At 31.3% G+C, this 243,793-nt stretch overlaps 20 protein-coding genes, 1 long non-coding RNA gene and 2 pseudogenes across 39 annotated transcripts; 12 read left to right on the top strand and 11 right to left on the bottom strand.

Annotated features, from left to right (window-relative positions):
• Window positions 1-421: 421 nt before the first annotated feature.
• On the bottom strand, window positions 422-9,341 carry LOC128197759 (uncharacterized). 2 transcript variants are annotated; one of them, XM_052880445.1, is made up of 3 exons: window positions 8,940-9,341; window positions 5,990-7,167; window positions 422-657 (listed from the first exon to the last, which is right to left on the bottom strand). In XM_052880445.1, the coding sequence occupies exons 2-3, from the start codon at window positions 7,161-7,163 to the stop codon at window positions 602-604; spliced, it is 1,230 nt and encodes a 409-aa protein (XP_052736405.1). In that variant the 5' UTR covers window positions 7,164-7,167; window positions 8,940-9,341; the 3' UTR covers window positions 422-601. The 2 variants fall into 2 exon arrangements, 1 of the variants encoding a protein (XP_052736405.1); XR_008250549.1 differs by lacking the exons at window positions 422-657; window positions 5,990-7,167 and adding an exon at window positions 7,311-7,546.
• Window positions 9,342-12,060: 2,719 nt separating this feature from the next.
• LOC108337423 (blue copper protein 1b) lies at window positions 12,061-13,825 on the top strand. Its single transcript, XM_017573946.2, has 2 exons — window positions 12,061-12,410; window positions 13,248-13,825. The coding sequence occupies exons 1-2, from the start codon at window positions 12,200-12,202 to the stop codon at window positions 13,736-13,738; spliced, it is 702 nt and encodes a 233-aa protein (XP_017429435.1). The 5' UTR covers window positions 12,061-12,199; the 3' UTR covers window positions 13,739-13,825.
• A 2,261-nt stretch (window positions 13,826-16,086) lies between these two features.
• Window positions 16,087-49,030, top strand: LOC108337958 (uncharacterized). The gene is made up of 35 exons (XM_017574546.2): window positions 16,087-16,403; window positions 17,143-17,310; window positions 17,544-17,633; window positions 18,133-18,269; window positions 18,668-18,758; window positions 19,369-19,451; window positions 19,581-19,687; window positions 20,847-20,999; window positions 21,851-21,915; window positions 22,615-22,702; window positions 22,788-22,866; window positions 26,102-26,210; window positions 31,496-31,555; window positions 32,712-32,830; window positions 33,581-33,947; window positions 34,103-34,278; window positions 34,382-34,451; window positions 35,698-35,842; window positions 35,942-36,111; window positions 36,409-36,756; window positions 38,336-38,503; window positions 38,630-38,923; window positions 39,295-39,471; window positions 40,735-40,998; window positions 41,712-41,810; window positions 41,902-42,086; window positions 43,314-43,649; window positions 44,537-44,690; window positions 44,805-44,915; window positions 45,039-45,206; window positions 46,800-46,923; window positions 47,391-47,549; window positions 47,634-47,746; window positions 47,823-47,882; window positions 48,649-49,030. The coding sequence occupies exons 1-35, from the start codon at window positions 16,218-16,220 to the stop codon at window positions 48,832-48,834; spliced, it is 5,409 nt and encodes a 1,802-aa protein (XP_017430035.1). The 5' UTR covers window positions 16,087-16,217; the 3' UTR covers window positions 48,835-49,030.
• Window positions 49,031-50,540: 1,510 nt separating this feature from the next.
• Window positions 50,541-54,083, top strand: LOC108337301 (uncharacterized). Of its 3 annotated transcripts, none has more exons than XR_001832899.2 (7): window positions 50,541-50,724; window positions 52,161-52,211; window positions 52,293-52,365; window positions 52,540-52,580; window positions 53,377-53,436; window positions 53,654-53,761; window positions 53,921-54,083. XR_001832899.2 is itself a non-coding variant. In XM_017573795.1 (6 exons), the coding sequence occupies exons 1-6, from the start codon at window positions 50,659-50,661 to the stop codon at window positions 53,705-53,707; spliced, it is 345 nt and encodes a 114-aa protein (XP_017429284.1). In that variant the 5' UTR covers window positions 50,542-50,658; the 3' UTR covers window positions 53,708-53,887. The 3 variants fall into 3 exon arrangements, 1 of the variants encoding a protein (XP_017429284.1); XR_001832898.2 differs by having other exon boundaries at window positions 53,918-54,083; XM_017573795.1 differs by lacking the exon at window positions 53,921-54,083 and having other exon boundaries at window positions 50,542-50,724; window positions 53,654-53,887.
• Window positions 54,084-59,670: 5,587 nt separating this feature from the next.
• Window positions 59,671-63,913, top strand: LOC108337445 (hydroxymethylglutaryl-CoA lyase, mitochondrial). 2 transcript variants are annotated; one of them, XM_017573975.2, is made up of 9 exons: window positions 59,671-59,816; window positions 60,986-61,176; window positions 61,312-61,513; window positions 61,704-61,883; window positions 62,160-62,240; window positions 62,311-62,474; window positions 62,719-62,855; window positions 63,053-63,168; window positions 63,468-63,913. In XM_017573975.2, the coding sequence occupies exons 2-9, from the start codon at window positions 61,010-61,012 to the stop codon at window positions 63,720-63,722; spliced, it is 1,302 nt and encodes a 433-aa protein (XP_017429464.1). In that variant the 5' UTR covers window positions 59,671-59,816; window positions 60,986-61,009; the 3' UTR covers window positions 63,723-63,913. The 2 variants fall into 2 exon arrangements, with proteins under 2 accessions (XP_017429464.1, XP_017429465.1); XM_017573976.2 differs by lacking the exon at window positions 59,671-59,816 and adding an exon at window positions 59,867-60,553.
• A 14,167-nt stretch (window positions 63,914-78,080) lies between these two features.
• On the top strand, window positions 78,081-79,538 carry LOC108338614 (uncharacterized). Its single transcript, XM_017575604.2, has one exon. It carries the CDS (start codon window positions 78,081-78,083, stop codon window positions 79,179-79,181), a length of 1,101 nt encoding a protein of 366 aa, XP_017431093.1. The 3' UTR covers window positions 79,182-79,538.
• Window positions 79,533-84,037, bottom strand: LOC108338613 (F-box protein At2g26850). The gene is made up of 5 exons (XM_017575603.2): window positions 82,169-84,037; window positions 81,923-82,002; window positions 81,569-81,747; window positions 81,242-81,316; window positions 79,533-80,013 (listed from the first exon to the last, which is right to left on the bottom strand). Exons 1-5 carry the CDS (start codon window positions 82,844-82,846, stop codon window positions 79,826-79,828), a joined length of 1,200 nt encoding a protein of 399 aa, XP_017431092.1. The 5' UTR covers window positions 82,847-84,037; the 3' UTR covers window positions 79,533-79,825.
• Window positions 84,038-92,633: 8,596 nt separating this feature from the next.
• Window positions 92,634-94,457, bottom strand: LOC108337481 (heat stress transcription factor B-4b). Its single transcript, XM_017574014.2, has 2 exons — window positions 93,703-94,457; window positions 92,634-93,341 (listed from the first exon to the last, which is right to left on the bottom strand). The coding sequence occupies exons 1-2, from the start codon at window positions 93,952-93,954 to the stop codon at window positions 92,775-92,777; spliced, it is 819 nt and encodes a 272-aa protein (XP_017429503.1). The 5' UTR covers window positions 93,955-94,457; the 3' UTR covers window positions 92,634-92,774.
• A 1,521-nt stretch (window positions 94,458-95,978) lies between these two features.
• LOC128197924 (uncharacterized) lies at window positions 95,979-98,119 on the top strand. Its single transcript, XR_008250647.1, has 3 exons — window positions 95,979-96,041; window positions 97,301-97,531; window positions 97,706-98,119. It is a non-coding gene; the product is annotated as an uncharacterized LOC128197924 (long non-coding RNA).
• A 1,795-nt stretch (window positions 98,120-99,914) lies between these two features.
• On the bottom strand, window positions 99,915-106,601 carry LOC108338019 (uncharacterized). Of its 6 annotated transcripts, none has more exons than XM_017574651.2 (10): window positions 106,478-106,601; window positions 105,338-105,594; window positions 105,172-105,263; window positions 104,971-105,042; window positions 104,762-104,868; window positions 104,541-104,596; window positions 103,581-103,755; window positions 102,199-102,282; window positions 101,339-101,626; window positions 99,915-100,958 (listed from the first exon to the last, which is right to left on the bottom strand). In XM_017574651.2, exons 2-10 carry the CDS (start codon window positions 105,512-105,514, stop codon window positions 100,111-100,113), a joined length of 1,899 nt encoding a protein of 632 aa, XP_017430140.1. In that variant the 5' UTR covers window positions 105,515-105,594; window positions 106,478-106,601; the 3' UTR covers window positions 99,915-100,110. The 6 variants fall into 6 exon arrangements, with proteins under 6 accessions (XP_017430140.1, XP_052736003.1, XP_052736005.1 ...); XM_052880043.1 differs by having other exon boundaries at window positions 105,338-105,664; window positions 106,478-106,582; XM_052880045.1 differs by having other exon boundaries at window positions 101,354-101,626; window positions 105,338-105,664; window positions 106,478-106,582.
• On the bottom strand, window positions 106,583-110,869 carry LOC108338021 (dihydropyrimidinase). Its single transcript, XM_017574654.2, has 13 exons — window positions 110,673-110,869; window positions 110,351-110,482; window positions 110,223-110,274; window positions 109,412-109,681; window positions 109,074-109,285; window positions 108,653-108,773; window positions 108,081-108,168; window positions 107,908-107,986; window positions 107,633-107,720; window positions 107,495-107,535; window positions 107,335-107,387; window positions 107,070-107,226; window positions 106,583-106,992 (listed from the first exon to the last, which is right to left on the bottom strand). Exons 1-13 carry the CDS (start codon window positions 110,757-110,759, stop codon window positions 106,801-106,803), a joined length of 1,572 nt encoding a protein of 523 aa, XP_017430143.1. The 5' UTR covers window positions 110,760-110,869; the 3' UTR covers window positions 106,583-106,800.
• A 6,072-nt stretch (window positions 110,870-116,941) lies between these two features.
• LOC108338326 (splicing factor 3B subunit 6-like protein) lies at window positions 116,942-117,570 on the top strand. The gene has a single exon (XM_017575128.2). The coding sequence runs from the start codon at window positions 117,031-117,033 to the stop codon at window positions 117,403-117,405; it is 375 nt and encodes a 124-aa protein (XP_017430617.1). The 5' UTR covers window positions 116,942-117,030; the 3' UTR covers window positions 117,406-117,570.
• Window positions 117,571-119,001: 1,431 nt separating this feature from the next.
• On the bottom strand, window positions 119,002-121,726 carry LOC108338325 (calcium-dependent protein kinase 2). 2 transcript variants are annotated; one of them, XM_052880853.1, is made up of 8 exons: window positions 121,069-121,726; window positions 120,618-120,761; window positions 120,366-120,518; window positions 120,135-120,250; window positions 119,804-120,001; window positions 119,611-119,765; window positions 119,409-119,508; window positions 119,002-119,157 (listed from the first exon to the last, which is right to left on the bottom strand). In XM_052880853.1, the coding sequence occupies exons 1-8, from the start codon at window positions 121,724-121,726 to the stop codon at window positions 119,062-119,064; spliced, it is 1,620 nt and encodes a 539-aa protein (XP_052736813.1). In that variant the 3' UTR covers window positions 119,002-119,061. The 2 variants fall into 2 exon arrangements, with proteins under 2 accessions (XP_052736813.1, XP_017430616.1); XM_017575127.2 differs by having other exon boundaries at window positions 119,611-119,738; window positions 119,834-120,001.
• Window positions 121,727-124,440: 2,714 nt separating this feature from the next.
• LOC108337364 (rhodanese-like/PpiC domain-containing protein 12, chloroplastic) lies at window positions 124,441-128,085 on the bottom strand. Its single transcript, XM_017573881.2, has 8 exons — window positions 127,805-128,085; window positions 127,490-127,615; window positions 127,282-127,373; window positions 126,867-126,967; window positions 126,552-126,662; window positions 126,096-126,204; window positions 125,581-125,631; window positions 124,441-124,795 (listed from the first exon to the last, which is right to left on the bottom strand). The coding sequence occupies exons 1-8, from the start codon at window positions 127,998-128,000 to the stop codon at window positions 124,715-124,717; spliced, it is 867 nt and encodes a 288-aa protein (XP_017429370.1). The 5' UTR covers window positions 128,001-128,085; the 3' UTR covers window positions 124,441-124,714.
• A 1,545-nt stretch (window positions 128,086-129,630) lies between these two features.
• On the bottom strand, window positions 129,631-134,341 carry LOC108337471 (protein CLT3, chloroplastic). Of its 2 annotated transcripts, none has more exons than XM_017574004.2 (10): window positions 133,577-134,341; window positions 132,522-132,667; window positions 132,338-132,375; window positions 131,840-131,955; window positions 131,483-131,582; window positions 131,362-131,397; window positions 130,879-130,929; window positions 130,658-130,781; window positions 130,289-130,414; window positions 129,631-130,032 (listed from the first exon to the last, which is right to left on the bottom strand). In XM_017574004.2, the coding sequence occupies exons 1-10, from the start codon at window positions 133,984-133,986 to the stop codon at window positions 129,875-129,877; spliced, it is 1,305 nt and encodes a 434-aa protein (XP_017429493.1). In that variant the 5' UTR covers window positions 133,987-134,341; the 3' UTR covers window positions 129,631-129,874. The 2 variants fall into 2 exon arrangements, with proteins under 2 accessions (XP_017429493.1, XP_052736812.1); XM_052880852.1 differs by having other exon boundaries at window positions 129,890-130,182.
• Window positions 134,342-148,270: 13,929 nt separating this feature from the next.
• Window positions 148,271-151,555, top strand: LOC108338726 (vesicle-associated membrane protein 711). Its single transcript, XM_017575782.2, has 4 exons — window positions 148,271-148,630; window positions 148,720-148,910; window positions 149,578-149,741; window positions 151,055-151,555. Exons 1-4 carry the CDS (start codon window positions 148,414-148,416, stop codon window positions 151,140-151,142), a joined length of 660 nt encoding a protein of 219 aa, XP_017431271.1. The 5' UTR covers window positions 148,271-148,413; the 3' UTR covers window positions 151,143-151,555.
• An 8,113-nt stretch (window positions 151,556-159,668) lies between these two features.
• LOC108338155 (rho GTPase-activating protein 7) lies at window positions 159,669-175,157 on the top strand. 3 transcript variants are annotated; one of them, XM_052880338.1, is made up of 22 exons: window positions 159,669-160,255; window positions 161,338-161,374; window positions 161,803-161,879; window positions 162,277-162,347; window positions 162,428-162,506; window positions 162,621-162,765; window positions 162,997-163,116; window positions 163,272-163,349; window positions 163,802-163,857; window positions 165,084-165,153; window positions 166,773-166,860; window positions 167,821-168,064; window positions 168,466-168,687; window positions 170,733-171,065; window positions 171,372-171,424; window positions 171,664-171,724; window positions 171,807-171,890; window positions 172,678-172,791; window positions 172,879-173,045; window positions 173,502-173,571; window positions 174,036-174,239; window positions 174,480-174,657. In XM_052880338.1, exons 1-22 carry the CDS (start codon window positions 160,202-160,204, stop codon window positions 174,495-174,497), a joined length of 2,445 nt encoding a protein of 814 aa, XP_052736298.1. In that variant the 5' UTR covers window positions 159,669-160,201; the 3' UTR covers window positions 174,498-174,657. The 3 variants fall into 3 exon arrangements, with proteins under 3 accessions (XP_052736298.1, XP_017430377.1, XP_052736297.1); XM_017574888.2 differs by having other exon boundaries at window positions 159,671-160,255; window positions 171,375-171,424; window positions 174,539-175,157; XM_052880337.1 differs by having other exon boundaries at window positions 159,671-160,255; window positions 174,539-175,157.
• Window positions 175,158-176,707: 1,550 nt separating this feature from the next.
• LOC108336377 (vesicle transport protein GOT1) lies at window positions 176,708-181,095 on the bottom strand. 6 transcript variants are annotated; one of them, XM_052880335.1, is made up of 8 exons: window positions 180,947-181,095; window positions 179,403-179,468; window positions 178,400-178,491; window positions 178,229-178,309; window positions 178,038-178,135; window positions 177,874-177,955; window positions 177,218-177,301; window positions 176,708-177,148 (listed from the first exon to the last, which is right to left on the bottom strand). In XM_052880335.1, exons 2-7 carry the CDS (start codon window positions 179,431-179,433, stop codon window positions 177,263-177,265), a joined length of 423 nt encoding a protein of 140 aa, XP_052736295.1. In that variant the 5' UTR covers window positions 179,434-179,468; window positions 180,947-181,095; the 3' UTR covers window positions 176,708-177,148; window positions 177,218-177,262. The 6 variants fall into 6 exon arrangements, with proteins under 6 accessions (XP_052736295.1, XP_017428298.1, XP_017428299.1 ...); XM_017572809.2 differs by having other exon boundaries at window positions 177,225-177,301; XM_017572810.2 differs by having other exon boundaries at window positions 177,239-177,301.
• Window positions 181,096-195,512: 14,417 nt separating this feature from the next.
• On the top strand, window positions 195,513-202,179 carry LOC108338180 (nonsense-mediated mRNA decay factor SMG7). The gene is made up of 8 exons (XM_017574926.2): window positions 195,513-195,669; window positions 196,301-196,393; window positions 197,060-197,662; window positions 197,781-197,903; window positions 198,679-198,884; window positions 198,987-200,861; window positions 201,247-201,375; window positions 201,657-202,179. The coding sequence occupies exons 2-6, from the start codon at window positions 196,337-196,339 to the stop codon at window positions 200,830-200,832; spliced, it is 2,835 nt and encodes a 944-aa protein (XP_017430415.2). The 5' UTR covers window positions 195,513-195,669; window positions 196,301-196,336; the 3' UTR covers window positions 200,833-200,861; window positions 201,247-201,375; window positions 201,657-202,179.
• Window positions 202,180-203,222: 1,043 nt separating this feature from the next.
• On the bottom strand, window positions 203,223-207,609 carry LOC108336300 (hydroxyproline O-arabinosyltransferase PLENTY). The gene is made up of 9 exons (XM_017572706.2): window positions 207,181-207,609; window positions 206,484-207,020; window positions 205,153-205,220; window positions 204,865-205,066; window positions 204,592-204,689; window positions 204,385-204,454; window positions 204,229-204,300; window positions 203,949-204,062; window positions 203,223-203,531 (listed from the first exon to the last, which is right to left on the bottom strand). Exons 2-9 carry the CDS (start codon window positions 206,847-206,849, stop codon window positions 203,460-203,462), a joined length of 1,062 nt encoding a protein of 353 aa, XP_017428195.1. The 5' UTR covers window positions 206,850-207,020; window positions 207,181-207,609; the 3' UTR covers window positions 203,223-203,459.
• Window positions 207,610-219,408: 11,799 nt separating this feature from the next.
• Window positions 219,409-222,331, top strand: LOC128197858 (ATP synthase subunit alpha, chloroplastic-like; annotated as a pseudogene).
• Window positions 222,332-231,970: 9,639 nt separating this feature from the next.
• LOC108336527 (uncharacterized) lies at window positions 231,971-232,504 on the top strand (annotated as a pseudogene).
• A 5,095-nt stretch (window positions 232,505-237,599) lies between these two features.
• LOC108336526 (uncharacterized) lies at window positions 237,600-238,406 on the bottom strand. Its single transcript, XM_017573006.1, has one exon. It carries the CDS (start codon window positions 238,404-238,406, stop codon window positions 237,600-237,602), a length of 807 nt encoding a protein of 268 aa, XP_017428495.1.
• Window positions 238,407-243,793: the final 5,387 nt, after the last annotated feature.

Raw genomic sequence — 243,793 nt, 5'->3', positions numbered from 1 at the left:
TTCAACTACACATAAGTTTTTAGAATGTTGTCATATTATACTTAAATCCTTGATACAAAAAACTTGCGGACAAAAAAAAAGAACTTTTATTATAAGAAATGATAAAATGACATGTTTTAACATATATTATAAAAATAAAATAATTATAAAAAATGCACTTTTATATTTTTAAAAGAAAAAGAAAAAATAAAGAAAGATGATATAAATTAATGTAAAAAGTTTATGTATATTAAAGTATTTGCTACTATAATATGTATTATGAGAATATAAATGTGGATATGGAGATTCGGTAGACATTATTATATAGAAGGAAACTAACACCTATGACAAAACAAGAGGAATGATCAGATTAAACTTTTGTAACATTAGTCGTCCATTGAACCTTAATTTAATTATGTAATTGTTATTGGATCGTGTAACATCCCCATAATTATAGCATCAAACTATAATAGAGTTCTTACATCATTGATACAATAGAACAGTTGATAGAAGGAGGAATAAGAGTTTTTCCTCATTATTATACAAACCCTCACTGTTAATTCAAACTAATTACACTCCACACCTTAAAACAGAAATAAAAACATAGGTTTCATTATTAAAACTATTCTTCAGTCGATCCTCCATCTAAGGCTTGCTCCACCGGCATATCACCGACTTCTGCTCCCATCCACCGGATGATCATCGCCAATCAAATACATAACACCAAATAACAACCAAACAACAGACAAAGCAAGGGTGAGCTAATGCAATACAAAACATCATGGTAAATTAAATTAATAACCAAACTTCCATCTTATAAGTTAAATTACTCAATAATATAATAAACATACCATTATCATTCGTAAACTCCATTCATTCGGACAATCGTATGAATATTGAACTCTTAGCTAGTTCTACACTTGCAGTGGTACTTTTACTCAACTACATCCTATCCTACTCTGTCCCCAAACTGGATCTTCGGACATGGATGTACTTATTCACTAGCTCAATTATTCTATCCTACTCTGTCCTCCAAACTGGATCTTCGGATATGAATATCACCACTGAAGCTACATCCTTCCTACTCTGTCCACTCACACTGTGGATCTTCGGTAAGGATTTTCCACTCTCCACCACATAGCTTTCTCTCTAAGTGAGATCGAGACTATTGAGAGCATAAGAATGAACCCCTAAGTCGGAGTTCCTATATTCATACGTACAGTACTTGACACAAAATCAATAAGGAGTTCCTCCTTGGAACTCTATTATACAATTTCCATTCATAAATACACATGTCAACATATTATCATCTTTAGTCATATCTCAAGAAAATAATTCTCACATACTCAGACATTTCACAACCTCACAGAAACATCACTTATTAACACATAACTCTTTATGGTCAATTAATTTGAACCATTAAGTAGTTCAAACAGCTTGGATACCCTCACCAATGGCTCTGGAAGGGTCAAAAACCCCCCATATCGACCTAAAGAACGTCTAAAACGGACATCCAAAACTCCCAAAACGTCAAAAATATCAAAACACTAAATTTGTTACGCATAACTCGCTTCAGCGAGTTAACTCATTCACTCAAGCGAATTTACTATTCCAAAATTACGAAAATTCACTTCCCGGACTATAACGACTATTCCTTCCATCATACAGATTTTCTAGACATCCAAAAACTTATCTCCCATCAACAACCCATATTCATCCAAATCTTATAAACATCTAAACTAAACATATAATTAAAAAGGCAGCGGATAATTAGTACAATCCAAAATTTCCGATCAAGACCTAGTCTCCTTTTAAATCCATAAACAGATTCAAAATCTCCGATCTATACGTATACCTAAAAACTTCCACCGATTCAAAATGCTTAATATGAACAAGATCTCTTCAAAACCATCAAAACAGAAACATATCCCAATTCCAAACCGTACATCAATTCAAAAGATACAACAGAAGCAGAATTTCATTCTAAAATCATAAAGGGAATCAAAATCCTAAACATATACCAAATTTAGATCATACAGAAACAAAAAGACTCAAGGTTAGCTCCCCTTACGGTTTTCTCCTAAGCTTGCTTTCAAACGGTTCCCCGACGTTCCTCTGCCTTAGAATTCCTTCTCGTGGCTCCAAACTTAGCTCTAAAACTTCTCTGGTCCAACGCTTTTAGGTAACAGTTCTCAGATTCAACTTAGGAATTCTCTCAGCCCCAAAACCCTCTTAAATAACCAGAAAAACGTGTTTAAATAGTAAAACGCGTTTACTGAGTCAAAACGCGTTCAAAACGCGTCCAAAACGCGTACAGCGAGTGAGTCTGATTTTGACAACTTTGTCAGTCCGGTTGAACCCCTTCCCGATGTCGGAATTACGCGTATAAGTACTCGAATCGAAGCTATTCGAGTCTACTTTCTAATGGAAAAAGAATCAACTTAATATCTAATTTGTACAATTAATTATAATTAAAATACCAAACCATGTCAAAGTTGACAGCATTGCATTTTGCATATAACTTTAACTTTTGTTACAACTTGATACATTTTTTGGTTTCTTACTCTACTAATGACCCGAGATTCACATTTTCCTTTAATTTTTCAGGGTCTTACATTCTCCCCACCTTTAAAATTTTTCGTCCTCGAAAAATACACTCTTTAATCAAATAAATGAGGATAGAAGTTCTTCATTTCTTCTTCCAATTCCCAAGTCATTTCTTGGGTCTTCTCATTCCACAATACTTTGACTGTACGAATATCCTTTCCTCTTAGTTGCTTCGCCTGAACATCAAGAATCCGTACTGGTTTTGCGTCTAATGACAAATCTTCTCTGACTTGAACGTCATCCACTTCGAGTACATGATCAGGACTTGACACATATTTCCTCAATTGAGATACGTGAAATACATTGTGCAAGTTTGCCAGTTGAGGAGGTAGTGCAATCTCATATGCTACTGGTCCAATTCTCTTGATAACTTGGAATGGACCAAGAAACTTCGGAGATAACTTCTTGGATCTGATAGCTCTCCCTACTCCAGTCATCTGAGAAACTCGTAGAAACACGTGACTTCCCACTTCAAACTCAAGAGGCCTTCGCCTATGGTCTGCATAAGACTTCTGTCTGCTCTGTGATGCCTTCATCCTTTCCTGTATCAGTTTCACCTTTTCTGTTGTTTGCTGAATCAATTCTGGTCCTAACATCACTGTTTCTCCTTCTTGGTACCAACATAGGGGTGTCTTACATCTCCTACCATACAGTGCTTCATATGGTGCCATGCCAATGCTTGCATGATAGCTGTTGTTGTAAGTGAATTCAATCAATGGTAAGACCTCATCCCAAATACCCAAGTGATCTAAAACACAAGTCCTCAACAGGTCTTCTAAGGATTGAATCGTCCTCTCAGACTGTCCATCAGTTTGTGGATGATACGCAGAGCTCATGTGTAATTTGCTACCCAACTCACGTTGTAAAGACTACCAGAATTTCGATGTAAATCGCGGATCCCTGTCTGACACTATGCTCGATGGTATTCCATGTAGTCTCACCACTTCTTTTATATACAGTTGGGCAAGCTTCACCATAGACATCCTCAGATTCATCGCCAAGAAGTGAGCGCTCTTTGTCAACCTATCTATCACAACCCAGATAGCATCATGCCCCTTTCCTGTCCGTGGTAAATGTGTTACAAAATCCATGGCAATACTATCCCATTTCCACTCAGGTACCTCAAGCGGTTGCAACATACCCCCAGGTCGTTGATGTTCCACTTTAGCCTTTTGACATGTCAAACATGTTGATACAAATTGTGCCACATCTCTTTTCATTCCAGACCACCAGAAAGACTCCTTGAGATCTTGATACATCTTGGTCATACCAGGATGCATGCTAAGACGACTTTTATGTCCTTCTTCGAGAATCAACTTTTTCAGCTCAATATCATCTGGAATACAGACTCTGCCTCTAAATCTCAAAATACCATCAGCTCCTAACATAAATTCTCTGGCTTGATCTGTACCCAATAAACCCACCGTCTTTTGTAGCTCGGCATCTAATAATTGTTTATCTCTGACCAAACTCAACAAATCACTTGATATCACTAAGTTATTACAACTGATGAAATCGGACTTCAACTCAACATACAACTTCATATCCCTGAATTTCTCGATCAATTCTAACTCCTTTACCATCATAGTAGATACATGCACCGTCTTTCTGCTCAGAGCATCTGCTACAACATTAGCCTTACCGGGATGATATAGAAGTTCAAACTCATAATCCTTCAAAAACTCCATCCATCTTCTCTGTCTCATGTTCAATTCCTTTTGATCAAAAAGATATTTCAAACTTTTATGATCGCTGAACACTTGGAACTGTGCGCCATAAAGGTAATGCCTCCAAATCTTCAAAGCAAAAACGACGGCTGCCAACTCTAAATCATGAGTGGGGTAATTCTTCTCATGATTCTTAAGTTGTCTCGAAGCATAAGCTACCGCTTTCTTTTCCTGCATAAGTACACATCCCAGTCCTTGATATGAAGCATCACAATATACTTCGAAAGGTCTTCTTGGGTCAGGGATCACTAATACAGGAGCACTTGTCAACCTCTGCTTTAGTTCTTGAAAACTAGCTTCACATCGGTCTGTCCAAGCAAAGGGACGATCTTTACGAGTTAATTGCGTCAATGGTGACACAATCTTGGAGAATCCTTCTATGAATCTACGGTAGTACCCTGCTAATCCTACGAAGCTCCTGATCTCCGTTACGGACTTGGGTCTCTCCCATTGAAGCACAGCTTCGACCTTAGACGGATCCATAGATATTCCACCAGCCGATATGACATGTCCCAAAAATTGCACCTCTTTCATCCAAAACTCACATTTGGACAACTTGGCGTATAACTTCTTATTTCTTAACACCTCAAGAACTGATCGAAGATGATCCACGTGTTCTTCCCGAGTCTTGGAGTATATAAGAATGTCGTCTATGAAGACCACGACAAACTTATCTAAGAAAGGTCTGAATATCCTATTCATGTAGTCCATGAATACAGCGGGAGCGTTGGTTACACCAAAAGGCATAACCACGTATTCATAATGTCCATATCTGGACCTGAAAGCAGTCTTTTGTACATCCTCTGCCTTTACTAAAATCTGATGATAACCTGATCGTAGATCAATTTTCGAAAACACTTTTGCTCCATATAACTGATCCATCAAGTCGTCGATTCTTGGCAACGGATATTTGTTCTTGATAGTCAACTTATTCAGCTGCCTGTAATCCACACACAATCTGGAACTCCCATCCTTCTTCTTGACCAACAACACTGGCGCACCCCAAGGCGAAACACTTGGTCTGATAAATTGTTTTTCAAGCAAGTCTTCTATCTGCTTTTTCAATTCTACTAATTCAGCTGGAGCCATCCGATACGGAGCAATTGATACTGGTCCTGTGCCTGGTACGAGATCAATTGAGAACTCGATCTCTCTTTGAGGAGGCAGTCCCAGTACTTCTTCAGGAAACACATCCATGAAATCACTTACCACTGAGTGATCTATGCTCCTTCCACTCTGGTTAATCTCCATGTGTGTCAACACAATGAAGCAACACGACCCTTCCTGTACTTCGCGCAACAGATTCCTCGAAGATAATATCTTCGATTCTTCCTCTTGAGGAAATAACAATTTCTTTGCACCACAGTCTAAGAGAATGTGATTGGAAGTTAGCCAATCCATTCCTAAAATTACCTCTAAACCTTGTAGAGGTAAGCAGATGAGATTAACTTTAAACTGACGTCCTTCTACTACTACAGGACATCTAGTACATGCTAGAGATGTCTTAACTAAACCCGAAGCCGGAGTAGACACTATTAGGTCATACTGTAGCTCACTCACAGGCAATCCCAACTCTCGCACACAAACATCAGACACAAAGGAGTGTGTAGCTCCAGAATCAAACAAAACACAACAAGCTTTCCCAAACAATAAACAATTGCCGATGATAAGATTACCTGGCCCAGTTGCCTCTGCTCCGGTCATTGCATATACTCTGCCCACAGCCTGCGGTTTGACATCTGCCGTCTGTTGAGACTGACTAGTCGGTTGCTGAACCCTTGGTCTTCCAGATGTGGGACAATTCCTAGCAAAGTGTCCCTCCTTCCCGCAGGCATTACACTTCATATGACCAACTAACTGAGGGCAAACGGACCTATAATGTGGTCCTCCACAATTAAAGCACTTCACCACTCCAGGTTGTCCTGCTTGGCCAGATTGATGAAATGAAGGTCCTTTAAGCCCCTGGAAAGGAGGTTTAGAATAGGGCTTTCTCCTGTCTCCATGCCGGAATTTGGACCCAGATGGTCCACCAATCCTCTGGGGTGGTCTCTGCTGAAATTGCATTTCATTCTTTGTCTTTTCTAACACTTTAGCTCTCTCCACCAATGTAGGAAACTCCTTGATACATAAACCTTTGACCAGCAATTTGATATCTCCTCTCAGTCCATTTTCAAACTTCCTACACTGCCATTCTTCATCCATATCCAGAGTATGGAAGCGACTAAGATGCTTAAATTTATCGGCATATTCTGTCACAGTCATTCCCCTTTGCACTAACTGGAGAAATTCTACTTCCTTGGTATACCTTACACTGTCCGGAAAGTACTCAGCATAGAACTTATTCTGGAATAAGTTCCAAGTGATCGGTTTACCACTCATTTCCAACAGTGTTCTCGTACTGGTCCACCAATGATTGGCTTCTCCTGACAACAAATATTCAGTATAAGCCAATCTATTATCGTCTGGGCAGTTTTTGGCATTGAAAATTCTCTCCATATCTCTAAACCATTGGTCTGCTTCGTCGGCACTGGTATTGCCACAAAATTTAGCTGGATGATGTTGAAGAAAATTCTCTAGACTCCACTCTTGAATAGGAGTGGGCGGAATATAGAATGGGTCAGCGGGAGCTCTTGCACCACCGTTTATTAGTTCCACAAATTGCCTCTGGTGTGCCTCAGCTGACACCCTAGCAGCCTCCAATTGTTGTAATGCAATTGTGTTTTGTTGTATCAATGATGCATTCTGCTGTTGCATCGCCACCACAAAAGATTCCATTACTCTCACCAAATTAGAAACATCAGACTGTGCAGGTGAAGGAGAAGGAGGAGGAGGAGGTGATCTGCGTGCCATGGTTCTGTCCAAAGAGAAGAACCATTAGTCTAAAATTCAATTCCTATAATAGGAATACGCAACTAAGATCACACAACTAAGACATGGTATTTTCATCACCTACAAAATTCCTAGTGAAAGAACTGCTCTGATACCATTAATGTAACATCCCCATAATTATAGCATCAAACTATAATAGAGTTCTTACATCATTGATACAATAGAACAGTTGATAGAAGGAGGAATAAGAGTTTTTCCTCATTATTATACAAACCCTCACTGTTAATTCAAACTAATTACACTCCACACCTTAAAACAGAAATAAAAACATAGGTTTCATTATTAAAACTATTCTTCAGTCGATCCTCCATCTAAGGCTTGCTCCACCGGCATATCACCGACTTCTGCTCTCATCCACCGGATGATCATCGCCAATCAAATACATAACACCAAATAACAACCAAACAACAGACAAAGCAAGGGTGAGCTAATGCAATACAAAACATCATGGTAAATTAAATTAATAACCAAACTTCCATCTTATAAGTTAAATTACTCAATAATATAATAAACATACCATTATCATTCGTAAACTCCATTCATTCGGACAATCGTATGAATATTGAACTCTTAGCTAGTTCTACACTTGCAGTGGTACTTTTACTCAACTACATCCTATCCTACTCTGTCCCCAAACTGGATCTTCGGACATGGATGTACTTATTCGCTAGCTCAATTATTCTATCCTACTCTGTCCTCCAAACTGGATCTTCGGATATGAATATCACCACTGAAGCTACATCCTTCCTACTCTGTCCACTCACACTGTGGATCTTCGGTAAGGATTTTCCACTCTCCACCACATAGCTTTCTCTCTAAGTGAGATCGAGACTATTGAGAGCATAAGAATGAACCCCTAAGTCGGAGTTCCTATATTCATACGTACAGTACTTGACACAAAATCAATAAGGAGTTCCTCCTTGGAACTCTATTATACAATTTCCATTCATAAATACACATGTCAACATATTATCATCTTTAGTCATATCTCAAGAAAATAATTCTCACATACTCAGACATTTCACAACCTCACAGAAACATCACTTATTAACACATAACTCTTTATGGTCAATTAATTTGAACCATTAAGTAGTTCAAACAGCTTGGATACCCTCACCAATGGCTCTGGAAGGGTCAAAAACCCCCCATATCGACCTAAAGAACGTCTAAAACGGACATCCAAAACTCCCAAAACGTCAAAAATATCAAAACACTAAATTTGTTACGCATAACTCGCTTCAGCGAGTTAACTCATTCACTCAAGCGAATTTACTATTCCAAAATTACGAAAATTCACTTCCCGGACTATAACGACTATTCCTTCCATCATACAGATTTTCTAGACATCCAAAAACTTATCTCCCATCAACAACCCATATTCATCCAAATCTTATAAACATCTAAACTAAACATATAATTAAAAAGGCAGCGGATAATTAGTACAATCCAAAATTTCCGATCAAGACCTAGTCTCCTTTTAAATCCATAAACAGATTCAAAATCTCCGATCTATACGTATACCTAAAAACTTCCACCGATTCAAAATGCTTAATATGAACAAGATCTCTTCAAAACCATCAAAACAGAAACATATCCCAATTCCAAACCGTACATCAATTCAAAAGATACAACAGAAGCAGAATTTCATTCTAAAATCATAAAGGGAATCAAAATCCTAAACATATACCAAATTTAGATCATACAGAAACAAAAAGACTCAAGGTTAGCTCCCCTTACGGTTTTCTCCTAAGCTTGCTTTCAAACGGTTCCCCGACGTTCCTCTGCCTTAGAATTCCTTCTCGTGGCTCCAAACTTAGCTCTAAAACTTCTCTGGTCCAACGCTTTTAGGTAACAGTTCTCAGATTCAACTTAGGAATTCTCTCAGCCCCAAAACCCTCTTAAATAACCAGAAAAACGTGTTTAAATAGTAAAACGCGTTTACTGAGTCAAAACGCGTTCAAAACGCGTCCAAAACGCGTACAGCGAGTGAGTCTGATTTTGACAACTTTGTCAGTCCGGTTGAACCCCTTCCCGATGTCGGAATTACGCGTATAAGTACTCGAATCGAAGCTATTCGAGTCTACTTTCTAATGGAAAAAGAATCAACTTAATATCTAATTTGTACAATTAATTATAATTAAAATACCAAACCATGTCAAAGTTGACAGCATTGCATTTTGCATATAACTTTAACTTTTGTTACAACTTGATACATTTTTTGGTTTCTTACTCTACTAATGACCCGAGATTCACATTTTCCTTTAATTTTTCAGGGTCTTACAGATCGTATTTTTTTTGAATAATTTTGATGATTTGAAATTTTATTTGCATGTATAATTTAATAGTCGAAATTTATTTACATTTTAAGTTACGTTACAATAAAACATTAAGATATGAAATGTTAATTAACTTTAAATTGCATATTGTAAACTTAATATATTTTTAATAATATTCAACAATATCCAGTTTAACTTCCATAAAAAAAAGGATTATTAGAGTTGCAATATTGATATTTACGGTCAGTGCATCTAGTCTCTTTTAATGTGATAATATAAGTTTTTCAGTGAGTAAAAAATAGAAATGGGAAAGATATAAGTGATTAGGAATAACTAAGGAATATATGTTAGTATTATTCAAATCTCTTAACTAAGGAATAACTAAGGAATATATTGATAGCTTATTAACATGAATGAATATGTAATATCTAATTTTTTAAATTAAGTATGATATATATGTATTTTTAAAATTTATCAGTTTTTCCTATTTCTACACTTAGTTTTAAGAAAAAAAAAACCCTATTTCAAAACATATACATATGTACAGGTTTAACTATACATAAACAACATTTATTAGGATAGGTATACCGTGTCGTTTGCTCTTAGATCTTTTAAAATCAATGTCCTGTCGCATTTTAATATGCCCTATATTAAATTTAAACGATTTTAACTATTATTAGTACTTTGATTTTAACTATACTTAAATTGGTCGGTCGTGAACTTTCGTTTTGTATTAGCTTCAACATTAATTATACACGTGATACAGTTTTTATACATTTAATTACGCACTTAAGAAATAAATTTATTTTTATACACCAAATATATATAATTATTTTTTCGTAAAAAACAATCTAACTTTTTTAGTTAAATAATAATCCTTAAAAAATTACATATGGTTTGAACATTATCACTTTCAAAATTGTTTCGGTCATGGAGGTCAATGTGTCAAGATACTGTGAATGTTTTGAACGTCCAAATGTTTATTTTCATTTTGCCGTTTGTTCTAATTATCTGTTTAATTAAAATTGAAAATCACTTGGAGAAGACATCTCAATATCAAAATCAATAAAAGTTCACAATTTTAATAATTAATGTGTATTAAATATTATCGTCTATCTCTTTATCTTAATATTTATAAATTTTAAAATAAATTTGCAATTAGTGATAATTTGATTATGATTTAATTAATAATAATCATATTTTGTTATAAATTAGTAAATATTAAATGTAATTGTTATGTAGTTACAATCATTTAATAGAATGTTCTTATAAAACCGTTTGGATTATGCAATCTAATATTAATTGGATAATTATACGATTAAATGAAGTATATGTATTAGCTAAACGCAAAGTCAAACTCAAGTACTTGTACCTTTTATTGCTCTATTGAAAAAATAATCATGTACACTGCAAAAGTATATTTCACTAGAGATTTGTTATAATATTCATAACTTTTAAAATTTTATCTATCACTATCTATGTACCTGAAATGTCTTAACTAATATAGCAAGTGGTCATGAAGAAAATGAAAAGGTGAATGCAATAATGAAGTGATTCAGAAAATAATCGAGTATTAATTTAGTTTGTTTTGAATGTTTTTATATTCAAAGATTATTGGTTTCTCTCACTCTTAAAAATAAAATTAATTGGAAAATTAATATAGAATTGTGTCAGGAAGAAAGAAGATAAGATATGAACGATTATGAATAGCAGTAGGTTTCCCTTTATTCCTTGGTATTCTAAAACATAATAAAATCCATGTTCAAAACGAAGCAGACACGTAACGAAGATGTTTCACCCACCCACCGTCTTGCCTCCTTCCACGTGTCACCTATCACATGGCTATGTTTGTTAGGAATCTATGCAACTCAGTGACGATGAAACTCAAACTACCGTCACATTTTATTTTCCCCTTTCCATGGGAACTTCTTAGGCTTTGGAATTCGAATCAAAATAGGTTTAACTATAATATGTAGAATTATTCTTAAAATAATTATTACAAATTGCAATAAGATATATTTTTGTTAATTATTTTAATTTTATGATTATTCACAGTGGAAAAAATTACAGTGATTCATATATTTAATAAAATCTTAAATAAATATATTTTAAAATTTTATACTTTGATCCAAAACTAAAATTTATTTACTTTTTTATGTAATTTGATCGTAAAAATTTGAAAAGGTTTTGATACTATATTAAAAAAGAAATTTAAGTCTAATTTAATCTACAAAATTAATTTTTAAGATAAAATTTATACTCATTTATATATTATAAATTAATCTTATAAATACTTTTAACATCTTTTAATTAAAATGTCTGTTTGAAAAGGATAAAAGTTAATCAAAATATAATTTTAAAGATAAAAATATATTAAATATTTTAATTTTGTATTGGAATTTAAAAAATAAAATTATATTTAACTATTTTAAAAAAATAGTTTATGATGCAAATATGATGATATCCTGTTAAAAAGAAATATAAATGAAGTGTAACCGAAAAAGAAAGTGTAAAGAAAAGAACTAAACTTGTCTGACACAAATAATTGGAGCAACATGGAGCAGTTAGTATTTTAGTAATTAAGCAGAAAAGGAGAGAAGTTCATAATCTGTACATAGCTGGCAGCACAAGAATCCCACATTCCCTTTCTCTGAAGCCACCACCCACTCATAAAAGGCCAGTTTTTCTGTGCTTCCTGCACCTTCACAAACCCCAAGAACAATGAAACAGGGAAGAGGAAGAACCTCTTTTCATCTTATGTCATCAATTCTCTCTTCTCTTCTCCTTTTCCTCTCTCTCTTAGGATCTGCTCATGCTTACAAGAATTACACAGTCGGAGACTCCTTAGGCTGGTTTGACAACACTGAAAACTCCAATGTCAATTATCAGAAGTGGGCTGACACTAAAAAATTCACCTTAGGAGATTTCCTCAGTATGTTTCTCACATCTTCTTTTTCTCCTTACTTCAATTCTTTCACTTCATCTCTAATTTTTATTTCACAACTATGATATCTAATCAGATTTAAATCAGAACATGCTGTATATATACTTGTCATGTATATCTACTGACACAGAAATTAGATTGGCTTCAATTATTGTATGTTTCGTCTGCAGCACATACTAATATATTAGTGTCGGTAGATTTAGAAAAGTTAGGCTTAAATTGGAAGCACTCTTAGTGGTATTTTCATGGAGTCTGTCGCGATCCACAACCTTTAGTCACAAATCAAGTATTCATTCACTCTTAATTTGCCAAAAGAGCTAACAACGAAATATTACTGTTAGTTACCATTTGTCTCGTTTGGGGTAAATGGGGAAAGAGGAAAATCCGATACCCAAAATGACTACTTGACAATTACTTTTTCTTATTCCTTTCTTTTGGTACGAACATTCTCTTTTTATACTCTTATTGAGTTCGGCCACTAGTTTTTCTTTAATGTAAACATTTAACGATGATATTATGAGTGGAAAGAGACTTGCTTTAAAGCTAACCACTACACTGGCTATGATTAAGCTATCATTTGAAAGAAACATAGAATTGTGGCAAACAAACATACAATAAGCCATTTCCACATCAGTAACTTGGGCTGAAAAGTAGGTCCTTTTTTTGAATAACAGATCATGCCAATTTTTTACAGTTGCCGACAATTCATAGCCTATTGAATTCTTTGAACATGTAGGTGTTGGCAGTTTGGTATGAATATTTATGATATTATAGTCTCACCTAATAGTGCTAAACACTTTTGACTTGTGGGTGTTGTTCTTGTAGTTTTCAACACAGACACTAACCACTCTGTGGTTCAGACATACAACTTTACAACATACAAGGAATGTGATTACGATGATGCTCAAGACAAAGACACAACCCAGTGGTCAGCATCTGATCCATCCAACACCCAAACACATCCTGTGACGGTGGCGATTCCTCTGATGAAGGAGGGCAAAACGTACTTTTTTTCTGGTGATTATGACGGTGATCAGTGCAGGAGTGGACAACATTTCCAAATAAATGTGACCTATGGAGAAGGGCTGCCCAAAAGTCTGAAAGCCCCAGAAGATGCCCCATCTCCTGCTAATGCTGTTGCTGGAGATGATGATTCAGCACCAGACACCATTGTCCCTTCCAACTTCAACCATCCCAAAACAGAAGAAAGTGATGACGACAAAGCTAGTGACAAACAAAACTCTACTTCTTTCTCAGTTTCACTGTCTGCACAACTTCAGCTTGTCCTTTTAGGAATGCTACTTTTTTTCCTTTGATGAGTCGATATTTATTTTATAGTTATTTTTTTAATTATAGGTATATGTCGTTATTATTTTTTATCTATTTTTTTCTTTCATGAGTGACATAGTGGGATTGTGAGAGATTGAATTGCTAGGTAGGATATACCATATATTATTTGTAAACTAAAATAATGATATAATTATATCCTTTATTATGTTTGGTTTCTGAGTGCTGCTAAAAAATATGTTCTGAGTAAATATTTATATCTGTTTATTAAAAATATGGAGTTTTCTTATACAATTTGATGATAGATGTGTACACTTTTTAAATCATATTTGATAAATAAATATTTGTTATGTTCCACTCTCAAAGAGACTTGTTTTAAGGTATGATGATACTATATTTTCCGTAATATATTATTTGTGTTTAGTTGAATTTTAACATTTATGTAAATATTTTAAATAATTAAAATAAAATGTATGAATTAATATAAAACTATGTACAAAATTTTAAAATTACTTTCCACGTTTTTTTCACGGATTACAATGTTCTCTTAAGAATAAAAATGAATTGAATAATATTTCTGGTTATTTTACTAAAAATAAATTCCCAGTAAACATGAAATTGCTAATCTCTGATAATATTTCTAGATTAAAATTTCAAGGGTTAAATTCATACAGAATGTTTGATTATGTTTTTTATAAAAGAAGATAATGATATGTTAGTACAAATATTTTCACATTTTGACATATTATATCTGTTATGTCAAAATGTTATAAAAGAAATATATGTTAAAATATCTTTTTCGTAATAAAAAATTACAATAAAAATGTTATTAGGTTTTTCTTCTTCATATTTGTTGAAGAATTTTAATTCGATCTTTAAAATGATTTCAATTGGATTATAAATTTTGTAAATTAGTAACAATTAATTAATTTCTATTAAATGGTAAGAAACCATCCATTTATGTTAAATGGTAAGAAACCACGTCAAAACATGTTGATGTGATCACTAGGTGAGCACCATCTCTCATAAAAAATCCCAAATTGAAACCAAGACGTGAACTAGAGAAGTGTCACCATGGTCTTGTGTCTTCGTTCCTCTTTCACCTTGAATCATCTTCTTCGCAAACTTGCAAAAACCAAATCGTGGGAATTGCGTCACCCAAATCGCGCAACAGCAGTGGCCACAGAGCAAATTGAAACCTTGCGAGTTTGCAAGCTCCTCACCGCAAAACCATCAACATTGTTGTTAATCACCAATAAAACCTAAATCACGCTCCAACCAGTAGAGAAAACGAAACCCTAGTATGAAATCCTTGCACAATCCTCCTTCATAGCGAGTTTAATCGCGTCACCATGACCTTTCCATCACGCTGCAACAACGAATCACCTGTAAATCGAAACTAATAAGAAATCGCGTTCTCTATTAACTTCTTCAACCTACAAAAAGGAAAAGACTATAAAACCCAACTATGTAATGCGCCATCAAGATAAAACTAGTCGTCACCAGAAAACCTTCTCCATGTCCTCGCGGCGCAAGAATCCCTTCTACATTAAAACCCTAATTTGGATGGAGAATTGCACATCATAATTTATCATTATAACACTTCAATCAGTAAAATTAATAAAAAATGACACGTTAGGGTTTAAACCAATGTTATTATTTTTTTTTGGTTGTGTTAAATAATAATATTAATAAGCATACAAATTTTATCCTACAATATATATATATATATATATATATATATATATATATATATAACATTTTTAATGTATGACAATAATTATAAAAATATATAATTTACGTCATTTATTGTGAAAGGTATCAATACAATTTCTTTCTATTATTTCATCCATTGTTAATTATCACAATAATGAACTCCATCCACAACATTTTTATAGAAAATGTGTCCTTTTCATTTCATAACTTGTTATAATAGTCGTGGTCCCAGACCAGCGTATGATTTTTTGTTAACTTATCACGGGGAAAACAAGTTTTGTGCCTTATCAAACTAACACTCACGAATTCCAGAATAATTCTTTTGTAAGAACGTTTCCAAACTTTCAGAACGATTATTGATGAACTTCTGAATTTGAAGTTCCGAAATTCATGATCCAAAGAATTTTTGAACAGAGTTTCTACCATTTTCAACAAGAATTTTTCTAGACATTAAAAAAAAAGATAAATGTAACATAATCAATCAGCATTGCACCTGTGCTCCAGCACCACCATCTCACCAAAAAGTTCAACCATAGAAAGACAGGTGCAACCCCAAAATCAGATAAACTCGGAAGGACAATGTTGTCATTTCAAAATATTTGGCGGTGCATGTAGAGAAAATTTGGGTGCAGGAAGCAATTGGTTAAGGAGAGACCAGCTCGAACAAAGAGTCAAAGCAGTCGTGGAGCGCAAGCAGCGTCATTTCCTAATTCATATTTATTAACTTGCGCTGGGCACAAAGAAGAGTTTGAGTTTGTTTGTGAAGAAACGAATCGAAGAAAGAGGGAAAAAATGGCGCAACCATCATCATCGTCTTCGTTGCCGGCGAAGTCCGACGCGGAGGTAGAGGAAATTCTGGATCGGATGCTGACTCGTTTGGCTCTGTGCGACGATTCCAAGCTTGAACCGTTGCTCGCGAAGCTTCTCCCTCTCTGCATCTCCTCCCTCTCTTCGCAATCCCCCGCTGTTCGCAAAAAGGTTCTCCACCGCCAAATTTCAATTACGCTATTTCTAAATCAAACTATGAATGCGTAAATTGAAAATCGAAACATCTATCTGTTGTCGAAATTGCTGAGTGTACGGATAGGAGCTTATTGCTGTTCAGTGAAAGTAGTTTTCCTTTAGGGTGGTGAGATTGTATTGCACTTTTAAGAATAAGGAACATTTTGCGTACATGTACACCACCGTTTGTAGCTTACCTTCCGTTTCCAAATAAAACCGCGAACGCGGAAATTGATTGTATTTTTACTCTGCAAACGTTATCGTCTACAGGAATATTGAAATGTTTCTTCTTAGTTGTTGCTAGTGTTGAGTTAACTGACATAAACCACTGCTGTTTTTTAAGAGTGATTTTGCTTTGGCATAGTACGAGTGAATCGCACTTGTAAGGACAGCGTGGAGTTTGCCTACATGAACATCAGTTTTGTACGGTCTATTTTGATCTCTTTGATGTAAATTTATGAAGTATAGTATGTTTTTTCTGTGCGAACTTTATCGGCTAGATGAAATATCTCTTCTCTGCTGTACGAATCAGCAGAAGAAGCTGTTGGTGTTTACTAAGAGTACTTTTTGCTTTGGCACAGTGAGATCACATTTAGCACTTTAGTTCGTGTACATGTATACCGGTTTTGGACGGTATATTTTGTCCTATTTTTGATATAAGTTTGTGAAGCGATTTGGCAAATGTTTCACAATTGTTGACTTGTTTTTCTGACAGGTGCTTGAGATTTTGAGTCACGTGAACAAGAGAGTTAAGCTACAGCCTCAAATTGGGTTACCTTTGTCTGACCTGTGGAAGTTGTATTCGGGTTCTAGTGCTGTCCCTATCATAAGGAATTTTTGCATTGTGTACATAGAGATGGCATTTCAGCGTGTTAATGCAAAGGTCTCTTATTTTTTATATCGGAAGTACCTGTTTGTTGATATTATTTTTCTGGCTTTAATGTGAATTTTGATGCTGATGATTCCTTTTTTGAACCTGGTTGAATTTTCAGAAGTAAATAATGTTTCATTACTGGATAAATAGTCAAATTGATTGGTTTGGGATTCTTAAATATTGTTTTCTGCTGTTGAATGCTTATTGTGGAGACTATCTGATGCCCCCTGCTTTTCAAATAGGAAAAGGAAGATCTGGCTCCTGATCTCTTGATGAACATCTCAAAACTTCCACTTCAACATCAGGAAATTATTCTTAGAATCATTGTTAAGGTATCAACACGCACTATTGGACTTTTCCCAAATCTTAACGGTGATGGTTATAATTTTTCATTGCAGTTGGGGAAGAGTTTTTCATCGATATTTTTCAGTATCGGTACACATTATTTGAGTTGGTGTCATTATATCAGTGCATTGGGACACTTTTCTCCTTATTCTATCTATGAAAGGCTTCAGTTTTGCGGATATTTCTTTCTAGGGAATTGGAAAGGATATATAAGGAAAATTAGATGTAAATTCTAAACTTGGGAATTCAAATAAAGGGATCTTTTAGTGGGAAGAAGGGGTCCATTACTACCATTAAGAGCACTTGAATTTCTTGGATCCATGGGCTTCTTTCCAGCATTATTTTTTTAAATGAAACTTTCTTGCTCTATTTTCATTATTTATATATCTTAGTTGCTTTTTATTTTTCTTTTTACTATGTTATAGAATAGCAAGGGTCATCCTCTGTTATTTCTTGGACTACCAATGGATTTCTGCTTCTTTCTAGGTAATTGGAGAATGCCACTCTGGTAAAATTTGTGAGGAAGTTGCAGCAAAGTATAAAAAAGTGAAAAACCCTCAAGATAGGGAGCTGTTTATTGAGTTTTGTCTTCATACAATATTGTACCAGCGGGTCTCTCAAAGGTATGTAACTAACTTTCTGCTAAAAGGAGCTTATGGTATTTGAATTTGTTCTGACATGAATTAATTTGTTTCATTCTTATCTCAATTGAATGACATTTTGGTAGAGTATATAATGTGTACCTCTTTTTATGTGCATTTGCCTTTACTAGTTTCTGTTCATTGTAAATTGTAATCTAAAATGTCCTAAGTCAGGTCTTCTGTCAGAATGTTAGTTGGTAATTGCTGTTACTGTCAGTAAGTTGTGAGTTAGTTGAACAAATTAAAATAATGTATGCATAAGAATCAGAATGCTCAGAATCTGAATCTATGAATAGAAAAGTGAAAACTCAGTTTGATTTGCATAAAGATTGGCAGACTTTCTCTCTCTAGAACTCTTTTTAGATTTTATTTTGTTGCAGTGGTGGATTCCCTCCTGGGCTTTCGATAGCGCAAGTTAATCGTGTTACAGGGAAACAACAGTTGCAAAGTCATGAAATTTTACAAAGAAAGGTAAGATAATCATGTAATGGTTTTAATATTGTCTTGGCATGTGAAGGTCAAATATCACATGTTGATTGTGTTGTTTTACTACTAAAAACTGATAACTCAACTTCTATCTATTATTATCGTTCACGTTTATTCTCCTGTCAGAAGAAACATAATTGAAGAATCAATCACTCAATATAATATGATGATTTTTTAACCTTATAATATGAAGATTGGGAGGAAATAGAGGAAGAGAAACAAAATATTCATAGCAAATTAGAGAATCAGAACTTATATTATTGTGTGGTTCTGGCTGTACTAATTATATGATATTTATATATCAGTCATATTGGATGGTTGTAATACTAACAAGTTACAGCTGGAGCTAACTTTCATAATTGACATTCTGGGCTAGTGTAGTTGTCTTGATAAACAGCCATTAACTACTGCAAACGATAGCATAGCAACTACATATTAACTATATTATTCTGACATATATTACCTCTTCAAATTTTCATTTAAAGAGTGGTTAACATGTCAGTATGTTTGAAAGCATACAAGCATGTCATGTCCAATCTTGCATTTACTCAGAAAGCTACTGCAATCTGTCTTATCTTGGTCTTTGTTGCTGCAGTTGGGTATTTTGAATGTCATTCAAGCTATGGAGCTTGCTCCTGAGCTTGTTTATCCTTTGTATATTGCTGCCTCTGTAGATTGGTACGTTGTAGTTCCCATATTACCGAATTTATTTATAACAATTTCTTGTAACTTACTGACTTTATAGCTTTTGGTGTTTCATTTGTGGATGATCACAATCACATCTGTTTCTTGATCAATTAACTCAAGTGAAGAGCCTGTTATTAAGAGAGGCGAGGAGCTTCTAAAGAAGAAGGCCAGTGGTGCTAATTTAGATGATTTAAATCTGATAAACAGATTATTTTTGCTATTCAATGGTATGCTATTAAAGATTTTGTTAACATGTTCTGAAATATGTTTTTGTCAATTATTTTTTCTTCAATTTGTTTATGATAATATGCAAATATTTTTTTGTTTCCTCTGAATTTAAAATATGATCCTGCTTGATTCTTACATAAATTAAATGTGTATGCGTGAGAGTATAATTGATTTTAAAGAGGTTCTGCCTAATTTCCTCTTATTTTTTCACATTTCATTTAATTAAGGTCATGTGTTTACTTGTAAATGTTTTGTGCGCATCCTTCATGTTTGAACCGTATGCCATCTTGGTTATCTTCAATGCTTTATTACTTGCTGATCCCATTTTTCATAATTAAATGCAATTTAAACAGGCTAAATGGCCTATGTATATGGTCTAGCTTGAAGCTGTAATAAATATAAGACCATTCTTAGTCGTCAGCCTAACAGCTTCTTCAATAAGTAGAGTTGGTCTTTAACATATACTCAGTGTTATTAGACCCAGACCAGCCTGATTGGATATCCTGGGAACTAACCTTTAACTGGTTTGATTTTCTGTTTAGATTAGACAGGTATTTAACCTGGGGTTGTGTCATCAACTCGGGCTGTAAACTGTGTGAACGGAAGTCCTTTGGGTTTGTTAGAACAACATCACTGCTATGCTGAGGCAATTTTTTATTAAAATAAATAAGAAAAAAGAATTTTGTAGTCAAAATAAAATTTTCAATTAAATATACCAGTTTTTTATATACTAACAAGTCTATTTGAAAATGCATAGAGAAAAAAAATGAACAAGAAACTGCTTTTGTTCTCTGTTATGATTTTTTTAAATCATTAAAAGACTTGAGGTTGTTCTACTACTCTTGTTTCCTAGTTTTTTTTAATTTACTCCAAAAATAGAAAACTTATATGATATAAGTATTGTGATTTTTGATCATATTAGTGGTTTTCTTCTTCCACGTCTTAGCCTATTGTGGCGTTTGTATGATTTTGGTAGTAATACTAGACATTTATTGTTTGCCATTTGCTTTACTTTCATTTTCAATTTTCAGAGAGAACTCTTGTATCTTGAAAGCGAATTCAGTTTTCTGCCCTATTTTATCCAAAACCAAATTTAAGTCTTATGTATTTCTTTTTGTTTGCTCTTCAATGTTTATACATTATTGATGTTGAATGTAGGTACCGTTGGAGTTGAAAATGCTGATTCAGAATCAAGAGTTAGTCCTGGAAATTATGCTTTAAAGGCAAAATTGATGTCTATATTCTGCAGGTCAATTGCAGCAGCAAACAATTTCCCGTCCACCTTGCAGTGCATTTTTGGTTGCATTTATGGTACTAGAATATCCTTTTATTTAATGATTGAGCTTATATTTGCTAATTAATGTTTTTTTGTTGTTCTGAAAACTTGTAATTCCTTTGTTTCAAAGTTGATTGCTTAAGAATTGGCCAGTGTAATTAAGATTTTGCACATGCACTATAGTAATGATACTTGTGCACTTGAATTTGCAGCTTCATCGTATATAGTTTGTATGATTATTGTACATATGAATATATTTTCTTAGAATTTGTCTCACTTTTCTTTGAGGTTGCTTGGTTTTTTTCTTCTTCTATTCTTTAAGTTGCTGAAATAGATTCTGTTACAAAGAAGGAAAGCTTATAGAAAATGCAAATGGGCAAATTCTTAAGGACGAAAATAAAAAAAAAAAGTGTTGAAATAACATTTGTTTTTGTTATAATATTTTTCTTTGATCAAACAATGTATTCAATGATACCGTGTAAACATGGACCATGCCAACAAAAGCCCCAATTTCTCTTATCTTCAACAATGTTGTATGCTTAACTAAATCATGGAATGAATGCTGGAGGGGGAGAATGGATTATAACTTTGTACTGATTGTAGGCACTGTAATCTTCATTGGTAAATTTTAATAACAAGTGGACATCTTTTTCATTACAAATAATGCTTCTTTCATATTAACGAAGTTTTCCTCTTGTATATCGTTTAAAATTTCCAACTTTCCTTAGTTTAAAACAGAGTTCTTCTTTTGTCAAAATGAGACAGACACACAAGCATGTGTGGATGAATAATTAGGTTTTCTGAGCTGATTTTCGTTTGCTCTATCTTTTTCCTTGTTTTGTTTTTATTCTTTATCTTTAGTGTTTCATATTCTTGAATTTAATAGGGAATGGTACGACATCAAGGTTGAAGCAATTGGGGATGGAATTCACTGTGTGGGTATTTAAGCATGTGAGTGCAATGTTACTTGGCTTTTGTTTTTCGTCATAAATTTTACCCATTGAATAAAAATCTCTTTTCCTAGTAAATGTTTAGAATCAAAAGTATGGATGCAACATGGGGCATGGATATTATGACATTAGCACAGTGATCTGACAAATTTTAAAGCTAAAGGTTATGCTATGATTATAATATTGCAGAATATAAATTTAATGCAAAATTAGCATTAACAACAGAAGATTTTTTTTATCAAGAAAGAGAATTGATGTTTTAAAAAGAGCATGGATAACTGCAAAAGTCATCGTAGATATAATAAAATGCTACATTTATCTAGTTACCATGATGTTTTCATCTTTATTGGTATGAAAGTTCAAAAATAAAAGTTAAAAAGTTATAAAAATATTTTCTGACACAACACATGGACATTAATACCATTTTGAAGCGTTTGTGTTTTTTTTTTTAAATGATTCAGTTCAAATAATTTTAAATGCCTACTGAGACATTTTTTTGCAAATGGTTAAGTTGAAGATACTGCTCAAAATTTGCGGTGAATCTGCAGTTTGAAATGAATTTTACTGTGTGGGTTGTATTTCTATATTTTGATTAGCTTTTTGGAAAGTGGTTGTACTTCACTATGAATTTATTGTTCTTTACTGATGCAGTATAACTTTTTGTTTCCTCAACCTCTAATATCTGTAACTGGAAGTGCAGGCAAAAATCGAACAGCTTAAGTTAATGGGTCCTGTTATTTTGAGTGGAATTATGAAGTCCCTTGACAATTATCCAAGTTCTGAAGCAGGTTTGCTGGAGACTTGAAAGTTCTTTTTAATGTTATTTGAATAACATTTCTTTTGTTTTGAATTCAATTCCGATTATTGACTCAGATGCCACTGCACGAGAGGTCAAAACTTATGCTTTTCAATCAATTGGATTGCTTGCACAGCGCATGCCTCACCTCTTCAGGTTCAAACTTCTTCCTTGTGGTCATAATTTTTACCATTTTTTCATATTTATCTTTCCCTTTTCATTGGTAGGGTAGAATGGTGAAGGACACTTGAAATAAAGTAATGGACAATATACAATATATTTTTAGGAAGGCTAATCATGTAGGCTGTAGCTCTCATGCCCTCTAGAGGAGAGTGACAGTTGTGCCACTTAATTGTTTCCATGTAGCATACTAAAATAAGTCCAAAATAAGTTCTTCTCTTTGCCTGAACCTCTTCCTTCAAATAGTTTACTTTGATCTCTTGGTATGAAGGTTGCTTAAATCCTGGGCCGTGTTTTAAAGCTGAACCGAACATTCTCCTAAATGCTTTGCTGCTTAACACATTAAAAGGTATTGGATTTTCATAAAAATCCTTTCAACGTCTTTACAAGCAGTTTCTCTATGATACTTCTTAAATAATTGATTAATTGTGGCATATGAGCTAATTACCATCTTGAAAATATTTCTATTGCTGCCCATTCCTTCAAGTCCTTTTTCTTTTTCAGTTTGTGCATCATCATCCTCAACATCTAAATCTTGTTTTCATCAGTCTCTGTGGAAGACCCACAACAATTCCGAACATCTCTTTTTTTCCCTTCTCCATACATCCTTTTGATTTCTCAGCCATGTGGTGCTTCAAGTGATAAACCCCTCCAGTTAAGACATTTTCACAGTATTTGCTTTGAAATTTCATAGTATCACCATGAGAACACTGTCATTGACAGCTGTACAATGAATTTGGCAGAAGATGCATTAGAAGTTGTGTTGATGATGTAACAAAGTATACATTATGAGAGGGCAGAAACGAAAATGGAGACCTAAAAACACAGAAAACAGAGGAAAAAGTGATGAGTGAAAACGGAGTGTGAGTCAGAAGAGATGAGTGAAACAGAGTGGTGTTGTGAGAGCAGAGAAGACTGATAAGTACATACCCATGGCTGAGGGAGGATCAAAATGTTTGAGTAGCAGAAAAATGCGTGTTGTGTGTGTGCTGTTTTCTTAGCAGAGAAGAGAAGCCAGTGCCCTTTAGTAGATGAAGTGTTGAGGAGTCTAGGGAGAAGACCTTTTTGTGCAAAATTGGCAACATGCATGGGTCATTTAAGAAGCTGTAAAACAAACGTGACTTTTATTTTTTTTTTAGGTTTTCTATAGGTTTTGCCCAAAAGCCATTTTTTATAGATAAAGCCTTGACAGTTTCCATGCTGACAATTCTCGCATCATTCCTTCCACCCTTTTATGATCTATCTGCTGGTTCCATTGATTCTAATGTTTCATGATTTCACATCACATGATTGTGGGTTGCTAAAATGTGGAATCATGGGCAACTTTTCCTTTGTTGGTTCTATGGATCAATGCTGTTATGAAGGACTGAAGAAAATATCAATATTATTTGACAAGAGATGAGAAATGCATCTAAATTTGAGAAAAAAAAATCAATTTAAAGTGAAAGTGAAGAGTTTTGGTACTGTGGGGAAAGTTTTTCAGATGGAAAGAAAAGGAAGAAGCAGCTTTGTAGAGAAAGCGAGTTGGCATTTGAATAAGAGTAAAAATGTGTGGGATTTGAAAACGACTTCTCACTGTTAGCTCATTGGATTTTTTTTATCAAAAAAGCATTGATTAAATGCTTAAAGTTATTCATAATAGCAAGATAATAATGGCTTTGGGGTGCAGTTATAGCTTATTATTTCATTCTTTTAATATGTTTCAAAATCTAGCTCATCAGATTTTTTTTCCATAATGTATGTGATTCTTGTCTACCTGGCACCAATGTTGTCAAAGTTGAGGTTCTTTGGAGGATTGAAAGGGAGATGAAAGATTCTAACTTGACTCATAAGAGTAATGAGTATATGAAAGACTATATTTATAGGACATATGCATGCATTAAAATAATATGACAAGAAAATATCTCAAAGTAAATCATTAAATATTACAATCCAATTCATAAAACAAGTAAAAATAGGTTCACATATGATAATACTTTCTCCTAGTATTTACACTTCGCATTTCTTGCTTTCCCATCAATTGAAACACAATGACTCCATGCAATCGGTCCTTGTTCCAATACCATTTAACTTGAACCACCTTTAGTTGATGCCATTATTTTTCTTCAAATTCTAAGCAGAAGAAAACACTTTCAAGGTCTAAATGATAGCAAGAATAAAACAAAATTTGAAGAAAATTTACAGAACAGAACAGAGTTGTAGAAGAGGGGAATGATTGACAACTATGATGTCATCACTGATGATGTTGACACAATAGTCAAAGGTGGTGAAGTGAACCTTGTTGATAATGAAGCAAGTGTTGGAAACCACAATGTGAGTGCTGTGATGGCTGCCGATGGTAATGGGAGTGTTGTCAATGATGAGGGCAGTCTAGTTTGGTTCTTATTTGTGTTTGGAAACCCTTGGGGAAAAGACCAATTTTTAAAAGAAAATTTAAATTAGATAATCATAAACCTGACTTAAAAAAGCCCAACTGCATGAGTTGGGTAACTTGAAGTCTAGGCTGCACAAATGATTAGACGTGGTACACAATCTGCCGATTTCATTTCGATCCACCATGTGTCTCCCTTTCTTGCTGGATTGTATACGTTTGTGAGGATACTCATGATTTTTGCAACATTGCTTTGGCTCCAACTTAATAAAAGACTGAAGTACCAAATGCTTAGGTCATCTGAGAGGCCTACAAGGTGTTACAAGGGAAAAAGCTCTATGGCCATTGGTCAAGACCATATAATTATAGGTGCACTTGAGGCAATAGAACCCAGGCAGGGTCAAGGAAAGGCCAGCACGTCAAGGGAGTTCTCAGCCTAATCTTACCCGTGCTATATCTTGGAAGTGTGATATGTGGTGGGACTGTCTTTTGTTTGGATTGTGAGACACAATAGAATTACTAATTCTCATTGTTATAGAGTTGTAGGCATAAAAAAGCTTTCTTCTTATGTGTGTATTACATTATGGGATAGAGTTTTCTTCTTTCTATCCTTGGGGAGTGGGATTTGATAACTTGTAGTTAATTATTTCTTTATTAACCCTTTTAAATTTGCATGGTTTTAGGATGGTTTGCTATTGCTTTTTTTTTTTTTTTTTTTTTTTATGTATTTCTCTATGTTAAGGTAACAAATAATTTTTTTTCTGAAAAGAGAATTGCCTTGAGCTAGGTCATTTGTGCGGTCTACTTAGTTACTAACTATGCTGCTTCCTGTTCTGCCAGGGAAAAGATTGACATGGCTGCTCGTCTTTTTCATGCTTTGAAACATGAATCCCAGTCTCTTCGATTTGTTGTTCAAGAGGCAACTATATCTCTTGCTTCAGCATACAAAGTATGTATCTTTCTACTATTTGGATGAATCTATTTTTCATTAATGTTCTCCGGTCATGTAAATTGTATTATGGTTGATGTGAAAGTGAAACTCGTTTGTCAAATATAGTTACACAGTTAAGGCTTACCTCACTTGTATATGATACAGGATGCATCATATAGTGGCATGTCTCTTTAGATATTTTGACAAGTAAAAAATATACAATTGAACGAATTAATTGCTTATTATACAGTTGTTATTCGTAAGTCTATGCTATAAGAAAATTATTATAAGCCATTGGACACCCAAAGTTGAGCCAAAGCTTATCTGCCTTTATATTCAACATAATCCATCTATTTTAGAGGAAAATATTCCATGATTCCCTCTTGATCATTACGTGATAATTTAGATTAATACAAGAGATTGGAGAGTTATGATGAACCAATGACCTTTTGTTTTAGGTAGAGGTGACCACGGATTAAACTAACCTGAATGGATCTGAATCCAAATAAGTTGGTTGGACCGAAATTGTTTGAATTTCAAACGAAGAAAATGAACAAATCAAGTCTGGTAATAAGTTTATTTTTGGTTTGCAAACCAGAGACATGACCCCCAATTTATTCAAGTACATGTTTTATTTAATATGAAACAGTGATGAATGAGTACTTCCGGTTTTTTGTTTCACTTCTTTGCATGCGTAACGCTGGAAGCAATTGACAATGACCAAACCACACTTCAATTTCCAAGCCACTGACAATGTCATCAGACTTAAACTTGTTTGATTCTGCACAATGTCCCCCTTACTCCCCAACAAATCCACAACCACTACCACCATTAATGTTGAGAATTAGAACAAGTTGGAAGGCAACATAGTTCAAAGACTAGCTGGAGATTCCATTTCCAGATCCTTCAATGTGCCATAGTTAATTTGTTTTTTCATAGTTTCTTTCATTACCCGTTGTCAATTGACTCCATTCATGGAAATTCCTTGATGCTGTTTGTTAGAATACGACGGTTGATGGAATATGATGCAGATGCTACTAAATTTTTTGTCAATTTCCATTTCGTCTGTTATGTGAATCTGTTTGACCATCTCTCATTTCCTCATTTTTCTCTTGATAGATAACCAAATACCTAATTTGGATTGACCCAATATAACCAAATTGAGTCAATTTGGGTTGTGACTGCAAAAGGCAACTACCTGAACTGACTTGACTAAATCTTTGTAACAATTTTTGTTTAGTTTGAGGTCTGACCCATGTTCACCCTTATTTTTAGGTATTGTTTGCTTTTAGTTTTCATTTGAATAGTTTCATTGTCCTTTATAATATTTTCTTTCCTTCTAAAAAAGTGTTTTTTACCCAATTATAAGTGTAATTAATTTCTTAATACTTGTTTTATGTTCGAACTACCATTTGTACAAATAAGCTGTGTAGTTGGAATTGTATTATCTGAATCGTGATTCGTTACAAAATTCTCCCCCAACGATACATATCGTTTGATGAATCGTTTTGTAACTTAAATAGTAACATGAAACGGATGTGAATTGTGTGATTCATGATTTGATTTTCATTACATACAATTCGTGATAAAGGAACAAAAACTGAACAAATCAGAAAGAAACACATAAGGAAAAGAAACTCAACAAAGATGAAAGTTCAAACAAACAGAAAAATGAACAGTGGAGAAGATGAACATCAGATGAATAGAAAATCAGGAGGTGAACAAAAATGGAAGAGAAAATGATAGGTTCTTGAATTCAAGAACTATCGCTTCACACGTTACCCACTCACACAACACACAAAAAACACAGAAAAGAAGAAAGAATGATGTATATTCTTCTATATGAATCAGCGTATCAACTTCCAAGGGATAACTCTCTCCTCCACAGGATATAAAATGTCCTGCCTATTCAAAGAATGCTCAAAAACTAAAAAACTGTACAATATTCCCAAAGCCTTATATATAGGCTCCCTTTCCCTTTCAACTAACAAAACTGACTGACTAACTAATTCTTCTTTCTCCTTTTCATACACCAGCAATATCCTACCAGAAAATCAACCTAGGACAAGATTAACCCATAAACAGTGAGAAGATGACTATGTGAGGGTGGGTTCTGAGTAGGCTTTCCAGAGTAATATTTTAAAATATAAAATGTTTTTTCATAGTTTTTTATCTGAATTTTAATCATACTAACATACTTTTATATTTTACGGTTACAGTAATAATTTATATATTATTTTTTAATTTTTTTATTCTGGTTTTCATAAAAAATTAATATTATCTCTTTGGAAAACTCAGTTATTGTTTAAATTAATATATAAGTGTTCTTATATCTTTCAATTATTGTTTAATATTTTCTTTTTAATTTTTTTAATATTTTTTATTATATTTTTATTTACATTAGTCTTTATTTATGGATTTTTTTCATATAATATTTTTGAAAAGAAAATAAATTTGAATTAATATACAGTTTTTGTCTTTATTTATTTTTATAAAAAATAGTGTTTGTTTAAGGGTTTTATTTATTTTATCTTTTAAGTTATACAAGTTATGTAGCCTACGATTCAAAGGTCATGAAAAATGATTCACGATTCGAATCTCAATTAATAACCATACAAATAAGAATCTCCCACATCACATGATTTCTTCTTCTTACATATAGACATAGGATCTATGGAGCAATTACTTAGAAGTACATTTTGTGAAAAAATCCTTCCTATCTGATAGGAAAGGATCCCATGATCCTGAACTGATCTCTCCTGAGATTAGAAATTCCAAGTTTGTCAATAATGCTAATAATAATCATCTCGATTGATATTTTCCTATTATTTCTTGTATTGGTTCTTCAATGATGTATGAAGCATATTATTTTGGAAAATTGTCACTTATTAGACTAGTAAAGCTATAGAGTTAATTAATGGTTGCGAACGTGTGATTTGTTGTGTTGAATTCTTTTATTTCATAAAATTAGAGTAGAAGTTCAATTTTCCTGAGACTGTTTTATGGGCTATATTGTTGAACTCTTTTACCAGCAAGACTTTAGGTTTTGGTATAAAAATATTGTGAAAATGGTATTGTATTGAATGAAATGGTTCTCTTACTTGTTACATCCCTTCTCCTTAATCCTATACTTATAGGATTAAGGGAGTGGTACACACCTCACAGACACTCACATACAGCACACTCACAACTCACATCTAAATACAAATACAATAATTCTAACACTCCCCCTCAAGCTAGAGCATACATATTGTATGTACTAAGCTTGGAATAGATGAACTCGGTGTTGAACTAGATGATTTGTCTTCAAGAGTGTGAGGCAAACATAGATGGACAATAGCAGCTTGTGAAACTTCAACTTCAAAAGTGGATGAAGGAAAGCATTGGTGGCCAATGACAAACTGCAAGGACTGATTCTCCAATCAATGATGGATGAGTGACGGGATCAACAGTGGTAGCTGAAAGCTAAGAGCTACAAAACTGCAGGGACTACACTAAATCCTCATGAATGATGGCTGGGTGACGGGATCAACAGTAGTAGCTGAAATCTACAAAACTGCAGGGACTACACCCATATACATGTGACTTGCAGTGTCTTGGAAACGTACTCCCCCTTAGTGTGAACGGCGGAAATGTGGAATATCACAGTTGCTGGACCACTAAAACAAAACACAAGATTAAGCTACAATGCTGAAACAGAGGCATCAAAGATCCAAATTGAAGGTCCAAAATTCTTTGCTGGACAATTCCCAAGTGATGATACGTAGCAGTGCATCACAAGAAGATCGGGCTAACTCTAGCACCGAACAACGGCTGTGCCGAACAGCAGCAAATAGTGCAAGAAGATCGGGCTAACTCTAGCACCGAACAGCGGCAAACTGTGCTAACTCTAGCACCAAACAGCAGCAAACAGTGCTAACTCTAGCACCAAAAAGTGGCAAACAGTGCTAACTCTAGCACCGAAAAGTGGCAAACAGTGCCGAACAGCGGCAAACTTCGCTTGGACAACGGCAAAACGGTGCCGGACAGCGGAGACGGCGCCGGACAGTGGAAACGGCACCTGGACAGCGGCAAACGGCGCGGACAGAGGCAAACAGTGGCTGGACAGCGGAAAACGGTGCCCGGACAGCAGCAACCGGCGCGTGGACAACGGAGAAACGGCGCCAGACAGCAGAAATGGCGCGGGACAGCAGAAATGGCGCGGGACAGCAGAAACGGCGCGGGACAGTGGCAAATGGCGCCTAGACAGTGGCAAACGGCGCGGGGCAGTGGCAAATGGCGCCTAGACAGTGGCAAACGGCGCGGGACAGCAGCAAATGGCGCCTGGACATCAACGGTGGAGACGAAGATGGCAGCAATGGCTGCTCTGATGGTCGAAACAGAGAGAGGGAGCTCCGACGACGGCTATGGAGGTGTCGCGGTGAAACTCCGGCACCGGAAAGGCGGCGCGTGCAGAACACGCGGCCGAGACTGGCCGAGAAGAAGCGGCGCGTGACAGCTGGTGCGGAGGTTTCGGACGCCGGCACCGGTGGGGTTGGTCGTCGCGCGAGGAGACGCTCCAGATCTGCTGGTCACCGGTCGAAACGGTGACGGCGGCCGGCGGCCGACAGCGGACTGGCCGGAAAGAAGCGCTGCGTGGAGGCGCGTTCGGAGGATTCTGGTCCTGTCTCCGGCAGGGTTGGCCGTCGCTCAAGGAGACGGTCCAGATTCGCTGGTCACCCGTCGAAACTGGGACGGTGACCGGCGGCGGCGGCGGCAGAGACGGCGGCGGAAGCGGCGGCGGCGGCGGAAAGTGGCGGCGACAGCGATAGCAGCGGAAAGCGACGGCGACAGTAGTGGTTGGCTGGGTCTAGACTGGTGCTCACTGTGGCACAGATTTAAGAAGAGAAATGCCCACTGAAATATGAGGGGCTGAAACTGTAGAGGCTGTCACCGGAAACTGTAGGGGCTGCCGGCGGCCATGGCTGCCGGCCGCCGGCAGACAGCAGAGACCCCAGAGGTAGATCAGAGAACCTGCTCTGATACCATGTGAAAATGGTATTGTATTGAATGAAATGGTTCTCTTACTTGTTACATCCCTTCTCCTTAATCCTATAAGGGAGTGGTACACACCTCACAGACACTCACATACAGCACACTCACAACTCACATCTAAATACAAATACAATAATTCTAACAAATATAATTATGGACTCTTTTTTCAAACCTCTTATCATGCTCTTTTGATTTTATGGTTGGTTTAGGATTTTACCTTCCTCTTTTTTCCTCATTTTTTTTATTCACTGTACTGTCTTGTGTATCAGGGAGCCCCATTAGCTGTGTTACAAGATTTGGAGACACTTCTGCTAAAAAATTCTCAAGTGGTAAGACAAAACATACCAACTTTTCCCCTTGTCTTCGATCCTGGATAGATATATTATTTGTTTCTGTTATGTTGGAAATTACATGATAAAGATACTCCTCTTTCCTAGCTGCCTAGGTTATTGTAAATGGTTTTCCTTGGATCAGTTCTCAAAATAATGAAACATGATTTTTTGGATGTTAAAGATCTTATGGCCTTTATTTGGAGTGTTCAGTATGGTCCCCCTTACACATTATTCAATTTATAAGTTTAATGGTTTTCTTTTATTGTTCTATTTTTTCTCCAAAATATATTACCTTAGTAAAAGCTTTATAGCCTTCCTTGCTTTTGTGTTTTCTCATTTATCGTCCCATATAAAATTCTTTTAAGGTGACAATATTTGGGAAGAGGTTTGAATGTGGCACTGACCCATTCTTTGCTACCATTTGGACTTATGTTACATTTTAAAAAGACCTACATGTAAAATTTGGTACTTGATACTTTTTTTGTTGTTAGGAGACAACTACACAGTGTTTTTGTTTTACATTGGTCAACATTAGTGATGATTGGATAGGCCTTTTGATACTTTGTATAACATTCTATCCTATGCTATGCTGTCTTTGGTTGGAGTGAGAGTACACATTTTTGAATGAGGTTGTTTCAATTGCTTCTCTTTGGTGCACTTTGTACAGCTTCTTATGGGACTCATTTCATGAGGCAATCAGAAGAACATAGAATTTCTACTTTTATTATTATAAATTTTTTTATAAGAAAAGATTTTATTGAGATAGAGAAGATACAAAAGGAGGATAAGAAATTGTCAAGGTCTAAAGGTGATACAACAAAAAATAAATGGAAAAGAAAACAGAAATTAAGTAACAAGCAACAAAAATACCAATCTCTAACAAAGGGCACACCCCTCAGACCATGAGCAGAACGTCTTAATGGAGCTAGAAAAAATACTAGATGCAAAATGAACCAAATACAAGACTTTAGTACCGAGAGGATTCCTTTGTCCTTTCCAATCAAATACACTGCAGCCTGAGAACACCATATAGCTTTTTGGTGTCTTTACTTTAATCAAATCCTCTGAAATTAGTGCTGTCATAATGCCTTATCTAATTAAAAATTTGATGGACACATGGTTTGAACTATAACATGCTGCATGGTGATGGCAGGAGGAAAGTGAAGTACGTTTTTGTGCCATAAGATGGGCAACATCTTTGTTTGATCTGCAACATTGTCCAAGTCGCTTTATTTGTATGCTTGGAGCAGCAGATGCTAAATTAGATATCAGGTATTACAAATTCCTCTAGTGATGATCTGACATGCTATGATGCTATAAAGTATGTATTCTACTTAAAAGAGGGTTTCTGGTACAAATATTTTGAGGGAATGTTTAGCTTTGCTTTTTTCTTGTTTTCCTTTTACATTGGAGAGATTTCCTTATCCTCCAGCTGATTTTCTTCTTTCATCAATAAAATAGGAAAAAACCCTCCAAGCCTATTATTGTGCATATTTATTTTTTTCCAAAGGAGGTGCAATTTCATAACTGAACACTTTATTACATATTTATTTTGGTATTGCATCAAGTGATTTTTTGAGCCTCTTCTCAAATGTCATGATTTTATAAAGTATGTACAGAACATCATAATATGTGCATGAAAATGAATGTGCCATGCATGGCTTTTATATTCTAGGTTTAAAAGATTGTTTTGTCTGGTTGTATTTTTTTTACCATAACTCTGTAAAGAGAAAAGGACAAATGCATGTGTTCGATTTTAATAACCATCTATCTTGAACATGTTATCTCCTTAGATTGAACTGCTTCTTTTAAAAATCAGAGACTATGATTCTCGTAATGCATTTCTTGTTGCTGTAAACAGTTACTTTTATTCTAAACTGATGTTTTTGGAACTTTATTTTGTGCATAATATGAAAATTTTGAGTTGTAATTATAGATAATTAAGTTTTGATGTTATTTATAATTTGAAGTCTTATATCTTCATCGACTTCAGATTAAGTTTTGTTTTCTGGTTTGAAACAGAGAAATGGCACACGAAGGTCTTTGTCTTCAAAGTGAAAGTCAAATTTCTGGTCTTATTTATCCTAAATTGGGCATGATGCTTGATTACATTCTTCGACAACAGCCAAAGTTGTTGGAGTCCAGTGAAACTAGAGAACAAAACCTTGTTTTTCCTTCAAATACATATGTGGCCATGATTAAATTTTTATTGAAGTGCTTTGAGTCAGAGTTGGAGCAGAACAAATCATTAGAAGGGTCATCTGAAATTGTGTCATCAGTGAAGACATTCTGTTTAGTCCTGGAGCATTCTATGTCATTTGAAGGCTCTGTTGAGTTGCATGTCAATGCTTCCAAGGCATTGCTTATAGTTGGATCACATATGCCAGAGGTCAGTTATTATTAAAGTTCTTCGATTGCTTTCTTTGTTGTGTTCCATCTGACAGATCTATTGTTATAGATAGGTGATATCATCACATTTTTCCCTAAAGGTTTCAAAGCTTAAGCAACTTCATTGTGTTCCATCTGACAAATTTATTGTTCTAGGTGATAGCATCACATTTTTCCCTAAAGGTTTCGTGGCTTAAGCAACTGCTAAGTCATGTGGATTGGGAGACTCGTGAATCCATTGCACGTATATTTGGAATAGTATCTTCTTCTCTTTCCATCCCTGATGTTGTTTCTGAATTGACTTCCTTATTCAGCCCAACACTCAAGTCAAGGTTTGTGTACTGGTGGAAATAAAATCTTTTAGCTCATTTTTTCTGATAAGTGCTGCTTTTTCCCTGTTTGATATATGCTCATGCTGAATTAATTTATTGATAGGTTTGAAACTCAGCACGGTGCTCTTTGTGCAGTAGGATATGTAGCTGCAAATTATTTATCAAGAACACCTGTAAGTACCATTTACTGCACATTTTAATTACTAACTGTTTGGTTGGAGGGGAGGCTTTTTAAAAATCTTGTTTGGTCTATTTTTAGGTGGGAACAATATTTGCTTTCATCCAATATTGGGGGAATTTGGAGGGAAGGAGATATGATTTAAAACATTTCAAGCATATTAACTAAAATAATCTTTCTTTTAATTTTGAAATCCAAGGTCTGGATGTGAATTAATTTTTAAAAAATCCCTCACCACCCCTTGTGAACCAAACAAGAAAAGGATCCCTCCCCTTCCTCTGTTGAAATTCTTAGTCTCCCCTTCTTTCAACCAAATGTAATGTCTAATTAAAATCCCTCCCCTTCCCGTCTCTCCATTATAATCTGCCTAACCCCTCCCTCCATTGGACCAAACAGCCTCTAAATGGGTCAGAACGAGTTTTGGCTGGGCAATAGACTTTAAGGGTGGATGTATTCAATTGAGATTTACAAGACTAAAAAAAGAATGATCTTGTAATCAAAATTATACAAGTTCAATGGATTATTTTGTTGATGGACTTCTATGGATTTTCTGTGATTTTTTAATTGTATGTATAAATATCGTTTACATGAAACAATCTCATCTAAATATGTAAAACTTTTCTACTTCATTTCAAACTTCTCTGGATCTCAATAGTGATGGTAGTAGAGTAATCTCTTCTAATTTTAAATGTTTTTTTTCCCTTCAAGTAGTTATTATGGGTTATTTTTATTATTACTATTATTATTAATTATTAATATATGATTGTTCAATCCATTTCCTACTTGTTTGTGGTCAACGAGTTAAAAATGTAGCTATTAAGATTTCTATGGAAAGCAACAAACAAGGAGGAAATGGTGACATGCTAGTGTTATTTTTTTCATAAATAATTGATATAGTATTCATTTTTCCATAAAAATATCATTACATTCTTACCAAATGTTTTAATTCTACCGGACTTTTTTATGTAAAAACGTCTTTTGAAATCCCAATTGAATATGTCTCTCTCTAAGATTTTATACTTTTTATGATTTAGCATAGTTGCTTAGAATGCTAGTTTTATGAGTATGACAGTAATGTGCAATTGTGATTTTGATCTTGGTCAATATGCTGCCCTTTTAGGTGTTATCTGTTCTAAAATTTACTTTTATCCACTGAAACTGAAGTCATAATTGTTGCATATAACATCATTCCTTTGGTCATAAATATGTTTACACTTTGTGTATATACATATTCTTGGCAGATGCCAGAAATACTTCTCCAGGATACACTTAGATGCCTGGTTGATGTGGTTAATTCAGAAACTTCTGCACTAGCTGCTACTGCAATGGAAGCACTGGGTCATATTGGACTACGTATTTCATTACCCCCACTTGATTCTAATTCAGGTAAATTCAAGTGTAAAAGACTAATGAACATGTTTTGATTTGGACTTAGAACCGAGCTACTTGTTGAGTTATCATAATGGCGTCTGATTAACTCTGCAGATGGAATTTTGATTATGTTATCTGATAAATTGAACAAGCTTCTCTTGGGTCATGATATTAAAGCAATACAGAAGATTGTTATATCTATTGGACATATGTGTGTAAAAGAAACATCATCTACTCAGCTCGATATGGCCCTAAATTTGATTTTCAGTCTCTGTCGATCCAAGGTAATACACTTTCTTCCCTTATTTTTTTGTATGATGAGCTTATTTTCAGTGACTTGTGTTGGATTGATGTTTACTTTGATGTTTCTTCTTTTGTTTCCTTTCTCAAATTTTTGCTACAATATTTTTTTCCTTTTATGTTGTGGAAAAGTTAGTTTTGGTTTCTAGGATTCCTTAATCTTGATTGGGAACAGTTTTGATGTTATTTTCTTCTTTTTGTTTTCTTTATGAGCTAAAATAAACACTAATTATAAGTTGCAGCCACTAACAAATATCACATTTGTTTAACTAAATTTTCAGGTTGAGGATATTCTCTTTGCTGCAGGGGAGGCCCTGTCTTTTATGTGGGGTGGTGTTCCTTTCAATGCTGATATTATTCTTCAAACTAACTATACTTCGTTGTCGATGGCTTCAAATTTTTTGATGGGAGATTTAACTTCGGTGTCTAAGAAGAGTTATAACGAACAAAGTGAATATAGTGGAGATTATCATGCTTCTGTGAGAGATGCAATTACCAAAAAACTCTTTGATGTTCTTTTATATAGTACCAGGAAAGAAGAGAGATGTGCTGGAACTGTTTGGCTTGTTTCACTTATAAAGTACTGCAGCCATCATCCTGCTATTCAGCAAATGCTTCCAGAAATTCAGGTTTTTCATTAACAAAACAAATTTTCTATTTTATGTTTTCTTCACATCTCTATAGTAACATGTGAAACTTCACTTATGGTATTGTATTGTTTTCCATGGTTATATGGGGAGAGATATAAATAAAGATTTGATTTTCTTCAATTTATATTTGGGTTTCCTATGTATATTTGAAAAGGAAAATGGAAATTCAGAAAGAAGTTAGTGTGATATTGATATATGGACTGGAAGATGGCCCTTCATTGTTGTAATTTTATTTTTTGTTTTGTTCAAACTTGTTGAATATTGTTAAAGATGTCCTGAGTTCTTATAGAAATTTATCTGGATTCTGGTTTATAACCTTTCATACCCAGGCAGGAGTCATGGTCTAGGAATAGAACATAATCATATCTGAAATTCCCTCACTTGTCTGATCCCTTGGGTTCTAATAGTTTTTAATTTGAAAGTGCTTCCCTGTATCAGATATTAAATGCATCCCATTTATTGCCACTGTAGTAGTGTGATAGTTGATATTGGGTATTTTTAATTTCAATTGGAAGAGGTTTCTGATTAGGCCAGATGTTCTTAAGATAAAATTTGGTACCTGAAGTGGATCTGTGGCTCTTTGTCTGTTTTCAGTCATTGTGAAGGAAAAGTCTAACTCTAATATTGAGATCATAGGGGGTAAGGAAATGAGTTACCATGGTTGTTGATATATGTTGTCATGACTCATGAGATCAGGACCTCCTATGATACAAATGAAGGTTTGCATGTTAATACTGCAGATTAAACTGCTATTCCTCTGAAGTTTTCATTGTTAGTGTGGTGGTTTGAACATGGAAAGGTTTGTTATACAGCTTATAATTTTGATCCTCACATGCTTGTTTTGGTCAATGTTATCTGACCTAACTGTATTTTTTGATTGGGTTTAGGAACAATTAACCGTCCTCTATCCTGTGGACCTAATAACAGTGTTAGAACTGGTCAAACTTTATGTTTGTCCAGCCAGACAACTGACAAAACTTTGTGCAGTTGCAAAAGGACTTGAACTACTCGGTCTTACCTAGGTTTATGCTTCAACTAGAAGCTTTGCAATAATAAGGTTCTAACCTAGGTTTCCAAAAGTGAAATGCAGGGCATCATACCATAGGACATGATATCTGTTATAATGAAACTAACCGAGAATATGCTTAATAAGTTGTATGCTAGGCTGAGGTTCTTCCTCATTAACACTCTAAACTGTTGTAATTGTTATGATGGAGCTTTTCTCGCTGTGAAACCACCACTTATATTGTAACATGGTATTCCTATAATTTGTTTTTGGTTTATGGTTTTTGTAGTCTGGGAAAAATGGGTTACCTTTGGTTTTAATTCCCAACTTTTAAATTTACGAGTTTTCATCTTTGTATTTATTAAAAGCTAACTCTTTACACAATAAAAGTCTTAAAAGTCAGGCACTAAAACTAAAGATGGTTCATTTTTGAAGGACTGGAAACACCATTAACCCATTTATTTTATACAATGTTCTTGGCTGTGTGTCTATAATTTTGCAGAATCCTGCAACTTGTGTTGTTGGATTTACGATTATAATGTAAATATGCAGGAGGCTTTTTCTCACCTTCTTGGTGAACAAAATGAACTCACACAAGAGTTGGCTTCTCAAGGCATGAGTATTGTGTATGACATTGGTGATGAATCAATGAAAAAGAATTTGGTGAATGCACTTGTGAGTACATTGACTGGGTCAGGGAAACGGAAAAGAGCTGTCAAAGTAAGTTGTTAGTAATCTAGTATATTTTTTAAATTGTTTTACGTGGAATAAGGCTTGGTGATTTACTGTTTTTTGCTCCCTTTAATTTTTTGTTTGAATTACATTTCTGAAGTTATTTTTGTGCAGCTTGTTGAAGATACTGAAGTATTTATGGATGGAACTCTTGGTGGAAGTGCTAGTGGAGGAAAATTGAACACTTATAAGGAGTTGTGTAACTTAGCTAATGAGATGGGGCAACCGGACTTGATATATAAGTTCATGGATTTAGCAAATTATCAAGCTTCTCTGAATTCAAAGAGGGGTGCTGCTTTTGGCTTTTCTAAAATAGCAAAACAAGCAGGGGATGTTCTTCAGCCATATTTACGTTCTTTAATTCCAAGGCTTGTACGCTACCAATATGATCCAGACAAAAATGTGCAGGTAAGTTCCATTTATGTAATCTGGTAAGCCCGGTATTGAATCTAATCCTTACCAAGGGCATTTACAGGTGAATCCAGAAAATTTCTTTACCTAGTTTTAATCTATGATAGAAGATTTTAGTGCTATATAATTATTGTCTTTGTCAAACCTCAAACAAAAAATAAAATGTTGTTTTACCCCGTAAAAGTTTTGGTTTGGTTCTCTATTTCCATGTAAGATTTTTTCTTTTTCATGTAGCTTTTCCTTGCCTTTTTCAGTGAAAAACTCATGTTTCCTTAGAATGCAATGTTATGCATGATATCCAATGAGTATATGTATTCTTATTTTCAGGCACTTAACTTGATTTGGCTGTTGCATTTTTTTCTGTCTAGGATGCAATGGTACATATATGGAAGTCACTAGTGGATGATTCAAAAAAAACCATTGATGACAATTTAGATATCATAATTGAAGATTTATTAGAACAATGTGGATCCAGGCTTTGGCGGTCGCGTGAGGCATCGTGTCTTGCCCTTACAGACATTATTCAAGGACGGAAATTTAATGAGGTCATTGAGATTACTTACATAGTTTGTATTTAGTCTGAAATAGTTTCTTTTCATTCTCTATATAAAGAGAACCCTTGTTTTCTTTGTACATTTTATCAATACCAAAGTTACTTTTTCAGTTTCTCTATTCTCTCTCTTGACTCTAATAGTAGGAAACAAAAACCTAAGTAACTACTGTTATGGTGAGTCACTATCTGTAAAAAACAGGGCAAGTTTTTCCGGTTGTGGGATTTGTGATGTTTGTCAATGGAGAATAGTACTAGTTATTCTGGTCTTCTGTTTCTTCCTTCCTACTTTTTTTTTATTGTGTTATTTACTTGGCTTTATTCTTGTGTTAAAATATGGTTTATATGTTTATATAAGTATTTTTTTTATTTGAAGAGAGATTACAGAGGTTTTTATATTTGATGTGTTATTCCCTTATATGAAAATTAATGGTTGATTTTCCCTTTCATTAAAACTAGTGGGTGATTTGTAGTATATTGTGCTGTTGAAAGATGTGAGTGATTTATGATGTGTTGTGCTGAAGTGTGTGTGGGTGGTTACTTTTAACATTTGGGTAGTTTATTTCAATTTTTTAATTTTAAAATATAATTAAAGGTAAATAGAAATATGAAATGTGTACATCAAAGAGGAGAATCCCCTTCTTATGTTGTATAGATTTAAAAAATAAAATTAATAATGGTAATCAGATAAAAAATAGTGGGTTATCTGTATTATGTTGTGTTGTGCTGTTGAAGTGTGCGTGGGTAGTTTATTTCCATATTTCTAATTTTAAAACATAATTAAGGATAAAATAGGAATATGAAATGTGTGCATCAAATGAGAGAATCCTGTTTATATATTGTTATAGATGAATGCCTTTATTGGGTCATTACAAATATAAGTATTTTTTTATTAGTTGATAATTGATTCATTGAATTATGAGTAGCCTCATTAAATATAACTTTCACTTAAATAAAATTTGAATTTACAACATTATTAATTAAAAATAACTAATTTAACTTCTTTTATTAGTCTCTGCGAATTATATATTTGTCTTATATATAGAACCTGAGGTAATATTTTTTTTTTTTATGAATTCCATCCATTTTGATCCGTTATAATTCATCCATGTTTCATTTGATAAATATATCTAATCCATTCATTTTGCCATCCCTATCTACAATTTGAGCACTGGTTGATTTTGATATATCTAAAGCATATCAACATGTCTTTATTCTTTTTTTTTTGTGCTTTTCTTTCATCATGCACCACCCATAGGTTGGGAAGCATTTAAAGAGATTGTGGTCTGGAGCATTTCGTGCAATGGATGACATAAAGGAAACTGTCAGAATTTCAGGTGAAAAGCTATGCCGTGGTGTAGCTTCCTTGACAACAAGGCTCTGTGATGTTTCTCTAACTGAAATGTCAGATGCACACAAAGCAATGGATATTGTTTTACCCTTTTTGCTCACAGAAGGTATCCTAAGTAAAGTTGACAGTGTGCGCAAGGCATCAATTGGAGTTGTTATGAAGCTTACGAAGGTTAGGAATGGCTTGCTATCCCTTTGCTTTTCAACTTACTTCATACACCCACTTTGCTTTCGTTTTCTTAACTTTCTTCCACCCGATTGTAAATTAAATATATGTAAATTTTGTATATTTAAGTCTCAGTTTTTTGATCAAATCTTGTCAAACTTAGTTGGAATGTATATGTTTACTTGGCTCTAGTGTATATAGATGGAATATAACAAAAGACTATTTAAATATTCTTTTATTCATCAAATCTGATGTTGGTTGTTCCTTTTTTCTGCTTTGTTCTTAACCAAATGATTTTTCAGGTGCGGTATTTTAAATAATCTTACTGATGTTTTGGTTTTTGGTACTACTTTCTGGGTTTATTTGTTTCAGAAGTATAACTTATCCTATTTTCTTGTACTTAAATTTTCAAACTTCTTTTCCAAAACTAAGTAATTAGAATACCAACTGTTGTAGAATTCATTTCCCAGTAAGCATGATTGGTGCTAACCTGCACATATTGGATTCACAATTTTGGATATTTTTATTGTCTGTTTTGGTGTTAGTTTTTAGTTTATACATTGTGAAGTTTCTGGTTTTCCTTTGACAGTGTTTATCCGATTGTGATTGTGTAAGAAGAATAATGATTGGTTGTTACGGAAGGATAACATGGTGCTATTATTCCATTAAGTTACGCTGCTGTTAAATCTGAGTGTCTTATTATTATTGTCTTGTTTTAGCATGCTGGAACTGCAATTCGTCCACATATGTCTGATTTAGTGTGCTGCATGCTTGAAAGTTTATCAAGCCTAGAAGATCAATCGCTCAATTATGTCGAGGTTAGATTGAATGATATGTTCTGTTCCTGCATAAGTACATTTTTTTCTCGTTTATTTATATGTTAACTTTTTATGTTTTTCGTTTTATTAGCTTCATGCAGCAAATGTAGGAATACAGTCAGACAAGCTTGAAAGTTTGAGAATTTCCATAGCCAAAGGCTCTCCTATGTGGGAGACTTTAGATTCATGCATAAAAGTTGTTGATGCAGAATCATTGAACACATTGATCCCACGGCTTGCTCATTTAGTGCGATCTGGTGTGGGCCTCAATACAAGGTCTGTTCTTAACTTTTTATCACATCTAATGTATTTTCTTTTGCATTGTTTGCCTGCTTGAACTGTCTTGAGTCATTTTGATATTACATTTTCCCTTGAAAATTTATGGAGCTTATGTTGATTTAAGGAGGGTGGGTTCGTAGAAAAGGCATGTAGGATTAGTGACAATCAGTAGTTGGCTGATGTTCTCTGTTTTACAAATTAATATATTGTCACCCTTATGATGCTGATGCTCTAGCTTTCTTATTTTAGTGATTTTTTTATATTCCTTTGCTTTTCCTCTTCCTTCTTGTTGGGAATATTCTGTCCTTCAATGAAACACATTTGTGTTTCTTTACTATTGAAATTCTGTTTCATTATGAACAAGGAAAAACCAGAACAAATGGATTCAAACTTTTATTTTTTTCCTTAATTAAGTTTTAAGCCCCTCAAATTTTTGTATATTTAATTGAGTCCCTATTAAATTATTTTGGTCTATTGAGTGTCCTAAACTTTTATATTTTTTAATTGAGTTCTTGCCATTTAATTCTCCATTCTGTTTCATTATGAACAAGGAAAAAACAGAACAAATGAATTCAACTTGTTATTTTTTGCCTTAATTAAGTTTTAAGCCCCTAAAATTTTGGTAGTTTTAATTGAGTCCCTATTAAATTATTTTGGTCTATTGAGTATTCTAAACTTTTATATTTTTTAATTGAGTTCTTACTGTTTAATTCTCCGTTAAGTGGATGACGTGATTGTTATCTTGTTCAGTCATTTTTCTTATTTATTTACATGTATTAAGAAATGTGAGATTTTGGAATTAATATAAAATAATCTTGTGAAACGACAAGTAACTTTTGTTGTTTTCCTTGAAAACATGTAGGATAACAAGGGATCATCAGTGTCAACTACATGAGTAGTAGTGACAGAGATAGTCTCTTGTCGTTTTAAGTGATGACATGGAAGCTATCGAGGAGCATGATGATCTCGTTATCTAACTAATTTTCAATTAAAGCAACAAAAGTCATATATCATTTTACATTAACCATAATACCATTTTATCATTCAAATGCCTATGAGTAAATTTCACTTCTCTTCTTGCAACCACATAATGTTTAGCAGAACTGTACCAGTGCTGATAATTATATGATTCTTATAAATGCAATGAATCTATATTTAAGCTTTGTCTCTGATAGATCACTTTTGTAATATTCACAATTAATTATGCTTTCTGTGCTTGTGCAGGGTTGGTGTTGCCAATTTCATTACGCTGTTGCTTGAAAGTGTTGGTGTTGACATCAAGCCATATGCAAATATGTTGGTGAGATTGTTGTTTCCAGTTGTTAAGGAGGAAAAAAGTACTGCTGCAAAACGTGCGTTTGCAAGCGCTTGTGCAAAAATCTTAAAGTATACACCGGCCTCACAAGCACAAAAGCTTATCGAAGATACTGCGGCTCTGCACGCTGGTGACAAGAATTCTCAAATTGCATGTGCATTTCTCTTAAAGAGCTATTCATCCATGGCAGCTGATGTTGTTGGTGGATATTATGCAGTTATCATTCCGGTTGTTTTTTTTTCAAGGTTATGAACATTCTCTTTTTTTCTGTTATGGTTTTTTATTTTAATATTTTATGAAAATCCAACATTATATCAAATCCAGAATCATAAATTTAAGCAGAAGCTTGTCATTCATTGGCTGCCAGCCACTGTCCTTTAGAATATTAGTTTGTTGTTCTTTGTGAACACTGGGTGATTCCAGGTAAGTAGATTTGGAGTCTTTTGGAGTCATTATGATGAGTTTGTAGGATTTGTCTTGTTCTTTTGTTTTTCCTATAATTTCTGTTGTACCAGTTTCAAAGGGTGCAGTATGTTCTATGCTGTTGCATTCTCATCAATTTCAGAAATTATTTCATGTTATGTTGGAAAAAAAGAATTCTGAAAATGTATTTGGAAAATAGCAAAGTGTAGGTCAATAGAGAAGTTGTGAATACCATGTTGAGGTCCCATTAATTATTGTTGTAGTGTCTTTGTTTTAGTAAATTATTATTATGGAGAACACCAAGCCAAGTTCTCAGTTATTGTGAATGGCCAACTCTCCTAAAGTTTAAATAGGCCGGCTGGGAATAATTTTATATATCTGACTTAGCTGAAATCATGGTTTATAATCATGGAAAAAGCACTGGCCAAGCATATCTTGTCTCAAATTGTAATTTAACTGGAAGAATGTTCCCATCACCCTTGTAAGGATCCGTATTTGGTAAAAACTTAAGCTCTCACATTGTGGCCAATTATGGATTTTATATTTAACTCTTGAAAATCATGTATGTCGTTGTAGGCATTTGATTCTGAATTTTAAGGGTAGATGAGCAAACTGTGTTTGTTGAATAAAGCTCATATAGCAAACTAAGATCTTCACATTGAAAAATTTAAGTATTCTTATTTCACATAGACTAAAAATTGTCATGCAGATTTGAAGATGATAAAAATGTCTCTGGACTATTTGAGGAACTATGGGAAGAATATACAAGTGGGGAACGAATCACTCTCCACTTATATTTACAAGAAATTGTTTCACTTATTTGTGAGGGCATGTCATCATCATCATGGGCAAGTAAAAGAAAAGTTAGTCTTGCTCTGTTTTCTTCCTTTTCTATTATTTTCATATAACCTCATTCAACTTGGTGATTTCATGGTTTGTGTATAGATGTTTACTTATTTATCTTCTGTTGCCTGCAGTCTGCACAGGCTATATGTAGGCTTAGTGAAGTTTTGGATGAATCTCTTTCTTCTCACCATAAGGTTTTTCTTCAGTCTCTCATGAAGGAAATTCCTGGTCGCCTATGGGAGGTAAAATAATGAAGACTTCCACTTTTAAGTTTATATATTTGGCAGAGAAACTTGTTATCAAATATCAATCTTGGACGATTGCGTCAAGTTTCATGTGCTTGTATTTCTTACTACATATGGCAGGGTAAAGAGGTGCTATTGCTAGCAGTAGGTGCTCTATGCACATCCTGCCATAAAGCAATTTTAGCTGAAGGTTCCTCCTCTTCCATTGCCATTCTGAATTTGGTATCATCTGCATGCACCAGAAAGGGGAAAAAGTATCGTGAAGCTGCACTTTCCTCTCTTGAACAGGTTAGTAATTTATTTATAATGTGTGCTGGTTAGTAATTTTGGGAAAGTTTTCTCCTTTGGGGTAAACATTCAATTGAAACCAACAAAGCAATATAATCAATATCAAATGTTCAAGAAAAAAATAAATTATAACAAAAAGTGGATAAAAGTTACAAATCAAATGTGTTAGAAACTGTTGGAAGTCTCGTATCGACTAAAGATAAGATTAATTTATAGTATATAAGTGAGTATAAACCTCATCCTAAAAGCCGGTTTCGGTTTTGTGGGGTTGAGTTTAGCTTAAAATTTACCTCTTAACAGAAACTACTAAATTCTAAAAGAATGCAAAATGGTGACACTCCAAATTGTAGTGATGAGTTTGATGGCAGAAATTAGGAAGTCAAGCTTTAGGAAAAATCTACAGAATCTGAAATAGTCTTGTTATGCTACCATGCTTGTGTATTCCACATTTAAATTCTTGAAATTAAACTGCACCCATGGAAGCTTCAAAGCACAGCCATCTGCTCTCAACAACTTCGTTTTTCTGTACCCTTATTTAGAATTAATTACAAAGATAATAAAAAAATAGAAACTGAGAGCATCATAAAACTACAAAGATAACTTGAGAGTAAAACATATTTGGCTGTGTTTTATTTTAATTTGTAGTCATCGGAAGAGAAAATTAGAGTCGTAGCCTGATTCTCATGGGCTCATTGGCCTTCCTTAGACTGACCTATCATAAAAATCCCAAGGTAATTAGAAAAATAGCAAAATTTCATGAAAAACACTACGGATTGAGTGAAGCACCATGTTTCATATAATAACAATACACCATATAACATTATAAAGTGCATACTAAAATGTTGATTAATCACCAAAATATGCTCTAGAATTTTATTCTTTTATCATTCATTTTAATTTTTTGAAAAGTCTATAGACGAGATGTAGCAGAACTGGGATTTCAATGGTACTAGCCCATTTATTTTGTCAAGTCAAATGGAGTGAGTGATCTGTTGGCCTGGCCTCTTTTTACACTGCTTCTATCTATACAAGTTGTAATGGAACATATGAGACATAACATAAACACCCAAGCACTTGGGGAACCCATCCCATTAAAAGCTAGCTGTTAAAAGTTAGATATTCCATCAAGTATCCCATACTAAATTTGAGATTTAGCCTCCCATAATTCCGAAGTCCCATCATAACATTGCTTAGCCAACGTCTCGACAACTTTCACTCTATGATAATTTACTTAGTGACACTTGAATATAATTTCTTATTGGCTAAAACCTTTCACCAGTCATGACCCTTTATAGGTAGTTCTTTTTGAGGTGCTGATAATCAGTAATGAGGCCAACAGTAAGCACCCAAGTACTTCTTGAACTCACCCCTTAAAAACTAGATGTTAAGGGGGGGAAACCAAACACTTGAATACTTCATCAAGCCTCTTATACTACTTGATGTGAGGCTTAGACTCCCACAATACCCATGTTCCTATAAATATGAAATCATATATGAACCTCTTACTCAACAGTTTAAGCATAACATACTAAATTCAGCAATATTTCATATATTCTTTCATATTAAGTTGCATTATTTTTTGTATGTTTCCAGGTTATAAAATCCTTGGCCAATCCAGAGTTCTTTAATATGGTTTTTCCCTTGTTGTTTGATCTATGCAATTCAGAGCCCCTAAAGTCTGGGCAAGCACCTTTGGTCAGTGATCCCGCTGAAACAGGTTATGACAAATTCTGGATCTTCATTTATATCTTGAACAGGTTTTGTTCCTTATAGGAGACTGTGTATGACCATCAATGAATCATTTAATGCAGTTCTTGACGTTAAGTTCCTCATGCCAAGTTGGTTTAGTTTGTTGTTTCTTAACGAGGTTTTCATTTTGGGACCATTTGGTTTCATTGGTTTTTACTCTCAAAGGTTTGTTAGGAAACGTGAAAATATTTTTATTTTCATTTTTGCTTTCACTTTATTCAATACAAACTTCTGAAAATAGGAAACAAACTGAAAATAGAAAACGTTTTATAACATCACCCTATTTAGAAACTTGATGAAATGGACGATTCTCCTTGTTACTGTTACTGTTCAATGGCTATTCAAATGGCCAGCCACTTAAATCATTTGATTTTTCCTTGTTACAAGCTGCTTAGTGCTACTGACGACAACCCTTTTTGTTTTCTTTTTTTGCAGAGTTGGACAGTTTTGAAGAGATTTCTGTTCCACATAACAAAATTGTTGACTGTTTAACCTCTTGTATCCATGTGGCACATATAAATGATATTCTTGAGAAACAAAAGAGCTTAATGCACATGTATACCGCATTCCTGTTGCCTGAACATAAATGGACTGGTATTCTTTATACTTCATTCATCATTTTTCAAAGTCCCTTCCAATTTTCTAATAGTCTTAATTAAGAAAGCCATCGTTGTGCAGTTAAAACTGCAGCCTTTTTATCTATCAAAGAACTTTGCTCAAGGCTCCACAGTGTTGTGAAAGACTCCCAGGGAAATCACGAACTTGCTGGCGCAACTTCTTTTGTTCAGGAGGTAATGGAGGCTTACTCTCAGTGGGACTAGTAACTTCAATTCTTGAATGATCTAAATAAACTTTATTCTTTTACAGATATTTCACTCTCTGTCACCAAAAATACTGCATTGCATAAGCACAATAAAAATTGCACAGGTACGTCACTGTCTTGTTTGGTTGAACATTATTCATGAGTTAGATTTCCCAATCCTATAGAACTAGAAACCCCTGGGGTAATCAGCACTTTTGGAAGTAAATTTCAATAGACAGCACTATTAATTTATAATGACATGAGCTACAAGTGCAATTTCAATTGGGAATCATGAATATTTTCATTGCATTCATTTAAATATTTTATGAACGTAATTTATGAAATGTTTACTGAAATTTTTTCCAAATTTTTTTTCTACTTGTATGCATCATTTGTATTCAAAACATATTTTGGAGAGGTGAGGGGTATAATTATGGAAAGCACTAAATAATGTTTGTTATAGTGAATGAAATTGCTCTGCTTTCACATTTATTGGGTTTGCTCATGACTTCGTACCATGTAATTCAAAAAATAGTTAAAACATGCGCGTCAGTTCTCGTGTACAACTTAAAAGGTTGTTGTGCTCCAGTGAATAAAGCCCAGTGGTCTGTTTTATTTTCACCCAATCTACAATACTAACGAAACGAAACAGATACGATGCGTTAAAAAATTTACTGCTGCATGCATTACATCTGATTGCCTTGATTATTTGGCAAAAGTGGACTCGGAAGTAAAACTGAAGCAAAATTATTTTCTTTAGGAAATATTATCAATTAAAAATCTAACGAACAAAACTGTCAGGATAGTCGAAATTTAGGGACTAGATTTGTAACTTTTTGTGTGTTTGCGTGATCGTCGTTACTAAGTGGTGATTGTTGTGCCGAAAATCAGGTTCATATTTCAGCTTCAGAATGTCTTCTGGAAGTCATGAAACTTTCGATGGACGTGCCGTTGGTTGGCGACGTCAATGAAGGTTTCAAGGACGAGCTGATTCATCAGTGCGAGATAGAGAAGAACGAAGGCGCAAAGTCAATATTAAGAAAATGTGTCAACATTCTTCAAGACTGGAAACACTAAATTGTACGAGCTATGGTCTTAATCCTTATTTACTAAGTTTTCAGATGATAAATCACTACAGCTCCTGCTTCTTGCTCATTATTTGCTGTTGTCGGTTAGTTCTTTCTTTTATATTGTCTTAATGATTTACAATTTTTGTAAGAAAATTGTGTATACGAATTATTATGATAATACTATGGTTATAATTTCTGTTAAAGCAACAGATGTTTCTAGATAAATTAAAACTTTTAAATCAACGTATAAGATTGAGGAGAAAAGAATATCGTATTCTTGAAACAAATTGAATTTGATCTGGTAACTCGTGTCAACCTCTAATATTAATCTTATGCAAGTTATTAAAATGAATTTATAATTTCAACTAAAAATAAAATTGTATGCATAGTTGTCTGATAATTAATGGTAATTTTGTTCTTTTGACATTTAAAAGAACTTTACGATGATAAAAAAATATATTTAAAATGGTAAGAAAATGTTAACGCGGACGTAGAACATTCTGAATTATCATTATAATATCGTATTTTAAGTAACATTGTTTATTTAAACAATTATTATAAACAACACGGTTGAAGATAATCTTAGTCTGTCAAATGAAAGCTCATTTAAATGTAATTTTTCATGTTGCTATTTTTGCATTGAGATTATTTTATGACTCGGATTTAACTAAATATTAACATTTCACCAAATAATTTTATATTTTAGTTTTTTATTTTTAGATACGATTTTTCTTCTTGAACTTTTAGTAGTTTATTATGTGAGGGACCATTTTAACATTTGGTTCAGATAAGAAACGGAGCTGAGAGGAAAATGACGGGGAAAAAACTAAGGAAAAACTTTTGGTTTGGATAAGAAATCAATCTGAGAGGAAAAAAAAGGAAAAATTAAGGAATTTTTAATATAATTTTACGTTGTTTAGATTGATAGAATAAAGAAAAATGATAAAATAAATACTTTTATTTCCTTATTATTAGTTTTTATCTGTTTGATTTTGTGGATAAGTGAGAAGGGAAGACAATGAAATTGAGAGGAATAATATATGGGAAAAAATTTAGTAATTTTTACTATAGTTTTATGTATCTTTTATTTGTATCTTTTATCATTAGTATTTTTACGTGAAAGTGAAGGAAAAGAAATGCTAATCGTAAAGAGTATAATTTTATGTTAGAAAGTAGAGAAAAATATATTAAATTTATCAATAATAAATTTAAGAAATATTTTAAATATTAAAATAAATAAATATACATTTTGTTATGAAATTCATTCATAGCTAAAATAAGTAAAATTAGATTAAGCAATTTTTTATTGAATTTAAGATTAAGTAATTTACTAAAATTTAATTAATTTTTAATTTTTTATAAATTTAAGTATTTTTAATTTATTTTTTATTTAAAACATTCAATAATTTATTTTTTAATTTAGTTTTTATTGTATAATTTTTTTTGTTAAATAGATGAAGTGATTCTTATTTTATTCTATATTTTTAACTTACTACAAATTATGAGATTTTGTAATTCACCACAACCTGTTTTGATGATAATAATGATGATATAAAAGTTTAAATTAAAATAATAAATTTATCATTGATTTTATAATTTACATTATTGAATTAAACAAATTTAATAAGGAATTAATTAAAAATTAAATGAATTGTTTAAAATGTAATTATCCTTCATTAAAACCATTAATACACCTTTCAAAACAATTGAAATGATCACAGAATAAAAAGCAATTATCATAGTGACTGAGGTTGCGTTTCTCCGTTCTCAGTGAAGTCTTCTCCTTCAAGAAGACGAAGAATTAGAAGAAAGAAGGGTTTGCAGTGCAAGCATGGATGAAGCTGAATTTCAACGCCTTCTCCAACTCTTCCCCGTTGTTCGTTGTCGCGATTACTCTGTACCTCTCTCTCTCTCTCTCTCTCTCTCTCTCTCTCTCTGTTTAGGGTTTACAATTGTATGCCTTCTCCTTAATTTTTTTATCTCCATAACTCTGCATTAGTAATCTGGCTTCTCTGCTGGTTAAAGTTTCGATCTTTCAGAGACCCATGTTGTGATTTTTGCATTTCACGTAATGCTTCTCTCTAATGCAATTAAATCCTTTTTGGTTTTGATGTTAGTTTAAGGTGGTAGTGCAGTTTGATGTATATTAGTGTCTCAATTCTTGAGGAAATTTTAGGGGAAAGTTTTAGGTTACGAATACCATAAAACATGAGAAGGATTTGGTATGAGATCTTTGACAAGGTCCAGGAATGAATTGGGAGGACTTTATCGGTAAGAAATATATGGTTTCAGTTTTGGTGGTTAAATTGGGTATTTTAATTATATACTTATCGAGTTGAAAGAAAATTTTAGAAAAGATGTACTCAGTTTTACCTTGGGATTGAAGCCAGAGGCTTTGGTAGGAGGTGGGAGCAGTGAGCTACTATCGAATTTTGCAAACCAATGGTGTATTTCGTTGAAATGGATTGATTTTATGTTTAAGGATATTCATCTCTGTGGAGTTTTCGTGGGAAAAGGCTGTATTCAATTCATGGATATTACCTGGGTCCCTTCTCATGCCTTTTTGAGGAAACATCTGTTCTAAATACTTTCAAGTTTCCTTGTTGTGTTGTACTCTTTTTTTCTATTGTTATTATTTAGTCTTTTTGGAAGATAGCTCATCTCCTTCCTTTGTGTTCTTTCTCTTTTTCATATTATGATACTTGTTTTATAGAAAATTACCAATGTCATAGTATTCTGCGCCAACTTTTGAACTTCATTGAAACAATTTGAACATACTGAAATCCAAAAGTCTTCTCTTGCTTGTTACGGTTTGAAGGATCATTTAATTTAACTATTTTGTTCTTTGTTGGTTGATGAATGAGAAATACTTGGATGATGTTAGCGCACATGCTACTGGACCTATTTTAGAGACAAAACCTTGACCTTTCTCCTTCTATATCTTTACATCCTTTGTGCGAAGTTTGGATTATGAAGATTGCCTTACGGTTGGTAGGAGTTGCCCCGGAATTTGTCAATACTAGTTAATGTTATCTCATCTTATTCTTATTTTTTATTAAATACAAAGATTGGAATAATTTCCCATTTCTGTTCCACTTACATATGTAGTGTCCACAATGCTGACGTTTTATTTTATACGAATCAATTGGTTTTCTCTACCTTAAATTCCTTTACTCCTTTGAGTGGCATTTTCTGAAATTGTGATTCAGATGGAGCGTACTCTCAAACTATATATGATCCAAATTTCAAAATTTGTGTTTCTTTGCTTAAATAATTTACGAATTATATCTGAACATGCATTCAAGTACCAAATTGATAACAGTTAAATTTCAGGCAGAAGCAGCGTCATCCAGACAAATTCCATCTGGGGTAGCACAGAATGAGGTGGTAATGCTGAACCTGCATCTGTTATAGGCACGGATGTTTGCATATATATCATGCCAACTAACGAATTTGTATCTTCAGGTAAAGCAATGGCAAGATGCATGGGATGAAAAGGAAATTAACGATTCTGAGCAGCAAGGACTTGATCAACATGGTACAACTATCTTTGGGACATTTTTTTCAACTTCAATTTCCTAGAAAGCGCATCAACATCCATGAGTTGCATGGAAATATATTTATTTATTTTGGTTATAACTAGTAGGAAACAGAATAATGATTTTGAAAAATTAATGCATGCTATTCTTGTGTGAATTCTTCAAATGTACAGATTCATTTTGGAGCAAGCTAAAGACGGAGGCTGCTAGGAAGGTATTCTAAAATTTACCTGTTATTATATGCATATAAATTTGTTTCAGAATTAGCATCATAGCACATTATCAGAAATTTGTTTGCACCCTTAACAACTTTGAAGCTGATTATGTGAATATTGAAGTTTTAATTGGAAGTAATGGCATGTCTTAGATGCATCCATGGTTTAGCCTACCCGTCCATAAGAGGAATTTGACATATGAAGGGATGCATTGGTTTTTATTTGTGTCGTCAATTCCTTACTATTTTCTTGATTAAACCCAAAATTTCTATTTTCTATATTATTATTATAATTATTTGGAGTCCCATATGGTATGTCAATATATCAACTGTTTTGCATCATTGCCTCCTCCCTTGGGAAAACAGTAACCTGGTTTACTTGATTTGCCCAGTTGAAATTTCCACTTAATGATGGACCTTTATTTTGTCAAGAATTTTTTGGGTACTTTATTTTGTAAAGATAAGGATAAAAGCATTCCAATGTAATTTGATTTTGTCTTTTTGGTTATAGGAGAGAAACATTCGTATTATTGTTTTTGTCCATGAATGAATGTTACTCTCTGGCAACTTCCCTTTTTTGTAAACCTGTTTTTGAGAAAGTATAATTTACTCTTAAACCCATGCAAGCACAGTGGTGACAAATGAGAGAAGGGAGTTATGTCATAGTATTTATGCTTTAAGCCTATAAATTTGGTGATGTTATTGAGAATCCATGATATTTACCTGTCATTATTAAATAAAGCTGTCAATTATGCTTTGAGTGAAACTCAGCTCATTGATTGTAATGTTCCAACAGATGGATGCAGAAGAAGCAGAGAGATTTTGCAAGGCATTCCGACAAATCCATAAGAAACTAGTATGTGCCTTTTAAATTTCATTTATCTCATTGTTCATAATAAATACTACGAAAGATATATTTTCTCCCTGAAATTACAGAAAATGAAAAAAGGGGAAAAGAAACTAAAATTGTTGCTTCTAATGCAATAAATAGGAACTGTTTCCTTAATAGTATTGCATTTAACGAAATTTTTTGTTGTTTGATTTTATGTTTTCCATTATATTTTATTTTTTAGGTGAATGAAGAGTTGAGTTTAGATGCAGCTCGAAGCTTCTTAAAATCATCCTAGAGTTCCAAAGAATATGCTTTCAACATTTTCCTTGTGATTCAACAATCGGCCATTGTAATTCTTTTGTACTGTATCAAAGTGTTTTATAATACCTGTGACATGGCATTTTAATTTTTATCTGTAGTTATTTATTACTTTTGTAATATTAAGAACTAATATATCTTCTTTTTTTCATTTCAATTGTTTGAATTTCGATTTTTATGTGCATAGAAGGTGGAGTTTCAATCATTCCGTGTGGTTCTGATCGTGTCAGCATCATCGATAAAGTCTGTTTGTTAGCATTGATACTGAAATTAATTTGTACATTCTCAACTTACAAACCTATATATTGTAACTGCAAAAACACAAAACAGAAAAGAGTTTTTCTCTTTTTATCCTTTTAGAGGGAATTATGTACTTTTTAAAGTTATGTTTAATTTATTAAAAATAAAAACTATTTTGAAATAATTATTATGTCATGTCCATTTGTATCTTACTTGTCTTTAGGGCTTACGGCAAGTCATTAATGATGGTAACAGTTAATGGGTACCTGTGACCGACAAACACAAATCCCACATTTCCTCTAAAACATTTTTTTTCTTTAAATAGCAATATTTTTATATAAATTTAAATTAGGTTAAAAATATCGATTTTGAAAATTATATAAAAAAATTATACATTAACTAGATTTTTTTTTCTTTAATATTTCTGGAGTAACTTAGTCTAAAAATATTTGATCCACAAATTCCATAGGTACCATTACTTAAAAAATCATCACCATACTGCAAAAGTGGACAAGCCAACAACTTCTTTAATGTTCAAACATGGATCACCATTACTACTTATAATATGAATTGAATGAGATGTACCTAAAAACAATATTGCACAAACATGCTTAGAAATTATTACCATCTATCTATTTTTTGTTCCATCAAAAATCTGATTCATTTTACCATCTTAATTTTTACTCTTACTCAATTTTATTTTTATACATAAATAATTAAGTTTATGTCTTCTTATTTCTTTTAGTATACATAAAAAACAAAAACTTCAAAAATCCACCACTTTTTTACCTCTCTCGCTTTGCCAAAAATATTTAACAACTTGGGAAATAGGCATGCCAAAATATGTTTCACATGAGTGAAATGTTCTTAATATATATTAGGCTAAATATTCATTTATCTTTATTTCATTTTTTTTATAATATAATTTCATACTTTTAAAGCCTTCCAATTTTTTTTTTAATTTTATTTCAACAAATTAATTTAGTCCTTTATATTGAAATTTTATTGTGATATCTTGCATTAAATCTATATTACTATTCTTTATAGATAATATAATGTGATTAAGAATGATAATCTATTTTGTAGTATTGTGTGAACTTTTCACGATTTCAACAATAATTATCTGTGAATATGAAATTAAATTTAAATAACATTTAACTTTTAAATTGAAATATATATATATATATATGTGTGTATATGTATATATATATATATTCCCTATTTTCATATATATTTTTTCTTTTAAATTATCAAAAATATCTTATAATTAAAAAAACTTATATTAATTTTTCTTTAATCTTTACTTCTGTAACTTTTAGTTACACATTTTATCATTTTTATTTAACATCTATTCAATTGTTATTTAATACTTATATACTTATTTTTTTCTTAATATTTAACATTATATATAAAAATTTATATTAAATACTTGATAATATTATAATATAATTTTTTATACAAAATATTTAATTAAAGATAAAAATTGTATATCTATTTTAAAAAATATTTAAAATAACATAATCAAACCTATACCCATTCCACCTCCATAACGTATAACTATGTGGACCTCCATTGTTATGGGAAAACCACGATTTCATAAAGTTGTTCACATAATGTTTATCTAAATTATCCTTTTTCACTCTAAATTCAGTTTTTTTATTACTTCTGTTAAAAAAATGTCTAAAAACTATATACAAATATATATTAGATGAGGTTAAAAAATTGTATTCATTATTCTTTTACTTAAATCTATTTTGTAAAATAATTATTATATTTTAAAAATTCAAAAAACAATATTATTTTTTAAAAATATCATGACATTTAAAATTAGAATGAATTTTATTAGTAAGAACTAAATTTAGAAAACATATATTCGATTTTTTATTTAAATTACCTTGATTTTATTGTTTACTTTTAAAAAAAAATAGCTTAAAATAGTTTGTTGACCTAAGATAAAGTTAAATGGAGTTGAAAAATATAAAGAGACTCTTAAATGATTTGTTAGGTCACAGAACGAATCGTGTAACACACTGTCTCTTTTGTAATTATTAGAACCCAATAATGGCTTTGTTTTTTTGTATTTTCTGGCGTTAAGAATTTAGCTGCAACGGAGTTTTTGAGGAACTGAATTCTGATTATTTTTTTAATACAACAAAAATTTAAGTGTTTCAATTTTAGTGAATTATATATATATATATATGATAAAAATTTAAAATATATTTTTATATTTTTAATTTTTTTGTAATGCAATCTGTAAAACTTAAATTAAATATGATTTGAGAACATGTTGTTTTTAGTAATATTTATGCATGAAAACTAAATTATAATTTAGTTAATATAAGAAATATGTGTTGAATATATTAGTAATTTTATTGTCCATTTTTGAAATGAATGCAAACATAGAATGAAAAATTGAAATTAATATTATAAATGCGGATAACATAAATATTATTAATTAAGATGATAACAGTAATAAGAAATAAAAAATAAGTTATAAAGAATGACAATAAAAAACATCATTAAAAACCAAAAATATTTAAAAAAGAATAATAACAGAGAACAATTATTTCAATTGTTAACAACTTTTTTGTATAATGTTAATTATTTTAATTAATTGATAAATTTCAAAAAAAATATTTTCTTTTCCTTTTAGAAATTTGATTATTCAAAATTGAATTTTAATTTTCAGAAAAAAAAAATAAAAAATCAGACACCTAAATACCAAATTTGAACCAAAACAGAAGTGTGTTATTTAGGTAATTATTTGGCATACTACGCTAGCTTTAGAAAAAAAATGGTTTCTCAGAAAATAGTTAGAAAAATCACTTTCACTTATTTATTGAAAATTAATTACGCATGTTATGTTGCATCATCTTATGACAGTGAAGTCCATTTATATATTTCTATATGAAAGAACCTGTGAGATTCAATTAACATTACAAACAATATTAATTTGTAAAGATGTTATTTTTAAATGTTACTTATTTATTTGCTAATAACAGTGTTATCATCATTAACATTTAAGAAAACTAAAATCAAATGCAAAGTAAAAGAAGAGGCAGACAAGAAAAACATAATCTATTATATTAGAAACATAGTTTAACTCCAAATGACAAAAATGAAGAAAAATAATAGAAACATGACAGAGTATAGATAAAAATACTTATTCATTTAAAGAAATAAAAGAAATGAACACATATAATTGTAATTAAAAATATATATAAAAATAGTTATACTTTATATAATAGAAAATCGTGTTTTAAAATTGATAGATGTTTAAGATTATGAAATTCAATTATTTTAGTACTAAAAATTTAAAATATAAATATAACTTTTATAAAGTTATTTAAAAACACATTTTTTTAGATTTTTCTTTTAAAGTGTTTTTTTTATTTTTTTAAAGGATTTTTATTGTCTATTCTCTTTTTGAAAATCTGGAAAATTATGATGAGTTCATCAAGATTAATCGATTCGTTTTCTCGATAGGATAAGTTGGTTTATGTACATTTCTAAATCCATTTGATGTTTTTTTTACATGTGACTCTTTTTGGTTTATATGTAGTGTTTGAGTTTTCTTTGCTAGTATTTGCTAATCACTGGTCCTAATTGTGTCTCGTAGTTGTGTTTGCATTGTTCAAAGGAGCAGTTTGAGCTTCATGTGGATCTAAGGATATTTTAAAAGGTCATCAAGTTGTTTGATTTCCTTTCACGTGATAGAAACTAGTTTATTTAGTGTGTGTGTGTGTGTGTGAATTTGATAAATCTGATATTGTTGGTACGTTGGTTGAATATGATTAGTGTTTATGTCTGAATTGAATTGTGTGGTTTAAGGACTGAATTGAATTTGTTTGTTATCTGGACTGTTGTGACTAAGAGAACTGAAGAGCTAAGTAATTGAGCAAATTGATATAAGTTTCAATGTATAACAATTGTGTTGAACCAACTATTTGAAAAAAGAATCTCAATTTGAACAATTGATTAGGTTCAAGTTCACTTAAATCACAAATATGAGTTTGTTGTAAATTGATATAACATTGAGTGCAACCTTGGCTGTGTAAGTCTACGAGCATTTTAACTTCAGACCACTAAGTGTCTCTTTTCACCATTGAGTGGTAGTAGGACACTATTGAATATCATCTTTCATACAAGTCTGCAATAATTTAGTTCTAGGACGCTAGGAAAGGTGTCATTGAGCGCGACTTTTTGTAATAAAAATGGCGCTTAACACTAAGATTGAGGTTGAGCGCCACCTTTTACAAGAAGTCTAGTGTTGGGCAGCACCCTTGAGTGCCAGTCTATGTGTTTAATTTTGTTTTTCTTCTTGGTTGTTTGGTATTGATTTATATAATCTTTAAGTATGCTTGTGAGTATGATAACAATGTGTGTGAAAATGAGGATTTTTGTCATGAACATGTGTGGTATTGTTAGAGAATTTCAAAGAGAAATTATGTGTACTGGTGATGTGTAATGCATGCATTGACATATCCGAAGTTCAGAGGGAGGTATATTGATATTCTACCAATCATTCAACTCATATAAAGAGAAAGAGTGAGGGGAAAAGAATGGTAGAAGGTTCTAACCACTAAACTTTAGGTCCTAGGCGCAAATGAGACTAATCTTATGAGTAGTAAGGTGATGATAATCCCTATGTTTATGATTTTGCAAAGCATAAATAATACTACAAGTGCAATCATACAGTGAAACCCTATGTCAAATGCATGTATCTAAATAATTGAGTTTAATGTCAATATTTATATGTGTTTGAGTTATTGTATTTTATCATTGTTTAATTGATATTTAATATGATTTAATCGTCTTATGATGTTTTTTTCTTTTCACATTAGCTTATTTTGTCTTTTCTTTTTTGTTTTGTTGTTCTTTTGCTATGATTATTTTCTTATATGAGTAGACGATGAGGTAGGTGATTATATGTCTTTGGTGAAAGAGAATGATATAACATATTATGTTACTATAATTATTAAGATGAATAAGTGCATTAATATTTTATATATTTATTAATTATCCATTATGTGTTATCTAATTTTATAATATTTTATTTATTAATTTTATACTATTAAATGAGAATGAGATGATAAGTTACACATTTGAATTTACTAGAATATAATTAAGTAGTATGATAGGAATGATTATCTTAGGATATTGAAATGAAAACGACTAAGCGCATTACTTTTTGTCTGTTTTATTTATTGAATGAATTATTACTTTTAATATGATTATTACACTAAATTTTAAATATTAATAATACATTTAAGTTCATGGACATTACTAAAATAATATATTAATGAACAAGGATTTTTTTAAAGAGGGTGACATGATTTTTTCACTCAATCTATGCATATGGTTGTGAAATATACTAAAAGTATGTTTAGATAAATTTCTCAAAAAAATCATTTTGAGAGAGAGAAAAAAACTTTGGTATAGAGAATTTGTTGTAGTTTAGCAAAGTAGTTCCACTTTTAAGTTTGAAGTGTGCATAAACTTTTGTCTCATTCATAAGAATTGTATTGAACTGAAGGAAGATTCTGAGCTATGAAATAAGTGTTTTGTAAAAGAAAAAGTGATTTGTTTTCAAAGCAATTCTTAGTAGCAAAGACAGTTTTGTTTATTTTAAAATCTTAGTGACCTAACCTAACTAGTGACCTAACTACCAACTGAAAACTAGTTCCTCTTTCTCTGTCTCCATTCAATTCAAATAATCAAACAAAAAGTCATAGTCATATTTCCCTTTCTTCCTACTCTTCTTCTTCTTCATCTACCTCCCTTCATTCTTCTTCCCTCTTTCCATTCTCCCCAATTTCTTACCTTTCCTCTCTACACTTTTTCAGGTCTGTCTCCTTCCCAATTTCTATTTTCTTGCCTCCCATATGAACTTGCCAAACAAACTCTCAAATTACAAGAAAAAAACATAATTTTGTCTTCTTCTGGACTATTCATTGAGCATGGTTGTTTTCCATTGAATGCCTTTTTTCAAAGTTTAGTTATTTATTTACTTTTTGTGGAATTGGGTTCCAAGCTTCTACTGAGTTCTTGCTCAAGTTTTTTCCTTTTTTTTTTGTCTGCTGTGATTCAGCAGCAATTAAAATTCCCAGAAGCATAGTTTATCTTCCTGATCTTAGAAGGGATGCATTTTCTCATTTATACTCTGCTTAAAGTTTTCGATTTGCTGTTGGGGCACTAAGCACAGAACAAGCTATTTATAACCTTGTGGCTGATTATTATTGATCACCATTTTTGTGACTATGGCTATCCTTATTTGAATTGGTGGAAAATGAGGAATGAAAATCACTTCACACGTGCTTTGCAAAATGCGGAAAGGTTGTAAGTGGAGGAAGAAACTCCTTTATATTACAACCACAAATCCTGGCCCTCATTATTGCACCAAAGCAAGTTGGAAGTGATTTTTTGCCCACTACAATGAGGATAAAAAATTTGAACATTTCTTCTGTCTAACTCCATTTCATTTCTCTCATTTTCCACATGCTCAGACAAACATTGTCCCCATATGTTTGGATTCACGTTAGATGATCCACGTTGATATGCTGGCTAATGTTTGGATTTACATGTTAGGTTTCCTCTCAAGAAATTGATTTTGCTTCTAGAATTTATTTTTGGAGCTGAAATAATTATTGAGTTTTACTGCTGACATACTTTTAGAATTAAAACATCTAAACATGAATCATATTACTTCAAAATCAATTGCAACTAACTGTGATTCTTTATTAACTGTTTTTTCTATGACATGGCATCATCTGTAGTAAATGGATTCTTTAAAGGGAAACTTATTTTTTTTGCAATTTTAACTGATTGTGAAAAAAACACAATTTCAATCCGGAACAGTATTACTAGCCACTGACTCTCTTTCTGTGAAGATAAATAGAAGCATGATATGCAGATGAAAATATGTCTCTGCTTTCTGCCTGGAGATAGAGATAGCTAAGTTTGGTTTGAATAGGTTCTTCAAACAAAGTACTTACTCTCTCATATCTTTTGCTAGCTCCCTTTAACCTATCACTTCACCATGTCAAGTTTGGAGGAACCACTTGGTCTTGACAAATTGCCAAGTATGAACACCATTGATAGGATTCAGAGGTTCTCATCTGGAGCTTGCCGTCCCAGAGTAGATAACTTGGGCATGGGAAACTGCTGGATTGAAGGACGAATTTGCAGCACATCTAACAGCTGCAAGTGAGTCATATATTGCAACTCTTGTTAGAGACTGATACATTTCATTGCTCTATAATTCAACCTTTATCACTTTCATTGTATAGTCTTTGATTTTTACCTGCCGACTATATCACAATACCTTGCATCTTTATGTAGTGAAGATGATGAAGAGTATACAGCAGAGACATTCCCATGGAAAAGACAAACAAGAGACTTATCCCAAGATAACTCCTTCACTCAGAAGACTGTGACCAAAGGGAGGAAATCAATGAAATTTGGGATGACTGATGATTCATTCTCTGATAGCCAAAGCAGTCCAAAATGCCATACCAAAGATTTGCAAGGTTTAGCATATAAGGTAATTCAGTGGCTGCTGCATTATTTTTAGTGTTCTTTGTTCAAGTTTTCAGCTACTAACTTCTGCCTCTTTGTGTTTCCAATTATGTAATATATATTCTAAACATTCTGTTGTCAGTTTGTTTTATTGCATTTCTTTTTCTGGTAATTAGCTTATTTTCAATTTTTAATTGGATAATGGCTTGATGCAGTTTCTGAACTGTATACCAAAGTTTGTTAAGATAGTAGAAGTTGGTCCAAGGGATGGATTACAAAATGAGAAGAACATTGTACCTACAGCTGTAAAGATTGAATTGATTCATAGACTAGCTTCTACAGGGTTATCTGTTATTGAGGTTACAAGTTTTGTGTCTCCCAAATGGGTCCCACAGGTACAACTGCTTTACCTTATTTGTGGTAAATTGATATTGATGATTTTATAGAGTGTTGGGTTGAGTAAATTTGTACCAAAGTGCTTGTATCTGAAATTAGTTCTCAATCTCATGGATCATGTGGAGGCTTTTGGATGGCTTCTGTTGGATAAAAGTCATTCAATTGTACAATAATTTAATATCTTTCATGGAGAAAAAACTAGTTCAATTATAGAAATCTGAATGACTTATTCCATTCCATCTGATTTTGAATCATTATGTTTCTTTATCTTATAGTTGGCTGATGCAAAGGATGTAATGCAAGCAGTAAATAACTTAGGGAGCATCAGAATGCCAGTTCTGACCCCTAATTTAAAGGTACAAATATCTTGATAAAACCATAAATTGTACAATTTATATTCCGATCTGTGACATGTTACATTTGTAGGGTTTTGAAGCTGCAGTAGCAGCTGGTGCCAGAGAAGTTGCTGTTTTTGCATCGGCTTCTGAATCATTTTCAAAATCCAACATTAATTGCAGTATTGAAGAAAGCCTTGCTCGTTACCGAGCTGTTATTCGTGCTGCTAAACAGCTCTCAATTCCTGTTCGAGGGTATGCCATTAATTTTCTTCTTAATCATTCTAAGATAACATCATATGATATCACTGTCTGCTTCAATATCGGTAATGGGTAAAACCTTGCAAAAGGTGGCAAGGCCAAGGTCAAATTCCAGTAATTGGATGCATGAAAGTGTCATATCATATCAGTTGATATTGTAGATTTTGCTGACACAACATTATTTCTCTACTCTCTTATTCCACATGACAAACAGTTTCTTTACATTGAAATGTGATAGGTATGTATCATGTGTTGTTGGATGCCCGGTAGAAGGACCAATCCCTCCCTCAAAAGTGGCATATGTTGCTAAAGAACTTCATGATATGGGTTGCTTTGAAATCTCCCTTGGTGACACAATTGGAGTTGGCACACCAGGTAACAACTTATTCTGTACTTTGGAACTTTAAGCAATATATGCTTGATAGACAAGATTCTCTATTATTGTAGACATCCTGCGTATAAACTTGATAAGGTTGATGAATGTAAAACTAAGTGTCTTTTTTCTGTCTTTTACTGAGAATGTTATTGGTTTCTGGTATATTATCCTTGTACTTATATTGTGTTGTTTTCAGGAAGTGTAGTTCCTATGCTTTTGGCTGTGATGGCTGTTGTTCCAATAGAGAAACTAGCTGTCCACTTCCATGACACTTATGGCCAATCCCTTCCAAATATACTTGTGTCCCTCCAAGTAAGTCCTCAACTAAATTGCTTGGTTGGACCTTTCACTGTGTAAAACTTGTTGAGTTTATCAGTTGTTTCATTATGATTGTTTGAGAAAGAATAAGCAAAAGGAATACTGGTGTAAATGCATGACAGTATGACAAACTAGTGTTAGTCCAATGTTGCATGGACCTCAACCTCATTACATATGTAACATGTTTGGTTATGGTTGAACTGTATACTGTCAAAAACGATTTTTCTTCACTTGCAACGATAGCATGCAGACATGCCATAGATGAATTTAATTAGTAATTTGTATGTAAACAGATGGGGATTAGCATAGTGGATTCATCCGTTGCTGGGCTTGGTGGATGTCCATATGCTAAAGGAGCTTCTGGAAATGTTGCGACTGAAGATGTTGTGTACATGTTGAATGGAATTGGTGTGAAAACCAACGTTGATATTGGAAAACTTCTGTTGGCTGGTGACTTTATCAGCAGCTATTTGGAAAGGCCTTCAACTTCAAAAACTGCCATTGCCTTGAACCGAGTTACAACTGATGCCTCCAACATACCATCATGATTCATCTTCTTAACTTTACCTTCAAAGGAATATTTACATTATCACTCATCACTGCATACATATATTATGTTCCTTTCTTCTTCTGCATGCTACTACCAGAGGAATAACATCTTCACTCTGGAATCACTTAATTTCTAAGTAAATAATTAATTTAGTCCTTCAAATTATATACTTAATTTCGATTTTGAAAATTCAACGTGAGAATTTTCCAGAAAGTGCTACTGCGGTCATGATTTGCAAAATCAGTTTTATATACTTAATTTTTACATAATAAAATTTAAAATCCTAAAGCATCTTTGGATGTATTGAGTATGGTTTAGCTTTACGGTAAATAATTGAAAGTTTAATTCAAAAGTAGTATCACAAATGAGTAATTTTATTATGTATGAAATTTTAACGACGTGTTTATTTTTCATATTTGAAGTAAGCAATTCTAATTCACAGATAATAAGCTATCAGATTGAAATAAATATATTGAAGAATTCGTATTACTATTTATTCGTGTAGGATGTACAGGTGTTCACTATTGGGTTGTGTAGAATTTAATCAAATTCATTATTCAACACACATTTTAATTATATTTTTCATACATAATTCACTCTTGGATGAGTTGGATTTAGTTGGATTAAGATATTGAAAAAAATTTCTTATGTTTTTGTTAAAAATTGTATTTTTCAAGTACTTATCTAATTTTAAAAAATATAATTCTCAATAAATCAAATCATAATAAATTTGTCAATTTAAGACATTCAAAAGTATATTACAATCGGTCCATAAAATAAATATGGTCCATAAAATAAATTTACGAATGAGTGTCAAAGTTAAAAATAAGTCAGCTAAATTTTGTTCATTTTTTTTAATCAAAATTTTATAACCAGACGTATAACAGGTTAATGAATTTGTGGGTTGATCCACTTAAAAAATATTAATTTATTTTTCATATTTATCACATTAAAATTAAATACATTAACTCAACTCATTATTTTATAATATTTTTAATAGTAACAAAATCAAAATATTCATTTATTTTATCAAACATTATTTGTAACATTCCAAAAATACAATATAAAACCATATAGAGAATCATTACATATTAACAATACTACAAATCAGTTCAACGTTCGTCTAACATGCAAGTAAGGACGACCGTCTTTACATAACAGCAAAGAATATAAAAACTAACACTAGCTACTACGAGACCGAATAGTGTATCAAATAATATTAATACCGAACGGTCTTACAAAAGGTACAACTAACACCAGACCGGACGCTCTCAAGGTTCGGCCTTCACTTCTGCTGCGTCTTCCAATACTTCTTCCAGCAACTCTTCTCCTTCTGCTCACATCCACACGGATGATCATTGCAACAGGACAACGACAGGACACACAACAAAGACAAAAATGATAAACAGGGTAAGCTTATGTAATTTAATTTATCCAATCACATCATACAATATTCATAACAAAACCAACAATGACCACATCATAATTCTTACATCAAGGCATGCAAATAACGACCACATGACTCTGACTGTCCGGACTGTATGAATCTTGTGTAGCTACGACGTTCGTGCACCCAAGTAATGTAATAACTGGGATACCCTCAACAGCTGCCACCCGAGGTTAGTCCGTTCCATCCAAATTAACCACAAGGACTAGGACCTTCTGCCATTCCCACACGTGACTTACTCCTCTCTACATGAGAACGAGTAATCATGGAACATCAGGATGAACGCCAGCTAAGCTTTGCCCACATTCATACTTTACCAATCAATAACCACTTTCTGAAATATTCCTCCCTGGAATACTCTTTCATAATCAAACTATTTCATTCACATCACATTTCAAATTCTCTCTTACATTATCATCCATATATTCAAAGGAAATAATATCATACGTTCTTATCATAGCCCAAGTACGACTGGTATAACAAGACCGAGCGTTACTCACCTATTTCAATAAACAAACTCCTAAGAGTTCAAACCGTACGCCACGAAGCCTAGGCCGAGTACTAAGACTCTAGGCCGAACACCTTTTAAAGACCAACACTAACTTATACTAAGTAATAATACTGACGAGAAACTATGAATTAACGAACGCTATCTAGTTTGAATAAATACTCTGATTTTAAGCACAGTAATACTATATTACAGAAAACAAGACCCAGCGCTTGGTTTAAGACCGAGCCCTGTAAAAACCAAACACTATTGAACGAACGTTGGTCCAAGACCAAATGCTTATCAGGAACGAGCGCTACTGAGACTGAACGCTTGATCCAAGACCGATCACTAATAAACTCACATAAAGCTGTTTAGAAAGTCTAAAGAAGGACTGCACTTAAGCCGAACACTCATTATACATATCTATTATTATAACCCGAACTCCACTAACGAAATTCCTTGTAGAAGAAGAACTTAATGTAGACGGACGCTTAAAGAGTAACAGAATGGTTAATATGAACTCTAGGTCAAAGTTTAACTAATACTATATAGTATTACAGGAAGACTCTTATACTTTATCCTCAAAACATGAGAACTAAGGTAAGACCATGTACTCCCAAGAAAATCGAACACTCGCTAATGACGCTCGACCATGCTAATCACCTTTGCTCAGAACACTACGGTTCAAATATTGAACTTTATCCCAACTCAGTTACAGCTTATATCATACGTTCATCCACACATCCAAACCAGCAGTACAATTATATTTCATACTCCTCGAATAATCACACGTATCATGCAAGCATACAAACATTCCACACAACAAGCTAAATTAAATTATATAAGCTTCCCTTACCTCGACACGTAACCAAACGCTCAAACGAAGCAGAATAGAGCTTTCCTCTACCAAAGAACTAACGTTCGATGGTCACATTTTTAGGAATACTGAACTATAGAGAAAACCAGAAACATTCAGAATACTACCACCCACTCGGGCGACCAGAACTAGAGAGTTGCATGCGAGTCTAACCGAACGTGCTAAAAGAAAAAGAACTCACCAGCTCAGAATCACAAACTGATCGGTTTAATTGGAAGCTCTTGACGCCGGGAGTGCTCTAGCGGTGCCTGAGAGGTGATCGGAAGAAGAAATGGTAAGGTTTTCTTAGAGAGAAGGAGGAGATTTTAGAGAGAAGAAGGAGAAAATGGTTTCAGCAATGGGGAAGAAGAAAGGCATGCAGAGAAATGGCACGACATTTGAAATTTGGCCTTAAATAATGTCGTCGCCCAAAACGAACAGCCACTCCCATGCAGCCACATGTTCTTCACTAACTGAGACGCTCACTCACTTCTTGCCACCTGGATCCCACTACTTGGGGTTTTGGGTGCGATTTAATGGGGTCTGACATTATTTATTATAAATATAATAATTAAAAATTACAGTGTAACTTACCTAATTTAATAAACAAATAAATTAATTTAATAACCTACATAAAAAATTATAAAAATTTGGTAAAAAAACTAATAAATAATTATTGTTCTTTAACCACACTTAAATCCATTTAATTTATGAGTTAAGTAAGACGAATCTAATTTAACTCATATTTAAAAAAACTAAAAATTTTCTAATTCAAACTTATGATAAACGAGAATAATTCACGGATTAAATCCTTCTTAACATCTAAAGTCAACAAATAGATAATTTATACTAAACATATCACTCAATTATTAAAAATAAGTTAATTTAGATTACTTTAATCGTTAAAAATAAGTTAATTTAGATGGGTGGAATTTGAACCGATCATAATTAAACTCATATTTATTTAATTGGATTTGATTGATTTCAAACCAAATGAACATTACATTACCAACCAATTATGCATAACAATAAATTGTATCAATATTGAATAAAAATGATTTAGTTTTTAGAAACTAAAAAAACAAATGAGTTATTATATTTTTATTACAATAAAATTACTCATTAAGATTGCACAAATATATTTAATTTAATTTAAAACACAATATAAAAATATTTTTTAATTATTAACAACTTCCATAAAAAGATTAAAGGGCAGATTAAAATATATGAAGTCAAAAGGATCAAATGTATTAATTAATAAAAATAAAAGGAAACCAGTATATGAAATGTACCTTTAAAAGATAGAACAATATTATAATGTTTAACTGAGAGAACGAGGTTAGCACAATTGTCAAGTTATATATTCCAATTTAATATAAGATAAACTAAAACAAGGGAACCAAAAATATTTTTGGCATTTAGCTTGTTAACCAAGAAAATTTATCTTAAAAATGTTGGGATAATATCGAACTAATAGAAAATTTATCTTAATATAACATTCAATCCAAAAATTTTAAGAAAATAAATTTGTTATTTTAGACTTTTTTTTTATCCACCTTTATAACCAACATACACTTTCTAACACATAAGAAGTTGCATTCTTGTACCATAATGCAAACCCCATAATAAAAATGTCCATGCCATTGCCATCATGCACTAAAATGTCTCCCTTTTAGTTTTAAATTTCTACAAGAAAGTTGTTAATTATTTAGGGAAATTGAAACTAGGGTTCTTTCCGTTAAACTTTAGAAAAGCAAGAAAAACATAGTTACCCCTTTTACGAGCATGCTGATAAAGAAATTTTAATCTTTGACAGTGTTGGTCTTTTTGAAATACGAAACTGTAGTTTGTGTCATTGTGTGATGATGTTCTTGGTAGCTCGTGACAACACGAATCTGACAACACTCATAGGATGATTTCATCCTCCTACGTATCATGTCAATCCTAAAATAATAATACAAAAACTTCATGCCCATGCCATCTTCAACACTGCAAAATTTACCATGCAAATTCAAATTATCTGTATAACACTCACAAAACCTAATTATGACATTATCAAAGACAAAGCTAACTCATGATGATGAGGGACACCACCACTCTCAAAGTTCAACTTAGCAAAATCATTGTCTTCTGATCCTGTTAAGTCTTCACTGACAAGAGACACATTTTCTTCTTCTACTTCTTTTTTTTCTTCTCTGTCAAAAGATTAAAAAAAAAAAACATGCAATTTGTTGAGTACATGAGGCTATGATTAAGGCAAGGAAATAAATTGGTGCACAAGCAAAATGAAATAATGAAGGTTTCTTTTTTACTTTTCTTTTGGTTCCCTTTTTTACCAGTCAAAGCCATGGCTCCCCTTTACCATAATTGGAATCTCAAATGCTTCTACTTAGAATAAATGACATGATTTCTTCGTCGGTCATGGCTCCTGCAATGCATGGGACCTTTCGTGTTCTTAGAGCCAATCTTATTGTTGCTTCCATTCCAAAATAGCAGTCATTTAATACCATTCTACTTGTTTGAATTTGTGCACCATATATTCTTGTTGCTGTATTTAAGAACAATCATTGTATTCAAAAGTATTATCTCTATTAGATTATAAAAAATTGTATTTTTTTTATGCGGGTCAGATTTAAACCCGGCTCATTTAAATCCGGTTCATGCGGGTTGAACTCGTGGTGAGCCGGGTTGGCCCACCAACCTACTACCTAATTTTATTTTATTAAAATTTAATTTTAATTTTAATTTTAATTTTATAAAAAATATTTATTATTTTGTTTTTGCTTGAAAAAATTATTTAAGTCCCTTATTTTCAAAATTAATTAAACAGTGAAATTTGGGAGTGATTTGAATTATAGAAATTTTGTAATTTTTTTTTATTTAAAAAAATTATAATTAAGTGAGTCAGTGAGCCAACCTGTTTACCCACCAACCCGTGGTGGGTCGGGTCGGGTTCGAATTTTTCTAACTCGCTAATAAATGAGTCGGGTTGGATTGGCTCATTAAGTGACCAACCTCGTGATGGATCAGGTCGGGTGGCCCGTTTTGATACCTCTAGATAAATTAATCCTTTTATATGAATATTATTTATCTATTATAAAATTCATAAGTAAAATATGTATATAATATATCTGTATGGAGAAATTTGATAAGAACAGTTTTAAATAGATTTCTTGAGACATGGATGGTTATTGTCCTTAAGAATGAATTTATCTATAATGCAATGGCCAACAAACAGAATCGGCCACACACAAACTCAGTCGCACACAAAATGAGTCACACACAAGCTCAGCTACATGAGTTCGACCATTCAAACTTGGTCACAAGAAGCTTGTCGACATGAGTTCTGCCAAAACGAAGAGAGACATCGAGAATTTTGCAATATAAATCTATTTATAATATATTTGTAAATAACACATATAAATATGTTATTTATTTACGAACTTTTTTTTGTTATGGATAAATCATAATTATCTATAAATTTTAACTATTATCTACGAATTTTGATAATAAGTAATTGTTTTTTTTAGTGAATTTTATCATTAAAAATATTTTTTAAAGATAAAATAAATTTCAAACTCCAAAATAAATAATAAATCAAATGTAATAATCAAACCTTATTTAAACGAATTTAAAGTTGAAATAATTTTGTTTTTATTTTGACTAAAAATTATATAAGTAACATTTACTTTACTTTTTTTTAGTGTCATATGTCATTAGATATTTTATTCATAATTTTAAGGCAACTATTTATAACTTATGTTATTACTTTTCAAAAAATCTTTAATAATAGTTTTACGGAAAATATTCTTTGATACACTTAAATTTTGTACATTCAATTACATTAATTTTAACACTTTTATGATCATTTTATCTTTATATTTTGTGTCAAATGATATAAAAGTATGTTATAATATTGTTACTCTAGTTTTACTCATCAGTTAATTACATGTAGAAAATTATACGTGGATAACTTCTATATTTCCACTACTATATATCCTAAGATGTTATGTTAAGAATAAAATAGAATCATAATGATATATACTAAATTCTAAATGATAGGAGTATTTTCAATGAGTTCCTTCAATGAAAGGGTATTATTTTATGGTGACTTACCTTGAAATTGGAGAAAAAAAATATACCTTGAGAGTTAAATTGAGTTATTATTTTTTATAAGAGCACCTTCATGTGAAAATTTGTAGATACGTTTGTGTTTCATTCTAAGGGCATGGGAAAGAATGACATGTCTCTGCCATGTTCATCAATTCCCATTTTCCAATAGAGATTACAGAAATTCATGTTTAGATCCTAGTGAAATAATATATATACTAAGTGTTATAAAAACCATGGCATCACATTCAACTAAAATGAAAAGCCAAAAGCTTGTAATCTACAAAAGTAGATTTTTCATCAAATTTGTGTCAAGTTTTGCTTGTCTTAAAGCCAAGGGGGCCATTCACCAAGGAAGTAAAACAAATATAAAAATGGCCACAACCAAAAGCCATGAAAGTTTCCACTTTTGTAAAGTGAGTAAAGACAACATCATTCTTTGTAAGAAAAAGATTCATGTGCTAGTTATTAACACTTTCATGGCTTATATTTGTCAAACCCCCCACCACTTTGACCAAATTATATCTTTCTACTGTTCAATCTCAAAATAATTATAAGTATATATGTACACAGAAATTGCTCTTGTGACTTACATGTGCTAGAATGAGACTAAATAGCATGATCAAACAATTGTGAAATGCTAGAGCCAAAATTAACTTAGTGTTCTTTGCAAAAGATTATCTCAGAACCTAAGATCTAGTGTAGCATTTGATCATGCTTCTAATATGCTGCAGCATATCTTTTGGAATTTTGTTGTTTGCAGTCTGATATGGCATTATGATCACAGCTAATTGTTCTTTGTTTAATGCTTAAAATCCTATTTCTCCAGTACTTTTGGTTGGTTAGTGGATTCCACCCCACTTATTGAAATTTACACCTGATAGATTACTATATGGAGCCAAAAGGTACATCAGAGAATATTAATTAAAATGAAAGCAACTTACTATTGCATATATGAAGTAAAAATATGAACAAAATTACCTGATAAATGAATAGTCAAATTTGAATATAGAAAACTAAACCTTTTTTTATAAGATCATTGTTCAATTTCTTCCTTTTTTAACCTATTATATACATGATGAGTTTCTGCATAATTGTGATCACATCACACAAGATAAAAGAAAAACAATCTAGTGATGATTTATTTGATAAACTGACTTAGATAGATATGCAATGATATTATTCAAGTTCAAAGCTCTCTCTCACACACATTCATGCAGTGAAAAAATATGGATACATGAGCCATAATAAGTTATCAGAGTAACATCATCTAAGCTCCAACAAAAATAGCAAAAGCTCTCTCTCTCTCTCTCTCTCTCTGGTCCATAGTTGTTTCCCAAGTAAAAAGCATCAAAACACACTCTGCAACATATTTATTTGCGTTTAGGCACCAACCCCTATGCTATGCTATGCACATTCATTGACTCACACCTCTCTTTGACAATCCTCATTTTCAGAGCTCACACTTCAAGGTTCCTCACACCATACACACACTCTCAGCAAAAAGGGCCACCCTCCTTCAAAACCACAATTTTACTTCCTTTCCCTTCTTCTTCTAACCTTTATTTTTTTTCTTTCTGAGTGTTTCTAGCGACACCCTTTTGCAATCTCATCCAAAAGAAGCTGATTTTGTTTCTTACTTTACCGGGTTTTGAGCCAATTGTAAGCTTTTCATGCACCATCTGCACCTAAGTGAGAGCATGAGGTTGATCAATCTACCACCTTGTTTCTCATTCCTACTGTTGATTCTGTTCTTGTCCATATTCTCTTCCTCTGCTTCTGAAGGGTATGCAGAATCTCAAAGCCTTACAAATGAACCTTTGTCAAATCTCAGTTACCTTAATGATAAAGGAGGTTCCAGACAGAATAATGGTGAAGCTGTTCTTGGTGATGAGAAAAGGATAATCTACACTGGTCCTAATCCTCTGCATAACAGATAAGTGCAGATTTTTAGTTCTAAAGGGTCTTCTCTCTGTAATTTGTATATATACATATATAATTTTTTCTCTCCTTCTTTTCTTACTTGTTTTCTTGTTCTTTCTGCCATTTCTTTTCTTGTGAGAGTCTGTCACTTATTTTTCATAGACCAGTTTCTTCTGGTGTACTGACAATAACAATGTGTAAGAATGTTATGTTACCACTCAGTATCAAAGAAAAAAAAATTGGCTAATTGGTTTTTAATTCCATAATTCTTTTGGACTGAAGTTTAATTTCTGTGTACAGAAAATGGGAAGGATTTTTCATTTTTGTGTTGTTAACTGGTCATTTTGATAGTAAACTTTAAGCAATTATGGTAAAAACAAGTTAAATAAATTTATCACAAATGACAATTCATAGTTAACTGAAAATGGAAATATGTGTAAGTTCATGTATTATTTTTTTTACTCTTAGTTGCATTAATGAAAATGAAAATGAAATAAATTGGAGATGCAATGTTTGCATCATGGATATCTGGGTTGCATTAATGGAACTGTTTTGTTTAATGCTTACGTCAACTGTTAGAAAATAATCACATTGACACTTTTTTATTAATCTATTAAAAAATATTAAAATTATAAATGTCTGTGTAATTAATTATGATTAATAAGAAAGTTTAAATCAAATGTACTATTGAATTTATTAAGATTAATTTTGAACCAAGTCTTGTTAAGTTGATGAAGCTACAGAATTTTACAAAGATTTATAATTGTAATTCAAACTTTTTCTTTATTGAATTAAAGTTTAATACTGGATATTAATTAGTTGTATCATCGTCTCCCAAATATAAAAATTTTTGTTCATTTTTGTTGGCAATAACTGACAAGTACATTTTATAGAGACTGAATAAAAAAACATTAAACGACATTAAAATTATATTTAATTTATTTATTTTTATGGTAACTGTAAAATTCATTTTTTTATTTTTATTAATATATTAGGATAATTTACTAAATAAGTTTTACATCTGTTTTCGAAAGTTCTAAGAAATATATTTATTCAAACAAATAGAATTAAAAAAAATTTAAAAATGACACAGAAATTTTTTTAGTTTAGTTTTTATCTTCAAATCAATCCAAACTGAACTACATTTATGTTTAGTTTGAATATACTTAAACATAAATAAATCAAGACAAATCACAACATTTCTAAGAAATTTTGTTTAGTCTAAGAAAATAAATATTAAATGATATTTCACAGAATAATTAAAATAAAATTAAAAATACTTTAATATTATATTTTAAATTAAAAATTTGATTTAAAATTAGATAAATTCAAATATATATCCTTCAATATTAGTATTGTAGTGTGCAATGTTTAGTTATTTTTATTAATTCATTACAACAAATAACAAAAAGAGCTTTTATATTTTCTTGAATTACAAAAAAAAATGTTCAATTCCATAGACGAGAGTTGAACCCGGATTTTGACCGAGAAATTAACCAAATGTGCTAATACAGATTAATAAAGTATAATGTTGATGTTATTTTATTTGATTTAGCTTTCGTTTACTAAAGGACATGTAAATTGTTTATAAAATAAATACAAAATCAACATATCTATAATGTTTATAAAATAAATACATAGATTATTTTATAAATTAAATATTGCCGACAGATAAAGAGAAAAAAATATAAAAAACATTATTATATTATGTTATATTAAAAATGATATTATTAATGTAAATTTTTAATTAAAAAGATCAATTTAAAATTATAAAATATATATATATATATATATATATATATATATATATATATATATAATCTGTTAAGATTAATTCTAAACATATATAATTTAACACACTTGGAAACTCTTTCGAAATTTATGAAAATTTCATACCAACTTAGATAATGTTATAATTTAATATATTAACATTAACACACATATATTATATATATAAATCTAAAAATATTATTTAAAACAACAAAACAATTTTAAAAACAAAAATAATTAATCACTATAATAACTAATTTATAGAGTAAAAATTATTAATTTCTAAAATATATTAGGAATAAAAATTATAATTAATAATTAATTAGACTCTAAATTCATCAATAATAATAATAACTACCAAGATTTTAACTATAAATTTATTTTATTATTTTACTAATATTTTACAACAATCAATAAAATGTGTTTTTATATTTCCATGAGAATAGTAGAAAATATATTTTTTGACAAAAGGATTTTACTTTGAAAAAAGAAGTTTCGAAATCAGGAATTCAACCGGATTTCAAACTGAAATTAATAGAAAAATATATTATTTATAATTTATAAAATAAATACAAAATCAACATTACTTTACGTATCTAAAAGTTAAGAAATTTTTAATATTAATAGCAGGTAATATAGGTACTTAAAGTTTTATAATTTTATATAATTTAATTGTATTTTATTGAATATACACACCTTCTCAAACATTTTTATATATTATATAAATTACTGCTAAAATCATATTATATTATTCTTAACTTTAAAATATTACTTGGTGTTATTTTAATATAAAAAAATATGAATAATTTATTTGAAACTTTTTATTCAAAATAAAATATTAATTCAAATAAAATATTTTTATATTTAACTTAATTCACACATAAAATTTAGAATTCTCATACTAAGATACTTAGATTTTATCTTATATCTTAAATTAAATATTCCTACTTTTAGATAACAAATAAGAGATAAAATCTAAAAGACATGGTTATCTTTAAACATCATCTCTAAACTATAAAGTTATAATAAGATTATATTAATATCCATTTTTAATTGAAAAGATCGATTTAAAATTACAGAAAAATTACATACAATTTGTAGTTTTTATTTATAATATATATACATATGGTTATTGTAGTTTTTATTTATAAATTTATTGTATCATGTTAAAATTTATCATTTTCAAGGTTTCCACCAATCATAAAGATAATTTATTTGTGAATTGTATAACTATATATAAAACAGATTTCTTTTTTATCTTTTTATTTCTTTTTCAAATTTATCTTTTAAATGATTTTTTAATTAAAATAATTATTTTATTATTATTACAGTTCTTTTAAATTTAACTATTTTTGTAATTTGATGTTTTTAAACTTAATTATTCTTTTAATTATAAAACTACCTATAAAATAAATAAAAATTATTTATAATAAAATTATAAATATTAATTATATTTAATTTCATAATTATATATATATATATATACTTATATATAAGATATATATAAAGAGAGTTTTTTTATCCACATTTATCTTTGAAATGATTCTCTTAAAATTAAAATCATTATTTTATCACTTTTATCGTTTATTAAGTTTAACTTTTTTTTTAGTTTGACTTTAAACTTAATTATTTTTAATTATAAAACTATCTATAGAATAAATAAAAATTATTTATAAATAAAATTATAAAATTTATTTATAACTGACATAATAGTAATAAATAAATAAAATTATAAAATTTATTTATAAATAAAATTATAAATAAAATTATAAAATTATTTATAAATAAAATTTATTTATAAATAAAATTATTTATAACTGACATAAAATTTACCACACATTGTAATTTATTTGTGAATATATATATATAAAGTAATTATAATCGTGTTAAAAATATTGGTTATTCTTATCTCTGAAAATGTTTCTACTCCACTCATACACATTCTTTTCACTAAAAGATGTGTGTGGTTTATAAAATAAACACAAAGCAAATAATAATAAACAAATCATAAATGCAAGTAGTTGAAACTAAAATTATTATAGTTGAAGATACTCAAACTTTATCTTTTTTTATATTATAAATGTTTCTAAAAACACATATTGCAAAGTCAATATACTTAAAATTAAATCTTGTTTAGATAAGTTATTATTAACACATCCAATCAGTTAATAAATAAGAGATAAGATTTATCAATTTTTTTTATTTGTAATATCTTCTCCAAACTGTTATGATATAATAACACATAATTTCTTAGAAGATAATTTTTGTTATCTCTAGGATTATTTTTAAGAATTTATAAATTTTATTTTATGATAAGATAAGGTTATAAAAAACTATATATATTCACCTCACCTCCAATTTTCTTGTGTATTGAAATTTGAATCATAGGTGAACCCTTTACAAATTCTTCATTGGAGATCAGATAATTTCTCATATTGGTATCTCAGTTCATAAAGTTTGGAGCTTTATCCTCGTTTTCTTCTCAGTCATAGACATTTTATTCTGGGTAAGAACAATCTAATAATTTTTACTATTTCAAGTGGCCCAATTTGTTTTTCATCCAATGTTTGAAAGCTAATTCAGTTATCTGTAGTGTTCATGTTTAATTTATTTGGTCTTCATTGTTAATCCTTTGAATTTTCGTTTGTTTTGTGTGAAGCAAAACTGGGTCCTTTAAAAACTGTAAAATATATTTAAAATTCAATTTTTTTTATTTTTTATTTTCTACCATACAAAATTAATATATTTAAAAATTGAAAATGTTTTTTTTTTTATTTAAGTGACAAGATGGTTGTTTATGCAACTTTCCTTGATGTATATTTGATTGAAAATCAAATAAAAAAATTTTAATTTTAATTTTGAAAAGTACTGAAATTACAGTATGAATTTTTTATTGCATGCCCTGAAATTCCGTGCCAATGCATGATTTTTATGGACATATATTCAAGAGTGTAGACAGACTCGTATTAAGGGTGAAAGGGTAATAACCCCACTAAATTTATTTCCTCATATGACCTGTGACAACATAGGAATGTCTTATGTCATAGGTAAGAGGAACTTGATCAAACATGCATTAGCAATATTTTTTGGTCATCAAATTCTTTTAGTTTTGTTAATTGTTTGAATTTTAATAACTCCATGACCAAAGTTAGTTTTACAAAAGGTACTTGCTTGCTTTCTTGGGTGTTGATATTGTTGTCAAAAATTAACTTTTGTGAAGACTATTTTACTCTTATAAAGATTATGAAATGATAGTAAAATGGTGTTTAATAACTTTTTTCTTTGTCATTGTGATGTTTTGGTATATTCTATGATATGTTCAAGGGAGAGAACATGAAGATAAATTATAGGCTTGGTGCATTATTTAAGATTGTTATTAAGAAATCATAAGAAGACAACAATAGGGTCAGAATAAAAAGCAAAGATCGTGAATTAAGTTGCTTAGAATTAACATTAACTTGCTTGAAATTTATGAAATGCAGCATTAATAAGGCCAAGCCAACACAGAAAGAGACAGAAGAGCAGAAAAACTCCACCAAAAGCGATTCATGTAATTCAGGTAGACCTTTGAACTTTGAAGATTACTTTGAGAGATGACAACAAAGTTCCTCAAATATATATAACTCAAATCCCTTCATTTCAGGAACAGCAATCCCTACTCTACATCTGTTTCCCAGACTCTAACAAAACACAAACACATACACACAACCTTGTGTCATTTCCTTATAAGTCTCTTAAGGTTTTGTGTTGTGTGCGAAACATGACGGAAATATCTTTTTCTAACGAGTCGTGCTACATGAGTGCATGTAGTTTTGGCCAAGAGATGTGGTTCTACAGTGAACCAACTAGTCCTAGCAGGCTCAGACTGAGATCACCCTTTGATTCTCAAACAGACTCCACAACACCAACGGAAACAGAATATGAGGATTCAGACTTCACTGGGGATGAGTTTGAATTTGAAACCAGTCGTAGATTCAATGGTAGTGTCACTGACTTGGACTCTGAGATAAACCAGAAGGATGAGAAGAACCCTTTTGGTGATTCATTGCAGACTATGGCATTTGCTGATGAGCTTTTCTGTGATGGTAAAGTCTTGCCACAGATGCCACCTCTCAAACTTCCTCCCAGGCTTGAAAAATTTGAAGTTGGTAGCATTTACAGATCAAAACTGGCGTCTTCAAGGTCCTCGAGATTGGTGTTTAGACTTCGGCTTTCACGGCATAGTTTTCGGAACGATGACTCCGATCCCTTCACGGTGGCTTTGGAGAAGGTCAGAGGAGAAAAGAGAAGGAAATCAAATGTAAGACATGTTTTCAGGAGGAGTAGGTCACTTTCTTCATTCAGGAGTTTCAGACACAAGTTTAAGAAAAGTGTGAGAGTAACAAAGTCAAGTCAACCTGAGTCACATTGTAGTGACACAGCTGAAGTAGTTCGTGAGCTTGAGAAAAGGCCATTGAAGGAAGTATCAGGACGAACGAATGTGCTATCTGAGTCCAAAGGGTTGGTGTTTGCTAGAAAGATGAGACTAGTGGCATCAATTTCAAAACTTGATATAGCAACGAAGAAAGATGAGGGGAAAAGAGGTGGGTTTTGGAGAAGGAATAAGAAGAGGGAAAGCATAAAGAAGTTTTTGTTTCGGCTTCGTAACTTAGGAAAAGCCAATGCTCAAAGCAAGTTAGAAGATAAAATGGAAGCACAGGAGAGACCACCTTCGGTGAGGAAACTTGACTTGAAAGCTGCGACATCAACAGAATCAAAGCAATGTGATAGAGATCCAAGAACAGGTGAGCTGACAAAAACGAGATCGGTATGCCACAGGCCAAAGATTTTTCCCTGCTTGGGTTATGAGGACGAAAAGTGAAGTGATTCAATCATACAACGTCTCAGTAGAATATAGAAGTTAGCTGAAATGAATTATGAAAATTAAAGTTTATAATTCGTTCTTTTTGTGTAATAGCTTTGTTGTTGGATTTTGTCTATACTTTACCATTTTATACTGTCTTGTAAACCCTATGGGAGCAATGCTATTCAGAAATTGGTTATGTATATCTATTTTTTTCTGGAGTTTTTCCCAAGTGAATTTGCATATATAACAATCTGTATACTCCCTTTGTAGCCTTTTTTCTTCTTATATCCAAAAGAGAAACCAGTTTGCGTATAGAGAGAGTGAACTTTTAAGGCATGTTGTTATCTGATTTCAGCGCTAACTAACTTGAGAAAAGCAGATAGGTTTTAATTTAATCTTCTATATGTTGAGGAATGAATATTCTACAGCAGTAGTGCATAAATGAGTAATTTACATTGATTGAAATCACAGGCTAAAGTTGACCATGAAAAAAATGTATTAATAAAAAGGGGGGGAAGTGAATATAGGATAGTCTCAAACACTCATTTGACTGAATGAGAATCCTATATCCCATTTTCTCTAATGCAGAAGAACCTGCCCTGCCAATGCCCGAGAAGAATTCTAGTCTTGCCATAATGCTATGTGGAAGATTAATCTGATTAATCCAAGGTTTCAGAAGGCCAAATGCTTTTCCAAAGAGAAATCTCAGCCTCGCTCTTAAGCTTTCTGATTCCCCCATAAAAGCCATCTGCTTCATTTCCTTCTTCTCTATGATCTTTTCTACTGATAGTTGTCTTCCTCCACCGCGAGTCAGGAGTGTATTGATTGAACTCTAGCACCACCATGTCTGCAACCAACACATAATGCAGTGTCAAATAAACCATATTTGAATCCTAAGAAAAGAAACGTAAACATTTAAAGCCTTATGCCATGACTCAAAAAATTGACATGTTCAGTTTTCATTTTGGCCCAACTTATATTTTTTCAATATTCGTGGAGAAAAGCTTTTGATGGTATGTATGACTGTGTGGTCCACAGCATCAAATAGTCCACTCCAAAACCCCATAACAAAAACAGACAGGAACATGTGTAAAAACTGTCATCATGCTTGCACAAAATGATGAAAGAATATGACAACAGAGTTTATCAGAAAAAAGTTTTCTGACAGAAAGATAACAGCTAAAAGCAATGCGTAATCATGGCCAGGAAGCAATGTGTTTACAAAGTTCATTTATACATACGGAGGCACAGATTAGTGTTTTGCATTATTATTCTCCTGTTGATAGTGTTATATATGGTTAAGGGAATGCTAAATGAAACATCAAATTGGGTAGCTAAGTAGAAGTTGTGGATTATTCCGGTCGTATCAGATAATGGAAGCAAACTTTTGAAGCTTATAGTGACCGTGGTATCCCCACATTACATAAAAGGAAAACAGAACCTACAAGAGAAACTAATTTAATTTTGTTTATTTTAACGTAGTTGGCCATGAATGTATCCACTGAGACATAAGTTATCAATGTGTTGGTGGAATTATGACATGAGGACCATGATATGTCTAGGGGACCAATCATATACCATAGCTGGTGGTCCAAATTTTGATATATTATCAGGAAAGGAACCTAGCCCAAATTGTGGTATGCTCTGCCAAAGTGATCTTCACATTCAAGTCATTCTTTTCACCATTTGATCTCCACAATGAAAAACATAATGATGGTAAATAACAAAACTTCAAAACATTTAATCCATAAACCAAAATACTTCAACCTTCACTCAATTCCTTTTTCTTCAAAACTCTGCAGGGGTTGTTGTTACCTTTTTTCCATATTTAAACATTATTTAGTTGAATCCAAGAGAGCACAATTCATCTAAATTCTAGAGTCATCCTTTCAATCAATCACTAAATCATATCCTCCTTATTTTGATCCACTGCTCAATTTTACTCAGAAAATAGTTCAACTTGAACTGAGGAACAGAACATTGATTGAATGAATGATAAAAGGTAAAATCTACAGCCACGAAATTATAACTAATGATGAAACACATTAAATTAAAAGGAAAATTCATCAACTCACCACTACTATGACAGCGGCAGTAATTTTCGTTCCCATTGCATAACTCCAAGTGGCCTACAACACCATACCACCAACCTGCCATAAAGATGCATTTCATCACGCAACTATTCAAAGAAAGGGTAATTAATTGTAAACTATGATCCATAAATAAAATTAAGTAATTAGTTTTATATCAAAGATTTAAAATTGTATTCCCCATAAAATTGTATTCATCCAAGTTTTGATTTTTCTGTCCATGGTCATTCTTGTTTAATGTTTGCTTAACAATCTAAAGACTATTTATGATAACAATAGAAGTAGAAGAACAAGTTGAGTAAAGGAGCAAACCATAAGGAAATTCCTTGTTCCTTCTCCATTGAATCTCTACGTGATCGCCAGGATGCAAATCATGCAGACAATCGGAGATATGAAGATCATGGGGAGGAGTATCAACAGGTGGTGCTCTTAGCCTTTCCCATGGAATGCCATGCTCTACTGCAACTGCCCTTCTTCCATGTGGTGGATACCTGTAATCAATAATTAATAAATAATTAGGCCACTAGATCTATCCTCTTATACTTCCTTTTTTCAATAATCCTTTATTTTCCTTGTGGAAACTCTTCAAAACTCAGCGGAAAATTTTTCTTTCGATGGCTGATGATGGGAACAAACATAGAACCACCAAGAATCATGTCCAATTACCTGGCTTGGAAGGTGTCAGTTTGAGGATCATAGCTAAGTTCAGCATCATAGCAAGATAACATAAATCCTACATGGCCATTCTGCAGGCAAAAAGGGAAAAATGTAACTAACTTGTGAGAAAAAACAATAACTTTCTATTCCAGTTAACATAAAAAAGCAAACTTGATTTAATATTGAGGGTGGCATGTTAGAATACAAGTTTTGGATAGGAAAAGGCGTAAAGGGTTAATTCACAATTGTAGATACCTCACGGTTATAGACCTGAGCAGGAAACCAGAAGTCGCCAGTCTCAAGAGCAAGATACCATCTCATGAGTGAATCAGGAGGCAAATAAGTTGACTGCTTGCAGGTATTATTTGTATCCACCTTGGTTCTCATCCATGAAAAAGGCCAATGAAGGGACACAAGCCTCATCAAGCTCCTCTGCCTGCCATATCTAAGAGTTTCAGCATTCCCTTTAGAAGCAACATGCCATTTCCACTCCCTATAAGCAGCTTCACCAATAACTCTACCCCATTTCTGTTTCATGTGCCTCTCCCAGAGGTGATCACTCACACACCTCTCCCTCAAGGAGCGGCAAACACTAGCCATTTGACAAAGTGGAGCTGGAGGGAGCTTTTCAAGAATGCATTCTAACACCAGGTCTGGCAAGTCCAACACTGACATGTTTTGGGAGTCTTCAACACTCTCCACCTTGGAAGTAAGAGCCTTCTTCACTAGAGACATTGTTGTGGGAATTGGACAAGGAAAACAAAGCAAAAAGTGGTTCCTAAACAGCTTAGAGATGGACTTCACTAACAAGTCTTTGTAAAAAAAAGGGGAGATCAACCTGACCTCACCAGCCCATGATGGGAGTGGTTTGAGAGAGAGGAGAGGCTTTAAAAACAGAAAGAAGGAGATGCAGGTGAGAAAGTAAAGTAGCATTAGCACGTAAGATGTCTTTCACAGGTCAAGTTCGAGTTTGGCATATACGATAACACAACCTTAATGTCAATTGTGCAACATCAATGGCTATCAAAAGGAAAACCAGAATGGCCTCACTACTTGACACAGATTAATGGCACACCCTCCCTTCCTTGTTGGAAAGAAACACAAGAAGCAAATTGGAACCTTCAAAAGAAAACACCTTTTAAAGATGGGGGGTTTTATTGGTTCAATTAAAGCCCACCAAAACCCAATGGTGGGCCTCCTAGGCCGAAGTTAGATCAGAATAAATTAGGTAGACAACCACACGAATGAACCATGGAAATAAACCCACAGTAGCTTAATACTAACTCTCTCTCTTATTGGCTTCCAATAAAGAGAGAGAACAACACAACCGTGTAGTCAACCTAAACAGCTGTCATTCAATGAAGAATCTGTATACAGTAGTCCTCAGAAGATGGGAACATCAACACAGCAAGAAACGGAGGTGGGGGCACCAAGATCTGATAGCAGTTTTATAAAGCCTAGAAATGGAATTGAAAATGAAAAAAGATGGAAGATGAGTCTGTGCAACAAGAACCAAATATATATATATATATATATATATATATATACGTATAAATATATGATATTATATCTGAAGAATCTCTAAATCTTATTGGTAAGTGAATAAATCTTCTGGGAATATAATTGGCGAGCAGCTAGAATAAAATAGATCTAGCTAGTTGGAACTTATGCAGAAAGAGGCCCACAGAGCAGCCTCAAGATCCACAAAAACAACGGAAGCAAGGTAAAGGACAATCTCTGGGGTGGTGGGGAAGATTATGGACAGACAGATACAGAAGAAGAGGATTAAAAAGAGACTCTGGTGAAGAGGATAATGAAGGTGAAGGGTGGTAGGGCCTCCCCTCACTCCACCAAATTCTTCACCTCACCTCAATTATTATCCTCTCTTCTGCAAATGCAATCACACAATTCTCTCTCTCTTTTTCTTCTTCTTCTTCTTCTTGTGTTTGTGGGGCAATATAGAGAACAATTGGTGGACAGTGAAAGGAAAAGGCAGAGTAATTTATGCACAAATAATGAAATGGGAGGCTGAGGTTACGTTAGATTTTTGTGGATGCCAAACACATTTCTACTCTTAAACATAGACATGTCATCACCCATGGCTCTTCCTTTATCATGCAATCATCCACGGATTTCCACAAAAATATCCATAATTAAAACCATGAATTTTAAACCTTTTTTAATTCCTTCTATCAATAGCACTATTTATTATTATTTTTCTCTGCAAAATCTTGTACAATTTGTTTTTCTTGTTCCAACTTCTACTTGGAGGGAAACGTGTCTGACTACAAAAGGCAACTACGTTGGATAACGTATATAGGACGAGATTCGTTAACGTTAAAGCTGCAGATGAGGGTTTCCATCCTCTGCAACCGCGTCCACCGTAACAAACATCTTCTCCCGCACATCTCACACCTTTTCATTACTTCAATTAAAATATTTGTTCCTTGTTTGGATAATTGGACGGTGCGATAAAACCGCCACACTCTAACGTGAATTTGCGTCCTTGCTTTGCTTAATTACTCTTATCATTGTCACTTTTACTTTTTTGAACGCAAGTTAACAAACACACCCTAAGTGTATTTCTACACCACTTTTTTTTTTAATAATTCAACTTTCTTTTTCCACTCATAAAATTAATTGAATAAACTCATTGCACTAACATTACGTTATTACCAAGTCAAATTTAACTTCAAGTTTCAAATTCAAACTTAAAAAAAAAAAGACTGATTTGAGGTCAGTTCAAGATTAGTGAGTCAATTTAATGCATCACGTGTTTTGAAAAATTTATTATTTGAGAAAACACTTTTTTTTTCTAAAAGATAATGAGTAATTGCTAATTTTAAAATAAATAGAAATTGACATATAAATATGTTTCATTGATTATATTATTCTTTCAAGAATCTAATACGGAGACTGAGTTCACTAATGAAATCTATACTTAAAAAATTGAACATGATTTTCTTCTTTAAACATTAATACTACTTTTTACAGATTAGGATAAAGTGTTTTCTTAAAAAATTCTCAATGTTTAATATATGTTTATGATGTCTATAGCTTCTATAGTAACAATAACAATATTTAAAAAAAAAAAAACTTCTACTCTACACTTTTTTTTGTTTGTTAACCATTGTAAACTATATCACTAAGCTTTAATTATATATAATTTGCAGAAGAAACTAATATTATAGTTATCTTTCAGTGGACTAAGTATCTTTTTAATTTTTTAAGTTGGGATCAATTTATCTTTTATTTTAATTTAAAAGTAATACTTTAACACTGATTAACACGATATAACCATTTATATTTTTTTAATCAAATACGTTATAATTCGAATTGTAATTATAAAATAAATTGATTAAATCAATCTGTGTAGGCGTAGGAAGATGAAATCATGAATTAATTATTACTTGTATTGTCTAACTCTGTTTTATTTATTTAATATTGAAAAATATAGGAAGACGATGGATGTGTATCTCCCTTCCCTAGGATTTAATATTTAAAATTGAATGATGTTAGAAAGAGAAAATATTGAATTATTGGTGCTCTCACTCTCAAAGTTTGGTGATATTGATATTGATATTGATATTGTGATTGATGTCTTGGGTGGTCCATCACCTCACAATATTCCATAACGCAATTCTTTCTTTTCACAGAGAGAGAAGAATGAATTATTATTGTGCTTCCATGAAGATGAAGATGATAAACTTTCAACTCAACTAAAATTTTATATAAACTTTATGTTTAACTTACTTTAAAATAAAAATATCAACTATGTTAATAAAGTATTCTATAAAAATAAATATTTTATCATCTATTTAAAATAAATATTTTCTTTTATTTTTATTGGAAGTCTAGCATATCTTATTAATTTAAAATATATATAAATAAATATAAATTTTATTTTATAAATCAAAATTAGATTTAAAATCTATTTATTAACATAATATTAGAATTAAGATACTCGTGGTTTATTGGATTATTAACTACAAACTTTATTTTATAAATTAATTTTACAAAATTGAATTAAACTTAAAATCTATTTTTCTAGAAACTTTTCATTTATAAATAATTAAATATTATTGATCTAAATAAATAAGATTTAAATCCAATTTACATAAAAGAGTAACTCTAATTTAAAACCTTAAAACAACATATCTATAAATCATTATTTTCTTACGAAATGCTTAACTTTCTTACCTGTAGAACTTAAATTCAGAAAAACTTATATTAATTTATATCTGATATTAATCTCAGCATATAAGAAGGAGAAGAAAAAACATGTGCATTTAAGAATTAGAGGAAAACTATCTTCTAAATATTTAGATAAATACACCCCAAATAATGAACATTCACGTACAATATGTGTTAGTTTGACACTATAAAATATTGTGATCATGTCATTGGTTTATGATGCATGAGATATGAAAGGTGTAAAGTATTGACATGTATGTATGACATTGGTCCTTCAATAATATGGTTGATATATGGAGCAACCATCATTGTCAAAAAAAAATTCACAATAACTTCACTTTAATTTAATAACACAAAGTATAATTATTTAGCTATAGAGTAGGCATAGATATCTAGGCTTAGGTTTAGGTTTAACCATAGCTATGATTTTAAGCATCACTCACTATACTTTCTTTCTGGTCCATGGTGGAGATCATTCATTAGGGTTTTTCTTATTTTTATTTTTCCAAATTTATTTTTCTTTTGAAATGATAATTTGAAAACATTTTTTTAATGAGATGATCATTCTGATTGATCTATATTGGTGTTTATAATTATTATTTCATTATGTGATTGATCTATATTGATGTTTATAATTATTATTATTAATTGTGAAGTAATTTTGAACAAATCAAAAAATAACATATAGATGATGTTAAAATATATAGACACGTAAATGACGTTAAAATGTTATAAAAAAAATGTTGTGAAAGTATTATATATATATATATATATATGCAATATTTTTTAATGATAACTTTGTTTCTTTCTTCTTTTTTGGCTGTTCAATATTGACACTTGAAAATCTAAGCTAAGCCACTGAAATTGAACCTTAAAATGGTTTTTTTTGTTCATCATTAAATTTGTTTTTAAGCTGGCTGAACCATTTTTTTTCAAATTAAAATGTTCTTACATATCTTTGAAGAAACTATTTGCACACGCAAGTTGTTTGGAAACTATTTTTTAATGTTATCACAATCATGAGACTTTTTTAATGGTCGCTTTTACCAATATTTAAACTTCTTTTTTCTACTCAAGAATATGACTTGTTCATATCCAACTTATTTTAATTAAAAGCCTAATCACTAGTAAAACAGAATTTAGAATATAAGACAATCACTTTTCTTTGGCATATCTTATTCATCACATCGTGATATTAAGACTGACAATTTTTTTAATAAAAAAAGAAGCATACTTAATTTCTTTGACTCTGTGTCAAATAATTCACATCTACTCTGATTCTGAAAATAAATATATACACCTTTCTTATATTTTTAATAAAATGAAACTTATATCCCTTCAATAAATAAATACATATATATATATATATATATATATATATATATATATATATATATATATATATTTTAAAAAGTTGAGTAGTTTATATTAAAGTACTCAATTTTTTATTAATTTTCTATTTAAATTTGATTTAATTTTATATTTTTAAATAAATAAGAAATGAGAGTGTCACTTAAAAAAAAATACAAAAAGTTAAGTTTTTTTATTAAAATAAAAAATCCATTAAACGGTAAGAAATATGAATATTATTTTACTAATAATATTAAATATATGAGTGTTTATTTTAAAATTAGTGTTATTTGATACAATTTAGGAAAGATAAATTTTATTTTTTCTTTGATAATAAATATAAAGTAATAACACAAATAAATAAATAAACAACCGTATTACCAAAATAAAAGGGACATTGCATGCTTTACATAAACAATCAAATTATCGGGTTGAAAAGAAAGATCAACTAAAGTTTCATCTAGAAATTAAACATCAATACAAATTGATAAATAATTCATACTAATAATGGAACTTGTTTTAGCAATAGCTATATCAAACTTAGTTCTATACATGCTATGATAGACAGTTGATAATTATTAACATCTTTGATAAAAAAAATTAAGAGATATAGAAATATATTTTTAAAATATAAGAAATATATGAGGGATTTAAAAAGAATCTCTTACTAGAAATTTCAAAAATAAAATAAAAAAAATCAATGATTAAGTTATAAAAGCTTAAAGTCAAATGGTAACAGTAACCAAAGACTTTGTGCTAATAATGATAGTGATCATAATTCTGTAACAATGGAGAATCAAAAGTGGAATTGATACAGAATTGTACTATAACACAAGCTTTTCATTCATTGCATAGAGTACAACGAGGAAGCATTATCAGTTTAAGGGACTCAACAAATGCCAAACAAAAGTGACTTTGTTGGGTTTGCTTCATTCTGGTTTTTTAGGTAATAACAAAATAGAATAATGGTACAACAATTTATAAATAAAAAATAATAATAAATTAATTAAAGATAAAAGATAAAAATAATATATTTAATATTTTTTTAAGTTAATATATATCAATCGTATGTATTAATATTAATATATAAAAACTCTAGAAACACTAAATTATTAATGATTTATCGAAGATAAAATATCATTTTGGGAATATTTTTCTGAGCAACAAATATAAGAAGTTGTTTAATGTAAGTTTCTTTTTACAAATCATCCTTAAATGTATGGTTGATATCCGGTAGATAAAAGGATCATTGATGAAAAGTTACCAAAGCTATAATGATAAAAAATGAATTTTTATATTTTTCAAGAAATGATGAAAAGTAAAAAAGAAATTAAGAAAAAATAATGTTAAATAAAAAAAAATTGATGTATATCGGAATATATTTTTCAACTACATAAGAAAGCAATACGAAAGAAAGTATAGTTAGTGTGTATGAGTGTGGTGAGGTCAACAATTTAAAAGTGTAGTATTTTTTTCTGAGGAACTGAAGAGCAATGGTGGATAAGGGCACCTTAAAAGATTGAGACATTAAAAAAGCAACCTTTTTTCTTGGGTGTGTGAAGTGGGCAACGTGGCTGAAGGAAAGCATCGTTAGAAATTGCAGGCCCTGCAATGGATGCAGTCACTTAGCACAATAGGGAATGAATTGTACTACAAAAGTGGTTCCCTTTGGGATGGATGGATAGATAGATAGATACATATGACTTTGGTGGATCTTTCTCAGTGGGTGTTTTGGATTTACTCAAAGGATTAATCTTTTTTGGTTAAGTTATCATTGGAGAGGATGAAGAAAGTGCAAAAGCTTATCTGAATGAACATTACAAAAGCCAAATTCGTAACTGACGATAATGTCTGAAAAAGTTGTTTTTAACTGTGAAGTAAATGGGAGTGAAGAAATATTTGTTGGATGATTTAAACATGGTATTGTGTTTGGTTAATTAGATTGATATTTGCACTAAGGCAAACAATCTTTTGGTAGTTGTCCCCTAAAGTTTGAACATGTGATCCATCAAAGCCCCACCACTACCCCACATATTTCTCCATATTAAATTATCTCTTTCTTTCTCTATCAATATGAACTATGTATCAACCTATGAACCAGATGCCAAAGCATTAATCTTCATTTCTAGATCATTCTTATTTCCACTTTTAGTAGCTCTTTTTTCTTTGGGTTTTTTTTTTCTGCAGTTTCCATTTTACTTCTACAAAATATATATTAAATAAATATTATATAATAACCATTTCTGAAAACTCAATTCTGTTGCATTTGCTTGAAAAGGTGATCGAATTCATCCTTTGTCCGTGGAACTTCCTTTGGTGTAATGGAGTCAGATACTCATCACTTGTTGCTTTTGAGGTTAATTTATTTGCTAGAATCTGAGGCAGCTCGTAAATCAGTGTATGACCGGATTTCGCAATTCGTAAATGTGAACTTTTTTCTATTAGATTTTGAATTTTGGTGTCAATTTTTTTCACTAATTCCAAAATTTGATTAAGTGTTAATTTTTTTATTTATTGAATTTTGAAGTTGGATTAAGTGTCCATTTTTTTAGTGGATTTGAGAGAGAATTTTTTTTATCAACTTTCAAAAGTTATATTGGATTTTGAAATCCAATTATGTGTCAATTTTTATTTATAAGATTTCAAATTTTGATTAAATATTTTGTTTATCTTAAAATCTGGATAAATGTTAATTTCTTTTTGTTTATCAGATTTTAAATTCTGATTATGTGATTTTGTATGTTAACCAGATTTTCTAATCCAATGAAGTCTTAGATTTCAGACCCCATATTACACATATATTAATAATTTATTTATTTAATATATATTTTGTAGGGATAAAATGAGAACTGCATCAAAAAGTTGGGGGTGCGGAAGAAAATGAGGTACAAGTTTGGGCTTTTGCTTTCTGCACTCTCATAATTACTGTTTTCACCACATTGCTTTTAAAATGACTATTTTATATTTTATGATGTGTTTAAACAGGGGATGGCAAAAAAATCCGCGTCCGCAGATACCCACGGATAAAATCCACGATGGATAGTTGATATCCGTAGATATTTACTACTCGCGTGTAGCAGGTATTTTAATACCCGCTTATAAAGGGGTCGGGTGTGAGTATTATACTATCCATACCCGCGGATATTCATTACTCGCAAAAAATAAAAATAAAAATTAAATTTATATTTTATTAAGTTAAATTTAATCAAAATTAACATTAATTTATATTTTATAAGGTTAAATTTAATGAAAAATAAATTTTAATGTATATTTAATTAAAATTTATATATCTTTTGTAATTTTATTTTAATAATTTATAAAAATATAATTTATTAAATATTTGTGGGTATTTACGGGTATCCATGGGTATCCGCAGGTTTTAAAATATCCGTGGATATTTTTTAAGCGAGTATCCATGCGGGTAGCGGGTCGGATAGTGGATGAATTTTTTTTTTGTCGGGTCGTATTGTGGGTATACACTATCCGTGTCCGACCTGTTGTCATCCCTAGTTTAAACATTCATTTACATATTATTAATTTTGAAAACATTTTGGAAGAAAATTTCTATAAAAAGTTTGGAAGAAATGTATCTCCTCCATCCTTAATCGGGTTTAGAAACGACGTGAGTATAGCGATGGTATGGGTACAACAAAAAAGATATGGTGACGATAATGACAATGATATGGTCAGCAAAAGAGGATATTTTAGTTATTTTATTGCTCATATGGGGTGCAAGAAATAATCATGGGGTGCAGAATGTAAAAAATAATTTTGCAAAAGAAATCCGGTAATGGAGGATGTTGGACATGGGTTGGAATTGGGCTTGAGCTTCTACTTCGAAGATCCATAAGGATTATTCATGCACGAGTTTGGTTTTCTTAGCTTGAGTTCATTAATTTCAGCTCACTGAGATTCAAAAAGTAGTGTGATTTAAATGATGGTATCCATATACTTTTAAGGATTAAAATAATAATAAGATCATGAAGTTTAGGAGCTAAAATCACAATAGTTAAGTTTATTTTAAAATTTGTATATTTAGATATTAGTGTGATAATATCTTTTACTTTCAAAAACTAAAATTGTAGTTTATCCAATGTGTAAAAGGCTAAAATAGTAGTTATTGTTATATATTTTATTTTAGTTAAATAATATCAATATAAAGACATGATCATATAGGATAAAATACTGTTTACCAAATCAATAAATTATACTATTAATATGCAATATGTATAAACTACTATTATTTTATTTTGAAATATCGATATATTTAAAAATAAGCTTTTACCAAATTAGACAACCCACCATTTATTTATTGAATCTGTACTCCATATATGAAGTCCATTCTTTCGGATTTTCTTTGGTTAAATCATTATATAACTTATTACTTCATTGAATTTAAACAAATATTTAAGCTTCATTAAATTATTTTTATTTATTTAAAAGTTTGAATAAAACTTTAGGAACATATTAATGGATATGAGAGAAAATGGATTCATATTTTATACCTTTAAATATATTTTTCTTTAAACTAAGTTTAATAATTTTCGCCAAACTAATATACAAAACTATAGAGCCTTGTACTGAAATATCATCCTCCCATCCTAAATTTTTAGTAAAAGTAAATGATATATATTCTTATAACATTCTTTCACAACTCAAATATTTAACCTTTTATTCCATGAAATATATTTTTTTCTCTAGTAACTTTTTTTTTCTGTCCCCTTTTCTTATATATTGAAAAAGATGTTATGACAAAAATATATATATATATATATATATATATATATATATATATATATATATATATATATATATATTCTTATGTACAATCATTTTATATTTCACTTTTTATTATATATTTATTGAAAATACAATTAAAATATACTGTTGTCAATTTTTTAATAATATTCCCAGTTCAAAGGTCTATTCTATGAGAGAAGCTGTCATTTTGTTGTCACTACTTTGGATCCTTTATTTAAGGAAGTCCTGGAAATTGGTTCTTAGCTAAATAACGTGTTATATATAAAATTAAGGAACTAATGAAAAAAAATTAGTGATAAAAAAGGTAATTAACTAACAAGCTATTTTATTTTTGGACTATAAAATAAGCAAACAACTGTTCTTTTTTTTCTTTTTATGGTTTTTTTCTTTCAGAAACATATAATCTAGAAGAAAGTTCTAAAGAAACAAGTCTAGCTAATCTGAACACAAGCCTCTTCTATACATGCTTCTCTTCAAATGTCAGCAAAATCAGTGAGAGTTGTTCAATAAAAGCTGATAAACATAATGTGAAGAAGTTCTGACTGAGAAGTGCATACTATTCTTGTTGATGAAGGTTACCTGGGTGCAATCTCTTTTTGCCACAGAGAGGAACCCCAAAGAGCTTCACAGAACCATTAGCCTCATCACTGGAACTTACCAAAGACTTCTCCATGATATGACTCTTAGCTGCTCTGATCAAATTTCGAGACTGAGGTGATGATTCCAATTCTACCAGCTTCAGAATAGCACTGCTGCTTCTTTGTTCATAGGAAGCAGGACTTACATGGTTTTGGATGAAATATATGATATCATTGTATAGATTCTTCATGTGAGTCAGTTCTGATAACAGCATGAAGTTCTTTCTTCTCAGTCTCTGGTTGTCCTCAGAAAGTGCTGTTAAGATATCATTGCCTGCCTTAGGAGATGGTAATGGAGGAGTATCAATCCAACACAGATTCTCATCTGGCTGAAGAAGCTGTGGTGGTTGGTCATGCATATGGTAATGTTGTTGATAAGGGTGAGGGGTTTTCCTCCTGTGGATTTCACATAGAAGGTGCTTAGATCCTTTTCTGAAGTATTCATTTGCAAACTCCCACCTATCAGCAGCTACCTTCTTGAAACCCTGCAAAAAGAGGGAAAGCTATATATATAGATATAGATATAGATATATATGTGCAGTTTTACAAGCATAAGTCAATCATGAAGCTTGTGTAGCTAGGCAATCATAACTTAGCCTTGTTAAGGCAAAAATATGGAGACAAGACCATTGTACTTTTAAGGTTTTATACTACAGAAGATTCCATTTCTCTACTCTTCTGAATAAGAAACTTTGTCAAGAAATGAAGATGGAGAAATCTAACTCAATAGGGGTGAAAAATTGTCTTGCAGGAAATCTTAATTTATCAGAAGATAGCACAAAAGCAATGGTGAAGTATATATAGAGAGGAAAGAAGTTGTGCATATACAGAAGACATTATTCTCACATAGGTATTTAGCTGTCTAACAAAGCTTGAGAAGTTGTTGTGCTTGAAATAGTTTGGAAGAAGATCTCTAGCAAACTCTGGGGGCCTTCTCACAACAAACGTGGTTTCATCATCACCCCAAGACACAATGTGGTCAGTGAGAGGGTCATCAACAAGTTGGTATGTTTTTGTCAGAAAGGGAGCAGGCACAGACTTCTGAGAATCCATGGTGAATACCATGCTGTCTTCACACCTGTCTAGTGTGAAAGCCATCACTGAACCAAAGAGTGCTGCTGCTTCCAATACTATGCTTTGGAGCTCTCCTCTTCATTCACTTTTACCACACCACCAAGTTTTAAAGAACCTCATTCACTCTCTCTCACATTATATTTTGAAAAATGATGCATGCATACTTATGTGCTATGCTATTAGACCCTAAAGAGAGATTAACAGATACAGAAGAAAAAGTATAATAAATAACACTATGTGATGCTAAGAAAGTGTACACTATGCACATATGCAAGTATCATTACTCATAGTTTTACAACTCTGAAACAGAAACATATGACATATTTACTTAAATAACTATTCTTTGTCCGACCCCCCCTCTATCATGTGTGTAGTTAGTTTACAAACTTTAAGAAGCATATGACCATGTCAGTAAAAACAATGTATTTTTCTAGGATAAGCTATAATAAGATCCAATGAGCTATTAATTAGCTATTGATTGTTCTCTGAGATGCAGTGGTGGTGGGTTGTGATGCTTCTAGAGATGTGAGCTACTTTCTATTTTTATTTTGGAGTGATACCAATGGGATATATATATATATATATATATATATGTGTATACAATATTCTCCAAAATTTGGAGAGAAGGTGCATGAGGGCATATTAATTAAAACTTAAAATGTACTACTGAGATGGGTTGCAAGATCAGTTCTTTTGAGTTTGAAGTTAAAAAAGTTTGAAGGCTGCATAATACAGTGATTTTTTTTCTGTGGATACAAAGATCTCATGTCCTCCGCAAATTCCTAGAATAATAATTAAAATTGGAAGGTGATATTTTAAGTATTTTTGTCTGTGTGACACACACTATTGTGTGGAACTGAAACTTGGAAGGTTGTGATAGTCCTCCAAATTAAAAAGAAAATATGCTTACTTTTATGTATATTCATTGGCCCACTATTATATCAATGTCAGAAGTTGTTCAATTTGTTGGTCCCTCCCTCTCCTCCACCCTCGTCTTTACTTGGAAACTAGAACCAAAGCCTGCTGTGCTGTATATTTTTTTGTCCAATAAAAGAGGAGATATTCTCAACTCTTCTCAAGCTTTTTGAATGTGTAACACAGAAGCCATTTCTTAATTAGACTGGTTTTTTCTGTATTAAATTTTAATCAGATAAGTTCCCTTGAATGATACCTTTGTACAATTTCCATCCACCCTTTTGTTTTTGAATAACGAATGATTCTTTCAAGTGATCAATTACTGAACTTTGGAACACATCACTCCACATTAGTTGTGGAAATAAAGGATAAAATTCTGCTTCAAATACTAAAAGTTAAATGCACTATCTTTATGCATATATAGCTCTATTCTTTATTTATCATCACCATCAGATATTCTTATCTATAACAATAATTCAAGGTTATCGTTTACACAGAAGCTATGACAGGTTAATCTCACAACAATCTCATTCAAGTAAAGTACTAATAAGGATTGATGGGATAGAAACTTTCTTAGATCACCCAAATCATGACTTTTTGATTTCCAGCATGAGAAAAGTGTCTCAGAAACCAGAAAAGATAAACACTGTTGAAGAATTATGTGGTTGTAATTTCCCTTTTTCTCAGCTATCATATCCATCCCACCCTTTATTTTCTGAAGAAATACCTTTTTCTTATTTCATAGGGATATTTGTGGGGATCACTGTTGGGTTGTGATCACGAGGGTCACCATTTTAAATCTTTTCCCACTACAGCTATACGTCAAAGTTTGCCTCTTGTACATAACTATAGAACATGATAGAAAATGAGGTTATTATATAATTGTAAGTCTCAAAGTGCTTTGTACCTAGTTTTCAAGGTAGAACATTCTGACCTTTATTCATTTTTGTACAATCCAAAGCACACCCGTGACCTACACATACAGAAGTAGCTCCTTCTACTCATCAATCATGGAATAATGTATTTATATATACACTGCACAATTATTATGAGTGAATCTTCTGTCATTTGACTAGATAAGGTATGTACATATATTTCAATTTTCAATGCTGCTGCCTCTAATCACATATGCATGAGAGAAGGAAGAAAATGATCTTGTGCACAACCTTCTAGCTCTAGATTCCATTGTTGGAGAGGTCACATTCATATCACTCTCTTTCTACTTTCTTTCTTTCTTTCCACATTCTTCTCTTCTTTCTCACTTTTATTACTTTGAAAATGTATGTGTTGAAATTAAGTCCTGTAAGCATGCTTTTGAATCTTGAATTTTTTGATACTGTTTGGTGGTCAATGTGTAGTTAGGAAGCCTCTAAAATACCCTGCATCACTGCTAAGAATCTGAAAGTTTCAAATAATGTTTCAATAAGGAGAAGATTCTAATAATATTAGAAATTAATGTTACCAACGTACACCTACAGTTTCCAGTAGAAGTGGGCAATGTATGTTGTTGCATCACATGATCCATCTCCATCCATGTGACCCACTGCATGCCTTTTTAAAGAGAAAGAGAGAGAGGGTTTTGTCTTTTATGTATCATGCACAAATCTAAATGCATAACATGTGAATATCAGCATGTTGCAACTAAATTAATATACAGAAGATGCCTCCAAAAGTCACTATTATTGGATTAATTAACAAAAAGGGAAGGTTTGAAAGCTTAGAGGTTTTGTAAAAGTTAACACCCAGGTTAATTAAATTCCATGATTGCACTCTTGAAATTTGAAGAACAGAAACTGTGCCTCTTTATAATATGTGTGTGTGTGAGAGAGAGTTCTTTGGAAGTTGAAGTGTTTTGAAAACCAACCATCCAACTTTCTTTTATGCTTTTACACTGAAAATATCTCTAAACCGAAAGTTAAACACTAATTCTTTGGTGAAGATTATTGAATGTATAGTGAAAAATTGAAATCTGACAACATGCACCCACAAGTGTACCTTTAATGGAGAGGATAAACAACCTTACAAAGAAAAAGTGGAAGATAGCTAGAACCATGAACTTAATGCATAAAAAACCTTATTTGCCCCAAAATATGCTTTTGTCCAGATTTGGTTGCATCAGTGTAGTATTTGTATACACATGCATAGTTAACTACTGAACTTACTTTATTACTTTCAAACCTTCAATTAAACTAAACAAAATAAAAACTATATCATGATTAAGAGATGTTATACATATCTATTCTGAGAAACTTAATCATGTCTATTTTTTTTCTCTGTTGCAATAAACTTCAGAACTAGTACTAGAAGAATAAAGACCAGCAGTAATTTACAGTAGTTAAGAGACTTTGATACACACAGACACACTTTGATATGATGAAATTTTGAATATCTTGTCAAAGAGTCATTTTCTTTTTCTGGTGAAGTTAATAAGGTAAACATTCTCTAAGATGTGCAGATGACAGAAGATGGAATGAAAAATGATTATATCAAGTTATACTGATAGTGGAACGATATTAGTTTTTTTTTTTCCTTTTGAAAAGAAAATCTTAGTGGGAGGGCTGTGAGTTGATGTATCTACCTTAATAAAGTGATATGTGGTTGCTTCTATGGAGTGGCTCATCAGTGGATGAAGAATTCAGCACCACATCTCAGGCAAATGATGAAAATTCACATGCGGAGGACAATGGTAGGAAGCTTTAGTCTATCAAGCATTTATATGTAAAGTAATTGCTCCTATTACTTGGATTTTTGCATCATTACCCCTCATGCATTTGTCTCTCAAGTGTGGTTACGTTTACACTATGTATCTCTCTCTTTTTCATGATCAAGGGTCCCGTATTTAAAACTTTCTTTTTTGCAGAATTCATGTAAACATGGTGATAAATGGTGTTGTGAGAAAAACAAGATGGAACTGAGATTAAGGTGAGTTTAAAATGTTACTGTTGTTTATTGAAAGTTGTTTTGTTTTAGAATATGAACAAGGAATTGTCAGAAGCAGTGATCAGCACAGGAAGTAACAGTTTTCCTTTCTCTTTTTTCTCTGAAGAACTTTGTTATTTAGAGAGGGCATAGAAAAGGTGAAAAAGTGATGGTTAGTGGAGAGAGAGAGAGAGAGAGAGGTGAATGGTGTGTCTTTCTGCCTAGGAAAGACAACAATTTAGGTCAAGCAGTGTGCAGAGAACAAAGCATTAGAAAAAATGAACCATGGTCGTGTATTTAAAAGTGAATGGAAAGGGCAATTTCATAGGCTTTTTTTCCAACCAACCTTTCACTCTCTTCCATGTCTGCATGCATACATTTTGTTCTCTAATCTTTACCAATTGCCCTTTTGTTTTTTGTTTTTTCCTCGTGACAGTCAAAGTGGTGCAGTAATGCATTTCTGCAATGGAAAGTATGCATGCCATTTTAATTCCTCGTTATTATCGATTGTTCGAATTTTGCTCCCATGCCAACGATTTTATATTCTGTTCTTTTGGGCTACACCGTTTCGAGAGTACACATAAAACATTTGACTCCTTTTCTTTTTTTCTTTTTTTTTCACTAACTTTTCCAAACATATTAAAGAAAAAAGTGATGACAATTAATAGAAATGAAGGGTAAGTATTATGATTAAATATTAAGATCCTTTCCTTACGACTTTTTTTTATATATATGTTCTTCGTTATCCACCTTCATGTACTAACATAACCATCAAGATTGATATAAATATTAAGAAATGATATTATGACACACTTATATTTATTTGACACAAGATACAATAATAAAATGGTCACAAAAATAAAAACTTTGTAATTTTTTCAAGAAAGAAAAGAGAAAAAAATAAGGTTAGTATGAAATGGTAAAAAATTGAGGTGTTGAAGAATATTTTTCATAAATATTTTAATCTTTTCAAATAATATTTTGATTGAATTCCACACACATAAATTTGCTTAAGTTGAAGAGAGTTTTTTTTCTTTCTTTCAATTTTAAGAAAATCTTAAGTTTTGCATTAAAATATTATTTTTAATTGGTAAGGATTCATGTAACGACTCATTAAAAATACTTAGATATATTTTACCGCCTTTCTTTATATAATTTTTAAAAAATTAAATTATTTTTTATTTTCGACATTTTATTTTCATCTTTTTTTTCCTTTTAAATCACATGTACATATCCACTTAAATAATTATATTTGTCTCTTTTTGACATCAAATTTGTTTTCCTTTTCGCAATTTTTAACTATTGTTCTCAGATTAATTGATGCACTCTTTTACATTAAAATAGATAACATTATCTTTAAAATGACCTAATTTTAATCAATTATCTATTAAAAGACGACGCATGTTTTCCTCTAGTATAGCTCTTTAATTATACCTGAATTCACTTTCTATATATCGTTTATAATTTTAAATATTTTTCTATTTGATGTTCTATCTACGTTTAGAGTTTAGAATATCTGTATAATATAATATATGATAAACTTGTGGGTTCCCATTAATACAAACCCTAACTTTATGAAAAGTAAAATTATATTCATGTGCATCTAATCACGTCCAAATTCACGACATTGTGGGCAAATCAGAAATTAAAATCTACACATTGAGTTCAATATCGGTTATCAAACCTCTGTAATGTAAAAAACAACTTATAATAGTCTTTGGTATTGACGTGTGGGGAACGGGAAGTTGTAGTACTACAACGCGTTTGAGCTATGTGTGTGAAAACGAGTAGTACAACATTGTACTCTAACACAACCCCTTAATCTTTTTTGTGAGAAGTACTTCGGTGTAGTACATTCAAACCTAGCAGTACCAGGATAACTTACGGCTATATATTTCATTCGATGACATTGGATAAACCCATTACATTGAGTTTAAGGTAAAGACATTTCGCAAATATATCGAGATAAATATATCGAGGTAGAGAGGTTCTACAGGGTCGTCCTGAGAACACATGAAACGTATTCAGAATATTTGACTCATGTGTTCTCAGGTCGCCCCTGCTGGACTTTTCTCTACCAGGATACAGCATTGACGTCCAACTGCAACCGATTGAAGATGCACTTAGCAAATATTGGAAACGGAGCAAAGGGAAAAAGAATGTAGACCGAAATTCCTATTGTATGCATGAATGTTGTTCAGGTAATTAAGCTACATGATGATTCTCTTATGTTCATGAAATTGCATATTTCAGGCATACCTTTTAAAATAAAACAAATAAATGAGGATACAAATAACCAACATATCATGAATTCAATCTTGCTAAGAACTAAGCAGTAAATATAAATTAAACTAAAATCTTAATGGAAGAATCAATAACTAGGAGCTCGTCTGTAAGTTTCTTCCAAACTCCGCCTACTATGAGACATCCTTTACCCCCTTGGAGTGGTAATTCATTGTTTAATTCACCAAATTCTTCGGTCTTTCTCATCTTCTTAACAGTTGAATTATCAAGTTGCAGAAGGTCTATTGTGGCATCTCTCTTTGCACCTTGTGGGGTCAATTTCCAATTCTCTTCCTTTTCCCATATTAGATCTTGTTCTTCATTGTCAATAATGTCAACAACGGGAAGACAACCAGATGATACTTGATTCTGTTTTTCATTGTTGATAATGTCAAGAACGGGAAGACGGCCGGATGACCCAACAGCACGGGGCAACATTCCAATTGGACATGGGTTCCATGATTTTGCTAGAGTCCATGTCTGTGATTTTTTAGTGTCACAATCCAACGCTTTTGGGGTTTTATTTTTCGTAACCTGATGCTTAAATAACTCTAGCTGTTTAGCTGCTTCATGTATAGATTCGTCCAATTGGAAAATGTTATTTGAAGTTAATAAAGAGCTTTGATCATCTGCTTGCTCTAAATTCCACAAACTAATGTGAGAGAAACTTTTAACTTTCTCCATCAAGTAGTTGTCATCCATCAGTTCTGTGAGCTGAACTGCTGAATCCATGAGCTGCTTGTTGATTAGTTGTGATATTAGAAGACATCTATGAACAAGTCCAAGGAAAACTCCTTTTGGCACATTTGCTGCTGCAGAAGGAACTCTACTGAGAATTCCAACAAGCCATGCAAACAAAGAAGAAAGCCGAAACTCTGTCCTTGATTGTAAAATCTCCATATTTGGGTTATCTACCAAAGTTTTAAAAAAAATGGCACGATTTGAGATCAATATTGAAGAAACTAAGCAAGCTAAAGTCAAGTGCTAAGTAAGAGAACAGACACCCAAAAAAAATGGACAAAAAAAAATTGACTCAATATCTGACTTCTGTGGACTTAAGGCGGAAGCTATACCTAAGGGAATCCAATAAAAAAAGCATTTCTATCAGTAGTACATTGCAAAAGCCCTAGAATGTATATGGCATTTAATAAGTAACTGAACATGACATCAAAGAAGAAAAGCACACAGGAAAGATACATCCCAAGTACCCCAAAACAAACAGATATTAAACTTCAACCAGAAACTCTACATAATGAAAAGGGGTGCTTTACAAGGAAAAAATGCAACCAACCTTCGTGCTTTATACCTTCCCGAGTCTCGATCATATCAAGGACTTCCTTAAGAAGATTCAGAAGTAATTCTGGTTCCTTAGTGCACAGTTTAAGTATGACAAGCTTCCAATCAGCCAAAACCTTCTCTGTAGTTGGACCAATAGAAACATCGTCTGCCTTCTCTTCCAACTCTGAGGAACTTAAAGCTTTAAAAAGATACTCCAACAACACAGAAACAATCTCTGAAGAAAAGGAGGAATATAATTGAAGAATATATTTCAAGATCTTCTTGATCTGCTTCTTAGATCCTGAAAGCATTGCAATTCACAAGTAATTAGGTCATGGATACCCTGAAACAATAATGAAAACTAAAGTTACTCTACAGCAAATTAGTTCAGTATCACTTATTTATCAGAGTAAGATAAGAATACCCAATATATCATATTATATATTAAGAATCTCATCTATTTGATCGATCAGCTTCAAGAAAATCCAACACTTGAGTTACTTATGAAAGAAAAAAAGATGAGATGGTCAGGAATCCTCCTAAAACAGAACAACCACGATAAAGAAGGAAAGAACACCCACTCAAAAACAGAAAACCAATCTCTTAGCATAATAAACTAAGGAACTCTCAAAAATCAAGATGTGATTTAAACACCAGAAAGAGACCAAGAAAACAACAGTATCCTGTAAAAGAGGTTAAGTAGAAACAAATGGTGTTGCATCCTTTCTTTTCCATTTTTTTTAGTTACATGGTCTTCAGACACAATTTTAAAGTATGTCTTGTCCTATATCCCTCTGCAACCCATTCTCCTTTTACACACACAAAGACAACAAATAAGTTTTATTGGATTAAGAAATTTGAACAATATAATACCTTCAGTTCGTGAAGGTTTACTCTTCCCAATCATAAGAGACAATAGTTTATTTCGCCCAAAAAGCAATTCACCCTGTTTGACCCCTTTAAAAGAGAAAATACACAAGACGTCAGAATTTTCTAGACACAAAAAAATGGCAAGTACATGCTTTAAAACAAAAAATCTACCCCAACAACAGCTGACTATAGACAAAATACTTGCCATGAAATAAATAAAATATTATCACAAGGTGGTAAGCATATGAAGCAAAAAATGAAATGTTTGACTTTAATGTGAGCAAAAATCCATAATTTCCAAAAGAAACTGTATCAAGAAGTAGATGTTTATAGGGTTCCGCAGACAAGTATAATAACCCTACTTCGTACGTTGGACACATCTATACAAGCTAGAACTAAATTGATATAATATAATAGAAAAATGAGGACTTGCTTTTAAAAAGCAACGAGCTTGTAAAAAAGTTATCATAGGAGTTGCTCTTCAAAAGATATTACTGGAGGAAAAATATGCAGTTGAATGTCATGTTACTGTTATTGTTAGTACAAACACTATAGTTAACTTGTACAGCTTCTTATTTTCTTTGTGCAGCTGTCAGTTCTTATAACAGCTAGTAGTAAACTACATCTATAAATATATCTTGTATGCAATCTAAAAACAATACTACACCATGAACTTTACATCCAATAATAAAAATTCCTTGACCTGTGTTACCCTTACCATTATACTACAAAAATTTATTCTTTATATTTAAATTAAGTACGGACCTCAAGTTAAAGCAAGTGAATGGGAAAAAATAAAACAAGCCATGAGTATAAAATTAAATTGGTATACAGGTTTTCACTTAAATCTTTTTCACGCATGGAGAGGGGGTTAGATAAAATTTGGTTATACAATATACAAACAAAAAGTACAATACAATCACAAACTACATGGAAAGTATATCACATTCTGAAAATGAACAGAAAGCAACAATGACATTATTGTTTCTTTAATTACTCTTACAATATTTATTATTTCTGATGCTAGAGGAATTGGAATATCAGTGACCAAGATGGAAAAACACTAGATTACCAAGAAAAAATAAACTAGATCCAAAAGGTTTATATCATGCATCCTAAACACAGAATACACGATCCACAAAATAATGGGGCAAAGGACTTCCAACCATCAAATTTTTGTATTGGGCTTTCAAAATTAAATCACATACTTTCCCACGTGCACAAGTTTCATCCACTTAAATGAAACAGAAAATAGGAAAACAGAAGTTTCAACCTAAATAATACCTCTCATTCCACATAGAATTGAAGATATTTGACTTGAAATAAACAAGTGCAAGACAATGACTAAAGTCAAAATATGATGAAAATGAAAATTGCTTACGGACGTTTTCCCTTTAGCTGTGAAGAACTAGACTGGACACTCCCATTGACTTTCAAGAAGATAGCTAATTCACGAATCTTAGACTTAATTTCTTTCTTGACTTCTGTTATTCCTTCACCTTGAAAAGGAATTGCTTTGCTCTGAGGCTCCCAATAATAAGATTTTAACCAATCAAGTGCCTGAAATTATTACCAAACATTAGATGAGTTTGGAGATAAGCATACATGTTAAGAATATGGGAAGAAATTGTCCACACTGAAGTAAGATAAAACTATTCAATCATGGATATATTAAAATTCAATTTTAAAATGTAAAAAAGAAGTGTGCATTATTCTGAAGATGGTGATAACAACAAACCACAAAGTAGATTTCAAATATCACTTTCTGACATGACAACGCCAAGCTGGCACATAGAAAGTGATAGAATAATTAACTAGTGTCTTACTTACAGTCATGTAAAGTCTAAAAGTAGATTTTACCAAGGTCCTGTGACATTATCTGAGTTTAGAGTATAGAGTATAGAGTATAACTTGGATAACTAATGGTTCTGGTTATCATTTGAATTGAATCATCGTAATGCTATATAATTAAACAATAAACAATGTAAAAGAAATGTACAGAGGAGGAAAAAATTAATGTGTGAAAGCAATCAAGCAGTTATTAGAAACAGAAAATAATAACTTAGTCCATTGCAAATATAGCATATATTTCAGTGAATACATGCATGCACTCAGTCTTTTGATACCATTACAAGAGCAACAATACTTTCTTTCATATATTAAAACTATTATAGTACAGTTACACAAAGACATTGAGAAAGAAAATTCAGTCCAGTCCTTTCCTGAATGCCAACAATTTAACCCCAACCATGGACTACACCCACGTGTTAAGAATTTAATTACAAAATAGCCTATAGATTGTTGAGAGACAGATAATCAATCAAACTGAAATGAACTGTACAGACCTTGACAGAAGCACTACGAACAATCTTAAGTGATGGAAGTTCACGGTGTGATCCCTCTGCAATTACAGCAATAAATAAGAAAAAAGGCATGGCCGCCCATAATGAAATGAAAGAAACAATGATGTGAAGTTTTTTGACATTTGACCAGTATGAAGATCATGTCCCATTCTATCAGCAAGACAAAAACAATAATTAACAAGGGCAGGAGGAGACTCGTTCACCATGTCGAATATCAATCAGCATGCGCGGAATACCAATTGCATCAGCTGCCACTGCAATCGATGCCACTTCTTTCTTGCGCGTCTTCTCAACAGCACAATTCACAAGCCTTCAAAAGAAAAACACCATTATACTTAACAAGGAAAAGTTTTCAAAATGTGACTATCAATGGCAAAAAGAAACATAAAAAAGAAAGGCAGAGTAAGCAAACCTCATGATCGCCATGCAATACAGCATAGAAAGCATCTCCTCTGAAAGAGAAGCTTCATTCAATTGATCCTGCCTACAATTAAATCAAACAAAGTTGCTTAAAGTTTAACATATACCTAATGTATTATGCATATATATTATTTTTCTAATTTGAAAAGGAAAATGTTAATAAGAGGTACAAGAGGAGAGGAGTCAAGGTTACCTGAAATAGGAGTCTTTGAGTTGAATTTCCATTATGGAAGCAGTGACTTCGATTAAAACCGGCAAAGAACCTCGACTTCGCCATGTGGATATCTGAAACGCAGAAAAGAAAACGCGGTTAGGTTTACAGTTGCACCGTCTTATGAGAAGGAAATTGAGAAACTTACTCGTTTGAGAGCTGATGAAACAGAGTGAGGAGAATTGGAGAAGAGAGCGCGTTTGACGAAGAGCCACTCGTCCCAATTTAACCAAGGCACTAATCTTCGTGCGCTTGATGAAGACGACGGCGATTCTGCAACCACGTTGGCTACTTGTTCGAACCCTAATAACAATGGCGGATCCATCTCAGGTGGCGGCGAAGTGTTAATGCACCGCTGCTTTTAGTCACACTTCCAGCGCTGCTATTTCCCTCTTCTTTTCAATCCTAATATTCTCCAGGGATTACTCACTCCTTGCTATTATGGTTTTTAAAATTTATACGATATATATTCTATCTGCATTGATATGCATCATATAAAGTGTTGTAAAAACACATTTACAAAATAGATAATTTTAATTTTTATGGTCTGTCATATATATTTTTTATTTGTTAACTTTTATCTTTGATTATTTGTTAAATAATATATTATGAATTATTTTAACTTAAATTATTAGTTTTAATTATTTTTGGTGGTGAAATAAATTTTAAAACAATTAAATTAAAAATTAAAGATAAATAATTATATAATATTACATAATAACAAAATAAATTTTTAATCAGAAAATGTATTTTAAATAACATTAATATTAACTACTGAATAACTAGGTGTCTTTTAAGAAAATAAAATTAATAATAATATTAGTAGTAAATTATTTTTATTTGGATAATATAATCTCTTTCAATGGATCTTCCTTCTTAGTCGTTATCCTTTTTTCAGCAAGGATCAAGCTATGTAGTGTTTTCTGATGATCATAAATGCTTTAAAAGTCAATTTAACTCTTCTATGTGAGACATGTCCTATTTATACTATTTTACCATAGATGTTTTCTGCCTTTCTTGAACTTGGTTAAAATTGAATTGTTGTTGGTTGAGTTTGTTAGTGTCTAATTTGGATTATCAGGATGATTTTCCTTAATCAAATGGTTATTGATTGCTTACGTGTCATGATTAATAGAAAATAATTTATATAAAAGAAAATAAAATTAAAAATAATGATTAGTGAAAAAATGATGTGAATAATTTATAGTGTGTTATACTGTTGAAACACAAACACACACATAACATCATTATTTTAATTATCAATTAAAAAGGTATATTGTAAAGAAACCTGTGCGGTGAAAAAGGTTTTACTTTCAGACCCTCCATTTGTATTCTGATGGCTATGGCTATAACCATTGTCTCTATTTTCTCCAATCGCTATTGACACAGTATCTGCAATTTTAAGTACATTAGTGGAAAAGGTAGCGTGAAATACATTTATTACAACATACATATTTTTCTTTATTTGCACAAAAAGCTAAATACTAATCCATTAGGAGAATCTTAAGATTTAAGTACCACATTAAACAACAGAGGATTAGCAACAATTAACATTGTTCTTTCACGCGGTAAAATGTTGGAATTTGACTAGAAAAGGATCTCAGATGCTTTTTAGCTGCTGGCTTTGGCTCGCTTTACTGGGGCTTGAAGGGAATTCAGATAAATGGCATCCTTCTTGTCCAGTCCATCAAACAGATAACTAAAGGGTGGCATTTGGATGTATCTCCCACTACCGGGAGTAACCTTTAGTTCATCATTTTCCCAAACAACTCTTCCTCCTGCAATAGTCACTTCAATTTTTCCCTGCCAAAAGGATTGATGTTGCACTCAGTTCACTAAATTTAATCCTTATATGGTCCTGTTTATAGTTAAACCAGTACCTTTCCTGTCCTTCCCTCGTACACATTTGTGTCCAGTCTAGAGTGGTGGGACTTTGCACTTATCTCAAAGCTTGAATTTGGATTGAGGATGATAATATCTGCATCAGATCCCGGCAGAATAGCTCCTTTCTTTGGATATATGTTGAAGATTCGAGCGCTAAAATGATCATAGAAAAAATATCAGTAATTATTTTAGCTTTTGGCCTCTTTACCAAATTGCTTCCCAAGAACTGGAAGCTAATATGCACTTTGACTGAAAATATACCATTCTGTGCTTGTTAAACGGACATAATCAGAGGGGGTTATTTGGCCAGACTCCTGTGAGATTCATAAGCCATAAGTTCAAGTTAAGAGCTTAACCTCGCCACCATTTTACTCCAACCTAACAAAAAGAGGATGCTAAACAGGTGTAGTTGATGTCTTACCACCATGATGTCCCATACCAAATGCATTCTTTCTTCAATACCTACAGATTTTGGTTGCAATGTATATTAGTAAGGAACCATTTCAAATGAGCATCAATGTATTTAGGCCACAAACATCCAGGACTTTGTTGTGATTACCATTGACACCGTTAGGAATTTTCCGGAAGTCATCAATTCCACGAGCTTTCTGAGTGGAGTTAAAGGCACAATGATCAGTTCCTACCAGCTGCAAATTTGTAAAAGGTAACCTTTGGTCAAAAAGCATCTTAGTAAAAGAGCACATAACTGAGTTCAGGGCATATATAATACACAGATCAGGAATAATGAATATGATAGGATGCATTTTGTAGCCAATACTGTCCTAATTATCCTTAAATGGTTATTTAACCTAAGCCTGAATCATTATGTGAAACCTGCAAAATTCCTGTTGAAAGAGCAGCTTGAAGAGCCTTATCATGTCCTCTTTTCCTAATGGGGGGACTCATCACGTATCTGAAACGTGAGAATGAATAAGGCTTATGTTCTTAAAATTCAAAGCAATTAAGAAAGCAGTAAACAAAACATTGAAACAAGTGAAGGAACTTGCTTTGCTGCAATCTCAAAGTCTGGATGCCAAAGCCAAGACTCATCAAGGGCTAACCCAGAGGCAATAGGTTCTCCGATTACCTTTTGTCCTTCAGCACAATAACAAACAGTTGATCTTACTATTGCATAAAACTATGTTATCGGGGAACAGAAAAACTTGAAATGTCATCCAGAGACATATAAAGATCCTTTTGTTCATCTTCATTGTGACCATTCATCAGAAAACACTTTTTTCAGGATTGAATGAAGAGAGAGAAAGTTCACCTCGGAGAGGAGAAGTACTCCTCCAAATCAGAAAAGTACGAAACAAAGAAATAGGGGTAAAAAGGCAGGAAGACCATGCAGTCTCTCTATATCAGAAATGGAATTTTACTTAGGAAGCTCGTTTAATGACTACAGAAGATACTTAGAAAAAACTAAACAAGTTATAAATGGTTATCAAGTTAGCCAATTTATCGAAGCTATCAGTTCAAGTTAAATATCTTTTTATTGCATTTCTCCCCAAAATAATAATCTACTACTCCCCTAATACATGAATAAAAATTGAGACTAGCAATAAAAGGATTGAAGAACCTGATTTCCGGGCTTTTGCAATTTCTTCCATTGCATCAATGCTCATTACATGAACCACATATAGAGGAGTGTTCACAAAATCTGCTAAATGAATAGCACGACCGGTTGCCTCTCCTTCCACCTATATAGTTCAACAAAGTCCAATGGGGGAATGTTCTGTATGATCAATATTGAAATATAGGAAAAAAAACAGGTAATCAATATAATCAACTACCAACTAAATGTTCATGAAAACAGATGAGAACGGAAAACAGCAAATGCCAAACTACAGTGGTTATCATAAGTATGCCACATTTGGACACCAGCATGAAAATTGTACATTACAGTTTGGTTAGATAATGAAACAGGGCATGCCAATATTAGCATTCCATTACTCAGTAAATTCATTATTCATCATGAAAGAACAAATCTGAGAATTTACTACTGAAGGCCTTGAAAGAGCATGCCCTTCCGGACCAGTTATTCCAAGTTCTATCATTTTCTCTTGCCCTTCATACACAGCATCTCCATTTTCCGCGTGGACCATGGCTAAGGCACCAAGAGACTTGCATTTTTTAAATCCTTCCAGAAGAAGCTCATCATTGATCATGAGAATTCCTTTGTATGCCATGAAAAACTTGAAAGAGTTTATACCTGCAATTATAGAACAAATACATACTTCCGGGAATAAATTCTTCACCCCTCACCCAAATGGTTACTAGTACTACCACCTAATCAACCAAATTATCATAATGAAACAAGGAAACAATAGATCACGACCTTTCTCCTTGACCATGAGCTCCATTTCTCTCGAAACAGTTTCGTCCCATTTGGTAATAACCATATGAAAACCATAATCCATGCAAGACTTCTTTGCCTTTTTTTCATAGTCCTCAAAACCAGCTGTCAAACTCCCATTCAGTGGTATTACGAAGTCAATGTGCATTGTTGTCCCACCAGCCAATGCTGCAGCCTGACCACTGAAGAAGTCGTCAACCGTTGCAGTAAAACCAACATCGAATTCTAGATGGGTATGAGGATCAATGCCCCCTGATCAATTAACAAAACGAGCATTCATAGAGACTATCATAAATTTTCATGTACCTTTTACAGTGTCAACCAATTCATAAATCATCTCATCAGCTACTTCTATACTTATAAAAAAAAACCAAACTTATCATACATGGCAATTGGTTGTCATCCACAACTCATGTATATTATTATTACCATATCACTGATTAATGCAACTCCTCCTAGAATTGAGCTTTACAACTCTAGACATGTACGGTGATTCAATAACTACTCAACAAAAGACCGTTCCATAGGTCCAATAAATAAAACAATTAAGATGAACTCTAATGCCTTAGAATTTGGAGTTAAGAATAAAGGACAAAAAAAGATTTACACTGTCCATACATTCTAATTTTGATTCTGTTTGGATATAAGCTAGAAGAAGATTTGAGAGCTTCTCTGTTAGAAGATAAAATTATATTTCCAGTACACAAACTTTCAAAAACGTGTTAACTTGCATTCAAACATGTCCTTGATCTAACAGTAACAGGAGATGAATTATAGTTGTATAGGTTGAAACCTGGCATGACATATTTGCCGAAGGCATCTATGACAGTGACGTCGTCAACAACCTGGGAATGGAACCGAATCAATCATTTGAAAATAGCAAATTAAGAAGTGCTATTCCAAGGGAGTTTCATCAAATACCCTGATGTTAGGATTAACTGCAACAATTACACCATCTTCCACGTAAACATCAGCAATCTGTTGGTGATGAGCGTTCACAACCGTGCCTCCTTTGATCAACAACTTGGACGATCCAGTTCCAGCATCACAAAACTGAATCATTCGAAAAAGAAAAACTCGAATTCAGCAAAGAAACTAGTGGAAATGAGAATCTAAGCTCAATTTCTGATGATCATAGTAGTTGAAACACTTGAGAATCGAAGTTCGAACTCTTCTGTCAACGCAAAAAGAGAAACCGCAAAATGAAAATATGAAAAAAGAAAAGTAAGATATAGAAGTGAACCTGATTGGATTGTGAAAGTGAAGAGGTAATGAAAGTGAAGAAAGTAAAAGAGAAAATGTGAAGGAATTGTGATGTGACGAATCGCATTCTCTGTTCCGACCAGACACTCTCGAGAGAGTCGGAGTTGCTATCTCTGTCAACGAGGAGCCTGTTTGGATAGCTGCTGGAAAATGCAGTTTTGAGCTTCCGAAAGCTTCTGTGAAGAAAAGTGATTTTCTTACAATATTAAAAATTAAAAATCATATAAAAACTCATTAAAAATGTTAAAAATTAATTTTAAATATCTTAATAAAAAAACTTAATTCTATATTTTATTTCACCATTATTACCAGCAAACTTTATTAGTTAAGTTTGTTTATTCGCGTATATCATTAGAGTTTTAAATTTCTTCAAAATTGATCAATTTGTTAATTTTAACAAAAATAATAATAAAAACATCATTTTAACTCTCTTTTTTTCAAAAACTTCATAGCACAATTTAACAAATCCAAAATGTTTGCACAATTATGTTTATTTTTCCTTTTATGTTTTGTTGTTGTTTTAGTGTCTTTGGAATTAGGTATTTAACATGTTTTTATTTATTTATTTATTTAACCAAGATCTTTTCTCTTTGATGTTTATCTAAAGAGTCTTAAAGGAGAGGTGTTTTCTTTTTTCTTTTTTTTTCACTAGCATAGTCTCTGAATGTTCATAGATTGTTTTTTTTAATCAAATGTTCGTAAATGGTAGGTACAACTACAAATGATATATACTAAAAAATAAGATTTGATAGATATAGATCCGTTTGTTTGGGATTAAACAGATGTTTAAGTATAAAATAATTTAGTGATTATCTTTTAGGTTGTTTTAAAAAATAAAAAATACCTTATTTTAATAGAATTCGTTTTAAATAGCTTTTTATTCTAACTAAACTTTCCATTTTTTATTTTATTATTTTAAAATTTTAACAAACACATAAAAAGTGTTTTGAAAAAAACATAATAATTATTTAATGACAAACTTATCATATGGGTTCATGATTCTATCCCGTTTGGAGTTAAATTTGATTTATTTTATTTAAAAAAATACTGATTATTATAATAATTATTATTATTATTATAATTTAAATAAGTTTTTAATCTTATAATTGGTTTATATCTCAAATTTGATGTAATTTGGTTTTAAATTTAAAACATAAATAGATATAATTTTTCTAACCTAACTGAGTTAAAAAAATTAACAAAATTTTAGACATTAATAAGTTTTAATTTCACATAACTACAAACATATTTAATTCTTATTATTATTATTTTGTTTCATGGCTAAATGTCAGAAAAAACAAATTATTTTAAAGAAAAATATATGTTAATTGGGACATTTTTACTTAATTACATTTATTAAAATTTTAGAAGTAAAATCACGAATCTACTTATTAGAAATATATTAAAAAATAATTATATATATATATATATAATTTTAAAACTTTGAATTAAAAACAATGTGAGACTTTTTATTTGTTGAATGACTTTTTGGGACTCATATTATCTAAATATTTTAAATTTTGTAATGATAATATGTTCACTGGAATAATCTAGTGAATAATCCAACAATCTTATCATATATATATAACTTAATTTTACTTTTTTTCTAATAGTAATTTGTGAATTTGTATTAATATATATATATATATATATTTAGCTTTGAATCTTAAGTCAAAAATTAATTACTAAGTTTACGATGAATATGTATTCAAAAGGAAAAATAAGGAAGACTCCACTCTTGATGAAATCAGTACAAGAAATCGATAATGTCATGTTTTCTTTGTAAATCAACTTCAACGAAGAAGGTTTAAGATAGTTTATCTTGACCCAAGTAAGGACTCGTTTATTACAATAGATAATGTATATTTTTTATTCATGTACTGTACATTGTTTATTCTTTAAAACTAGAAATAAAAAAGAAAATGACTTCAATAAAATAATTTACAATAATTAACCCTTACTAAGATTGTGAGAGTTTTAAAATTCATCTCATCCATGTATGTATTATACAAGTCTACGTATGTTTTGTACAAATCTAGATCCCTAATGTTTAGTATAATATTGTTGATTTGAACATTATGGAGTGACAATTGTAGGCCTAATACAACAATTTATGTAGGTGATGATCCTTTTCTTTTTCTGCATCGTTGTAATCAACACAAATGAATTAGAAATTGTACTACTTCAATATACATCAAATATGTCAAACGTAAATTGAAAAAATAAAAACATGAAATCAAGATAATACAAATGTTGAAACAAACTTTCATAGTAACTTGCTAAATTAATCTATTGGACGTATGTCAATTTTGACGATCAATGATTTATATGTAGTGATTTTTATGTATTCAATATGCATATAATTTATGTGACAATCATTGAAATTTGAAGAAACACATACAATTTTATAACTCACCATAAGATCTTCTTGAACATAAGCATGATGAAAAGGAGCTTGACCATGTTTGGCAATAGAAAACTCTCGTTCATTTTCAAGACATTTACATTTGGTTTTTTTATGCTTTTTGTTTTTTTGAGCTTGGGTGAACACCGTTGAATAGTTAGTAGCTCTTTGTGCTTTTTGGTTCCACTCTCCTCCAAAATCAGGCACAGATATTATAGCAATATCTTTCTGCATAAAATAATATTGGTCAATACAATTGTTGTTGCTTATTTTGTGACATAGACTCAGGTAAAAAATATTTAAAGGACCAATTAAGGATTTCATTTTAACCATGTTTTCATTCATATTGGGATCAATGTTCATTATCTATTTCATAATGTGATTAACCATTTAACAATTACCATGAACAACTAAATGTCTTACAAGGAGTAAACTCATAAATGAAACATTACAATTTAACTATACACAACTTCACAACTTTTCTTTCTCTATACCACATATTTCAGGCTTAACTTATATCATGATTAAATAATCTCTGCAGATTTTAAGATCAGAACTACCTCATTTAATCCCATGACCGAGTGGAATGGCGAGGGATCCTAAGAACATGGGGCTACCACTATTCTACAAAATGAATTGTTTGTTACTACTACTCTATAAAATATAATTGAAAATCATTCAAATTTTAACTATAAAAAACTATGATAAAACTAGATGTTTTGTTACACCAAGGTTTAAAATATCAAGTTTAAAAGAAAGGGTCAACAATATTTGCGTGTTTGTAGATTAATGTGTGGTGTGGTGAGTAGAGTTAAAGTAGGACAAAAAAATGTGCTTGTCCACTTATATTTTTCTTCTATTATGAGATTTTAAAAGTTATAATCTAATATTTTCCAACTTTGATATGATAGTTATTTTGTGTTAAAAAGTTAATCCACACACTTTTTTTCAATGAAAATGTGTAAATTGACGAAACTAAAAAGAAATAGTATAATAATATTTTAATTTGTCTTAAAAAAAAGTATGTCAATATTTTTTTTGGTTACATGTTCATTAAACATTTCATATAATAAATTGAGTTATAAGATTTTCTTAGTAATAAAGTTAGAAAGAATGATAGAAAAGATTTTAGGTTCAACTCTTCCATTTACAAAATATCCACAACTAATATTTGTTGATGATAATATATATATATATATATATATATATATATATATATATATATATATATATATATATATATATATAAAAGTAAATGTTTTGAATATATAAATTATCATATACTTAAAAATTCATAATGAATATTATACCGTTATTTTTATTTATTCATAATTTATTTAAGAAAACAATTGAGTTTAAAATTTATTTAATTAGCATGTAACTATACGCTTGTTGTGCTAATTTCTTTTAAGAATCATACTATACGTTTGAGTGGCTAATTTTATATAAAAACTAATGTATAATATATATTTCTAGAAATCATTTTCCTTAAAAAAATATCCTATAGTCACTTTCCAATTCAACCGAATACATTAATGACTTAGACTTTTGAAAAATCTAATTTTGTGAACCTTACTGTAATTATTGACATGTATAGCCCACACAAAATTTAAGAATACAATTATTAATGACGGGAGAAATTAAGAGAATTAAAACTAATAAAAATATTTGTAAATAAATGAAATGTCATTAATTTAAAAAAACAAAAATTAATTCACCATGCTTAAACCAAATATCAGTTGCTTGAAGCAGTTTTTTTTTTGTTATTGAAGAAAGGAAAAAAAAATATTCTCTACTTTCCATTATAAAAAAATATGCCAAATAAATGGAACCTGTTAATATACCATTGCCCTTGAAGAAATGTATGAGCTAACATTGAAGTTGCTTTAAAAGAATTAAAGTGTGGTTTTACTAAGCTGTTTAACAGTAAAAAAACTATTTTTTCTTGTGTTAGGATAGAAAAACAATAATACACAAAAATTAAAACAGTAAAAGAAATATAAAATAATAAATTAGTTGAATTTTTAAAAGGGAATTAATTATAAATTATTTAAAAATGATGTAGTATATAGTATGATGCATGTCTACGTTAATGTGGAAATAAATTTACGAGTTATTGAATCAACTAATCTATCTTTCTTTTTTAATTTATTCTAAACTAGTCTAGAAATTACGAATCAAAATACATATATCCATGTGTGTTTATTCTTTTTTACGATAATAAACAAATTATTATTATAATTATATAAGTAAATTTAAATAATTTTTATAATTTTATTATTTTTTAGATAGTATTTTCATTATAATAGTTAATTTAGTCCAACAGACCAACTCTTTTGTTAATGTTGTTGTAAACTAAATTTGATATGAAATAATTAGAGATAAATGTGGTAATAAATACATATAAGACAATTTGGTTTGGTACTCACTTGTCATTGATTTTGGAAAACTTCTTTAAAATTTGTATTTGTTGTATAGTCCAAAAGCTTTTTTCTAGTTGTTATGTGTTAGTATTTTGAGTCTATCTTTGCTCTGTACTTTAAACATTGCAATATATAGTTGGTCATGGTTAAAAAACGGAGATGGTAAGTATAATCCTACTTATGTTAATGATTGTCCTTATGATTTTTAAGAATAATTGCATATGATAAAAGATTATAGTGACAATGATGGTGACATATACATTCATGTATATATACTTCATAATTGGTTTTATAATAATTTTTGTTTCTATAACATGGTTTGTCAATCTTGACACTACTAATTTAGGATCATTATATAAATGTTCAATTTGACCCAAGTTCCTCAAAAGCATATTGTGTCCTGCAGTCAATCCAATTTATCTTAGACACTCTAGCTAGATCGGCTAGCTAGTCCATTTCGATCATTCACCTAACCCATCAACATAACCATTAAGCTAACCCAGTCATTCTAACTAGCTAATCCATCAAGTTTATCCTAGACACCTAAGCAAGATCAGTTAGTGCGTCCATCCTGGTCAACCTGGATAACCAAACTATCACGTCAGATTAATCATTCTATTAGCATGTATGCATGATCATCTAAACAGTACGATTATTCTAACCAATCATTCCATGTAATTTATCTTAAACACCTAGGCCAAATCGGCTCGCCGATCCATCTTACGAGGTTGTTTTTTTTTCTTTAATAATTATTTTCATTTTGTATACAAAGCAATAAAATAGTCAAATTTGTTATAATTATTATTATTAAAGTAATTGTTGAGCTTCTCTGACCGAACTCTCAAGTTCTTTCTGTATGACTTTTTATAGGATGAGTTTCCTAAGCCTACTTCCTCTAAATCGATGGTATAATATTTATTATTAAAAAATTGTTTAAATTTAAAAAATAGTTATCAAAAGGATAAAATGATGAAATAAATTTTAATTTATAAAATTACTAAATTTAGATTAACATTATTTACAGAGTAAAGTTAAAACTATAATTACTTTAATATAACATAATGATTATTTAAAGAATAAAATTGAAAAAAAAAGCGTAGAAAAAAACCTCTTTACATATAAATATCAATATAGATAATGTTACTATTTATTAAAAAGAAAGCAAAATCATATCCAGAAATACGATTTAGTTTTATCATTAAAATTTCATCGTTATATTTTTCTTAAAATAATAGTAAAACTGAAATAATATTTTTAATGAGGGTTTCACTTATATTTAAGAAATATACATCGAAATTGTGTTTTCACACAATGAAATCAGTTTTATAGGACTTACTTTTTTTCATCTCACTCAAGTAATTTTAAAAAGAGACTAGGGCAATTTTGTTAAAAAAATGCGGAGTAAATAACATTTTGTGAAAGTAAAGTAAAAAACCCAGCTTTAGGTAATCATCCTTTTTCTTTCTCCTCTGCGCTCTCGAAAATTTCCCTCACTTTACCTGCTTCCGGCTATGGCGGCGATCAGTCTCCGGAAAGGAAATACGCGGCTGCCGCCGGAGGTAAACCGCGTTCTGTACGTGCGCAACCTTCCCTTCAACATTACGAGCGAGGAGATGTACGACATCTTCGGCAAATACGGCGCGATTCGCCAGATCCGCATCGGCACCAACAAGGACACGCGCGGAACCGCCTTCGTTGTTTACGAGGACATCTACGACGCTAAAACCGCCGTCGATCACCTCTCCGGCTTCAATGTTGCGAATCGCTACCTTATCGTGCTGTATTATCAGCAAGCGAAGATGAGCAAGAAGTTCGATCAGAAGAAGAAGGAGGATGAGATTGCGCGTATGCAGGAGAAGTACGGCGTCTCCACCAAAGATAAGTAAATAGTTCGTTCTCGCAAAATCCTTGGGATGTTAGTTAGGGTTTTCGAGACTGTGTTGACGGTTTAATGTATTGTTATTGGAGTAAGTATAAGTGACTATTAATGTTTATGATTAAATGAGTGTTACTGTTAGAATGAATGAAATGAAATATAAATTCATCGGAAATGCTTCTGGTTGTTAGTTAGGGTTTTCGACAAACGCACTCTGTATGTGCATCTACCGTGTAATTGTGTTGTTGTTCGAGTAATATTGGATGCATAAGTTGCTTTGATGTTCTTTCAAGCGTGATTCAGATGTTGAGTGAATTTCTCGTTGCGGCGTATTGTATTGAGTTGAATTGGCGTTAATTTCCTTTTACTCTCGATTCTCGATGTGCAGCTGAGATCAGCGTTAGTTTTAGGGGTGGAAAGGTTAGGTAATGCTTTATTCTTTCTGTCAACGTAAGAGTTATCAAGGAAGAGGGCATGAAAGGTTTATTTCTTTTGCGCTTTGAAAGTTTGAAGTGGGGGAACTCGAAGACTGTTGCTTCCAGCTTTTTGAAGGCCTTTCCTTTTCTCTTTGGTAAATTTAGGTATTTTTTTATATGTTGTGCTTGCCGTCTGTGTATTGAATTAAATGAAATTTGTTTTTGCAAGTCACTATACGAGGTTCCTTGAGGGTTTCCTTCTGTTTTCCCCATTCTGAATTCATTTGGTTTGAAGTCGGCTTCTGAGGAGCTTTCATGTACCTGTTTTCTCAATCCTTGATTCTGCGCATTATATGTTTGCCAAAAATGTTTAAACAACCTCTTCAATCTGATTGCTAATTTTGGTTGAAGCCATTTTTGTTCCTAGAGGAGACTCTCTTTTTTTTTGTGCTGAGTTTTGTAGCAATTATCGGAAACAGATGGGTTTTGAATGGACCAGTTAACCAAATGAAAAGTTTCAAACCTTGGATTCAGTCTGGTGATTCTTACTACCTTGTTTTCTCTTGTATCATATTTATCTCTGATTTATTCTTAAAAGAGTCTTGTCTTCGAAATTATGGGTGTTGCATAAGGACTATGTATGGACTTGAAAATTGCTAAAATTAATGTGGCCATGAATTACTCTATTTTAATTCAAACTCACTGATAATGTAATCGTGCGTTCTGCAAGAGCCATTTTTTATGTTGAACACTACAACGTATGATAGATGATTACTGTTAGTTTCTTTGATATTAAATCTGAATCTGAAAATATAGCTGAATTCAGCATTAATTTCAAGAGTGGAAACCTTATACCGATTCTTTCTGTTTGATTGAAAGAGTATTAAAATGTAGAATCTTAACAATGAATGCATTTGAACCTAGTGTTGAAAAGGAATTTATACATAATTTAAAATCCTTTTTGATTTGATTCCCAAGTGAGAAGCAATACAAGAGAAGCAACCCCGCATTGTGTGTGTGTGTGTGTTTACATTTCTCAATGGTTGATTCAAGTTCTTTTCCCCCTCTAATTTTGTTTGTTTACCACCTTAACCCATTCCCCACGTTAAATCCTCAGTCCCAACCAAACAGCAGCGGTCATGCACCACAACTCTCCTTGATATTTCACTCGCTTATCAGCATCTGCACCAACCAATGACACAGGACCTAAAGAGGCCATGATGCCTTTTAAATATTTGTATAATCCCCAACTAATATAAGGTTGAATCACGCCTCTTCTTGGTATTAACTTCTAGGTTTCCTTTGTTCATCATTGCAGCAAATTCATCGTAGTTAATCCGGCCATCCTGCAATGACAATTTTTTCATAAATTTTCTTAATCGTAATTCAGATATGCTGTATCACAAGAGTATGCTAGTTGTTAACCGCATATGTGATAGAAAGTTAGTTGAATTGGAACTATAGAAGTGCTAATAACATTCTCTTGAATTCACTATTATAGATTGGAATTATTTAGAAATGACATAATTGTGTCTCGGTTTTTATTTAAAGTTATATGTATTAGTATATTGAAGTCGTTGAGTGAAGAAAAACTTACATTATCTGCATCAACTTCTGAAATGATATCCTTGATGTCCCTACCATCGTGCATGTTGAACTCAATAAGAGCCTGTTCTAGTTCTTCAATGGTAATGTACCTAATTATGACAAAACAATGAGATTAGAACGTTTAACACCAATCAATTTCCGAAGGGATGACTGATAAATATTGAAGTCTAGTTGATATTTTTTGTCTTTACCCGCTGTTATCTTTGTCAAAGTATTGGAAGGCAGTATAAAGATGATCTTCTTTGTTCATGCGGTTCATGTGCATTGTTGCTGTGATGAATTCATCGTAATCAATGGTTCCATTGCCATCGGCATCTGCCTGTAGTATGCAGAAGTAAAGAAAATGGTTTGAGTAATGGCATTGGGAAGAACTTGTTTTCTGATGCAATACTTAGAAAAGGAGAGAGAACTTACGGCTTCCATTAATTGCTTGACTTCTTGTTCTGTTAGCTTGGTCCCTTGTTTTGCAAGCCCTTGTTTGAGCTCTTCAATTGTAATGGTGCCGCTGTTGTCAGTGTCCATCCCCTTGAACATCTGCTTCAATCCCATGATTTCTTCCTCTGATAGGCAGCCCGCGATGACCTATATTCGTATTCATATGCGAATCAGTGGAAAATACAGACCAGGTAGTTTTGTTTTTGCCATCTCTAACCAAACCATTGATTGATTTATTAACAAAGAATGGCGAGAAAGCCTAAATAGAATGAATTATTACCCTTAGAGCAACTTTCTTGAATTCGTTCATTGCTCTGAACTGCTTGAGCCTATTCAGTACTGCGTTGTCAAGAGGTTTATCTGGTGCTTCTCCATCCTCCTTGATCCATGGGTGATCTGTTTTTCACATTAGAACTAATCATGTTGAGGCTAAAGTAAAATTATTTTTTAAACCATTAATTCGTCGTTAAGTTTAAGTTTTTCTTAGAAAGTAAGCCAGTGTTACACTTACTCAGAACTTCGTAAGCTGTCAGCCTCTGTCTGGGGTCCGAATTCAACATTTTCCTTACGAGATCTTTTGCTGCAGGCGAAATGGATGGCCATGGATCGCTTGTAAAGTCAATATGACCTCGCAGAATTGCCTTGAATATTCCATTTTCGGATTCTGTCAAAATCATGTTTTGGTTTCAGTGTCATGCAGATATACGATCGATTTTATAGTGTTTTCTAGAGGTAGCTTTATGATTGAGTGAAAGAATATAACCTGCCCAAAATGGTGGAACACCAGATAGAAGAATGTATAGCATGACACCAATACTCCAAATGTCAACTTCTGGACCATATTTCCTCTTCAAGACCTCTGGTGCAATGTAATATGCGCTTCCAACAATGTCCTTAAACAATTCTCCTGTCAAAAGGATTCCATTGTTTAGCAGAAATCTTCCCAAACAGAAGTTCTATCAAGACGAGGCACAGGTGATGTGAGTTCTTTATCCACATTTGTTACGCAGGTTTAAAATTACAGTCATATTTGTGGTTTTGTCACGATTCTTAATATTACAGATAAATGTGACTGATACATATAATCTCAGAGATCCCAGAAACAATTGTTACAGAGATCCCAGAAATTGAATTGAATGAAAGCTGATAAGAATTGAAAGAGAAGCAGAAGAAGAGAGAAGGGTGAGATGATGATGATGATGATTATTATTTACCTTGCTTGTAAAAAACTGATAAACCGAAATCGGTTGCCTTGAGAGGTGCATTTTCCTCCTTGCTGGAGAGAAGGAAATTTTCAGGCTTAAGATCTCTGTGAATGACTCCCATGGAATGGCAGGTGTGGACAATCTGCACGATGGTTCTCAAGAGGGAAGCTGCAGCACGTTCAGTGTAATGTCCCTTTGCAATGATGCGATCAAAGAGCTCACCCCCAGCACACAACTCCATAACCAAATGAACAGATTGTTTGTCTTCAAAAACACTGACAAGCTCCACAATGTTGGGCTGCCCTGAGAGATGGTGCATGATCTGGACCTCCCTCTTCACATCCTCAATGTCCTCCTTATTAACCAGCTTTCTCTTGGCAATGGTTTTGCAGGCATATTGCTTTCCTGTGCTCTTGTGTGTGCACAAATGTGTGACACCAAACTGGCCTCTCCCCAGCTCTTTCCCCATGCTGTAAGTACTTCTAACATCCTCCATGGGCCTTCCAAGAACAGGCCCAATGGGGGCAGGCTTGGAGTGCTTGGTGGGAGGATGGTTAGGCTTAGATTGTGGTGGGGTGGTTGCCGTTCCCCCTTGGTTGTCGTTTTGTTGGTTGGTTTCTCCCTTGTTTTCAGAATCATTGGTGCCACCTGAGCAACAGTTGCCCATGGTGGAATGGAAGGGAGAACAGGAACAAAAGGGGTGGAGGGAAAGGAAAGGATGTGAGTTGATAGATATAGGTGAAGGTGGTGTGATTTGAGGGCTGAAAAATTATGTTGTATTTGTTTTCTGGAGAGAAGGTGTTAGCATGAGGGAGGGGAAGTGTCTGTTGTTGGAAAAGAGGTAAAAAAAATTGTCTAAAAAAAAGGTACGGGGAAATTTGAAAGGGTGTTAAAAGGGGTGTTGGTGAAGAGAATTAGAGGGAGCAAATTAAGAGTCTTTGGCTTGTCTCTTCCTTTGGAAAAGGCTGACCTTTTTATTCAGACAATGGTGCTGAGAACTTCTCGGAACAGGTAATAATAAAAATGGATTTTGCTCTGTTTTACATCTGTAATTATAAAAATGTTATTCCCTTTTCCGAGTCTCAACAAGTCTCCAACAATACAATACAACTCTCATCACATCACTCTTTCTGTTTTTACTTCCATTTTTACATTCTTCATCTCTTCTTACAGATAAATCATCATGTCACACCAATTCTATTAAACTACCATGACATCCCTGTGCACTTCTGGACTTTTTCTTTTAAAAAACTTTTTTAAGAAAACAATATGATTATTATTATATTTGTATAAATAAATTTAAAATGTGTATATTTTATTATTATAATTATATATAATATATAGGTTTGATATAGAAGTTAAAAATTAATATACGGTAATGTTTGTTAAAATATTTTTACATGTAGATTTGTTGCATGTTGAAATGTATAACAATAGTTAAATTGGTGTATGACTATGTATTTAAGAATTGGTTTATATGATGTTTGGATAAATAAATAATTGAAATTAATATTTGTGTGATTAAAAGTTAAAAAATAATATTAAAATTTTTGTATTGTATTAAAAAAATAAAAGTTTGATTAAAGAAATTTGATTATTATTTTTAAAGTATTTAAACAGAAGAGTTATATCATAATTGATTTTAAAAAATTAATTAGTTTCTATGTTTCATTTTTTAATAGATTATTATGTATTATTTATGTTTATAATAACATTATATATTAATATTTTGAGATGATTATTTATTATGTTTTTAGAAGTGCGTTAACTTTTTTGCAACGTGATTGTTATATGTTTTGTTATTGTAATTTACAATTACTTTGGAATTAAATTGTCATTTTGATTAAATTATATAAAGTTTTTAATGTCATTTGTTATGTCTATTCACTATAGTGTATCTTTCATCTACTTTTTTATGTGTAATTTAATAATAACAAATTAATTTATTAAAATAGGTTATTTTAAAAAAATTGTTACAAAATCATCACTCGAATATAACAGATTATCATTTTAGAATTTTTTGTTCTTTTAATTTACTTCATATATTTATTACAATAAAATCATCACTCGAATCATTATTTTATATTTGTACAATTAAAGTATTTATCCTTTTTAATCAAATATTATTATAAATATATTAATTACAAATTAAAGTTTCAATCTAAATTATTTGAAAAACAAACAAATTAAAGTTCAAACATTATTTAACAACAATGATCAAGTTATCAACTTTGAAATAATAAATAATTATAATAAAAAACTTATGAAAAATAAAATAATTTAAAATAACTAACAAAACCTTTTAAAATAATTATACGCATAACTATATGCATATTTTATTTTATTGTTTCAATTTTACCCGTAGTTAGTATAAAAGATATAAAAAACTTAATTAAAAAGCATAACTAACCACTCATTAATACATAAATTTGTATTCAATTATTTTTTCATTTATATTTATCAAAGTAGTTTATGTTTATACTTAACGAGAATGTAAATACTATATCCTTCTTAATAGATTAAAAGGCTTATTATTATTGTATCATATCCTCTTTACTTCCTATTTATATTTATCAAAGTTCTTATTTATATTTTTCAAAGTTGATTCCAAGTTCCAATGATTTGACGGAGTCATCTATATGTAAGTTTTTCTTATTTTAAATTAATTTAAAAAGAACAATTTAAAGAATTATTAGTTTATAAAATTTTATTTTTAACATACACACATCAATTTTAACATTTAGAAAAAAAAATATTTCATATACTTTAATAAGATTCTCCAAATAGTCATAAACTCATCTCCTAATCTCGCTTTCATTTGAATTCTCTCTTTAAAACCATCCCAAATTGTTGTTTATTGCTAATCCGTTTCGAATGAATAATCCTTTTATTATCAACTAGTGAAAAACTAGTTAAAATACATGCACCTGTCCATTTTTTGATAAAAAAATTATTACTATAAAAATAAATTTAAATAATTTTTAAAATTTTATTGTAATAATGTTTATTTTCTTAGATTATTTATTTATTGTAATAGTTATTTTAGTTTTTTTTAAAAAATAGTTAAACTTTTTAAAAAAAAGTCAAATTAGAAAACAGTTAAAGTAAAAAAAATCACTTAAAAGAATAAAATCAGTAAAATAATAATTTTGATTTAAAAAATACTTTAAAAAAGTGTATATCAAAATAGAGAATCTTTTTATATAATAGTATAAAAGTATAGTTTATTATTATAATTAACTATATAAATTTTTTATACAGATTTATTATGTGAACAATGGTTTAAGAATAATCTGTTATGTTTAAACTATCTGAAGTTCAGTTACAGTAGAGTACACAAAAAATAGACAAAATTTGAAAGAAAAATGTTAACCAAAAATAACGCAAAAAGGTTTGAATCAATAACATTTTTTACAGGAGAAAAAAGGTTTTTATCAACCATTTTTTGGCTCTTTGAAAATTTGGTCAGAAAAACTATATTTTCAGATCAGAAAGGAGTTGTATGAATCCATTTTCTGTCAGGAACAGAGAGCCATAGAGTATTGAAATGATTATTCAAATAACATAAACTATTCTAAGAATATGTAACCTTGAAAATTGAAAATGAATACATGTCCATAATAAGAGAGAGTTCCAATTCCTAAAGGTAATGTGATCAGTATGTGGGTACTGATGGATCAACCTGAACAGCATAGGCATGGATTCCCCCAGAAACATTGTATACTTTCCTGAAGCCCTGAAAAGTTCACAATCAACAATCCCTTCATATTTTTCTTATTTTTACATTAAATGAAAAAAATTAGAAATCACAATGAGTGACATCTTAAAAATCATTATCATACAATGTTAACACCTTGCTCACAACATTTGATGCACTCATAACAGACTGTGTTAGAAGTCTCACATCGACTGGAATAAGATTGATTTATAATATATATAAATATATGCAAATTTCACCTTACAAACTGGTTGTTTTGTAGAGTTGAGATAGATTTAAAGTCCACTTCTTAACACACTGTTTATTGTTGGTTAAATTTATTAAAAATTACAAAATCATGAGTCAGACTCAAAATTTAGTAACTTTTGGTGAATTTCCCTCCAATAAGTGTATCAGAAAAAAAGTGTAGTTAGTGAATTTCATCCAATGGTACGGTGAGTCTAAATGAGTGTAACAGAAAAAAGTGTATAAAACAATAACTTCATTGCAACTTGTGAAGATGAGAATTAGCTCCAAAATGTGTTAAATCTACTTTCAGGTTCGAATATAGGTGAGTAAAAGGTACACAAACTAGCATCTCATTTCCTTCACCTATGATCAAGTTGAAATTTTTTATTGCATCAATTGTATACAGTCTAAGCAATCTCTATCTAGCAGGCACCAGATGCAGGTTGCATGTCTATAACTCATACACTATAGAACTAATTTTGTGCATGGATTGGGAGTTACACTGTGATATCAACAAATAAACAGATGATGAAGCAAAACCAAACATACAAGCATGAAAAATAAACATATTTTACCTGTGACAGCAACCATTTGGCAACCTGTAATGACCGCATGCCATGATGACACTGCGCTCAGAAGAACACAAGTTATTGAACATAATCAACACAAAAAAAATAAAAATAAACAATGCTAAATCAGATTCAAAGTTAATCCACTTGTGCATTGTAACAACAAGTTACCTGAACAAACAGTCAATCAAACTACAATACTTAAAAGTAAACTACAAAAGTCTGAAAGAAAGATGAATGAATTCAAACTTAGTGTTTTCTTAAATATCTCCAATGAAAGGCCTCAAAATCAAACTTAGACTGCAACAAAAGCAGGAACCTATTCAAAGAATTCCAGTTTCAATTTTTGTATCAACTCACAACCTCCAAACAAATTAAGGAGGAACAGGAGCAGACACAACATGAACCGATCTTTCAGAAAAGAACAACAATCAAGCCATGTAAAAAAAAAGTAATAACTAGGATTAAAGGTCTAGTTTTATGGATACCATCTAATCTTTTGGAAGAAAATCTGCACTTACCATAACGTATATATCCTTTTCAGGGTCAAGTTTTTTAGTTATTTCAGGCCCCCAGCTTCCAAATTGTCGGAGGGGAAGAACAGTAAATCCTGGCAAAGATGCTTTAGCCCTGTGCATGATGAGAATGTCATTTAAATTTAGATAAACTAAACCAGCAACTAGAGTAAACACAAGCAAGAAAGGTAGATGATTCCAGAAACTACAGAACAAAGGAAAAAGAAATGCACACAAGTGTAAGGGCCAGTAAATAATATCCATGAAGTAAAAAAAGTGCAGACCTCCTTGTTTCATTATTTGAGATGTCAAAAAGAGTACCAATGTTGAAATGCTATCAAAACTTTCAATTGGAGTTATATATCACTATAGTTTCTCCCTTTTCAAGCTAATTGCCATGTTAATTTATAAACACCCACTAGGCCTCAATTTTAATTGAAAATGAACAAAATCAAAGCATACACTTCTTCAGGCTCTCGAACGTCAATTAGCTGTGCCTCCTCCAAAAAATTGGGATCTTGAATTTTCCCATGCAGCTCATGAGGTTGAATGTCTTGAAGAATTGATTCTTCCCTGTCAGTTAGAAAAAATTTACAAGACATGAAAACATTCGTTGTAACTAATAACAACACCCTCCAAGGATTACTCCAGTGAGTGGTGCTGACTAATTGCATCAGACATCGCTAGTGAGCTCTATCAAAATCCAAATCCTTAAGAAAATTCATAGAAATTAAAAACATCTAATCATCCAATTTAGAAGCATAAGCCTGTAAATACCTTTCAGATAAAACCTGCAGCAGGTGCCATCCGAATTTGGTTTTGCACTTTACAACTTTGTTTAAAGGTGCACTGAACGCAGCCTCCTCAAATTCAGGAACCTATCAAATTTTCACCATCAGACACCAAATTGAAATCACACAATTGTACAGTTTAAGTAAAATTAGTGGAAAAAAACATAACCAGATCACTATCCCATCTGCTTCCTTTCCAGAACCATATAGCCAAATACTTAATTCACCCCCTTTATCACCTACCCAGAGAAAGTTTATAGTAATTATATCTGTATCCTATCCTTTAAAAGTACACATGGCAGCGAAGAAATCAATAGAAACCGCCTCCCAACAGAGCACAAAAAGGTTGCAAATTCAGGGAAACCACAAAAATAAGGTTTAATCTAATCTCAAAAGTATACCATTTGACCCTTTTTGACCCATCCAAGCATTCCTCCTTCTTCTTTGGATGGGCAAACTGAATGTTCCACAGCAAGATCACTCAAATCTTCACCTGAACACACAAACAACACATAAAAAACAAGCCGTAGACGGTTAAACTGGAAACAAACACCTTCCAAAACCTAACATTGGTAGCAGAAAATAACCGAATTCCTCAGTGTCACTAACCTGAAGAGATTTTTTGCAGAAGATCCAACAGAAGCTTCTGGTCATCTTCTTTGACCAACAAATGCTGCACCAATAGTTCCCTTGGCCTACCATCTTCAGCACCACCACTCCCAGTGCCATAAGAGGCTGAAAAATCAGATTTTTTTCATGAAAAAACAGATTTTATCATGAAAAATTATATTTTTGCATGAAAAATTATATTTTTTTCATGAAAACTTTTTCACCACATAAGAAGAAAACATTGACACGTTACCAAATGCTATCAGAAACCAAATTAAGGGGAAAAATATAATGGGGTTTTCAGAAAATGAGTACCTGCTGCTTTGGGAGGTATGAGAGGCACAAAGGATGAAAGAGGAATTGAAGGTGGGAGGAAACGAAAGGTTCTGGAAAAAGTGGTGTGTGAGAGGGTACGAATGTTGAAGGATGATGAAAAGATAGAGGGAAGAAGGTAAGGTTTTGGAGTTGCCACTCCCACTCTCAGCACACAAATTCCTCTCAAAATTGACATTATAGCTATTGATATTTCCTTTGCAAGACTCACTTCACATGTTACACTTCACCTACACTCACCTTCCTATGAACACCATCTAATTTATCAAAAATATATCACTTCTCAAATAAACTTACATATTCACAAGTTATTTATTAAATAAAATTTAATTATTTTCAAGATCACACCACCTAATGTATTAAATTATTAAATAAGTTTTATTTATTGTGTTCATTGAATGTGGTGTAATTAATACCACCCATATATGTATTTAACACGCAATAATACTGTTTATTATATTTATTAAATACTGTATGTAATTTAGCTAAATCCAGTTTTCCTTCATGTTGAGTGTATAATTTTAATAATTATAAAAATTAATATAATATTTAATTACTACCGTAAAAATGTATTTATTAAGACAACTCGTGAACACCTTGATATCTACCATACACATAATTCATCTTTTTCTTTGTTCATTGAAGAAAAATGATTTCTTAAGCATTGATAATAATTTGTTGCACTTACAAATTAATTGACAACATGGGAACATTTAAACTGATTGGTTTTCACAATATGCTAATTTAAATAATAAATTTATAAATAGAAAAAACATTTTAAAATATAAAGCAAATTAAATAAGTTAAAAGAAGGTCCAAATTTAAAATTAATTCAAGTAATTCGTAGCATTATCTTCCAACTCAATTATTAATCTAATGCTAAAAATTTGCTACAGAATTAAACTTAACTAGATAAAAACGTGGTAATAAGTTGATTAATTTTTAAAATGTCTTTCTCTTTCGAATATTCTTAAGAAGGTAGAAAGGGATATTTTTACTTTTTTATATGTATTTTTAGCTTTCTCATTTTTCTCAATAAAAAATTATTAACTAGTACTTAAATTATTAACTTGATAAAATAATAATAATTGTTTGATTAAGAATTTTTAAAATGATGATATATCGATTAATATATATAACTAGGCAAAAAAGAAAGCAAACAAATTCATATCTTCAACCTGAAACATTTTATTTTAACTGACGTTTTCTGTTTTTTTTTCTTTTCTTTTTTGCTTAATTAATTGTAATATTTTTCTCAATTTGCCTTAATACATCAAAATCCGATTCAAGTTTAAACATAATTACTTATAGTTCTTCGGGAATAATATATTATGGTGATTATGTTTAAAACTATTACTTTTATGTATGTACAAATAACGTTTTACACTAAATTTATCATATCGATGAAGTAATAAAGAAAAAGATTTTCTCATGTTAAACTCACAAATGACAAAATTAAAAGAAAAACAAACTAATTTAGGTCATATGCATGATGAATTTACTCTGAAATTAAGTTCCAGTAGTTATTCTTTAAAAGGTACGCTCTTCTACTGAGAAGTTTTAGGAAAAAGAAACGCCAATGCTTTTTACCAAATGGTATATACATAATCACTTATGTTCTTAGTGATTAAGAACATATTGGATTTCTCTTAGCATATCCAAATTGTTCAGCATGAACAAAATGACTTTTATTCTCTATTTACTTTTTTTTTAGCTTATACAAAAATTGAACTTAAATTTATGTTAGAGATTTCGTATCAGTTAAAAATAAAATTAAATTATAATACATAAACAGGATAAATCTGAACTTTTTGATAAAATTTATCCCACTTATATAATATTATAATTTAAGGTTATCTTTAACGGAGATAGATCTCCAACAATCTACAATCTAGAATATTTCTTTCTAAATTGAGCTTAGCTCATAAAAAGCGCTTTCCAGCAATTACAAGAACAAGACATTCTTTTTCCTTGTTTTAGCCACCACTGAGAAGTGAACATGAGTTAGTTCCTTCTGCTGTTTTACTGTGTTCAATGACATGTTAACTCATTCTAGGTGGGAGCTGAGAAGGAACCATTTGAAGGGGTCCATGCATAAATGAGTAAGCCAAAAATGAGAATGATGGCCCCTGTCATAAAACCTGCTGGAAGAGAGGAGGCAACACCAAGGTATGGCAATGGCATGGTGAACACATAGATTGATATTGGAACTGCCACAACACAAAGCCACATTCTATCAATTGGGTATGCTCATAATTTCACATTAGCATGTATTTGTAAATTGAAAAATGGTAGAAATCACAAACACATTTATGATTTCAGTCAATCTCCCATATATAGCCATGTTCTTCTAATTCTTTCTGGGAAATTGAAAATTTTGACTGCGTGTTACATAGTAATCATTCAAGACTGTGCATGTGTAATGGTCCAGGTCCATACAATAATTTTATCAAACAGCTTGCATACCTGAAAATGTGGAAGCAAGACAAGATACAACAGCAGAAGAGATTTTGAGGAGATGAAGCAGTGCAATGTTGAAACCTATGTTTACAATAATAAACAACAGAGGCAGCAGAGGAGCACCATCACATCCTGGAACCAGAAAACCCTTTCTTTCATCACCATTATCACAAAAATAGCAAGACTAGAAAACAAGGATTTTTAAGTCTGCTCATCAAATAGATAATTTGAAATTGGGAGTGAAATATTTAGGGATGAGTTTCCATGCAATTTTTCATCATTCATGCTGAAATTTTCACCCTCGTTTTTAAGTGGACATTAAACTGAGCATTAGAAGGTATGAGTATGACAATATGAAAAGGAAATGCAGCTTACCATTTGATAATGTACCAACATTTAGGAAGCAGGCTGCACCATCTTTAAGGTAATTTGGTAGTTGACTGAAGGGGATGCCCCATAATTTTGACAAGAAGGGTAGAAGAAGGCATATGAATAGTGCCTATGTTAAGCATATACCCTTACATTCAGGCATCTATTTTCATTTATATTGCAAATCTAAAAGATGAATATTTCATGAAAAATTGAAGAAAACTTACTTGGAAAGCAGATCCGTACGAATTGACAACAAACAAGTCCATGGAACCTCCCTGCTTCAGATAATATTAAATACTGATTAGTGTTCCATCTTAGCGTCAGCTTTAAATGGAACTAGTTTAGCAACATGCACATCAAATCTAATCCATCACATAAAAAACTTGACACCACTTTCAATCTAGAACTTTAAAATATATAGATTTTCTTTCTTATATGTTGTTGAGCTTTTTTATTTATATTTAATGTGATACTTAGACTCATGTTTAAATTCTCAACAACATATACAATGTCTTTGGATTAATTCTGTCCAGTAAAGATAATGGTGATAAACCAAAAAATAGAAATAAGTGTTTGTTTCTTTATCTTTACCATGAAAAAGTAATTCATTATTTCTCAGCATGAAGCTAATTCAAGCACCCTATAAGACCCTTGAAAAGCCATGATTAGTGGAAACATAGATTAAAACAATTCACTGCCATACTAACCTTCAGTTTTTGGGTTGAGTCCAAAAAGATTGTCTCCTGCAAAAATATGAAAAGTACAGTTTAACTACAGAGAAATTTTGAAAGTTGAGAAAATGCAGCAAACGTTTTAAACCATGATAACCTTAAGCACGGTGCTAGCTGCTTGGAGAAAAAACGAGATTATCATGAGAAGACTCCAAAACATACCACCTTCCTTCAATGAATTCCCTACACCAGCTCCACTATAGTAGTAAACAAAAACAAAGGTATATGTAATAAGTAAGAAGCTATAAAAACTAATCATAAATTTCCTAAAGTTTTTGACCAGCAAACTTAGAGAAGCCTAATAGGTTAATATCATTAAGTCAATGATATTAAGTTGCTTAAAGACTTTCAGAATTAGTTTATTGACTAATGATCATGCATTGATTTTACTGATACTCATAACATGAGTCACCATGTTCTACGATCCTTGATAAAATCACATGTACTTACTGACCTTGCTACAGTAACAACTACGCCAATGGATACAAGAAAACATCCAAGTAGTTGGTTGACTTTATATCTTCTTCCGAGAAAAATAATTGACAGGAGTATTTGCCACACGAGAAAAGTCTGCAAGAGAATAGCTCCAATTAACTACCAGCTTTGTTTTACAATTTTCTGAACAGCTAAGTAAGTTCTGCATGCATGAGCTCAGACAGAAACTGAATTGATAACATAGCCAACTTTATATACTAAAGTTCAATATATCTCAGATAATTATCTAATTCGTCAATTCAAATTTATTTCAGCTTCCAATTTGACGCTCCTGGTATGTTGGCACCAACATGGCATCACTGATGGGAAGATTTTCACTTCATTTTTTATAATTTTCATTTAGATATAATGAAAAGGGTTATTTTAGAAGATTTGAGTTAGGTTTGCCTTTACTCAAAAACAATCAAGCATATATAATAGTAACAGGAATTAAGAATTAACTGCTGATTCTTTTTACCTGAGATAAAATTGGAATGGATGCTCCAGACAGAATTGCTGGTACAAGAAAGAGCACAACAAATAACCAAATTCAGAATCTGACATACTTTATACTATGAATATCAGTGCTGTCACAAAAAAACTCTTTTGAAAAAGAAGAGTTGAAAATGTGATTCAGAAGCTGAGAAAGGGTACAAAGTTACCTCCTGCAGCCATTCCAGTGGCTGCAGCAAGAGCCTCCAATAGACCAACAACAACAAATGGAGCCTTTGGCGCATCTAACATTTCATCAGTCACCATGCCCGCATGATGTCGAATATACAAAACGCCAAAGTACACTATTACATATCTGAAATAAACAATGTACAATATCAAACATTCAGTGCTTGTTTTAGTCATGTTTCCAAATCAATTCCATCTGAAACAAAATTATATTATTTTTTGTTTAATTGAAATGATCTTACAAATGTAAAGTTATTCAATTATAAACTAACTCATGCAGTAAGAAGTTTAGTTTTTGAAATAAAAGCATACTTACTGAAGTTTTTTGTCGAATAATAGTACAAGAGTTATACTTCATAAAGTTAATAACATTTGTTTAAAAACTAATTATTTTTTAAATTTTATTTTGAATACTTTCAGAGTTGTTTACCCTTTGAACTACCTAGGAACCATTTCCAAATCAAAAAATGAGAAATAATAACTGTTGGAATGTTCCATCTATGTTATAAGTGTCTATTTATTGTTACTATGATACAGTTTTTATATTAATTATAAACATAAAAGTATCTCATCATCTATACTTTTTATAATTGTCTTTCATTTTTTTCAATTTTATTCTCTTAATTACTACTCTTTAAATTAATATAATTATTTTTTAATTTTATCATTTTAGTAACTATCTTTTTAAATTAAAATAATTACATAATAATTTAAAATATTTATAAAAAAGTATTTATTCTTTTATCATTTTAATAACTGTTTTTTAAAATTTAAATAATTACTCATAATATTATTTATGCAATATTACTTAGAATATTTTTTATTTTTATTTTAAAATTTAGTTTATCTATGACTATATCTATAACTAAATATATATTTTTAATTATTACTTTTAAAATTTAAATAATTTTTTAGATATTTAAAACATGATTCACACATGCTGTCTCTATGTTTATGCTAATAAGTAGAATATGGTTATTAATAATATATTTCAATTAATTTGTTTTCCTTTTTTTTTCTTTTAAAGGTAAAGTACCCGAAAGTGGCAAGTTGAGCAAGGAAGAAAGGATACTGCTTCAACGGAACCAAAGCCAGCTTATACAAAACCCGGTTCCCCACACCCAGCACCACCGTGGTGGCGGCCGCTGCCGCCACTTCCGCCGCCCGCTTACCACTCCCCTCCACCGATTCCCTTCCACCATCTGCCGCCAGCTTCCGATCCTCCACCGCATAGGAGCAAGCCCCCACCTTCTCCTCCCTCCCTCCGGAGGCGAATGACACCCACGCGCCGCCGCCCACGGTGGCCCCCGCCGCCACCAACCGCATTGGCCTCCCGACGTAGCAACTGTAACGCAGCTCGCTTATCCCAGCGGGGCGCCGTAACTGAGCCCGACCGACCGATGCGCCGGCGCCGGCGGCGGATAACCGCCGGCATAGTGAAGCCATGATTGTGTCGCAAAACAATTCAGAACTGAGAACTGAATGTAATGAAGCGATCAAAACAGGAAATTTAGTTTTGGTTGGAGAAATTGAGGAATCAATAGAACAACATCATCAGTTTCAGTAGTTACTAACGAATTTGAAGTTGTGTATGCCACAACACGACCTTGTCTTTGATTTAACATTATTGCTACGTCCCATCAAGGTCGGTCTTCCTATAATAGTAACCACAAATACAATTTGTGCTTTTACACCTTTATTTAATCTTATTTTTTTCTGTATTTTATATTAAAGATATAATTTTTAGCTATGTAAGTCAGTTTTTTAGTTGATCTTTCATAAATGTTAAATATATTGCATTTACATATCATTGAGAATATCAATATAGATAATGTTGAAGATGCATTTTAAATTTATATGGCTTTAGTTTGACTTGATTTTCCAACTAAAATCTTAAAATATGTGATTGAATTTTGATAATTTTTTTTAACCAAAATAAAACTACTATATAATAATTTTCTTTTATAAAAAATGCTTGTCGAACATGTATGGAGTGTCGTGATGAAGTTGAAGACTTTGTTGTGGAGGAGAAAGTGCGAAGATATTTATAATCATATGGTTATTGTATTGTTGTTATTCAGAATTCTATATCCAAAATCTTTGGTCATTTGATACTAATATTAATGCCATGTTCTTTTGGAAATCATTGTTCCTTCTTTTGTATTGTGATACACTAAGGCAAGTATTTAATTTTTTATACTTTCTTTGTTCAGAAGGGATTTCAATTTGAAACCAACTTCTTCTTATTAAGTTGGAAAATGCATGAATGAAGTAATATTCTAAAAGAAATCTGGTCTTGTTGAATGATTCCAAAGGAATGGTTATCATCAAATACCATGTTGCAATGACTTTACAAACTTTTACGTTTTTAAAACTATAAATTATTTAAAGAGATAAATAGACAGAATTTTCTTGTGATGGTTTTTCTACGAAGTACCCATATATAATCAAATAAGTATATATATATATATATATATATATTTTCAATATTAAGTTGGTATGATTGTTAACTTGTGTTAGGCGACTTTATTTAAAAAATAAAAGAAAAACTAATTATCTTTAATTTAACAAGTTTATCAATCATTTATGAGTTAAATATATTTTTTTATCATTAATTTACTATAATTTTATGATGTAAAGCATATTTTTTCAACAAACCACCTCTAAAGTATTTTTTTTTGTGTCAAATAGAATTTTAAAATGAATGTTATACTATAGTGTGAAATTTTGTTTATCCCAAGAAAAACACTTCATGTGATATTGGTTAGAGAATATGTTTTACATAATTTTTACAAAACTTATGAATAAAATAGTTTATATTGAAAAAAAGTATTTTAAGATTAGTACAACTTTATAAAATTGGACAAAATGATTTTATTTATAGTTAAAACTTTTAACACATTATTCTCACATATTTTAAATGTGAAATTATATATTAATGAACGGTGAAACAATAAATAATAGTTTTTTAAAAAATAAACAATATTCAAGTGGACTTACCTAACTAAAAGTAGTTTGATGTGATACTTTTACTATAATAGATCGTATTCATAATCTAAACCAACTAGAGTTTGAAGAATTAGAATTTATATTAGTTTAAAGATAAAACACAAGTTATTTATAATAATTTAAAGACAAAAAATATATTTATTTCATAATCTTTTAATTAAAATAAACAAAAAGAAAAACTATTGTTTTATAAAGTAAAATAACCATCACAAAATCTACTTGTTTCATAAGTTTTCTAACATAGACACCTACAAATTCATGTTTTTATTTATTAAACAAATAACTTTTAAAAATTTGAAAACTTCAGAAACATTTATACTAAGTTTTGAAAGAATGAGGATTCCGTTTTCTATAGTATAGAACTCTCGCCAAATAAACAATTTAATTATAAAAATATAACAAACTATGAGTAGAGAAACTTAAACTGAACAACTAACATTTTTTACGGGATTAACTCCATAAATTTACATGAACAAAAAACCCTGTCAAAACTAATAATATAAATTATAGAGGAAAAGTGTTTTTAATCCTATTATTATTACTCCAATTTGACTTTGCTTTATAGTGTGACTTTTTTATTATGCAAGCACTTTCGCACTTTGTTGACACTTTTTTTTCAAAGGATAATAGAAGACAAAACCATGTTAATTAATTTGTGTAATTGACGTAATAATACATTTATCTCAATTTATGTAAAATTAAATTATAAAATATAAAGTGTATAAAATTTATTATATTAATATGCTATCATATATTTCAGAAAAATGATAATATTCTAAATATTCTAAATATCATGTTATACAAAATAATAGTAGCTTCTATAAAGGGTCAGTTTGTTATAAATTTAAAAAGTGATTCTAATGAATATTAACTTAGGAGGAAAGTCGAAGCAAGTTTGTGTTTGTAATTTATAATCATAAACCAAAAAGTGAATACTTTTATAATGGTTTATTAAAAAAATCTTTCTAAGGATTCGGTTTCATCTCAGTTAATTTACATGGATTATATCAATAATAAACTTGATAAAAGATAAATATATTATCTTTATTTATATTTATTTTTTATTATTTAATTAATTTAGTATTATTTTATTATTTATATTTAGGCTTAGCTCATATTTATTTCATTATAAAAATAAAGGATTAATCTTACATAATTTTCATTGTATTATCACACACTAATGATCGATTCTTCGGTCTCTTCCGCAGATGATTTTTATGGTTTTCAATTCTTTAATTATGTCACTATTTTATTTGTCCGTGTATTTTAAACGGACCAATCACAAACTACCGTATAAATTATTGTTAAAAAATTGTCAAAAAAAAGATATTTTTTGTCATTTATTGAACAGATCACTATATTTTAACAATTTTTTTCAATAATTTTTAACAACAAACTATATATTATTATTTCATTGGTTGATATATTTAAAACAAATCAATCACAGACTATTGTATAAATTGTTTAAAAAAGTTGTCAAAATTGTTAAAAGATATTTTTCCTTATTTGACTCATGAGACATAAAATAGTATAAGTAATCAAATACGACTTCAGAAATACATAAATATGAATGTTTTTTATGGATTATTTTATTCTATTTTTTAACACACGGCACTACGTGCGCACCAAAATTCTCTGATGTGATATGTTATTTGAATCAGAAAATGCTTGTATGCACTTTATCGAAAAAGGAAAAAGAAAAGCTTTCGGCGCAGATATTATTTTTTTCTTTCTAAAAAATCATATATTACAAGATACTCTACCCAAAACAAACAATATTTTTATTTTGAAAAATTATTATATGTTGCAACTAGTGGTTTTGTAAATTTAAGATAAGTTCAAGAAAAAAATTATCAACTCTAACCAAGTAATGCTAAATCTTTCCAAAAGAGAAATATATAAAAAAAATTTGAAATAGAATAATAGATAAATAATTTAATCTATTTTTAATTAATGAAGTTAAGTTGATATACATGCAATGTTCATTTTTAAATTATCACATGTAGTCTATTTATATTGTTGCATAGTAACAGAGGGATTAGTTGTTTTAATTAGGTTGGTATTAAAATAAGTTTAATTATATTAAAACTCACTTTCATCGAGGTGATTACATTCGCTCCACGAAGATGATTGGTTGGCTGAATAAAACCGCTGCAACTACTGAATAAAGAGAATGTGGAGAATATAAAATCACTATTGCTATTAAAATAGATCATTTCCTTCGTTAATTAATCTTCAATAATTGTATCCATAAATAGAATTGATTTTTTAACAAATCAGATAGAGAGTAAACGATTGTTACTCTGTGAGGAAGAATATTCAATCAATAGCTGTTTTTTTAATGATATTTATATATTACTTGTTTGTTTAGATAAATCAACATTATGTGTGTTTTAATATATTTATGAAGTTAAGAAAAAAAAAATTAATTAGATAATTTATTAGTTTGAATTTAGGCGCGTTTTTAATTATATTTAAAAAATAAATGCAATATGATAATTTTAATCAATTAAACCACTTTAATTAAATAGGTTTAAAAAATGTGATTAATGCATATTAATTGAATAATCTTAATAGTTATTTAGTTTTTTTTAAATCTTGCATTTTCTCTCATTTTATTTAGATAAATCAACACTGCGTGTGTTTTAATGTTTATGAAGTTAAGAAAAAAAAATTAATTATATAATAATTTATTAGTCTGAATTTAATGTAAAACCCCAGAAAATGGTGTTTTAGAAGTGGTGGTAGTCTAAAAATAGTGAGACTCAATTATTTTAATATTAAACAATTTTATTATAAATAGTTTTGTTATAAACGAGTTTCATTATTTTAAAACGTATCATCTCTCTAGAAATCACTTTTCTAGAGTTTTCTATCTTCTCTCTAAGAGTTCTTGATCTCAAGTAATAACCTCGTTGTTTAGAGCAAGTAAGTCAAAAACTCTTTTCATTGGTAAGTCAAAAACTCTTTTCTTTGGTATTTTAGGGTTTTTTTTATAATGCACGACATTTCTGTTTTGCATGGATCAAGACTCTCTCTTCTTTGTTTCTTGGTTCAATTGAGGTTCTAAGGTTTCTCTTTAATCGTCAATCGGTGATTTGTAGGTGTTTTTAGAAATTCCTTGTGGTGCAAGCTTCGGTCGGGGTATTTCTAGAGCTGTTCGAGTTGGATAGAGGTAAGGGAAGCTAGATTTTTACTTTTAAATCTAAGTATGCAGTATGTTTTTAATAGTTTGTGAATTTTGAGCTGTTAGGATGAAAAATGTTATTGTGTGATAGTGATGATGGAAGTAAAGTAGTGAAGTTGATGCATTGTAATGATGGATGTGTATAACCTGAGGAATCTGTTTGAATGTGTGTGAGATGTTGTATTTGCATTGTTGAAGTGTTTTGTGTTGATTAAATTGTTGGAAGAAAAAGGAAATTTTGGGTTATAGGTTATTTGGTCTAGAAATGAGTTATTGAGTAAGAAAATGTTAAGAAATGGTTGGTGAAGTACTTTTATGCAGTTGAGGTTGAGTATGAGCTGGGTTGTGTCATGTTCAAACGTCTAGAATGGTAGAAATCTGAGTTGTGTTTGAGTGATGGTAATGAGGTAGAGTTCTACTTGTGTTAGAACTCAATTTTGAGGAAGTGAGGTAGTGAAAACTTGAGTTTGGGGTTCTGTGTGCAAATAGTCAGTTTGGACAGTCTTGATAAGTCATTTGGGACTTGTTAGAGCCCCTAAGTTACTTGAAATTGTACCACAATTGGTAGAATTCAATTTGAGTCTCTAAGTTGAGTTTTTGTGAGTTTTGATTGAGATCTTGTAGCTACTTGTTTAGATTGATGCTAGAAGGGTTTAGACACACTTAGTTAAGTTTAATTAAGTATATAAAACAATCTAGAAAAGTTAGAAGTTGGGAAAAATAGTTGGAGTTGGTAAGTTTGGTGTAGGTTGCATAATTCTGTATCACCAAATCTGCAGAATTATGCAGACTCGCTGAGCGAGTAGATTCGCTTAGCGAGTAGTGTTAGAGGTAGGTTGTCTGTCTAAGGACATTTGTTGAGCGAATGGTGTGTGCTGAGTGAATTTTTGGGGTCTGGGAGCACTGTCAGTTTTATTCGCTGAGCGAATGGTCTGCGTTGAGCAAATTGTTGGGGTCTGGGAGCACTGTCAGTTTTATTCGTTGAGTGAATGGTGTGCACTAAGCAAGTGAGTTGAGGGTCTAATCCACTGTTTGGTGGGTTTCGCTTAACAACCGGTCCAGGTTTTATTTTACACTTTTCTTATGTGTTCTTGTTTGATTTGAATGATATGGTGATTTATCTTGGACTATCTATGAGGGTGTACTGAGTTATATATGTATCAAAGAGATAAGTTATGATTCAAATGGAATTAAAGTGTGATTTCAAAGTGGTGAAAGTAAGTTCCAAAGTGAGATCTCTTGGTGAGACTCAAGTATGTTTAGGATGAATACAAGGAGCTCAGTCTTGGGGGTTATCCTGAAACTCCAATGGTCTTTCATTCTCAAGTAGAGAGGATTGATCCATGTCGTGAGGGGTAGAAGGAGGTCTTAGTCGTGAGGGGTAGTAGGAGGTCTTAGTCTTGGGGGCTTCTAGTATGCCTCAAGGCCTGAAACAGACGAACCTTGTGAGTGTGGTAGGGTGAAACCCATTGGCAATGAATTTGCAAAGCAGTAAAGGTCACCACGAGTGCACAACCCGCCATAGCTCGATATTTATTATAAATCTGGACTATTAAGTCTAGGTCATAACATGTTAGGATGTTTGAACTAGTTTGTCTTGCATGAATACTTATGTGTATATTGCAAGTTATATTAATATATGAATTGTTTTGTATCTAGCTTACGCTTGCTTTTGTGTTGTATATTATTTGTTGTTTCTCTTTTGCGATGATCACCTAATGGTGTGAGCTTAGGGATTAATCTTTTCAGTTGTTCCAGCTTGAGGCGAGGGAGTAGCAGATGAGTTGTTAGATAGATCTACAGAAGTATATCTCTTTTTTGAGCAAGATTTGTTTTACCTATTTGTTCTTTTAGCATCTATCTAACATTTCATTTTGGTAGTTTTATATTATTAATATTGGATGTTACAAATTTAGGTACATTTTTAATTATATTTAAAAAATAAATGTAAAATATGATAATTTTAATCAATTAAACCACTTTCATAATTGTTTAATTAAGTAGGTTTTAAAAAATGTGATTAATGCATATTAATTGAATAATCTTGATAGTTATTTAGTTTTTTAAATCTTCCATTTTCTCTCATTTTATTTTAACAGTTTGAAATTATAAGATCACCATAAAGTGTGTATAAGAGTTTTTAACATTTAATATTTACATGTTTTTATTAAAGAATATTAAAAGATTGAAGAAATTTTCTTTTGGTCATAAGTTTTAATTGAAATATATTCACACATATGATAATTTTTTTTGTATCTTTGTTCTTTAATTTAATTTCTTGTGTTGTAATTAACATTTGCGTAGAAGGTTGTAGTAATTGTGTGAAACATCATATATTCTTTGTAAGGTTGTGGTAATTGTGTGAAACATAGTGAGGAGAAGGGTACTTAGGATCGCAAGAGAAAGGAAGGTGACAAGGTTTTGCACGAGAGAAGAAATCCTCTTATGGTTTTCTTATGCTAAGCTTTCTTTTGAAAGTTGTATTCTTATGTTGTTATAATTTCATCAAATAATACATTCACATATGATACTTAAAATAATTAGTAATACTAATAACATTCTAGAAAGCTTTTCAATTATTATTAATGGGAAAATAACATGTCTAAATAAAATACTAATAAAAATAATAATCAATTGTTTTTAATATTTAACATTTTTATACCATATTTAAAATTAACACTTTTTTAAAAATTATTTTAAAATAATTTAATCTTTATTTTATATTACTTAAAAAAATTAAAATTTTAAATTTTAAATTTTTATATATTAATTTTTTTTATCTATCATTTCCATCAAATATTTTCAAACTTTCATAAACATTACATTCAAAAAGCTAATAACTTTTATCCCAAAATCTGTTTTAAAATAAACAAATAAATTGTACATTTAAATTTTTTTCAATTTCATACATTCATTCTCTCTCAAATCTATCTTTATAAGTGTATGTTGAATTAGATAAGACATGAGTGAATTGATTTGAGATGATAAAAAAAAATAGTGTGATTTAAATGGATTTAAGAATGTGTAAGACTGCTACGGATGCGATAATTTAGAAAATAATTTAATGAATAAAATTATAAAATTAACATTTTATCCTAAATGATAAATATGATATAAATTTAAATGTAAATATTATTATTGATATTATCATTATTAATCTGAGTAGATTGTGATTTTAAATTAATTAGTTTTGTTTAAATATTAAAAAGAATTATTTAAGTTAAAGACTTTGTAGGAGATTGTATAATTGATGCAGATGAAAAATGCCTGTACTTTATTTATTTAATTATTTCATACAAAAAAACTCTGGTAAAGGTTTCAAGAAGCATCTTTTAGCCAAGTTTTTCGTTTTTCCCAGTCCCAACTATGAAACACACCGTTTCCATCCACCTTCCAGTAGACCTTTTGATGATTTCCTTCTGTGCTAGGATCATACCCATAGAAAGTCACGGAGAACACATCCCAATACATCATAATTACCGAGCGATCGAAGTTGGTAGTTTTCGTAAAGGGTATTCTAGGTTGCAAATAGATTGGGTCTTTTTGGTTGTTGTAAAAGAAAAACACTTGAGGATCATCGGGGGACATACCACTCGCGATGGAAATGAAGAGACTGTTCATGTCTGTGTCGTTTGAAATGGTTGGAGATGGAAACCTATTCATGTCAGACGAAGAACATTTTGAACTTTTCATTAAACACAACGTCACGAGTAGCAAGACAGAACCATGTATTGATATGCTTATGATGTTCTTCATCTTTGCATCTCTCCACTATTCTCTCTTCCTCGATATATTTATAAACCAACCACCATAACTTTATAATTTTATATTGATAATTCATGCACCTGAACTTAAAATACTTGATAAGAACATCATAATGAGATTGGGAAAAAATTAATAAAGTTGACCGTTCGTTATATTAAAAATTAAGACTCAATTTAATTTTTTTATATATTGAGCCGAAATTATATTAATGTCAATCAGACTTATTTTCAATGAGTATATTTTTTAAAAGAGTTTTATTGTATAGAAAATATATATCTATAACATGACACGAGTTTAATCTATATAATATATTAATATTAATGTTACTTCAAATCCTAAAAATATTAAAGTTATGAATTTCTATTTTATAATATTTAAATTTGTCACTTTTATTAAATATAGACTTAAATTTATGCTTAAGTTAAAAAAAAATTATTAAAAAATATAAATATAAGCCTATATTCTATATTGAGTAAAAATTAAAAAAATTAAATTCAATATAATTGAATGATATTATCCCTTCCCATCTTTTTAATATAATGAAGAAGTTATACGACTATCATTATATAGTATTCAATTGTATTAAATGCAATTCTAACTCTTTTGTATATTACCTCTTTATTTTTATTAATGGTTTTTAAATTTCCTTTTTTTTTCTCTAATATTTATACTGGAGCAGGACAAACTAAATGTATGTAAACGTGAGTAATAAAATGTTATGTTGAGATTATGAAAGTAAAAGGATAATGGATTACGTATTTATTTAATTTATACAAGTTTAAGAAATAATTCTTAAAAAATAAGAACGCAGCAACTAGTAGTTTTGTAGTTTTAAGATAAGATCAAGAAGAAAATTATCAACTCTAACCAAGTAATACTTAATAATATTGACCTAACAAAACAAATTACGTGGTGATCACTAGTGCAAAAACAACGTATAACGCGTTCAACGTCTAATCATTCAATAACCAACGTTAAAAATAAATAGTGACATTTTTATAAATAAATGCAATTGTAGTGACATTTTTGTAAATAAATGCAATTGTAGAACGTACGTCGAAGCCCCATCCAATTAATTCGACATTCTAATGGTAATTATTTAAACTAGCGCATTATTCTCTTTCTTATTTCTTTTAAACCACGAATAGTAGGTCAAATCCTGTAGGGGTTCGACATAATATTTGTCACTCAGAAGCTAAAAAGTCACTATTTTTAATTATTTTTTTTGTTCTTTTTAAATAACAAATAATACGTCAAATTTTATAAGGACGAATTCTGCAAGGGTTTCAACGTATTATTTGTCCGTCAAAAGCCAAAAAATAACCCCTTTTTAATTCTTTTTCTCTTTTTTCTTTTAAACCACGTATAATACATCGAATCTTGTAGGAGCTTCGTCATATTATTTGTCAACCAAAAGTTTCCTCTTTTTAATTTGAGCCAGGAGATTGAAAATTTATTTACTTTATCTTAGCACGCAAGACCCTCTTCTCTTCTCAAACTTTTCTCGAACGAAGTTTGACAACTAATATTTTTTTTTCATTTGATATAAATGTATGTTAATTAACTATTTTATGTATAATGTTCGTTTGTTTTGACCGATTATTTTCGTGTTCTTGTCCTTCATAGGCGCATTCTGTTTTCTTTCTCACTGGTGGAAACACTTTATTCCGACGAATCCACCTTTTGAAGGTTAGTTTTCGTTTTCATTTTCGTTTTGAATAACTTATTTGTTGTTGTTTTTTGTTGAACTTGTTTGTTGTTGCTATTTGGTTAAATTTGTTTGTTGCTCTTCTTGTTTGATTGAACTTGTTTATTGTTTGTTATTGTTGTTGATATTATACTAAGTTCATAGTTTATAAATTTGTTATTTCTCTACTTTTCAGACATAGTAGAGTTGTAAGAAAGAATTGCAATTAATTAAAAAGAAATAAAAAAATTGATTAACGTCAAATATTAACAAAATATTCGATGTCAATTTGATTAACGGTAATTTAACGTCTTTCGATACAACGTTAACCTCAAATTTAAGGTGAAAGGCAAAAAAAACAACGACATTATACGATATTTTTATACTAATGAATTCTTATAATGTTTCAAAATGTAGCAGATAATGTTCATATTTTTTAAATGTACGCAATCATCATTCACATGAATACACATGTTGTGCAATATAGAAAAATTGTGTAATGTATATGAAATGTCAAATGTTAAATCAATTGACATAAATGACAAATCTCTCCAAATGAGAAATATAAAATAAATTTTGAAATAGAATAATAGATAAATAATTTAATCTATTTTTATTTAATGAAGTTAAGTTAATATACATCCATTCGCTCCATGAAATTGTGGTTCAAGATGATTGGTTAGGTGAACAGGACACCTGCAACTACTGAATAAAGAGAATGTGAATAATATAAAATTACTATTGCTATTAAAATAGATCATTTCCTTCGTTAATTTATCATCCATAATTGGTTCACCTACGTATCCACAAATAGAATTGATTTTTTAGAAAATCAAATAGAGAGTAAACGATTGTAACTCTGTGAGGAAGAATATTCAATCAATGGTTGTTTTTTTTAATGATATTCATATATTACTTTTTTATTTAGATAAATCAACATTATGTGTGTTTTAATATGTTTATGAAGTTAAGAAAAAAAATTAATTAGATAATGATTTATTAGTCTGAATTTAGGTGCGTTTTTAATTATATTTAAAAAATAAATGTAAAATATGATAATTTTAATCAATTAAACCACTTTCATAATCGTTTAATTAAGTAGGTTTTAAAAAAATGTGATTAATGCATATTAATTGAATAATGTTGATAGTTATTTAGTATTTTAAATCTTTCATTTTCTCTCATTTTATTTTAACAGTTTCAAATTATAAAATCAACATCAAGTGTGTATAAGAGTTTTTAGCATTTCATATTTACACGTTTTTATTAAAGAATATTAAAATATTGAAGAAGATTTCTTTTGGTTATAAGTTTTAATTGAAATATATTCACACATATGATACTTTTTTTTATCTTTGTTCTTTAATTTAATTTCTTGTGTTGTAATTCATATTTGTGTAGAAGGTTGAAGTAATTGTGTGAAACATCATATATTCTTTGTAAGGCTGTGGTGATTGTGTGAAACATAGTGAGGAGAAGGGTCTTTAGAATCGCAAGAGAAAGGAAGGTAACAAGGTTTTGCACGAGAGAAGAAATCCTCTTATGGTTTTCTTATGCTGAGTTTTCTTTTGAAAGTTGTATTCTTATATTATTATAATTTCATCAAATAATACATTCACATATGATACTTAAAATAATTAGTAATACTAATAACATTCAATTAGAAAGCTTTTGCAATTATTATTAATGGGAAAATAACACGTCTAAATAAAATACTAATAAAAATAATAATCATTTTTTTAATATTTAAATATTTAACATTTTTTATACCATATTTAAAATTAACATTTTTTTAAAAATTATTTTAAACTAATTTAATCTTTATTTTATATTACTTAAAAAATTAAAAATTTTAAATTTTAAATTTTTATATATTAAATTTTTTTATCTATCATTTCCATCAAATATTTTCAAACTTTCATACACATTACATTCAAAGCTAATAACTTTTATCCCAAAATCTTTTTTAAAATAAACAAATAAATTGTACATTTAAATTTTTCCAAATTCATATATTCATTCTCAAATCTATGAGGGTATGTTGAATTAGATAGGACATTTGAGAAAGAGTGAGTGAATCTATTTAAGATGATAGAAAAAAGATGATATAATTTAAATGGATTTAAGAATGTGTAAGATTGTGATGGATGTGATAATTTAAAAAATGATATAATGAATAAAATTAGACTATTAACATTTTATCCTAAATAATAAATATTATATAAATTTAAATGTAAATATTATTATTGATATTATCATTACTAATCTGAGTAGATTGTGATTGTAGGGATTGTAGAATTGATGCAAATGAGATTCCATGTAGTTTATTTATTTATTGGTTGGTTTAATGTTTTGGTAGGTCAATTTTTTATCCATAATTTCAAATATATCTCTTATATATTCGGTGTCCAATCCTTATTTTTTGAAAATTTGAAACAAATGGAGGCTTGTCGTCTTGTTGTCAAATTGAAGATTAGACTGATGTATATGTAGCATGCTAACGATAGTGTTTTGAATGACGTGGCAAGGGTTAAGTTAATCAGACATGCTTTTTGTTTTCTTAAAATTAAAAAAATTGAGAGAAGTTAATTAAAATGAATTGTTTATGAAAGTTAGGGATCAGAGAAATTTGAGTTCTTCCTCAAATTATGGTTCCTTTGGAATCTGAGTTCGTCCTGATACCTCTCTCCGCACGAGTCGATTAATATCGTCGTCGCCGCCTCCTCTCATGTTACCCTTCGATGACTGTTGAATTAGAAGCGCCAATGCCAAACTATTCGACAGCGCCAGCGCCGCGAGAGTTACCTTTATTCGACCGTTCGCCCTCGGCAGGGATCTACTCGCCGGTGAAGGATGCGACTGGATCTCTTCCTCATCGTCCATATCCTTCCTTTTTATTTTCATTTATTTAAAATAAATATCAATGAAATTGGTTTGGAACCTTTTTGGGGGTTTCGTTGATGGAAGAGAGTGAGTTGACGGTGATTGTCGACACGTGCTTGAAGAAACTGTCAATAATGACTTCTCTTATGTGTTCCCTTTACTAGCCGAAGGCTCATTCGGAAACTCTGCAAATTGTCCAATGGACAATTGCAAAGCAACTATATGTTGACGAAACCACTTGACTCAAACTTGGGTGCTGATTATCTTGAAACTATGAGGCCTCAAATTCTAACATTGTTTCTAGTTGTATCTTACATGAAAGATAAATTAGTATTAATCTTACATATGTTATGATATGCCTAAATTTAAACAGGTTGAAATCATGATGGTTTTGGAAAAAAAGTTTAATATTTCTATTGGAATTATATGTAGGTTTATCTAATCGTAAGATTTGTTTCGAGATAAAGTCTCGAGATTTTTCTACTCCAGAAGGCATCACCACCGTGTGGGAAGAGGCAACACCACCGCCAACTTTCGCTGCCAGCGTCGTCGTCAACGCCCACGACCAACGAACTCCTACGCGAGCATCAACTTTCTCTTTTATCATTAATGAATGTTTGATGAACCCTAAAACTCTATAACAAAATCTCTAATTCCTATAGAAATAATTCAGTTTAATTATTTTTTCTCAATTTCTTTAATTTTAGAAAAACAAAAATTCATATAAGACTAACTTAACCCTTGTCACATCATTTAAAACACTACTGTCATCATGCTATGTATGTCGCAATCTAACTACATTTATTCAATTTAACGACAAACCTCTATTTGTTTTATTTTTTCAAAAATAAGATCCAATTAAAACACTAAATAAATAAGATACCTATTTGAAATTCTCAACCAAAGAAATGGATGTACCGAAAGATTAAACCTTATTGATTTTATATAAAGAAACTGTGATAAAGGTTTCAACAACCATCTTTTTGTCAAGTTTTTCGTTTTCCCCCGTTCTTAAGCTTAAACATTAATCTTTTATCATCAACAATATAATTAAATAAATTTGGAAATATTAAAAAATATCAGGAAAATAATTTCATTTAATTTTGAATGGTAACTGTAGTAAATAACAGAGGGAAACAAATTAAAACGGCAATTTTAAAATCCAAAGACAATAATTAAATTCCAATCAGAAAGCAGAAGGCAGTGATGATGGTAAAAGCAAAAAGTCAAGAAGAAAGGGACACTTCATGAACAGAAGTGGAAGAAGAAGAGAATAGAAGAGAAGAGGGTTCGGTATTGTGTTGTGTTGGCGCTTTTCGATTGATTCACCGATCGGAACCGAATGGGGATTCTGTACGCGCTGGTAGGTCGCGGATCGGTGGTGCTGGCGGAGTACAGCGGCACCACCACCAACGCCAGCGCAATCGCGCGGCAGATTCTCGAGAAGATCCCAGGCAACAACGACACGCACGTTTCCTACTCTCAGGATCGCTACATCTTCCACGTTAAACGCACCGATGGGCTCACCGTTCTCTGCATGGCTGACGACACTGCCGGCAGTGCGTTTTCCGATCTGTTCACTACTCCTTCTGTAAAACCTAAATCCATCACTTACTCGCTTTTAATGTTTTGAATTCATTCGTTGCAGGGAGACTTCCTTTCGCGTTTCTCGAGGATATTCATCAGAAGTTCGTGCGGACTTACGGGCGAGCCGTTCACTCCGCGCAGCCTTACGGAATGAACGAGGAGTTCTCTAGGGTTTTGAATCAGCAGATGGAGTATTACTCCAGCGATCCTAACGCCGATAGGATCAATCGGCTCAAAGGTGAAATGTCTCAGGTGTGGTGGTTTTTCTTTTCGTTTTTTTGAGTAATTGAAAATTTAGAACTGATTGTTTGGCAAGTGTGTGGCTAAACAACCCTGACAATGGTAATCAGTGAGTTAGTAGCTTGTATGATTACATTTTTGCATCAATTCCGCTTCATTTCATCCTTGTTTAGTAATTCAACACTGCCCAAATTAAATGAGCATGATATTGGAACATTAAATTTATAATTAATGGAAATACATCTAATAATGATTAGTGAGCAGCGTCTCTATTTGATATATGTTCCAAGACAGAGCTGCACTGACCTGCACTTTGACTTTTATTTACATTTTATACTTTGGTCTATTTTGGATAAGCTTCTATATGAACACTTATTAGAGAATAAACTGAGAAATAAAATTTATCGAACTTCTCCTATTAAGTTAAAATCCCGTTATGCTCTATAGCTTTGGGAGAAGTTTTGATAAGAGAGCTTCCGAAAAAGTGAAGGTGTATAAGACTAAAGTTAATTGTAACTTTTTAATTTATGAGAGAAGCTGGATTTATTTACCTCTTTATTTTCTTTTCCCTTATGTATTTGTTGAGAAGATTTTCTGAGTCGAGCCTTATTTGTTGTTCATTTGGTTGTTTTGCTCTCAATGTGTGTGTTCTCTTTTTTTCTTTTGGGTTCTTTAACAGGTACGAAATGTCATGATAGAAAATATTGACAAAGTTTTAGATCGAGGTGATCGGTTGGAGTTGCTTGTGGATAAAACTGCTAATATGCAAGGAAATACATTTCGCTTCAGGAAGCAAGCTCGCCGCTTCAGAAGCACCGTGTGGTGGAGAAATGTCAAGCTCACGTATGTTCTCTATCTAAAACTCACTCATGTTAGCTGAACTTGCAACAAAAAACTGCAGTCTTTTGAATGAATCTGAAACCTCATCTCCATTTTTTTTGTATAATTTTTTCCTCAATGTTGATATATATATATATATATATATATATATATATATATATATATATATATATATATATATATATATATATATATTCAGTAGAATTTCAGAGGACTATGATGGAAATCACCTGGGCTTAAACTTTGGTTGAAACTTGAAGTGTTGGTAATTCTAAATGTGCTAAAGTAATTTTCTTGGTAGAAATAATTTCGATTGTAAAAGTATAAAAGAAGAAAAAGTATTAGAGAAAGGAAGAGGTAAGATTGAAAAAGGTTGAAGGGTAAGAAATCCTCAACAAAGACTAAAGAGGAGGAAAACCAGAGACAAATGGAAGCTCCTAAAAACTAGTTAAAGTAGGAGAGTTGTGTATCCTTGCATGTGCAACACCGATACACTTGAAGAGGTGAAAATGATTTTATCTCATAAAATTGTAGAGGTAAGAATACAGTCTTGGAGATGTGGGGTTTCCTATCAAACCCACAAATTCGCATGAACAGTGCATTGCCACAACATTTTTATGTTCCTTCTTATCAAACCTTTCAAAGTGGAATGTATAGAAATTGATCCAGTGAACTAGAAGACACCCATGTCTCACCAAAATTATCTAAAAGTTCCTTTTACGTGGCGGACTTCAAAGTTAGATCTAGCTTCTTTGGTGTCCGAAAATCACACTTTCTAATAAAAACTCTAGTACCAGTATAAACCTATGGTTATTAATTTGAACATGTTCTAATTATTTCAATGGTTCAAAATTAATTTTATCAAAATCATTTCTAGGCAACTTTATGACAAATGGGCCCTTGGTTGAACACATTTAAGGGGAAGGGCCATGCGAGGGTGTCTAATTTGCAACATATAAGGTTTCCAAGAAACCCAAAAATAGTGTTATCATTAAGGTTCCGTGTTCTCATATGATATAAAATTATAATTGCCTAGCTATATTTGCATGATAAATCCCCCTACATTCGATTGATTTTTATGTTATTGATAGTGCAACATCTTTCTAAATATAATAAAAATTAAAGTTTTTGTGTGTTGAGAGTTCCATAAAGTAAAATTTGAATTCACCTCTACTAGATTTAGGATAATTTCAAATAGTAGGCAACAAATTGTTTCATTTGTAAAACCTAGTCATAACATCATTAATCAATCTTTAACTACAGTCAGAGGATTCTCTGTTTTTCGGTCTTACTGACTAAACAGTTGCATGTTGCAGGGTTGCACTTATTCTCATCCTACTTGTAGTAGTTTATGTTGTGCTGGCTTTTGTTTGCCATGGGCCCGCGCTACCATCTTGCTTTTAGTGAAGGATTGGCAAGTGAATTCTATGTGTGCTTCCTTGTGGTCTTCAACTTGCAGACGTCACTTCTTTTTTATCTGCCTTTGATTTGCAGATTCCATTTCTTCAACTATATTACTGGGTTGTCCACTTTTCTGCTAGTGAATTTCTTGCCATAGATTGAAGTGTTCTTTTCTTTTTCATATAAAGTTTGAGGGGCAGAAAACTTATATCGTTTATTGTATTCTCATACCAGCCCAAAGATTTTAGTTGATGTATAGTGTTGCAGCTTGAGGGTGTCATGAATGTTCTCTTGTTCAAAACGGGGAAGGGTAAGTCTTAAATTCCATTTGTTTTTTCATAGCTCAGTGAACCGGTATTGTTAAACTTCTCGGCCCTTGTTCTCTTTGTCAGCTTAATGTATATTTTTTTAATTTATCCATGTTCTCCTGTTTTTAACCTTGCTAAACCTTAAGATTGCACAAGTTGCTATAAATTAATTTTGAAGAAAAAGGTATGTAAAGGTGGACCATGGAACAACTGCTCCATCTTAGCCATATTTTTGAGCTGTAAGAGACCATCTCTGACGTTTGTTATATTGACAGCATGTTTGGATCTGTCTGTCTAGCCAGAAAGCTAATGAACGCCAGTTGAAGAAAGCAACGGTGTGAAGTAATTCACGCGTCACTTTTTTACCGTTAATGAACAACTATTGTGGCGGTACAAAATACTCATCTTCCTAGCGACTCTTATTACCAAGAAAATATTCTTTTAAAATTCTTATATTTTCTGAAAATTATCTGAAGTGTTTTGTAAGTTATTAAATTATCTATTTGGAAAGATGAAATTGAAGTCCATGTTTTGAAATTAATCGTTTCTAATGATTTATTTTGGATAATTTAATAAGTTGTATTGTTTTGAAAAATACAACAAAATCATAAAGCCAATCCAAAGCGGATTAGAGAAATTCATTTACTTTTATTTATATTTTTTTTACATTAAACTATTGTTAACTAAAAGAAACAAGAAAATAAACAAAGTTATAGAATGAAAATGCACGATTAAATTATTGAACACTCCAAAGCACCCAAATACTCGATTGATGAAAGAAGAGTCTTGTCCCAATGAAAAACAAAAGCTTATCAATTAGTCTACCATTAAACCCAAGAATCATGCACTTGTTAATATTACACCATTTAAATTTAAATAATTTACATTTGTTCGTTTCTCGATGACTTTTTCTCTACTTACCAATCCTCCATTAATCGTTGTTATTTAGGTTACACAGATAAGGTCTTTCGTACAAAGATAAATCATCATTTCATTCATCAACATGTTTATACTAGAGTTCTTCATTGTATTTTTCGTTGATACTCTTAATCAACTAGTTGATCTTTCTATCAAATCATTTAGTAATATAAGATGATTGTCTTATTTAACTTAAATAATCTATTCGATGCATAAATAATATATGATTACTTTATTTATTTTATCAGCCTATTGTATTGATATCATTTTAATCATAGCCGAGATGCTGACTTAGCAAATAATAAAACATGTATGAAGTAAGTGTTTGTATACATAGAAAGAGGGAAAAGTTATTTTTCATCCTAACATTTTATTTTTATTTTATTAAAATGGTTCCAAAAAAAAGACAATTCATATTTGACCGTTAGTTAATAAAAGAAAGAAAAAAGACATGGTGTAATTTTTAAAGTTGTTTTTGAAAATAATTTAATTAGATATTTTACTATATGTGTGTGTGTGTGTGTTAAATTTATAAATTGTGGGGCATGAGTAAAACTCAAACAGAGTTTGGATTCAGATCATTGAAAATTGCAGCAATAAGAGACAAAACATAAAAACTTACAATACTTGTTTTGTAATTTTTGTTGAAGTGAAAGAGGGGACATTTCCACAAACACCCCTCACCCCCACATGTGAATAGGTTTCCTACCGAAGACAACCACAACTTAGCCACTTTCTTTCTTACAGTACTTGTTTTTTTCTCTGTGGTCACATATATATACATTGAATCTTCATCATGCTGGTTCAAAAATCATGAGCAAGTGCTAGGGGATTTTATTTCAATTACTGCTTCCTTTTGAATGAAATTGCCAATCTCACTATCATACCTCAGTGAGGCATGATCCAGTTGTAACATTGTAATCAACAAGCTAAGTTAGAAGTTGTATTGGTGAAGCTTCAATCACTCAACAAATGGCTCAGACATCACAGTTAACTCATCACCCATGACTCCTATGCCTTCAAAATTTTCAAATCATACTTTTACTGTGCTCTTACTAGAAGAGTTCATCATTCTGCCAGCGATGGCAAAAGTACTTCTCCACAATCTGTATAAACTGCACTCATAACTTCATGCACCTTAAAAAGGTACATTTTATACTAAAAATCCACTTTCAATATGTATCAATATTACATCAAACACATTGATAAAGAAGTTGATTTTGTACCTCTCATCATGCAGATATAAAACTTCCCTTTTTGCTCCTAGATTTTTTGCCACGTTTACCTCAATTACTGATGTCACAAACACCCCATCACGGACCACATTATGCATCTTCACATGGCATTGTCCTTCCTCTCAATGCATTACAAGACAAGATTATTTTTTCTTCTCCATCCCCACATTAACATGCATAGCTCCTTCCTATGTCAAATGGCTTAACCATTGACACCACCACCCCACATAACACCAACCCCACTGCATAATCTTCCCTACTGATTTTCTGATCTTCAGAAATAAGCTGCATTATTAGCATCAAGAGTTAACTAAAGTAATCATACTTTCATTCTTTCTCTTCATTTTTAGTGGCTTTAAAATCCCTTAATCTGTTCTACTGTTCAATGCTATCTTTCATTCATCCACATTCTGGAGCAAAGACCATGCTTCCTCTTCAAACAAGAAACGTGATTGAACTTCTTTGGCCCTCCATTGAAGTACATGTCTCTGCAAGTTCTTACACCGAGGGCATATAACATGTTATTTGTATCAGAAAGTTATGAATACATTTCTGTACTTACATAAGGATAAGATAAATATGTCATAAGGATAAGGTAAATAGTACAAGTTATACGGCAGGATACATACACAACTATAAACTTAACATAACATAAAAGAGCTCATGTTTTATTGCTATTTAGATACTGGTATTCCCATCTGTCACATTATGTTAGAGTCAAGGATTGAAAAATAAAATTGTAAAACACGGTTAGCTAGGAATATCCAAAATATCCAACACAAATACAGCTACTATTTTGAAATCTGCATGATGAATCACAGATCAATTCATGTGGAATGGATACTGGTATACACATGACTGAGATACTGTTGGGTCAGTGAGAAACAAGTTTGTTTGTACTTATTTTTCATGCATCAAAAGTAATCAGAACAAAAGCATGTGCAACTGAGAAGACTTAAATTATACGTATAAAGTGGAATGCAATACATAGCAGAAACATAACATACGGAATGCAGTCCACAGATACACAGTTTATCAATTTTTATATATTACTGTCATCACAAAAACTCTTGTTTTTTTTAAGTGATGAGAAATAAGATACATGGCATTAGTTTTTGGCAACCCCTGAAAGGGAAAGAATAATAAATAATGTGAAGATCAAGCTTAAAGAAGAATGTTCTTTTTGCTTTGTGAGTAATGATATGAAGTTCTTTGATAAGGGTAAGGAGAGGAAGAAGCAAAGAATCTACCATCTCCATGAAAATTCTCATATGCACACTCCATGATGGTTCCAAGCAATGATGGTGAGAAGCAGTTGAAAGTACCAAGGAATGCTAAAATAGGAAACCACAACAAATTTTTGAATCCTTGAGTTTATTTGAAGATAGACATTGCAATGCAAGTATATGAAACTTTGAGTAAACATACAGTACCAAAGAAGGTGATATTTTGACTTTTCATATAAAGTAATTCATCATGCTTGAGATTATGTTTTCTTCCTCTTCCTTTAGAGTTTTCAAACTGAATATTTTTTGTTTTGCCTCAATCATCCTTTTCTTATGAGCTTTCTTTCAAAATGGGTCACATGTGGTGTAAGTTTTAAGTGACATTATTGTTTATTAGACCGTGGTCGTCAGAGGAATCAAAGTATATCTAAAGTTATATATATATATATATATATATATATATATATATATATATATATATATATATATATATATATATATATATATAATCTGGTTAAATAACATTGGACAAACATGATGACCATGTATAGGAACATGTTTTTGGTGACCCTGTTAGGATTTAATCAAAAAATCATTAGTATTGCTTTCTTGGTGTAGGTTGATAGGGCTACTGAAAACAATAATGGCTTAATATACTGAATGTAAAAACTTTAGTGATTAAAAATCAATATTGGATGGGAATTATAAGAAGAGAAAAAACAAGTTAATTGGATCTATTTAGCAATTTGAATGGCTATGGCTAAGTGGTTGACACTGATAAGGTGTAAAATGTAAGACATGAAAGATGAGGTTAGGAAAAAGGATAGCTCCAATCTCTGAGTTATCTCTCTCTTTGGAAACTCTTCTTCTTGTACTCTATGCACAAGGAATCATGATCAAGCCAACACAAGTTGACCTAGTTGATAAAGATTGAACTCATAATGTCCCAAGTTATTATGTTTTGTTACATGCTGAAAATTCTATAGGTTGAAAATTCAAACGTAAATATAAGTTATAAAAATATAAATGACTTATAAAGTCCTTAAAAGCATAATTATTTTAGTAAGTAATTTTTTGAGTTCATAAAAAAATTCTGTATAAAAATGAGTGTTAAATATGTTTTTAGTTCCTAAACCATCAAGCGATTTTATTTTTAGTCCCTCTTTCAAACTAAGGTACTTTTCGGTCATTCTCCTGTAGGAAAACGTAATTTTTCATCCTAAAAAATCAACGGCGTTAAAAAGAAGCTGAGCAGACTAACGGTGGAGTGTCACGTCAATTTTTTTCTGACACTGAGTCAATCTATCCCTCACCGTACGGTAATGACTGAACGGTATTGTTCATGGCCGAACGATTATGATGATTGAATGGTGTTGGTGACCGAACGATGATGGTGACTATGATGATGACCGAACGGTATTGGTTATGATCGAACGATTATGATGATCGAATAGTAATGATGACCGAATGGTGATGGTGACTACGGTGAGGGATAGATTGACTCAGTGCAGAAAAAAAAATTGATGTGACACTCCATCGTTAACCAGCTCAGCTTCTTTTTAACATCCTTGACTTTTGAGGACGAAAAATTATGTTTTCCAAAAAAAGAAGGACAAAAAAGTACCTTATTTTAAAAGAAAGACTAAAAATAAAATCGCTTTTAGGGATTAAAAACATATTTAACCCTAAAAATGATCAAGTTTTGCCACTGGGTATGTATGATCAATAATATTTCCTAAAAGACAATCCATTTAAAGCTTGCAAATACTATTTTTAAATTAAACATTCGTATATTTTTGATAAAGTATTTAACAAAATACTTTTTTTTTAATTGTAACTTGTTTCCCCTCATTTTAACTTTATGCCTTTTTGCTCTTTTTATCTTTCATAGCCTCTCCCTCCCTAATTTATGCCATTGCTAAGTTTGGCCAAAGAATTCACTTATTAAAAGGACTACCACTTCATGCTTCCTTTACTTTAGAACAAAAATGCGTAACTGCTTTTATTGCTGTTCCTAGTAACACTCAACCAAATTCAGATGTCTGGGGAACTTTTGTTTCTTTGATTTTATAAAAAAAAATGTGTTTTTAAAGTAAGCTATGTGTCCAAACATTAGTTAAATTTTAGTAAGAAAACATTTTGTCTATAAAAGTAAGTTGCTTTGATGCATATAAAAATGAATAGGTTAAAATTTGTTAACCATTTTTTGTGTATCAACTTTTGTGTAGCAAGTTCATAGAACATGTTTAGATTAGGATTTTGGACCACCATGAGGTAGAGATGATGGTATAGGAATGTGACACCAAAAAAGGTACCCAAAAGACAAAGCCTACTAAGTCTAACCTCTTTCATTCACTCATTCTTTCATCATTTCATTGTTCTAACCGAAGCAGACAAATTGTCCAGAACACCACTTCACCTGCTACCTCCACAACCAGTCACCCCTCTATAACTCTCTTTTTTTCAATCACACAAACAAACACACTTTAAATCCTCTCATCATAATCTTCATACTCCTGTTGTTGGTTTTGAAGTCTCAAATTCTATTATAATTTTATCTTTAAAAAATGTATAAACTGATTTTTAACATAATTTAATTAAATAAATAGACTATTGTTTGGATCTCAAATCCTTAACATTGTTAGGATTAATTCTCATCATAATTTTCATTCATATTATTGTCTCTTTTAAAGTCTGAAATTTTATTATAATTTTCTTTAAAAAGTTTTTAGAAAGTAAATGGAAGAAAAAATATTTAAACAGTCTTTTTAACATAATTTAATTAAATAAATAAATCATTGTTTCAATCTCAAATCCATGATATTGTTAGAATTAATTATTATATATATTGTCTATTTTAAAATTTAAAACTTTATTATAGTTTTACTTTTAAAAGATGGAAAGTGAAAAGAGAAAATAAGATTTACATTGTTTTATATATTAATCTATAAACTATTTAAGACTAGTAAATATGATAAGAATAATTATATATATTATTTTATAAATTTTAAAATAAAAGTACATTAAAATTTAAGACATCCACAAATCTTAATTTCGATTTATATCTGTATTTAACTTATAAAATAACTAGGTAGAATATGAATATTTGCAATGGTTGTGTTTATTGCAGTGTAAGCAAAGGTTCAATTAATGGAGCAATTTAACTTTGCAACCTCTTTCATAATTCATAATGAAAAAGACCACAGAAATACAAATAAAGAAGGGTAGATGACACTAATACAAAGCCATAATTATGAGTATGTGCTCTTTCTTTTTCATCCCTTTTTCATCTTTTTTTTCCCTTTTCTATAAAAGAAAAAAACTTGTGCAAATGCTTTTTGTGTGAATGCCTCACTGGCATCTTGATTAACAAAACAGTATCCATTTGTACTGTTCAAAATTGTTTCTCCAGAAAAGAAGCTGAAATCAGATAATTAATAAACTTTTTATCATCATCCTCTCTGCATTCTCACACTTTTCGAGTTTAATTTTGAAATACTAAATCAATTCTGATGCTGTTAATGTATATTTTCTTAAGAAAAAACAAAGAGACTTCACGTGCAAACATTTCATCTTTTCTTTAAACAGTTTCCTTATTATGGTGTTTAAAATAACATGGCACCCTTAATCATGATTTGCTTCTGCTTAAATATTTTAATCAATATTAGGTGACCTCTATGTCTTCAAACCATTGGTTGAAGAATATTTTTTGCTGAAGGAAAATTTGTGGTTGCCATAATAATATTTGGTTTGAATTTCCTAATTTTACAATTAAGCATTTATTTTAATGTGAGAGTTGACTCCAAACATGCTCTTCATTGCATTAATTATCATAAACATTGATGTTAAACATATATTGAATTACCAAGTACAAATCCATTTCATCATAAACCTCATTTTCCCCCTTTTAAACAAAACTAATAGAAAATAGAAAATCATGTGTTGTAGGTTTCCATGATAGGGGTTAGAGGTTCATGTGCTCAACAGTAGAGGCAATCACATCCCAAATTATTTTTCCATTTGTTGCAAAATTTGCACAATTTTTAGTTTATTTATTTATTTTTAAATCATATATACACATGAATTTGTGTTTTGAATTTATGTGCTATTTTTTATTATTATTTTGAATAGATGTTTTGAATTGATAGTGATATAACTGAAATTACCTTGAATATTATTAGATAGAAATTAAAGTGCAAGTTATAACCATTTTTAGAAATTCAACTGAACTAGTTTAGTTTACATATATAGAAGTATCTATTTCTATGTAGGTTTCAAATGTTGTTAGTAACACATGCATGTGAAGAGAATCGTGTCAAAATTAGAAAGAAAAAGTAAAAAATAGTATGAGTAATTTCTATTTACACACAAAGATTTTCATAAATAATCCATAGTAACCAAAATTGACCATCGGGCTATTTCTTTTATGGTTAGAAAATACCGAGACTCTTATTTGATATTTAATTAATCTTAATAAAAACTCTATATTCAAAACCTCAAACTTTAATTAAAAGAGTTAAACATTCCAAATTAAGAAAATGAATTTTTATTGTAAAATTTACAAATGAAACTTTTTTTTATCTATGAAAACTAAAAAACATTTACGTGAAAGTTTTTAATTCATAGAGAATGGTACAAACAAAATTTAAGGAAGTAAGTGTATTTTGAATTAGAAAGAGCATCCAAAACCAAAATCCAACCATCCAAATAAGACCATTATTTATATGTTTAGGTAACATTCATAATTTACAAGCACTCACTCTGGTATGTTGCTGACGTGGCAAAATTTCATTGGACAGTTACCTGACAAGACTTAAACTTGACTATATCGGACCCAATGCCCTTACCCTCTCTCCCTCTCTTTCTCTCTCTACCCCTTCTTTCTCTCTCTACCTTCCCAAGCACACTCAGACACCAGAAGTAGGTGAAAAGCAAGGAACCCTTCTCTTAAGAATTTTCACATTACCGCACAACCACTGTTGCTTCCTCTTCCCACCTAATCTCCCCAGAAAGTGCGAGAAAATCGCCGAAAAAGTGACGGAAAATTGAGCCCCGGAAGGGGAGAGTTCTTGCCCCTTTTGTGGTTCATGTGGAGATAGAATCAAGTTGGAATTTTTTAACCCTAGGCGCTGAAAGGTTGGGACTTTTCGGTCAGATCTCAGAGATTTTGGTGGGTTTGCTGTTGGGTTGGAACTCACTGGGGGATCTCTCTGATGGGTTGACTCAACAGGGAACTGTGATTGGTTTTGTGGGGGTTTTCAAATGTTGAGAGATTGACAACGTAGTTTGATTTTCTTTTTGGGGTTGATGGGGTGTTTGGGGTTTTGAAGTTAGTGGCAATGCTGCTTGTTCGGTGATACTGCGTTTGTGTGGAAATGTCTGCTTCTTTAGCGGCTTTTGAGCGTCCGAGACCTGGTGCTTCTAATACGGTATGCTTTGCTTTGGAGCGGCAGAGATTATTTTGAATTTTTGTTGCAAATTTTGGTTGAGTCCAATGCAGACTTTAGGTAATGAAAATTGAGTTTGAGATAAAGGTCCTGATTTGTTGACTGAACTGGACACGTTTGGTTTGGCCCTTATTTGTGTTAGTTTCCTTGGCAATGTTGGGGATGGAAGTGGGATTTGGCTTCGGTGATTTCTTTTTCTTTTAGAGAATTGATCAGGGAATGTTTGCAGAGTGTATTTTTGATTTCATAGCAGGGACTGTTAAAATTAGGACTTTGATTTCATAGCAGGGACTGTTACGTTACTTTAATTGAATTTTGCTCAATATAATTGGTTTTCTTTTAGTTTCGTTTGAATTTTTGTTTGTGTTTATAATTTTGTGGCAACGAAAGGGACTTATGTGGGCAATGTGATTGATAATTGCTGACATGTTGAAAGCTAAGATTATTGCCTCAGATTTCATATATATATATATATATATCTGTTTATTCTTTTGTTAAACTAAAGAAGGGGTTTAACAGTCTGGAGGATGAGTATGCACGTAACAGATGGACGGGTGAGAAAAATGTAAATAAAAAACATTGAGCATTTTAGCCCATTAATTAGAACTGATTGACTCACCTGTTTGCTGAACTACATTCTCAAAATGAAGAAATAGCAGTGAAAACATATATGGTAGTTGACAAATCTGAAGAAGCTATGATAAATGGGATACTAATTTTTGTAACTGTTTTCGTTGTACAGATTTTTTGTACAATTTTACCCTTACTCAACATTTTGATAAATGTGCTTCTATATATCTGTTTTTATTTTGATTTTGGTAAGTATGATTTTAGTGGGTAAGAAAAAGGTGGATACACAAGTACTAATGCGCCTGTGTTTCCACTGTTTAACTACAATCTTGATATCCCCTGTCCATAAATAGGAAGATGTTAGTATTTATTTCCCCAAGTATTAAGTTGGATTTGGAGGTAGGGTGTTATGTATTTTGATCAAACTTGTTTTATTTCAGTTAAGTCAGTCAGAACATACCTTGTGGTTCCTAACTGATGTTTCTATTCGGCAGGTTTTTAAGAGTGGGCCGCTTTTCATATCTTCAAAAGGTTGGTAATCTTTGTCCCCCCACATCATACATTTTCTTGTTTATTTTCTTATTTTCTCGACAGTATAGATTTTTGGGTAGGTTCTAGTTAGAACTAAGGAGAATCAGTAATAAAACTGATTGAACTTGTAGAACTTCAAGGCTCTGCACCTGTAAATGTACATTGCCCTCAATCCTGACACAAAGTGACCGTATATCCCTTCCTCAAAACACCCCTTCTTATTTTTAGGAAAAATAACTTTACCAAGCATCTCACATTACCAACTGTACCCACTAAAATAACTAACAGATAAACCACTAACCTAATGTTTTGAGCTACTAATGCGAAGTATCTGACACACCTGTTCTCCATGGTTTTGCATTTGTTATCTCTGAATAAATCAATGGTATATGAATTTATCAGTGTTATCCCATTTTGATGTTCTGTAGGAATAGGTTGGAAGTCTTGGAAGAAGCGATGGTTTATACTCACACGCACGTCATTGGTTTTCTTCAAAAATGATCCTGTCAGTATCTCTTAAATCTTTCTCGTTCTTCTTTTGGTATCTTTTGTCTTCTTTTTCCTCTGTTGTTTTGTGTGATTCAACTCTCAATTAAGCAGATATGGTGGCAGATCATGACAAAAATTAATATGGTGATTGATTAAGCTTTCTTGGTAGATGAACTAATGGGCATTTTTGTGGATACACTTTGTGCTGATTTGATTTTTTTTGTAAAATGGCATTATATTTACTGTACAATTCTTATTGGACAATGGAGAGTAAGATATGGCTTAGACAACAGAGGATTGGATAATACTAGAAAAGTCTTTACCTATTGGTGCTGATTTCTTTTACTCATATTTTAGAGTTACTTCTGTTGTCTTTATTTATAATTTTTTCTTTACTTTGATTGATCGTGCAGACTGCCCTTCCACAGAGAGGGGGTGAAGTAAACCTGACATTGGGGGGTATAGACTTAAACAATTCAGGGAGGTACGTTTGACACATTGATGATATGTAGTTGTCAATTTTGATGTTGAATCTGTGTAAAAATTGTGAATTTTATTTTCCAGTGTTGTTGTTAGAGAAGACAAAAAGCTTCTTACAGTATTATTTCCAGATGGAAGGGATGGGCGAGCATTCACCCTTAAGGTGTTTTATTTTTTATATTTTTAAGAAAATGAGAATAAAATTCACTTGTACAACTTCTAAATGCATTATTAATTGTTGGGCCATATAAACCCTGATTGTTTTTTGAAATATCAGGCTGAGACATCAGAAGACCTGTTTGAATGGAAGACAGCTCTTGAACAAGCCCTTGCACAGGCACCAAATGCTGCCCTTGTTATGGGACACAATGGGATTTTTCGAAGTGATGCTAGTGATTCTATTGAAGGATCTTTCCATCAATGTATGTGCTCATTATTTATTAAATGTTATTTATTTATTTAATGTTTATTAGCTTATATTATTTATATGTCAATTCTGCTGTTGATTCTGTATGATTATGCTTGTTTTTTTTTATTTAATTTTCAAAATTTTATTAATAGGATTGTGCAGATTTTTGTTATCCATGTTATTTTTTCATCTTATTGAAAAAAATCTGCCCTCATTTTCACCATATTTTTTGCGGTGTTTCCAGGGAGGGACAAGCGCCCAATTAAGTCTCTGGTTGTTGGAAGACCAATTCTGCTAGCTCTAGAAGATATTGATGGAGGTCCATCTTTTCTTGAGAAAGCTCTTCGGTTTCTAGAGAAGTATGGTAAGTTATGGTCTTCTACTACATCTGCGTTTCATTTCACATCCTTCCATGTGTCTGACTGTGTAACGGAAAAGAAAAATGTTGAATGCATTAAACAAGTTCTACCTTATTCTTCAGTGATGAGTCCTACTGATTTTTCCATTTTGAATTTGCAGGAGTTAAAGTTGAAGGAATACTGCGGCAGTCTGCAGATGTTGAGGAAGTAGATAGGAGAGTTCAAGAATACGAACAAGGTACACAGTTTTCTTAAAAACCCTGGCATTCTTTTCATTTGAAGATGGTGGGTCATTGGTAAAGATAGCATTATAATAAAGTTAATTGGCTTCAACAAAGCAGCTAGCAGAGAAAAAAATTTGGAAGAAAGGAAATCTAACTTTCATATATCCCAGTTATCCAAATTGACAAAATGAACTAACCAAGCATAGCGTACCTCTTCAAGTTATGTTGTTCTGCAGTAGTTTTCCTTGCCATCCAATTTAAAAGCTATAACTTAGTAAGCATGGAGTCATTTTTAGTATCAGCTGCCCTTGATATTGGACTGATATTATGACTATTTTCTTGGTTTAACCCTTCTGCTGGTGAGAGATATTTAATGACTTCAGGCTTAAACACTTGGACTAATCTATGGATTTATATTCTGATGGATGCCACCTATGAATGCCCTATTTTTAATTGATATTTCCAGGCAAGACTGAATTTGGTGCTGAGGAGGATGCTCATGTTGTTGGTGACTGTGTTAAGGTATTTATTTTAGCTTTTTTTAATAATTCATTATTAATGAATATACATATTTGAAAATAAAAGCAAATAAACTATATGTGGAGCATACATACTAGATCTCGGATTAGAAAGTCCTCAATCTAATATTAAATTTTCCTACAAACATTAAGAAAGGCAATGCTATCTAACCCACACATCATTCAACGATGGGAAAATAAAAATTATGGACCTCATTATGCATAAGAAATTTTAAGAATTCCATAAAGTTCTCCCCTATTAATTTTACCATCTAGAAGTAGAAAGAAGTTTACACATTGGGGTAATATAAGAATCTCCTTAAACATAGCAGCAATTGAGTGTAAAACAAAGCAAAAATTGACAATGACATTAGCTATATGTTTAGAAGAGTGCAGTCCCTCTGCATGTGTACCGAGTAAAAACCAGGAAAGAGACTGTATGCTGAACAGGGAAGAAAAGACGTAAAAGTGAGTTCAATTTTGATAAGATTTCTATTATCAGACTGTAATTTTCTTACAAGCAGTCTTTGGAAAACCAACTCTACTTGCATAATGGATATCATAATAGGAGTGTCGAGAATCAGGAATAAATATTATATATTTGACGTGTTGTGATTTGACAGGATTTGATTTCCAGTTTACAAGAAACTGATCTAATAATGTACAGTTAGTACAATTACTCCATTCAGACATAGGTTTTAGCATAACTTGTCTCTGATTTTATTGTTTGACGGCTATTAAAGAGCACACTAACAAGAACTGCTAGAGGACCAACCTATAGGGCTGTTGTGTGCTTCTAACTAAAAGAAATTGCATCAGCAATTAGTAAACCAAATATGCCTGAATGACATGAGCGGAGTTAGTGAATTCTAATTCATTATTGTGATGCCTTAGCACTCATTTTTATTAAAAAAAACTCCCTTTTATCAACTCATCGTGTATTAGATACTAGTCTACATACTAAATGTGGCTTACTTTGTAAAATTTATTAATACCGGAACTTCCACTTTTTTTCATAGTTTCCCTGTGCTTATAATTAAGACCTAAAGGCCATAAAATCAATCATGCATTCTTTCATCAGCCTAAGAGATTAATAGAAGCCTTATTTGGAAGCAACTGTGATTTTGGTACAATCAATCTGATTAATATAAATCCTGTGTTTTTAAAATGTTCTGTTGGAATGTTGGATTGTGCATTTATTTAATGACAGTCCACTGGGTGTATTTACAGCATGTTCTGAGGGAGCTTCCCTCCTCTCCAGTTCCTGCCTCTTGCTGCACTGCTTTGTTGGAGGCTTATAGTAAGTTGAGCTCTATGTTTATGCTCCTTATAACCATATGCTTCTGACAGTAGGTGGTTTCTGTTCTTTTGTAATGATGCATATTTCTCTATATACTTTTTACCTTTTTTTCTTGATTTTATTTTTATATGTTTTTTTATTAAAGGATTTTAATAAAGAATCTTATATTCAGATAATCTAGATTTGATTATATAATGAAAATTATTGAACAACTGGACATATTTTGAATGTCTTTTAGAGGTAAATAATTTAGCAAGAACTATCCTCACTGATACTTTAAATATTTTATACCGTTCCTCCATAATTTCCTGTTATAGGTGAATGAAATTACATTATTCTCTGCTGCTTTTTTCGTATGGAATATGTTGCGATCTAAGGTAGGGTAATAATAAGGGTTGGAAAGTATATGAGCAGAGAGAATATTTAGTATAAGTTAATTAGAGAGAATATTTAGTATAAGTTAATTAGAGAGAATATTTAGTATAAGTTAATTAGAGAGAATATTTAGTATAAGTTAATTAGAGAGAATATTTAGTATAAGTTAATTAGAGAGAATATTTAGTATAAGTTAATTAGAGAGAATATTTAGTATAAGTTAATTAGAGAGAATATTTAGTATAAGTTAATTAGAGAGAATATTTAGTATAAGTTAATTAGAGTAAATAAATATAGTATAAGTTAATTAGAGTAAATAAATATATATTTAGGGAAATATTCAATATAAGATATTTATAATTAAGGATATATGCTAGGATAATATACGGAGAGATATTTATATTAAATATAGGGATATTTATATTAAATATTAAATATAATGATATTTATATTAAATGCAGATATATTCTAGAGAAATATTTAATAAGAGATGGGCGGGAAATAATTAATAAAGTTAGAGTCTAGGGTTAAAGACATGTTTTTGATTATTGAGTTTTGTGACAGACATTATTGTCTTGTGAGGGAGGTTATGCTCCTAAAGTAATTGAAGGAGGTTATGCTCCCAATTATTGTTTACCCTTGTTTATTCAGATATTACCATCAATAAAAGAGATTCATTCATTCGTTATCATTCGTTTATTGTTCTATTACGTGTGTGAGAGTGTGAAATGGTGTATTTGGCTAGTTTACGTACTCAGGTACGTAACAGAATATGTTTGAAATTTGAAAATATATTGATTTAAGAAATCAACTGTCATTGTTAAAGATTTTCTGTGAAATAGAGACGTGCATGTAGATGAAATCTTTTTAGTGCAATTTCTGTAGTGTTTTATTTCGTTAATGTGATATAGATGATTTTTTATCGTGAAAGCACCATAAAATGAGCAAAAGTTGCCTCCCTTGCAGTAGTTTTGGCTATAAAGGTTTTGGTAAAAACATGAAGACCAAAGTGGATGTTTGGTGCAGTTACTATTCACAGAAGTCCAATTTGAATCTTACCCATTTTCCCCTTTTTATAACTTTGCACAGATCATGTATGGAATAAGCTAAACTGCCTATGTTCATCTGTCTAATGGTTTTGCTATTTTCCTTCATGAATATCATTCAGTTATTTTGTTTCTTTTCTTGGGTTCTTTAGGTGCAATCTATGCTTAAGTTAATTGTTATTGTTTTCATTTTGCAAGAAATTGATCGTAAGGAAGCTAGGATTAATGCAATGCGATGTGCTATATTGGAGACTTTTCCTGAGCCAAATCGCCGATTGTTACAAAGGTGCTCTCTCTCTCTCCTCTTAACTGGCCACTGTACAGTATACTCACGCTCACACCCACTGGCAACTGTACAGTCTACTCACGCTCACACCCACTGGCAACTGTACAGTCTACTCACGCTCACACCCACACCCACACACTCTTTCCTTCATTCACTGTATGTCATCCTCGTATTGTAGAATAATTAAAAACACATATTTAAAAATGTTAACTGGGTTTTCTTGATTGTTATTTGGTTTGCTTTTGTAAATTATAAGAATAAGAATATAAGAATCTGTTTGTTTTGGGAGAGTCTATATTTTGTTGTTCAGGTTTATGTGGCCTTAGAAAAAACCTCTTATAGATACAATAAAATGAAGATTTCAAAACTTTTGTTTCACTATCTTTATCTGACAAACTAAACTCAAGCTCACCTCAGTTTTTCTGAAATTTGTTCTTTATTGGAAATCTTACATCGATTAGAGATAAGACTTATTTAAAGTATATATGTGGTTACAAACCATATCTTATAAGTCGGTTTTATGAGATTGAGTTAAGCTTAAAATCTATTTTTTAACATGATATCAAAGCCATAGGTTAGAGTTTATGTTAGTGAGATTTGTGTTTGTTGAGCATATCATTCCACCCGCTATTGGGTCGCTATAAGATCACCCATTAATGCCTAGCTTTATGTATGAGATGCATATACCTCGGTGTGAGGGAAGTGTGTTGGAAGTCCCGGATCGACTAGAGATAATACCAATTTATAGTATATATGTGAGTGCAAACTTCATCTTACAAGCTGATTTTGTAGGGTTGAGTCAGACTTAAAATCCATTTCTTAATATTATCAAAATCCATTTATTAACATTATCTATATAATATTCGGTGACGAAGAATACCCTGTTACAGTTATTATGTCTATGTGCAGTAGCTAATAGCTATGTTGCACTAACAAAACAAATACCGTAATATTTTGCAGAATTCTGAAGATGATGCACACAATTGGTTCTCATTCTCAAGAGAATAGGATGACTCAATCTGCTGTTGCTGCTTGCATGGCACCCTTGCTTTTACGACCTCTGCTAGCCGGAGAGTGTGAGCTGGAGGATGAATTTGATGTCAGTGGTGATAGTTCAGCTCAGCTTCTTGCTGCCGCCAATGCTGCTAATAATGCTCAAGCCATTATTACCACTTTGTTGGAGGAGTATGAGAATATATTTGATGTGAGGAACTCTCAATCAACATGTACTTTTTTGATTAATTGTTTCCTGGTTTCTGTATGCTTCCAATTAGGAACAGTAACTTCTAGTGGCTGCATATATGTTTTATTTAAATTCGAGGTATCCTAATTACTTGCGGGCTCAGTTTTTCTTTTTGTTCTTATATTAGCTTCATTTGTCTGTATCAAACATGTGAAACGTACTATAAAATTTTTCTGTGGGACTGGTCAATCAAGTTAACTCTTTGTATAAACTTTGATCTTTTGATTGTAGGCTCAGCTAAAATGGTTTTACCTCTTGTAGCATAGGTTGTTCCTGTAATGTAGCTAAAATTAAATGTCTAAAAGTGTTTATTTTCATGCCATGTTTGAGCAATGCAACCTAATTTTTGTTGGCTGTTTCAGGAAGAAAATATACAGAGATGTTCCATGTCAGCAGATTCTCGGGTTGAAAATAGTGGCAGTGAAGATTCAACCGATGATGATAATGTAGATGTGAAAGAAAATGGTTACCATGATGCAGAGAATGAAGTTGATCAGGAGACAGATGAAGATGCTGATCGTGTTCAGAGTGGAAAATTGAGTGAAAGTAGTGGTTATGCTGGCAGTGATCTTTATGATTACAAGGTTATTTCCTCTGTTCTTTCGATCATGTCATCTGTGTCTGATTTTTTTAATGAAACCTGAAATTAAATGCTCCTTGCTACATAAATCTACCTGAGTGAGAAAACCTCTACAGACTGTGTGGTTGTTAACTTAACAGATTCATTAGCATCACATATCAGTTAGATCATGGAATTTTGTGGTTAAGTGTCATTCATACCCTTGTTCATCCTTCTGTTTTGGTAAGAGGGGAAGGACAGCTTTTCCTTAACTTGAGCATAATTTTGATTCTGTGACATACTGTTTGAGTTGGAGATTAATCAACCATGAGTTTGTTCTTATATTTTTCCCAATATTACTCTTTAGAGTAGACTAGGATGGGAATGGCATTTCAATACAAATATTTACAAGCCAATGGGTGAGTCAATAAATATGATGGGCCTGACAGCTTTGGATTTAGTTGTTGCATTTTTGTACGAGCAAGGGAATTGAATATTTTCATGATATAGTCATATAGGAGAGATCTATTTAATAAACCTAAATCATCTAAGGTATGTTGGTAATTTACTGTGTTTAGCCACAGTCAGTCCCAAGATTGAGTGGAGGAGAAGGGTTGTGTTTGGTTGATAAAACTTGTTGAAACCCCAAACGTGAATCACTCAATAGGATATTCTTGCTACTTAAGTTGTTTCCTAGAAGTAATGTTTTGTATGAATCAAGTACACTTTTAAATGAGCTAGGGTCACTAAATTGACCCTCAAAAATGGTGTTAAAATGAGTGAAGAGTCCTAACATTTTTCTGGACCTAAGGAAGCTATTTTAGGAGTGCCTGATTAGTTTTGGTTCTTAGAATATTGGTTTCTTATTAGGTAAGTCTTTGGTGTTGGTGGGCACCATGATTTTAAGCAGGATTAACATTACGGAAGTTCATTAAGACATACGGTTTGAAGAGAAAGCTCAGAAGGTAGATGGTAAGGTACTGAGGGGAAAATCTATTTATCTTCTACAGGGGCTTAATGGTAAGGTACTGAGGCAAAAAAAGAAACTTGTGTAGTTTTTATTGACTTGGAAAAAGCATGTAATCAAGGGCAAGAGAAGTGTTATATGGCCTTAAAAAGGAAAGATATTCATGTGATATGTATCCAAGTTATACAAGGCATGTATAATGTAGTAATTGACAGTCTGAGATCTCCAGGAGGTGAGATCAAGACACACACACACACACACACACACGTGTGTGTGTGTGTGTGAGGTTGGCCCTAAATGCATGTTTTTTTGCAAATGGTATAATTTGACATTAAGGGTTGAGTTTAACTCTAAAATTGCCCTTTGTAGATGGAAAGTCATTGGAATCAGAGGGTTTTCACTTGAGCTTGAGTAACACAAATTATGCATTGCAATTTAGTAAGAAATGAGACGCAAACGACAGTTCAAAATAATATGGCTAAGTTGTCATACCATTGCTTTGAGGTTTAGGTATATAGGATTAATATTTCAAATTTCGTGCACATGATACTATTTATGTGGCTAAAATGAAGAAAATCATCTAAGGTCATTTGTTATTTCAAAATATCTGCCAAACTCAGTGAGAATTTTTATCATATAATACAATTTGCTACTTTATGATATTGAAAGTTAGGCTATAATGGCACTAGAGAAAACTGTGGAAATAACATAAATGAGTATGCTACTATTTAATTTTATGTTCAGGTCCACAAAATAAGATACGGTATGGAATAATTTTATACTTTAAGATATCAGTGTGATTCATCAGGAAAAATGACAGATGATTGGTCAAGGTGGTTTGGGCATGGGCAACAAAGTTCATTGAATGCCACTGGTGAGGGGAGTAGATGGCATGTTTTGGTGAATAATATCCAAGAATTGTGTGATCCATGTAACTTCACCCAGTGAGATAAAGCTACTTATGTTGCTACTGTTCCCTTATGTGGAAATTTTATCAAGCTAGGGATAGATAGAGACTTTATTTTGAATAATCATCTGCTGTGATTAACAATGTTGTTTTCTTTTCCCCCTATCCTCTTAAATTCTTCTTTGTGTTCCTGCAGGCATTTGGAGGTGATGACTCTGATGTTGGATCATCCAGTAGTAACCATGCTAAGACAGAAAATGCTAATCTAAATGCTGTTCCTGATACCCCACTGACTGAGGATCAGAACAAGCAAAGAAAGGGCAGTGAAAACCCAGTTGATGAAAATGATCCTTCAAATTTGTTGCCTTCCACTGAATCTTATCGATCTATGGGTGAGATTTTATCTTCTATGGACCCTGGCAACCATTTACCCATTCCTGTGGTTGAATCAGGATCTGTGAAGCAAACTGGTAAAGCAAGTAGCGCTAGTTTCAGTTCTAAGCGGTCAGCATTCTGGGGAAGGAGCAATGTGAGTTTTTATTTTTGACCATTTACTCCCTAACAAATTTGTCAGAGATCTAAGTTGGTATATAGTGGGAGTTTATTACAGGAATAACAATTACACTAACAACCATTTGTAGGATAATGGGACATTTATGTGACAAAATATACTTGCAATAAGCTAGCGAGTAAAATGTGCAGACGTAATATGTTAGCAGTGGATGTACTTAAATTTTGTTATGAGGGGAAAATTTTTCTTCCCAGTTTTTGCAGTTTTTTTTTTAATCATTTTTAAGGTAAATACATGACTTCTGATAATTTGTTATGATTTAAGCAGCCAAGGAAGACACCATCAGTGGAGTCAGTTGATTCTTCCGGAGAAGAGGAGTAAGATACTAGATTTGACTTTGTTTTTCTTTGTATAGTAGTGTGCTCTCTTGGGTTATATTTCTTGTTAGAATTTGGAGTTATTCTTTGATTCCTTTTCATGGATGTTTTGGACGTGTTAGACGATGGGTTGGCATTTTCATCAGCTTTAACAGCCTTGTTTTGTTGACTCCTTGCGTCATGTGATTTCTGTTTTATTCCTTGAAAGCAAATGACTGTGATGGTATTGATGTCTGTAGGCTTGCTATTCAGAGGCTAGAGATTGCAAAAAGTGATTTGCAACACAGAATTGCAAAGGAGGTAGATTTCTTGTGCCTACTTATTTTATGCCAAAGCATATAATGAGAACATTTTAACGGAATTGGTCCTGTTTTCATTTTAGGCTAGGGGCAATGCAATTTTACAAGCAAGCTTAGAGAGAAGGAAGCAGGCTTTGCATGAGCGGCGATTGGCACTTGAGCAAGATGTACTTACTGTTGATTTATCTCCTTCCATTATGAATTGAGACCATTTAAATGTTATTTACTAGTCTCTCCTGTGCTCTGCTGCTTATTTTTAATGTGATGTGTGATTTCTGGACGTTCTTGGGTTTGGCATTCTTGAAATAATTTGCTCAGCTTTTTTCTCTAAAGATATTGAACCCTCTTGAATTAAAATTGGGTAAATTATTCTTTTCAAAAACCAAAAGTGGTCTAAAGAATTTTTATTGTGTATTACTATAATCTATGAAAGATATTGGTTGCTAAAAATGTAACCACTTTACAATGATTTATGATATGGATAGAATACAATTCACACTACTGATGGCGGCTCAAAAAAATTATAATTTAAAAGTGTTTTACATATGGAAGAGTTTTCTTCATTGGGATTTTTTTTTCTTTTGAACTCTATGGAATTTCTAAAGCTCCTTTGGAGATGTATTTCTATTGATTGAAGCTCGGGATTTATAATTGCTTTGCAAAAAGTTATACCATATCTCTCTTTTGGTCGTATATCCATTTGAAAAAAAATGACTGAAAGGCAGTGAAATAAACACAAAATAGCTAAAGATATTAAAAAAATATCAAGTAAAAAATAACATTCAACAATAAAAATGCATTAAACTACCTAGCTAATCAGAAATCATGGTTCTAGCCAGAGTTGAAGTACAATAAAAATAACATTCATGGCTATATTTCTATCATATTTTATATATATATATTTTTTTTTTATTTTGGCCCTTAATAAGTTGCCACTGATTTTTTAATCTACAGGTTTCAAGATTGCAAGAACAGTTGCAAGCTGAGAGGGATCTTAGAGCTGCATTGGAAGTAGGTTTGAGTATGTCTTCAGGACAGCTTTCCAATTCACGTGGCATGGATTCCAAGGTGCTTTTGTATTCTTGTAATGTTTACCATTCTTTTTCACTTTTGGTGTCTTTCTCAGTAACCTCTACTAAGCATGCTAATATACAGACAAAGGCTGAACTGGAAGAGATAGCACTTGCCGAAGCCGACGTGGCCAGATTGAAGCAGAAGGTTGCAGAACTCCATCATCAACTTAATCAGCAACGACAGCATCACTATGGATCACTTACTGATGTGGGTGATCGATACCAACATGCCCAGAATCATCCTCAACAGTGAGTATGCAGACCTATGTTATTTCTAACACCAAGAAGAAGAATCTACTATATAGGAAATTTAATTACAAAAGCTTTTTGATTTTCTTCAAATTTCAAAATGGGTGCAGTTCCACATGAATTTGATGCCAAATTCAATTTAAATGTACTGGAATATTACCAATTTCAAAAGACCAAGTACCCACTTGAGTTGATACTCAATATTGCGTTTAAAAAACTTCTTAAAACATGGAGATGAAATGTTGATTTTTTATCTTCTTGATTTCTTTGTAAAGGATTCTTTGTGTAATTGTATCCTCTGCCCCCTTGTGCTTGTACTTATCCTAGCCAAACACTAGTTTCTTGATGCACTTATTTCATTCTTTTATGGGATCGGCCTTTTAATTGAAATCCATGTGAACTTATTATTTCATTCTTTTGTAGCTATTTATTTTTCTTATTTTTTCACTCATGCAGGAGATTTCTTCAGCAAGATTTTGATTCAACCCTGGCCTTCTGTAATCATGAAAGGAAACAAAGAACTGAGGTGTGTTTTATATAGTCTATTTCACAATCAAAATTTAAAGGAAAAACAGCCAGGAAGGAGGTTGAATCTTCTCTGTGTCCTTAATCTAACCTTTTCAATAACTTCCTTTTAGTATTTAAGTAATTGCTTAAGTTGATGCTTGATACGTGATTACAAAAGGTAGTTCCATAATGAACCCCATTAATGAAGAAAAAACTTTTCTTGTTATTTTCTTTTCCTTTTTGTACTCGTTATTACCATGGAAATGGTATTTGAAGGTTCTATAAATTGGGGAATTTGGTGTATTACTGGTGGAAATGGTATTTCTATCCCTGGGTAGAGAGCACTTTTTTCTCTAATTTCATACCCTGTCTGTTTTTATTATTTCTTTTTTATGATAAAACTACTTCATTACTTTTGGATGATATATTTCATCGTTCAAAGCACTCAAACAACAGTGAAATTTGCCTTTTTCATTTTTGCAGGAGAATTTGATGGGCACTGATTGGAGAAATATCAAAGGACAAGTATTGGCATCTGGTAATGGTAGTAGGCAGCCTTCTCGAAAGCAATTTGTAGAGTCAAGCCCTAGTGATTCAAAAAGCACTGAGGCATCAACAAGCATGTCCGTAGACGATCTCGGTGCTGTCGACTCTGCCTCCGTGCCCTCCACCTCAAGGGCAGCAGAGGTAAGCATTCAGATAAAGAAATGTCTTCAAAAAGTGTTTTTTATGCAAAATTCCGGTAACATCATTCTATCAGTTTTGACACATACGAGTGCCATGAGTACTGTACTTTTTAGAAAGTAAATTTTTATCTTAATTCAACTTTACAAAATCAGTTTGTAAGATGAGGTTTATCATTATTTTTATATTATAATTTGATCATATTTATAGTCGACGTGTGATTTTACTAGTATATTATGGCAGAATCTGACTGCTTTCTGAATGGAGATGATTAGGAACTGACCCAGTTGAACTGGTTTCAGGTGGGTGAATATGCAAGACATCCATCTGTAGCATCTTCAACGTTAGTAGAGTTAACCACTCGTCTCGATTTTTTCAAGGAACGGCGGTCCCAGCTGATGGAACAACTCCATAACCTTGATTTGAATTATGGTTCTACAACTTCCCAAGACTTTGTCTATAAACCGTCATCACCATCATGGAGTTGACTGGCCAAATAGGTGTGCTTCATAAAATCTGTGGAAGAATTTTGGCTGACATGTTGTATATCCTTTCAGTCTTTGACTTACTGCATATATTTGTATCCCTTATGGTCTGTGGACTTCTTCTGCTTCATTCTCTTGGCTCCTACTTAATTTTTTCTTCTTCTTTTGGTAGTGAAGTTCATTGGAGTTGAAATGAAAGGCTTTCTTTCCTTTTTAATAACATTTGAGTTCTTTTGTTTCTTTAGGGTGGGGATGGAATTTCGTGTAATTATATTATATGTCAATAGATGGGGAATTTTGTTGTTGAACAGACAACCCAAGTGAGGAAATTTTAATTACTGTTTTGGCAAATTCTTTGTACATAGGAACATACAATTGCCAGTTTGTTACCTCTGTGGAATGATTGATGTGTATCTACAAAGTTGTTTGTGGTCAACGCTCAGATTCTATTCTGCTTTTCTTAAAATCATCTAAAGAAAATCAACAAAACTTTGTATCAACAATGGATTTTCTCATGACAGTATGAATTTTTTTCTCTGATCACGAGATACAATTTTCCTGTCAACCTTGTTTTCTTATTTATAGTTACCATGATTCATTTCTTTAATCCCTTATTTATTGTACCAGCTAACTATGCTGTGTTACCTATCAGTTTATTTAAACATTTTTTATACATTTTCAAATTGACTATATTAAAATATGCCAAATTATAAAAAATATTTTATTTTTAATTGGTTCTTATGTTACTCCCGTCGAAATTTCAAGTCTAAGGTCTAATCTAAATGGACATATCAAACACACAAGGTTGGTAGGTTTAACAGTGAACTTGCAAATTAATTAGGCTTAACTGAACTTTTAATACTTCATAAATTTGAATATTTTGTATTGAATTTTATCAAAAAGATTTGGTTTATTGTATACTCAAAATCCTTATGTTTTACTATTAAGTCTGACATTTAATTTGTCAGTTACTAGGATGTGTTGCATGTGTTAATAAATGTAAAATTTAGTGATAAATATAAGAAGATATTGTTGATAATATAAAATGATAAGTAATTTTTATCAATTTAATTAATAGCATGCATAATGAAGATTGTTATATTTCTTTGTAAATTTTATATTATCATCTAGACCGATTAAAAGAATAAAAGCTCTTTTAAAATAATACTATTTTGTATTAGTAATAAAATTTCATATTTTTATCATGCAAAAAAAAAATGAGATAACAAAACAAAATAACAACCATATTACAATAATAAAATTAAATATAAAAATTAAATGATAAAGATGTAATTGAAAAACAAATTTCAATAGACACTTTCTTTTTAATTAAAATTTTTTACATTTTTAGAAGACTTAAATTTAATTAAGCTAATTAATTATTATTGCACAAAAAAGTTTGTTATTCATATATCCATATATTCACCCTTCCTCGTAAATAACAATAATTATTATGATAAAATTTGATTCTCATTTGAGTTTGGGTTTGATTCAGAATAATAAAATTACAAGTTAATGTAGAATATGCAATATGTCATTATAAATTTTAAGTATACTTTAGATTTTCAAAATTTGTTAACTTCTTATTTCAGCTAAAAAAATTCATAAATTAAATTAATTAAACTATTTTGCAATTTTAACTCAACAATATCAAATTTCACTTAAAATAAAAGCATCCCTGTCTTCCCTTGAAAGCCTAATTTCACACTATACTAAATCCTTCAAATTTTATCAAATCTTGACTTTTTAACTTTCAAATTAATAGCATATCCCAAATCCAGCATAAATATTTTAAAAGACAATAAAATATTGAGGATCTTAAATAGAAAATTGAAAAGAGAAAATAAAATGTACAATTTTTGTTCAAGAAAATGAAATACAGAAATTAATTCAAAATAGAAATGAAACTAAAATACTAAAAGTGCTAGATCTATACAAAAAATGTTATTTGTGCAATAAGGTATAAAACAATTTATTCATCTAAAGTAGAAAAGAAATGTAATAAGTGATATAATAGAAATGATGAACACAAAAATATTGTATAAAATGTATGAGTTGTCACATAAATAACAAAACTCAGCCTAAAAAAGAAAAACACCAATTCTAAGAAACAAAATATCCCATGGTAGTCAAAGGTGCAATATTTAGAGTAAGTTACACTGCAGAAAGAAAATAGTTCTATATTGCTGCAATGACATCATCTAAAACCATTATATTCCTTTTATGAGTGTGAACAAAAGCCAAAAGGATGATACTTGGCGTGGAAACCTCCAAAGGTTTCTGATTGGAATCGTAACGTAAATGGCACCACTCTCCATATCAATTGATTTTCCACCAAGTATTAGAATCATAGTAAAGTGAAAACCTTTTCCCTTTGCAATTTTCCTTTCCGTTGAATGAGTATCATGATAAAATGATAATCATTTTCTACCATCAAAAAGCGAACTCAATTCAGTTAGATATCTATACTAGAGTATTTTCTTTACATTGACTTACAATGCACCTGCTAGCAGTTACATTATGTTTCCATAGATTCCTGTCTTATACAGGCACTCGCTTGCCTCTATAGCGATCAAACAGCTGCAAATGCACAGAAAATTAGCAGGATCAGTTTGAAATTTTCAGCATAGTGGGCAAGTAAAAGCAAAGGGCTTCAATATCTAGAAAGTGTGGCACTTCATATCATCAATTAATACTTTCTCAACCATGACGTTATCTCTACCAAATTCTGATATACTTTCCACAAATATCATAAATGACAGAAATAATAGCGAGAGACATTAAGTTAAAAATAATTTTAATAAAAATAATGTTAATTATATTTCTTAACCTGGGTGTTATCCTTCTAATGGGATTGGGATTGATAGAAAGAAACAGAAGTAGCAACACCCAACAACTTCTAGACAGATATATAGAACCAACAATTAATGTCAGATTGATCATTATATAGTCAATTTTCCTCTTTATATCAACATTCACACTTATTGGAGAAAAACAAGATTGATCAATCCATCAACCAAAGTGACTAAAAATTTCTTGATAACTTTCCCGAACACTGGCTATTGACATGTTTAGCTAAACCCAGACCGCTGAATGAGTAAATACTTTTGTGAAGACTCAAGATGACAGGCAAATTCATCACAAAAACATACCGATCGAATATATGGTTGTTCAACCAACCAACCAAGAACAGGAATCTTCTGTAAGAAAACGGCCAGTGTAGGCCAGAATCCACTGCGCAGTACAATTCATAATTAGCTTTAAGCATGTAAAATACAAAAAAACATAATAGAATTCTTTTAAATTTGCACTAAACCTGAATAGTATGATGAATCCATACAACTCAATAATCATGCCCAAAATAGGCCACCCGATTATAAGAATAAAGAACCCGACACCAAAAGAGATTGTCCCCTTGAAGAAGAGTAAAACGTCAGTGGGGAAAATTTACCATGAAGGAAGTACGGGGAACCAAGTGAAAAGACTGATAAAATGTAACAAGTTTACCTTGAAATTACTTCGTTTCATGAAAAATTGCATAGTGGACTTCAGCCCAATGGTTAGGGACACTCCAGAAACAAACAGGATCTGATTTGAGCATCAACAAGGCCTCAAAAAATATGTAAGTAAGCAAAATCAAATAACTTCTTAAACAGGTAATTTTTAAATGAATCGTACATTTCCCATGGCTAGCAATCCCTTGTCAAAGAAGAAGATAATCCCAATGAATGAGAAAAATATACCAAAGCCAGTTAACCCTAATCCAATCTCTGTATCATGTGTCAATCACATACGTTAAATATAGTAAGATAATAAAACTGCAAATAAGTTAAAAAAAAAAAATAGGACAGTAGTAGATATCAAATATGTAATACAGAAAAATAATTAATGCACAGTTTTGTCAAATGAATACTTATGCTATCCACCATGATACAACACCATAAAGACACTAATATATTTATTGAAAACTGTATAATGTTATTAGTTAGCGAAAACTAATAACATAATCCTAAAGATGTCTTCTTGTCCAAGAACCAGAAGGGAACCAATATTAACAAGGTTAAACACAATGCCATTATTGGTCAATCTCAATTAGCTTCATTAGGTGATGCCATTACTTTGAAATAACCAATTATAAGAAAAATAATATCTCAATAAAAGTAGACGCACTGTTGTGACTACTACTTTTTTACAAGAGAATTGGTAACCACCATTACATTATAAAATGGCTACCAGATCTTATATCTCTAACTTTTTGGTAAAACAAATTTAGTTACAAATTGTGTTCTAATTTCCTTATTTCTAGTTGCTTCTATTTAAACTGAGACATACACTCCCTAATAAGCCTTGGTGTAATGTTTGGGGTTGTCACCATGTGATCATGTTTAAACTGTGGAATTAATAACTTGTAGATGCAGGGTAATAACCCTTCCCCAGACCCTGACCCTGAGTGCCCAGTGTATCGTGGGAGTCTTGTATTGCACCGTTGAACAGGATCAAAATAAATCAAAACTAGGTAACTTTTCAACTGAATATTTGAATGTGGTAAGTAATTTATGGAACTAGCTAGCTCCACAATATTTCATTCTTACAGATAAACATTAAAGATGCTAGATCACTTCAAAATCAGTAGGATATCATTATTCTAGATAAAAGAATGAAAGTATCATATTCCACTTACTCTTTCGATCATTCATCTCAAAAGAAACCATTTTACCAACTCAGAAGATCAAGCACCTTGCCTTCGCTGAAACACCCAATAAATAACCAAACTCTGTTATAAATGAGTGTGAAATGTGAATCATATTCTCCATGAACAAATTTATTTAAAGAGCATACTATAGCACCACCACCATAGAAAATATTAATCCAAAAAATTATGCTAGGACGATGAACTGCTAAAAGTTCAACACAATTCAACTCTCATTGAACAAAACAAATGAATTATAATATAAAGTTCAAGTTACCCAGCCACTAAAATATCAAATTTTTCAAATGAAATAGATCACAAATATAAGGTTTCCTATGTCCATAGAAAAAGTACAAGCAACGATACAAGCAACAAAAGTTTAAGGTAGCAAGGAAACCCAATGTGTTCAGCACTATAAGTATAACTGTATAAGAGAAGGAAAACTACAATGATCCATGAATTAGAAGACGTGCATTTAATTTAAAATCGTACAACCGAATATTCTAGTCATTCTGAAACTGAAAGGTCAGATCGGTTAATCAACTTCAACAATGCATACCACAATATTCTTATCTGATCCATAAACAAGAGTTCAACAATGGATATCACTATATTCTCATCTGATCCATTAACTAGAGTAGTTGAGTTTTTCCAAATTCTGGAACCTCGCCGTATTTAGGAAAGAAATAAAAACCAAACATAAATTTTCTTTGCATACATACCGTGTATGATCAAAGCCGGCAACTTCAATAATCAATACCCAATCCAGGCTCAAAAATTGAAAGTTATTTCCTGTACTCACATCACTCCTTAATCCACCCCAACAGAACTTACATAATAAAAACTCATGACCTAGAAATTAGAATTGAAGTCCCGACAAAAACTAATACACTACTAAGCACTAAATTTATCAATCCATTTCAAACTGTAGCGTCACACATATGATGTTCGCAGAAGGTGTTGTATAACGTATGGTTAAAAACATAGATTTCAAAAAAGAAAGGGAATACACAAACACGTAAAAGAAAACAAACAATTAGAAAGCTAAAATTACCAAACGCGAAAAGATTTGTAGAAATACGTCAAATTTTCGTTGTACAGGAATATTGTCTAGCGTTTTCATATTTCAAAACAATAAATTTCAGTAGAATAACAACTGAGCACACTGGCAATAACCAGAGGCCAGAGATTACAGTGCAATCGATCATTCTCCTCCACGGTAGTTAAGCATTTTAACAACGGAACGATAGAATATTCCACGTTAGTATTTCAAAGACAACACTGATGAAAACGTAGTTACGTAGTCCATGCTATTGCTACGAAAGCAGGCGAAGGAAATCATTCGAAATTGAATGCGAAATTGAAGGAGAGACTCCGATAAAAGAAATGGGATTCGAAAAACGCGATTGTCGAAAAGTGAAGAGAACAAAAGCCGTGGGATCTCACATCTTTGGTTCAGTAACGGAAAGAAATCAATCCAGAAGCATAAAGAGGAAAAATTAAGATGCAGGCACAGCGAGAGACAGTGAGGTTACCGGCGACGGAACCTTGGCGTCGACGGAAATAGGAGGAAATGACCGCCGGAAGTGGTGGCAGTGTTGAACCAGAAAGATTCTCAAAATGCAAAAATTAAAATAGTTGAGAAAAAAAAATATTGAAATCTAACCACAGCAGTTCTAACCATGTATGGGTTTTAAGAAGCAAGTTTCTTCATGCACCTCCATATTCTGTTTCTTGCACCTCCATAGGTTGTTTCCTGCACCTCATAAAATTTCTTTCCATTTTCTATTTTTCATATTGTAGAAAGTTATTTCTTTGACTTTCAGACTGTGTATCTAAAATTTATTTAAAATAAAAATAATCCAGACTTTAAAAAAAAGTATATATTTTTGAATTATATAATCCAAAACTTAAATAATTTTTGGATTGTATAATTCGAAATTCATTTTTTGAGAAAAAATAATTTTAAAATTAAATAATTTGAAAATTACTTTTAACTTTTGGATTGCACATTTTAAAAATTATTTTTAATTTTTAGATATATAGAGTATATAAAAAACAAAATGAAAAAAATCCGTACGAAGGGTAGAAAGAAAGTTATGGAAATGCTGGAAAAAATTGCCTTTTAAAAAGTCCAAAACCTGAGCCCAATATGCCAACCAAATTGATATTTATCTGATATAATTACTATTTGCACTCCCTTTGTTTGCTTTCCATCAGCTGTTTGCACCTCCTCGTTGTTTGACCGTGATCCTTTGAAATTAGGTTAAGGAAATTATCACCAAAACCTATGTGTGAATGACAAAATCTCAACGTAATTTAGACATTTTTTTATCCTTTCTAACTTCGTAAATTTTGCTTCCACTTGTGAATAGAAGGGAGGTGAGGAAAGCAACAGACAGAGGTTGAACTTTTTGAGCAAAAATAAAAAGTATATATGAAAAATTCCACACAAAAAAAAATGTTTAATTTTATTTTTTATCATAACAATAAATAATTAAAAATAATAAAAAATTATTAATAGTCATTAAAATAATCTTCTTTTTCACCCATTCCATTCTTCCTTTACATAATTCAAAAAAAAAATATTTTTCACACATTTTCACTTTTTTTCTTTCTTATTTTGTTATATCACATCACTTTATCCAAATAAATATATCGAATGGATTACTTCTTAAATTATGATAACTGGAGTCATGATATGTTTTATTCTTATAGTAATAATTTTTGTTATGATTCTACATATCATTACATGGTTTTAACCATGTAATGGATTAAAATTGTGCTAAGGTACTTGGAATCTTAAGAGTATTTTTAGTAAGAGTTGTTTATTTTGATATTTTGGGTGTACAGTAGTTTGTTTTCTACATCTACTTTATTATTAAGATAATGATACTTTGACAACATTTTAACATCATTTTTCTGTGATTGATCCATGTTGCTGTTTATGATTGTTATTATTGATTGTAAAGTAATTTTGAACTAATCACATAATGACACATAAATAATGTTAAAATGTTGTCAAAGAATCATTATTTTTATTATTATTATCAGTGGAGTTTTTTTTTTTTGTTTGACAACTGATCTAGGCTTGTCATACCATAAACTATTTGTTTGAGGGTTGGCTTGCTGACATATAGGTCCTTACCACAAACGAACGCTTGAATCTGTTTCTAACTTGTGCTGATGACTGCTAACTGTTACAAATTGTGGTATCTGTTTCTGAAAATTATGAGTAAATTATATACAACACAGTTCTTATACTTAGTTTTTATGTTTTTTCAGTATTTGCGGAGCCAGTAATTGAATCTTGTGTCGTATTTAATAGACTTCAAATTATTAATCTTTTGTGATCAAGATAAGTTGACTTTGTGCAAGCATATTTATGTTTATTGTCGAAAACTGAGCTTGTGTTTGGTTGAAGGAGTGGAAAAAGAAGAAAATGAAGACAAAGATAATGGAAATTAAGATAGATTAGATTAAGTGGAAAATAGTGAAAGTGTAGGAAAATGAAAAGAAATTTTATAAGAAATTATAGATCATTAAATTAATATATTAATATATTTAAACAGTAATTTGAAAACAATTTAAAAATAGATTAAATATAAAAAGTAAATTTAAAAAAAACAAATGCAAGTAAAATTATGTTCAAATAAGTTATGAAAATTTAATTAAATTATTTTTGTTTTATATAATATTTTAATATTAGTTATTTATTGGTTTAATTGATTATGATTATTATGACAGTGGATAAGTAGATAGGATAAAATTGCAACTTTTTCTAGGCAAATTTGCAGAGGAAGTTTCGCAAAAGAAATATTTTTTATATTTTTAACGTTGATTTTTCCACTTTTATACAAATTAAAATACAAAATAAAATTTACATAACCGATGAAGGTGGAGGAGAAATTATGAAGGTTCTCTGTTTACATATCCAACCTTTTTTCATTTTGAAATATTGCTCGCTAAAATAAGATTACGTGTATAATATATATATATATATATATATATATATATATATATATATATATATATATATATATAATTGACAAATGAATTTATAAATTCCAATATACACTCAATTATAGTAGTCTAATTTTCTCTACTATCTCATGTAATGTGACAACACAGATTCTATTATTACTCATCTATAACTCAACTCTTCGTGTATATTAATTATATATTAAAGTTGATTTCTCTAAAATTAATTTTTTTACACTAAAAAAACTATAAACGGAAGAGAAAGAGAAATCATTCGAAATCATATATTAATTGTACAATTATTTGGATTTTTATGAGTGATGATAAGATATACTAATAAAAAAAAGTAAATAATCAATTTTATTTAAAAAAGGTTTGGTTGCTTAATATTTTTTAATACCAATATTTCCAGGTGAAAGACAATGAAAACAAATATTTATTATTGTCATACTTTTTGATTAAAATTGGTAAATGGAAGATGAGGATAAAAAAATTTATTATGTGAGAAAGCATTTTAAACCGTACAAATAAATATTGTTTTTTTAATCAAAATGCCACCTTTATATGTTTGATAACTTATGTAGCTCAAAAATCTTATAGGAATCTCTTTTGGAAGTAAGTCATCCATCATTCACACTATAATAAAAAAAAGTTCAAAATAAATTTTATTGATAAAAAATAAATAAATTATTATTTATATTGACTATTACCCTCCATTATATAAATAATACTACACTTAAAAAAGTTGATAGATATATTTAGAGGGCATATTTCAAAATAATGAAAAAAAAATCATTACTAGCTTTGGTAAAGAAATTGTTAAAGCAATTTTTTACGTTTTAAAAAACAAAAATATTTGTAGAAACAAATTATAAAATTAAACTATAATTTTTAATAAGAAATAAAAGGAAAAGTAATAATAAAAAATTAAATAAATATTATCCTATGATAAAACTCTAGAGTCTTCTAAATTTCTATATAAAAAAAATTGCTACTTGTAACTAATAGGAAAAAGTGATAGGGTTTAAAAACTAAATACTGTGTTAAAAAAAGTGAGATATTTGTGACAAAAAAGAAGTATATAAATATGTATAAAAAGTAAGCTTTATGTAAATGATAAGTTTAAAATATCTCTTAATTTTCTTTTATCATCTTCCACCATCATCTAAGTTTTCTTTTAATGGATAGAAAATATTATGTTTTTAATTTCTTTAAGTTTTCTTTTAATGGATAGAAAATATTATGTTTTTAATTTCTTTTTTAAATAAAATGATTCTTTTAGTTAACTAAAAGACAACCATTTTTGAATTCATAAACCAAAAATAATTGATATTTAATATAAGATTGAGAACTACTAACTTTTCTCACCTAAAAACGTCTGCAAAGAATATGGCAAGTAAAAGAAAGTGGGCATTCACTGCAAAAAAAATGTTTCTCAACAAATTAATATATGCAACACTCACACACTTCTATCACTTCACAACTTTTCATCTTAAAACCTTCTCTTACCTCTTACTCAAACATTCATGAATAATGCATGCAATTAATACCTCTTACCTAACATCTCATAAAGGCAGTGTGTTTTGAAAAATCCAAATCATCCCAACCATGGCAAAATAATAAGCTGCACCAAATAAGATTACAAAATTCTCAGATGGGAATTAAATACACAATGCTTACATGACTCAGACTTCTATTTGTTTCCTTCTATTAATGGTTGAGGCTTATGGGTATTCGTTAGGGTTTACTCATTTGAACCTCATTTTTTCTAGTTTTTTTTTTTTTTGCAAAATTCTATTTTTTTTTTGTCTTTATTGCAAAAGATAAGAAGAAAATAACCAATTGCATGGTTTATATTGTAGTGTAGCCCAATACTATTGTATTATTAACAACCCCATTCGTATAAAACAGACAGGTTAAGTATGTTAAATTAGATTTTTTAAGTCTGTTTTAGAGAAACATAAATTCAACAGACTTAAATTTTAAATTTTATGTTTAAACTTAAAATTTAAGTTTTTTTTTATCAATAAACTTAAATTTTAAGTTTGTTATTCACCAACAGATTTAAATTTTAAATCTATTATTATTCAACAGACTTATATTTTCGTACATTTATAAATAAAAATAGTAACAAATTTAAATCGAACTATAACATATTTAAATTTGTTTTTTTATTTATTTAATCACTAAATAAAATCTGAAATACAACAAATTTTTCGAATATAATATATATTTCAAATCGTTCCATTCAAGTATATAATAAAGAGTTTCAAATTCCAAAATCAATGTGTTGTAAACAAAAGTCTAACTTCAACCTTCTAAAAGTAATATAAACAAAACTTAAACAATCCCTAATAAAAACTTAATTTTCACATTGGATGTGTTATTACGATGATGACCTCTTTTGATATTGGTGATAGATCATCAAACACTTAAAACAAACCATGTTATTATGTAGTAGTGTATTTAAAACCGTATAATTTATACACTAGCTAGAAGTGTCTAATTATCATAAATTTCTACATGAATGATAGCTTTGATACATCACATAGTACCACATCCCCATGAACTAATATGCCTATTGCAATTTAATAAAAGAAAAAAAATATAATAAATAATAAAATAAAGTGAAGAAATGTATCATAAAAAAATTAAGATATTTATTTATACTTTTTTTTTCACAATTATCTTATTTAGTACTAAAGTTCATCCGTGTTTCTCTTTATTACTTATTTACCAAATATTATGTTTCATCACTTCAAAAAATAAAGAAAAATAAAATAAAATCTCATTGTCTGTTATAAGAGAAAAATAATAATGATCCACAAAATTGGCAAGACAATAAAATTTTCAAGGAAGTGTTCAAGCTATAACTAGTTAAAAGCAAGAAATAAAATACATTCAAGATAGAAAGAATAATGTGTGGCAGGATATAAAGCAATACTTTACACATGAAACTCTAAAAGTCTGAACAAAATTAATGAAGATAAGACTCATTATTTTTGAGTGGCAGTATCTGTTCAGTAGAATGGCTAATGGAAAATTATGCACAAACATATCACTTTGTTGCTAATGGAAAGTTAGTCATTAAAATTGGATCATGTAAACATTAAATGTTGCTAGACATTGTTGCAGCCATTTATAATTATAATATCTTGATGATAGCTATAATTCTTTATATAATAGTGAATCCAGTTATATGTGCTTAAGAGAGACGATTCTATATCGACTTGGTGATTACCTATTAACTTATTGGAAAAAAACTACCTATGAGGTCTGCTACGAATTTTCAACTATCATGGTTTCCTTTTTCTTAATAAAAGTAAACTAGCACTATTAGATATTAGAGTTTTTTCTATATATTACTGATAATTTGTTAGTATTCATTAAAATTATTTAATTAATAAAATGTTTATTATCTATTTTTAGAAGTCTAGAGACCTTGTCCAAAAGATGGGTAACAACAACAACACAACTAGAAAAAATTGCTTATCTACTTACCCCATGCCAGAAGAACCATCTCGCATCCCACTTCTTGAAAACACAGAGAGGTTTCGTTAACTATACTATGAGACCAAATATGAATCCAATCCAATCCAAAAGCATTGACTACGTAAGTAGGGGCAAAAAGGGGCCAAGCATGAGGTTTATTATACTAACAGATAGATTTACCATTTTGAAGAGTTCCCTTTAACCCAGTTGCCAAATTGTCATAATTCAAATCCTTATGATAGGTTCCTAATCAGAAACCTATGGAAAATACACTCCACGCACTCAAAACACACACAGCCAAGAATGTTGTATAACCTCTTTGTATTTATAGTCAATCAAGAATATAAGTACAAAGAGCTTAACCTCCCCCTTCAGGACAACAAGTTCCTGACCATCTGTTATTATCCAAAAACCAACCCCTCTACAATTAAACCCAAACCTATTTATATAAGTCCCTCCCCGCCTTTCCTAACTGCCAAGGCAGTTAGTCTAACTAATGTCTCTTCCTTCTCTCATAAACCAATAACCTCCTAACATTACCCCCCTCTGCTTCAGCAACCTTGTCCCCAAGGTTGAACTCAGGGTATTGATCCTGAATAGTCTCCACGTCTTCCCACGTAGCCCCATCTCTACCACCTTCTTGCCATTCCACCAAGACCTGCTACACCATCTCTTCCCCTGCTGCCTTTGCCTCTTCTCTAGAATTCTCACTAGCCAATAGGTGGGTTCCTCTGCTTGTAGCTCGGCAGACAACTCCTTTTCTATTCTCTTCTCCCCTACCGCTTTCTTTAATTGGGATACATGAAAAACTGAATGTATCCTGGCTGTTTCCGGCAACTGTAAGCGATAAGCAACCTCTTCAATTTGCTGAATCACCTGGAATGGTCCATAATATCGAGCTGCTAGCTTGGAATGTAACCGCACGGCCATAGAAGATTGTCTATGGGGTCTAATTTTCAAGTAGACCCAGTCTCCCACTTGAATATCCACTTCTCTCCTTCTTTTGTTTGCCTGGTTAGCCATCAAATCCTGTGCCCTACGTAGATGGAATTTTAATTGTCTCAGAGCCTCGTCTCTCGTCATTAAGTCTTGAGCCACCGTTTCCACCGCTGTCTCCCCTGGAACGAATCTACTCAAGGACGGTGGAGCCCGACCATACACAATCTCGAACGGGGAACACCTTGCCGCCCCCTGGTAACTAGTATTGTACTAGTATTCAGCCCAAGGCAGCATCATCTTCCAGCTTTTGGGTTGCTCTGAGCAGAAACATCTCAAATATCCTTCCACAATGCGGTTCAAGACCTTTGTTTGACCATCAGTCTTCAGATGGTAGGCAGTGCTCATTTTAAGCTGGGTTCCTTGCATCTTAAACAGTTCTTTCCAAAACACACTTAGAAATAGGGGATCCCTGTCACTAACAATTGACACAGGGATTCCGTGTAACCTGACTATTTCCTGAACGAAGACCTCTGCCACCGTTCTCGCTGAGTAGGGATGTTTCAATGCTATGAAATGGTCGTACTTGCTTAATTTATCAACCACCACCAATATTGCGTCATAGCTCTGAGATTTAGGCAATTTTACAATGAAATCTATACTCACCTCTTCCCACACTGCCTGAGGAATCGACAAGGGCTGTAATAAACCTTGGGGAGATGCAGTCATATATTTATGCTACTGACATATCACACACCCAGCCACAAACTCTGTTATAGTGTTCTTCATACCCACCTAGTAGAATGACTGCGCTATCTATAAGTTCGAAATACCCTTGAGTGTCCCACTGTGCTTGTCACATGAAATTCCACTAATAATTTGGGGATCCAGATAGATTTCGCCGAAAACACCAACCTCCCTTTGTAGTGAAGTCTGTCGTTCTCCAAAGTATATGATGCGTGACAATTCGGGTCCCTCTTGATCTCATCAACTATTTTCTTTAGTGACTCATCCTCTTCTACTTCCTTCAATACTTCTCGGAAATCATGCCAATACGGTCTGGAGATAGCCTGCAATTCTAGTTCCTCAATACCTCCTTCCCCTTTCCTAGATAGGGCGTCAGTAACCTTATTCGAGCTCCCTGTTTTGTATACAATGTCAAAGTCGTAACCCATGAGCTTGGCTATCCAGTTTTGCTGGCTGTGAGTCGTGATTCTCTGTTCCAACAAGTACTTCAGGCTACGTTGATCTGTATGCACCACAAACCTCCATCCAAGTAGATATGGCCTCCAATGTTGAATGGTCATTACCACGGCCATGAGCTCTTTTTCATATATAGATTTACTTAATGATCCCTCTGACATGTGTACAGTAGTTTCTCTCTTCAATTCTCAGCTCAATTTAGGTTCTAAGAGTTGTTTCTATCACCAATCGGTCAATTGTAGGATCTATTGAGTTTCCTTGCGGTGCAAGTTTCAATCGGGATTCTGTGAGCTGTGTAGAGCTTGAGTGAGGTAAGGGAAGTTGGATTTTATCTCTGTTTAGTTAACTATATTGTGCATGTGTGAAGAACATGTTATATATATATATATAGATATATAGATATATATCTATATATATATCTATATCTATATATATATATAGATATATATCTATATATAGATATATATCTATATATAGATATATATCTATATATATATATAGATATAGATATATATATATATATATAGATATATATCTATATATATCTATATATATCTATATATATATATAACTTTGATGTTATAATGAATGTACTTACAGTGGCTGTTGTAAGTGTGTGTGAGGAAACTATGAATATGATCTGATTTGGATGATGATTCTAATGTTATAGACTAGATGAAATGTTAAAATCTGGATGAGATTGACTTATATGAAATTTAAATGAAGTATACTGGTTTTAGGTAAGTTTTGAGGGAGTGGGATAGTGAAATTTTGAATTAGGAGTTGTAGGTTGTATTAGTAAGTTAGAATATGTTAGATAGGTCAATTAAGACTTGCTTGAGTCCTTAAGTGGCTGAAAATAGTGCCAAAAGTGGTAGAATGAGATTTGAATCTCTAAGTTGATGAATTTGATTATTTGGAGTAGAAATTGATCCATAAACACTTTAGGTTGATGTTAGAAAGGTTTAGGAATGTTTAGTCCAGTCTAATTAGGTATATAACACAATTTAGGAGTCTTAGAAATTGGGAAAAATGGTTAGAATTGGTAAACTTGGGTTGGGTTGCTTAATTCTACAAAATTTGTGCTGTAGAATTATGGAGACTCGTTGTGCAAATGGATTCGCACAACAAGTGGCCTTTGCGAGTTGCTCTATGTTTGAGCAATTCGCATAGCGAATCATTTAGCTAAGCGACTTGAGGTGGTCTGGGGTCATTGTCAAATTAATTTGAATAGCGAAAAGGGGCGCAAAACGAGTGTTTGGGGAGTTTGGTCTCTGTCTAGGCTTTCGATAAGCGACTTGGGGGCGCTATGCGAGGGGTTGAGGTCTGGTACCTCTGCGAGTTAATTCGCACAGCGAGATAGGTCTCTGTGCGAGAAACTCCTGGTTTCGCCTTGCGAATAGGGTGCGCGGAGCGAAAGGTCTGAGTTAGTCTACTCTTTATTTCTTTGTCTCGAGTTGAATTAAGTTAAGTGTTGCATGTATTGTGAAGTGTGTTTGAGGGTGTATGATAATATATAATTGAGTATTATTATGAGTGAATTTACAAGTAAAAGTATGTGATTCAAAGTGGTAAATGTAAGCTTCAGTGTAGAATCTCTTGGTGACATTCCAGGTGGTTTAGAATGAATGCAGGAGCTCAGTCTTGGGAGTTATCCGGAAATTCCAATGGTCTTTCATTCTCAAGTAGAGAGGATTGAACCATGTCGTGAGGAGTAGTAGGAGGTCTTAGTCTTGGGGGCTTCTAGTATGCCTTAAGGTCCAGAATAGACTAACCTCGTGAGTGTGGTAGGGTGAAACCCATTGACAATGGCTTTGCAAAACAGTAGAGGCCACCACGTGTGCATGACCCGCCATAGCTCGACAATCATTCTAAGTCTGGACAAGTCAAGTCTAAAACATAACATGCTAGGATGTTTGATTTAGTTACTTTACTTGATTTATCTTGTGTATGTTGTGTGCTATTAAACTGTATGTTTTCTTGTATATCTAGCTTACCCTTCTGCTTGTGTTTTTATTTTTGTATGTGTGGTGATTTCCTTTTGCAATGATCATTTGATGGGTGTGAGCAGAGGGAAATGAGGTGCATCTAGAGCAGGCTTTGGAGGGCGAGGATGCTGCTGTTTAGTTTAGTTAAGTTGTTTATTTTGGTGTATAGTTTTAGAATACTCTTTTGTATCTAAAGTTTTAAATTCTACGGTTATTTTGGATGACTGTAAAGTTTATACTTTATATCATAGTTTATAACTGTTCTATTTTATTATTTCTGTGACTACTATTATATGGTTTATTACTGTATTTTGGGATGTTACAACATGTAGGTGTTTTCACTAATTAATATATAATAACAATAATTTAAAATTTTAATATTATTATATTAAGAAATAAGTTATTATATGGTTATATTATAAATAAGGATGCTAAGATATATTTTCACTAGTGCAGAAAAAGCTTTTAACGTATGTTATTTTGGGTTTTTTACGTTTGATCCCGACCCGATGTCTTACTAGGAGACGTTAATGGGATGTCGGACAACACAGGTCAAACGTCTATATAGACGTCAGACTGTAGCAGGGCAGACGTCTATATAGACGTCGGACAACAGCTGGTCAGACGTCTAATGACCTAGAACGAATTCTGGTACCATAATCCATTAGACGTCTATGTGTGCACTGACAAACGTCTATAGACATCGGACTAGACATTAACAGACGTCTACTTTTTTTAAATTATTTTTTTTTTCAATAAAACCACACCTGAAAACATAAAATTGTCCCAAAACAACTATATATATATATATATATATATATATATATATATATATATATATATATATATATATATATATATATATATATATATATATATATATATGTATGTATGTATATATATGCGTTTCAAGTTAACAAAGTACTAAAAAATAATCCAAAACCTAAATTATCAAAAGTTAAAGTTAAACTGAATGTAAATGTTAAAAAACAATAATAAATCTTTCTAGGTCCATCTTTGCAGAAGATAAGTTGCCCATTCATGTCTTATCTTTTTAATTGCGTCCTTTGGTATAGGAACTATACTCTTGAAGCGCTGCAAAATGAAGAAAGATTCATTATGTTTTCATATGTTAAAAGATGAATTTGATTTGTAATGTATTCAAGGTAAACATCATTACCTCATTCCAGTCATCTGTAATGGCTGCTCAAATAATGGTCTTAATCCAAGACATGACATAGTAGCCACATTCCCATGAATCTAGCTGCTTGTTACACTAAAATGACAAAGTAAGTAGTGAAGCATTTAGATCATTCAATAACATAGAAAATGAATTAGGACTATAAATGACTTACAACCTTTGGATACAGGATTTGAACTAGTTGACCTCAGGATTTACCCATAACTCTATTTACATTGAAAACACAAGGTAATATTAATATAACTGTATTTATCATAAAAATATATTCTTCCATCAATCTTTTTCCATTGTGGTAAATCACCTGAGTGTCGAAGAAGATTATCGCACTTTCTTCCGGCAATGTGCCATTTAAGGTTCTTTGCATCTTCTTTAACAGAGAACATATGTTTCAACCTAGGTATTATAGACAAATACCACATCACCTTAGCAGGTGCACCATCATTACCTTCATCAACAATGTTTATGTCATTTTTCTTTTTAAAACGGGATAAACCACATGTTGGACAATACTTTAGCGAAGCAAACTCCTTTATGTACAAAACACAATCATTACGAGAAACATGTATATTTTGATATTCGAGACCCATTGGACATAAAATTTTCTTTGCCTCATAATTACGAATAGGTAAAGTATTATTTTCTGGAAGCATCTCCTTCAACAACTCCAACAACTTTGTGAAACTTTTATCGGTCCATCCGTTCCTTGCTTTTAAACTAAACAACTTCAAAGTTGCAGACAGCGTGTAAAGTTCGAGCATCCTGGGAACAACGGTTGCTCTAAATAATTTATAAGAGAATCATACAAATTAGCTCTTCCAAAATTATCTTCACCAACATCACGTATCATGTCCTCTAAATGATCACTCAATCATTCTTCCACATAATCTGTTCCTTGTGACGTGGTAGGCTGGTCTAGTATTTCTCCATGCCAAGTCCAAACAGTATAAGTTCTCATTATGCCGAACATGAATAGATCACGCATATTGCTTAAGTCTTGGAGTATTTGATTAAGACAACGAACACAAGGACAAAAATATGTCCCGTTCACAGACTTTGTATTTTGTTTAATATATTGCAAGAACTTCGAAACACCCTTCTCAAATTCTTCACTGATGCGATGTTCATTCATCCAGCTTCGATCCATATTATGTTTGTAACATACTTTATCAGTTTCAATTTTTGAACTCTCACACGGTTAGGCCATACCCATTCAGAAAAATTATTTTTCATAATTTGCTAAGTCATGTGCAAAGAAGTCTAACATGATAAATTTGATAAGATTTCGGTAACATTTCACATTGGTCTCTGAAATACACGAAATGAGAGTGTTAGGGATGACCACAATCAAATATGCATCCGGAGAACAACACAAATAATCTGAACCGAAATGTTATCAATCTTACCTATAAACTCCAACGTACATATTATAGTAAATTATGAAAAATAATTTTTCGAAACTGTCCAATCGGATAATTCAAAATTTAACACAAACGATTAAAAGATTAATCGTTTGTGTTAAATTTCAAACAGGAACTATCCAAAAGCCAATAACATGCAAATTCAAAAGTCAATAACATGCATACTCAAAAGCTAATAACATGCATATATCCAAAAGCCAATAACATGCAAATCCAAAAGTCAATAACATGAATATCCAAAAGCCAATAACATGCATATCCAAAAGCCAATAACATGCAATTCCAAAAGCCAATAACATGCATAGACAAAAACTTTTAAACAAGAATGTTAACCTTCTTAACAAATTAAAACATAATGGAGGGAAATGGAGGACTGCAAAACGCAAGAAATCGCCGCCCAAGCACACGAGCAAAACTGCACCTAAACCCAACAAAAACGCATTTTAATCGATTCAAATGAAAGATAATTCATCAAAGAGTAATGTAGTCGGAGTAAAATTAATTTTAAACAATGCAAAAGTGAGAAAACGAACCTTAAAAACGTAGCCCGTGGAGAGAAAACGCGAGGAAGATGATGAACAGAGAGTACACGTAACTGCTGCCTCGCGCACGGGTTTGGTAATAACAGACCTTTAGACGTCGGCTCCCACCCTAGCCGACGTCTAAATGGCTTTAAATGTCATCTCCCCTGCCTAGGCGACTTTTAAAGCATTTAAAAATTGATTTTGGCGTAGACTTTAGACGTTCGGGATGGGGGCGGGCGACGTCTAAGCCTTATTTAGACGTCGGGGTTGACTGACAGATGCCTAATGGCAATGGAACAGTCACTTTTGGCAGTCCATTCGACGTCAATGGGAAGGGGGCGACGTTTATGAGTATTCAGAAGTCAGATTGGCGGAATCAGACGTCTAAATGGCATCAAAAAGTGACTTTTTGGATTCTGGGCTGACCCTTTAGGTGTCTGATATGGGTGGCCGACGTCTAAATAGACTATAGACGTCAGTCCCCCTGCACACCGACGTCTATGAGTAATAAAAAATTAATTTTTTTTACTTTTTCGTTTAGTTTTGGCGTCCATTTGGGAGAGCCGACTTTTATGAGTATTTAGACGTCGGTCCCCCATAGCCGATGTCTAAATAGTTGTTTTATTTATGGAAATGTCACTGATCATTTTTTTTACGTTGGATATTCGAGGATCGAACGTCTAAAGGATGACATTAAAGACATTTTTTGCACTAGTGTTTCCTTTTGAAAAAAGAAAACTCAGTTTTGAATTTTTTTAATTTAATTAATTTATGAGTACAATTATTACATTACTTTTTATAAATACAAATATTTTATTATAACTATATTTTTTTGTTATAGTTCTCTTAAGTTAGTTAATCTTTCATCATGTTTATATAATCAAAATATGTTTTTTTTATCATAATTACTACTACTAGCTTACTAGACTTTTTTTAATTTAAGAAATTAATTAAATTAAAAAAATTCAAAACTCAAATTTCTTTTTTCAAAAGGAACATATATCTTCGCATCCTTTTTATAATATACCCATATAATAACTTATTTCCTAAATTCGGTTACTTAAATAATAAAATAATTATTTTAATTTTATATTTTTTTATTTAAAAGGTAAAAGTTAAAAATAGATATGAAAATATCTTTATATATAGGTAAAATATATTAATAAAATATTTATGGAGTGCTAATATTTTAGATAAACAGTATTAATATATTTTGAAAATTTGAGAAATTTGAGAAATTTTAAAAGAAAAGAATCATGAAAAATCAGGAACATGTGAGGGGAGGTCAAAGTTGTTATGATTTGTTTAAACGACGTCGTTAGAGAATCGTCAGGTGCATGAAGAAAACTAAAACCCAGAAGAAATAAAGAAATACGCGTTATCCCTTTAGGACCTCCAACCCAACAACCACTTCAACCACGCCTTACCCCCCCTCTCTCTCTTTCTCTCTTTCTCTCTCTTCTCACGCACGCAACACAACTACCATTCTGATCGATTTTTCGATCGTCTCCGCAGGTGACTTTTACGGTTTCCAATTCTTTAATTATATTTTCAAACTTTTCTCTTTCGTTTCTCTCTTCCTTTTCTAACCTATTCGCGCTCTAGTATGTATCATTGTTGAATTGAATTTCGTGGATCTGATTTTGTTTCTCAGTACTAGAATCGTTGTTGTGCCTTTCTCGCATTTTGTATGTTTCTTAATATTTAACTGATTTCGTGCAAGAACACTTACAGTAAGAGCCATAAGTAAACCTGATTTCGGAATTCACTCGCTTTATTTCCGTGTCTGATTGTGCGTGTTATGTGGTCAACGTTAATTTGATGTCTTCAATTTGTGTTTGAAGTAGAGCTTTCACTGAGTTGTGGTAAATTGAACCGGGATTTGTTTTGGAATTATTATCACTGGTTGTTAACGGGTATAGCTGCTGACGACTGAAATTGGTATTAATTTTGTTTTATTGAACCCTAGCTTTGAATTTCACTTTTAATGGGTACTTTTTTATAGTGTGGAGACCATAGTTATTTTGTTGATCATCAGTGCTTTTGGTGCCACAACAGCCGTGAAATTTTTTTTCTTTTCTTTTTCTCTGTTACACGAAACCCTATTCTTTGAAATGAGTTTATTCATTTGATTTTTTATCTGTAGGTTTTATGTAGCTTGAGTTTTGTCAATATAGTAGAGATGGATAAAGTGTCTGCTCCTTCATCTTGGGAGCGTGCCCATCGCCTTTATGAGAAGGTACTCCTTTCTCTCTCTGTCTCTCATTTATTCACCCAGTAGACAATGTCATTGTGTCACATGTAATCACTGAAGAAGGGATTATCTGTGTAAATCTCTCAAAATTTGCCAAACTTAAAGGAATCTGATCTTAATTAACTTAACAGCATTATCCTCATATAATGTATCTGCATATAGAAGTTACAGTTTAGAGGACGTGTCCTCTGTTGATTGAGCTATTTAGATGTTATAGGTTTGGGATTCATTAATGATGTTATTCTTCTTCCTCTAATGGGAAGATAACCCCAATTTGCAAGGTTCGTTTGAAATCTTTAGTTTCAATTAGTTTTGGAACTAACGATAGACCTTGTTATCAGTACTGTGTAGTGTATATTACATAGCCAAGAACTGTTGTGTAGTGTTTTGGCCCTTTTATTTAAGCTGGGGTTTTGCAATTGGCATCCAGTATCACACTGGTTAGTAAGCACTTGTCTGGTTCTTGAAGGTCAAGTAACTGAATAAAATTAAGAACTCAAATCAACCCAGAAGTTCTTGTCACCTGTCATGGAAAACCATGTAGAATGCAGAACCAGAGATTATTTTTCTTGCCAAGGCTTACTTCTTTTTTCTGTTATACGGGATGAGTCCAAAGCTATTTTTTTAAAATTTCAATGTTTTCTCACTTAGAACCTTGAATTGGAGAATAAACGAAGGAGATCAGCTCAGGCACAGGTTCCATCAGATCCAAATGCTTGGCAACAGATACGTGAGAATTATGAAGCAATAATTCTCGAGGATCATGCCTTTTCTGAGAAGCATAACATTGAGTATGCTCTGTGGCAATTGCACTATAAGCGGATTGAGGAATTGAGGACATACTTTAATGCTGCCCATACTTCTGTAAGCTCAAAATCATCTCTGGGAGGGAAAGGTTCTGTTCGACCTGACCGGATAACTAAAATAAGGCTGCAATTTAAGACTTTTCTTTCAGAAGCAACTGGATTTTACCATGATCTTATTATGAATATTAGAGCTAAGTATGGACTTCCACTTGGTTACTTTGAGGACTCTGAAAATAAAATTGTCATGGGGAAGGATGAAAAGAAATCTTCTGATATGAAGAAAGGTTTAATATCCTGTCACCGTTGTTTGATATACTTGGGTGATCTCGCTCGCTACAAAGGCTTATATGGTGGAGGCGACTCAAAAAAGCGTGAATATGCAGCAGCTTCTAGTTACTATCTACAAGCTGCAACTATTTGGCCTTCAAGTGGAAACCCCTATCATCAGGTTTTTGGCATTCCTGTCTCTGCTGTGTTTTGCTTTTGGTTGTTTGCAACTTCACATCTATTGTTGAGTCATGGTTCATAGCTATTGTATTCCATTTTGACATGTCTGTTATTTTCAGCTTGCCTTGTTGGCTTCATATAATGAGGATGAGCTGACTACTGTTTATTGTTATTTTCGGAGTCTGGCTGTGGATAGTCCATTTTCAACTGCCAGGGATAATTTGATACTTGCATTTGAGAAGGTAATATGAATGTGGGGTTGGTTTTGAAATTCTTGCATTCTTTTGTCTACAAGTCTCAACTTTTTGAGATGTATATGGTGTGTTTTTGTTTACTTTCAAACTAAAGTACAATAATGATGTTTTCAAGTTGTCTTTTCTACTACTTATACTGTTTGGTAGTCAGAGCGGAATGCATTGAAAGTACAAGTTGTAAATTTCTCTAGGGATGAGCAAAATACAAATACTGAACAACACAAATGAAGAACTGAATTAAACTATAATAGTGGTTTGACTACACTGAACCATATAACTATTCAAGCAACTTGCACTGAACTGTGTAACGGTTAAGACTGACTGAACTTAACCAATATACTCTTACCTCCTTGAATTTGAACTGTTTTGAGCATACATCTTATTTTGAAGCATGTTTCAATTTCAGGAGTTACAGTTCAGTTTGAATAATTCACTTTAAGTGTTGTTTAGTTTTTAAGAACTAAACTAAAAACCAGTTTGGTTTCTTTAGTTACTGTTCGTTTTAGTACTAGTTTAGTTCAGTTCATTCTTTTATAGCCCTAAATTCACATTGGTTTGCAAGTTGTTCAAGCATTGATTTTTGTTTATTCAGTTCAGACATGAATTGAAAACTGGAACACAGCATACCTTTTCACATAAAGGAGTTCTGTTTATTTGGCATGATTGTGGGTGAAGAATTAGCTTGAGCTTGATCATCTATTTATTTTCATACTTTGGGAGTGCTGTTGGCATTCTAACTATCTGTTTTACAATACCATGATAGAATCGCCAAAGTTACTCTAAGCTCTCTGGTGATGTTAAAGAGCATGCAGTCAATGGAATGGGAAAAGGGGAAGCAAAACTTGTGGCCCGGGATACTGGTGTGGAAACCTGCCCTAGAAAGGAAGGAGCATCCAATATACAGGAAACTTACAAATCTTTCTGCACATGCCTTGTCCGTCTTAATGGAATCTTATTCACGCGAACAAGGTACATATTATTAATGCACACAATCTACCTCATGATTTTGTGCACAATACCATCGAGAAAAATTTTACTGACTTTTCTTTTTTTCTTATGTCATGATGATAGCCTTGAGACCTTTTCTGAAGTTCTATCTCTTGTTAGTGCTGGCCTGCATGAACTTCTATTACCAGGACAAGATGAAGAGCTGAAATTTGGCTTAGATACTCTTGTGAACAAACTGGTCATTGTCAGAATTGTTTCCATGATCATATTTACAGTTCATAATGTGAAAAAGGAATCTGAAGGTCAAACATATGCAGAAATTCTACAGCGTGCTGTTCTACTTCAGAATGCATTCACTGCAGCTTTCGAATTGATGAGTTTAGTAGTAGAGAAATGTATGCAGCTGCACGATCCTTCTTCCAGTTATCTTTTACCAGGCATTTTGGTTTTTGTTGAGTGGTTGGCATGTTATCCAGATATTGCTGAAAGCAAGGACGAAGATAATGTGACAACTATTAGATCAAAATTTTGGAATCATTGTCTATCCTTCTTGAACAAGTTACTTTCACTTGTGCCCATGACAGAAGATGATGATGAAGAAACTTGCTTTAACAACATGAGCAGGTATAAAGAAGGGGAAACGGAAAATCGGCTTGCTTTGTGGGAGGATTTTGAGTTAAGAGGATTTGTTCCACTTCTCCCTGCACAAACCATCTTGGATTTTTCAAGGAAGAATTCCCTTGGAAGTGATGGTGAAAAGGAAAGAAAAGGTCGGATTCAAAGGATTTTAGCTGCAGGGAAGGCTTTAGCAAATGTTGTTAGGGTTGATCAGAAAATGATATATTTTGACTCAAAGCGAAAGAAATTTGTTGTTGGTGTTCAGCCTCAAATCTCAGATGATTTTGTTATTTCCTCCCTTTCTGGTACACCTAGTGCAGATTACCATCATTATATTGAAGGAGAGGACGATGATGAGGTTATTGTTTTCAAGCCTATAGTATCTGAGAAACAAGCTGATATGGTGGTTGCCTCATCATGGGCACCCCATGAAGGCTTAGAATCAGTTCCAACAGCTTCTGTAGGGGATATGAAATTTAATGAAAATTCTACTTCTAACCCTCTCAGTGATGCAATTTATCAAAATTCTTTACCTGCTTCTGTCAATGCAATGGTTCCTCAACGCCTACTTCCAGTTCAACCACATTCTTTAAGGTGGTTAGAGGAGGAAATATCTCTTGCTGACAGTTTGAAAGGTCTTAGATTCTTGGAGAATGGGCACATGATGAAACCTAACCAACCATTTAAAGAAGCTGTCCCAATCTCTGACCGTCCTGCACTTGCAGTTCCTACCCAGCAATCTGTAAGTGCTGGTGCTAGTATGCTTTATGCTCATGATCTCTCAAAAGCTGGTGACTTCGGAAATTCATTCAAAGTCGATGCCAATGCGTCTACTGGAACACTTACTGATAACTCTGTTGTGAGAACGACATCCACCATGCAAGCTGGTTTGAAAAAATCTCCTATCAGTCGACCTTCTAGGCACCTTGGACCTCCTCCTGGATTCAGTCATGTTTCTCTTAAACAAGATATTGAACCCACTGGTCCAGATTCAATTAGTGGAAATTCAATCATGGATGATTACAGTTGGTTGGATGGATATCAGTTGCCTGTATCAACCAAAGGTTTAGGTCCAAATGGTCCTCTTATTTGCTCTCAGTCAAATTCGCATCAAGTTGGTAACAATGGTTTGAATGGGGTAGTCAGTTTTTCCCATACTGGAAAACAAATTCCGTCTCTGCAGGTGGAGAAACAGAATGGCTGGCATGATCATCGGACATTTGAGCTTTTGAAAGCACACCAAAATCAGCAGTTGCAGCCACAGGTTCTCACAAATGGAAATCAGCATCTTACTCCTCTGCCTGAGCAATTCCAAGGACAATCAATATGGACAGGTCAACACTTCGTGTGATGTCGCTCCTCAGTATGAGAATATGGGTGGTATGCTTCACATTTGTTTTTATTGCTAGGGTTTATTTATAACCAACCCCAAAAGTTGGAAACCTGCTAAACCAAAAAAAGAACTGAATTAAAAAAAATGACTTTTTTTTTATTGGAATGGGTTAGATTTTGAAAACTGATTAAATTCAAACCTTATACAGCTTATGCATGTTTACTGTTTAAAAAAAAACAAAAACTCATTAATTCCAAACTGAAAGGGATTGAATTTAAATTTTAAATCAAGTCAATTGGATGATAAATCAAGAAAACCTAAGCCATTGGATTGGATTTTTTCTCTTTTAAATGGATTCGATATGTGAAGATCTATATTTATTGTTTGAAGGGTGTCTTTTTGTTTAATCACTTGGTTTGCTAACATCAATAGGTCCTTGAAGGATTATTAAATGTGCTGCATCCCTTTGCTACCCCGTCAAACTCCAGCTCTACTTCGTTGTCGTTGAATGTTGGAGTTTATCTGGCCTAGACATTTTGCGAGAGGTTGCTACTACAAAAGGTGGGTACCAAATTATTCTTTTGTGGTTATATAAAGGTGGCCTAAACACATTGAAATTTGGATAATCTGTATGAAACATATCCCCTTCCTCTGATTTTTTCAAATTCCCATCTTATGTGTCTAGTTGTCTTGCGTCTGATTTAGCTTAGCCTCTATTACTATCTTCATAAACTGTGTTGGGATTTTTAGGAATCAAAGCTGTATCTTCTTAACTGTTGATTGGACATTTTGTGTTAACTGCCAAATCTACTCTGGCATAATTTGCTTGTAAATTGTTGTAGAATTTGCTGAGCTCTAAAGTCCGGGTGGATGAAGATAAACATGCATCTTTAGGGTGGATAGAGGGTGATAAATAAAGTACAGTCATCTTGGAGCTTGTGTGTATCCTCTGGGATTGGTGGTATGCTACTATGGTTTGTTCACTTCTCTACACCTGTAAGAATTGGTACTATCTAGCTGCCGGTGATACATGATTCTACTCGTTTTTGTTTCTAACTCGTCAAAGCTTCAGACTAGTTGGAAAGATCGGTAGGTATGAAGCGCTCCTCTAAGCTGGATAATGGGATATGAATATGATAATGACATTGTGAAGCATGCTTGAGTAAGTACAAGTGTTTAGTGGTTGCATCTTGTTATGGCTTTTATGTTTTTACATAACCAGTGATGTACGATTTACTTTCTTCCTTTTTACCTAGTCGGGGTTTTCTCGAACTTAAAAATAAATAATCCCTTTCGAATTTTGGATTATGGATTATGGATGTCTTGGTCCATTACCTGAAGTAGAAGTTCTATTGTCTCTTTTTATTTCCTGCTGTTGTGTTCACCTGCTTCTGGTTCAGAAGTAGCCTGGAGTTTACAAGTAGATTGTTATGAATGTCTCTTTTTTTCTTCGGTAGTGGATTTTTTTGTGTAAAATTATTTTGAAGTCCCAAAGTTTAAAATAAGAATTAATTGATTGTTAGAATTTAATTTTTTGAGCTTAAAATATTAGAAAATGAAGAGTTGAAATACTTGAGAAAAAGCTTTTCTATGTTTGGCTCAAATTTTCTTTGAATTTGAAAACGTAAGGCAAATTTGAAACAATTTATGAAGCGATAAAAATAGTTTACAGCTTCGGACATATTGTAATCTACTGTTTTTTCAAGGCAGCTTATTTTAGGTGGTGCATTAGTTATTGGTCAGTATTTGCAAAAGAAGGTACGAAAGAATGATAAAATATTTCATAATATAAATGAGCAGTTTATCCTATTAAATTTACTTACATTTATTTAATACAAGTGAATATAATATTTACTGTGGGAATAACAAAAATTAAGAACACGTTAAATGGAAAAAAATAAGAAATATTTATGTTTGTTATAATAATGTTATTTTTTTCAAAAATATGATTTAAGGACGTGATTTCTGACCTATAAGCATTTTGTTACATGAAAAAAGCATATTAACAAATTCATTTATATTTACTATTTTGGTTGCGTTATTTTTTCGTACTATTTAGAATGAATCCCATCAACGTTGGTATTGATTTTGTATGATGACAGAACAATCCGAAGAATATAATTTTTTGGAAGTGGTAATTATGCATTATGTTTTACATAATTTTAACAAATTGATATGTAAAATTAGATTAAGAATTATCATTAATAATATGACCTATCTTTGGGTAACAATATTAAAATCTTTATTGTAATAAAACATTATTATATGCTAAAATTTTATAGTACTAAATTTTGTAAAAAACAAATGGCACTTGATACCAATTAATCTCGTACGTATTACATAAAATAAACAATGCAAGAGGAGGCAAAACAATAGTTTCATGCCTCAAAAGGAAGGAAAACACGAGATAAAATGTAATTCCTCCATTGGTTGCACTGTGACATCATTCAGTTGGCAAAATTACAACAGTGCAATAGATTGCAAAAGTCTCGTATACGTTTGAATGCAAAAGAATTAAGCTGTTGAAAAAAAAAACTATATTTTCAGAGAAAACACAAAACCTCATTTGTATTCATCACCATTCCTATTTGCTAATCTATATTTCTAGTCCTCGTCTGCATTACAATAAGTTTTTCATCTTTCCATTAACTTTTGTTTAATGACTCCCATTCAGGTAGGTTTGCAGTGGCTTCATTCACCATTTTTACAAGCCGCACCTGAAAATAATTATTGCAGTAACTATTATCTTCACTTAAAACACCAGTAATATGAAGGTTTAGCAGATAATATAAAATAAAATCACATCAAAACTCCATCAAACACATACAAAACCACAAACTCCAGCCACATACTAAACCTTTTAGCTTATATGTATATATCTGTCAGAAAATAAAATGCATGGTCTCTGAGTAACAGGTTTTTATCCTTCTTCCCATCTTAAGTGGAATCTCAAATTTAACTTGTCCTGCTTGCTTAAGGTGATGTTACCTATTTCAAAACCTTAAGATCAAGAAAGAGCATAACAATTTACACTGAATGGAAAATAGCAACTTTCCAACACCAGCTCTTCATCAAGATTGGCTATGATTAACAATTTCAAAGCAAAACACCCAGAAATTTGAAGCATGACTTACCACACTTTCAGGAACTCCTTGAGGTGGTAAGGGGAGGTTTCTTGGCGGAGGACCCATAAGATAAGATCTCTTGTCAAAACGCCATTCACCAATCTTCCCATATGTCAGCTCCCCCTGGATGAAGAAATAAGGAGTAAATAACTTCCACATAAAACAATTAAGCATGCAAGACTAGTATTTTTCACATGGAAAGACATAACACAAAGGAATACTAACCTTAGAAATATAGTTTATCTACCTTACTTTCACATCATACTGCATAAAGGAGAAAAGAACTCACCTTCAAATTATAGTCACATCCATATGTATAATGCATGATGAATCTATCCTCAACACGTAAGTCCCAAGGTGGCTGAAACATTCCAACAATTCATGTCATGGACTTATGTATGACTTCCTCAAGTAACAAATACAACACAACACCAGCAATTCAAACCTGCAGCATAAAGTCTTTTCGCAGATTATGCTTCACACCATGCAACGCAGATGCGACTGCATAAGCATACCTTTACTCAACAGAGAATCAAAGGAGCAGAATGTTAGAGCAGGTCCAGGAAAATTTATAAAATGAAAAGAATATAAGTAAATGATAACTACAAGAAAATAAAGCCCCTAAATCTTGAATTTGTCTAGTATTACTCACATTTCAAGCACCCATCCAAAAGCTTTATCAGTCTCTGCATCATCTTTCATTCTCAATGAAACATTTACCCAAGTGGGAGCTATTTCCTCCATCAAAGACTGGTGATGAAAAAAATTCAATGCCTTAAATGAAAGAATATGTTGCTTATGGGAAAATCAAGAAAATCTGATATTAGTTATAATAGTAACTATAACAGCTATAAGGGTAACAGAGTAGCAACTAATAACAACAACCATAACAGCACTGTATGTAAACTATTAATTCAGACTTTACCTTCTTAATGATTACAGGAGAATTGCCAATTGGATCAATATTAGTGACAGGACCCTTTTCCTCAGGATAGAATTTCCTAAGTACTTTTTCATTTTCATTTGGTTTTATATAGAAAAATGGAAAAGCGGCAGGCTGGGATCCATAAGCCAAATTAGGCAAAGGATTTACAAATATGTGGTCAGGCTCTGCCATCAGAATATATCTGCACCAATCATAAAATGCACTGCTAATTAGATTTCATTATTGGAGAGCAAAAAAATTGTATAAAACCATAACTATGACACTTACTCTTCCTGAATATCTGCTTTCTCCAGCCACTGAACGAAAGCCCATGGTCTATTTAGGACAATATAACCCTGCACCAAAAATAAAAGGATTTTTATGACAGCATGAATTGATAGGAAAAACATAGAAAGACCACAATACTGGCATTCATGATACAATTGATAATCATCAATGGCTTGGAACATGTCAAGTCAACCAAATTGCCACTAGACAATCATGCCTGCAATCAAATATGAACCTTAATCTAGGTTATCCAAACTCATTGCTAAAAAGCAGCTAATTTGGGCACCTACCCTTCTGTGACTAGTGAGTTTAAAAACTAATCTAAGCTAAGAGAGTTCCTCAGCTGAAAAACATCAATATATACTACCAGTACGCATTGACAATTTGGAATAATCACACAGTAAGATGCACAGTAAAGTGAGAAAAGGGAGGCAAAATAACTGCAGCAGTTACTAGCAACTCTCATCTATATTCCCCTTTTTTCTCCATGAGCAAAAGCCTTAACTATTTGACAGGAACAATTCAGTATGGAAGGATAATGACATGTAGAGCCCACCAAGGTACATACAATGACATGTGGTTACACAAAATATACACTCTTCTTTAAATGCACATTAAAAAATTATATATTTATCTTCCAACATTTCACTATGAACACGTAATTATACCATAAATTTTCAAAAAAAATAGCAGCATATTATGATATTATATTTCTGCACTTCAGCTTCTGTTGCCCCCACTACACAATAATTTTTTTTGCATCAGAACTTGAATAGTAGCAGAGCAACACACTTAGATATATAAGCAGTTGAGTGTCCATCACCATCAGCAATTATGAGATTAATTTAGTCACAAGAACAAGAAAATGGAAATGACTTTTCAAATCCAAAAACTAGCAACAATCATTATTACTACTACAATATAAGGCATGATCAGTAGAAGAAATATACAAGATATTCAAACAAAAACCATGACATAATCCAATTTCACTCTAAACATATCTCATTGCATTTCATCAAGTTCAGTCCCTTTAAAAAATAAATTCTTCTATGTATGATCAGGAGAACATTAAACAAGGTACCGAACTACGACCATTCTCTGAATTCTTTCAGACAGTTTATTTCACAATTAAATAGTAACAAATTAAAACATATTACTATAGCCAGACAACCATCTCCTTTTTTCCACCTGTTAAAGTTGTGAAAGGAATAGGCTTATTCTGTATGTCACGATTAGTAAATTTGCTATTAGGTCAGAAATTCATCAAAAAGAGACAAGTTTAGGTGAGCCAAAAAACATACAATTCTACTGGGAAACAGAAAAATATTTACCCGGTCCAAGCCCTCAGGAAGTGGATCAACTACAAAAGTAGGAATCTCATCCATTAACTGGTCTGGCCTACCAGAATGTAGTATCCGGGTGAACTTCCCCATTTCTGATCCACGCATTTCCTTCACTTTTTCATACCAATAGTACATAATTCGGCATTGCCATTGATTGTAAGCAGAATCGGTTGCAGTAACGGCAACATGAAACTTTGCATTAGACCTCATCAATTTTCTATTTGAATGTTCCAATCCATCTGCCTTATGCTCCATGATCGTAGCTACCAAATTGTAAGTGGCAAAGAAAAACAGAAGCACCGTAAGCAGAAAAAGCAGTGACTTGACCCGTCCGACGCTTTTCCTCACAATCATTTTCAAAATCTTGTCCAATTCCGAAACTCCGAGAAACCAACCCTTACAGATTAAATTAAAATTTAAAATTCATTGACACCATTACAGTCCTTGAAAATTGCAGCTATAATGCATAACTATAGCCAATAGACATAAACAGAATCCTTCAGTCATTTGCTCCACAAGAAAAATCTGCATCACAACGTAAAGTGGTTAATATGCCATGTAACTAAAATCCAATGCAATTGAAACAGAGCCAAACCCAATTAAAAAAGACAGTACTAGTTAAACCCCGGGAACCTAAACCCAAAAAAGGGGACAAACACATGGTAGAACGTGAACAATGACTCACGTCAACAGATCTGAACTTGCAATATATTCAGAGCATCCCAATGGGGGAAAATCCAACCTTGGCTGTGCAAAGACGAAAAAGATTGAAACTTTGGTAGAGAAAATACAAGGATGGGAAATGTATTAAAGGAAGGAAAGGAAGAAAGTGGTGGGGTGAGGAAAAGGGATTTCTGGGAGGTTGACTTTTCACCGAGTGGTGCAACTAGGCAGACACTAGAAAACGCGGAGGTTTGAAGGTTGAAGAGACTGAGCTGGTGTGTATTATACGTCTGACTCCAAAATTGAAAGAGATGAATGTGGTAAGAAAGCAGTGCAAAACACAACACTCAACACAAACATGAAAAGAAAAGAAAAAAAGTGAAGAAAGTTTAAGAAAGTCTGGTCATTGGGAAGGAATGAACGCAAATTCCGGACATATACCAATTTGTCTCCATCTATGTTACTACCTTGTTGCTTTGCTTTTTATTATTACAAATGTTGTTTTCTTTCAGTCATAATATTCACTTGAAAAAACAATAGCAATTTAATTCTTACATTTAAGATTATCTCTACACATAATAGTTTGTAGGACTTCCTTACTGGAATAGGTTGATATAGAATGATATTTAAAATTTTAGATTTCAAATCATATATTAATTTTAAATAAAATATAAAATTATTTATATCATTAATAACAAAATTTTCTTATTTGGTGTCACGTTTTTTTTTTAGTTTTACCTTTTAAATATTTTTTAAAAATTTAAATAATTATTCATAATAAAAATTATTTATACAACAAAATAATTATTTATAAAATAAATATATAATAAAATTATAAAAGTATTTATTTTTATAATTACCTTTTTTAAAATTATTTTATATAATTTAATAATGTTTTTCATTTCAATAATTAAAATATTCTATAATGTAATAATATTTTTTATTTAAATAATTATTAAACTAATAGATACTGTAAATATTTATAGTTATTGTAACATAATTGACTTTAATGAATTTTTTTAATAGTATGTCTAACGAATGAATATTATATTTAATAATTACATAACATAATTCAAACTTGAGAAAACGTTTTCATTTAATAAAATTTCAATATGTTAACATAAACAAATATGAGAAACAAAAAACTATAAAGATGGAAAATATTAATTATTTTCCTAATGGTTGGATTTATCACATTTTCCTTTTAAAAGAAATTATTAAAAATGTAATTTGTAACATTTTAAAAGATGCAATGTAAGATACACATATTTAAGGTAGGATCGTATCCAAAAATTTGTCTTAAAATATCTTTTTTCTACCCACAAGTTTAAAGAAATATTTTTCCTAGTATTCTATTATAACTAAATGAATTGTGTGAATTTTATAATTATATATTTTTTTACTTTGGTATAATTATTATTCATTATATTTGATGTTTATAAACTAAAATTTAGTTGTATTGATTAATTTATTAAATATATAACATAATAATCCACGAATGCGTTCTAAATAATAAAATCCGAAACGTCAGGATGGAGAAAGAAATTTAACGGGTACATGAAGTAACGGCCTATATTGAGTTGTTTGGTGAAATGACTCAATAACACATTAAAACTTTGTCCAAAGTAAGGCCCAATAAACTCTCAATGGCACGCCACTTTGCAACCACACATGTCCAAAGTAGGCCCAAAGTAAACTATTTTTTATTTCAAAAAATATTGAATTTTCTTTTTGCACCCAAATGATTTCCTACTGCACTTTTACAGAGTGTAAAAGACCATCCTTAGTCTCTATCATGTCTTTTTACATGGTCATAGCTGGTCCTTCGGTTGTGTCCTTTTGCCGTTGTTGTATTGGTTATGTGTTTTTCTTTATACGTTTTACATCTTATATCATGTCCTATTATGATGGAAGTCTTTATTATCTAATGAATTTGAATTCTCTAACTCGAAAGTAAATTCTAAAATTATGTAATTTGATAGCGATTGTGAAAGTTGTTTATGAAAAAAAAAAAACTTTTAGTTATCTATAATTTCGAAGATCCACTTAAATTAAGTTACAAATAATGGAAAAGTGAGTTTAAGTCTCATGTATTATAAAGATAACAAGATTATATATAATATAAGATAAAAAAAATCATAAACTCAATATTTCTTTTGTAAAAAGTAGAATTAATCTTTAATGAGTTTGGTCTAATGAACTCTTTTATAACCAAATTTTGTATAAATAAAATTCATGGTACATATTTAAAGAAATATATATTCAAAAGATATTTTAAACTTTTGAATTATGCTTACAGAATTCTCATGTTGTAATATAAAAAAGTGATGAAGAAATATAAAGTAAAGATTTTATGTGTAAAAAAGTGCAAAAGGAATGCAAATCAAACTCTGCCTTTAGAATATATAAATTTTATTATATTTTTTTATTTAACTTATAGATATCTATGAAGTTATGAGTATGGATAATATGTGATGAGATACATGCATGTAATTATATTCATAAATATTATTAACTCATTAATATGCATGGTAAAAAAAAGCAGTTTAAATCGTATAGTAAACTTTGATTTCAAGAAAAATAAAGTTTTTAAAATGTGTTGACACTTTTGAAATTATATACGAAGAATAAAAACTTATTCTTCTACCTTTTAGAAAAGTTATTTTCTTATAATAATATGATATGATTTAAAAATAAAGAAACTGTGAAGATGAAAATGATGGACATCCCACGTGTAGAAAGGAAAAATGATAATGCAAGAAAATATAAAAGGAAGATTGAGAAAATAGAATATAAAAATAATATAAAATAATGAATGGATAATGTTTTGGGATATTTTGGCAGTGTTGTGGTTTGTTGAAGAATAAATTGGGATGAAGACAAAAGCAGTGTCCAGAGACGAGTAGCAGTACGTGTCCCCTCTCTTTTATTTTTAGCAAATTCTCATCGACTCAAATATCAAAACCATCGTACATCAATTATTCTGCTTCCACTGCATTTATGGATCCTCCCAACACTCTGGGATTTTCTTTCTCTTCTTTTCATTGTCCTGTACCATTATTTAATACATCTCAAATTCAACAAACAATCAAAAATTTAAATATGAAAAAGTTAAACTTATAAATTCATTATACCTTAAAAATTTTATATTATTTGAAAGTAATGTTAATTCCTTAAATAAATTGAATATTCTTATCAATTAATACTATACATGTATACTATAAACCTCTTATCAACTAAAATATAATCAATTTACATTTTATACGAAAAGGAGAAACCATCACCTACTTATATATCTTATATATTCAATTAACACAACATGCACTGGTTGAGAAATACATAAATTATTAAAAACAATTTTTGAATTATAAAAATAAATTTAATACAGACAATTTTTTGTTATCATACTTTTATATCTTATGCAGAAGATCCATTGTATTTCTATAGTTGTGCAGGATGTCAGACTGGTGTTGCATATTTTCTTTTACTTAGGTTTTATGAAAGTACTATTTTACTACCAAACGAAAGGAAAATTATTTTAAATGCGATTATTATATAAATAAATAAAAACCATCATAAATAACAACTTTTGATTATATAATAATGTAACTTTTTAAACTTTTAGCATATTTTAATTACATTCTATTCTAACCCATGAAACAAATTATATTTTACATTGCTTAGAATGTTAAAATATTAAAGAATTCTATATGTAGGAAAAGTTTGAAGTGGATGAGGAATTTGATTTCTGTGAATAGATTTTGATGAACAAGCCATCTAACCATAAGAAAGTATGAAAGTCACGTGCTTTCAATTTAATTTAAACTAAAAAATTTAATTGATCCATTTTGAAGGAAGAGATTGAAAAAAAAGGTGTTTGTGTGAATTATTTTTGTTGCACATGTATGCTTTAGATTTGGTTAGTTGAACTATATATACATTTTAGACCCACACCACAAAGATAATAGATTTTTAACATGAGGCTCTTTTATTGCCACGCGTCCAACCGTCTCAATTTCAATCTTCCACCCTATCAACACCACGCGCGCGTCACTGCACCTTGTTTGTCTTTTTCTCTTGCCCTAATTCACACGTAAAAATAATGGAGAACAAGACCAGCACACCTGCTACATATAAATATTAAATAAATTTTGTTTTTGCACCCTCCATTTTGCAACCCAACAACGTTGCCGCTGTCTCTCTATCTCCCTTGTTTTCACCATGTTACAAGGAGTTATGTCTTTTTTTATGCTATTATTTCCAATTTAGAAAATTGAAATTGCCCAACAAAATACAAACTCTCAGCATGACGATGATGCTTCGAGTGTGTCAACTTGTGATGATTGAAAGGAAAAAGAATAGAAATTTCTTGAGATTATTTTTGGATTTCTGGTAAAAAGAAGTGTAAAGAAAACAGTATTATTTTTAATCTTCTTTGATTGTGAAAATAAAAAGTAATAATCATTTGCAGAATAGTAACCTAAATAATAAAGAAAAAAAATCATACATAGCTTGCCTTTTAACAGACTATTTGGTATATAAAGTGAACGATCATAACCATAGTGTCTTGAACTTTAATACTTATGGTGAAAATATGCTAAGATTGAAAATGGAAGGAGGACATTTTCTTTTAGTTTTTTTTAATCAAAATAGTGTATACCTTTTATATATCATGGCTTTTATTAAATGACTTTTATTAAGGACATTCAATCATTGTCACTGATCCATTTAAGTTAATTTGGATTCTACTAAAAGGTGTCTTTTTATATTGTATAAAGTGTTAATTCAAATTAATCGAACCATAATGTTTCTGTTAAATTGTTATAATAATAATAATACAATAAAAACATAGAACAAAATTGAAATAAAACATTATTTTATTGATTTTGAAAGATTTTAAACAGAGAATGAACACAAGTTTAATGTTTCATATACTAAAAAAAATGATTAATTATAGACTAACAAGACGCATAGATAATTGATAATAGTAATAATTTATTAGTAATTCGAGTTTATTGATAGTTAAAACTCTAACAGTAAAATAATTGTTAATAAATTTTATTAATAGATTTTTTTATAATCAATAATTATCGATGGTAAAAAATCCATGGTTAAATATACATTAATAATTATTAATGTATAAATCTATTAATAATTATCGATATATTTTAATCATCAGTCAGTATCATATGAAGTCTTTTTTTATTCTTTCTCCTCTCCTCTCACTCTCTATCTAGTTCGACTTCTCTTCTTTTCTTTTTGGCTTCATCTTTCTTTTCCGTTGTTTCTTTCTTCCCCTTCGGTTGCTACTATTGTCATGGCCACTACTATTGCTCTACCACTCCACCATCATCTTACCATAACGCTTCAACCATCAGCTCTAGTTTTTCCTCCTCTTCATTCTCTTTCTTATCTTCTTTTCCCATTCATCCCCATTTAATTTATAAAAAAAATTCATTTAACTTAGCAATAATTTTTTTACTCATTGAAAAATTTACTTATAAAAAATTTGACAATATTAAAAATTATAAATTATCAATAAATTTTACTAACAAATTTTAAAATTGATAAATTTTGCACAAACTGATCAAAACCCAGAATTGAAACTTTAAAGTTATTTTATCCACATAATTTATAAACAAACAAATCTGTCACTAATAAGAATTATAAAAATTAAATTAAATTTAGTGACATTAATAATATAAATTCAAATTTACATACAAATATTCTAACGAACTTTAATAACAAATTAATTATCAATTAACATTTTCATCTTTAATTAACATTTTCATCTTTAATTGAACTTCTTAAATCTATTAATAAAATTTATCAAGAAATTTAGTTTTATTGACTATATTTTCGTAGTCAAATTCTATTACTAATTAGAAAATTTGTTTTAGTAATAAACGTCTCTATGTATAGAACTAAGTAAAAAAATCATTGAGATAAAATATAATAAATATTTGTACACGACTATCTAATACACTATTACTAGACAATATCTAAGTAGTCGGTATTGTCTCTTCTATCATACCTTCCATCACATCCATCCATTAGACCTTATTCTTAAATAGTCTAACAGAGTTCTTTAACAGATTGTCTGCTACACATAATTTAGAGTTAAAATATTTCAATTTTACATTTAAAAATTTATTGTGTTGTTCTTCTTCCAGAAAAAAAATCTTACACTTTTTTTTACAATCGAGTATATTGGTAAACCATATTTTTCTTCCGACCACATATATCCTGTCTAAAGATAACACGTACACCAAATTATTATTGTTACAAAATTTGGGTTAGGTACAAACAAAGTTCCACATCGGATGAAATAAGAGATGAACATGAGTTTATATACATATAACATATCTTCATTGTTAAGAAGTTTTTTTGAAGTAATATCAAAAACAAATCCGTGAGAGCCTATAGATCTTTACCACTAAAGATTTTTCATAAAAAATATATGAAAAGCAAGTATTAAAAGAGTATGGAGCTGAAATAATACATTATGTGTACGTTTCTTTAAAAAACAACTAATTAATGTTACTGATCTTGAACTGCCATATTTGGCTATGATGTTAGATTATGCTATTTTATAATTTTTAGTTGTTTTAAATTATATATGGGCCGAAATTACACTGTTGAAATTTGACGAGAAACTCCGTACAGGTTTAGATATGTTTCAATTCAAAGTAAGTATACGTAAAAAAGTCAAAAATATTTATTAGATGATAATAAATATAACGTTTAATATCTTCTAATTTTTGTCAACTTTATCCAAAATGTTTCTTATTTCTTTAGAATATTTAATGCAATCTTTTACATTGTAATTTATGTTCAATTTAGTCATTTAACGACTAAATGTCCAACTGACCAATTAGTGATAGATATGACACTTATTGGTTGACGTGAACACTTAAACACATAGTGATGTAGATTTTTTATTTTTGCAAGTGATTTTCTGAAATTTAATCAGAGGTTGAGGTTATCTATGAGACTGGCTTAAAAAATTAGGGTTTTTTTTCCTCTTCTTCGTTTTGAATTTTTCCATCTCGTGCATGGAAGATGGTCTTGTGGCGGCGAGAATCGCCGGTGTTGTGGAGGCACGACTCAAGCGGCGTTCTCGTCTTTGATCGTGGTTACCAGTGGAATCGTAGGGCTTTCGTCGTGCGAGGAAACTCTTTTCTTTTCCTTTTTCCTTTTTTTTCGTTTTGGACAACGTCGTAAGGAGGGAGAACTTTCCTTTCCTCTTCTCCTTTGCGATTCTAGTTGGCGAACACCCTTCTCGCGGTGTGGTGCGTGTGACGGCGGTGGAAGTTTCTTCTCTCCGTTCTGACTTTGCGGCGCAAGGAGGAAGCTTCCTTCTCCTCCTACTCTTTTGTCTTTGATTGAGTTCCTTAGGGTTCTGTTTGGATATCTGATTTTTTGTGATTTGGGATATAGGGTTTCGTTTCACTTTGATTTGAGAAATAATTGGTTCCTTTGAATTTGGAACTGAGTTGGGGTTCTTCAACCCTGCAGATCGATGGGGAGAATTGGGGTTTTGATTCTCTGCTCTTATGTTCTTATTTGTGGAGTTTGGAGATCAGAAACTCATAATTGACGAAAAATATATATGTTCACACTTGAAAAATCGAAACCCTAATATCAGAAAATCACTTCCAAAAATAAAAAATCCACATTATTATGCCTTAAAGCGTGCATGTGAGCCAATAAATGACATGTCATTAACTGATTGTTTAACTGGACATTTAGCTTTTAACAATTTAAACGTCGCTTACCAAAATGACTAGATTGAACATAAATTACGATATAAGATACTACATTCTAAAAAATGACGACTATTTCAAATAAAGTTGACAAAAACTGGGACCAACAATGATATTAAGTCTAAATATAATAATAAACATATAATTTACATGGTCAATATTGTTATTTATAATAAATTTGTGAGTTTTTATCTAATTTGATATAAACTACTTAACTGATTATTTTTATTAATGTGTTTAGGATTCCATTAATTTATTAACTTTTAGCAATTATATTTTATCTTTGTTAACTTTGGTTAAGATGTTATTGTCAACATAATGTTACTTTATCTAAATGATCTCTGTGATATATAATACAATAATACTAAAAAATAATTTAGTAATAAAAATATATATATTGAAATAAATTAATCAATTTTAAAAATATTAAATTTATTTAATTTCTATTTATTTTCAATTAAATAACGTATTTTGTCTATTTATATTTTTATTTTCATTTTTCTTTTGTTGAGGATAAAATATTTTTTGATATGGTTCGAATTATCATTAATGGTAAGTGTCAGGACCTTTAAATTCAGCAGCAAAGTGAAATCCAGATGGATGCATCGGATTTGACCGAGTAGATTTTGGGGTAGGATATAATTAGCTTTTTCAAAAACCTCAAGCCATTCCTGCATGCACTTTCTTCTCCAAATGTTTTTGAGTTTCAGTTTTCTCCTCCTTCTCTCTAAACTTCTTCTTCTTCTCTCTGCAAATTCTTATCTTTTCTTCTTCCAATCATCAATCAAGCAACACCTGAGTCTTCCTGGTGTCAAGGACTTCATTTTTGCACCGATCAAGTTGTTGGTCTGAGCTAGTAAGTTCATTCTCTTCTTAGAATGACTGTTTTCTGTCACATGCAAGGTAGTCTACTGGTTGCATGTGTTCTTCAACCTTCTTTTCCCCTTTCTAACTCCATTTTGTCTATTGGGTGGTCTTTCCTCACCAATCGGTGAAATATAGGTGTTCTTGGAATTTTCTAGGAAGGAAGCAAAGTCTGGAAAAGAGTAATCGTTGTTCGGTCTGGTCAAGAGGTAAGGGAAGCTAGCTAATTTAATTACTTAGTTTTGATGTATGAAACTGTTGTTTGATGATGTTGCATGTATGTGAAATTGAATTGTTTGAAGTTCGGTGATTTTGGGTGTGGACTGTTATATGCTATGTTCATGAGGTTTGGAGTTTTTGTATGATTATGGTTCAGTGACCGAGTGAAAATTGTAAGGTTTGGTGGTGATCATAATTCTGCAGTTATTCTGCAAAATTTTGTAGTTTGTTGAAGGTCTTTAATTGACCGTTCGACTTTTCTCTAGTGCTCGGTCTTAACTGAGTTCTACTATTGTGGATTCTCAGTTAATGACCGCTCAGTCTAGTGTTGATTTATAATTTAATATAGCGTTCGGTTTGTCATATACTGTAACTGTTAGTGACCGCTCGATCTTGGTAGTGCTCGGCCAGATGCCAACACTCGGTCTCGATAGTGCTCGGCCAGATGCCAGCACTCGGTCTCAGTAGTGCTCGGCCAGATGCCAGCACTCGGTTTCGGTAGTGCTCGATGATGCACTAAGCACTCGGTCTCATCATATTACCAAAATTATGTAATTGAAATTGAAACTAAGAGTGTTCAGTCTAAGCTCGTAGTATTCGGTTTAAGCTCTTAGATTTTGATTATAAGCTTTAGTATTTGATTATGTCCAATTATAGATGTTCTATAGTATTCAGTCAATTATTTGAATTCTGTCTAGTAAATACAGTTCGGTTATAGTCTTTGAATAATGAGAAAATGTTCTGTCTCACAATAAGTATTTGGTTCAACTAAAGTGTTTAGCCTGGTTATAACGTTCGGCATAAGCCCTAAGTGTTCGGCCTAAGCCTATAGTGATTAGTCTAAGATAATAGTGTTCGGTATGGTCTACTGGTGGTTGGCATTAATCAATAAGTGTTCGACTCATGCTTGAGTTCACTCTTTACATGACCGTTCGGTCATGTTCACTTTTAGGGAACAATATCCCGTTCGGTCATGTTCGCATATGGGGGGTGTTCTACCGTTCGATTTTGTTCATAATAAGTGTTGATATTTCTGTTCGGTTGTGCTCAAGGGTGGTGTTTGTTTTACTGTTCGGTTTGAAGTTATTTAAATGTATTATGAATGAGGAAATATGTTATTAATGAAGTATGTTATTTATAATGTGATATGAAAGAGAATTCCAAGGTGGAATGTCTTAGTGGTGGTTTCAATGTGGTGAAAGTATGACTATGGTCAGACTAAGTTGTCGTTCATCCTAACATTCTAATGGTCACTGAGTCTCAAGTAGAGAATGGTGGCACATGTGGTGAGAATTGCAGGAGGCCTGGTTGCGTATAGCTTGGGGTTCCAGCTATCGGACTAAACTCATGTGTAGGCTTGGGTTTCCAGCTACAGTGAGGGATGAAGGGCTAACCTCATGTGGCGGCTTGGGTTTCCAACTATGGTAATTCTGATGGTTTTCCATATTACTTTTCCACGAGTGCAAGAACGTCGTAACTACATAATTCATACAGTCCAAACAGTCAGAATAAAAGTAGTTGTTCATAACATGCTTGTGTGATTTCTATAGATGTATGATTGTATGAAATGTATGTTCACATAATTAATTAAATTATACTAGCTTACCCTTATTTTCCTGTCTTGTCATGTTGTCCGTTCGGTCGTCCTTGTCATTGCAATGATCACCCTGTGGGTGTGAGCAGAAGATATTGAGGGTTCTCTGGAGCAGACACTGACTGGAGAGGATGGTTTCCGTTAAGAGTAAGACCGTTCTGTCTTGTGTTTGTTTTTGCAGTTAGTATAAGACCGTTCGGTGTATTACACTGTTTGTAGGATCGTTCGGTCGATACACCTCTAGTATGATCGATCAGTCTGTTTTTTTTTAATAATTTATATTAGTGTAAATTTATGTAAAATTTTAATTAGTGGTTATTTTAGGATAACTGTAAATTAGTTTTATTTCTTGTAACCGTTCTATTTTATTATAAATTTAAGAACTCTTAAGTATAGTTTGCAGCTATATTTTTAAGATGTTAGATAAAGGACAGATGTTAGATAAAGGACAGGTAGCTTGACTCTAAAAATAACATCCTTGTTTTTTATCTTTCAGATTTTCATTTCTAAACTCAGACTCAAGAATATTTATACAAAAGAAAAACTCATTGCAGGATCATAAGATCCCCGAAATATATGCAATTATTATTCTTGGACAAACTAGTTATTAATGTCTCTGATTAAGAATACACCACATGCCATCAATGTCCTGTCTTGATTTTGATACTTTAACGAATATCACTTTCTAATTTTCCATTTGTCAATTTTTCATTTTTTTTTTCTTGGAGTCTTTTCTTAAACATAAACACTTGAGAAAATCTCCCTTCAACTTTTCCTATATGCCACCATTTTTTGTATGTGTTATTCTAAATTAAACATTAACTCAAAGTTCAAGTGTGAAAAGCTTACATTTTGCTAGAATTCAAAAACATTATATTAAAAACCTAGCCAATGTTTTCATACACTATATATTTTATAATTTAATCATTATATCTAACTGATAAAATTCTAACAAAACTATAACATGAAAATAAAGAGTTCTTTTAAACTAATTTTAATCCATTTTATAATAAAATTTTCAAACGTATAAAACCTTATATAGCAAGAGTTTTATGCAGTGCTAATGGACATACAATTATTGAATTAGGTAATTAATGGCTATACTGATTATGTATATATGGAAAATAAAAATATAAATTTTAATTATGCATGTTTTAATGACATTTACATTCTTTAACACTATTTATATTTTTTTGCCGATAAAAAAAATTGAACAAAATTGAAGGTTTTCCAAACATGTTGATTCCATGTATAGGGTTCATACATATATGCATGGATACTTGGTCTTCTACACTCATGATATGATATTGGTGTGTTTTCTTCCTACTAATAATATGACTAAGGTAGCTTGTGGTTCACTTTTGCCATAACTTCTATATTCATGGCCACACTTTAGGGATATTAATGGGTTAGCTCGATTCACAGAGAATATCTTAAAAATGAGTTAACTTAATTTTAATTTATTTTTGGGTGAATAAAACATTCTCTAATATGATTTATTTTTTTAATTTATTTCATATATTTATTAGTATCATCAAATTTATTTTAATGTCTCTCTAATTTTTTTTATACCAAGAAAAATTAATATATAAATAAAGAATTTTTCTTTTAAATTTTATGTAAATGATCTTTCAAATTCATATATTTTATAAAAGAAAATTTTGGCAGGTTAAATATATGATCAAAATAATATTATAATAAAAATGTTTATTTAATTTACCAAACACTATTGAAAAAAATGTTATTTAAAAATGTTATTTAAATTCAGGCATGATATACTTTTACCGTGAACGTCACACTTTAATCATTTATGACGATCTCTCCAAACAAGCACAGGCTTATAGGCAAATGTCTCTTCTATTACGAAGACCACCAGGTCGCGAAGCTTATCCAATGGATGTTTTTTATTTACATTCGCGTCTTTTGGAAAGAGCGGCTAAATTAAGTTCTTAGTTAGGCGAAGGAAGTATGACTGCTTTACCAATAGTTGAAACTCAATCGGGAGATGTTTCAGCTTATATTCCTACGAATGTAATTTCCATTACAGATGGCCAAATATTCTTATCGGTCGATCTATTCAATGTTGGAATAAGACCCGCTATTAATGTTGGTATTTCAGTTTCCAGAGTTGGATTATTAAGAATCAAATAGATTCATCACTACAAAATGAACCGAAGTTCATTCTAGGTCTTAGTTCAATGGACCGAAATCCATTCTGTTTTAGGTCTTTGTCCCTGCATTAATTTTACTGTTTTCCGTTTATCAGAGCTCTATAAATAGAGTTCTGTTTTATGTTTTACAGTTAACAAATGCAATAACAATTTCATATATAGAAATAAATCAGATTCAAGAAAGGTTGTATTTTACTTACCCGTCTCTTTGCCCTCTTCATTTTTCCCTTCTGTGCCATCGCCGTCTGAAGCCTCCAAGGCTGCCGGACCACCGCGGGATCACCATGCTCTGAGGAAGAACTCTCTGGAACGCTCTATTCTCTCTCCTCGCTCGTGTAGAAGTGTCTGGACACGTCTGCAGCAGTCACCCAGTCTGATGGGTTTAATTGTGTCACGGGCCATTCGCTATTGGGCCTCGTTTCGGTGCACACCATTTTGGGCCTCGGCTTAATATGGTATCAGAGCAGGTCTAGTACCTGCTCTGCTTCCGCTACGCCTGCTGACATTCTTGATAGGTTCTTGGGCTGGTCTGTATATCTTTAGGCCTCATGGAACAGGCTGAATTCAACAACTCATCCAGCCCTTACTATCTACACCCAGGAGAGAATTCTGGACTCACCCTCATCACACAAACTCTGAGTGAAAATAACTACTCTTCTTGGAGCAGAAGCATGAGAAGAGCTCTGCTTTCCAAGAACAAAGTGAAATTCATTGATGGGTCCATAAAGAAACCCCAGAAAGATGATATCCTGTATGATGCTTGGGAAAGATGCAACATGATGATATTGTCTTGGATAACCAAGACTTTTTCCCCGCAAATTGCCGAGAGCGTTATATACGTGGAAGAAGCAAAAGAATTATGGGATGAGTTGAAAGAGAGATTTTCTAAAGGTGATCATTTCAAGATTTCAGACCTCCTTCAAGATATACACTCCATTAGACAAGGGGAAAGAGGAGTTAGCCAATTCTTTACGGATTTAAAAATTCTGTGGGAAGAATTGGAGTTCTTGAGACCCATACCCACTTGCACATGCAAGATACCATGTAGTTGCGCTCTCTCAAAAGTTCTCTTGAAATATAGAGAAATGAAGCATGTAATATGTTTTCTAAAGGGTTTGAATGACTCTTACAACACTGTTAGAACACAGATTCTCCTAATGGATCCCCTCCCAAACATCAATCGGGTCTTCTCTCTTATCATGCAACAAGAAAGACAAGAAAAACATGGGTCAGCTGATGCTAAAGTGATGGTAAATGCCGCTGACAGAAACAGCCAGTGGAAAGGCCAAGGACGGGGACCTGGATTGCGTGGTCAAGGAAGAGGAAGAGGTAGAAATCCTAACCATGGGAAACAGTGCTCTTGTTGTAACAAGATGAACCATACAGTTGATGAGTGCTATTCTAAACATGGATACCCACCTTGGTACAAGAAAGCAGAGGGCAGTCAAGACAGAAAGAGTGAATGGACTTCTGCCAATACTTGCCAGAACATCACTGAACCAGATGGAAATCAGAGAGCACAGCCTACTAATAACAACAGTATCCTTAACTCTCTCACTGCAGAACAAATGCAGAAGCTACTTCGAATGATAGACAAAGATGATGAACCAACCCACAAAATTAATCAAGTTCGGAGAACTGATAGTGCATATAAGCAAGGTATTTCTTCCTGGATAATAGATACTGGTGCTACAGACCATGTGACACATGATAAAATGAATTTCACCACGTTTTATCGGATTAAACCTATAGCTGTGAGATTACCTAATAATACTGCCTTAACTGCTAAACATGTTGGTACAGTACAATTATCTAAGGATCTTGTCATTTTCAATGTTCTATATATTCCAGAATTTTATTTCAATTTGATCTCTGTTCAAAGTCTCATCAAAGACTTGAATTGTAATCTAACTTTCTCATCCCAGACTTGTCAGATAAAGGAGAACCATACATTGAAGATGATTGGATATGCTAGTTGTTGGGGAGGGCTCTATTATCTGCAAGACCTTTCTAAACCTGACCAAAGACACACTGCCAAGACTGCTTTTTCGTTTAAAAAGGCTAATGTAAATCTGTGGCACTATAGATTAGGCCATCCAGGAGACAGAATTATAAAACAAATATGTGATGATTTTCCCTATGTCAAATTGGGTACCAATATTGTTTGTGATACTTGCCATTATGCCAAACAACGAAAGTTGCCTTTTCTACAAAGTACTACTATTACTGCTGATTATTTTGATATTGTTCACTGTGATATATGAGGCCCTTTTGGTACTGCTTCTATTCATGGCCATAAATACTTCCTCACCATAGTTGATGACTATAGTAGGCACACATGGATTAGAAGCTTTTGCACAATTCGCTTCTGATCTAGATAAAGCTACTCAAAATCAATTAGCAAGAGGTCAACGATTGCACGAGTTGCTTAAACAATCCCAATCAGCTCCTCTTACTGTGGAAGAACAGATAGTAACTATTTATACCGGAACGAATGATTATCTTGATTCATTAGAAATTGGACAGGTAAGGAAATTTCTTGTTGAGTTACGTGCTTAAAGACGAATAAACCTCAATTCAAAGAAATCATATCTTCTACCAAGACATGATATACCTCATTTTATAAATAAAAAAAATATTCAATTTTATTTAATAATATTATAGTATTTAGAAAATTAAATTATCAAGTTATATAATTATAATAAAAAAATTATGAAAAAATGACTAAAAATAAAGAAGGATTAGTGATACATTATAAATCAATTTATTTTCAATTTGTGTTTAACCTAATTTCTCTCAAATTTATAATAAGTCAAACCAATTCATGACTAAAGAACGAAAATTTATCAAAAAGATGGAAACTAATTTACAGTGTTTAGAAACTAATTTACGGTTAGGTAATTTATGCATAGCAATAGGTAATGCTTAGTTAATTCTATCAAACTCCTCTAATAGAGCGGTATATCTCATTGCAATGTTTCATAGTTTTAATAATTTTGGAAGTTATACCATGCACATATTAATTACAGAACAATTCTGATTTCATACTTATATTGACAATGTTTATACATTTCTCTTAAAAGAAACAGAAAATATTCTAATCTATTTTTGACAAGTATTTCTAGTCTTCTTCTGTATTACAATAAGGTTTGTCATCTTTCCATCAACTTTTGTTTAATGAATCCCATTAAGATATGTTTGCAGTAGCTTCATTCACCATTTTTACTAGCCGCATCTGAAAATGATTATTGGAGTAAGTATTAAATCACACTAATAAAGTTTCACTTAAAAACAGCAGTAGTATGAAGGTTTAACAGAGACTGTAAAATAAAATCACACCAAAACTCCGTCAAACACTTACAAAACCACAAACTCCAGCCACATGTAATAAACCTTTTAGATATCTGTCAGAAAATAAGAAAGTAGGATCTTATGGCATTTATGGTCCCTGAGTAAAGAGGTTTTCATCCTTCTTCTCATCTTAAGTGAATCTCAAATTTAACAACTTTGCCCTGCTTTCTTAAGGTGATGTTACCTATTTCAAAACATTAAGATCAAGAAAAAGCATTACAATTTACACTGAATGCAAAATAGCAACTTTTCAACATCAGCTCTTTATCAAGATGGCTATGATTAACTCACCTTCAAATTATAGTCACATCCATATGTATAATGGATGATGAATCTATCCTCAACATGCAAGTCCCAAGGTGGTTGAAACATTCCAACAATTCATGGACTTATATATGACTTCCTCAAGTAAGAAATACAACACAACACAAGCAATTCAAACCTGCAGCATAAAGTCTTTTCATAGATTATGCTTCACATCATGCAATGATGTCACTGCATAAGCATACCTTTACTCAACAGAGAATCAAAGGAGCATAATGTTAGAGCAGGTCCAGGAAAATTTATAAAATGAAAAGAATATAAGTAAATGAAGAAAATAAAGCTCCTAAATCTTGAATTTGTATAGAATTACTCACATTTCAAGCACATTTTAAAATTATTTTCTATCAAATTTATTCTTTTGGAATTTGGTCTCTCCAATTTTTTATACTAAGAAAAATTAATATATAAATAAGAATTTTTTCTTTTAAATTTTATGTAATTGATGCGTTAAATTCATTTACATTTGAAAAGAAAATTTTGACAGTATTTGTTAAATATATGACCAAAATTTCATTTTTTATAATATTATAATAAAAATGTTTATCTATTTTACCATACACGATTGGAAAATACTATTTAAAAGTTATAGTGTCAATCTAAAAAATAAATATTTAATTTTTATTTAATAATATTATAATATTTAAAAAGATTAAATTATCAATTTATATAGCTATAATAAAAAATTTATGAAAAAAATGACTAAAAATAACACAGAATTATCAGTGATAATCGACTCATAAAGGTTTTTTAATATATCTTTGCATTACTATATATTTGTATATTTGTATTACTATGAGATAAAATTAATGATATCCATATAGTGGTTTTTTAATATATCTTTGCATTACTATATACATAGAGAGAGGTTTTTTAATCATTAACTGAAAAAATAGTTAATTTTATAATGGGCTATTAATTTTTTTTTTATTTCAATCACATTTTAAAATGATTTTCTATTTCTGATTATTTTAAATAATTGAAATAAGCACACTTTTATCTAAAAGTAAAACTTTTAAAATACTTTATATCAAAGTTATGTAGAAAAAAAAAGTAGGCCTGTTAGAAATTAGTGTAAACATAAATTTAAATTTATCTCCTAAAAAAATATGGCGATAATTTTTAAAATGCAATTTTATAATCGAAATTAACAACTATACTTTTGAAGCAATATTATCAATCTTATCTATAATTTTGATTGATTACTCATTCGCATTTATCTCAACTCTAATTATTTACATATTATAATGTTTATATAAATACATTTCTATAGTTATTCACCGAGAGATTTATTCCCTATTTAACATCCCAAAAATATAACTGAAAACTATATTCAAAGTACTTACATTTACAATAAAATAAAACAGTTACAGGAAAATAAAATTAATTTACAATTATTCTAAAATAACCATAAATTAAATTTTTTATAGAAACTTACACTAATACAACCCATAAAAGCAGACTGATCGGTCATACAAGATGTGTATCAACCAAACGGTACTACAAATAATGTATTATACCGAATGGTCCTATACTAAATGCAAAAACAAGTACAAGACCGAACTGTCTTACTCTTAGCGGAAACCCTCCTCTCTTGCCAGCACCTGCTCCAGAATATCTTCTGCACACTCTGCTCACACCCAAAGGGTGATCATTACAAGGACAAGGACGACCGAACAGACAACATGACGAGACAGGAAAATAAGGGTAAGTTAGTGTAATTTAATTGAATATGTAAACATACAATTCATATAAACATATACTACAGTCATACATCTACAGAAATCACACAAGCATGTTATGACCGACCACTTTTACTCTGACCGTCCGGACTGTATGAATTGTGTAGCTACGACGTTTGTGCACCCGGGTGATGTAGTAGCTAGGATGCCCTCAACAGCTGTCACCCGAGATTAGTCCGTTATACCTCGCCCAAGTTCACCTTGTGGACTAGGACCTCCTGCCATTCTCACACATGATTTACTCCTCTTTACTTGAGAATGAGTAATCACAAAATATTAGGATAAACGCCAGCTAAGCTTAATCCACATTCATACTCTACCATTCAATAACCAATCCTGAGATATACTTCCTAAAATACTCTTTCATTTTCATACTATTCCATCCATATCACACTTTAAATATCATCATACTTAATCATCAACACAGTCATACTGAACCAAGAAAACAATATCCCATCTTAGAATAGAACTGAAAGATATAACATTAATTTTAGAAGCAAGACCGAACACTTAGACCGAGCGGTCTTTCACTTATTCTCATAACGGGACCGAATGATCCATACTGGGTAAGACTCATCAGAAGCCGAACACTTACGGTAATACTGAACGTTGACTCAACAGTTATGACCGACCACTTTTACTAGACAGAACTCCAAGAATGTAAGGAATACTATAGAATACATATAATTAGACCTAACCGAAAATCATGAAAGCTTTAATCAAAGAATTATATAACAGAATATATAATAAAACCGAGCGCTACTGAGACTGAGTGCTAGTACAGAATAAGCGCTACCGAGACTGAGCGCTAGTACAGCACAAGCACTACCGAGACCGAGCGCTAGTACAGAACAAGCACTACCGAGACCGAGCACTAGTACAGAACAAGCACTACCGAGACCGAGCGCTAGTACAGAACAAGCACTACCGAGACTGAGCGCGAGTAAGGCCAAACGGTCATGAACTGGGAGGACTCCAAAGAGATTGAACCCAATTAATAACGAAACGCAGAAGAAGGCCGAACGACCAAATCAGAGCACGACCGAGCGTTCAACAACGAACCCTCAGTTTTCTGCATAATTCTGCAGAAGCTTCTGCAGAATTATGACCACATCAAATTTTACCAAAACTAAACATTTTTCCAAACTTCTAATTTCCAAACATGAATCATACACATCTCTACACTAAACTAAGAATACCTAAACCTTTCTAACATCATTTAGAAAGTTTCATCTCAGATTTGAGAGTCAATTCTGCATAATCATCAACTCAAGGATCGAAAATCAAATTTCCTACTTTTTCCACATTTCAAAGGTTCTAAGAGTTCTAACAGGTCCAAAACAACTTGTCCAGACTCTTCCTATCAACCAACTCCATACCAAATCTCAATTCCCCAATTTCACTACTCAAATTCATAGAAATTCACATGGCACAGTAACAAAACACTATAGGAAACAAATCAACATGTTCACAGAATATGACAATTCACGAGACAATGCCGAGCACACCAAAAATCCAATTTCATACTCATGCAATATCATCAAACAACATTTTCATACTCAGAAGATCATAATTAAATTAACTAATTTTCCTTATCTTTAACAGAACCGAACAACTTCTACACATCCAACAAAATTTGTTTGAACCGCAAGAGAATCTTAAGAACACCTATGAACCACCGATTGGTGAACGACCAACCGTAGAACTGCAATGAAATCAGAAAAGGAAGAAAAAGAATACGAAACACATGCAAACAGGATGGTTCCTTGCATGTAGTAAAAACCAAAACTCACTAAAACCAGAGAACGAAACTTACCAATTCTAATCACAATTGATCGGTTAGATAGGAAGCTCTTGATGTCTAGATCGTCTAAGAAACTTATGATCACCGATTAGATGAATCTCCAGTGAGAAAATCTAGAGAAGGGAGAGGAAAAGTAGAGCTTTCTGTTTTAGAGAGATACAGAGTCTGAAAATAATGAGACCATTTTTGTTTAAATTTTCTATTTATGTATTCATGCAACATTTAGTCTCTTTATTTGAAGACATCTATCTCCCATATAATACTAAATTTATGGGCTCTTACACATGATGCATTTCTTCCATGTATCCAACATGTAGGGTTTTGGCAACTTCTAATAATTTACAATACAAATTCAAGTTTGTCCAATCTTTAATGAACATAATTCAACCATCTTCATTATAAAGATAGGTTCAATTCTAACTAATAATAAATAACTTTACTTAGATCGAATCATCCTATTTTCATTATTAATTTTACATTGTTTAGAAATAAAGATTTAAAACAATTTAAATATTTAATAAAAGAGTTAAGAGAATGTTTTGAAAACTGAAACTCCATCGTAATTTTATTCTTAAAAAGTGTATCAGAGAATGAAAAAAAAGTTCAATTGTTTTAAACTTCTATTCTTAAACAACCTAAAACTATTGAATATAATAGTAACACATTTATTTTGAATATAAAATTAAAACAAAGAAGTGTCTTTAAGTTAACTAAGTTGTATTTATGAAAGTTTAATGTAACAACCACAAAATCATGTGAAGAAACATAGAATAGAAGTTTATAGATGAAGAATTGCATTGATTAAACATTAGAAGTAAGTTGATTAAATTATCTCTTACAAACGAACATTTAAGAAAAAAGCTAAAAAGTTGTAGAAGCACGTCGGGTAACATGGAACCATGAAGGCGTAGACAGTGGCACTTGGCATGTTGTCTTTCTTGCAAAACTAGTTTGCTTTTGTTTTTCTCTCCTTCGTACAAATCCCTCGACCAAACCAAAAACAAAGAAGAAGAGAAAAAAGTTTCAAAAACCACGACACGCAAAAGCGCGTGAGTGTAGTTCTCTGTCCAAACCAAACTAAACATCCCCATAAAATCCCAAACACATTCGTATTCACATCCATTCTCATATTTTCTCTCTCTCTCTCTCTTTCTCTATCTCTCACTTCCGAGTAGTCATGTCCCGTCATCGACGCCAACCCTCCCAAGCCCTTCCGCCGGAATTTTTCGCCGGCGACGACATCACTAAGCCCTTTGACTTGGCACACACCGTCGCCGAGCAAGCCGGAGGGGCCGCCACCGCCGCCGCTTCCCTTTCCCAAGCCTCACGCATTCCGACCCACCAAGAGATCAAAGATTCCCCTCGCGCCGCCGTTTCTCCAACCAAGAATAAGCCGGCGCCGCCGCCGAAGTCGACTTGAACCGCCGTGTGAATCATGAGGCTGCTCCTGCTGCATTTTATGTCTGTCACTTTCTTTTTTTTCTTTTTCTTTGATTTTTGGTTTGAAATAATTGTCAAGATGGCAGCGGAGGAAAAGCTTAAGGCATTGTAACATCTTCTTCTCCTTCTTCTTTAAACTTTTTGTTAGAACTTGGAATATGAGGTTTCTTTATGAATCTTGATGTGACTGTTTCTTTTGGAAGGTTCTTTGAAGAATATTTCGGATTTAGAAATAGGTTTTATATACTCATCTCCCAAGTATATCCTTATCTTTTTTTATACATTCTTTTAATAACTATATTTATTATCATTAAAATTTATAAATATAAAAAACTCACTAAAAAATATCTGGATAAATAATGTTAGAAGGAGCAGCAATTCTCTATATAAAATACATGTGTGGAAGCTAGAGGTTTGGATCTGAAGCTTTTCTTAGTATTCTTCTTTTAAATGTCTCTCTTCATACATAATCAAGAAAAAATATTTTATTATTTTATAGATCAAAGTATTTTTTAGATAATTTCATCACCCACTCACGTCGTTTTTGGTATGATATATGTTGCAATATCTCTGATTTCATCTGTTAATTTTCATGTAATCATGTGCCTAAAAAGTATAATGTTAAATCATGATGTATATATTCTACAAATATTACATCATTATGATTAGTGATGAGGGAATAAATAAACTCTAAATTTCTGCTTTAAATAATTTCTAAGAATAATGAAATATATTATGGGTGTTTGCTTATTTTAGCACCACAGCAATATCTACACCTTTTATATATAAAACTTTCTGATGGTAAAGCAACCATCGCAAAACTTGTTGGTTCTATATACCAATTTGTCATATGATAGACAAACGACTCTTTAATGAATTCTTATAATTAGGGTTGTGCAAAAAATTCTACAAATTTTAGCCTAAACCTAATCAAGTAAAACTCTAAATAATATAAATTGGTTCTTAAGTCAAACCACTTTATCATTTTGGATGTGGATATGATACACACGTGTTGGTGCACTATATAAACCAATATATAAAAAAGTAAAATTCAGTTTAATTTAACTTTACCTAATCTTCTTATACTAAATTCTTAAAATTGTTTCTTTTTTAAAGAATAAAAAGTGAACTTATCCAGATTGTTTGTTTTAATTTAGCTCGTTTGTAAACAAGTTATTTTTGAGATCGGAGACAAAAAGTTCTAATTAAAATTAGGTTAAACAGACTTTGATTAAAATATTAATCAATTTGAAAGTACTTAAACGAAAACCAAGTTAATGAAATATCGTGGGACATCGTATTAATTACTTTTTCTAACTTGTTTAACTACCTTAATAAAGAAATGAAATGATTTTTTATAAGTTTAAATTAACTTATTTATAAATTAAAAAAAAGCATGTAAAAGAATTTAAATATCTCTTACTATTTAAAATTTATATTTTCAATAAAGTATTGAACTTTGTTAAGAATTAAGATAAAATTATGTTGCTTTTGTGTCACACCATTACCAAAGATACATCAAGAACTTACGTCATTACATTTTTAACAACGTCTTTTTCAATATAGTGGAAGTCATTATATTACAATGTTTAAAACATGAGATGTAATAAGAAAATTTAAAAGAAAGGTGGGACAAAATACACGGTTAACTATATTATAAGTTAAAGTTAATGTAATTGATAGTAATGGGATTAAAATGAAAGAAATATTTTAATATCAAATTTTAATATTCTAATCATATTCATTCGATTAAAAATATTATATTTAGTTATACATAGTAAAGTATATATTATTAACAAAAGTATCATATTTAATCATACATAGTAAATTTAAGTATTTTAATAAATATATTTTTTATCTTATGTATATTACATATTAAGCTAATTAAAGTAAGGACGTAATGTAATAGGCCATTATTTATTTTATTTAAAAATTTAATTAATAAAAATTATTTTATTAAATTTCAAATTTTCAATTTACTTAATTAGAATTTTATATTTAATCATATTGAATATTATAAACATAATTGTGATTTTTAATAAATTTGTTTATTAGATCGGAATGTGAGATCTATTCAAATCCAATTAGATTTGGTTGGATTTAATTTAGGATTGAATTAAATTTGACACAATCCCAAATAATATACTTTTATCCAAGTTGGACTATGAAGATTGGTGATCCAAGACTCACACTTATACAAATTGGTAAATTTTTTATAAGCAATTGAGTGCGAGAGTCAAATGAATCAAAATATTTATGTTTGGTTAGGAAAGAGATCATAGACATTTTGAAAAGGATGAAAAGAGAGTGTATTTTCATTATGTGATTTATTAGATTATTAGAAACATAAAATCTAGATAATTATTCGAACCTCATAAGAATTTAAAAAAAAAACACCATTGAACAGTTAAAAAAAGCCCAGGCCCACCTAAGGAAATTGAAACAAAAGCATATCTGTTTCGAGTAAATGAATGTCTTAAATTAATTTTGATCTAAATGGATCAAGTTAATCCAATCCATTCAAGAAAGAGTGAGTACGACTATTAACATAAAAAGTATAAATATCCAACCATCCTCAATCCAAGAGTTGAACAATGAGTTTATAAATCTACTCAACCTAACCTAAAAACTCTGGTAACATTTAATCATATATAATAAATTGATTAATACTACCAACTTTGTATGCCTGTTAAATATTATAGCGCTTAAAGTAAGGAGGGAAAAGAGAAATCCTAAAGTTAGGTTCAAAAGTTACAGTTATTCACTTTATTTAAAAATTAAATTAAATATTTTAGAGTTAAATATATTCTTAGTTCCTGAATTTTGATGTGAAATTAATAATTATTTTTGTCTAAAATTTTGATACATTTTCTTTCTCAAACTTTAAAAACAAATAAGTATGTCATTTTAGTCTAATTACGTTACATTTTCAAAATGTCAATCACGTTTCATGCTAACCTCTAAAATGTTTACACAGTTTAACACATTTTCGTTTCAATGTCAGTTGGAAAACACATTTGACACATAAAAAAAAGGATTAAATATGTTTTTAGTCCCTAAACTATCAAGCGGATTTGTTTTTAGTCCCTCTTTCAAAGTAAAGTACATTTTAGTCCCCCTCCTTAAAGAAAACTTAACTTTTGGTCCTCCAAAACTAACACCGTTAAAAACCAGCTGATGTGGCTAACGGTGGTGTGACACGTCGTTTTTTTTCTGACATCAATCTTCCTCAGATTTTCTCCCGTTCCACCAACCTAACCCCATTCCCCCACCATGGATGTTCCCACCACCTCCTCAGCCACCGATGACCCTCCCCTCCCTTCTGCATCACAAATACCAACACAAGTTGAATTCATTAGATACAGCTTAACAACAACTCATTCAACCCATTATTTGATTACCACTCCTATTTCTGAATTCATTTGGACAAAATGAAGTAATTGGCATTCAAGAAGGAAACAACAAAACACCCAACCGGGAAAACCCAGGTACGAACTTGAATCGCGCTCTTCGACCCACATCTCGTACGAATTGGGATCAATGGTGACATTGTCAGCGATTTCGGGATTGGGTCCTGCACCAACAATCACAAAGCTAAGCTCTTCGAAAATGCCTCTGACGGCGACGGACTCGGGGTACTCGTTGGGCTTCATCTTCTCCGAGAAGGGCCTGCTGCGCTTCCGAATGTTGCCATCGGACAAGTCCTGGTGCGACTCGACGAGGACCTTGCCGTGTTTGGCGGTGACACAGACGAGCACGACGTGGACTGTCCGAATCAGAGGGCTGGAATCGACGAGGGAGGTTTCTCCCTGAGAGAGTTTGAGCCAGAGGTTGTGCACGTTTTTGGTGCCGGGCTTGACGCCCAACAAGGCGAAGGACTCGGAGGGGAGGCGGGGTTTGAGCCAATCGGAGAGGGATTGGGGAGATGCAAAGTTGTGGGGGCTCGAGGGTAGGGTGTTGAGGGTAGTGGCTGTGGTGGTATTTTTGGAAGGTGTTGCGGTGAGGGACATGACAAGGAATTTGAGGAAGCAGCGCGAGAAGGGCCAGCGGGTGGAAGCGATGTTGGGCTTATGAGGCGGTGGGTGGGTGGGGGGCGTTGCGCTGATGAAGGTTTGGGTGGTTTTAGTTTTCTGATTTGGGTCTCTATGGTGGTGGGAGGAGATGAACTGATATGCGATATGGGGGTTTTCTGGGCAGTGGAGATGGAGGTTTTACGTTGGCTATGGAGGTGAGCGTGGTGGAAGGTGGTGGCGCTAGAGATGTTCGAGGTGGCTATGGCATAGTCGAAGGGAGAGGGAGGGAGAAGAGTTGAGAAAGATTAAATGGTGTCAGAAAAAAAAAATTAAGCTTTCCTTAAGGAGGAGGACTAAAATGTACCTTAATTTGAAAGAGGGACTAAAAACAAATTCGCTTGATAGTTTAGGGACTAAAAACATATTTAACCCTAAAAACAATTTAACATAATTAGGATTTAAAGATTATATCCAATCATTTTTAAAGTTTGAATATCAAAATGTATAAAAGTTTTAGAAAGAGATAAATTCCAATTTTTTTAAAAAAATTTAAGGACTAAAAAGATATTTAATCCAAAATTTTAAAAATAATAAAACAAAATAAACTTTTTTTTCACGTACACCATCACCCTCCTTTAAAGATGATTTACATGGAATTGGAGTGAAAGAAATATTCATTATCAAATTTCAATATTTCAACCACATTTATTTGATTACAGATAATACATTTTTCATATACAATAATTTAGTATATTAAATATTATGTGTTGAAAAAGTATATTGATGATAATTAGAAGATACAAAATATATTGTTAAACATTTTTGTCATGTATATCATAGTTAAAAATAATTGATAGTAGTTTTGTTAAAATGGATTGGAACTCGTGAGTTAACCTAGTTTATTGCGAGTTCAAGTTGGTTGAGTTAAAAAAAATTGAAATTTTGATATGGAAAAATTTTAAGTCTAACCCACTAAGAATCCGACTTACCTAGGTTTAACCTGTGATGAGTTGGCTCATCAGCCTACCTAATTTAGCTTTTTGTACTTACTTTTAGATTATATTTAGAGTTTAAGATGATTTTGAAATGTATGATATATATATATATATATATATATATATATATATATATATATATATATATATATATATATATATATATATATATATATATATATATATTATTGAATTGTCTTTCAAATTTAACATCATTTTGGATTCAAATTTATTTAAATTTGAATTAGAAAAAAAATCATTATTTTTTTTTGGAATTGAAAAAAATAATAATTAAGTGAGTCAGTGAGTCAACTCGTTTAACCCACTACCTCGTGGTGAGCGAGGTTAGATTTAATTTTTTTTTTGCTTACTAACAAGTGAACCGGGATGGATTGACTTGGCCAACCTGTGATGGGTTGGGTCCAGTGACCCGTTTTGATAACATTAATTGATAGTGATAAAATTGAGTGATAAAGATGTTTTATTGTCAAATTTTAATATTTCAATCACATTCATTCACTTAAAAATATTAATTACACAAAGTCCGTTAAGATAATGTTATTATGATCAATAATTATGTATTATGTGGGATAGTAATTGTTCGCTTTGAACCCATAATTCCTGTTACTATTTTGTTCTTGAAAGATGTTTCAAATAATTAAAGGAGAAATATTTAAATTGTATTTGAGTTGACTCTTGAATAATTTAGGACTAGTATATGTGAAAAATAATAATATCAATGAGATTTGAGTGAAATAAATATTTTATTGTAAAATTTTAATTTATAAATCACATTTATTCAAATTAAAGAAATGATAATGGATCATATATAAAAAATTTAATATTATTAAAAAAATTATTAAATTGACTTAAATGTATTTTTTGTTTTTCTGTTTATCTTTTAATCAACGTGGTCTATTTCATTAGATAAACACGTTAACATTGATAATGAGTTAACATCTAGTAATACCATCACTTACACTTTTTTTTATATGTTTATTGTTCAATCTCAGAAGTAAAATAAAAAGAATGAGATTACCACTGGTCTAATGAATTAATAACGTTATTTTTTTTAAAATATAGGTACGACATTGAATAAATAATAGATAGAAATAAAATATTTAATCATTATTACTAATATAGAGAATAAAAATGTTACTAAGCCTTATTATAATTGGGTACTCTACATACATATTATATTAAATATTATTTTTATTAAAGTAAGAATGAAAAATGGTGTTTGAAGTTATAAATAGTAAATAAGGTTATCCATTTCAATTATAAATTTGATTGAGACTAAAAAAAAGGATAAAATAAATTCTTAAACCTTTTTACCATCTTTACTACACGTGAAAGACACTTGATAGTAGTGAAATTAGATTGAAAAAGTATTTTATTGTCCAATTTCAACATTTCAATCACATTTATTCAATTCAAAAATATTATATTTGATCATATATAATAAATATTAAGATATCAATAAAAATATTATAGTTTAACCATACATATTTAATATTTCAACTATTTTTATCTTGTGTAAATGATTAAGTTTGGTGTAGAGTGAGAGGGCCTCCGCCTAACTTTTTTCACCAGATAATATTTTTTTTTAATTTTAGTAAATTTTATATTTTTGTCCTTTTAAAATTTATCTATATCTATTTTGACATTTAAAAGTATTTTCTAAAGAACCGTCACTTATCATGTATGTTAAATAGGACAATAATATACATGCACCTTCATTTTATACACACCTATTAAAATCTATATAACTTTTGCTATCCTTCTATATATGTACCTCAAATGTTGATTAACATTTTGGTGTCCATGAATAATTTTTCCATTAAATATTAAGGTGATACTTAAAATAAGTATGAGAAATAGTGTTTGTATTAATTAGTGCCATTAATTTAATTTTAAAAAAATATATTAGACTTTGTTCACTTGAATGAATGGATTTATGAGAGAATGATTGAAGGGATTTGAAGATAAATTCTTTTATTGTTTATTTGGGTAGATTTGGAGGTAAGTGAGAATGGATTTGGAAGTAAATTTTTTTAATTTGTCATATTAATCAAATCCTACACTAGTTTTCACAAACTTTACTTCTAAATTCACTCTCACTTACCTCCAAATCCACTCAAATAAAAATAAAATTTTTTACTTTCAAATCTCCTCGATTACTCTCTCTCAAATACATTCAAATAAACAAAGCCTTAATGAACAACTTTAAAATATAGTGGAAAGAAACATATTAACTCATGCGCAAGTTAAGACGGTTACTAATATTAATTATTGTCATTCATCTTATTTAAGAAATATTAATGGAGAACTTCTAAAAATATTTGTTAAAACATGTACCTTATAGGTTAAGATGTTGATATTGATGGAAGTAAAAAATGTTTTCTTGTAATCACATTTGAAAAGGTTAATTTTTCTTATATGATACATTGAATAATATTATTAACAAAATTATACTTACTCGTCACTTCCATCATTGATGTTGTTACTACTTTGTATGTATCACTTATACTATTTTTCTCATGGTTATTGAAGAAACCATTGTTACATTATTATTGTTATTATTACCATCACAATCATTAATATATTAGTTTTGTGTACGTTAAATAAGACAATGATACTCATATATCTTCATTTTATACACACCTATTAAAATCTTTAACTTTTACTATCTCTCCATATGTATATCAAATGTTGATATGTCTAGGAATCATTTTTCCATTAAATATTAAGGTGATACTTAAAATAAGTATGAGAAATAGTGTTTGTTGTTACGCATATTAATTAGTGTCATCCATCTAATTTTAAAAAAAAAGTTATATTAATAGAGAACTTTTAAAAATAGTGAAAATAAACCTGTTATTAAATCATGTGCATTACACGTTAAAGCAGTTACAAATATTAATTATTGTCATTAATCTAATTTAATAAATATTAATGAGAAGTTTTTAAAATAGTTGTCAAATCATGTTCATTATAGGCTAAGATAGTTGATAGCGATAAAACTAAGAAATATTTTATTGTAACATTTCAAGTGATTCATTTGAAAATGTTATATATTTTTATTATATATAATATATTGAGTATTATAACAAAATTACGCTTATTAGTCACTTCTGTCAATATTATTGTTGTTACTACTATCATTTGTATTATCTTTATTGTAACAATTATAACTAGTGTTTCTGTTAACCTTAATTTCACTACTTTCATCATTATTCTTGTTAGTGTCACTTTTATTGTCATAACTAGTTATGGGAATAGTCATATATTTCATAAACTTTTCTCTCTAATTATATATATATATATATATATATATATATATATATATATATATATATATATATATATATTTATTTATTTATTTGATTCATGCTTATTACTTTTATGCTTTCACAGTTTTTACCTGATTTTTATTCATGCTTATTTATGCTTTTACATTTTTTGCCTGATTTTTGTATATTATCCTGTAATATTATATCCCAATATATATAGCCAAACGACTGTTAAATGTTAAGTATAACAAACATTCAAAGGTAGAAAACTCTTATTTAACCCATTTATTAATGAATGAATTAAAAGGCTTTATCAAAAATCCAAAACATAAAATTATTAATATATATCCAGTCATCATTTTCAATACAAACTACTCTTTTCATTAACTTCTCTGTGTTACTTTAACTCTAACTATTAATTGAATAATAACTTTCGTAACTTCAACTATTAAAATCACGGTTATTTCTTAACTATAGCCACTAAAATATTTACCACTCAGACAAAAATCAAATATTTCTTAAACTTAAACACTTTTAACTAATCAAGATTCAATGTATTACCGATATTTTAGGCAAAGCACAAGAAAAAAAAATGGTAGTGTGAAACTTGATTCAAGAACAAGACAGACAAAAACATCAGTATTGAAAAATATGCAGAACATAATAACAGTAAAGTAAACCAGTTAAAGAAAACCAGAAACAGTACCCTGAATTAAGAACTCCATAACTGTCATGCAACATTAAGAACATAGAAAATATTATGATTATTATTATTACTCTTGCCTAAAGGCACATGGGTACATAGGAAACAAGTATTATTGATTATCCATGACACACAAAGTTACATATGAAGCTTTGTGATCTAAACCTAGTAATCATCTCCAGGATTGGTTGGGTTGTTTTCATAAAGGTTACTAAAATCTATAGGAGAAGAAGGATCCATTGCAGATGAGATTGAATCTCCTGTGAGAAATCCAGTCTGATGAACTGTGTTGTTGTCGTCGGTGGTGGTTGCATTAGGATCATTACTGACAATGGAAGGTTGAACATTTGGAGCAGTGATACGAGACACCCTACCATTGTACTCGTAGTAGTCATGCTCCTTAAAGACAGTAGCAGTGACCGGCACAGGTTGTTCAGCAATGAGTTTGTTTCCGACAAGGCCACCATAGACTTGAGGAACGTGTTCCCTAAAGAATTGAATGTTGAAGAAGGAAAAGGGAACGTTCTTGGGTGGTGAAGGTGAGAGACATTTGGTGTAAACACCTGAGAGAAAAAACATGTGCATGTTTCCTTGAAAGGTAGAATCATTGGAAGGGGACAAAGGGTTGCTTATGTGAACTTCAGATATAGGACCTGAAGCATGATGCACCATGATACTGACATCTTGGTCACAAGCATAGTTGAGGATGGTACTCACGATGTCCTCCCCAGCAGGAACAATCATGATTATGGGTTTTGGATATTCCGAGTTATCATCATAGGTGGATGAAAAAGGGAACTCCATGGTTGGATTAGGCTCATTTTCTGAGTTAACTGAACTTCTAGCAGTTTCAACCATGGCAGGTTCTGCTTCTAGTTCTTCAGTTGGTTCTTTCGAACTAGGAATGTTTGGTGTCTCGGCAGGGTTAGGTGATGGTGGAAAAACCAAGGATTCACCATCATTCATTTCCATGATTATGACTGAGGGATATCAGAGAGAGAGAAAGAGATTAGAGATACAATGTGAGGATTTGCTGCTATTATTTATACAACATTTTTGAAGATTGAATGATGTGGGATTTAATTTAGATGTACATTACATCTATTTGTTTCTTCAAAACATTTAATGTAAATAAATATGATCATTAAATAAGTTAAAGTTTGAAATTTTTGAACTATTAACACAGTGGCGTTTTACATTTTTTGAAAACACAAATTTAGCAATGAGTTTTGTTTTATGTAATGTCATTATTTGTTACTATCACTTATAATATATCTTAATATTTTCATTTGTTTATTATGCTTTTTGCCTGTATTTATTATTTGTTTTCAGAGAAAATAAAATAAGTCATTGCATTTCATTTTAATAGATAACAAAAAAATAACTGTACACATATTTTATAGAAATGATAAAATATGTTAATTTAATATATTATTCTTAATTTATTCTATTATATATATATATATATATATATATACACAAAAAAAAAATTATCTTTTAGGTTTTGTTCACTTAAATGGATTTGGAAGAGAGTGATTGAATGAATTTGAGAGGATTTGAAGGTAAATTTTTTGTTGTTTATTTGAGTGGATTTGGAGGTAAGTGAAAGTGTATTTTGGAAATAAATTTTTTTAATATGTCACATCAATCAAATTCTACACTAATTCTAACAAACTTTACTTTCAAATCTACTCTCACTTACCTTCAAATCCACTCAAATAAACAACCACAAAATTTACCGTCAAATCTTCTCAAGTTTATTCAATCACTCTCTCCGAAATCCATTCAAGTGAGCAAGGGGTTAGTTATATCGTGCAAAAAAAAAAAATTAATCTCGACATTGTTGGCAAATTGGTAGTAAGTGGAGTCGTTTTGTGATGTTGCATTCAAGTGAACAAGGGATTAGTTATATCGTGCAAAACAAAAATTAATCCCGATAATGTTGGCAAATTAGTAGTAAGTGGAGTCGTTTTGTGATGTTGCATCCAAGTCTTCATTAACCTATTTAACTAATATCCAAGATGTAAACAAAATCTTAAATCTCAATATACCATCATAAAATCGTCCTTACTATTTTTCCTCTACCACCATTACCGTTGTAGACTCAAATAACCTCAATTCTCTAACATTACCACCTACCAAGTCATACAATCTTATTTCTAACAAATATACCATTAGTAATGATGGTAAATGAACTTGTTCTAACGGCTATTCTCTAAATTTGTTTTGATTTTGCAAGGAAATATTTGTATTGTCATATTTTTGTATAATATTTAAATTGGATTGTAAGATATATATGTATTAAATTACTACAACATATTTAATTTATTAGGTAATCTAAATTTTTTTTATTAATTTTATTTTTTTTTAGTTTTGTAACTTATTTGCAAGATATATTTGATGTTTTTTACTTCTTTTTTTATAATTACTTGATTTTTAATTCAATTATTATTTTATATTCTTATTTGATATTTATATAATTATAATTATTATTTTTGTATTTGACATTTGATCACACATGTATGAGTATATACGTTTTTTTATGAAAATGAGAACGAGACAAAAAGATATTACTTATTGAGTATAAATACGAGGATAATGATAAATTTCTATTTCAAAAATATAATGAGATGGTTAAACTCATACTCTTCCATCATGCCATTCTTACATACTTTTTGACAATTCAGAAAAAAAACTAAAAAGGTACTTTATAAAACAAAAATAAAAAATAAAAAAACATTTTCATTCTTTTTATTTATTCTCTTTATATAAAAAATTGTAAACAATTATTCTCCTAAAATGTATTTTGGTCTATCAAGTTTTCAAATCCAAATCCAACATCAGATGAAAAAACAAGTATTAATGTGAATTATAAGTTTACGTTAATGATTCTTTAAAAATATTTTAAAACTAATTAATATGTAAAACCGTTGTTATAAATATTTAAGTATTATTATATGGTATCTGATAAATATATTATTTTTATCTTTTATCTTTAATTAGTTTTTTATTATTTTTCATTTGTATTTTGGACCTTATAGAAGACTCTATGTGTATATTTTAAAAACAGATTAATGTCATACATACTTTTCACTATATTGAATAATATGTGATATGGATGACAAAGAAATATGTCCTAGTCATATTCACGAATAAATTATATGATATAAATTTTCATAAAATGTATTTTGGTCTATCAAGTTTTCAAATCCAACATATCTAGAAGAGGTGAAAAAACAAGTATTAATGTGAATTATGAGTTTACTTCAGTGATTCTTTAAAAATATTTTAAAATTAATTAACATGTAAAATCGTTGTTACAAATATTTAAGCATTATTATATGGTATTTGATAGATATATTATTTTTATCTTTTATCTTTAATTAGTTTTTTATTATTTTTCATTTATATTTTGGACCTTATAGAAGACCCTATGTGTATATTCAAAAGAGAGATTAATATCATATATAGTTTTCACTGTACTGAAAAATATGTGATATGGATGACAAAGAAATATGTCCTAGTCATATTCACGAATAAAATATATAATACAAATTTTCCTAAAATGTATTTTGGTCTATCAAGTTTTCAAATCCAACATATCTAAAAGAGGTGAAAAAACAAATATTAATGTGAATTATTAGTTTACATTAATGGTTATTTAAAAATATTTTAAAAGTAATTAATACGTAAAACGTCGTTATAAATATTTAAGCATTATATGGTATCTCATAGATATATTATTTTTATCTTAAATTAGTTTTTTATTATTTTTCATTTGTATTTTGGACTTTATAGAAGACTCTATGTGTATATTCAAAAGAGAGATTAATCTCATACATAGTTTTCACTGTATTGAACAATATGTGATATGGATGACAAAGAAATATATCTTAGTCATATTCACGAATAAAATATACAATATACATTTTGCTAAAATGTATTTTGGTCTAACAAGTGTTAATGTGAATTGTGAGTTTACATTAATGATTCATTAAAAATATTTTAAAAGTAATTAATATGTAAAACCGTTGTTATAAATATTTAAGCATTATTATATGGTATCTTATATATATCTTATTTTTATCTTTTATCTTTAATTAGTTTTTATTATTTTTCAATTGTATTTTCGACTTTATAGAAGACTCTATGTGTATATTCAAAAGAGAGATTAATATCATACATAGTTTTCACTGTATTGAAAAATATGTGATATGGATGACAAAGAAATATGTCCTAGTCATATTCACGAATAAAATATATAATATAAATTTTCCTAAAATGTATTTTGATCTATCAAGTTTTAAAATCCAACATATCTAAAAGAGGTGAAAAAAGAAATATTAATGTGAATTATGAGTTTACATTAATGATCATTTAAAAATATTTTAAAAGTAATCAATACGTAAAACGGTCGTTATAAATATTTAAGCATTATTATATGGTATCTCATAGATATATTATTTTTATCTTAAATTAGTTTTTTATTATTTTTCATTTGTATTTTGGACTTTATAGAATACTCTATGTGTATATTCAAAAGAGAAATTAATCTCATACATAGTTTTCACTATATTGAACAATATGTGATATGAATGACAAAGAAATATGTCCTAGTCATATTCACGAATAAAATATATGATATAAATTTTTCTAAAATGTATTTTGGTCTATCAAATTTTCAAATCCAACATATCTAAAAGAGGTGAAAAAACAATTATTAATGTGAATTATGAGTTTACTTTAATGATTCTTTAAAAATATTTTTAAAGTAATTAATATGTAAAATCGTCGTTATAAATATTTAAGCATTATTATATGGTATGTGATAGATATATTATTTTTATCTTTTATCTTTAATTAGTTTTTTATTATTTTTCATTTGTAGTTTGGACTTTATAGAAGACTCTATGTGTATATTCAAAAGAAAGATTAATCTCATACATAGTTTTCACTGTATTGAACAATATGTGATATGGATGACAAAGAAATATATCTTAGTCATAATCACAAATAAAATATACGATATACATTTTCCTAAAATGTATTTTGGTCTATAAAGTTTTGAAATCCAACATATCTAAAAGAGGTGAGAAAACAAGTGTTAGTGTGAATTGTGAGTTTACTTTAATGATTCTTTAAAAATATTTTTAAAGTAATTAATATGTAAAATCGTCGTTATAAATATTTAAGCATTATTATATGGTATGTGATAGATATATTATTTTTATCTTTTATCTTTAATTAGTTTTTTATTATTTTTCATTTGTAGTTTGGACTTTATAGAAGACTCTATGTGTATATTCAAAAGAAAGATTAATCTCATACATAGTTTTCACTGTATTGAACAATGTGATATGGATGACAAAGAAATATATCTTAGTCATAATCACAAATAAAATATACGATATACATTTTCCTAAAATGTATTTTGGTCTATAAAGTTTTCAAATCCAACATATCTAAAAGAGGTGAGAAAACAAGTGTTAGTGTGAATTGTGAGTTTACATTAATGATTCATTAAAAATATTTTAAAAGTAATTAATATGTAAAACCGTTGTTATAAATATTTAAGCATTATTATGTGGTTTCTTAGATATATCTTATTTTTATCTTTTTATCTTTAATTAGTTTTTTTTTTATTTTTCAATTGTATTTTGGTCTTTATAGAAGACTCTATGTGTATATTCAAAAAGAGAGATTAATCTCATACATAGTTTTTACTATATTGAACAATATGTGATATGAATGACAACGAAATATGTCCTAGTCATATACACGAATAAAATATATAATATAAATTTTGCTAAAATGTATTTTGGTCTATCAAGTTTTCAAATCCAACATATCTAAAAGAGGTGAAAAAACAAATATTAATGTGAATTATGAGTTTACTTTAATGATTCTTTAAAAATATTTTAAAAGTAATTAATATGTAAAACCATTGTTATAAATATTTAAGCATTATTATATGGTATCTGATAGATATAATATTTTTATCTTTTATCTTTAATTACTTTTTTATTCTTTTTCATTTTTATTTTGGACTTTATAGAAGACTCTATTTGTATATTCAAAAGAGAGATTAATATCAGACATAGTTTTCACTATATTTAAGAATATGTGATATGGATGACAAAGAAATATGTCCTAGTCATATTCACGAATAAAGTATGTGATATAGATTTTCCTAAAATGTATTTTGATGTATCAAGTTTTCAAATCTAACAGATGTAGAAGAGATGAAAATACAAGTATTAATGTCAATTATGAGTTTACATTAATGATTCTTTAAAAATATTTTGAAAGTTATTAATATGTAAAACCGTTGTTATAAATATTTAAGCATTATTATATGG

Source organism: Vigna angularis, chromosome 7 (assembly GCF_016808095.1).
Source record: "Vigna angularis cultivar LongXiaoDou No.4 chromosome 7, ASM1680809v1, whole genome shotgun sequence".
In the NCBI taxonomy this organism is placed as follows: Eukaryota; Viridiplantae; Streptophyta; class Magnoliopsida; order Fabales; family Fabaceae; genus Vigna; species Vigna angularis.
The sequence above is the reverse complement of the archived record's forward strand: the minus strand, read 5'-3'. Positions and strand labels throughout refer to the sequence as shown.

What these genes read in the sequence shown, in the direction of transcription:
- LOC108338019 (XM_017574651.2), bottom strand. Translation starts at nt 105,514, where the DNA reads ATGGATCCGCCATTGTTATTAGGGTTCGAACAAGTAGCCAACGTGGTT. An exon ending in CTCAAAGACTCCTATTTCAG is followed by an intron (nt 105,043 to 105,171) that starts GTAACCTTGACT and finishes ATTTAATTGTAG; the next exon opens with GCAGGATCAATTGAATGAAG. An exon ending in TAAACCTTCACGAACTGAAG is followed by an intron (nt 101,627 to 102,198) that starts GTATTATATTGT and finishes CAATGCTTTCAG; the next exon opens with GATCTAAGAAGCAGATCAAG.
- LOC108338726 (XM_017575782.2), top strand. Translation starts at nt 148,414, where the DNA reads ATGGGGATTCTGTACGCGCTGGTAGGTCGCGGATCGGTGGTGCTGGCG. An exon ending in GGCTGACGACACTGCCGGCA is followed by an intron (nt 148,631 to 148,719) that starts GTGCGTTTTCCG and finishes CATTCGTTGCAG; the next exon opens with GGAGACTTCCTTTCGCGTTT. An exon ending in TGGAGAAATGTCAAGCTCAC is followed by an intron (nt 149,742 to 151,054) that starts GTATGTTCTCTA and finishes TGCATGTTGCAG; the next exon opens with GGTTGCACTTATTCTCATCC.
- LOC108337445 (XM_017573975.2), top strand. Translation starts at nt 61,010, where the DNA reads ATGTCAAGTTTGGAGGAACCACTTGGTCTTGACAAATTGCCAAGTATG. An exon ending in CTCTCAATTCCTGTTCGAGG is followed by an intron (nt 62,475 to 62,718) that starts GTATGCCATTAA and finishes GAAATGTGATAG; the next exon opens with GTATGTATCATGTGTTGTTG. An exon ending in AATTGGAGTTGGCACACCAG is followed by an intron (nt 62,856 to 63,052) that starts GTAACAACTTAT and finishes TGTTGTTTTCAG; the next exon opens with GAAGTGTAGTTCCTATGCTT.
- LOC108337471 (XM_017574004.2), bottom strand. Translation starts at nt 133,986, where the DNA reads ATGGCTTCACTATGCCGGCGGTTATCCGCCGCCGGCGCCGGCGCATCG. An exon ending in CACTGGAATGGCTGCAGGAG is followed by an intron (nt 132,376 to 132,521) that starts GTAACTTTGTAC and finishes TTCTTGTACCAG; the next exon opens with CAATTCTGTCTGGAGCATCC. An exon ending in TCTTGCTTCCACATTTTCAG is followed by an intron (nt 130,033 to 130,288) that starts GTATGCAAGCTG and finishes GTGTTGTGGCAG; the next exon opens with TTCCAATATCAATCTATGTG.
- LOC108337364 (XM_017573881.2), bottom strand. Translation starts at nt 128,000, where the DNA reads ATGTCAATTTTGAGAGGAATTTGTGTGCTGAGAGTGGGAGTGGCAACT. An exon ending in CTGCAGGTTTTATCTGAAAG is followed by an intron (nt 126,663 to 126,866) that starts GTATTTACAGGC and finishes TCTAACTGACAG; the next exon opens with GGAAGAATCAATTCTTCAAG. An exon ending in GTTCGAGAGCCTGAAGAAGT is followed by an intron (nt 126,205 to 126,551) that starts GTATGCTTTGAT and finishes CATCATGCACAG; the next exon opens with GGCTAAAGCATCTTTGCCAG.
- LOC108338021 (XM_017574654.2), bottom strand. Translation starts at nt 110,759, where the DNA reads ATGCGATTCGTCACATCACAATTCCTTCACATTTTCTCTTTTACTTTC. An exon ending in CTCTTTCAAGGCCTTCAGTA is followed by an intron (nt 108,774 to 109,073) that starts GTAAATTCTCAG and finishes TGAACTATATAG; the next exon opens with GTGGAAGGAGAGGCAACCGG. An exon ending in TTTCAACAGGAATTTTGCAG is followed by an intron (nt 107,721 to 107,907) that starts GTTTCACATAAT and finishes ACAAATTTGCAG; the next exon opens with CTGGTAGGAACTGATCATTG.
- LOC128197759 (XM_052880445.1), bottom strand. Translation starts at nt 7,163, where the DNA reads ATGGCACGCAGATCACCTCCTCCTCCTCCTTCTCCTTCACCTGCACAG. An exon ending in AGCAGAGGCAACTGGGCCAG is followed by an intron (nt 658 to 5,989) that starts GTAATCTTATCA and finishes GGATGGGAGCAG; the next exon opens with AAGTCGGTGATATGCCGGTG.
- LOC108338325 (XM_052880853.1), bottom strand. Translation starts at nt 121,726, where the DNA reads ATGGGCAACTGTTGCTCAGGTGGCACCAATGATTCTGAAAACAAGGGA. An exon ending in ATCAGTTTTTTACAAGCAAG is followed by an intron (nt 120,762 to 121,068) that starts GTAAATAATAAT and finishes TCCTTTTGACAG; the next exon opens with GAGAATTGTTTAAGGACATT. An exon ending in GACAGCTTACGAAGTTCTGA is followed by an intron (nt 120,251 to 120,365) that starts GTAAGTGTAACA and finishes TGTGAAAAACAG; the next exon opens with ATCACCCATGGATCAAGGAG.
- LOC108336526 (XM_017573006.1), bottom strand. Translation starts at nt 238,406, where the DNA reads ATGGAAATGAATGATGGTGAATCCTTGGTTTTTCCACCATCACCTAAC.
- LOC108338180 (XM_017574926.2), top strand. Translation starts at nt 196,337, where the DNA reads ATGGATAAAGTGTCTGCTCCTTCATCTTGGGAGCGTGCCCATCGCCTT. An exon ending in GTGGAAACCCCTATCATCAG is followed by an intron (nt 197,663 to 197,780) that starts GTTTTTGGCATT and finishes TGTTATTTTCAG; the next exon opens with CTTGCCTTGTTGGCTTCATA. An exon ending in TGATACTTGCATTTGAGAAG is followed by an intron (nt 197,904 to 198,678) that starts GTAATATGAATG and finishes ATACCATGATAG; the next exon opens with AATCGCCAAAGTTACTCTAA.
- LOC108338613 (XM_017575603.2), bottom strand. Translation starts at nt 82,846, where the DNA reads ATGCTACTTTACTTTCTCACCTGCATCTCCTTCTTTCTGTTTTTAAAG. An exon ending in CTCAGGTCTATAACCGTGAG is followed by an intron (nt 82,003 to 82,168) that starts GTATCTACAATT and finishes TTTTGCCTGCAG; the next exon opens with AATGGCCATGTAGGATTTAT. An exon ending in ACTGACACCTTCCAAGCCAG is followed by an intron (nt 81,748 to 81,922) that starts GTAATTGGACAT and finishes TATTGATTACAG; the next exon opens with GTATCCACCACATGGAAGAA.
- LOC108336377 (XM_017572808.2), bottom strand. Translation starts at nt 179,433, where the DNA reads ATGGTTTCTTTTGAGATGAATGATCGAAAGA. An exon ending in GATTGCTAGCCATGGGAAAT is followed by an intron (nt 178,310 to 178,399) that starts GTACGATTCATT and finishes TGCTCAAATCAG; the next exon opens with ATCCTGTTTGTTTCTGGAGT. An exon ending in TGAAACGAAGTAATTTCAAG is followed by an intron (nt 178,136 to 178,228) that starts GTAAACTTGTTA and finishes CTCTTCTTCAAG; the next exon opens with GGGACAATCTCTTTTGGTGT.
- LOC108337958 (XM_017574546.2), top strand. Translation starts at nt 16,218, where the DNA reads ATGGCGCAACCATCATCATCGTCTTCGTTGCCGGCGAAGTCCGACGCG. An exon ending in TTGTTATGAAGCTTACGAAG is followed by an intron (nt 40,999 to 41,711) that starts GTTAGGAATGGC and finishes GTCTTGTTTTAG; the next exon opens with CATGCTGGAACTGCAATTCG. An exon ending in GGTGTGGGCCTCAATACAAG is followed by an intron (nt 42,087 to 43,313) that starts GTCTGTTCTTAA and finishes GTGCTTGTGCAG; the next exon opens with GGTTGGTGTTGCCAATTTCA.
- LOC108338326 (XM_017575128.2), top strand. Translation starts at nt 117,031, where the DNA reads ATGGCGGCGATCAGTCTCCGGAAAGGAAATACGCGGCTGCCGCCGGAG.
- LOC108337481 (XM_017574014.2), bottom strand. Translation starts at nt 93,954, where the DNA reads ATGGCTTTCACACTAGACAGGTGTGAAGACAGCATGGTATTCACCATG. An exon ending in TTAGACAGCTAAATACCTAT is followed by an intron (nt 93,342 to 93,702) that starts GTGAGAATAATG and finishes CTCTTTTTGCAG; the next exon opens with GGTTTCAAGAAGGTAGCTGC.
- LOC108338155 (XM_052880337.1), top strand. Translation starts at nt 160,202, where the DNA reads ATGTCTGCTTCTTTAGCGGCTTTTGAGCGTCCGAGACCTGGTGCTTCT. An exon ending in CACGTGGCATGGATTCCAAG is followed by an intron (nt 172,792 to 172,878) that starts GTGCTTTTGTAT and finishes GCTAATATACAG; the next exon opens with ACAAAGGCTGAACTGGAAGA. An exon ending in GCCCAGAATCATCCTCAACA is followed by an intron (nt 173,046 to 173,501) that starts GTGAGTATGCAG and finishes TCACTCATGCAG; the next exon opens with GAGATTTCTTCAGCAAGATT.
- LOC108338614 (XM_017575604.2), top strand. Translation starts at nt 78,081, where the DNA reads ATGACGGAAATATCTTTTTCTAACGAGTCGTGCTACATGAGTGCATGT.
- LOC108337423 (XM_017573946.2), top strand. Translation starts at nt 12,200, where the DNA reads ATGAAACAGGGAAGAGGAAGAACCTCTTTTCATCTTATGTCATCAATT. An exon ending in CACCTTAGGAGATTTCCTCA is followed by an intron (nt 12,411 to 13,247) that starts GTATGTTTCTCA and finishes TTGTTCTTGTAG; the next exon opens with TTTTCAACACAGACACTAAC.
- LOC108337301 (XM_017573795.1), top strand. Translation starts at nt 50,659, where the DNA reads ATGGATGAAGCTGAATTTCAACGCCTTCTCCAACTCTTCCCCGTTGTT. An exon ending in TTCGTTGTCGCGATTACTCT is followed by an intron (nt 50,725 to 52,160) that starts GTACCTCTCTCT and finishes GTTAAATTTCAG; the next exon opens with GCAGAAGCAGCGTCATCCAG. An exon ending in CTGGGGTAGCACAGAATGAG is followed by an intron (nt 52,212 to 52,292) that starts GTGGTAATGCTG and finishes TTGTATCTTCAG; the next exon opens with GTAAAGCAATGGCAAGATGC.
- LOC108336300 (XM_017572706.2), bottom strand. Translation starts at nt 206,849, where the DNA reads ATGATTGTGAGGAAAAGCGTCGGACGGGTCAAGTCACTGCTTTTTCTG. An exon ending in CTCCTGTAATCATTAAGAAG is followed by an intron (nt 204,690 to 204,864) that starts GTAAAGTCTGAA and finishes TTTCATCACCAG; the next exon opens with TCTTTGATGGAGGAAATAGC. An exon ending in GATGTGACTATAATTTGAAG is followed by an intron (nt 204,063 to 204,228) that starts GTGAGTTCTTTT and finishes TTCTTCATCCAG; the next exon opens with GGGGAGCTGACATATGGGAA.